At 45.5% G+C, this 288,358-nt stretch overlaps 4 protein-coding genes and 2 pseudogenes across 6 annotated transcripts; 1 reads left to right on the top strand and 5 right to left on the bottom strand.

Moving 5' to 3' along the window:
• Positions 1–78,448: 78,448 nt before the first annotated feature.
• ADD2 (adducin 2) lies at positions 78,449–188,265 on the bottom strand. 3 transcript variants are annotated; one of them, XM_060309847.1, is made up of 16 exons: positions 187,810–188,265; positions 127,383–127,500; positions 120,911–121,127; positions 119,048–119,186; positions 112,329–112,480; positions 111,800–111,880; positions 109,770–109,919; positions 108,354–108,497; positions 106,315–106,413; positions 101,796–101,972; positions 95,670–95,927; positions 94,630–94,749; positions 93,713–93,802; positions 91,617–91,764; positions 89,887–90,012; positions 78,449–85,109 (listed from the first exon to the last, which is right to left on the bottom strand). In XM_060309847.1, the coding sequence occupies exons 3-16, from the start codon at positions 121,091–121,093 to the stop codon at positions 84,805–84,807; spliced, it is 2,172 nt and encodes a 723-aa protein (XP_060165830.1). In that variant the 5' UTR covers positions 121,094–121,127; positions 127,383–127,500; positions 187,810–188,265; the 3' UTR covers positions 78,449–84,804. The 3 variants fall into 3 exon arrangements, with proteins under 3 accessions (XP_060165830.1, XP_030733353.1, XP_060165829.1); XM_030877493.2 differs by having other exon boundaries at positions 78,449–85,112; positions 187,810–188,262; XM_060309846.1 differs by lacking the exon at positions 187,810–188,265 and adding an exon at positions 187,515–187,764 and having other exon boundaries at positions 78,449–85,112.
• On the top strand, positions 148,958–150,406 carry LOC115864182 (kelch domain-containing protein 10 pseudogene; annotated as a pseudogene).
• Positions 188,266–198,717: 10,452 nt separating the features above from the next.
• FIGLA (folliculogenesis specific bHLH transcription factor) lies at positions 198,718–213,294 on the bottom strand. Its single transcript, XM_030877723.2, has 4 exons — positions 213,094–213,294; positions 210,296–210,448; positions 208,501–208,722; positions 198,718–198,753 (listed from the first exon to the last, which is right to left on the bottom strand). Exons 1-4 carry the CDS (start codon positions 213,292–213,294, stop codon positions 198,718–198,720), a joined length of 612 nt encoding a protein of 203 aa, XP_030733583.2.
• A 14,846-nt stretch (positions 213,295–228,140) lies between these two features.
• CLEC4F (C-type lectin domain family 4 member F) lies at positions 228,141–239,527 on the bottom strand. The gene is made up of 8 exons (XM_070046838.1): positions 239,467–239,527; positions 238,522–238,638; positions 238,366–238,467; positions 238,104–238,199; positions 235,042–236,160; positions 230,179–230,330; positions 229,167–229,285; positions 228,141–228,541 (listed from the first exon to the last, which is right to left on the bottom strand). Exons 1-8 carry the CDS (start codon positions 239,525–239,527, stop codon positions 228,397–228,399), a joined length of 1,911 nt encoding a protein of 636 aa, XP_069902939.1. The 3' UTR covers positions 228,141–228,396.
• Positions 239,528–241,083: 1,556 nt separating this feature from the next.
• Positions 241,084–254,413, bottom strand: CD207 (CD207 molecule). Its single transcript, XM_030877726.2, has 7 exons — positions 254,383–254,413; positions 251,738–251,854; positions 250,006–250,380; positions 249,254–249,405; positions 248,469–248,587; positions 247,836–247,984; positions 241,084–241,118 (listed from the first exon to the last, which is right to left on the bottom strand). Exons 1-7 carry the CDS (start codon positions 254,411–254,413, stop codon positions 241,084–241,086), a joined length of 978 nt encoding a protein of 325 aa, XP_030733586.2.
• Positions 254,414–260,983: 6,570 nt separating this feature from the next.
• LOC115864206 (hypoxanthine-guanine phosphoribosyltransferase-like) lies at positions 260,984–261,743 on the bottom strand (annotated as a pseudogene).
• Positions 261,744–288,358: the final 26,615 nt, after the last annotated feature.

Below are 288,358 nucleotides of genomic sequence, written 5' to 3'. Positions count from 1 at the left end.
TATTCACTCCAGGAGCCTGGATGAGCTCTTGGAGGTAAATCTCCAAAACTGTGGGCCCCCCCCCTATGACTGGATGCTCCTGGAGTTTTTAAATCTCAGAGTTGTCTGCACTGAGCCTCCAGAAATTCACCAACTATAGTTCAGATTTCCCTACTGGGCACTGGTTCCCGTGGTGGTTCCCACTTGTGGGTCTCTGCTCCGGGCAGCTGAGACTCCCTGTATGGCTGGTCTGTCTCTCCAATCTGGGGGCAGCAATTTGCCTTGTGTCCTCCCCTTTCTTACAGATCCAAGAAGAGCTGTTTATTTTTTCATTGGTTCAGCTTTTTAAAATTTATTTATTTTTGGCTGTGTTGGGTCTTCGTTTCTGTGCGAGGGCTTTCTCTAGTTGCAGCAAGCGGGGGCCACTCTTCATCGCGGTGCGCGGGACGCTCACTATCGCAGCCTCTCTTGTTGCGGAGCATAGGCTCCAGACGCGCAGGCTCGGTAGTTGTGGCTACGGGCCTAGTTGCTCCGTGGCATGTGGGATCTTCCCAGACCAGGGCTCGAACCCGTGTGCCCTGCATTGGCAGGCAGATTCTCAACAACTGCGCCACCAGGGAAGCCCTCTGTTCAACTTTTTACTTGTTTGGGGGGAGTGGCTATTTCTCAGCTTCCTACATGTGCAACTGAAAACTGCAAGTCCCCCTGCTTCATTCTTATAAACCTGTACAATGAAGAAGCTACGGCAGGAGATACATATGGAAACGTGGGGAGTGTGGGGTAGGTGCTGTTGCATGTACACCTCTGTGTGGATGTGTGTGTGCACATGCACGTGTGTGCTGGGGCACCTACCAGGGATGGCCCAACTGGGTAAGACCTTGCAGTAGGATTCTAATGGTTTAAAAATCCTTGAGGGGGACTAGTAAAATGGCCCTTATTTCTAATTTTCTGAGCAATTAAAAAAAAATCGGAATCCGTGGTTTCACATTAGGAGTGTGAAATGGTTTTCTCATCTCTTTGGGAAAAAGTGATGGCCCTGAGGGGCGTACATGGGAGGGGCTGGTGCAGAAAGGGAAGGGGTGCTGAGTCTGAGCGTTTACACTTCGTTTGGAAATCGGTTTCCCGTTTGGTGTCCCACGTTTTCTGAGAGTTGTGATCCACCATTTCCTATTTTTCAAGTCGATTAGAAGTTGCTTTATTTTATTTTTGTAAAAAAAAAAAAGAAAAGTCAGCTGAGAGAGAGACAGGAAGGGAAGGTGGTTTGAGGCTGGTGGAACTTTAGATTCAGATGTAAACCCTGGAGGAATTTCAAACCTTTTCCTGAGCTTTATTTTCACTTTCCCGAGGGTTTCCTCAACACTCACCTCCACTATACCCCCAGAAATAGTCATTTTAGGCTGGGGGAGGGGTTGAAGCATTTTCTCAGAAATAGATTGGGTAATGGCAGTTTTTCGTAAAATCTTTCAATATGTGAGGAAGGTAAGATACCTTAGACATCTTGGTTTAATTTAAACGTTATGGCTGCAGGCTTATTTGTGGAAAGAGGATTAAGAAACATAACCAAGGGCTTCCCTGGTGGCGCAGTGGTTGAGAGTCCGCCTGCTGATGATGCAGGGCACACGGGTTCGTGCCCCGGTCAGGGAAGATCCCACATGCCGCGGAGCGGCTGAGCCATGGCCGCCGAGCCTGCGCGTCCAAAGCCTGTGCTCCGCAACGGGAGAGGCCACAACAGTGAGAGGCCCGCGTACCGCAAAAAAAAAAAAAAAAAAAAGAAAAAAAAAGAATCATAACCAAAAGACATGTGTGGAGGTGGGGTGAAGTAGGTGGCTGATTACAGGATTAGTTTGATGGCATTAACATGGAAGTTGGTGGGAGGGACGACAAAATTAATTTACAACATATAGCCGGTGTAGTATTTTCAGTTTAAGACTTCTGGTCCTGGTTAAAGACTCAGCGTGAAAATAACTTCTCAGGATGTAGTCATTCCTTCTGAGGCTCCATGTTTGTTGTGCAAACAGAATGAAAGCCTCATTCCCTGAAAGGCTGTGAGGGAAAGTGAGCATTGGCCATGCTACGCACCTCCATTTCAGGACCCACCCAAACAGCTGCATCTTTACAAAATTCTCCTGCTTCCACCACTTCCCCAGGTGCCCTGGAAATGGATTTGGGAACGCTTTCGCTGGCCTCCAATCGCTGCACGAAGGGCTTCTGCCTAAGACACCCAGCATCCCTTACAATTCAGTGTGATCTGGGGCTGACATTATTCTTGAGTCATCCTCGCTTACCACAGTGAGGTGAGCAAGAGGGAGGGGCTTCTTTTTAAAAGACAAAATCTATCTGCAGTGTTCGCAGGTGGATCATAGATTCCACCCTCTCCTATGCATTGATGATGCCCGGTAAACTGAACTATATAAAGCACATCAAATGCTCATTCAGGAGCACATTGGATAGCTTATTCAAAAGATGCTTGCAAAGTGTGTGGTTGGAGATGGGCCTAGCACAGAAACATCCAGTGTAATGAGGGCATGTTCATCTCTTTGACCTTCAGCCCTCTGCAGTCTCTAAACCTAGGTTAGCCTGGATTCTTCAGAATTGGACCCAAAGGAACAGGGAACGCTATTTTAAACAGTTAAGAAAAAAAGGTATGGAGGCAATGTTAGTCTCAAAAATGGTCAAGAGACTCACCTTAGCTGTAGGCCCCTGTATAAAACAGAAATTTAGGGAGTGGGTAGGAAGGGGAGAGAGGGGGTGAGTCACTGCAAAAGGATGCAGGATTTCTTTTTGCAGGTGATGGGAATGCTCTAAAATTAGATTGTGGTAATGGTTGCACAACTTTTTGCACTTACTAAAAATCATTGAGTTGTACCCTTACAGAATGTAAATTTTACCCCAGTAAAGCTTTTAAATAAAAAAAAGAAAGAAAAAAAGCAGATTATGGAGAGCTATTATAGATGCAAAGAGTGATCACTCTCATTTCTCCTGCAGGATGAACAACTGCTGATAACCCAGCAGAACCCAGAGCCCATCAGAACATCTCAAGAAATTCCACTTTCTCTAAACAAGACCAGTGAGTGGAAATTCCAAAGATGCAGATTCTGTCTTGATATCAGGAAAGGACTTTTGACTGTTACAAAGGCCCCTAAAAGCAAAAAGGATGCTGTATATGAGGGCACTCCCTGGCCCTGTGTTCAAGCACAGGGCTCTACCAGGGACTCTCTATTTCCAGCTCAGAGGTTCAGGGATTCCACTATTGGGATGGGGAGAACACCTTTACCTTCTGAGGCTGTCTTTGTCCATCCAGAAGCCGGATGGTCTTTGCCACATTTCAGATTCACCTGGAATGGGATGTTTGTGTGCTGCTCTGAGATTTGCTCATGAAAGACGCCAGAGAGGCACAAAGACTCCCTGAAGACTTAGACTCAGGTAATAACAGGAACTCGGCAGCCCACAGACTGCAATTGTGCCTCCATAATAATAGTAATTAATGCAAGAATAATAATTTCATTTTCAATTTCCTATTGCCACTTCTGTCCTGGGGGGCAGCTCAGAAGCCCAACAGAAAGAACTTTAGCCACTTCTGGGGTGTGGCCTCATAGCAGAATTTTTATGTTTGTTTGTTTTAGCATTTATTGATTTTCCTAAATTACAAAAGTACTATGTTGCCTGTAAGAAATTGAGAAAAGGCAGAAAGCAATGAAAGATAATACAAATTAAATGGGAATCCCACAAGCTAGTGCTAACCACTATTGACATATGTCTTTTTATATATTGTTTTGCAAAAATAAAAATGTGGTATGTGTTTAGTAAACTGAATTCTAATTTAACAATATATTTCAGTCTTTCCAAGCCACTAAATAAAATAAATATAATAAATAAATAAAATAAAACATTATTTTTAATGATTGCATAGGATTGTATGATACAAAATATATGTACATATTAATATACTTAATCCATTCTCTATTTTTGTAGATTTAGATTGCTTCTAATTATTTTTGCTATTGGCAAGGAATTTTTTTAGGTCAAAGCCTTTTTCTGAGGCCAAAGTGCTTATTGGTAACAGATGCTCTGGACATGGACCCTATGTGTAGAATTTCTGGTTCAAAAATACATAATTCAGGCTTTTTATATTTGTTTCCAAATTATCCTTCGAAGAATTTCTGTCTGGTTATGCTCAAACCAGCAGGGTATGAGTGAACTTATTTCCACATATCTTCTTTAATTCTAGGTATTATTGTCATTAGTAAATATTTGTCAAATGGGTAGGTTTACAGTGGTATCTCATTCTTTAAAATTTGCATTTTCCTAGTCATTGTTGACCTTGAGCACCCTTTTGTTTGTATTTCTTCTTTTACGGGTTGCCTGCTCATTACTTTTGTTCATTTTTCTGTCGGACTATTCATCTATTTTATAAATATCAAGCCTTTGTTTTCCTTACAACCTGCAAAAATTCCCCCCAATTTGTTGTTTGCCTGTTAATCTTATTAAAGATTTGTTTTGATATACAGATTTTTAAAATATTGTCAAAATTTAATAATCTAGTTCCAATATGATTTGTGTCTTTGGTATTATTCTTAGAAAGTACTTCCTCCATCCAAAATATATATATGTGTGATATATATATATAATAGTTTTATACATATATATATGTAACTATTTCTTTATTTTCCTTGAGGGTTTTTATAATTTCTCTTTTTACATTCGCATCTTTAATCTGTCTGGTGGTGACGTTAATTTATTGTGTGAAGTAGGAACTTCTTTTTTTTCCAAATTGTTAGTCATTGGGCCAATTATTGAAAATTTTATCTTTTATTTAACTGCTCTGAAGAGTCAACTGTATCATGTATTAAAATTTTATGTATATTTTTTTCTGCTCCTGGACTTTGTAATTTTTTTCATCAATCTGTCAGTCTTAGCTTTTGTGGCTGTAATTTTTTTCATCAATCTGTCAGTCTTAGCTTTTGTTTCTCCCAGACTATCTCAACTAATATTTTTATTGTAATATATATTGTTTTGTTGTATATTGTATTGTGTAGCTGGGAAAATTGTTGCATATTTCATACGAAGTTTATGCTTGGATATTTTACAATTTCTGTAACTATGGTCATTGGGAACTTTTTCCATGAGATATTTTGAAGTAGATATTGCTGATATATGGTAAAATCCTTGACTTTTTAATATATGTTTTAGAACATCACGCTAACTACTCTCTTATTAGTTCAAGTATTCTTTCACAGAAAGAAGAAAAATAATTTATTCCAAAAGATGAAAGGGACTTCCCTGGTGGTGCAGCGGTTAAGACTCTGCCTGCCAATGCAGGGGACATGGGTTCAAACCCTGGTCCGGGAAGACCCCACATGCTGTGGAGCAACTAAGCCCATGTGCCACAACTGCTGGGCCTGTGTTCTAGAACCCGTGAGCCACAACTTCTGAGCCCACATGCCACAACTATTGAAGCCCGTGTGCCTAGAGCCCGTGCTCTGCAACAAGAGAAGCCACCACAATGAGAAGCCCATGCACCACAACGAAGATTAGCCCCTGCTCGCCGCAACTAGAGAAAGCCCACGTGCAGCAACGAAGACCCAATGCAGCCAAAAAAAAAAAAGAACAAAAGATGACAGATCAATCCTGGGGATGGAGCTTGGTATGATTCCATCACATTGGGATGGATTTTCCCTCTGAACGTATTCTCTTTCTGATTGTCCCACTGGAGTCTGGAACAAAACCTTATCTGAACACTGTGTGGTATATTTAAATATATATACTGTTCAAAAAGTTTACTACTATTTTATTTAGAAAACTTCCCCTTGTGTTGATAAAAGAAGTCTGTAATTTTTTTTGTCATTTTTGCCTACAGGGCTATTTTAGCTTTATTTTATAAATTGAGCTTTATTTTATAAGTCAGAAAGACTTACTGTTTTGTATTCTCTGGAGCAATTTTTTTAAACTTCAAAAAAATTTTTTTTTCTTAAAGGCTTGTAATAACTCTCCAGTAAGTTGTTTGAATCTGTCCTTTCAGAATGTTACATCCAAGTCACTGTGAATGTCCCTCACCAATGTATTCTCTCTCCCATCCTTATAATTTGCATCCCCAGTTCTAATATCTTCTAATATATTTTGCATCCCCAGTTCTAATATCTGAGACAGTGATGAGGGTTGATACTACAAGGTACCTGCCTCAGGTGAAGTCCTTGCAGGGTCTTCAGGCAAGAGGAGACTGCTCTCCCTGCTAAGGGGGAGGCAACCCTTCTCCTGGTGCAGACAATTCAGTGGAAACTAGGGGTTCAAGATTATTAGAGTCATACATACAAATGTCCTCATCCTGTGTCTCACAGATTCACTCTTTTTGTACAAGGGCCCTGATAACACATGACACCTACTGTGGGTACAAGTTGTCTCTTTCTCTGTTTTGCTACCTTTACAATTAGATCCTGGGCCTGATTTTTGACATGGTCTGCCCTGTAGCTCCTGGAAATGAGGGATCTCACTAACAGCTACTATAGAAGCGATCTACCTTACACAGCATGCTTTATGTGTTGAGAGTTGTCTCTGCTGATTCCATCATTTTCTTTTTTAAGACTTTTAATGTAGTTAACAAAAGCTAGACAAAGAATTGACAAAAAAACAAACAAACAAATGCACACAAACAACAACAAAAAACCCCACCCCTCCTGGAAATAATAAGTGATTATAGCAAGGTTGAAGGATACAATGTTAATATACAAAAGTCAAGCACTTTCCTATATACCAGCAATAAATATGTGGAATTTGAAACAAAGAGCACAATACCATTTACATTAGGACCCCCCAAAATGAAATACTTAGGTATAAATCTAAGAAAATATGTACATGGTCTGTATGAGGAAAACGATAAGACTCTAATGAATAAAATCAAAGAATTAAATAAATGGAGAGATATTCCATATTCGTGGATAGGAAGACTCAATATTGTCAAGATGACAGTTCTTCCCAACTTTGTCTATACATTCAATGCAATCCCAATCAAAATCCCAGCAAGTTATTTTGCACAAACTGATTCTAAACTGATTTTAAAGTTTAGAATATATGGAAAGGTAAAATACCCAGAATAGCCAGCACAATATTGAAGGAGAACAAAGTTGGAGGACTAATACCATCTGACATTAAGAATTACTATAAAGCTACAGTAATTAAGACAAGGTATTGGCAAAAGAATAGGCAAATAGATCAATAAAACAGAATGAGAGTGCAAAAATAGGTCCACAAAAATATAGTCAACTGATCTTCCACAAAGGAACAAAGGCAATACAAAGATAATCTTTCAGCAAATTGTGCTGGAACAACTGGACAGCCATATAAGAAAAAATAAATTTGGACACAGAAGTTACACCTTTCACAAATATTAACTCAAAATGGATCACAGACCTAAATGTAAAATGCAAAGCTATGAAACACCTAGAAAATAACATAGGAGAAAACCCGGGTGACCTTGGGTATGGTGATGACTTTTTGTATACAACACCAAAGGCATGATTCATGAAATAAATTCTTGATAAACTGGATTTCCTTAAAATTAAAAGCTTCTCCAAACAACAATGTCAAGAGACTGAGAAGACAGCCACAGACTGAGAGAAAACATTTGCAAAGACACATCTGATTAGGGACTCTGCTATCCAAAATATACAAAGAACTCTTAACACTCAACAATGAGAAAACAAACAACCCAATTAAAAAATGAGCCAAAGATCTTAACAGACACCTCACCAAAGAAGATATACAGATGGCAAATAAGCATATGAAAAGATGCTCCACATCATACGACATCAGGGAAATGCAAATTAAAACAACAGTGAGATACAAGTACACACCTTTAGAATGGCTACAGTATGGAACACTGACACCACCAAATGCTGACAAGGATGTGGAAGCAATAGGAACTCTCATTCATTGTTGGTAGGAATGCAAAAATGTACAGCCACTTTGGAAGATGGTTTGGCAGTTTCTTACAAAATATACATGTTCTTACCATATGATTCAGCAATTGCACTCCTTGGTATTTACCCAAAGGAGTTGAAAACTTATGTCCACACAAAAACCTGCACACAGATATGTATGTCAGCTACATTCATAATTGCCAAAATTGGAAGCAACCAAGATGACTTTCAGTAGGTGAATGGATAAACTATGGTACATCTAGGCAATGGAATATTATTCAGCTCTAAAAATAAATACAATATCAAGCCATAAAAAGACATGGAGGAAACTTAAATGCATATTACTAAGTGGAAGAAGCCAATTGGTAACGGCTACACACTCTATGATTCCAACTATATGACATTCTGGAAAAGGCAAAATTATGGATACAGTAAAAAGATCAGTGGTTGGCGGGGGTGGGAGTTAGGGGAAGGAAGAATAGGCAGAGCACAGAAAATTTTCAGAGTACTGAAATATCATACTCCGTAGAATATTGTTATGATGAATCCATGTCATTATACATTTGTTCAAACCCATAAAATGTACAATACCAAGAGTGAACCTTAAGATAAACCATGGGCTTTGAGTGATTATGATGTGTCAATATAGGTTAATCATTTGTAAAAACTGTACCGCGCTGGTGATTGATGTTGATAATAGGGGAGGCTATGCATGTGTTGGGGCAGAGACTATATGGGAAATACCTATACCTTCCTCTTGATTTTGCTGTGAACTTAAAACTACTGTATAAAAAATAAAATCAAATCTTTAAATAAACCCCCACCAAAACAGGTGGGACAAATATTAAGTTGATATAAACCCAAATATATTAGTAATTTCATTAAACATAAATGAATTAAATACTCCAATGTAAAAACTGAGATTTTCAGAGTGAAAGTAAAATCCAAAGCCAACTGGGGGAAAAAAAGCAGAGCCTGAGACTAAGGCTTAGATATGATTGTTAAGGAATGTAGCTCTAGGGGTTGGGATAGGAATGAGGGAAGGATAGGGAAAAGAAACAGGGAAAGAGGAAGAGTCAAAACAAGGATGTGTAACAAGTTGACTAACTGCTACAGAGTTCTCCATCCCAATGGATGATCTAAAGAAGCTTTGCAACATGCAGCTCAGGTCCTTGCTCCTGGGGAGAGAAACAGGGAAGCATTTATCCACTGGGTGCCCCCACACTTTGTTGAGGTTGCTCCAAATGACATTAACTACTTCTTACCCAGATTGAGCAAGCAGGGTCCCACTGGCATCCTACACTGAGGGAAGAGCTAAGGTCCAGAAGATTCCAAGTAATGTCCAATAGACCATCCAAACACCATGACTGGAAGTTTTCTTCCAAAACTTTAAAATTTTCTTTAAGGATTAGTAATCAGATTTCTACCCTTCATTTCATTCATTTTGGTAATTTACATGTTTGAGAATCATCCCATTTCATCGAGATCCTCAAATAGGCTAGCATAGATTTTTTTCCCTCTTTTTTTTACTATACTTTTAGGAGGGTGTCTAATTTGTTATTTTTGTTTTTATTTTACAGAAAGGAGCTTGGATTGAATTATTAATGCTACTTTTCTGCTTTTCAAATAATTAATTTCTGCTTTCATTATGTTAATACCATTTAACAGCTTTACTTTATATTTATTTTACATTAAAAAACTTTCCTTCTTAGTCTAAAATAGTCACCATAGAAACAAAGAATAGAATGGGGGTTGGGTGGGGGGAGAGGGAAATTGGGAGATGTTGGTCAAAGGGTACAAAGTTTTAGTTACGCAAGACGAATAAGTTCTGGAGATCTAATGTACGGCATTAGGTAATAATACCACATTGTATACTTGAAATTTGCTAAGAGCGTAGCTCTTGTGTCCTCACCCTCCCCCCCACACACACACAAAAGAAAAAGAAAATGGGAACTATGTGAAGCGATGGATGTGTTAACTAGCTTGATTGTACTGACCATTTCACAACGTATACATATATCAAAATATCAAGTTGTACACCTTAAATGTGTACAATTATTATTTGTTAATTATACTTCAGTAAAGCTGTGAAAAAAAGAATATACAGACACTGAAGGCTGTTGGATAGAGGCAGGTGAATAAAAGAGATGAAATCACCCTAATACACAGTAAACAAACCAAAACTTTCCTTCTTGAAATAAATGCTTAATTCATGTATTTTCAATATTCCTTTAAAAAATAATAATACAGTAATAGCATTTTAGAATATGATTTCTTTTCTGAGTACAGCTTTGTCACATGCCAGAAGTTTTGAAACCTGGTATTATTATTACTGTTATTTTCAAAACAGTATTTAATTACATGTTTTATTTCCTTTGTTACCCAAGAGTTATTCACAAGAATATTGCTTAATTTCCTGGTATTTAATATTTTTCTTACTAATTCGTTGTTTTGCTGGATTATGGTCAAAGAGAGTTTGAATCTAAGAATTTATTGAAATTTCTTTTATGACCTATATATGACCTTATAACCCATGGCTATTCTAAAGGAATATGAACTAGGTATTTGTGGACTATAAATTTTGAAAAGCTCATTGATTATATTATTTAATTCCTTTGTTTGTGTGTCCACCTGATTCATCAAAGGGCATAAAGAAATGGTAAAGTTTACCATTACAATTATAGCCCTAATAGTTTCTTCTTGATTTCTCAGTTTTCATTTTTAATATTAGACACTATTTTATGCAGAACATAAACATTCATGAGTCATATCTTTGTGATTTACATCACATATTGGTAGAATATTCTACATAATGTTTTTCTTGAATTCTTCTTTGTTTGATATTAATATTACCATCTGTATTTTAGTTTTGGCTTTGTTTTCATTAATGCACTATGTCTTTGTCATCTTTTTAAAAAAGAGCTTAATGGGTCACTTTATTTTAGGCTTGCCCTTTCGCAACCACATATATTACTCAGATTTCTGTGGAGAAAATAGAAACCACCTTATGTGTTTCAAGTGGGAAAGGACTTAATACAAGGAATTTTGTGCTTATGGAGGCCTTCGGGGCATCTGGAGGAGTGGAGGCTGGCGGCATCCACTGGCTTATTGATTCCAAGTTACTTCATGGGGATCAGGAAGCTATTGCTGCTGCTGTCAGCACAGCTGTCTCTCATCCCTCCAAGTTAGTGACCAGCTGCTGGAACATGGTCCAATCCAGCTGCTTAAATATGTTTCTTGTTACCCAGCAGCAGGAAAATGGCCTCCACCTCACCTCCACCTATCACAGCAGCACGTCTTTGTCGAGGGCATCTTATTGGCCCAACCGACTTAGACCCAGTACCCTCATTCTGAAGGCCTTCAAAAAAGGTAATTTTTAGTTTTACAACCTCTCCAAATGGAAAGAGGCTGGAAGGGAAGTTAGGAGAGCCAATCCAAGAATCTGCCACTCAATAACAGAGTGTTGGATTTATCTTTTGGAATTATGAGAGCCCTTTTGTCTCAAATGGGGAGGAGGGTAGCCCAGTCACATTTATTATAATTGATAATATCGCTCTAATCTCCTTATTCTTATGCTAACTTGCATTTCTGCTCTTCTTCTTTGCCTACCTTTTGTTTGTTTTTCTTACTCAACAGTAATTTTAAAGTTTTATATTCTACTTCATTCTACTACTGATTATCTTCAGATTAAATATACATGAAGGAATATATATTTAGATTATATATATATTTAGGTTAAATATATATCTATATACCCACACACATATATGTATATAGTTATCTTTTTTCAAGATCAAGCATAAATTAGCATCTATTGACAAGTGTACTAGTCAGGACCCTTACCGGCAAATAAGAGAAGCCTTCTGCTAAGTTTTAGGATTTTAGTGGAAGGCTCTTTGGTAGATTACAGAATTGGTGGGAGGCCTGGAGAGTGAGGCTGGGCAAGTAGGCAGGAGGCCAGGGACCTAGAACCGGGTCATACCCAGGACCAGCCTGTTTAGTGTGCTGCCTCTGCCACCACAGCCCCAGGGCACAAGCCTCCTGACTCCTCCTCTAGGTTAAATCCTGGGGGGACTTCCTGTCTGCTGAATTTAGGCCGCCCACCTGGGCTCTAATCACCTGGGGTCTGGAAGAACTGTATTTGGCTTTTTTAACGCCAGTGGAGAAAGGCTGGTCTTTGGACCTAGGAAGGTGTGAGACACTGGCATTCCCCCAGAATGACTGCACACACCCTCATTGTGAAAGATGAGAGATGTAGTCTGTTTCCCTTCTTCTCTTCCATCTCATCAATAAGCACTTATTGACTGTCTTCTATGAATCAGAAGCTGTTGTAGGCACAACATATAGAATCAAGAAACCAATTTCTGGGAATTTGCTGGCGGTCCAGTGGTTAGAACTCCACACTTCCACTACAGGGGGCCCGGGTTCTATCCCTGATCAGGGAAGTAAGATCCCACAAACCTCGTGGTGCGGCAAAACAAAAACACAAACAAAACCTCCCCCCGCCCATTTCTGTCTTCAAGGAATGTATAGTGCAGCATGGGAGAGTTAGATACTTAAAGGCATGTTTTAATATCATGAGATACAAGCTAGAAACATATATTTTCAAAGAGTGGGAGTGGAGCAGGGGAAAGGGATGCTTAGTCCAGTCTGAGTGAGAGAAGATTAACTGATTTCTAAAGAGGAGCATTTGCAGGTGTCCAGGGAGCAGAAAGACACGGGACCCAGAAACATGGGACCCCACGGTGCACAGAAAATAGGCATGCTTTTCTGTGACCGGGATTGAAATGCAAGGGCAGCTGAGGCAGGGGAGGTAGACGGAGCACCTCACGCCAGAGGAAGGAGACCCAAGGGAACATGGATCGTCCCCACCTCCACCAAGTTGGGGCCTGGTGACTCTCTGTCTCTGAGATTTGCTGAGTCTTTGGACCCACAGAGGTTCTAACCCTGCTGGAGCCTGGAGAAAAATGTGCCTGAGAGATGGCAGAGCTGCTAGAAGGGTACCCGCAGGACACCGCACCTCTGCCGTTTGCCTCAGCAAAAATGTGAGGGTTCCCCACAGCTCAGCAGACCCCAGAGAGGGTGGCTGGGGTTGAGCATCTTTCAGGTGAGGGGACCCCAGTGGCATTTTCTCAGGGGGGGACCACCTGAGTCAGGGAACTTGCCTCGGGGGACGACTTGCCCACGAGAGGACAGCATTTGGGTGTCTGACCCTCAGAAGCCACCAGGGGCCCATCGGTTACTACTTTTCTAGTAGCAACATCCACAGAGGGACCACAGGAGGGACTCTCCCCTGCGTCTCCTCAGAGCTTGGGCTCAGAATAGGAGGGGTTGGGAGGTACTTGAGAGGTGACCCCCACTGGATGGTCAGGCCACTCAAGATGGCTGTTCTCTTGCTCTCTGTACATCCCCAGTTAGACCAGTGCCTATTTTACCTACACCCTACTTACATGACTGACCTTCCTACTTAGCTGTCCTGGTCCCAGCTAGTGATGTGATTGTTCTTTTTTTTTTTTTTTTTTTTTTTTTTTTGCGGTACGCGGGCCTCTCACTGCTGTGGCCTCTCCCGTTGTGGAGCACAGGCTCCGGTCGCGCAGGCTCAGCGGCCATGGCTCACAGGCCCAGCCGCTCCGCGGCACGTGGGATCTTCCCGGACTGGGGCACGAACCCGCGTCCCCTGCATCGGCAGGCGGACTCTCAACCACTGCGCCACCAGGGAAGCCCTAGTGATTGTTCTTATCAAAGGAGTGGTGAGGGTGCATCCCTCTGTTAGCTTCCCTGGTAATCCATGAGCCAACCTGACGTCTACTCCCCCTATAACTGGCAATCTCCCCCCTCCCCTGGGAATGAAGACTGCCGCCATGTCCTGACTGCTGCACACGATGGGGTGTCACTCCAGGACCTTGCTTCAAACATGTAAGCTCCCCCGTCCCTTAAACCACTGATGTCTCTGTTGCTGACTCCAGGGCTCTTTCTTCTGTCTTGAAGCTGGGTGAGCACAGGGCTTGCAGGTGTGTGGGGTGCAGCCCAACACCCAGCCCCACCTCAGCCCACCCTCATCTCCAAGCTGCTGCGGCCACAACTTTAGTTTGCCCTGGAGTTTTCAGTACTGGAGTGAGACTGTTTCAGTCACGAAAAGTGGTGGATAAAAAAGGGTCTGGAGTCTTGACAAGCTGTTGATAGGAGAGTTGGCTTCCCTTCCCCAGTGGGGAAGGGAAGTGTGACAGTACACGTTTAGAGAGCAGTTACTGAGAAAAATAAAAACACTTCATGTCTGTACCCTGGTGAGCTGCGCCTTCTAAATAAACGAGCTTGGTGGGCGTTTGCTGGTGGCTAATTGAGGAGGATGATGAAAGAGCTGGTTACACTGCATGGACCCTGCAGTGCTTCCTAAAAGTCCTCCCAAGAACCTCTTCTCTCAGGAGCCTCGCAAACACCCCATCCTCTTCCACCACTCCCTAAATCTTTTTCCTCCCTGTGTTTTCTCATGTAAAGCAATCTACCTCGGCCATCGGCTCATCCCCACCCACCAAACCTGTCTTGTGGGGACCTGACCTCAGCAGGCTGAGTCACACCTGCATCATTGCTGGCGCCCAGGTCTGCATCCCACTTCCGGCCGCAACCCCACGGTGAGCTCCATCAGATTCCCGGAGTGGAAGCTGCTTTCTCTTCCGCCTTCTGAATTAGTTTCCCCAACAGCAAGAAATCAGGCTTCCTGGGGAAACTGAAGTTTGCTCATGAACTTGACCATTAATTGTTGCTCGGTTATTTGGGCCAGCTGCCTTTGCAAACAGCAATTAGCTGTGCCCTGGAATGAACTGCTGCAGAAGCCCTGAGGTCCTGACCACGGACACTGTTCCCGTTCCCCTTCCCTTTGACACACAGCGGTGAACTCTGAATTCCAGCATGTCTTCGCTCTGCTGTAAAGCCTTTCTAGGGCTGGCAGGCATTCGGCCAGAACTGGTCTCTGTGGCTTTGTGCCCACAGGTAATTATTAGGGCCAGGCTCCAATCACCCTCTTAACCTCCTTGACTTTCGGCCTCTGGGGTCCGCTACCCCTGCAGCGTTTGGAGGCATGTCTAACCACAGAATGGACGTGTGTGGTACAGCAGGGGGTCTGATGGATGGAGGGTCCCTCCATGACCTTCTGCTCTCCAGCAGCCGGACCGGGGTTCTGAACATGTCCGGTCATGTCTGCCACTGACCTCTTTACTCATGAAAGAGTCTAATATCTGTAGAAATTGTGCATTTATATATACAATACTGAGCAAATACTAATTCTCAGCCTGTACTTTCTGAAGACTTAGACTCTCAGCCTTGCCTACATAAAGCCACAGATATGCGGTTCTCCATTTCATAGACCTGCGTCCTTAAAGTTCATGCCTCCACAGTCCTATTTCTGATTGTAGAAGAGCCCCCATTTCCTTCTTTTGAAGGAGACTTTCCAAGGATGGCACAACTCCTATTGGGCCAACCTCTGCTCACTGGTACCATGAGCATAACAACTGGATGGTCATCGTGAAAGCTCATTCTTGTCACAGTTCTAGGGACGTAATTTACCTAAAGGTCCAAAACCCAGACAAACCATCACATACGACGTGAAAGTTCCAGGCTTCCTTGCAAACCATTGCCATGGTGTCACATCCAAATAAACACAGATCCCACCTTTAAAAAAACTGAGAAGTAATGCAGATCTTTAAGGAAGTATTCTTCTAGACCCAGAAGAGAGGGTTACAAAGGACAAAAATATCTCCTAAAATCCCTAAACAATTCTTCTTATGCCCAAACTGATTTCTCATTGTTTCCTATGGCAAGTGCTCTAAATCTAAATGTCTCCAGTTTTTCCTCCTTTCTCTGCCTCTCCATCCCTTTCTTTCTCTCTGCTTTTCTCTTTCTCTCTCTCCTTCTGTTCTGCATGATTACATCTCCTTAGCATTTCATCACAACAGGTTGTCTGGTCAACAAAACCGAACCGTCTACCCTGAGGCTCCTTACAAAAAGCACCAGGGACAATTTTTCTTTTCTGCAGTTATTTTTCAATTAAACTTTTTATTTTGAGATAAATGTAGATTCACATGCAGTTGTAAGAAATAACACAGACAGAGCCCCTGTACCTTTACCCAGTTTCTTCAATGTTAACTTCTTGCCAAACTACATAGCGTAATTTCACAACCGTGATATTGTCATCGATATAGTCAAGATACAGATACATTTCCATCACCGCAAGGAGGCGTCATGTTCCCCTTTTGTAACCACACCTATTTCCTCCCCATCCTCTCCTTAGCTCCCGGCAACCACTAATCTCTTCTCCATTTCTGTAATTGTGTCATGTCAGGGCTCTTGTATAAATGGAATCATACAGTATGTAACTTCAGGGGATTGGTTTTTTTCACTTAGCAAAATTCCCTGGAGATTCATCCACGTTGGTGCATGTGTCTGTATGAATAATTCCTTTTCATTGTTGAGTACTTATCTTTGTTCATTTGGGCTGCAATGACAAAGTACCACAGACTGTGTAGCTTATAAACAACAGAAATTTACTTCTCACAGCTCTGGAAGTCCAAGGTCAAGACAGCAGCATGGTCATGCTCTTGTGAGGGCCCACTTCCTGGTTCATAGCCAGTGCCTTCTTCTGTGTCCTCACATGACGGGAGGGGTTAGGGGGTCCCTCTGGAGCCTCTTTTATAAGGCACTAATCTCATTCGTAAGGGTTCTACCCTCATGACTTATGCATCTCCCAAAGGTCCCACCTACTAATACCATCATATTTGGGGGTTAAGATTTCAACATATGAAATGTGGGCAGGGGCACAAACATTTAGACCATAGCACTAGTGTTCCATGGAAAAGATGTACCACAGTTTGTTTAACCATTCTCCCCTTAAAAGACATCTGGGTTATTTCCAGTTTTTGCCTATTAAAATAAAACCACTATAAATATTTAGGTACAAGGTTTTGTGTGAACCTAAGTCATCACTTCTCTGGGGTAAATACCCAAGAGTGCCATTCCTGGAGCATATGGTATTTGCAGGCTTAATTTTAAAGAAATGCCAAATATTTTTCCAGATTTTTACCATTTTCCATTCCTATCAGCAATGTATCCAGTTTCTCTGCATCCTCACCGAATTTTATAGTGACATTATTTTCTGTTTCAGCCATTCTGATAGGTGTATAGTGATATCTCCTTGTGGTTTTAATTTGCATTTCTCTGATGGCTAATGATGTTGAACAACTCTTCATGTGCTTATTTACCATGTGTACATCCCTTTGAATGAAATGTTTCTCTGTGTCCTTTGTTCTTTTTTCTTTTTAAGATTTTTTTGATGTGGACCATTTTTAAAGTCTTTATTGAATTTGTTACAATATTGTTTCTGTTTTATGTTTTTCTTTTTTTCTTTTGGCCCTGAGCCATGTGGGGTCTTCATTCCCTGACCAGGGATCGAACCCACACTCCCTGCTTCAGAAGGCACAGTCTTAACCACTGGGCCACCAGGGAAGTTCCTCTTTTGTTCATTTCTAATTGTATTGTTTGCTTTTTTCTTTTGAGTTTTGAGAGTTCTTTATCTATTCTAGATACCTGTCCTTTTTCATATAAGTGGTTTGAAAATATTTCCTCCTGTCCTATAGCTTATCTTTTCATCCACTTAACTTTGCTCTATGAAAATAAATTTGATATCAAACTTATCAATTTTTCCTTTAATGGATTGTGCTTTTGGGGTAAAGTCTAAGAACTCTTTGCCTAGGTCTAGATTGCAAATATTTTCTCCTGTGTTTTTCTTTCCTAAAAGTTTTATAGTTTTGTATTTTATGTGTAAGTCCATAATCCAGTTTTGAGTTAATTTTTGTATAACATGTGAGACTTAGGTACAGGATCTTTTTTTTCTTTGATTTTTATGTTTAATTGTTCCAACATTTGTTTAAAAAGCTATCTTTCCTCTATTAAATTGCTTTTGCATCTTCATCAAAAATGAGCTGGGCAAGGGGACTTCCCTGGTGACGCAATAGTTAAGACTCCGTGCTCCCAAAGCAGAGAGCTTGGGTTTGATCCCTAGTCAGGGAACTAGATCCCACATGCATGCTGCAGCTAAGAGTTCACATGACACAACTAAGGAGCCTGCCTGCTGCAACTAAGACCCGGCACAACCAAATAAATAAATAATAAATATTTTTTAAAAATAAGCTGGACAAATTTGTAAGGTTCTATTTCTGTATTCTCTGTTCCATTGATCTATGTGTCTATCCCTTCATCAATTCCGATGCAGTCTTTTTTTTTTCTTACATGTATAGGTATTTTTCAATGTGGTTACTTTTTTAATTTTAATATTTATTTTATATTGGAGTACAGTTGATTTACAATGTTGTGTTAGTTTCAGGTATATGGCAAAGAGATTCAAGTATACATGTACATATACCCATTCTTTTTCAGATCCAATCCTGTCTTGATTCCTGTAGCTGTGTAAGTCTTGAAATTGGGGAGACACTCCTCCTACTTTGTTCTTCTTTTTTCTTTTCTTTTCTTTTTTTTTTTTTTTGCGGTACATGGGCCTCTCACTGTTGTGGCCTCTCCCGTTGCAGAGCACAGGCTCCGGACGCGCAGGCTCAGCGGGCATGGCTCACGGGCCCAGCCGCTCCATGGCATGTGGGATCTTCCCAGACCGGGGCACGAACCCATGTCCCCTGCATCGGCAGGCGGACTCTCAACCACTGCGCCACCAGGGAAGCCCTGTTTGTCTTTTTTCAAAATTGTTTGAGCTTTTTAAAGTTCCTTTGCCTGTTGATATAAATTTTAGAATAATCTATATCTTTAAAATTCCTGCTGATATTTTAATAGAAATCATGTTAAACTTACATATCAATTTGGGGAGAATTGACATCTTTATTGTGTTGAGTCTTCCAATCTGTAAACGTATTATATCTTTCCTATTGCTTAGGTTTTCCTTGATTTCTTTCATTAGTGTTATGTAGTATTCAGCATAGAAGTTCTGTACATGTTTTGTTCAATTTATATCTAAGTATTCTTTTCTTTTTAGTTTGTAAATGGTATTGTATTTATAATTTCAATGTCCATGTGTTCATTGCTAGTATATAGAAATAATTTTTATATGTTTATAAAGAAACCTTGCTGAATTCACTTATTAGTTCTAGGAGGGTTTTAAAAATATATATATTCCTCGGGATTTTCTATGTAGACAATCATGTTATCTGCAAACAGAGACAGTTTTATTTTTTCCTTCCCAATCTGTATGATTATATTATTTTATGTTATGTTATATTATTTTTAAAATTTTGTTTTGCCCTATTCTACCTGCTAGAACTTCAAGAAGTTTTAAAACAAGAGTGGAGAAGACATTCTTGCCCTGTTCCTAATCTAAGGGAGGAAGCGTTTGGTCTTTCCCCATGAAGAATAATGTTAGCTGTAGGCTTTTGTAGATGCTCTTTGTCAAGGTGAGGGTGTTCTCCTCTATTCTTATTTTTTTCTGGGAATTTTTATCAAGAATGGGTATTGAATTTTGTCAAAAATATTTCTTGCACCATTTGATATGATCATATGATTTTTTTTCTTCTTTAGCCTATTAATTTGATGGATTATATTGATTGATTTCAAATATTGAACCAGTCTTGCTTGCATTGCATCTATAGTCATGAGGGATATCAGCCTGTATTTTTCTTTTTTTATACTGTCTTTGGTTTTGGTATCAGAGTAATATTAGCTTCATAAGAGGAATTGGGAAATGTTCCTTCTCTTTTGTTTTCTGGAAGACATTGTGTAGAATGGTGTTAAATCTTCTTAAATGTTTCGTAGAATTCTCTAGTGAAATCATCTGGTCTTGGAGATCCTTTTGGGGAGTTTAAAAATTATAGATCCGATTTTCTTAATAGTTACAGGACTATTCAAATCTATCTTTTATTTGTAAGTTGGTAGTTTGTGTTTTTTGAGGAATGGTCTGTTTTATCCAACTATCAGATTTGTGTGTGTAGAGTTATTTGTAGTATTCCCTTATTTTTTTATGTCTGCAGGGTCTGTAGTGATATCTGTTTCACTCCTGATATTAGTAATTTGTGTCTTCTCTCTTTTTTTTATTTGCCAATCTTGCTAGAAGTTTGTCAATATTATTGATCTTTTCAAAGAACCAGCTCTTTGTTTCATTAATTTTATTTATTGTTTTCCAGTTTTCAAGTTTATTTCTTTCTTTCCCCTTGCTTGCTGTGAGGGAAGGGTTGTCTCTGAAACCAAGTACAGAACCTGGTCCTCTGAGTCTGGAGAGATGGAGGTAAAGATGGGGGTGGGGGAGTGAATGCAGATGAGGAACAGGAAAGGAAGTATATAGTTTACAGGTTCCACCTTGATCATCTTGATAGAGTGGGTAGTAGGTCCTCTGCTGGTATAATGGCTAAAGGGTTGATTGAATAGGGAGATTGGAGACAGTGCTGAGAACTTGGAAAGGGAGAAGGTGCTTGACCATGATGAGGTAAAGGGTCATCACTTGAGTGTGAGGACTCAAATCAGGTTGGATACATGGCAGCCCCACTGTTAAGAATTAAGGTGGCTTTCCAGCTGAACTAACAGGTCAGTCTCAGCCATATTGTAATTTGTGACGTGTGGGCCAAGGCAGATATAAGCTCTTGGTGAAAGAAAGAAAGAAAGAAGAAGGAAGGAAGGAAGGAAAAAAGAAAGAAAAAAAGACATTTTAGTGATGATCTTTCAACACAGAGAAAAAACATCAATGTGGAGTTTGGTCTGTAAGACACTGATGTGCAAATACCACTGGCAGCAGGCTTGTACAGCTTGTGTTGTGTAATTATTGTGAAAGAACGGAAAGAATTCCATGAATTGCCCATATTTCACTGTTTGGGCACAGAATCAGCTGAGGTCAGGTAATAATAAGCAGTCCTACTCCCAGCCTTATTCATTTAATCATCTCTAATGCTGCCGAGACAATGCTCCTCTTTATGCCACGTGGAGGCCCGGATGCTGTGATTGTAGGAACTCCCGCCAACTCAGCGCTTGGCTTGGTGAACCGAGGGTTCTCAGGTCACATCATCAGAGACGGCTAGCGCCACAGACACATCCACTGTCTTGCTCCCCCACGTGATGGCCGTTGAAAACCCCAGGGTGGAGACTCGCTGCAGAAACCCTGTTCAGTTCATGCATAGCTCCAAGGAGGGCAGGACTGACGTCAGCCTGGGAGGTGAAAGGCCCAGACCCAGAGAAGGCAGGCTGTGTTCCAGGACGTGACAGTTTCTGTGGAGACAAGATGTATGGCCTCCCTCAGTTGTAGCGTGGCTGAACTGGAGGATCAGTGAAGATAAGCCTTCTGAGGGGTTCATGCATTATGCAGGAGGGTTGCCGTCCCTTTGTGACGGCAGAGGGAGAGGGAAACAAATCACATATTTTCAAGCCGAAGGCTCCATTCTATTTAGATGGAACCTGAGCCTGGGCACCCAAATGAATCCGAGAGCTAGGGAAGTCGGAGTGATCCGTCTGTCCCCAGGCAGTGCAGAGTTCTCTATTGGTCCCAAATTAGTTTGGATCATCTCTTCCTTCCACTGTAGGAAGGAACAAGAACAGGCATTTATTTAACACCTGCCGTGGACACACTCTTGAATAGACCTTCCCTAATCTTCCCAACAACATGTGAAGCAGCTCTGAGCAACCCCTTTCACAGAAAGGAAAGTAGGGAGTCAAGTGGATTAAGGAGCTTCCCTATGGCCGCACCAGTCTCAGTGGCGGGGCTGGGATTAGAACCTAGGCTATGTGACACAGAAACCTATTCATACTCTTCCCATTATATCCAAAGAAATCCATAAGTGACGTGCTTTGTGTTTCTTTCCGCTCAGAGTGCCTATTTAGACATCATAAAAATTTGCAGCTCAAGACCGAATGACCTCAGAGGGCAAGTGGGTATTTATTTGCCCAGTGGCCTAGAGGGTGGGAGGAACATTTTTCACCTTTATAAGTTTTGGACCAGGTGCAGCTGGTTGTCTTTGAACTTACAGTGCTCGCTCCCTGTAGCACCCATTTTCACACTTGTTCCTGCCCTGACTCCAGTGAGACCTGGGAGACTGAGCCTTGGTCACTACATTATTCATATAGCAAGGAGTTGAAGTATTGGTCTTTTCTGAGTCAAAAATCAGGACACATGATCTGACCAAGACCTTTTTCTGATTTGTAAATACTTATGAACAAAAGCAATAACAAGTAAACCCACTTATTTGCACATTTAATCAATGATTTTTATGGAAGGGTTCACAATTATGAAACAGTGATAGCATCATGCTGAGAATAAGGGGGAAGTCGAGGCATCTGTGCTGAGGAAAACTGATTTGAATTGAGCTGCACAACTGCCTGGCCCATGGGAATGCCCTTGCCAGCTTTTCCAGTGGATTCCTTGCTCCTGCTGCAGGCGAAAGATGGAGGTCTGAAACCAGTTTCTATGAAGAACCATGAGTAAGTGACATATTTGGAAGCTGTTCATCAGAAATGTTGCCTTTTCTCTCACAAAGTGAACCTCTTTGGAGCTACTGAACCTCTTTCCCCAAACCCCAGGGCCTGGCGCTGGTCCCATTGGCACCCGGTCTCCAGGTATAGCTCTTTGGGCACTAATCTGTCTATAACCCTGAGCAAAGACTTCAGGCTGCTGACCAGGCCCACAGCCTGTGTGCCTCATCAGGTCTCTACTACCTGGGCTCATCACAGCTGGGGTGCTCCTGCACCATCCTCCTCCCTGCCATGGCCCATCCAGTCCTCTCTGCCAATGAAACCTTTCATATCCGCCCCTCCCACACCATGCTGTGATTTCTTCTGATTCTTTCCTCCACAGATGCTGTTCTTCCCAGACTTTTCCAATAATGGGAATTATCCCTTAGAATATTGATGCATTAGAAATCAGTGCTCCGTATCACCGTGTCTTCAGGCTCCTCACAGAAATGTCTTTCCACATCCCAACTCAAAAAGCTCACTCTCTCTGGGAAAGCTGGGGCCTCGAACCCCCAGGGGTAGACGGGGAGGTTAAAAGATCTACCTCCGACATGGCACCTGGGAAGTGCTGTATCCATGGCTGAGTGAGGCATCTTGGTGGATGGACCTGAGGACAGCTTCACAGAGGCATGTGCCCCCAGTGTGCTGCAGGGGGCTGGGCAAGAGGGTCAGCAGACCCAAAGAGGCCCTGTCCTTGGGACAAGGAGGAGAAAGATAGTGTGAACCTGACAACTGGCAGCCTCACCTCAGTAGCAGGTGCTGCCAGGGAGCAAGAGGATGCCAAGGCCTCATGGAGGGACTTCCCTGGTGGTCCATTGGTTAAGACTTCGCCTCCCAGTGCAGGGAGTGCAGGTTCAATCCCTGGTCAGGGAGCTAAGATCCCATATGCCTCAAGGCCAAAAAAACCAAAACATAAAAAAAAAGAAGCAATATTGTAACAAATTCAATGAAGACTTTAAAAATGATTCACATCAAAAAAAAAAAAAAAAAAAAAAAGACCCAGTGAGGCTAGAAGATGGCCAGGGACCATTCCAACACCTGCCTTTCAAGGTCACAATCATGTCACCTGCAAATAGAGATAGTTTTGGTTCCTCCTTGCCATTCTGAATGCCTTTTATTTCTTTGTCTCATCTAACTGCCCTTTCTAGAGCTTCCGGTGCAATGTTAAATAGAAATGGTGAGAGCGGACATCCTTGTCTTATTCCCAATCTTAGTAGGAAAGCTTTCAGTCTTTCCCCATTTAAGTATTGGGTTGGCCAAAAAGTTTGTTTGGGTTTTTCCATAAGATGTTATGGAAAAACTGGAACAAACTTTTGGGTCAACCCAATATGTTGTAAGCTGTGGAATTTTCATAGATGCCCTTTATCAGGTTGAAGAAGTTCCTTTCTATTTCTAGTTTATTGAATGTTGTCATGAAGGGTATTAGGTTTTGTCAAATGCTTTGTCTGTATCTATTGAGATGACCATATGGATTTTTCCTCCTTTACTCTATTAATCTGGTGTATTACATTGACTCATTTCTCTATATTGAATCAAATTTTAATTCCTGGAATAAATCCTTTTTATTTGCTGCTGGATTTGGTTTGCTAGTATTCGGTTGAAGATTTTTGCTTCTATATTCCTAAGAGATATTGGTCTGTAGTTTTGTTTTCTTGGGATGTCTTTGTCTGATTTTGGTATCAGGGTAATACTGACCTCATAGAATGAGTTAGGAGGTATTCTCTCCTCTTCTATTTTTTTAGAAGAGATTGTGATGAATTGGTGTTAATTCGTCTTTAAAAATTTGGTAGAATTCACTGGTGAAGCCATCTGGTCCTGGGATTTCCTTTGTAGGAATGTTTTGGTTGCTGGTTCAATCTTTTTCTTCTTATAGGCCTATGCAGATTTTCTACTTATTTTTGAATAATATTTGGTAGTTTGTATCTTTGTAGGAATTTGTCCAATTCATCTAGGTTTTCTAGTTTGTTGGCATACAATTGTTTATAATATTCTATAATCCTTTTTTATTTCTGTAAGGTTAGTAATAACATCCCCTCTTTCTTTCCTGATTTTAGTAATTTGAATCATCTCTCTTTGAATTTGGTTAGTCTAGCTAAAGGTTTGTCAATTTTGTTGATCTTTTCAAAGAACCAACTTTGGATTTCATTTATTTTCTGTATTGTTTTTCTATTCTCTACTTATTTCCATTCTACTTTTTATTATTTCCTTCCCTTTTCTTGCTCTGGGTTTGGTTTGGTCTTTTTTCTGGTTTCTTAAGGTGCAGGGTTAGGTTTTGTATTTGAGATCCTTCTGTTTTAGTGTAGGTATTTGCAGCTATAAATAGCTTTCTGAGCACAGCTTTCACAACTTCTCATAATGTACACTGTATTTTCATTTTCATTCATCTCAAGGTGTTTTCTAATTCCTCTCGTGATTTCTTCTTTGACCCACTGGTTAGTACTTAATTTCCACACATTGTGCATTTCCCAAGTTTCCTTCTGTTTTTAATTTCTAATTTAGTTCTGCTGTAGACAGAGAACATACCTTGTTTGATTCGAATCCTTTTAAATTTACTGAGCCTTGTTTTATGGCCTGACATTGGGTCCACCCTAGAGAGTGTTCCATGTTCACTGAGAAGAATGTGTATTCTGCTGTTGTTGGGTGGTGTGCTCTACAGATGTCTGTTAGGTCTATTTGGTTAGTAGTATTATTCAAGTCTTCTTTTTCCTTGATCTCTTGTCTAGTTGTTCTATCCATTTCTTGAATGCTTTCCAACACCACCAAGCAATTCTCCAATTCTCAGTGGACATTGACTGAGTATCCCACAAGTTTAACTCAGTTCTGGCACTATTAACCTGGAGATAGTGTCTGGTTCCACAAATTTAACTCAGTTCTGGCACTATTAACCTGGAGATAGTGTCTGGTTCCACAAGTTAAGGGCCAGGTTGTTACCTGTGCCAGAACTGACACAGTTCAAAGCCAGGTTGTTACCTGTGCCTCTGATGGACCAGCTATGAATCAGAGGTTCCCACAGACACTTCCTTGAGTTCAATTAATTTGCTAGACTGGCTCACAGAATTCAGAAAACATTTACTTACACTGACCAGTTTATTATAAAGGATATTGAGGAACAGCCAGATGAAGAAGTACATAGGGCAAGGTCTGGAACTGTCCCAAGTGCAGGAGTTTCACTCTCCATGGAACTGAGATGTGCTGCTCTCCCACTCATCAGATCTTGTCGGTCAAGAGGTTTTATAGAACTTTAATCTCCAGCACCCACCCCCTTCCCTGGAGTCAGTGAGTGGGGCTGAAAGTTCCAACCCTATGATTACTTGGTCTTTCTGGCAACCAGCCCCAACCTGAGGCTGTGTGGGAACCGCACCCTAAGTTACCTCATTAGCATAAACTCAGGTGTTCTCAAATGAAGCTCCTTATGAGTAACAAAAGACACTCCTTTCAGGAAATTCCAAGGGTTTTTCTAGCTTTGTGCCAAGACTGGGGAAAAAGATCAAATCTATTTCTTATTGTACCACACCATAATTGAAAATGGTGTATTGAAGTCTCCAGGTTCTTGAGAATTGTCTATTTCTCCCTTCCATTCTGTCAATTTTTACTTCATGTGTTTTGGGGTTCTGTTATTAGGATCATATATAAGTGTTATTTCTTCTTGACAGATGGTCCCTTTTATCACTGTAAAATGTCCTTCTTTGTCTTTAATAACAATTTTTGTCTTAAGGTCTATTTTGTCCGATATTAGTATAGCCACTCTGGCTCTATTTTTGTTGCTATTTGCATGATATACCTTTTCCCATCCTTGTACTTTCACACTATATGTCTCTTTAAATCTAGCCAGTATCTAGTTACATCCCCATCTTTTATTTTTAATAAATTTATTTATTTATTTTTTGGCTGCATTGGGTCTTCACTGATGTGCGTGGGCTTTTCTCTAGTTGCGGTGAGTGGGGGCTACTCTTCGTTGTGGTGCGCGGGCTCTTACTATGGTGGCTTCTCTTTGTTGCAGAGCATGGGCTCTAGGCATGCGAGCTTCAGTAGTTGTGGCACGCAGGCTCAGTAGTTGTGGCTCATAGGCTTAGTTGCTCCAAAGCATGTGGGATCTTCCTGGAGCAGGGCTCAAACTAGTGTCCCCTGCATTGGCAGGCGGATTCTTAACCACTGCGCCACCAGGAAGTCCACATCCCCATCTTTCAACTGAAGAGTTTAATCCATCGACACTTAATGTAATACTGATAAGGTACGATTTATGTCTGTCATTTTACTATTTCTTTTTTACATATCTTATGTCATTTTTGTCCTTTTATTCCTCTATTACTGCCTTCTTTTGTGTTAGATACTTTCTAGTGTATGATTTTAATTCCTTTGTCATTTCTTTTACTATATATTTTTGCATTATTTTCTTAGTGGTTGCCTTGGGAATTACAATTAACATCTTAATATATAACAATCTAGTTCAGATCAACACCAATTTAATTTCAACAGCATCTAAAATATTTGGTCTTATATAGCTCCAATCCTACATTTCCTTTGTACTGTTATTGTCACAAGTTACATCTTTATACATATTGTGTCTATCAATATAGACTTATAAGTATTGCTTTATGCAGTTGTCTTTTAAATAAGATAAGGAAAAAAGAGTTACAAACTAAAAATACATTTTTACTGTCTGTTATACTTAGATAGTTATGTTACCGAGTCCAAGCTCACTCTGCTTGCCGCAGGAAAGGCCAATAGATCAGAGACGAGGTGTTGAGGCAGGGAATACGACTTTATTCAGAAGGCCAACAGACCGAGAAGATGACAGACTGAAGTCTCAAAATAACCATCTTATCTGGGTTTGGATGCCAGTTTCTTTTATAGCACAGAGAGGGGGAGGAGATGAGGAAATAAAGTAAAAAGGCCATAAGTTTTGCAAATATCACCTGGAATGGCCAGTCTGGGGGAGGGGATGTGTTAATTTCTTCTTTCTTGTAGCCATCCACAGGTGGAACAGGGTCCTGATTTTCCCTGAACAAAGGCACTTTGGTTTAACATTCAGGCAGAGGGGCAGGGTTCCCCGAGGCAGGCCTTTATGTATAGGCAGTATCCTTTCAGTGAACAAAAGCAGTGGAAAGCAAAGGTTAAAGGAGCAGATCCAACATGTAGTCCAATTTGGCTCTTCCTTGTTACAGTTACTTTTACTTGTGATCTTTATTTCTTCTTGTTGATTTGAATTACTACCTAGTGTCCTTTATTGGCTGAAGAACTTCCTTTAGTATTTCCTCTAGGGCAGGTATGTTAGTGACAAACTCATAGTTCTTGTTTATCTTGGAATGTCTTAATTTCTCCTTCTTTAAAACTGTTTTTAAAAATTCTAACTTAAATTTTAAATATTAATTTTTTTAATATTACAAATTTTTATTGTAGTAAGAACACAACGTGAAATCTAATCTCAACAATTTTTTTTTTTTTTTTTTTGGTCTTTGGCTTTGACAGTTCAATTTTATGCTTAGATGTGGATCTCTTTGAATTTCCTCTACTTTGAGGTCATTGAGCTTCTCAGATGTGTAATCAATGTTTTTCATTAAATTTGGGAAGCTTTCACCCATTATCTGTTCAAATAGTCTGTCATAGTCAGTCGGTCAGCCCATCTGTCTATTTGCAGAAGAACACTGTTGACAGGGACCCCACTAATATATTCATTGCAATTATCTTCAGCCTGAAGAGATACAAGCACTTTTCCTTTATTCTTTTTATTTGAAACTGTGTCTTAATCTTTATTTCTTTTCAAATACTACATCAGAGTCAGACAATACATTAATATCAAGTTGCAATCATTGTTTCATAGTAAATGTTTATAAAAAGTGTTTGACATAGTTTCATAATTGAGATTGAGCACCTTTTCATATATTTGAGAGTACTTTGTGTTTCCTTTACTGTGAAATGTCTGGACAAACATATTTTAAAAATAAACAAATCTGAGTGCCATTATTGAAAGTGGAGTAAGGACCTTGGAAAATTCACCCCTTCATAAAAGCAACAATGAAAAGGGCAAAAAGTATTAGAATAAACATTTTTAGAACTCTGGAAATTAACTAAGGGCTTTTGGGAACTTTGGATGCATTTATGCAAGAAAAACTGGCTGAATCTCAGTAAGAACAGTAAGCTTTGTGGCATTTAAACTTACCCTGATCGTCTTTGTTTTTGAGATGTTAGCAGTCATTCATAATTAATACCCAGATCCATTAATTCACTGGGGACTATGAAATGATGATATTCTAATTCCATCATGCCTTCTTCATTTATTCACCAGACTATTAAGAATACTGTAAAGAGAAACTTCTCTTTATCAACTGTTTGGTTACTTGTACAGGGAAGGAAAGACAAATGCTTGAATTTTTTCTTTTCATTTACTAGATTTTAGAGTAATGAGTTGATTCCCTCCAAAAATGAATAATGAAGTTTTGTTTTGTTTAAGTATCATCAAATGAATTCATGGATTTACAGCTTTACTCAGCTTTTCTCATTGTCCTCAGTGGGAGGTTTGGTCTGAATTACACCAATTTGCTCTTACCCAAATTGGAAGTCCTGTTTGTTTTTTTAACTGAGAACACACCTGGGTTTGATAACTCTTGTTTGCCAGAAACTCTCACCCTTTGACATGAAAGTAAGTGATGTGGGATTGGAAGAAAGACCTAGAGTGGTGAAACAATGGAGAGCTCCTATGATTTGAGTAGTACTTTAAATTCCAGCCCTGACAATTTTACTCCCCCATGTAATCCCACCTGAGAATCAGCAGAGCTGCAGACATGGCTGGTCCCACAAGGTGTTCCCAGGCAGTGCCTCAATACACCACACACTAGTGGGCAGAGTGGTGGGGAGTGCCAGACTCTGCAGGTGGGAAGACAGACCCAGATTAGAGACCCTGAGTGAGGCACCTAACCTCAGCAGCCCTCGGTGACATCTGTGAAAACAATGGCACCTGACTTGTGGTAGTGAGATTATAATTCCAGTGCCTGTCACATAATAACTTTTACATTATTTTTTGCAATTATTGTTATTACTTGTTACTCACATTGTTATAACTCTCCATGGTTCTTTAGGTTTTACTTCAAGGCGGTCTGCTTGATCCTATGATATTTTAGCCACTTTTGCCTTGTTTCCACATACCTAACCTTTTCCAGCTTGGTGAGAGAAAGGCCATGGGCTTTGGAGCCCAAATCCTTGCTCCTGATTATCCAAGTGATCTCGGGTTTAGTACATTATTTTACACTTCTGTAAAAATCAAACACCTTGTACATTTGTTTTTCAGGTTAAATTAAATGAGGTAAGTTGGTCAAAGGTTTTATAATTTGTGATATGAGATATATTAGGTAGTCTCTATATGCTAGTTTATTTTCTTGAACCAGATCCTTTGGTTTCAACTCCAAAATCACACATTCTTTTCAAACCAGCAAGACTAATTGCAATGATGAATTCTATTGGCAAGTGTAAATAAAACTGTGCACGCAGAAAGGGAAGAGTCTGCTGGTGAGAAGTGGCTGCTCAAGGTAAGGGTACTGTGGCTCGGAGGACTAGAAGATGCACTGACAGCTTAACTTTCGGGCAAGATCGACGGGAACCTGATCAAAGTCTTGAGAGGACTGAGATTCCTGGAATCCTAGCAAACCTTAGACAATAGAACACAGAGGAAATAGATTACACCAGTTATTCCAGGTTGGACTTTGGAAGTTACATTAAGCCTCAAAGCATCATATGTGGTACACAGAACCCTATGCATGTTAAAAAGAAGACCAGTAGAAGAGAACAAAACTTATCCCAAAGAAATAAAACAGAATGGTGGGTTATCAGGTCCCATGGCTCCATGGTAAGTGCCCACTTATTTTGCTCACACATAATGCTACTCTATACTATCTAATCCTGCCTTGAAGACTCCAGCATTCCCAGGGGTTTCTGCTGGGCTATCACGGGAGGAGGGAAGGTCCCCCTGGCAGTGGGCATTGTGTGATGCATAGGAATGGAAGACAGGAACGAGCAGACGGTGCAGTCATCATCATTTTCAAGAACACAACACAGGATAATGGCACACAAATGCATGCTGGGGAAAGAGGATCTAATCTATCATAGAGAACAAAGGAATTACAAAGTATTTTCTAGTTAGGGAAGATTAGAAGGAAAAGGGAGAAGGGAACCTACAAATATTGAAAACTTCTTCCTTCTAGTCCTTCTGGGCAATTTGGGTTTGCTTTTTGCTCTGAGCAGTTAAAATGGATCTGTGAACTCTATGTCATAATCTGCTGAAAGGAACAATTGCCATTAATTTTAATTTCCCTTCATGGTGAATTTCAATTAGTTACTTGTCTGAGCGATGATCTACTAACTAGACAGCTTCCAGATATGAACAGCATTATCTGATTTTCCTAGGTAACAGAAATTAATAGGCTTAAAATGTGCCTTTGTAAAACCAAGGTGAATTAAGATCTAAATCTAAGCCCACCCCCGAAAAAATCGTTGTTTTCTTTATTAGGATTTCCTGTCTCTGACAAATATACCAAAGACAATAGAAATATAACTATTTTCTCTTGGATCCTGTCATTTACATAGCAAGCAAGTGGTCTGTGAATTACAAAATGCCTACTCTTCTCCCACAAGACCCACTTGCAAAGCTCTGAGAGTAGGGGGAAAAAACCCTAAGGTTATGCTAGAGTAATTTCCTTTAATAGATTTGGAGAAAGAAAACTTTAACTAGAAATACTGTTAAAAAAATCAAAATACTGATAAAAATGCTTTAAAATGTAGATATAGAAGAATACTTGCTTCATATGGTAAAGATAATAGCAATATAAAACCAACAGCTACTGTTAATAATCAACAGAAAAACTTATGAGACATCCCTGCTAAGATCGGAACAAAACAAGGTGTTTCTCTGTTAAGATTCTTAGAGGCCTTAGCTGCTTTCCAAAGCAGATCAAATTCACCGAAAATTAATTTGCATGGTGATCAATTACCTAATTTTTGGAAGTTTTAAGTGTTGCCTTGGCTTCTTCCAAGCTGTTTGCTGTTGGGTGGGCAGGGGGTGGGCAGGCCATGATACTGGGTCGCTATGATTCCCCAACACCTTTTTTCTATCAAAAACAAGTTTATAATGATTCATGCTGCGTGAAACTGTCTAAATTGCTTGTGAGGATTTCCCTGTGAGTTTTCGTTTTTCCTCTAGCTTTGGCACCCCGCCTCCTTTGAGGTCTGGTGGGGTGAGGGAGATACTCAGAATGGACATCCTTAACCACCTCTAAAGGCTGGAAGATGCTCCCGGATCACTGTCCAGGGCCCCCTGTGGCCACACCCCTAGGGACAGCCCAGGGAATCCAACAGGCAGGAATCCCGCCCAAGCTCCTCTCCCCAGCATGTGAGCAGAGGGGCATCACCTTCCTCAGCTGCTGCAAACCATCGAATAGTTGGAGGGACTGGTTTGTTGATTCTTTGTGACTTTATCTGGGGCTGCCTCTTTCTCCCTCATGAAACTGGCCCATTCCTGCCAGAACAGGATAAAATGGAGGAGGTGGGGTGAGATGGGAGTGCAGAGATCTGCCTTGCCTCCAGTGTCAGGTGCCACCCGAAGCTGTGAAGCCCACACCTTGGCAACAGCTCATGACTGACTGTGAGAGAAGCACGGAGACGATGTGGAGAGAAGGAGGGGCTCCAGAAGTTCTGACCCCTTGCCACGTGTGCCCGCGGAAGATGAGAGCTGAGGAGGGACCACTGCGCCCAGACGAAGTTGCTGACTCTGCTCTGAACCCGCCGAGTGGGAGGAAAGTGAAACCCTGCAGGCCGAGCCTAAGTGAGCAGAATAAGGGTGCCGTTCTGGTGGAAACTGATAGTATTTGGCCAGAAGATCCAAGGGAAGCCTGAATCCCATCTCACCAATCCCTCTCCTGCTGTGAGGCTCCTGAGAGAGCTCATCCAAACACGGAGAAGAGCAAAAGGGCACTCAAGTGCCGTGTGATAGCTGGACCAGAGCCTAATGACCTGTGTAGACCTTTCTAATCAAAGCCCAGTTGGAGCAGGCAGCTTAGATGCTCCCTCAGCCTGAGTCTCAGTCTTGGGGTCTTGTCCCCTTCTGGTGAGTTCCATGGCATAGGAAGCAATGAACAGCTTGCTCAGGCCAGTCCTCAGTGCGGGGCAGGGCAGAGTGCAGCCTAAGATTCTGGTGCATCAAGTGAAAGAGACAGAGAGCATGGCTGCCTGTACCTTTAATAGACAGTGACCCCGCCCACTACCAGTTTCCTGGGGTTTGGCCAATCAAATTAGCACCTTCTCCTTTCTGGAGGAATTAGGAAGGGAGTGGGCAGACAGGTGGATGGAGAAGTAGGCTAGATTGCAGATAACAATTATAATCGTTTAACCTGGAGCTGGACGTTCAAAAACAATGCCATAAACATGAACTAGACGTGAGGCATGGATATTTGAATGGTGGAGAGAAAACCATTATTCCTATTTGTGGCTAGAATATCCACGAGAATGGACTAAAAAGCTATGTCCACATTTCAGTTATTTTCTTAAGGTAAATTTCAGAGACTTGGAGTGTGTTAATCACAGAAACAGAATTGCTGACTCAAGGTGTGGGTACGAGGTTTTCCAGAGGGCTTGGGCTCATGATTACCTGTGGCTGCCCCTTTCACAGGCACTTTTTTTTTTAAATTTACTAAATATGTAGCTAAAAACAAAACAACAAGCACCTCCCCCCCCCGCAAAAAAAACCCCTGCATTTTGTTGTTTTTGCTTTTTTTTTTTTTTTGTCTGAACAAGTGAAGTGAACAGGACAGGGATTAAGAGCAAGGGATACTCAGATGAATGGATAAAGAAGATGTGGTTATATATACAATGGACTATTACTCAGCCATAAAGAGGAATGAAATAATGCCATTTGCAGCAATATGGATGGACCTAAAGATTATCATACTAAGTGAAGTAAATCAGACAGAGAAAGATAAATATCATATGATATCACTTATATGTGGAATCTTAAAAATGATACAAAAGAACTTATTTACAAACCAGAAATAGACTCACGGACATAGGAAACAAATGTATGTTTACCAAAGGGGAAAGTGGGGAGGGAAAGGGATAAATTAGGAGTTTGGGATTAGCAGATACAAACTACTATATGTAAAATAAATAAACAACAAGGACCTACTGTATAGCACAGGGAACTATATGCAATATCTTGTAATAACCTATAATGGAAAAGACTGAAAAAGAACATATAGATTCTTTTCACATATATGTAAAACTGAATCACTTTGCTGTACACCTGAAACATTGTAAATCAACTATACTTCAATAAAAAATTTAAAAAACCCAACAACTATAAGGATAAATAAGGAACACATCTTAAAAAAAAAAAAAAAAAAGCAAGGGCTTCTGAGCTATAGCTGACACAAGGCCTGGTTGCCAACCTTCTGCCCTTACTCACCTTTTCCCCAGGAGTAACCCAGTGCCATCCTTACAGGACTGTGTACAATAAAGGGGGTGACACCTGAAAAGCACCGAGCAGGGCTCTGGAGCCATCAGCCACTGCTGGGCACAGGGATGGTTGTGCTGAACACTCCCTTCCCAGCCTCTGGAAAATGCAGCATCTCCTGGGCCGTCCCAGGATTTCAGCTTTGACATCACCTCTGAAAGCTGCTGTTAGGTGTCTTGTCCCCATACTCCTGCCCCGCTTGTGTATGCACCCTGACCATGGGAAATCGCACCCTGACCAGAGGGAGTTGGCTGCTCTCTCTGAGGACTGGTTCTGTGGCCCTTCACTCTGGCCATGGCTGAGCAGTAGCCCTGTGCACTCTGGCCACCAGTGAGGCAGTGGACACTACTTATACCTGATGAGATTAGTCCATCGGTGTTAACACGCAGTGTCCTCCCCTTTCAGATGATCCAAGCACAGATGACATCGCTACAATCCATCCTCCTGGACTCCCTCCACCGGAACAAGCTTCTCCCTGGGATCTTATCCTCTTTCCTTTAGATGTACTGGTGCCCAGAGCCATTCCTCCTGAGTGCAAGGCAAATGAGGTTGCACAGACTGCCCAGGAATGGATTTGGAATTGAGTCAGCCTTCAGTATCTCCGACAATAACCATCCTATCCATGCAGGATTATTTAAGACAGCGTAACCCAGCATACACTCACATTGGACCATTACGTTCTGACATGACTGTCTGGTTAGGGCCCACTGCACAAGGCCACACCCCTTTGGCTATCAGATAAGGTTTCCCCCTAAAGGAGGCAGTATTTCCCACGGTCAACCATTTTGAGAAAACTTTTACCTTCGGATGGGAAATGAGGAATAGGGAGGCAGAAGATTCAAGACCCCGTTCCTCTCTCTGGGTCTTGTGAGAGCTGGTTTGGAGTTGAAGGCTTAAGAGGAGGACTATGGGGCTTCCCTGGTGGCGCAGTGGTTGAGAGTCCGCCTGCCGATGCAGGGGACACGGGTTCGTGCCCCGGTCCGGGAGGATCCCACATGCCGCGGAGTGGCTGGGCCCGTGGGCCATGGCCGCTGAGCCTGCGCGTCCCGAGCCTGTGCTCCGCAACGGGAGAGGCCACAACAGTGAGAGGCCCGCGTACCGCAAAAAGAAAAAAAAGAGGACTATGGTGGGGAGAAGTTGGCTCCTGCCTCCCAGAGTCACAATTCTGGGCCTGGGTCATACTGGGGACAGTTGTCCATTACTCACTATGTTGTCCCCCTATGTGCCACCTCTGTAACCTTGAACCTTTAGTTCCTGGCTTAGCCACTACTCAAGGAATTCAAGGATGGCTATACTTTCACACTTGGGAAGAGGTAAATTACCAGCCAGGGAGCAGCATCCTCTTGAAGACTTGCTGTGAGTCAGCCGACTGCGGTGAGACGCAGGCTTGCAGCAAGTAGCACCCAGGAGAGATCTGTGGAGGCTATAATCATCTCTGCTTGAGGCTCAGGAGCCCTTGGTGGGAGGGAGACAACCAGATAAACCCTGGATTCCTGCAGTAAAGCATCATGGGGCTGGAGGGCCATTTTAATGTTGAGCAGCAATAGAAATATAATCTCCCAGGCTGAGAAGGTCTGGGACACACGAGTTACAATTATAAAAGGGATAATAAGTTAGAAAATGGATTTTTTAAAGTGGCATATTCAAACATAGATAAAACATGTTTCTAGCCAACTCTTTGAAACAAAGTGCAAAACCTCAAAAATTAATTTCTGGTCATGTAAAACTAGATATCTTAAAAAATCCTCATGGTCCATTCACATTTAATAATATTAAGTCCCTAGGAATAAATCCAACAAAAGATAAGTAAGATATCTATGGAGTTTTTTATTACATTTTTCCCTTTTAAAAAAAATTTATTGAAGTATAGTTGAGTTACAATGTGTTAATTTCTGCTGTACAGCAAAGCAATTCAGTTATACATATATATATATTCTTTTTCATATTCTTTTCCATTATGGTTTATCACGGGATAGTGAATATAGTTCCCTGTGCTATACAGTAGGGCTTTGTTATTTATCCATTCTATATATAATAGTTTGCATCTGCTAATCTCAAACTCCCAACATTCCCTGCCCACCCTCCTCCCCCTTGGCAACCACAAGTCTGTTCTCTGTCTGAGTCTGTTTCTGTTTCATAGATATGTTCATTTGTGTCGTATTTTAGATTCCACATATAAGTGATATCATATGGTATTTGTCTTTCTCTTTCTGACTTACTTCGCTTAATATGATAATCTCCAGGTCCATTCATGTTGCTGCAAATGGCATTATTTTGTTCTTTTTATGGCCAATATTCCATTATATATATATATACCACATCTTTATTCATTCGGCTGTTGACAGACTTCTAGGTTGTTTCCGTTGACGGACTTCTAGGTTGTTTCCGTGTCTTGGCTATTGTAAATAGAGTTGCTATGAACATAAAGGTGCATGTGTATTTTTGAATTATAGTTTTGTCTGGGTATATGCCCGGGAGTGGGATTTCTGGATCATATGGTAACTCTATTTTTAGTTTTTTAAGGAACCTCCATACTGTTTTCCATAGTGGCTACACCAATTTACATTCCCAACAACTGTGTAAGAGGGTTCCCTTTTGTGGAGAAGATTATTAAACTTTATAGAAAGACGTGAAGAAAGACCTAAAGAAATGGGGACTTCAGGCATATTTGTGAATGAGAAAACTCAAAATCGTGGAGATGTCACACATCCACCACCTAGATTCTCCTCCTGACATTTTGTTATATCTGCTTTGTCACCTGTCTAGCCATCTATATGTCTCAGTATCTATCCATCAGCCCATCTTACTTTTTGGATGCACTGCAAAGTTGCAGGCATCAGTATACTTCCCTCTAAATATTTCTGCATATCATTAATTAGGGAGGCTTGAGAATCTTTGAACAACCTGGATAGTATGATTTCAGGCCCCAAACTGTATACAAGCTGGCTTTTATTTATAAATTCTTAAGGGAGAGAGGCTTTTTTCTTTTTTTTCCTTTCCTTCTACCTGGAGCCACAGCTGATAGACATGTATTCTAGCTGTCTTCTTTGTTGTGAGATCAAAATTTTCTCTGGTTCCTCCTGTAACTGATGGTGTGGCCCTTGGGAGCTTTATTTGGGTCTCTAACATGACGTTCCAGCCTGGGGACACCTCTTCCTTCGCCAGCAGCTACAGCATCAGAATGTTCCAGGATGGCGCTGCTGCGTCCTGCCTGCTGGTCCCCATTGATACCTTCTAACCTGCCAGCTCTCCATCTCCTAATATCTGTTTCATCAACTTCTGTGATCACGTGAAGTTCCGGGTCCTGGGGGGTTGTCATAAGCCTCTAGGGCCACCACTGACTATTTCTCACCTCTCAGGAGTCCTGCTCCTGTTTGCATGGGGCCTTCAGAGACTTTCCTGACTCTCTTGACAGCACGTATTTGAAAATATTTTTTAATCCAGCATTTAGCGGTGATTTGTATTGTGCACTGTGTTGCACAGTAGGTTTGACTATAAATCAATACACGCTATCCATACAGCTGGGTGTATCCTAGGGATTCCTCTAAATCTGTCCTTATCTCTGTTGCCTGCGTGAGACTGGCAACCTCGGGATCTCAACTTGCGGATTTAACCATATTCTAGGAGTCTCTCTTCTCTTTCTCTTCCCTCCCTCCTCCTTTTGGAGCAACACACATTAGCGGAATGAATGGGACACATTCCAACCCTCTGTATAACACTCAGAGAACCCTTGGCTCCAGAAGTAATTATGGGGCCCAATGAAGTGGAACAATGTCACCAAAACTCGCTCCTAGTTTGTGCAGAAGGAAGGTGTCTGGCCATTGAACTGGGGTCCCATGACCTTCATGAATGGGTCCCCCTCAGTCATTCACACTGTCAACTGCAGTCCTGTCCGTAGAGACGTTCACAGCGTGTGCCAACTACCTCAGGACTTTGGCAAGGCTCGGGGCTCCAGAGGCTGGAGAGACCCCAAGAATCTTTAACCTACCGCCATGTCCTGCTGCTGATTCAGGAAATTCGTAGTGGGTATTGCCGAAGCCTCCAGAGACCCATAAAATACTTACAGACATGAGCTTTTTCAGCTAAATGCTCTAATCCTGTATTAGGTAAAGTCTGGTGACTCAGCTTGTGAAGGATCAATTACTATGGGGTTCATCTCTGCCTTAGGAAAGTAAGGAAAGCAATGAAACGTGAAAGGAAGCTAACAGCAAACACAGGTGATATCTCTTATCCCAGTTAGGCAGCCCTTGCTGAGTATCCAGCCGGTGGGGGGCGAGGGGTGGCTGGAGGGGGGTCAGGATTCCCCTGAGACTCCTACTTACTTAGTTAACTAAAGGTGGAGGGATCCTCGTGAGGCACTTTCCTGGGGGAGGAGCCAGGTGTGAGCTATACGTGGCTAGCCATGTCCTGAGTTCATGCTACTCATCTGGTATGAAGCCACTTTGAAAATATTCTAATAACTCAGCCGAACAGAGTCATTAACCTGCTCTCAGATGCCAGACCCAGCTGGACAGGTCAGCCTGACATCACACCCGGAAGCAGGCAGTAAAACCCAGGGTGTGTTACAGCCTCCGAGTTTGCAACTACAGCACGTGTCTAGGAGTAGACAGACCGGAAGTGCTGAGCCCGAGCCTCTGCAGGGCTCACTCCCAACAGTCAGGCTGGCATCCGGGCCTGGGAAGTAGTTCACCCCCTCGTCTATGAAACTGGCCCCGCCTGCCTGTGAGCCACAGACTCCCACGCGGGGCAGAGCATAAACAGTTTGCCTTGGGCTCAGGGTCATGGAATGCATTGGGGGGGAAGGCCTATTTTTTTGAAAATAGAAGACTCAGGGAAGGAGCCCTTTACTGCTCACAGAACCTGAGCATTTCCCATGCTCGAGCCCACTAAGCCCCATGGGCCAGAACCTGGGTCCCACCATTAGAGAAAGACAAAGCCTCCCTTTTCAGAGAGGACATTAAGTGACAGTGGGGACTGTGCTTACAGCATCATAGTTACTCGGAAATGTCCAGGCTAAGTCTGTGCATCAATGAAGATCTTGAAGATCACATTTTCTGAAACAGATATTAGGAGATGGGGAGCTGACAGGTTAAAAGGTATCAATGGGGACCAGCAGGCAGGACGCAGCAGCGCCATCCTGGAACATTCTGATGCTGTAGCTGCTGGCGAAGGAAGAGGTGTCCGTGTCTGCTGAAAGGTGATGTCTTTCTGGAGAGGTCTGAGGCTATGGGTACAGAGTCTTGGACGTGTTTGCAGAATTCTAAATCCAGCCCCAGCTTGATGCTAACCTTAGATAAGTCAGAGACTGGCTTAGAGCATCTGTTTTCCACATCTTGGAGAAGGGCTTGATGATACCTACTACTTGGATGTGCATTGAAGTATTTAATTAATGTTTGCAAATCACCTTCAGATACAGTTGTAGGGCCCACAGCCAAAATCAAAGCCAGCTTGTTCAGGTTGGCATTAAAAAAGTTAAGCGCTCTTTACTAATTAACACCCTATTAGTATAACAGCAAAGTCCATGTAGAGCTACTCAAGATCATGTTTATTTTCACCTCTCTGCTTAGGTTGGTTTCCAAGCTAAGGAAATCAGAACTTACCTGATGGTGCGAAGCAATGATTTACTGAAACCTCCCCTTCAAGCCAAACTCAACCGAGAAAGGAATATGCTAAGATGTGTGCATGTCAGGAAATGCCAGTCAAACAGGTGTCTGTTGGGGAAATATGATAACCAGAAACACCAGGCAAATGTTTCCCGCACCAAAGCTCCCCTGGACTCCAGAAAGCACTTCCTGGGAGAGTGTGGGCTCAATGAGGGCGCCCTCTGCTGGCAGTATAAAGAGTATTTTCAGTGATTTGTATGCCGACATTCCTATAGGAGGAGTCTGTAGGAATAGAATTTGAATTAGAAAAGTTTAAAGGAACTTTATTAGGCCTGCCTTCATTTTTATAAATGGCAATAAAGTCCAACATAACCATTATGAGAAAGTAAAATACACAAATATAGGCCTCTGTTATATAGCATACCTGGAAAAGTATAGAAGGGAGCAGAGGTTGCTGTTTGAGGCAGAGAGGGAAGGTTGATGATAAAAGAGGGAGGGGGAAAGGCTGGAGTGATACCCTAGAGTAGATGAGAGAGGGTGGGATCTGATGGACAAAGAAGGGTATGGGTCTCTGCTAGGGTCATGGGCTTTCATCCTGTAACTGGAGGGAGGGCAGAATACAGACGGGTGTGTGGGTATCCTAGTGGGAGTTGGTAGAAGAGTTCTTTTGATTTTATCAGTGAAATGGGAAGCAAATTCATCAGTGGGGAGTGAGCTGCAGGAGGAGAGAGGGAAAAGGTTGAAACAGTCATCCAGGAGAATGAGAGAATGAATCCTCCAGGGAGACGCAGAAGGATTGCCCACCAGCGGTAGAGTGTGCTGTTATGAGTTTAAACGACAGTCAGTGGAGAGGCCATTTCTGCTTATGATGTAGAAAGCTACAAATGTCACCCACCCTAACCTGCTACACAATCACAATTTTTCTTGAAACCTTCAGAAATCTGAGGTCACAAGGCAGCAAACTACAGGAATTCCAAGGGGCGATATAAGGCCATTTGAGGAGAGATGGCACTCACTAACTGTGTCACCCGAGGTAGGGCATGGGAGCAGAGGCCCAGCAGGTACCAGTGGGGAAGAAGAAGTGAGCTTAAGTTTTCACTAGCGGCTGAGTGTGGGTTAGAGTGTCAGTCTAAAGTGAGTGTCTGCCTGTGCTGCAGACACAGGGGGAGTCTGCACTCACTCACAAGCTTTCCCCACAGGCCTCCACTGGGTGCTACTGAGAGAGATGGAAGGCAGGCGGGAGATTGGACAGAGCCTCTCCCCGTGGTGCAGGCATGCAGAGGATCACCGGTGGCTGTGTGGGGACAGGTATCCACACTCCTCTTTTGGACAAGAGAATGAGTCAGAGAACAGAGCAGAAGAAAAATTTTAAGAGATAGTAAAGAATTGCGTAAAAATGAAATACATCAAACCATAGGTCTAAAAACTCAGAGAACCGAGAAGGATAAACAACAAACAAACAAAAAAACCAGTATCATCAGGCCACCACATAGTTTAATTGCTGAAAACCAGTGTTAAAGAGAGAAGCTTGAAGGCAGTCAGTGGGGTGGGGGAGGGGGTAGAAAGGCACATTATATTCAAAGAACAAAGGGAAGAATTATAATAGAATCTCACTGGAAACTATGAAAGCAGAAAACAGTGGAGTGGCATCTTTAAAATACTGAAAGAAAGAGCCGTTGATCTAGAACTCTACACCTAGTGAAAATGTCTTTCAAAGGTGAAGGCAAAATAAACACTCCCCCAGAAAAACAACAGCTGAGAGAAATCAATGCCAACAGACCTGAAGAAATGTTAAGAGGAATTTCTTCAGGCAGAAGGAAGATGGTATCACACAGAAACTTGGATCCACAAAAAGAAATAAAGAAGCTCCAGAGATGTTCCAAAGGAAGTTAATACTTCTTAATTGATCTAAAAATAACTTCCTAAAACAAGGGCCAGCCAACATTTAATTAAAGGGCTGGAGAGTAAATATTTTAGTGTCACAGGCCATGTGGTCCCTGTTGCAACTACTCAACTCTGCAGCTGTAGCATGAAAGTAGCTGTAGACAATATGTAAACAATGGGCATGGCTGTGTTCCAATAAAACTTTATTTGTAAAAATGTGTGACTAATGTGAGAGTCATAGTTTGTTAACCTCTGGTCTAAAGTACATATGATAAAAAAAATGTATTATGGGGTTTACAAAATATGTAAGAGTAAAATGTAAGACAAAAATAACACGAAGGATCAGAGGAAGAAATTGGAAGTATACTGTTGTAAGGGGTTGACTGTAATAAATTACAGATATACATTGTAAACTCTAGGGCAACCATTAAATATTTTTAAAAGGGGCATAGCTAATAATCCAATAGTGGAGGTTAAATTAAATCATTAAAAAGTAATCCCAAAGCAGACAGAAGAAGAGTGAAAAAAAGAACAGCTGGAACAAAAAACAACTGGCAAGATGGTAGAGTTAAACCCAATCATACCAATTATTAGATTAGATGTAAATAGTCTAAGCTCCCCTATTAAAAGGCAGACATTGTCAGATTGTATAAGAAAAGACTCAACCATATGCTGTCTACAAGAAACCTACTTTTAATATAAACATATAGATGAGATAAAAGTAAAAGGATGAAAAAAGATATACTATGCAAATACTAATCAAAGGAAGCTGAAGTGGCTATGTTAATATAAAAGACTTTAGAGCAAAGGCTATAGTAGGGATAATTGCATAATGATAAAGGGTCAATAAAGGGTCAATTCACCACGAAGACATAACCATCCTCAATATGTATGCACCTAACAACAGAATTTCAAACTAAGTGACAAGAAAACTGATAGAACTGGAAGGAGAAATGGACAAATCCATGATTATAGTTGGTTACTTCAAAACTATGCTCTCCGTAATCAATAGAAAAAGGAAGCAGAAAATCAGGACCAGTCTAGAAACCCGACCAACACAACCAACTTGACCTACTTGACACTGCCAGGACACTCCACCCACAACAGCAGAATACACATTCTTTTTGAGTGACAGGGATCATCTATCAAGATACATCATATTCTGGGCTACAGAACAAACTCCAACAAAAATAAAAGATTCAAAACTGTAAAGTGAAACCTATCAGCATGGTTTTACGTTCATTACCAGTCTAAATCGTTTGTGTGGGTTTAGGTAAAGTAGGCAGAGAATTGGATTTAACTAGGTTTGGGATTTTCCCAGGTGAGTAGAGTAGTCCCCCTTATCCACGGGAAATATGTTTCAAGACCCCCAGTGGATGCCTGAAACCGTGAATAGTACCAAACTCTACATATGACTATGTTTTTTCCTATACATAAATACCTCTGGTAGTTTAATTTATAAGGCATGGTAAGAGATTAACAACAATAACTAATAATAAAATAGAACAATTATAACAATATACGGTAATAAAAGTTATGTGCATGTGGTCTCTCTCTCTGAAAATACCTCATTGTACTGTATTTACCTTTCTTCTTGTGATGATATTGGATGATAAAATGCCTATTTGATGAGATGAAGTGAGGTGAATGACATAGGCATTGTGATGGATAATATATAGAAGAAAGTGGGAAAGGGACCATTGGTAGGTGAGAGGTTTCACAAATTGCCTGTAGATGGAAGGAGACTGTCAGATACTTGATGGATCAACAGGGTGAAACAAAGTATCCCAGAATATTCAGGAGGAAACAGCAGCAAAGGACAAAGCCAATGGCCCCAAGAAACCCCAAAGGGTTAGGAATAGGATACAGCTGGCATGATGGAGGTCAGGGGTGAGAAGGAGGGTCCCAAAATGAAAGGGTTAATTCAAAGTGGGCCCCTCTCACTTCCCCTTTTCAGCTTGATTGCTAAGATAGATTGTAGGAAGCCCTGCATTTTCCTTCAGGTCCCAAACTACAGGCTCTTCTCTAAAGATATTGAACTTACTTCCCAGGGCCAAAGAGGACTCCCAGGGTGGGTCCCAGCAGCAGCTAGTCCAGCCCTCCACTGAAACATTTGGGGGACCCCAGCTTAGGTCTAGCCATCTCCATGCTAATCCAAAAGAACAGCATGCCTGCAGCTGAGCCCTGTCAACACTATGGAGCTGCCAGTCAGCATACCCATGCCTGGGAGAGACCTAGGGAGAAAAACAGCCACACGCCTACATCAGCAAGGAAACCCATAGCAGCTCTGGAGAAAAATCAACACCATTCCCCATTATTAAGTAGGAATTGACAATCATCAGATAGAAGACAAACACCTGAGCATGAAATGACAAAGATATACAAACAGAACAAATCACTCCAAAAGCAACAGGAAATTCAGTGAATAGAAGAAAATGTAAAAAGCAAATAACCCTCTAATTAAAATCCCCAGAGATTTTGAGATGTTGTATGGCTGTGGATATAAGAGCAGGGGGACTTCCCTGGTGGTCCAGTGGCAAAGAATCCACACTCCCAATGCAGGGGGCCCAGGTTCGATCCCTGGTCAGGGAACTAGATCCCACATGCCACAACTGAAGATTCCACATGCCACAATAAAGATCTCACATGCAGCAATGAAGATCCCGCCTGTGGCAACTAAGACCCGGCACAGACAAATAAATACATAAATAAATATTTTTTTTAAAAAAAGGAGTTGGATGCTATTACAAAAGAACAATCAGAAAATTAATTTGAAAAAATTAATAGAATAATTGGAAGATAAAATCAAAGAAATTTCCCAGAGCATAAGGCAAAGAGAGAAAAAAGAATTTAAAGTATCAATCCAGAAAATCAATTACCTGACTAATAGAAGTTCCATAGATAAAACAGAGACAGTGGATCAAACAAATAATTTAAAAACACTTGCCCAGGGCTCCAAAGAAACACAGATTTTAAAAATTCATATAGTATTGACAGCCACACGTCTTTAACACATTTCTACATACTGAGGATAGGGTATATCTTAAAGCAGAGAGAGGGAGAGGGGAAGGGAAGTTAGGGTGGAGGGGAGAGAGAGCATGTGAGATGGAAGCAAAGAGACGTTCTTTAAAAATCAGTAGTCAGGAGGGCAGAGTCAAGATGGCAGTGTGGGAAGACATCAAGTTAGCATCTCCCCACAACTAGGGAGGCTGCCGGCTGCTGGTGGGGGACCCTGATGCCCAAGGAGATGGGAGGAACCACCAAGTGAATGGGTAGGACGTGGGGGGACAGAGGGAGAGGAGAAGTGGAGGCCAGACAGGATTAGCACCCCTGAGGCCGGGGATATCAGGAGAGTTAGGTGGGAGGGGCCCTCCAGGGGGAGCGGGAGAGGAGGGGAGGGCGATTGCTCCACCCACTCGGGCCTTGGGAGCCTGCTGAACTCCCAGGCCAGTCCCCTGTCACTGTTTGCAGATGACATGATACTAAACATAGAAAATCCTAAATATGCCACCAGAAAACTACTAGAACTAATCAAGGAATTTGGAAAGGTTGAAGGATACAAAATTAATGCCCAGAAATCTCTGGCATTCCTGTACACCAACAATGAAAAATCAGAAAGAGAAATCAAAGAAACAGTCCTGTTTACTGTTGCAACAAAAAGAATAAAATACCTAGGAATAAACCTGCCTAAGGAGGTGAAAGACTTGTACTCAGAAAACTATAAAACACTGATGAAAGAAATCAAATATGACATAAACAGATGGAGAAATATACCATGTTCTTGGATTGGAAGAATCAATATTGTGAAAATGACTATACTACCCAAAGTAATCTACAGATTCAATGCAATCCCTATCAAACTACCAATGGCATTCTTCACATAATTAGAACAAAAATTTTACAATTTGTATGGAAACATAAAAGACCCCAAATAGCCAAAGCAATCTTGAGAAAGAAAAACAGAGTTGTAAGAATCAGGCTCTCTGACTTCAAACTATACCACAAAGCTACAGTAATCAAGAGAGTATGGTACTGGCACAAAAACAGAAATATAGATCAATGGTACAGGATAGAAAGCCCAGAGATAAACCCACATACATATGGTCACCTAATTTATGACAAGGGAGGCAAGAACATACAATGGAGAAAGAACAGCCTCTTCAATAAGTGGTGCTGGGAAAACTGTACAGCTACATGTAAAAGAATGAAATTAGAACACCACCTAACATCATACACAAAAATAAACTCCAAATGGATCAAAGATCTAAATGTAAAACCAGACACTATAAAACTCTTAGAGGAAAACCTAGGAAAAACACACTTTGACATAAACCACAGGAAGATCTTTTTTGACCCACCTCCTAGAGTAAAGGAAATAAAATCAAAAATAAACAAATGGGACTTAATTAAACTTAAAAGCTTTTGCACAGCAAAAGAAACCATAAACAAGACAAAAAGACAACCCTCAGAATGGGAGAAAATATTTGCAAATGAAACAACAGACAAAGGATTAATCTCCAAAATATACAAATAGTTCATGGAGCTCAATATCAAAAAACAAACAATCCAATTAAAATATGCGTGGAAAACCTAAATAGACATTTCACCAACGAAGACATGCAGATGGCCAAGAGGCCCATGAAATGATGTTCAACATCACTAATTATTAGAGAAATGCAAATCAAAGCTACAATGAAGTAACACCTCACACTGGTCAGAATGGTTATTATCAAAAATCTAGAAGCAATAAATGCTGGAAAGGGTATGGTGAAGAGGGAACCCTCCTGCACTGTTGGCGGGAATGTAAATTGATACAACCACTATGGAAAGCAGTATGGAGGTTCCTGAAAAAGCTAAAAATAGAACTACCATTTGACTCAGCAATCCCACTACTGGGCATATACCCTGAGAAAACCATAATTCAAAAATAGACATGTATCACAATGTTCATTGCAGCACTATTTACAATAGCCAGGACATGGAAGCAACCTAAATGTCCATCGACAGATGAATGGATAAAGAAGATGTGGCAGATATATACAATGGAATATTACTCAGCCATAAAAGACACAAAATTGAGTTATTTGTAGTGAAGTGGATGGACCTAGAGTCTGTCATACAGAGTGAAGTAAGTCAGAGAGAGAAAAACAAATACCATATGCTAACACATATATATGGAATCTGAAAAAGAAAATGGTACTGATGAACCTAGTTGCAGGGCAGGAATAAAGATGTAGTCATAGAGAATGGACTTGAGGACATGGGGTGAGAGGGACAAGCTGGGGCGAAGTGAGGGTAGCATCAACATATATACACTACCAAATGTAAAATAGTTAGCTAGTGGGAAGACACAGCATAGCACAGGGAGATCATCTTGTTGCTTTGTGGTGACCTAGAGGGATAGGATAGGCAGGATGGGAGGGAGGCTCAAGAGGGAGGGGATATGAGGACATGTATATGCATATGGCGGATTTACTTTGGTGTACAACAGAAACTAACACAGTATTGTGTAACAATTATACTCCAATAAAGATCTATTAAAAAAATCAGTAGTCAGATTGACATCAGACTTCTCATCAACACTGGATTCTAGAAGACAATGGATCTATTTCCTTCAAAGTTCTAAGGGAAAATCATTTGAATGTAAAATTCTATATACTGCTAGAATGTCCATCAAATGTCAGGCTGACATAAAATGTGGCAGCACATGAAGTGTGGCTGCCATGAGAATACACCTTGTAGATCTCTGATTATGGGGAGTACAGTTGATGTGGTCTCCACTTTTGTGCCTCAAATCCATTGACACATTTGTCAGTCAATTACTGAATGTAGCAGAGATACTGAGGCTGTTTCTGGGAGACAGGTCCGACATCCCTCAGGTCCAACCTGCATCATGGTCTCCAGAACTTACCCAACTGTTTCTCTAATTTTCTTCATGCAGGTACATTTAATCCCATCCCGGATTTCTCAATGTACCCAGAAAGTTTACCTCCTACACATACTTCTTGAGGAAAAGCCAGAAACAACAAGGGTAAAAAGGAAAATAGAAAAAATCAGAATGAGCAGGACATGAGATATAAATGGCAGACCAAACCACAGCTCAGTCAATATGAAGTTGTGCAACACGCCTGAGAAAACAATTAGAGAGGAAGTCTGGTTTGAAGATGGTTGTTCAAAGTCACTTTTCCCCCCTCCCTGGAATGTATCAGAAAGCAATAGGAGAATGAGAAACAAAAATGCAAATGCCATTTTAAGAGAAACTTAGAGGCAGCTAAAACCCTGGTCCATACAATAGGTGAAAGGACTGGCATAAACAGAGTTTGGTGGTGGGGAGGTTGTACAGAGAAAGGATGCTTCATGGAGAAGGCACCATGCCCACAGCTCTCAGGAAAGCAGCAAAAGCACTCTTCTTAAAGATGAGAGGCACCCTTGACAGGCAAAACCAAAATCTCCTTTTTCTAAACGTGTTTAAGAAGTACTGTAGCTTCAGGAGTAGCTTCATTGAATCTAGTTTCATTCCAAAATGCAAAGAAGATGGAATAAGAAATCACATTGGTAAACCATAATTACAGAAAGTGGTCTATCTCTTTGGCAGAAAGGGGGGAAAAAAAGAACCTTTACATTAAAACAAACAAAAAATATATAGGTCAGTCACCCTTCTTAATTAGCTGGGAAGAATAAAAGCTAAACAAGTGTACACACACAAATTCCAGTTAGTCTGGGACATGACCTTGGCCCCACTAACACATGAATCTCATTCAGTAGCTAGTCCAGGGACTTCCCTGGTGGTGCAGTGGTTGAGGGTCCGCCTGCTGATGCAAGGGACGCAGGTTCATGCCCAGGTCCGGGAGGATCCCGCATGCCATGGAGCGGCTGGGCCCGTGAGCCATGGCCACTGGGCCTGCACGTCCAGAGCCTGTGCTCCACAATGGGAGAGGCCACAACAGTGAGAGGCCCACACACCACAAAAAAAAAAAAAAAAAAAGCTAGTCCAGGAAAAACTCACCTCCTTCAATGATGAGTAATTTAAAACTAAGCGCATAGACTCTCTACAAAAATGCTAGAAGAAAAGAGGAAGAAGGAAACAGGAAAAACAAATGACAGATGAAGAGCCTGTAAATGTCATCATAGAGCAGATGAAAATTTTGACACAAATATTTCACCATGAATTTCAAAAATATGCAATAAGACAATAATCTCCAGAAAGTAAGAGGACAAAGAAGAGATGCAAGAGCTTGGGGAAAAGATGATGAAACAATAGAAGGAGATGAAAAGTGAACTGACAGAACTCAAGAAAGAATTGAAAGAAATAGATGAAACCATGATTTAAATGAAAGAAAATAAGCACCATGGAAAACAAATGAGAGACAAAAAAGATTGAAATGAGAAAATCAAGCAACATTAAATAAAATATTAAAAAGTTAAAAAGGATTAGAGAGAAAATTGGAGATATGAGATGCAGACAAAAGAGATCCAACATGCATATAATTGGAGTCCCTGAAAAAGAAAACCAAAATAATGAATCATAAATATTTATTTTTTAACTATTTGTACATGTGGGAAGGGAGTTACGGCATATGCTCTAGTTTCTCATTTTTGAGAGACACCTTCCAAAATTCTGAGCACACCCCAGAGCCCTCCTTAGCTTTGAAGCCATATGGACTTGAATTTGAATCTTGGCTTTTCCAGTTACTACAAGAGACTTCAGCAAGTTACTTAGTATCTCTGTGCCCCAATGTTCTCATCTGTATAATGTGCCCATTAATACCTACCACATAAGAATGCTGTGAGGATTAAATGAGAATTATGCACAGTGCCTGAGACATAGACAGAGTGAACCAAGATGTCATTTAACCAGAAAAGAGCTATTGAAGGGAATCCCAACCAGATCCCTCTTTGTCTTCTGGTAACCAGGGCTTAGAGTAAGAGAGAAAAATAGTAACATTCCTTAGGCAAGACAATGTTCAGATGTGGAGCCAAATTTCTGGACTTGAATCCCAGCTCTACCACTTACTGATTGGGAGGGTTTTTTTGTTTTTTTCTGTTTTGTTTTGTTTTGTTTGTGGTATGTGGGCCTCTCACTGTTGTGGTCTCTCCTGTTGCGGAGCACAGGCTCCAGGCGTGCAGGCTCAGCGGCCATGGCTCACGGGCCCAGCCACTCCACAGCATGTGGGATCTTCGTGGACCGGGGCACGAACTCGTGTCCCCTGCATCAGCAGGCGGACTCTCAACCACTGCGCCACCAGGGAAGCCCGGGAGGTTTTACATAACTTCTCTTTGCCTAAATTTCCCCATTTGATAATGATAGTACTTATCTCTTAGGGTTTGTTCAAGGATTAAATGAGTTAGTATATGTAAAGTAATTAGATGACTGCTGGGATAACAATAAATAATTAATAAATGTTGCTATCATTGGGTTTGGAAAATTAGCTTTTAGAGCTTCTGGGTTAAGATGCCTGATGGAATGTCTAAGTTTTCTCCCCAGTGAGGAAATTTGAAAACAAAACAAAAACATAAAATTACAATGACAGGGAAAACAAGGAGAAAACAGCTACAAAATTTTTGAAGGTGGAAATCAGAAGGGTGAGTGGTAACAGAAGTAGCAGAGTTGATAAAGCTGAATCTTAAGTAATCTGTACAGAAAGTGAAAAACCAACTTGATCTATTCCACAGAATCCTCAAAGGTCTCAGAAATGGACAGCATTGGGCACTTCCAGAACAGGGGGTAGAGAGGAGGCCCCCATAAGAAACAAGAGGTGAAAGTCGTTGACAAGTGATTAGATTCCCTCTTTACTCCACACTGCCCTTTTCCCATCCCGGTACAAGATGAGAGGTTTTTCTATAAAGAGGGAAAACACAGGCTTGAGTACCGCACAGAAAACAGGGATATGAAGCGGGCACATACAACTGAATGCTGAGAGCACCCACCAGCCCATTCCCTCCACTCATCTCCCGAAACGTCAGCATCCAGTACCCTCCACTTCAGTTGGGAGAGAAGACTCTTCTTGGGAAATCTGACCAGCCTAAGAGAAAAGGGCCTGAGTTGGAGGTTCCCAATACACAACCTTTCAGATTACTCTGAGGGGGAAGCTCTAATTTATCAAGGCCTTCACACACTCAGAACTTTGAGGCAGCTTTTTGGACCCAAATATTAGTCAAGAGCAGATAGCCAATGCTTGTCAGACACTGAGAAAGTTCTCTAAAAGGGCCCAAATAAATAGTGGAAAGTAATCTAAAGGAAACAGAGTAAGTGTAAGATAGAAGAAAACTACTTTTATAAAGCTATCAGTAATACTCCTAGAGAATAGAAGAGACTGCATCAATGAAACAAGAACAATGTGTCATTTTTAAAATTCAAAAAATAAAAAACTCTTGAAAATTAAAATATAATGGCAGAAACTAGGAACTTATAGAAGAACTGAAGCTAAATGGGAACAAATCTCCTGGAAAATGGAACAAAAAGACAAAGAAATGGAAATTAGGAGAGACAACATAAGAACATTAGAGGGTAAGTACAGGAGACCCAAAATCTGACCAAATGGAATTTCAAAAGCAGACAGAGAAGGCTGAGAGGAATAGATCATCAACAACAGTTTAAGAAAATTTCTTAGAACTGAAGAACATAACTTTCCAGATTCAAAGTGCCCAGTGAGAGCCCTGTGAACCCATGAAAAAAACCACATCATCGTGTGATTTCAGAACCCTGAGGACAAACAGAAGATCCTATAAGCTTCCAGAGAGAAAAACTATATCACATTAAAATGATGAAGAATCTGAATGGCTTTGGATTTCTCAACTGCAATGCTGGAAAGAAGAAGGCAGTGGAGCGATGCCCCCCAAATTATGAAAAATAATTTAAAATTTTTTCCAACCTAGAAAAATTAATTATTTCTAACCTAGAATTCTATAGTCAGCTAACAATCAATGAAGTAGGAGGACAGACATAATAAAGACATTTTTAGACATGGAATGTCTCAAAAACTCTACTTACCATGTACCCTTTCTTAGGAAGCCATTGGAAGCTACTGGGAATAAAGCAAGAAAGAGGCCATGGGATTGAAAAAATGAATTTCAACCCAGGAAAGAAATGAAAGGAATCACCAGGACTATGATGAAGGGAGATCCCAGAGTGATGTCTGTGGAATAGGTGTATATGGCAATTGTCCAGATTGGAGAAGTGTTACTCAAAGGACAGTCATGATGAAAATGGCCGTCACTGTACCCTCCACTGCTGGACCACATATTTAACATTATGAGACTACTGGAGCATTTATTCCATTCAAACAAGGTATTAAACTAAAAAGAGGAAAACATGAAAGAAATAAAGGATCCAATTCAAAAAGAGAGGCAAAATAATTCCAAGGATGACAGCAAAGAGAATTCAGGCCCAGGAAGACAGCTATCCAGCCAGCCTAGACAGCAAACAGCCCAGACAGGTGAAAGCAGGTTTTCATGAGGGATGGCTTCAACAGAAAGAAAGAAAGAAAGAAAGAAAGGAACAATTAGATTGCCTGACTTTGTTACTTGTTGGTCTTGTAGAAAAATGTTCTGAGAGACTTTTGGAAGTTATGGGGTGAGTTAGCAATTAAGTAAAAAAAAAAAAAAAAAAAAAACCTAAGTAAATAAAAAACTAAGGCAATTATTAACTGCAGATAAAACAAAAACTAAGAAAGGAAACATAATCATAGTGCATTACAGTGCTCAGCTGTGAATAATATTTGTCTAAGCATATTATGTAAATAGTGAATATTGATCTAAGAGCTGTAATCTAACTTCATGGGGAGGAAGGGGAACAGGAAACAGAGGGATGGGGACGGTGGTGTAAGAGAGCTAGAATCTCATCCAGCATAATAGGAAGTCAGTAGACAGTATCTAAAATTGATAAAGAAAAAGATAATAGCATATACTTGTTCTTTAGAAACATGGAGATGAGGTAAACCCAGGAAAACAGCAGTTGACAGTGGTGGCCTCTGGGGAGGGGAACATGGGCAAAAGATAGAACAGGGAATCATATTTTCTTATAAATAGTTTAGTTCAAGTTGATGTCTGAAACTATGTGCACTGTTATAACAAAAATTAATCTAAAAGGCATTCATTTCTCCTAGCACTTTTGCTTGCAAGTCTTGTGGCTGCCTCTGTACGTTGTGGATCTTTCTCTGGCTTTCCTGGCCCAATGGTAAGGCTTAGAAAAGAACAATGATCCCCCGTCCCCTGCCCCAGAGACCACTTCTTGTTTTTCTATCGTTATATGTTTCTTAAAGTGAGTTGTTATTGGGTTGGCCAACACGTTCATTCGGGGTTTTCCATAAGATGGTATGGAAAAACCCAAATGAACTTTTTGGCCGACCCGATATTTCAAAGAACAAAATATCTAGGAGAATAAAAAAAGTGATCACAAGCAAGAAGTGTATAACTATAATTTTAGGTATTTGCAGATAACACTGAAATGCAAGTTAACACCTTCCTAAACATCAACCATGTTAATTTACCATGTAGCTAATTTCCTTTCTGACCTCTTGGGAAATCTTTAATTTCCGTCTCCCCTTGTGTTGCTGGTTCAGAAGTCCACCTGTGGCCTTCCAGCTCCTTGGGACCTGCTCTGGGGACTTTGAGGGGCCCAGCCTCCTCCTGGAGTTAGCCCATGTCCAGTCCTTTCTAATAGTCTCATCCTCCCTTTGAGAGACAAGAACATACCTCCCTGAGAGCAGTGTCCTGCTCACCACCCCAAGCTTGGCACAGAACATACTCAAAGATAATTAGCTGCATGAATGAACTGCCTTCCTAACCTTAGAATAACCCTTAAATGTTGTTGAGCTTGAAGGATCCTACCATCTCATTTTTCAGAATCTCTGATAGGAGCCAACATTTGTTCAGGTCACAACAAATTGGTGAGTCAGATACTGGAGTAGGTGTGTGTGTTAGTTTCCTAGGGCTGCTATAACACAGTTCCATGAACCAGGTGGCGTTAAACAACAGACATTTATTCTCTCATGGTTCTGGAGGCTAGAAGTACAAAAATCAAGCTGTGAGCATGGCCACACTCCCTCCAAAGGCTCTAGGGGGTATCCTTCCTTACCTCTTCCAGCTTCTGGTAGCCCCAGGAGTACCTTGGCCTGTGACGACAGCCTGACTCCAATTTCTGCCTCTGCCTTCACATGGCTGTCTTCTCTTGGTGTCTGGGTGTCTTCATGTCCTCACATGGCATTCTCCCCTCCTATCTTCACGTCTTCTTTTTTAAAAGGACACCGATCATATTGGAGTAAAGGCCCACCCCACTCCAATATGGAGTATAGCTTTATCTGGAATGAACCTATTTCCAAATATTCTGAGGTAGCCAGGGTTAAGATTTGAACATATATTTTCAGGGTATGTTCAATGCATAATAGCATGGAAGACAGATCTTCTATCCCTGGCCTAGCAGGTTTACCACGAGGTTGTATGGTTGCCCCTCTGTCAGGGCTGGACAGCTTGACTCTACCCAGCGGCCACCCCATAAAATCAGCTCATTCAGCTTGTTGATAGGAATACTTTAATATCACCACTTAAATGAGGGATGGCTTCAACAGAAAAAAAGAAAGGTGAGTTTGCATTTTAAAAGAGGCTCTTAAAAATCAGATTCCTGGGCTTCCCTGGTGGCGCAGTGGTTGAGAGTCTGCCTGCCGATGCAGGGGACACGGGTTTGTGCCCCGGTCCAGGAAGATCCCACATGCCGCGGAGCAGCTAGGCCCGTGAGCCATGGTCACTGAGCCTGCGCGTCTGGAGCCTGTGCTCCGCAACGGGAGAGGCCACAACAGTGAGAGGCACGCGTACCGCAAAAAAAAAAAAAAAAAAAAAAAAAAAAAAAAATCAGATTCCTTTGACAGCTAAGTAAATGGAATCAGTGAAAATTGAGAGACAGAACTTCAAATTCGGTGAAAGGCAGTGCAGGAGATATGTCCTTCCTGGAATCTCCCATCATACTTCCTGAGTTTCCACCCTCTACTCAGAGCTCAGACGTGAAGGTGGGCCTTGGGGGATAGAAACACTCATCCACAACCAAGAGGATGGACCTTCCCTTCTGCTTCCCACACCTCAACATTCCCCATATCCGCTGCTTGAGCAACGGCTGGGTGGCTAGAGAAAGCAGGTGGCAGCGAACGCTCCCAGCACGCTCGCCTTCGTCCTGGGCTGTGAGGCTTGCCTGTTCCCCTCCAGTTGCCACAATGACCCAACCAGGCCCATGATGACACAGAAATAGGAGTGCAGGGTCACAGGTTTCTTTCTTGCCATGGAAGAGCAAGAACGATGGTCTCACCAGTTCAGGATGACACAATCTTTGGGGCTGGGACGTGCTGTCTTTTCTTTTTTTTAATTGAGACCACAGGCCTCTGAGGACAAGAACAGGCTGTCAGGTCTTGCTGGCCCTGTGGTGTTTATTTTGAAAGCAACGAGAATAAATCTGATTCACGTCTTTCATGATTCAGCCTTCCCCGTAATTGTGAGGGAGGAGGTTCGTCTTGAGGCCTCCACTTCCTCCTCCTCCCTCCCCCTCTCCTCTTAGTTGTTAGGAGTTGCACCGCCCATCTAAAAGCAGTAGCTCACGCCTCTGTGTTGAGTGACGTCACCCCCCCCCCAGGAGGCTTCGCACTGTTAGAGAGCAAAGCAGCGAGAGGGACACAGGAGGACAAAGCCTTTCATATGAAGACAGCGAATTGCGGGGTGGGAGGGCTTCCAGTCAGCCCACCACTAACTCTGCTCAGAGCTGATGTGGACAGTGGGCTTTCGTGTCAGGAGCTGCAACTGCCAGCTGCAGGAGATCTGGAGGGGGAGGCCCAGGGGCTGGCAGCGTGATGGTGAGCCCAGGGCCCAGGGGACTAACGCATAAGGACCAGACCCAGGGAAAACATCAAGTTCTTCCTCCAAAACAAACTTCAAAGACAGCAAGTGATAAGACAAAAACGCTGGGTAATGACCTGCCTGTGCTTCCTTTCATCTGGGCATCTGGAATCTCTTGAAAACATTAATTCCGCTTTCCTCCCTTTGGATGGAGGAGAAACCATGTGGTTGTCACCGTGGCAAGACATAGCTCAGAGCACTGGACCAGAGCCAGGAGATGGGGTTCCAACTTCAGCTCTGTCAATGTAGTGGTTCTTAGGCAAGTGCCTTAACTAGAGTCTTGGCTTCATTATGTTAAAAATGGGAGAATAATGATAATAAAAATAGTAATAATAATAATGAAACTGTAGACTTTGTGAAGCACTTGCTGGTGTCAGATGTTGTGGGAGGGCTGCCCTTGCCTTATCTCAGGAAGCCCGCATGGTACCTCAGGGGGCAGGCACTACCATGGAACCCATTTTGCAGATGAGAAAACTAAGGGCTGGAGAGAATTATTGACTGCTGGTAAGTAGAGATGCTGGTATGTGAATGCAAGTCTTCCAGCTGCAAAGCCAAGGCTGATAGGTTGATAAGAAAATCTAGTGAGACACAGTATGTAGGGTGCTTGGGGAAGTTCCACATTACATAGAAGTAAGAGAGAGTTTCAGGACAAGGGTTCCAGCCAAGCCACTGTCCTCCTTCCACCTCAAGCTGCAAGCTGTTGTCTCTATGGTCCAACTTCCCTGCTGCCGGTGCTTGTGCAAGATTTAGTCGGGTTTCCAGTAGCTTGATTATGTGGGAGGAACAGCATAGAACGTCCTAGATTAAAATGTTATTTTGTTCCTTTCAAAACGTCCACAAGCTTCTGAATCCTTCAGTCTAGGAAAGCCAAACCATTCTACCCTTAATCAGTTCTGGAAAAGCGATCGTCAAAGATAATGGAAAAATAATAGTCTGTGTGTTGCTTTCTACCGTTGCCCAGGGCGTGAGAAACATCTGAAAGTGGGGGAAAAAATGAGGGTGGGCTGAGCCATGTCTTTTCTCCGTTTGCTACTGAAAAGATGATTGATTTTGTAATTAATGATGGCGCACTTTAAATGAGTGACATCAGGATTCCACAGCTTCAGTGCCTGTGAATAACCAGCCAGGAGAAAACTCTCCAGGGCTGTCACATCTCCTGCTGTGCGAAAGGGAGCCCCTCCAAGTGCCCGTTGTTTTCAATTCTTTCCCGCCTCCCACGGGTTCACTGGACACCATCCTGGACCCTGCAGTTATCAGAGGTGGAGGAGGGGGAGACCCCTGCTGCATGGCGAGCCATTGGGGCCCACACTGGAAGGACAAGGTGAAGGGTGGGACGCAGACATAGAAACACAGGATGGTTGGGACCCAGGATGGTACCCTGGAGTCCAGCAGGTGGGGCTGGCGGCACACTTGGGGCCATGGGGCCTGGGCAGCCCTTGACGGATCTGAAGCAAGGATGTGAACCGAGGGACTGGCTTCGTGTGGGAGAGGGTGCCCCCTGGAGGCCGCGGGGCGGTGCAGCGAGGCCAGGAGAGCCGGCGCTTCCCCAAACCTGGGCGACAGGTCGCAACTAACACAGTGGGGCTGAGAGGCACGTGTTCTTTTTAACCTTTTGTCCATTTTCCTGCGAAAGAAACTTCTGCCTATTGAACAGTCTATGTAATTAGTGAGAATTTAAGATATGAAGCAAGGTTTCCTCAAAAATAATTCTCTGCATGATAGTTATAAGGGTCAGATGCAAATTTGAATAGATGAAATCAAACATTGTTATCATGAGATTTTAAAATCTTTTCCTTAAAAAAATTTTTGCTGCCTTTGTTCTTCATTTAGGAGTTCACTTGGTGATAATAATAATAACAGCTGCAACAGCGAACACTTCTAGTGCACTATGACATGTCCAGCTGTGTTCTAGAAGCTTTCAACAGATCGACTTGTTCAGTGTTCACAGCAGCCCAATGAGGTGGCACCATTATGATCCCGTTTACAGGTGAGGACATTAAGTCATCACACAGCTGGTAAGTGGCAGAGCTGGGACTTGAATCCAAGCACTCTGGCCCCAGAGCCCCTTCTCAGCCCCTTACCTGCATCTCATCACTTGAAACGCCCAACACAGGTCAGCATTTAGTAGCAACATGACCTTGGGCAAGCTGCTTCACCTCTGTGCCTCTGTTTCCTCATCTGTAGAATGAGGGAGGGGCAGTAAATTATGTGATCTCAGTGATCAAGTCCTCCAGATCTGATATTCTACTGCTCTTCTACCGTTAGTTTAATAAATATCTGAGTCCCTGCACGGTTCACACATGGGCCAGGTGCTTTGCTAGGCCCTGATCTACAGGGAAAATCTGACCAGCCTATTCCTCCAAGAAGCTTGCTTTCCTCCACGGGGAAACAGCTACAAGGTCCAGTCTCCCTTGCTGACAGCTGGGGGCTGGGAGAGGGAAGTCTGATGGGAGATGGTAGAGGCACAGCCGCCCTTGAACAGCAGGTGGCCACAGAGCCCTCAAGAGCTAGAGACCTCTGCCCAGGCTGCTGAGAGTGGAGACCTTTTCATGAGGCCAGCAGCCCCCCTACTTAAGCCCTCAGGACACAATGCAGCCATCCCTGCAGGTATCACCATCGAGCCAATCCAGCCTCATAACTGCACTGCGCCTCTGTGCTCCTTCGCCCTGGGCCTCTCTTCCCTTCTACACCCAGAAAGCTCCTCCTGGCCCGTCTCTTCTTTGAGTGTTCCGTCACCTCCCCCAAGGTCCCTGCTTCCTGGGCAGCCTTCTCTGGAGTTAGTGCTTTGCTCCTTCCCGCCCCATGTTCGTCACAACCGGGAGCCTGGGTTGACCTCCTTGGGCCCACTTTCCATCTTCAGACCATTGCCCTTCCTCCCTTGTGAATGCCTGGAAAACCCAAGTCCTCTCCTAGTGGTTCCTGCCATCCTTCCTCCACCCCCTGCTGGTGTGAACGCTGGGCCTCTGTGTCCCCCTCAATCAGAGCACCTGGACCACTGGCTCTGCACAGCCTCACCTCCTACTGTCAGGATGTCACTGTTAGCTCTTGCTCCAAATCCCAGTGCTGTCATTTTAGGGTCTCCACATCCATCAGCATGAGCCAGCCACCCCCCGGGCTCATACCAGGCTTATCACCACCCCAAGTGCAGCCTCTGTCCTTCATGTGCCCGCCACTAGGCATGCAGTTGCTTGTCCACCAGCCTCCGCCTGGCCCTCCTTCACCCTCACCGGGGCCATCAGTTGCTGACCCATCTGCTTTCCTCCCTGTCCACATTCCTCTTACCTTCACTTCCCTGTGTTCCAGTTCTGTATCCACAGTCCCTCATGTCAGCATTGTTGTCACAACAAACCAAACTCCCTCGACCGTCCATCTTTTCAGTGCCCCACCAGGCCAACTTCCAGTGCGGTTCCCCCAGCTCTGTTTGTTCTGGGCCTGCAGGCAGCAGCTGAGAGCTGGCAGCAACAGCACTCGCAGCACAGATTTCAAAGACTACAAATCGATGCCCATCACGCTGCCACTGCCAGGCAGTCCTCTGGGGTTTCTCTAGTGAGCATGTTTTCCCACTTATCACTTGGTGTCAGCATTCTCAGCTCTCTGCACACCTCTAACCTTCCCTCTGTCTCTTCCCTGACTCCCAGCAGATGGCTTTGCCTCCTGCTTCAGAGGGAACAACAAGTTACCAGACAGGAACTTGCTCACCTTCTGCAGAAACACTGCCCCCTCCACCTCACCTTTCTTTTATCCCTGCCCGACTAGCTGTAGTTGTTCTTAACTTGATGAATTAATTTTACATATATATATATATATATATATATATATATAAATTAAAAGGGTAGCATACTATAGGCTACTTTCTGGGGCTTACTTTTTAAATTTAATATGCAGTGTATGATTCATCTATATTGTTGCATGTATCTGCATTTCATTTGTTTTAAATGCCCTTAAATGTTCCCTGTGTGAAAATACCACAAGAGAATGATAAACTGAGATTCAGAATGCTGGTACCTCCAATGGGGGGAGGCCAATGGCAGAATAGGGAAGAAGTATTGATACATAGTATGTTATTGTCGGTAGTCCTGTTCTTACGTTGGGTGTTTCTTATAATATACATTTTAATAAATAAATAATAAATCAATATCTCTGACATGCATCTAAGATGAGAATGTGTCATAAACTAAGACATAATGATTAATAATATTGCATCAGAGGGAGACCTTCAAGATGGCGGAGGAGTAAGATGTGGAGACCACCTTCTTCCACACAAATACATCAGAAATACATCTACATGTGGAACAACTCCTACAGAACACCTACTGAATGCTGGCAGAAGACCTCAGACTTCCCAAAAGGCAAGAAACTCCCCTCATACCTGGGTAGGGCAAAAGAAAAAAGAAAAAACAGAGACAAAAGTATAGGGACAGGACCTGCACCTCTGGGAGGGAGCTGTGAAGGAGGAAAAATTTCCACACACTAGGAAACCCCTTCACAGGTGGAGACTTGGGTGGCGGGGTGGAAAGCTTCAGAGCCACGGAGGAGAGCACAGCAACAGGGGTGCAGATGGCAAAGCCGAGAGATTCCCCACGGAGGACCAGTGCCGACCCGCACTCACCAGGCCGAGAGGCTTGTCTGCTCACCCGCTGGGGCAGGTGGGGGCTGGGAGCTGAGGCTCGGGCTTCAGAGGTCAGATCCCAGGGAGAGGATTGAGGTTGGCTGCGTGAACACAGCCTGAAGGGGGCTAGTGCACCACAGCTAGCCGGGAAGGAGTCCGGGAAAAAGTCTGGAACTGCCTAAGAGGCAAGAGACAATTGTTTCGGGGTGCACGAGGAGAGAGGATTCAGAGCACCGCCTAAACGAGCTCTAGAGATGGGCACAAGCCACAGCTATCAGTGCGGACACCAGAGATGGGCATGAAATGTTAAGGCTGCTGCTGCAGCCACCAAGAAGCCTGTGTGCAAGCACAGGTCACTATCCACACCTCCCCTCCCGGGAGCCTGTGCAGTCTGCCACTGCCAGGGTCCTGTGATCCAGGGACAATTTCCTGGGGAGAACTCATGGCGCACCTCAGGCTGTTGCAATGTCATACCAGCCTCTGCCACCACAGGCTCGCCCTGCATTCCGTACCCATCCCTTCCCCCAGACTGAGTGAGCCAGAGCCCCCGAATCAGCTATTAATTTAACCCCGTCCTGTCTGAGCGAAGAACAGACACCTTCAGGCGACCTACACACAGAGGCGGGGCCAAATCCAAAGCTGAACCCTGGGAGCTGTGCGAACAAAGAAGAGAAAGGGAAATCTCTCCCAGCAGCCTCAGGAGCAGCAGACTAAACCTCCACAATCAACTTGATGTAAACCTGCATCTGTGGAATACATGAATAGACAATGAATCATCCCAAAACTGAGGCGGTGGACTTTGGGAGCAACCGTAGACTTGGGGTTTGCCTTCTGCATCTAATTTGTTTCTGGTTTTATGTTTACCTTAGTTTAGTATTTAGAGTTTATTATCATTGGTAAATTTGTTTATTGATTTGGTTGCTCTCTTCCTTTTTTTATATATATATTTTTTTCCGTTTTTCTCTTTTTGTGAGTGTGTATGTGTATGCTTCTTTGTATGATTTTGTCTGTATAACTTGCTTTTACCACTTGTCCTAGGGTTCTGTCTGTCCTTTTTTTTTAGTATAGATTTTAGTGCTTGTTATCATTGGTGGATTTGTTTTTTGGTTTGGTTGCTCTCTTCTTTCTTTCTTCTTTTATTACTTTTTAATTTTTTATTTTTAATAATTTTTTATTTTAATAACTTTTATTTTATTATTTATTTCTCCCTTTTATTCTGAGCTGTGTGAATGACAGGGTCTTGGTGCTCCGGCCAGTTGTCAGGCCTGTGCCTCTGAGGTGGGAGAGCCGAGTGCAGGACGTTGGTCCACCAGAGACCTCCCAGCTCCATGTAATATCAAACTGCAAAGGGTCTCCCAGAGATCTCCATCTCAGCGCTAAGAGCCAGCTCCACTCAACGACCAGCAAGCTACAGTGCTGGACACCCTATGCCAAACAACAAGCAAGACAGGAACACAACCCCACCCATTAGCAGAGAGGCTGCCTAAAATCATAATAATTTCACAGACACCCCAAAACACACCAGTGAATATGGTCATGTCCACCAGAAAGGCAAGATCCAGCCTCATCCACCAGAACACAGACACCAGTCCCCTCTACCAGCAAGCCTACACAACCCACTGAACCAACTTTAGCCACTGGGGACAGACACCAAAAACAATGGGAACTACGAACCTGCAGCCTGCGAAAAGGAGACCCCAAACACAGTAAGTCAAGCAAAATGAGAAGACAGAGAAACACACAGCAGGTGAAGGAGTAAGGCAAAAACCCACCAGACCAAACAAATGAAGAGGAAATAGGCAGTCTACCTGAAAAAGAATTCAGAGTAATGATAGTAAAGACGATCCAAAATCTTGGAAATAGAATGGAGAAAATATGAGAATCTTTGACAAGGACCTAGAAGAACTAAAGAGCAAACAAAAATTGATGAACAATACAATAAATGAAATTAAAAATTCTCTAGAAGGAATCAATAGCAGAATAACTGATGCAGAAGAATGGATAAGTGACCTGGAAGATAAAATCGTGGAAATAACTACTGCAGAGCAGAATAAAGAAAAAAGAATGAAAAGAATTGAGGACAGTCTCAGAGACCTCTGGGACACATTAAACACACCAACATTCGAATTATAGGGGTCCCAGAAGAAAAGAGAAAAAGAAAGGCACTGAGAAAATATTTGAAGAGATTATAGTTGAAAACTTCCCTAATAAGGGAAAGGAAGTAGTCAATCAAGTCCAGGAAGTGCAGAGTCCCATACAGGATAAACCCAAGGAGAAACATGCCAAGACACATAATAATCCAACTATCCAAAATTAAATACAAAGAAAAAATATGAAAGCAGCAAGGGAAAAACAATAAATAACATACAAGGAAATCCCCATAAGGTTAACAGCAGATCTTTCAACAGAAACTCTGCAAGCCAGAAGGGAGTGGCAGGACATATTTAAAGTGATGAAAGGGAAAAATCTACAACCAAGATGACTCTACCCAGCAAGGATCTCATTCAGATTTGACAGATAAATTAAAACCTTTACAGACAAGCAAAAGCTAAGAGAATTCAGCACCACCAAACCAGCTTTACAGCAAATGCTAAAGGAACTTCTCTAGGCAAGAAACACAAGAGAAGGAAAAGATCTACAATAACAAACCCAAAACAATTAAGAAAATGGTAATAGGAATATATGTATCAATAACTAACTTAAATGTAAATGGATTAAATGCTCCAACCAAAAGACATAGACTGGCTGAATGGATACAAAAACAAGACCCATACATATACTGCCTACAAGAGACCCACTTCAGACCTAGGGACACATACAGACTGAAAGTGAAGGGATGGGAAAAGATATTCCATGCAAATGGAAATCAAAAGAAAGCTGGAGTAGCAATTCTCATATCAGACAAAATAGACTTTAAAATAAAGACTATTACAAGAAACAAAAAAGGACACTACATAATGATCAAGGAATCAATCCAAGAGAAGCTATAACAATTGTAAATATTTATGCACCCAACATAGGAGCACCTCAATACATAAGACAAATGCTAACAGCCATAAAAGGGGAAATTGACAGTAACACAATCATAGTAGGGGACTTTAACACCCCACTTTCACCAATGGACAGATCATCTAAAATGAAAATAAATAAGGAAACACAAGCTTTAAATTATACATTAACAAGATGGACTTAATTGATATTTATAGGACATTCCATCCAAAAACAACAGAATAAACTTTCTTCTCAAGTGCTCATGGAACATCCTCCAGGATAGATCATATCTTGGGTCACAAATCAAGCCTTGGTAAATTTAAGAAAATTGAAATCGTATCAAGTATCTTTTCCGACCACAACACTATGAGACTAGATATCAATTACAGGAAAAAGACTGTAAAAAATACAAACACGTGGAAGCTAAACAATACACTACTAAATAACTAAGAGATCACTGAAGAAATCAAAGAGGAAATCAAAAAACACGTAGAAACAAATGACAATGAAAACACAATAACCCAAAACCTATGGGATGCAACAAAAGCAGTTCTAAGAGGGAAGTTTCTAGCAATACAATTCTACCTCAAGGAACAAGAAACATCTCAAATAAACAATCTAAACTTACACCTAGAGCAATTAGAGAAAGAAGAACAAAAAAACAAAAGGAAAGAAATCATAAAGATCAGATCAGAAATAAATGAAAAAGAAATGAAGGAAACAATAGCAAAGATCAATAAAACTAAAAGTTCTTTACTTTTTGGTTCTTTGAGAAGATAAACAAAATTGATAAACCATTAGCCAGACACATCAAGAAAAAAAGGGAGAAGACTCAAATCAACAGAATTAGAAATGACAAATGAGAAGTAACAATGGACACTGCAGAAATACAAAGGATCATGAGAGATTACTACAAGCAACTATATGCCAATAAATTGGACAACCTGGAAAAAATGGACAAATTCTTAGAAAAGCACAACCTTCTGAGACTGAACCAGAAAGAAATATAAAATATAAACAGACCGATCACAAGCACTGAAATTGAGACTGTGATTAAAAATCTTCCAACAAACAAAAGCCCAGGACCAGATGGCTTCACAGGCGAATTCTATCAAACACTTAGAGAAGAGCTAACACCTATCCTTCTCAAACTCTTCCAAAATATAGCAGAGGGAGGAACACTCCCAAACTCATTCTACGAGGCCACCATCACCCTGATACCAACACCAGATAAGGATGTCACAAAGAAAGAAAACTACAGACCAATGTCACTGATGAATATAGATGCAAAAATCCTCAACAAAATACTAGCAAACAGAATCCAACAGCACATTAAAAAGATCATACACCATAATCCAGTGGGGTTTATCCCAGGAATGCAAGGATTCTTCAATACATGCAAATCAATCAATGTGATACACCATATTAACAAATTGAAGGAGAAAAGCCATATGATCATCTCAATAGATGCAGAAAAATCTTTTGACAAAATTCAACACCCACTTATGATAAAAACCCTCCACAAAGTAGGCATAGAGGGAACTTACCTGAACATAATTAAGGACATATATAACAAAGCCACAGCCAACATCAGTCCCAATAGTGAAACACTGAAACCGTTTCCTCTAAGATCAGGAACAAGACAAGGTTGTCCACTCTCACCATTATTATTCAACATAATTTTGGAAGTTTTAACCACAGCAATCAGAGAAGAAAAAGAAATAAAAGGAATCCAAATCAGAAAAGAAGTAAAGCTGTCACTGTCTGCAGATGACATGATACTGTACATAGAGAATCCTAAAGATGTTACCAGAAAACTACTAGAGCTAATCAATGAATTTGGCAAAGTAGCAGGATACAAAATTAATGCACAGAAATTTTGCCTTCCTATACAATAATGATGAAAATTCTAAAAGAGAAATTAAGGAAACACTCCCATTTACCATTGCAACAAAAAGAATAAAATACCTAGGAATAAACCTACCTAAGGGGACAAAAGACCAGCAAAAAACTATAAGACACTGATGAAAGAAATTAAAGATGATACAAACAGATGGACAGATATACCATGTTCTTGGATTAGAAGAATCAACATTGTGAAAATGATTATCAATCTACAGATTGATAATCTACAGCAATCTACAGCAATCTACAGATTCAGTGCAATCCCTATCAAACTACCAATGGCATTTTTCACAGAACTAGAACAAAAAATTTCACAATTTGTACGGAAACACAAAAGACCCCCAAATAGCCAAAGCAATCTTGAGAAAGAAAAATGGAGCTGGAGGAATCAGGCTCCCAGACTTCAGACTATACTACAAAGCTATAGTAATCAAGATAGTATGGTACTGGCACAAAAACAGAAGTATAGATCAATGGAACAGGATAGAAAGCCCAGAGGTAAACCCACACACATATGGTCACCTTATTTTTGATAAAGATGATAAGAATATATAATGGAGAAAAGACAGTCTCTTCAATAAGTGGTGCTGGGAAAACTGGACAGCTACATGTAAAAGAATGAAATTAGAACACTCCCTAACACCATACACAAAAATAAACTCAAAATGGATTAGAGACCTAAATGTAAGACTGGACACTATAAAACTCTTAGAGGAAAACATAGGAAGAACACTCTTTGACATAAATCACAGCAAGATCTTTTTGATCCACCTCCTAGAGTAATGGAAATAAAACCAAAAATAAACAAATGGGACCTAATGAAACTTCAAAGCTTTTGCACAGCAAAGGAAACCATAAACAAGACGAAAAGACAACTCTCAGAATGGGAGAAAATATTTTCAAATGAAGCAACTGTTAAAGGACTAATCTCCAAAATTTACAAGCAGCTCATGCAGCTCAATATCAAAAAGACAAAAACCCAATCCAAAAATGGGCAGAAGATCTAAATAGACATTCCTCCGAAGAAGATATACAGATTGCCAACAAACACATGAAAGAATGCTCAGCATCATTAATCATTAGAGAAATGCAAATCAAAACTACAATGAGGTAACACCACATACCAGTCAGAATGGCCACCATCAAAAGATCTACAAACAATAAATGCTGGAGAGGGTGTGGAGAAAAGGGAACCCTCTTGCACTGTTGGTGGGAATGTAAACTGATATAGCCACTATGGAGAACAGTATGGAGGTTCCTTAAAAAACTAAAAATAGAACTACCATACGACCCAGCAATCCCACTACTGGGCATATACCCTGAGAAAACCATAATTCAAAAAGAGTCATGTACCACAATGTTCATTGCAGCTCTATTTACAATAGCCAGGACATGGAAGCGACCTAAGTGTCCATCGACAGATGAATGGATAAAGAAGATGTGACAATATATAAAACGGAATATTATTCAGCCATAAAAAGAAACGAAATTCTTTGTAGTGAGGTGGATGGACCTAGAGTCTGTCTTACAGAGTGAAGTAAGTCAGAAAGAGAAAAACAAATACCATATGCTAACACATATGTATGGAATCTAAAAACAAGGCTCTTAAGAACCTAGGCACAGGATAGGAGTAAAGATGCAGACATCGAGAATGGACTTGAGGACACAGGGAAGGGGAATGTTAAGCTGGGATGAAGTGAGAGAGTGGCATAGACATATATACACTACCAAATGTAAAATAGATAGCTAGTGGGAAGCAGCCACAAAGCACAGGGAGATCAGCTCGGTGGTTTGTGACCACCTAGAGGAGTGGGGTAAGGAGGGTGGGCGGGAGACGCAAGAGGGAGGCGATATGGGGATATACATATATGTATAGCTGATTCACTTTGTTACAAAGCAGAAACTAACACCCCACTGTAAAGCAATTATACTCCAATAAAGATATTTTTAAAAATAAATAAATAAAATTATTCATCAGGATAAAAAAATAATATTGTATCATTATTGTTACATAATCTTGTAAAATATATTAATCATAATCCTTATATATGTTATGTGTTACATATTATATATTATGTAGACGTGTATTATATTTTATGTATATAAACACATACATATGTATTATATACTATCTACTAATAAATAAAATAGGACATGTTAGTATATATACTATTATTATGTATTATTTAATAAATAATAACATACTATGTTATTTTATATGATATGATATTTAACCTTTAATATAAAATATATTATTATATATGATGACAATTAATAAAATTAAGTAGAAACACCGACACCCCTTAGCCCTCACACCACTCCAGCTGTCACTGTTCTTTCTTCTTCCCTTTCTGTTGAAGTTCTTCCCAGTGTTGTCCATCCTCCCATCTTCATTTCCTTATCTTGAACCTTCCTCCTCCTCCCATCCCATCCTGACCTCTGCCCCATCGTCCCTCCAGAGATCACCAGCAGCCTCCGGGTCACTGAGTTTAGTGGGCGGTCTCGGTCTTCAGCTCATCTGCCTGTCCGCGGCCTCTGCTGCTGCTGAGATGCCCTCTTTCTTGGCCCCCTCCTCGCCTGGTCTCCATGGGCCACACTCTTTCTTTCCCCCTACTTCTCTGGCTGCTCCTTCTCAGCCTCCTTTAGCAGGCTATCTCCTCTGCTGTGGCTTGGAGGTTCCTCAAAATCCCATCCAAGGCTCTTTTCTTGTTCTCTTCCTTCATCCATTTCCTTGGCCTCATCTGTACCCTAAGCTGGGTCATTGGTTATTGGTGGCCTCTCCAGCCAGACATCTCCCTGGAGCTCTAGATTCATCCCTCTGATGGCTCTGCTGGGATGTCAGCACCTCCAAACTAAACTCCTGACCTTCTCTAGGCCAACCCTTCTCCAGGGCTCCCTGTCTCAGGATGGGCTAAAGACCCTACTGGGTTTGTCCCGGCTGCCCCCGAGCTCTGGTAAGTGGCCCCGGAATGAGCATGGGCCTCAGCCAGGACAACTGGAGGCTTCCCCTGGGATTTTTCTAAGTGGATCTAATGGAGAAAACTCCCTGGCCTCTTGCATGTGAAAGCCGCAGGCGTGTGAGCTGGGGGTCCTAGAGAAAACCTGTCTGCCACCAAGAAAATGGCGAGTCCAGGCAAAATCGAGGGTCCTGGGGCTGCAAGCTCGTTCCAGTCCCCCAGGCCCCTGCCTGCCTTCCTGCATTGCTGCCCTTGGTTTGTTGAGCACTTATATATCCACCTAGTAACCCCTCTTTTTTGCTTAAGCTAGTTTCAGTTAGGTTCTGGTCGCTGGCCGCTAGAGGGTACTGACCACCACGGCCCCTCCCCCAAACTATCACAGCCACTGCCCATCAGGCTCCTGCCCAGCTCTCGATCCCCACTCCTCTCCACCCCGGTGCGCTGTCACCTCTCACCAAGACCCCTGCACCAGTCGCCTTTCTGTCATCCCAGTCGCTCTCTCCCATTCCAATCTGGCCACCGCACAGCAGCCCAGCCCAGATAAAGAGAAGCACGGCACCTTCTTCTATGCCTAGAAGTGCAGAAGGCAAGTCACAGCAAGACCGATTTTTTGTTATTTGGAGGAAACTCACATTCCAGTGGTCCCTCCAGCCATATACATGGGGGGCAGCGTGCACCTCTTGCCCTGGGAAGAGAATACAACACAGACCCAGGGACTAGCAGTGCGGCCCATGATATGCAGAACATGTCGGGGGTGCAGAGAGCCAGGGGCTGTTGGCATCAAAGCCCAGGGCACCTGGAGAGTGAAGAAGCCAAGACACACTAGTTCTCCCGGCCTCTTGAAGTGAGGAAAGCACCCGTAGGGGGATTAAAGTGTGACCTAGGTCTGTTGGCTGGAAAGGACAAGCAGACCCCTAATGAGAGTGTGGCTGGTGTTCCAGGCCCCATGAGAGCCCAATGGGCTGGTGGGGGCCGAGGCTGGATGCTCCATGGGTCCAGCTCCCCAGCCTGGGGTAGAGCCTTTAGGAACAAGCAGAAAGCCCTTGATCTCTGTGGGGACTGGAACAGTGTGGGAGCATCACTGCAGCTGTAGTAAAGTGACATCAGAGCCAAGTCGAGCCTCTGCGAAAGTCACAATGGCAGAAGTAGATTCATGCCTCTCCAGTTGTCTTCCTCGTGTTTGAGTGCCAGGCTTCAAACCCAGTCTGCCCTGGGCGCTAGGACAATTCTGGATAGAGGCGGCTGGTGGTGGTGGTGGGGGGGGGGGTCCTGAAGAGGGCAATGCTGGCCTTTCTGCCAACACGATTATGTGTAGACTAAATAATCAATGGAAAGAAAATAAGAGACATGGTCACATCTGTACCCCAAGCTTAGTTATGCCTCATGGGTGACATTTATAGACAATCCAGTGAGGTTTTAGGCCCAGAGCTAGAGGCCAAGGCAGCAAATGCCGCTGCCAGGAGTGGAACCAGCGAGCCTCATCATACGGAAGCCAGGATTAGAGGCCTCCAGTCTCCTCTCAGAAGGAGCCTGGGTGTTAGGAGATGGCTAAAAGATAAGATGAAGGTGCCTCCCTACGCGTCACCAAGGAAGTGGCCACCCAAAAATGCCACCTGTGGAAAACAGGCTGTAATCCTGGGCCGGATCGCCCCTGGCTGATCTGACAAAAGCAGTGTTCTGGCCCTACAAGGGGGAGCACCAGATGGGCAGTGAACCAACCAGCAGGCCAGCGCAGTTTCCTGCCTGTATTTATCGTGCTTCAGTAACCAAGAACGCGAGGGAGAGGATTGAAATGCTCACCATTAAGATTTTAACACCATGAGAGGCTTCCAAGTCTCACTGCATTTCAGTATCACCGAAAGAAACTCAGGTAGTATTTAGACCCCAGGGAAAGCAAAGGTCCCCGGGTTCCTCAACAACCCGGTAAATCTACCAGTCCTCTTAGACCAGACCTTGACGAGTGTCTGTCTTCTCTGTTACAACAAAACACTTCCCACCAAGGCCACTGTGAGCTTGTGTTTTGTTAATTAATGGAACTGAGGACACTTTACAGCCTTCTCAGGAACTTTGCAGAGGGCAGTGCTACTTCCCAGCCCCTCCTTAGGGCTTCTGCCCTCAGACCCCAACAAGGGGTCCACTGCCCTGGGTCCCCCCACTACGGAGGGTCCTGCACTGACACTTTCTCTGGCCACGCCCTCCATGGGGGTGGAGTCAGCAGGGCCAAAGGAACATGTCTTTGGTGTTACCCCATGCTCTGGAAATCCAGGACCCCAGAATTCCATGCCCCAGTAGCCCCTGACCCACTTCTGGTGTCTGCACAGTTTCTTCCCAGAGCATATGCTCATATCCCCAAGGACTTACAGCGTGGCCAAAGGGCAGCTGTTTGTACGGAGGGTATGGACAGAGCCTGGACGTGAGGTCTAGGTGTCCACACGTATGCACACAAGGCCACCTGTGGCATGGGATGGACCCCACATTGGGAAGAAAAGGCTCAGGCTAGTAGTTAGAGACTGGGGATCAGCTCTCCCCACACTGTCATTTTTTGTGTGTGGGACTCCAGTGAGTCTGAGAAGTCTAAATTTGACCCTGGCCTTCCATCCTATTATGAACATATATTTACAAAGGCAGGAATTTAGAACCTAATTAACTTAAAATGTTTAGCTATATAGGATGTGAGCTTCTGGAGTATTCTAGCCCTGCACGCCCAAAGGTCCAGAGCAGTTATGTTGGTCAGGTGCGCCCCTTGTTGGCCCTGCTGAGATTGTTGGAGGCAAAGACCACCTCTAGAGAGGAGGGACTCCTGTTGCACGCTCTGCAGTCAGGATCTTCTGAATGGATAAAACGATGGAAACTGAGAGCATCAAGCTTATATTTATTTATACACTACCAAATGTAAAATAGATAGCTAGTGGGAAGCAGCCGCATAGCACAGGGAGATCAGCTCAGTGCTTTGTCCAATTAGAGGGGTGGGATAGGGAGGGTGGGAGGGAGACGCAAGAGGGAGGGGATATGGGGATATATGTACAAATATAGCTGATTCACTTTGTTATACAGCAGAAACTAACACACCATTGTAAAGCAATTATACTCCAATAAAGATGTTTAAAAAAAGTTTAAATTTATTTAAAATGAGGTTAACGATGCGTGTGTGTGTGTGTCTGTGGATGTGTGTGGTTGTGCTCATGTTTATGTGTGGGGTGTGCATGGGGGGGGTGTCTGCATGTGTGTTTGTATGTCCATGCATTAGTTTTAAGAATAGTAGAAGCTGTCCTTTAGAAGTCTGAAGTAGTGAAAGTTTTATGTTGTCCCTCACTGTATAATTCAAAATTAATCTTCAATTACCAAAAATTAGTCCCCCCCAATTCTGTTCCACCCCCCGATATTGATTAGTTCTTCATTTTACAGATGAGGAAACTGTAGCTTAGGGATGTTGAGTGACTTGCCCAAGGGCAGAGAGCTCATGAGCACAGGACCAGGATTCAGTCCAAGCAGGGTGGCTCCAGAGCTCTGGAACACTGCTAACTATTGTGCGTGGCCTCTTGGCTGGGAGAACAGATTCTAATGAGCTGGCCCATCGTGCAGGCTGCTCAAAAGGTGGGGACTCTGGAAGCCAGGCAGTGAATACTGGATATTAGATAAGTGTTGAGGGCTACTCAGAAATCAGATAGGTTCTTAGGTCTTGGATGAGTAATAAGGCTCTCTGATCATCCTTGATCCCTTTGCTGGTGACTAAAAGGGACTAAGGGCCATGATAGCACTGCTGGGGGTTGCCTGCCAAAACATGGAACAGTACTGTCCTGCTTAGGGCTGTTTCTGCATTGGAAGTGGAGAAAGGAAATGTTGCCACCTGGTGGACATCTTTGGTAGTGTCACTAGGAGGCCCACCAGCCTTAGCAGGTATGGGGCAAGGAAACTTTCTTGTGTCCTAGTGGATGATCATTTTCAAGTGTCTTAAAAACCATTGTTTCATATATTTTATCCATTTCTTTTTGTTTTTTTAGGCAGCATAAATGTCTCTGGTACTCCATCTTAGCTGAATTCCTAATGACTCACTTTCTATTGTTGTTTTTCTCTTCAATGATTTGGAAGCTATATTGCCTTTAATGAAGATTTTCTCTAAATTTTTATAAATCATCTCTAAGTTCATAACTTTATATGTAATTGAACCAGTATTCTCTTAACGGTCTTAAAAATGAAAAATCTGGGGAGGAACCAAGATGGTGGAGTAGAAGGACGTGCTCTCACTCCCTCTTGTGAGAACACCAGAATCACAACTAGCTGCTGGACAATCATTGACACGAAGACACTGGAACTCACCAAAAAAGATACCCCACATCCAAAGACAAAGGAGAAGCCACAACGAGACAGTAGGAGGGGTGCAATCACAGTAAAATCAAATCCCATAACTGGTGGGTGGGTGACTCACAGACTGGAGAACACTTATACCACAGAAGTCCACCCACTGGAGTGAAAGTTGTGAGCCCCACGTCGGGCTTCCCAACCTGGGGGTCTGGCAACGGGAGGAGGAATTCCTAGAGAATCAGACTTTGAAGGCTAGCGCGATTTGATTGCAGGACTTTGACAGGACTGGGGGAAACACAGACTCCACTCTTGGAGGGCACGCACAGAGTAGTGTGTGCATCGGGACCCAGGGGAAGGAGCAGTGACCCCAGGGAAGACTGAACCAGACCTACCTGCTAGTGTTGGAGGGTCTCCTGCAGAGGCGGAGGGTGGCTGTGTGTCACTGTGGGGACAAGGACACTGACAGCAGAAGTTCTGGGAAGTACTCCTTGGCATGAGCCCTCCCAGAGTCTGCCATTAGCCCCACCAAAGAGCCCAGGTAGGCTCCAGTTTGGGTTGCCTCAAGCCAAACAACCAACAGGGAGGGAACTGAGCCCTACCCATCAGCAGTCAAGTGGATTAAAGTTTTACTGAGCTCTGCCCACCAGAGCAACAGCCAGCTCTACCCACCACCAGTCCCTCCCATCAAGCCTCTTAGATAGCCTCATCCACCAGAGGGCAGACAGCAGAAGCAAGAAGAACTACAGTCCTGCAGCCTGTGGAACCAAAACCACATTCACAGAAAGATAGACAAGATGAAAAGGCAGAGGGCTATGTACCAGATGAAGGAACAAGATAAAACCCCAGAAAAACAACCAAATGAAGTGGAGATAAGCAATCTTCCAGAAAAAGAATTCAGAATAATGATAGTGAAGATCATCCAGGACCTCAGAAAAAGAATGGAGGCAAAGATCAAAAAGATGCAAGAAATGTTTAACAAAGACCTAGAAGAATTAAAGAACAAACAAGCAGAGAGCTCATGAGCACAATACAATACAATATTGAACAATACAATAACTGAAATGAAAACTACACTAGAAGGAATCAATAGCAGAATAACTGAGGCAGAAGAACGGATAAGTGACCTGGAAGACAGAATGGTGGAAATCACTGCTGTGGAACAGACTAAAGAAAAAAGAATGAAAAGAAATGAAGACAGCCTAAGAGATCTCTGGGACAACATTAAATGCAACAATATTCGCATTATAGGGGTCCCAGAAGGAGAAGAGAGAGAGAAAGGACCAGAGAAAATATTCGAAGAGATTATAGTTGAAAACTTCCCTAACATGGGAAAGGAAATAGCCACCCAAGTCCAGGAAGCGCAGAGTCCCATACAGGATAAACCCAAGGAGAAACATGCCAAGACACATAGTAATCAAACCGGCAAAAATTAAAGACAAAGAAAAATTATTGAAAGCAGCAAGGGAAAAACGACAAATAACATACAAGGGAACTCCCATAAGGTTAACAGCTGATCTCTCAGCAGAAACTCTACAAGCCAGAAGGGAGTGGCATGATATACTAAAAGTGATGAAAGGGAAGAACCTACAACCAAGATTACTCTACCTGACAAGGATCTCATTCAGATTCGATGGAGAAATCAAAAACTTTACAGACAAGCAAAAGCTAAGAGAATTCAGCACCACCAAACCACCTCTACAAAAAATGCTAAAGGAACTTCTCTAAGTGGGAAACAAAAAAGAAGAAAAGGACCTACAAAAACACACCCAAAACAATTAAGAATATGGTCACAGGACATATCGATAATTACCTTAAACATGAATGGATTAAATGCTCCAACCAAAAGACACAGGCTTGCTGAATGGATACAAAAACAATACCTGTATATATGCTGTCTACAAGAGACCCACTTCAGACATAGGGACACATACAGATTGAAAGTGAGGGGATGGAAAAAGATATTCCGTGCAAATGGAAATCAAAAGAAAGCTGGAGTAGCTATACTCATATGAGATAAAATAGACTTTAAAATAAAGAATGTTACAAGAGACAAGGACGGACACTACATAATGATCAAGGGATCAATCCAAGAAGAAGATTTAACAATTATAAATATATATGCACCCAACAGAGGAGCACCACAATACATAAGGCAACTGCTAACAGCTATAAAAGAGGAAATCAAGAGTAACACAGTAATAGTGGGGGACTTTAACAGCTCACTTACATCAATGGACAGATCATCCAAAATGAAAATAAATAAGGAAACAGAAGCTTTAAATGACACAATAGACCTACAATGAGGTATCACCTCACACCAGTTAGAATAGGCATCATCAGAAAATCTACAAACAACAAATGCTGGAGAGGGTGTGGAGAAAAGGGAACCCTCTTGCACTGTTGGTGGGAACGTAAATTGATACAGCCACTATGGAGAACAGTATGGAGGTTCCTTAAAAAACTAAAAATAGAATTACCATATGATCCAGCAATCCCGCTATTGGGCATATACCCAGAGAAAACCATAATTCAAAAAGACACATACACCCCAATGTTCACTGCAGCACTATCTACAACAGCCAGGTCATGGAAGCAACCTAAATGCCCATCGACAGACGAATGGATAAAGAAGCTGTGGCACATATATACAATGGAATATTAGCCATAAAAAGAAACAAAATTGAGTCATTTGTTGAGATGTGGATGGATCTAGAGACTGTCATATAGAGTGAAGTAAGTCAGAAAGAGAAAAACATATATCGTATATTAACGCATGTATGTGGAACCTAGAAAAATGGCACAGATGAACCCGTTTGCAGAGCAGAAGTTGAGACACAGATGTAGAGAACAAACGTATGGACACCAAGGGGGGAAAACCGCGGTGGGATGGGGATGATGGTGTGCTGAATTGGGCGATTGGGAATGACATGTATACACTGATGTGTATAAAATTGATGACTAATAAGAACCTGCAGTATAAAACAAACAAAACAACTAATATTAAACTTTCTTTGGGTTATTTGTATGGAAATATGTTAATATAAATGTTTCAGACATGACATGAAATTTCTAAAAATCTTATATGTTCTGGTATAATGTTATAAGTCACAATTCTAGTTATTACTTTAAAATGTGTGTCTCAGAAATAACTAAATTTCCTTGTCAATTGCATTATTATGAACTTTCATCAAATCTTTAACCGTGGTCATTTTTAAGTCTTTTGTCATTTACAGACAGTCGGGGTGTACTCTGATGCTTTTGCAAAAATGTTCCTATAAAAGGGTTTCGTCTTCAAGGAATTCATGGAAAAGACTCTGACACGCACAGGTTTCTGGTAACTGACTATACTGCTGAACTGAATGAATAAGCATTTTCAGAACTCTAATGGAAAACTGATGAATTCATAAAAGTGCTAACAAAAGATCAAGATAAAAAAATTAATTACATGGGACTGAGTGAACTGATGAGGATGATTACAATTTTTGTGACTTTCTGTTTGAATAAAAAAAAAATCCCACAAGGACTCAGAGGCAAAAAATATACAAATCAATTTTCACTGCAAAGTAAAGGAGCTGTTACAGTGGAGGATTCCTGGACTGAATGTCAATATTATGACATAGTATGAGTGTGTTTCGTGTTTGGAAATTGCAATCATTGTTGCTTTTGTTGTGGTCATCCATTTACAATGCTTGGTGTCAGTTTATTTATCCCTTGTAAAAATAAAATACAGTGTGTGTGTGTGAAAAAAAATGAAAAATCTATTAGATCCCTCTCATCAATAATGATAAATTCAGCATATTTTGCTTCTCTGCTGTTCCAAGTGTGTGTGTGTGTGTGTGTATTCCAATAACTACTTTTTAAACAATTGCTTTAAGTTTGTTAAATTAACAATGAAAAATAGACTTAGGTATAAACTTGTTTGATTTAATTGCTCACGACCATTTTTTAATCCCATGTCCCTCCCATTCTCATTTACTTAGATTGATTTCCCAATCAACTGGACACATGATTGGCTAATTTTTTCCGTGCTGGGTTTGAGATCCTTACCTGTCTAAACATATCTATATGCTCTCCTCATTCATCAACAATCTTCGACTTGCTGTTGATTGCTCATACCTCGTTTTAAAAAACAGCACTGTGGGCTTCCCTGGTGGCGCAGTGGTTGAGAGTCCTCCTGCCGAGGCAGGGCACACGCGTTCGTGCCCCGGTCCGGGAAGATCCCACATGCCGCAAAGCGGCTGGGCCCATGAGCCATGGCCGCTGAGCCTGCGCGTCCGGAGCCTGTGCTCCACAACGGGAGAGGCCACAACAGTGAGAGGCCCGCACCGCAAAAAAAAAATAAAATAAAATACGGCATTGTTTCTCATCATCAAAAAAAAAATTTTTTTTATCTTAGTTTAAAGTGCTCCCTTTTCATGACTGGCTGGTCTTTTCTGATAAGTGGCTATTAATAAAGATTTTCTTAACCTTCTTCTTGTTTTTTGCAGTAACTCAGCTACACTGAGGAGCATGTCTCAGACTGGCTCCTGCTTTTGAACTATTAAATCATTACCGCGCTATTTTTCTCCATGCTTATTCCTGAAAGAGTTCGATCTCTATCAGATTAAAGATGGTTCCCGTCAGAGGTGTGTGGCTCCCTGTCCAAAGGTCCAAAGGAAGAAAGAAGGAAAGATTTCCGTTTCTAATGGTTACCTTTTGTCAGATTAGAGGCTATCTGTGTGGCAGCAGTGGAATCTGCAAAACTTGGCTGAAAATTTCCTTTTTCATATTTATGAGAGTAGCCGGCATTCGTGGGGGGTCCTGGCACTCTGACCCTTGTCAGGATCCTGGTGCTGAGGCACCCCCTCTCTCCCCTTGTTACCTAGACCTTGCAGACAGGGTTCCAGCTGTGTGAATCCTGCCCCTGGCTCTCTGCCTTGAGGCCAGGCTTGCCCTCCCCCAGCATTTCCCCAGTGTCCCAGGTGTTCCTCACTGCTATCAGCTAGCTGGCTTCCACTGCGGGTCCTTTCACCCTCCTCTCCAGGCAACCTCCCCTTTCTCACGCGATTGGTTGACCCTAAATCTTCCCTCCAGCACTATACACTGTGAAGAAATTCCTCAGCTTTTCTGGCCGGTAGAGGGCACTCTGCTCCCATGTTTGGATCCCTTTCGTCCTTGCAGTAGAAATTTAGGAGGAGGAGGAGGTGGCGGATGCGGGGGTGGGGAGTTGTTCAACCTGTGCGTTTGCATCAGCACCTTCAGCTGCAGCCAGCCTTACAAAGCGATGTCAGCACACTGACTATGGTCCCTGGCCTGATCAGTGCACACAGCTGTGCGAAGACAGAGCTGAGACGTTGTGCTGCTTACAGGCAGTTTCCTTGGTGACTTCAGGAGAGGAGAAACTGATGGCTTTGGGGCAGGGGAGAACCTCGGCTCCTGTGGGGGAGCCTGTGGGGGCTTTGGGGAACTAGGATGCAGCAGGAGACTGCAATTTTTGGAACAGGTGGGCCTGGGAGTGATGATCAGATCTGCTTCTGTAGAGGTCTCTTTGCTCAAGACACTGGGCAATGGGCAGTAGTGGGAAGAACTTGGTTACCTAGAAGACCTCGGTTTGAATTTGGTCTTCACCACATGTTAACCTGTGGTTCATGACAGGTTTTTTTTGGTTTTTTTGTTTTTTTTTTTTGCGGTACGTGGGCCTCTCACTGTTGTGGCCTCTCCCGTTGCGGAGCACAGGCTCCGGACGCGCAGGCTCAGCAGCCATGGCTCACGGGCCTAGCCGCTCCGCGGCATGTGGGATCTTCCTGGACCGGGGCACGAACCCGTGTCCCCTGCATCGGCAGGAGGACTCTCAACCACTGCGCCACCAGGGAAGCCCCAGTTTTCTTATTTCTGAGCCTGTTTCCTCATCTGTAAACTGGGTAATGATAATAGGATCGCCCTTCTGGTTTTATGGGGATTAAATGAGGTGCTACGTATAAGACACTTAAGCAGCACCTGACTGATGTGTGTGGACCCTCCACAAACACTGAGCTCCTTATTTGAGTAAAGAAGAGTTGGAAGGGGGCAAAATGGCTCTTTCCTCCTCTTCTTCCTCTCCTCTAGTATCTCTGTTCCCCTTTTGCCCTTTGGGGTGACGTCTTAGCTCTCCCCAGCCCTCTGATCCTGGCCTGACACCTCTTTCCATTCCAGCCTGTGAACCTCTCCTGTTTGTTTCTGCAAGCCCTCCCCATCCCAACCCATCAAAATTGACCTTCCTCCACAGAGCTGTTTGCAAATCCACCTGGCCTTTCCCTTCTCAGAGGACCGTAGCATTTTATTACCTCCCTCCCCAGTCCGAACTCAATGATTCATATGTCCAGGTTTCCATGCGTGAGGTTTCCAGGATAAAAGTTTCCATACATGGAGCCCCTCTCTGGCTTCTGCTCCCCAGGGAGCTGGAAGAACTGGGTGGCTGAGAGAGATGGGTCACACACCGGGAAGCCAAGCACAGTAGATTTACTAGGGTAATATCTGCGGGTGAGAAGACAGCACGTACATACAGAAATCCATGGCCAGAGATACCGCCCAGCACCACAAACACCAAAGCAGAGGGGGGCTCAGGAAGTGGCTCTGGAAAGTTCTCTTGACAATCCGAGGGCAGCTTTGGTGCTCAGAGATTCAAACAGAAAACCGTACAAAACCAACCCATAAATATATATATATTATGTATATAATGTGTGTATATATATATATAAAATTGCAAAATAAAAGCCGAAGAAACGAACCAATCTGCACATCAGCGGCTCAAAAAGTGTTAGCGTAAAGGCAAAACCACTTGTGGGGAAGATGCACAATCCGGGGGGCTGGCATTTCAGCGGCAGAAAGAGTATTTGCATGGAACCCCTATTTGAAACTTCACGATACTAGGAAAAGCTAAACACAGACCATGTATGTACAAGGGAAGACGATTGTCAGACACAGACGTTTCACCGAAACCGTCCACAGCTCTAGAGAACACAGCACTCTACCTAGACCCCCGTGTGCTCCACCACCAGGTGAGCCAGGCTCACGACCGTTTCTGCTCCCCCCCCCCCACCCCCGCCTCTTCCTGAGAAAGGGCGTGGGACTCAGCAGGGTAGCGTAAATTACAGGAATTTAAAGGTGGAGCAGCCGGTGGAGATCAAACAATCACCCACAAAACAGGACCGATAGGCATGGGGTGCAGTTGAAAGGTGGGGGTGAGGTCCCCAAAATATATTCCCATGTTAGGAAGCCTTTGATGTATTTAAATGTAGCCCCTCTGTCCTTGGTCCAACTGTCTTCCTCCTTCTGGTTCACTTTAACAGAGAAGATCTGGCCTTTGCACTTCTCAAAATTACGCAAGATAATTTGTTGGAGGGGTGAAGAGTTTAGGGTTTTTCTTGCTAGTCTCCTCCCACCCCCTAAGCCCTCAGAACATTTTCTTCACACGAAAGATAGGGGATTTGCCACGTCACAGCGGGCCTCACCCTGCTGCTTGGAAACAGTGGGTGAGAAGAATCAAGGGCCGACTACACAGGGAAAGCTACTGGCTGGTACCTCCCCACAGCGAGACTCTGCTTCCAGGTCCACCTGAGTCCCTCCCTTTGCCCGTAACGGTGACCACTTCTCCTCCATCTTCAGGCCCCAATGTCTCATAGTGACAGCCCAACTTTGGGGGCAAGCTTGAAGGCAAAGGGCACCAAACATCAATTTGGCAAACCTTCATACCCCGTAAGTACAAACCAACGCACACCATAGCTTCTGTATTTTTAAGAAAACCCCCAACCAGAGGTTCTTCCTAATCTTTCCTAAAAAGAGAAGCCTCTCTACCTAAAAATGACGAAAGGCGCTTTCTCCTCTCAAGAGAGACACCCCGCCTGAAACCCCACACTGAGGCCTGGGTGAGAGGTGGCTTCTCACCGTGGGAGGCTGACAGGGTTGGGTGTGCGTTGGCGACAGAGCTCTACGTGGGCACTCTTAGTTCCGGCAAAAAGGCCCACGTCCAAGTGGACAGGTTGCTGAGATGGGGCGTCTGGAACTCAACACTCTACTGCGTACTGTGCCTGCTCTTTCGTATTGTGGCACCAGTGGAACTGCCCACAGAGAAACATCCGATGAGCATATTTCATTAGTCATTTCAGGTCTCTGACTTTTTAAAGTATCCCTCTCAGAATAGATGTGGAAAAGTGAGGATATAACGGCCCATCACGTCTTGAATTGTGGGGAGCCCTGTCCTTTCTGCGGGGGTGGAGAGCATAGATTTGCATAGATTGGGCCCCTCCTTCATTTCTTCTCAGACTCTTTGAATGTTATTGTCTTAGAGAGTTCGCTTGGGCTCATATGGTAGAGAAGATTTTAACAGACCCGCTTCCTCTGTGCTCGGAGAGGCAAACGCAATGTGGCAGCTATCTCGAGTACCGCTGCCGACCTGCACCAGGACCCAGGGGAAGGGCTGTAGTTTTTCTCATTTGTTCAACAGTCAGAAACTGTGTGTTCCTGCCTGGAGCTAGAGCATAAAATTCACACCGGTACAAAAGACGGCACAGAGGCCGAGGGTAGGCTGTGTGTCTATCTGCCCCTCTGACTACCTCCATGGAGAAATTCACACTTCCTTTTCATTTTTTAGGCTTTCAGAAGTGAATCATGAGGTTGGGTGAATGGTTCTTTCAAATCCACGGCAACCAGAGAAGTGACCACATAGCTCTTCTTCGCGTGTTGACAAAGGTAGTAGCCCTCTGTGATGTCAGTGCCAAATGACATCTGCATGACTGTCTTGCCACATTCGGGAGTGAGTGACACTACTGGACGGGGAGCAGAATGCAAGGCTCAGAGTACACAATCAGTGGTATAAGGGTGATGCTTTCCAGTGGGGTTCTTACTGGACCAGACTTCTCATCCAAATCCACTCAAGTTCTTTCAAAAGAATGTATCTGTCTGCAGAGGAAGAGCCCCATTTTCCTTACAGGAGGTTCTTTTTGTCTGTATAACCTGGCTGAAGTCGGACAGTGACTTGGGTCACCTGCAGGCCAGGAGGCTCTTGTGGAGCCCAGATCTGGGCTGGTCTCTTGGCAGTGCTTTTGGCAAAGTTTGAGGAAAGGTCACGTGGTATAGATGGTCCTCACACATGACTGCTGGGCACCGGCCACCAGTGCAGGGGGAGTGACTGGCGCCAAGCTTGCATCTCTGTAACACCTCTGCCTCCTTACTCCCACCCCTGCCCATCTTCCCAAGGAGACAGGCTCAGAAACCTCTCCACTCCCCAGCTCAGCATCTATAACGTAGCATCTCAGTCCACGCCTTCTCATCCTTTTCCACAGCATATCCAAGCTTTACTAGAAACCATCCTATCACCTAACACTGCTGAGCTCCTCACATGCTGAGTATTTTTCTCCAGACAGATACTGGCCAAAGTATTCAGCCGACTTTTATTCAGAGCCAAAGAATGAGTCCCTTCCTCTCACCCTGCGAGCCTGGGGTCTTGTTTGAATGGCACATCTGCTTGAGCAGCACTCAGCACCTGGCCTCGAGCCTGGAGCCATGCCAGCTGCATCCTACACGCTCAAGAGGAGGAGAAATGGGCAGGGTGACTCGACAGCTCTCCCAGCAACTCTCCACCAAGACAAAACAGAACTGGAAGCTGCGCTGAGCATTAGGTCTCTGAATAGTTCCCTCTCCTTGTTGAAAAGCTCTTTTAAGATGCCTCATCCAAAGAATGTCATGGGAATGAATTCTGTGCTCCCAGCTCACTATTTGCTGTAAGGGAAAAGGCAGTGTAAGGCAGGCCACCACATCCGTTCCAGTTTGCGAAAGGCCTCCTTGTGGAGACCTCCCATGCTTCCAGCGCTGCCCGCTCCAGTCAGTTCTCCGCTCAGTCACCAGAGGAATTTTTCTAAGATGCAACCTGCTCACGATCTACCCTGACCACAAGCCCTCAGCAGCTCCAAACCCCGTTCATGATAAAGTCCCACTCCCTCACACCTTCTACGAGTTTCTTTATGACCCACCCCTGCCCACCTGTGAAGTGAACCCCATCACCTGACTCACACTTTCTGTCCCAGCCGCACTGAATTACTCCACGGACGCGTCATGGCGTTTCATGCTTCCGTGCCTTTGCACGGGCTCTTCCCTCATCACCAATGTCCTACTAATCCTCTTGTCCTCCTGGAAAATTCCTCTTTGTTTTGAAAACCTAACTCAACCGTCACTCCTTTCAGGAAGGTTTCTCTGGCCTGGAAGACAGCCAATCAACGCTTCCTTACACCTCCTCTGCACCCTTGCCCGTTCTGTAACTTGTTTATATGCCTACTAGACTTAGGAACCTCCTTCAGGCGGGGACCATGTCCTGCCCTCAAGCTTGGTCCATGACCTAAGCTCATGCGTGGTTTTTGAATGCATAGGGAAAGAACAGATGGTTGGATATGAGGCGGCCCCATGGCATAAACTCCTGCAAGGCCCTGGCATGTTCACCTAAATGAGGCCTCCCTGTTTTCACGGGAATAAAGAGAATGTGATGAAAGCAAAGAGTCTGTTGACATCATCTCTGAGCGACAACCACTCAAACATAAAAAGCTGCATCAGTGGTTGGGTCCCCTCTACCTTTCTCTTAACACTGCCTGCCGCTGACTGTTCCAGTCACAGCGATTGTTTTCTTTTAATGTCAGCATAATGCCTGCTGCTTAACAAATATTGGGATGAATGAATGAATGTGAAATCTTCTTTTTTTTGAAAGAAGGCATCAAAGGAGTGGCTTTGAAAGGCATTTGGCATGTCACAGGCTTTTCTGCTTTGGGTTGTCCATCACAAGACTTGACTCAGTCAGAAGCGGAACAGAGAGATGGGTCTGGGTAGCAGTTAGGAATCTTCTGCTCTAGGGACACACAGTATTTGTGTTTTCCTCAGTCCTGTGTCAGTTTCCTTCCTTCTCAAGAAAGAGCCCAGCGATGATGGTGTTTCCTGCCCCAACCAGAAGGCTCTGGCCTCTCCTTTGTCAGAGGTCCACACTGGCCCTGTCACAGCCCACATTCACCAGGAACTTACTGTGCACTGATCGGGGGGAACACAGGTGGTTTCCTACCTTCACTTCAAGTGCTAACATTATGCAGTGGAGACCAGTCACAGGAACGAAACGGTCCAGGACTAAAACCACCACCCTCGGAGATTAAAGTTTTCTGATCATCATAGCTGTTAAGCGCAAAGGCTCTGGACTCAGACGGACCTGGGTTCAAATCCAGCCTCTGAATCTTTCTAGCCAAGTCACTGGAACAAGTCAATTATCCTTTGGGATTGGAATTGGAATAATCTGACCCACATCACAGGATTATCATGAGGGTTAAAGGATATAGTGTACGTGAAGCCTGCACAGTGTGTGTGTGTGTGTGTGGGTGGGTGGGTGTGTGTGTGTGTGTGTGTGTGTGTGTGTGTGTGTAGTAAGTGCTCAAAAATGGAAAACTATGATTAAGAACTTTCAAAAATACTTTGACAATATTCAGGACAGAAAGGGAAAATATTCTTTGAAGACACTGTGCTTTAAAGAGAATGGATTGTCTGTTTTTTAGGAGTCAATGTTGCTTATAAATCAAAGCCCCAGGGAAGAGTATGAAAAGATAGTGACGGCATCTAAAAAAATAGCTGTGGCTCTTACAGGCCCCAGGATTGATGGGCAGACAGTGACGGGGCCAGGGACACGCAAGCCTTTCTCTGAGAGCTGGTCCGAGAGGATTAATCCTGAAGGGCTCACCTCATTCTCCTCTGCTGGACCTAGAGCGACTGAGTCAGAACCCAGAGGAGCCACGGTCAAGGGGCCAAGGTCAAGGGGCCAAGGATGCCAGTTGCAAGCTGTGAGCCAGGGCTTCTAGGTTTAAGGGAAGGTCAGGGGATCCCAGATGCCGGACCGGAGGGGGACAGGGTGAGCCGCGCTGCCCTGAGAGTCAGGCAAATGCTCAAAAGGCATCACATATCCGCGCTGTCCTGACCCTCCTCGTACAACCCAAAGCCAACAGAGGATCAAAATGTCCCGAAATTTCGGCCCTGCTTATGACAGAAGTGTTTCCTAAGCTAAATTTGGTTTTAGTTTTGAAGTGCCTGAGATGCACTGTTCAAATGGGTCAAGTTCCTGGCTTCTTATATGGATTGAACCATCCTCCACGCTGTGGCTGAGCTGGCTGCCCTCACGTCTGCCCACTCTTACAACAATTCCGGCCGTCATTCCAGAGGTTCCATGAAGAAAGCTCGGGGTTAGTGGTTGGGGGAGCACAGCTAAGCCATCAGCCCTTGGGAACAAGGATTAACTTCTGGTGGAGGGGGCGGGTCCACTTGTGTGGTTCCCGTGAGCAGCAGGGCAGTTACCCTACGGGAAAGAGAAGAGAGATTTCTAAACATAGTGACAGCTCCGTCAGCAGGAGGTTGGGTTCACGCGAGGACAAGGACCCTGCTCAGGGGAGCCTCGACCTGTCTGATTTGGGTCTGATTTGTGAGAGCTTGCGGCTGACTTTGGCCCCTTGCCCTGGGCTCAGATCAGGGGCAGCGTCCTCACAAGGGCAGCCCACAGCTAGGCAGTGTCGTGTAGTGGAAAGAGCATTGGACTAGGAGCCAGAAGACCTGACTTCCAGTGCAGGCTCCGCCACGAACCAGCTGTATGACCTTGGGAAAGTCACCTGATTTCTGTGGGGCAACTGTAAAATGAGGGGTTGGTGGGGTAATCTCTAAGTTTCCCATCAGAGTGTGATCCAGGGCCTATTCGACCCCTCCTTGGCCCTGTGCTTCCAGGGACAGAGATGGGAGACGGCGAGGGAGGGGAGGGAGGACGCAGATGGGAGCCCCAGGGGGCTGCGAATCAGGACTCCACTTTCTCCTTCTTTTTGCTTTTCTTCAGGAAGGACGGGGTGCGGAATTTCTTCTTCTTCTTTGAGGGAGACTTGGAAGGCGAGCCCTCTGGGGACATGGGACCGCTGGTGACTGACTCTGTTTTGTCTTTCGAGGTATCGACATCCGTGTCGGCGCTGGTGGTCATCTGGCTGAGGCCTTTGCTGAGGATGTCCTCTGCCGTCTGCTCATCCTCCCTGCCGTTGACCACCACTCCTTCTGGCTGCGTCTTTTCCGGCTCTGTGGTGGCTTTGCTTGTTTCCGTCTTCTGAGCATCTTCTAGAAAAAGATCCAAAGACGTGACCCATAAGATTTCATTCAGGCGAGAGCTTCAACCTGGGGCTAACAGAACCATTTCTAGGCAATTATATAAAGGAAGTCTAGAGCAAAGAGAGGGGCGGGCTGACACGGTAAGGGGAAAGGGGTAGGCAGGGTTCTCTCCCAAACAGGAGAGAACAGGCCCTTGGCAGGCCAGGGACTATGGGCTCTTGCCTACAAATGTAAACAGGTAACGATCTCCAGAAACGGCAGCAGCCCAGCAGGGGCCCGGTTGGGAGCTTTCCTAGGAACAGACAGAACAAGGGAACAGACGCAGACTACAGAGAGGCTGTAGGAAGGGGAGGGCACTGCCATGGACAGCTCAGGGGATGCATCTAAGAATTGTTGTGACTGGTTCAGTTTCACTAGTAAAAATATGGAAATGACATGTTTTCATACCCATTTCATTTCCTACACCTCTGAGGAACTTTTCAAGATGGAGAGTATCTTCCCAGTAGGCAGAGAGGGGCAGGCAGAGGGATGGTGGGATTCCCTGAGTGGCATGGACCCTACAGACTGCCACCCTATTCAAGGCCAGGAGTGAAAGCCTCCTGCTGCCGTTTCTCCTCCTTCCCACTCCCTTCCCACCCTGCTTCCACTCAAGCTTTGAAATGCCTGTATGGGGAAGGAGGAGGGAAAATTCTAAAACCGTAGACTTTGAAAAGTAGAAAGGAAGGTAAAGTTAATCTAGCTCCTCCCCATTTTACAGATGGGAAAACTGAGTAAAGCAGTAAAAGCGGGCAGACCTCAGTTTCTTGCCATCCCAACTTAGTGTTCTTTTCACTACGTGAAACTGAGAGGGGTGTGTGTGATTGTGCATGTGTGTGAGTGTGCATGTGTGTGAGTGTGAGGGATATCACACCACAAGAAAGTGGGAGTGTGGGAGCTGGGGAAGGTGGGAGACTGGTGTCCCTTACAGACAGAGTGGGGCAAGACAGATGTCTTGGGAAACGGCTAGGGTTCTTGACGGGGTGAAGACTGGAGAAATGTTTGGTTACATGGAAGATGGGACAGAGGGGGGTAAATTTGGGGACAGTTAACATGGGCTAGTTTAACTATCTGGGTAAGCAAACGTCTTCTCCAATAACTCCTGAGGACTGTCCCCTCTTAGTACTGAAGACCTCGGCCCTGGCTCCCATTCTTCCTACTGTCTGGCCCACATCCTGCCATCATCCAGCTACCAAGTCCTCTAATGCGCTTGACTCCTATGGCCCTTACTGCCCTCCCGCCCACCATGCGTTCCCATGGTCATCACTGGCCATTCTCTTGAATGCAGAAAAGCAATCCAGACACAGCCTTCCCCCTGACCGCTCCCCTCTCCTCTCTTCACCTGCTTTTGGCCTCGTCAACCCTCTGATCCCTGGACCCCTCCCTGCCATTGCAGTCTGTTTCCCTCTGTCTGGACCACCCTTCTCTCTCTTCTCTGTGTCCCCAACCTTCACCCACACAATCAATCAGCTTGAGTGTTACCCTCCCCTTAAAGTCTTTCCTGGTCCCATCCCTGCTTCCAGGTAAAATTTGTCACTCCTTCCTTTCGGCCCCTACTAGATAAATTTCCATTACAGTGACTGTGAAACAATCACTTCTTTTTTATGCCTATCTCTCCCCTCAAAACTGAAATAAATCAGACAAGACTGTGTTTAATTATCTACGTGACTAGCTTATAGGAGGTACTCAGAAAATGGTTGTGGAATCCATGAATGGTTGAATGCATAAGCAAACAAATGAACGTGTGAATGGTTTTATTCTAACCAAACCCACACCATACCTCATCTTTCTTGTCTGTCCCAGCCTGAGCCTTCTACGCTGAACTGGACCCAACCTTGTAAACAAACAGCTGCCCTGCATGCTGGCCTTTGTCTCCTGTACCTATTCCCCTGTTCCCACTCTTGGCCTCCTGGGTTCTTATACCTCTGATGACCCCTCACTTGGATGACCCGTGAGGATGTGTTTCTCAAGTTACACCCTCTCAGATGATTTTGTTACCTGCCTTCTAGCTCCATGAACCCAGCTATGGATCAGAGGACCCCACCTTCTGTCCAGGTGCCATTTTCTGCCCTGTGGTTATAGGCATCCTCGTCCCAGCAGTGGCCTTCACCCACGCCTGCCCCTTCAGCTGCATCTGCAACCGCAGCCCCTGCTGGCTTGCTCTAGGAGAGCACAGCAGGATTCTTCTCCCCAGCCAGAAAACAAGTCCACACCGGGCATGTCACCAGCATCTCACAGAGCTCCCGCACCATGAATCGTCTGGGGAGCACCAGCAAACAGAACGTGGGGCTGGGAGGCGCCATGGGCCTTGGAGGAGTGGGGTTCCAGATCGAGGTCACCACTCCCTCAGCTGGGGGGGACAGAGACCCCTGGAGGGTGCAGTTGGCCAAGAGAAGGGGCAGCAGTCAAGGCTCTAGAAATAAATACTTATTGGGCCCCAGTAAGGAAAGTATCAAGGACCAGCTCTGAGAGTCCAGATCCCTCCTTCGTTAACAGCCCACGACAGTTAAGGTCAGAACTACCTGGGTCTTCAGCTATTTGAAGGGCTCCAGGAGCTGTGGCAGAAGCGAACTCACCTTCTAGCATCTCCTAAGATGAACCACTGGCTTTCTCTCCTAGATGGGGCACTTCGAGCTCTGGGAGTAGGAGACAGGTGTAGGGTGGATGGAATGGGGTAGAGGCTGGGAAATCGGGGGATCTATCCAAGGATGGTGGCCAGGAAGCAGAGGGGAATAGGGAGAGTGGATTTGGAACAAGACTGGACTTGGCAGCCTAGGTCCATAGCCACACCCTTGTGGCTTGGGAAGAGCTGAAAGGCTTGAAGAGGCTGGAGGAGGAAGGGAGGTGCTTTGGTAGGGAGATGCCGAGCTTGTTTGGGTACCTACCTCTCAGACTGGATTTCTCACTATCCCTCAGCATCCAAACACTTGTCTCTCAGTCCCCTGATGTCCCTTTCCAGAAATGCTCACTCCCTGGACAGCCCACTCTACTCCTATCTGCCAGTCCAAGCATATATCTCCCCAAGGTCTGGTTCCAGCCTCCCTTGACATTTGACAACGATTTTGCCCTTCTCTAAACCTACCACCAATATATGAATTTTACACTTGAGTGTGGTCCCCTCCCACACTGAATCTGGGCTGGCCGTGTGGCTTGGAGAAACCAACAGAATGCAGAGGAAGTGCCACTGAGCCAGCCTCAGGCTGAAGAATTAAGAAGGCCCAGCAGCTTCTGCTTCTATAGTTTGGGGAGCCTTGAGGCACCATGTGTAAAGTCCAACTACCTTGATGGAAACACAGATGGAGAGGCCACATGGAGAGGACCTACCGTTATATGGAGAGACAGACAGACAGAGAGAGAGACAGAGAAAGAGGCCCAGCCATTCCACTGTCCCAGCTGAGCCCAGCCTTCCAGCTGCCCCTGACAAGGCACCTGACATGTGAGTGCACCATGTTGGAAGTTCTAGCTTAGTCAGGCAACCAGATGACTGCAGCCCCAGCTGACGTCAGTGGAGCAGAAGAACCACCCGCTGAGCCTTGTCCACCCACAGAAGAACTAATTTCCATAAACCAGTTCTCATTAGGCACTATGATTTAATAGTTATCTACTGCTGCGTAACAAACCACACCAGAACTTAGTGGCTTAGAACAGCAAGCAGCGTAGTATCTCTCACAATCCTGAGAACACAGTACATAAGGAGAACTCATTTATGAAAGCGCATTACAAGGGCCTTTTATATTTATGAGCTCATTTTATCCTGATAACAATGCTGTAAGTTAGGAAAGGCAAGGATTCATGTTAGTCCCCCATCCTGCAGTGTTTTCATGCAACTTATTTGAGATGGCTAAATTAGTAAGTGACACAGCTGGCCTTCTGATGTTGAATGCAGGGCTATTTCTTTGCAGGCATAGCCAATGCTCCTGAGGGGCCCATGGGGGGATTGACTCAGCAGGGGCAGGGACAGTCAGGAGCCAGTCAACAGAGAAGGTGATGACAGAGATGGCCAGATGTGAAGGAACAGGACTGGAAGGACTCCTTCAGAGAGGCTGAGGGGTAGGAGTCAGGGAGGCAGATGAGGAGTGACACTGAGGTGAATTAGCACAAGAGGATTTGAGAGCATGGGGACCAGTGGAGAGATCTCACAACTCCAGGCTGCACTCCCCCATGCCCACTCCTAGACCACTGAACTCAGAAACCGCTGGGGTGGGACCCCAGCAGGCGTCAGGGATTGTAAAGCTCCCCAGGTGATCCCGACGTGCAGCCAACGTTGAGAATGACACCATCAGCCTCACCTGGGGGCTTGCCAGAAATGCAGGGTCTCAGGTCCCACCCCAGACCTACTGTGTCTTCATCTTAACATTTTAATCTTCATTTTAACCGGATCCCTAGGTGATCCCTGTGCACATTGAAGTCTGAGCACTGGGCTGGTGAGTCTAGAAAGGCCCATCAGCCAACCTGGCCTGAGTAAGAGATGAGAAGGCCGTGGGTCAATCATTAACGTACTCAGCATTGCTTAGACTCGGCTTCACCTGTAAGGCGTATCAACACAGCTTGTGAACGGAACAAGCTTAAAGTTGGTAACCCCTGTCTCAGGTTCCCTAGAAACAGCAGAGGGGAGAGTCTCCCGTAGGAGGGCAGCACCTGTTGAAAGGCAGGTGCCCTGCAGTGAAGACCTGCCCACCCTCTATGCAGACCCCCTTCTCGGCCTGCGGAGGCGCCTCCTCCCTCCCAGATGCTCAGCTCCACTCACCATCCACAGACTTGGAGGGAGAGCCCACGGGGCTCTTCGTCTCTGACTTGGCTGGGCTCTGAGCTGGAGAAGCAGGTGCAGACTTTACAGGTGAGCCAGGCTCCTCAGGGGCAGGTTCTTTCTCTCCTGAAAATACAGAAAGCCAGCTCAGGATAGAGGTCAAGGAGAGGAGAGGTGGGCAGACCGAGAGTGCTTTAAAACAACTGCTTTCTTCGGCTTGGTCCTCATTTCTCCTGGCTGGAGTTAGCTGCTTCCTCTAACTTTAAAAAAAAAATTTCTGCTCCATCCTAGGGGAGGTAAGTGGGAGGAGTCGGGAGGAGTCGGAGTCCGTTTCCTCCATCACAGGACATCTCTGGATGGACTTTGTTACCCCTGATGTGGACGGCAAGACTGCAGGGGAACTCCCACCCACGATCTGTTTGCATGTAACTTATTGATTATTTGTCTAATTTACATGTCCGGTCCAAACAATCTCTAGAGACAAAGAGCACCATATTTTTCTGTCTACTTTTTCGATTGGCACCGAGAACTCCAAGCAAGCTAACTCCAAGAAAGCCAGCGAGGATTCTTCTAGTGCCTTTGTTCCTAGGAAGATGGCTGAGTCTGGGTGGGGACGGAGGCTGTGGAAGAGGGCCCTGCCCTGAGGGAATGAAAGCCTTGCCTGGTGGACAAAACCAAGAGCTGAATTCTGTGTCTCAGACCCCAAGTGCACTTGAAGCAAAGAGAAGGGACGGCTCCATGTGGGGCACAGAGAGGGCTTCCTGGCTGGAGGGGGTTTGCCACAGAGGCCGAAGTGTAGATAATACTGGATCAGGCTAGCCGAGAAGAGAAACTCTGTCAGGAGGGGACAAAGGCATGAATAAGCTCTCAAGAGTATGACTACCTAGGAGTCAGCATGGAGAGATGGGCTCGACTGAGATTCTGACATAAAGGACTCAGCTGCTGGATTCTGACATAAAGGACTCAGTTCTGATTGCCCGGCTAAGCGGTTTATACCACATCTGCTAGATCATCAGTAATTATGATCACTATTATAATGAACATATTATTACAGCTAACGTTTGTCTGGTGTCTACTGACCTAGGCCATATTTGTAGGCAGTATCCTAAGCACTCCTCACGGATTAACTCCTTATTCCCAGGTGAGAGGGTCAGTGGGGTCATGGCGGCAGCACCGCGTAACTGTCAGGCACGAGCCATGAGGGGCATTGGTGTGATTAACAAAATCGTGCTGATAAGAATATTATTTGCTGGGCTTCCCTGGTGGCGCAGTGGTTGAGAGTCCGCCTGCCGATGCAGGGGACGCGGGTTCGTGCCCCGGTCCGGGAAGATCCCACGTGCCGCAGAGCGGCTGGGCCCGTGAGCCGTGGCCGCTGAGCCTGTGTGTCCGGAGCCTGTGCTCCGCAACGGGAGAGGCCACAACAGTGAGAGGCCCGCGTACCACAAAAAAAAAAAAAAAAAAAAAAAAAAAAAAAAAATTTGCTGATGGAGCAGGAAGGTCAAAGTGAGGACATGACAGAGAAGAGACAGAGAGAAGCAAATGAAGATTGAAAAGGAAAGCGAGACAAGGCTGGATTGAGCCCTGGGGGCCCTGGCAGGCAGCAAGGAAGGGGGTCCAGGGCTGCTGGCGGGGAGTGAGGGCCATGGTTTGCTCTGCTGCCTCTCTGGGTGCCCCGAGCTCTCCCCTCCGCCTGGGAGGTCCTGAAGCACCAGCTTCCGGGGGTTATTTACCATCGAGTTCTAGCTTCTTCCTCTCCACCTCTTTCTTGTACTCTTCCAGCTCCTGATCCGTGAGTTGGCTAAAGGGGTTGGGCGCTATCTCCTCGGCCTCGTCTTTGGTATCCGCCTGGCCCCGGGACATCAGCTGGCTCTCTGTGGACTGAAAGTTAACCACAGAGTGTGTCGCTCTCTGAACGCCGCAGTCGGGGCCCAGGCCCGAGCTTCCTTTCAGACTCACGGGGCTGCCAGTGGTCTTGCTAGCGACAGCGTGGCATGCAGCTCCATGGCAACAGCTCGGGGCCTCGGGGTAGGGGTTTTTCACTCCGTCCCACGGCTACACCTCACCCCCCCAGACCGGGCTTCTTTGTAACTGCCTGGAAGAACGCAGGGGGTCCTCCCTCTGCCCCAGAAATAAAATCAAAGAATGCTCCCAAGCAGAAGGAAGACACATCTTTATTGCGATCTCTACTGTGGACGCTTGCAAGCCGTCACTGTGCAAATACAGCCGGCGGCCCACAGTCAGTCAGCCAGACCCCAGCATGCAAAGCGTTGGCTCAACCAGTGTCACGCCAGCCGCTCCCCGCCATGCACCCCACCATCCCGCATCAGCAGCGCAAGCCACAGCACCCAGCGGTAAGTCATACGCAAAACACACAGTGGCTTTGGCGTTCTCAGTCCAAACTGTTAGTCCTGTTTTGCACACGGTCATAAAGAACAAGGGGGCCAAGGTCCTGAATCTTGGATTTTCAACCCGCCTGTACTGCAGGTCCCTGAAGGGACATTGGCAAAATCACTGTGTTTCACCCCCTCTGGGGAGCCCCTGGCTCTGGGGAGCTCACCAGCTGGGCCTTGTGTAAGCTTTGGGAATCCTTTGATCCCTCGAGCTCGGGACAGCTCAGACTCCATAGCCCTTTATCCTAACTCAGCAACCTCATCTCGGCCTTTGGGAATTCAGTGGTCCGGAGCCAAGGAGTCAAAGAAAGTGGGGGTGGGGGGATGTGAGCCTGGGCAGCTGGCCCACACCACACACTCCCGGCCATCTGGCTCTGGCTCATCAAGTCTTCTGATGATGGGCCCATGGGCTCCTTCCAAAAGAAGGCAGCACTGGGCCTATCTTAAGGAATCATGGGGTTCAAAAAAGTCCAAGACCGGGATCCCAAGAAGAGGGACTCCAAGGAGAGCACTCGGTATAAATGGCAGAGTTTTTAACAATGTCGATCACAGTATTGAACTCCCACCTCCCCCCATTATCATGGGGTATTTCTATCCTTGACCCTGTAGCACATTTGCTGTTCCTCCTCTTGGCTCAGCTGAGGTGGGGTGGAGGTGATGACATAACCTTCACACTTCCCCTGCCAAGGGGCACCCACCTGGTGGGTTGCAGCCTGATCTGCCATCATGACATCACCTCAGTTTGCTCTGCAGAGAGGAATGGTCCCTGTATCCCCTGCCCCTGCCCTTACTGCTAAGGAAGATGCCACTGCTACTTTGCAATGAGCAGCAATGATTTCCAACACAAGCCACAAGTCTGACGTTCACCCCTTTTGCTAAGCACTAAACAAAAACTGTTCTATCTCAAGCAGGGGAACAACTTTATATTTTCTAACTCTACGTGTGTTTGTGTGGGCAACTCACTGCCCCTTCCCATCCTGTAGGAGTACCGGTCCTTATATACATGTCTGCCCTCTGAGAGCCTGTGAGCATCTTCCCAGAGCTACGGCCTGATGGTGCTGTTTCCACGCACAGAGGCCAGAGCCGCTCAGGGCAGCCAGGCCTAGAGCCGCTGGGAGAGGCCAGCCGCGCTCCTGAGAGGTCACTCTGCGGGACACTGACAGAGGGCAGAGGGGAGTTCCAGGGGGAGGCATAGAAGGCACATCACTCCCGTGGGCAGGCTGGGCTACTCCTCCCCTGCCTGGCGCCCACGGGAGGCGATGAGATACTGTCCCCAGTCCTCACAGCATCCATTTTGCAGCAAGAGCACCAGTGCCCAAGATCACAGGGGAAGGTGGGCATATAAGGACTCAGGGGTCCTGCTGCCCGGCCCCAGGCACTGCAGACCCAGAAGGCAAACACGTTTCCCCTCCAGACAAGGGCAGCGTCTGCTGTACCGGGCTTCGGCTCTTCTCAGCGATGACACTCGCCAGCAGCTGGGACTGAGGCCCCGCCGACTTCACATCCTGTCGGTTTTGTTCTCGAATCTGTGTAGAAAGGGATGGGGAGGGTGAGGTAGCTGTCCAGCATCAGGGTGTGGAGTTGGCAGGGAGCATCCCCAGGGCACACTAGAAAGGCCGCCCAGGGGTGCAGATGTAACGCATCACATCCACTCTGAGACAGTCTGTCTCCACGTCTGCTCCAGAATGAATGAGAAGTTTATGTAGAACACCAGATTCTCATTAACCATGAGCAGGTCATTGAGATGAAGAGGAAAATGAGGCATAGGAGATCCTTGAGGGAGATTCTCAATTTTTAATATTCCTATGAAGTCCCTGAGGATTTGGTTTAAACTACAGATTCCTGGGGGGCCACCCCGTACATATTGAATCTCAGTCCCATGGGAGGAGGGGTGGGAGTGACCCAGGAATCTGCCCTTCAGAGGACCACACACTGAAACACTGTTCTGGGAACATACCCGACCTATTGAAGGTGGTCTGTTACAAGTTAAGTTTTTAAAGTAACATTAGAAATATAAGTGAGTGAACTGTAAAGCAAAGGTAGAGAAATAAACACAAAGGATTTTGCAATCTTGAAAATGAGCCAAAGGGAAATAGCATAAAATTTGTAAAAATTCGATTTGCAGGTTGGTCTCTTAGACACATCTAATGTCTAAAGCTAGCACCTCTCTATTTGAGGGTTACACAGGACAACAAAAGCACAGCGCTTAGCACTGTGCCTGGAATATGGCCAATAAATGGTAGTTTCTTTTCCATAAGAGGCATCTGGGATGTCGGTAAGTCAGGCGCATCCTGGGGACCCCCCCCACGCCCTTGAGGGAGAAAAGATGGGAGGTAATTAGCTATCCCCTTACCTTGTTGCGCATGTCCAGCACTTCTTGGGGGTCAGTATACAGAGGCACAAATTGGTTTGGGTTTTCGATCCGTATGGGCATGCCACTGCTGGATTTCTCCACCTCGTCAGCCTTCATCCACTGAACACACACAAGGCCCGGTGGGTAAGGTAAAGGCATATGGCTCACCGTCCACCCTAGTGGTCCACCCCATGAGATCTGGGCCGACCAGCCTACGTGCAAGTCAGCAAACCTAGACAAACACTTTCCCTCGTCTTGGGCCTCTTTGATGTCTGTCTCCCAGAGCAGAGATGGGCAGCAAATGACCCAGCAACCAAAGAAAGGCCCCAGATCAATGGCCATAAAGAACACTTAAGACGAGGGACAGAGCCATGGTACCAGCTTTGACAGACAGGCAGCCACTGGTGTTGTAGTATTAGATGACTCATGGATGTTAATTTGCAGGGCTTTGTTGTTTTTTTTTTAACGAAGAGCTATTCTATTTGGCTGCCAGCTACTTTGTTAGTGAAAATCAAATTAAGAGCCAGGGTGTGTGATGAGGGAGAGAGAGGAAAAGAGCATACAATTTGTAAAAACTCAATCTGTGGGCAGGTCTCACACATCTAATGTCTAAAGCAAGCACCTCTCTACAGAAGAGGGTTATAAAGGGAGTGGACAACGTAATAGAAACAAGTACCCCATGCACCTTCTGGTTTTGCATCAGATGGTCAGTTCAAATGTTGGGTACCCCTCTCTTGAATTTCCCAGAAGCCCCTTCCAGATATGGGAGCAAAAAGCTTTCATGCTGCTGGGAGTGACCTGGTCCAGCCACCCTCTGGACCAAAAACTCAGCATAGGGGTGCAAGAAACAGGTGATCTGCTCCGTAGGCATGAAAAGCTGCTCCCAGATGCCCAATAGGAAGCCTTAGGGGGAGACAGGACTAGTGCAGGCCCAGGGGAGGTTTGCTGTTTCCCTTTTAAAGCTGCTTAGCCCACACAGGTAGCTGGGCACTCTCCTTCCACCCCAATCTCCCCAGCGGAGCCCCCTCTGCCCTCCTTACCGTGGTCTTTGGCCGGGGGCTACCCATGCTCCTCTGGACCTCGTCGGCCACGTTGACCCGCAGGTAGGTGTTGGGCGTGTTGAGCCAGCGGGTCTTCTCCTTCTGCTGCTTCTGGGCGTGTTGCCTCAGGGCGGGCACCGGGGTGCCGTCCTCCTCAAACACGAAGGCTGTGACCGTGGCTGGAATCTCCACCTCACTTTTGTGTTTGGTTTTCTCTTGAACAAAGGGGTAGCGGTAGGTGTAGCCTGTTCTGTAACCCTAAAAAGGACAAAAATAGAACCACATGTGGTGGGGAAAAATGGTCAGGTACATGCCTGCTCGCCCGCTCACACGCTTTACCCCCTTCCATCTAAAGGACTCAGTTTAACCCAAAGTCTCTGTAATACAACCCAGGCCTTGCCGCACCTCTGGTGTATTTCAGAATTGTTCCCTGTCTTGGTCCCCCAACCCCTCCCCTCCTCCACCCCAACAAGCCCTCTGATCAGGGATGAGAAAGTTCCCAGAATCTTGTGGACCAGACAGAGCTCCAGCTTTTGGTCTGGTCCAGTAGTTCTCAACACAACAGAATCATGCGGGAGCTTTAAAAATGTATATGCCTGGGCTCCACTCAGAGTTCCCCATTTCATTGGACAGTGGTGCTATCTGGGCTACAGGATTTTAAAAAGTTTCCCAGCTGATTCTAACAGTAGCCCTCCCTTCCTCGACTCTGAGGCTTCTTAACTATTTTTCTCTTGGGAGCCCTAACTCTGACTCAAGAACATCTCTGTCTCCTAAGCAAGACCATGTCCCCCAAAGGTGGACTGTTACTCAGAATGAACACTCGGGAATCTTAACAGCTGCTGGAGCAATTCTCGGCTCTGCCTGTCATCTTTTTAAAAATTCAAGTGGTATTAAAAAGGAAGTGGATTGGGGCTTCCCTGGTGACGCAGTGGTTGAGAGTCCGCCTGCCGATGCAGGGGACACGGGTTCGTGCCCCGGTCCGGGAAGATCCCACATGCCGCGGAGCGGCTGGGCCCGTGAGCCGTGACCACTGAGTCTGCGCGTCTGGAGCCTGTGCTCCGCAACAGGAGAGGCCACAACAGTGGGAGGCCCGCGGATTACAAAAAAAGTACAGTGGATTACAAAAAAAGTACAGAGCCAGGTAGAAAAATTAAGCAATATAAAAAACATAAGGAAAAAGTGGGTTTTATGCAAAATCTCATCCCCAGAGACAACCACTAAAAATCCTTTCAGTCATCTCTCTAAGCACACATATACAAATGCATGTCTGTAAACATACAGACTATATAATTAATGCATCATATAATATATATAAAACAGTATATTAATGGACTGTACCACATACGCAGCTTTTAAAAAAAATTGAGATATAATTGACATGTAACTTTACATTAGTTTCAGGTGTGCAACATAGTGATTCAATATCTGTATGTATTATATGTGTAACTGAATCACTTTGCTGTACACCTGAAATTAACACATTGTAAATCAACTATACCTCAATTAAAAAAAATTGTATGTATTGTGAAATGATTACCACGAGTCTAATTAACATCCAGCACCTCTCATAGTTACCATTCTTTTTCTTGTGATGAGAACTTTTAAGATCTACTCTTTTAGCAACTTTCAAATATATAATACAGTATTAATAACTATTGTCACCATGCTGTACATTCCATCCCCAGGATTACTTATTTTATATACGGAAGTTTGCACCTTTTGATCCCTGTACCCATTTCTCTCTGCCTCCCACCTGGCAGCTACCAATCTGTTCTCTGTATCTATGAGTATGAATTTTTTGATTTTTGGTTTTTGAGGGTTTTTTTTCAATTCCACATATAAATGAGTTCATACGGTATTTGTCTTTCTCTGTCTGACTTATTTCACTTAGCATAATCCCCTCAAGGTCCATCCATATTGTTGCAAATGGTAAGACTTTCAGCTTTTTTATGGCTGAATATCCTATCATATATAAGTACCACATTTTCTTTATCCATTCTTCCATCAGTGGACACTTAGGTTGCTTCCATACCTTGGCTATTGTAAATAATAATGCTACATAATCAGCTTTATAAGCTGCTTTTAGCTCATCAATGTGTCTTGGAGTTTTTTTCATGTTATTGAACCTATAAATACACAGCAACCTTTAAACAACTACATAATATGCCAGTGAATGGACATATCATAATTTATCTAACCAATACCAGTGGACACTGTTATTTTCAAAATATTATAAACAACCCTGAAATGAGTATCTTTACACATTTTTCTTTAGGCAATTAACATAAGTGCCTAGTAATGAAAATGACTGAGTCAAAGGGAGCACAGTATAAGTTTTTATATATTTATCATGTCCGTCTTCCCAAAACACTGAGCCAATTTACACTTCTGCCAATTGTGCTGGAGTTCCCAGTTCTCGTCTCCTTTCCCCCGCACTGAATATTGCCCCACTCTTCTTTTTATAGGATTTTCTGAGCCATTCTGAATTTCACCTGAAATTTAAAGGATTTTTTAAAAATTTAAAAAAAATCCTTGGCAATCAGATGGGTTAAAAGTAATATCCTCTACTTTTGTTTTGTTCTTTTTTGGATTACTAGTAAGACTGGATATTTTTAATTACACTTAATGGCTTCTTGAATATCTTCCTTTGGAAACTGGGTTCTCAGTTCATTTTTCTATTGTGATGGTCATCTTTTTCATATTGATTTGTAATACCTCCTTTTACAGTAAAGATATGAATCTGTTTTTGTTTTTTTGCGGTACGCGGGCCTCTCACTGTTGTGGCCTCTCCCGTTGCGGAGCACAGGCTCCGGACGCGCAGGCTCAGCGGCCATGGCTCACGGGCCCAGCCCTCCGCGGCATGTGGGATCTTCCCAGACCGGGACACGAACCTGTGTCCCCTGCACTGGCAGGCGGACTCTCAACCACTGAGCCACCAGGGAAGCCCGATATGAATCTTTTGACTGTCACAGATGTTGCAAATATTTTCCCCATACTTTGTCTTTTAGCTTTGTTTATATGGTGGGTGGGGTGGTTTATAAAAATACAAATTTTGAATTTTAATGTAATCATATCTGTTAATATGTGGCATCACGATTTCAGACTTTCCTGCCATGCTTGACAAGGTCTTTCCCAACACAAGAGCATTAAAACTATTAATCTATGTTTTTAAATACCTATATCAATTTCCTTTCCATGTTTAAATTTTTGACAAATCAGGGATTTATCTTGTTGAAAGGACAAGGTAGTAATCCACCTTAGTTTTATTTCCCAGATGGCTAACAGTCTATTTTTTCCCCCAGATTTATAAGATGGCTGTTTATCCTGTGTTAAATTTTCATGCCTTTGGGATCTATTTCTGGATCCTCTAAGCTGTAGCATTGATTGGCCTGTGCATTCTGGACTAGTGCTCCACCCTTTAGTGACTCAAGCCTTATCACACTTTACCATTTGGTGGTAATCACTCTTTTTTTTTTTTTTTTGTGGTACGCGGGCCTCTCACTGTTGTGGCCTCTCCCGTTGCGGAGCACAGGCTCCGGACGCGCAGGCTCAGCGGCCATGGCTCACGGGCCCAGCCCTCCGCGGCATGTGGGATCTTCCCAGACCGGGACACGAACCTGTGTCCCCTGCACTGGCAGGCGGACTCTCAACCACTGAGCCACCAGGGAAGCCCGATATGAATCTTTTGACTGTCACAGATGTTGCAAATATTTTCCCCATACTTTGTCTTTTAGCTTTGTTTATATGGTGGGTGGGGTGGTTTATAAAAATACAAATTTTGAATTTTAATGTAATCATATCTGTTAATATGTGGCATCACGATTTCAGACTTTCCTGCCATGCTTGACAAGGTCTTTCCCAACACAAGAGCATTAAAACTATTAATCTATGTTTTTAAATACCTATATCAATTTCCTTTCCATGTTTAAATTTTTGACAAATCAGGGATTTATCTTGTTGAAAGGACAAGGTAGTAATCCACCTTAGTTTTATTTCCCAGATGGCTAACAGTCTATTTTTTCCCCCAGATTTATAAGATGGCTGTTTATCCTGTGTTAAATTTTCATGCCTTTGGGATCTATTTCTGGATCCTCTAAGCTGTAGCATTGATTGGCCTGTGCATTCTGGACTAGTGCTCCACCCTTTAGTGACTCAAGCCTTATCACACTTTACCATTTGGTGGTAATCACTCTTTTTTTTTTTTTTTTGTGGTACGCGGGCCTCTCACTGTTGTGGCCTCTCCCGTCGCGGAGCACAGGCTCCGGACGCGCAGGCTCAGCGGCCATGGCTCACGGGCCCAGCCGCTCCGCAGCATGTGGGATCTTCCCAGGCCGGGGCACGAACCCGTGTCCCCTGCATCGGCAGGAGGACTCTCAACCACTGCGCCACCAGGGAAGCCCCACTCTTCTTTTTATAGGATTTTCCGAGCCATTCTGAATTTCACCTGAAAGAACATTTTGCTCAGTCCTTATACCTTCCCCTGCTTTTGAGGAAATTACATTGAGTTTATCGATTAATTTGGAAAAGTTACCCTACTGAAGCTTTTAACCAAGAATAAATTATAGGTCTTCACTGATTTCAGGTTTTCTCTGATGTCTATTGGTAAAATTTTACAGTTGTCTTTAAAGGGGTTCTGCTTAAAGTTTGATTTTGCTGCATTTGCAAATAGGATTATTTTCTCATTATATTTTCATTGTTTTGTTTCAAAATTTAATGGAAATTCTTCTAGTGTTTCACCATGATACTGGTGCGTGTTTTGAGAAAAAAATCATTTTAATCATGTTAAATAAATGGCTTCCTATCCTACTTAACAGCTATTATTTTTATAAATCAATATTAAATTTTTATCAAATAACTTTTGATCTCAAAGTAATCAGAAGGTTTATATTTTTGACTCATTGATATCATGAAATATATTTAAAAGATTTATAATTATTAAACCATCGTTCAATACTAGGAATGAGCCCTCACTTGGTTATTGTGTATTATTATTCTAATGTTATGCTGGATACTATCTGCTAGTTTTCATGCAGCCTTTTTCATCAACTCAAAGTGAGATTGGTCTGAATGTGTTATAATTGTTATGGTTTGGTTTCCTTCTTTCACTCTTATCTGCAACCGTTTAGATAGCATAAGAATAGCCTGTCTCTTAAAGGTCTGAAAGAATTTCTGCATGAAACCACTTGGTCCTGATGCTTTATTTAGGCATAGTTACACAGATGTTAACAGGAGTTGTATTTTCACTGTGGAGTGTACCTTTCACCATTATAAAGTGACTCTCATGCTCGGCCTGGTAATAAAGTGGAAGTGATTTGGAGGAACTGGGGGCAGAAGGAAAGGACTGATTATTGCAATGACCCAGACACAACAAAGAGAGGGTCCAAAGTAGTCGCAGTGAGGCGGAGGGGAGGTAAATGATACAGAAATGTCACAGAGGTAGGTTTCGTCTTCGCTTTTTCGAGCAATCTAAGAAGTCAGAGCCTCGTCCTGCAAGAGGTATGTGTTTTCTTCTTATTCTTGAATTGTCTCATACTTACGTCATATATCATCAATTAAATTGTTAGCTCCAGAAGGAAGGATGTCTTCTAATTCTTTGGATCCTTTAAAGCCCACTCCTGGACATATACCAGTTAACGCCCTACCTGATTGATTGATTCATTCGTTACAATAGGATATTGTTATAATGCTGCTCACCAGGAACAGGGAAATTAATGGCATTATGTGTTTTCCGCATTAAAGTCACGAGATTAGAAAGAAAGGCAGAACTAACTGCAAAAGAGGAGTGAACAAAGCTGCAATATGAGAGAGGCTCTGTGGTGCTGATTATTGCTGGATGACCACCTCTCGTACCAACCAAGGGCTTCCTACCCCTTCTGTAAAGAGCACCGTGCAGGTATGATAACAACCACAGCCCTTGGAAAAGGGGTGGCAAAGGCCACCGCTTGAGAAAACTCAACTACTATTAGAATGACCACAAACTCTAAGTCAAGTGGCCGATCAGGGGGCTTTAACAAATTAACTGTGATGCTGGCAGTTCTCACGCCCACCGAATGCTTCATACGGACTGGTTTGGGGGGAGCTAAGCCACAAAGGACTGGCCTGGAAGGACAACGGCAGGAGACTCACCAGATTGTCCAGCATCCTCATGAGGGCCTCGAACTCGTGCTCCCCCAGCCGGCTCTTCTGCATGGGCCCGAAGGTGCTCCCCGCCCACTGCACGGAGCCCACCTCGTGAGGCCGGTGCTTCTCCTGTTCCAGGAGGATGAGGTTCTCCACGCCCCCCGCACTGGACAGAGCGGACACCTGTGCAAAGGGCAGAGAACGCTCAGCTCACACACACGGGTGTGCGCGTGTACACGCACATCCCTGCGCGTGTACCTGTGCTCCTCTGTGTAACAGAGAATGGAGATCGGGGAAGATTAGAAACAGAAGTGTCTGGAAAACTGAGCTGTAGTTGGTTATTTCCTCCCAGAGGAGAGCCCCTCCAAACTTGTAGGGCATGTGCCCATTTCCAGGGAAAGAGGTATTAGTATTTCTTTCCTAATGTCAGTTCTTAGGGGGACATAGCAAGTGTTAAACCTCAAGAATAAAGCAATGCAGAGTCCTGAAAAATTACCTGGGACACAGACCAACCTCAAATTGTGATTATTTCTGGGGAAGGAGGGAAGATGAGAAAAGGGGACTTCAATTCTTGTCTGTCACATTTTACTTCTTCCAGAGGAAAATGCCATTGATATTTGTTAAATCTGGTTGGTAGCAGGTGTCGATTATATGACTCTCTGCACTTTTCTGTATGTCTGAAATATTTCTCCTTAAAAAAAAAAAAAGGTCACTTGAAAGAAATAAGCTGCCTTCTAGGCCAGTGAAATATGAGTGTAGCTGCATGTTGGGCTGAATTAACAGGTCTGAAGGCAGAAGACCCCCCATGATGGCGTTATCCAGTCAAGGAAGCCCAGAGAGAGGAGACACATGAAATGCTGACAGTCACAGCCGGGCACTGTGTAGGCCTTAGGAAGCTTTTACCAGAAGACTTAGAGCGTTTGTCCCACTGTCAAGGCTCCATGGGGAGGGGACGATCCAGGTGGCTACAGGCAACAGACTCTGACTTTTAGGGCAAGTGGTGTGTGTATAAAGCAGGCAATTTTAGAACGATCCTAAAAACATTCATGAATCCAACTAATCTTATTTTCGAATTCCATGCTCATCTAAAAGCACATTCTATTTACTCCCTGTATCTGCCACTCAGATATAATTGGTCATGGTTTGGCTTCCTGGTAAGTCCAGAGAGAGATGGTGCTTTCCGAGTATTGTAGGTAGCGAAGCTGGAGTTTTACACTGCACATCAAGACCCCAGCATTCTGATTAATATTTGATATCCCATGTAAACCTGCTTGTTATGGGGGAACGGCTCTGACTATATAAACGTTCAGTGTTCCAGTTTTTGTGCCTGTTATTGTTTCACTGAAAATGAAAAGAATGCAGCGTAGCTTGCTGACAAACGCAGGTCTATGAACACATGAGGATCCTGGACACACTCCAGAGTGTGTTAAATTCACCAGTGTAACACGTGGCCCCTGTGAGACTTCCTAGAGGTCAGCCAGGCAGTGTTTCCAAGGTGACCCCCATCACTCTGTGAAGAGGAAGAAGCAACAACAAGCATTTCCATGCTCTCTTCATCCAAGGCATGTGTCCTATGGAAGCCTCCATTTTTATCTTAAAAAGATGACTCCACACCCTACAAATACAGAGACTTCGAGGTCTTTTATTCCGTTCTCTCACCAAAAATGAGTCCTTGTCTAGTATCCCTAGAAGTGGTCAGCTCCGTGCCTGTTGTCCAAATGTTAGAAGGGTTACAGTGAGTTGATATAGATTACCCTGAGTTGAAATCTACCTTTTTATTATGTTCATTCACTGGTCCCAGTTCTGCCCTCTGCTGACCGTGTTTTCTAATGCTGAAGTCCCTCACACCTGCCACCGCGGCTGAGCACCTGGAAACGCACTCTCAAAGCTAGTGAATCCCAGCTGGTTGATCAATTACCAAGTTCGTCCTGGACCCCTACCTGGCCAAGGCAGGGCTCCAGCTCTGGGACCCTGAAAGCCTGACTTGCAGTGCCAGCTCCCTGAAGAGAGGTCCCAACCTGACAGCTGACCTTTCCCACCGACGCTTGCCTGCCTGAGAGGCAGTGCAATGTGGTGTTTAGGACATAGGACCTGGGTACCAGGCTGTCTGGGTTTGGATCCTGGCTCTGCCACCTACTTGCTGTATGACTTTCAGCAGCTATTTACCCTCCCTGTGCCTCAGCTTTCTCATCTGTAAAATGAAAATAGTATCTACCTCGTGAGGATTATTTAAGGTAATATTCGTAAAGCACTTAGAATAGCACCTGGTGCATACGGAGTGCCGTAGAAATATTTATGATAAATAAATTCTGAGGTTTTACCATGAAAGGCTGAGAAGCAATACCCCCTGGAGACTGGTCATTCATAGAGGAGGAGAAAACTGCCCACACCCTTGCAAGAGCTGCCTCCTCTCACCTCCCCCTTCCCCCATCCGTTTCCATGGCGATGGGTAGCAGATGGAGAATCGCCTGAGCTTCTTCTCATCTGCCTGTGAACAGAGCAGGGAGCTGCCTCTCTCAGCAGAGGATGACCCAGTTTCCTGGAACCCCAAACTGATGGGGAGCAAAGAGAACGCTGTCCCCAGGAGAATGGAATAGGCTCTTAGCCTCAAACCGCTGAAATGACCATGGACGCATTTGCTTGTTTGCCAAGGCCACTGAGGGAGAACACTAGTCATGATGGAAACAGAATTTCGGTGCTGGTCATTTGACCAGAAATGACCCTTCCAGGGACTGCAGTCCCAACAGCATCTGCAGGCTGCCGTACCTGGGCTCTTCCGAGCCTTAATGCACCCACACTCTTCGTCCAATCTCTCCCGTTTTTTTCCCACAACTTCCAGCTTCATTTCACCCTCTAGAAGCCTTCCTGCTCCACCTGCTGAAAAAAATCCACTGGCGCTTTCCTCGGGTTATCTGTCCCCATCGCCTGATGCGCTTTTAAAAGGTTACATCAAACCAGTCCTGACTGAAAAGGAAGTGACAGCAGACAGGGCCAAGAGAAGCAGCTGGGGCTGTCCAGGAAAGTGGCTGGCAGCTCTGCCCTTCATCTCCCCAGCTGCTAGATGGCCCTCTTCCCTTTGCTTAAATTGCACAGTGGCCATTTCTGGGGATCTGGAGCCTGGGGAAGGCATCCTTCACCGTGTGGTGGGGGGGGGACACCCGGGAACCTCTCTCCATTCATTCTTTTTCATGAGATATTTTCTCATGGAAGCCTCTTCTTCAGAAGAAAGATGGGCAACTCTTCAGATGTGGAGAAGGGAAAGTAGGCATATCAGAGGCTCTGCCAGGTTCTAACAACACTCAGGGGTCAGAGTTCAGGGCCAGCATTATTGGATGGGGGATGGGGAGTCAGGAGGGTCTCACACCACCTCCTCTAACATTTCTTCATCACTGTCCTCTCAACATATCCTTCAAAAACCACTGAGAAAGGTCCCACTTGTAGAGCCTCCACTAGTGATGCTTCTGGGATTATCCCATTCTTCCCCCATAACACCCAAGAGAGGGGCAGGCCGTCTTCCGCGGGGCACTGCTCTGCCCAGACCAGCCAGGAGAGGGCAGATGGGACACCAGAAGGGCCCTGAAAAGAGCCGACTCACCCTGGAGCAGCTAGCCTCTCCCTCTGTCAACCGAGTCCTAAAAATACCATCGGCAACACCTCTCCTTGTCTGAAAGGCCATCCTCACAAGGTCTCTCTAGACCCAGGTCTGAGGTTGAGGAAATGGAGGCTTGCAGAGGGCAAGTCCCTGACCCCAGAGCACAGAGCACAGGCTGGGAAGGATGGAGCCCAGTCAGTCGTGCAAGACCCCCCTACTCACCTGACGGCTTGCCACACTGGAAGGAGCATACGCTTGGCTTATCCAACACTACCTGGTAATTTGATGAAACTACAGGATGTGTGTTTTCCTATTCCTTCTCCATCAGGTCTTCTAGGGGTCCCACGACTACTGACACTCCCCACCCACCCTCTATCTCATCCTTTACCAGTTAGGAGAACTTCACCATGGGCTCCCTGGACATCACCCTGGGGCTGCCCTGGGGTCAGGCCTGCCATGTCAACACTCTACTTTGGCCTTTCCACTTCTCCTTCTGGACTTGACCACATTCATGGTCTTTACAAACTACCCTTCTCCAAACAAAGAAAGGAAAGAAGACTTACCTGTGTGGTGTCTGTGGGGCACAGCTAGAGGTAACAGGTACACCCCAGGTTATACAGGAGCATGGGAAGTACAGTTCCTCCCACTGTCTTACTGATGAGCCCAGGCAGCTCCCCCTCCTGAGCACTGATCCCCAAGAGTTGGGTGCGGGTTGTTAGACAATGGAGGTAGAAAATTTTAAAGGTACAAAACTGATTCCAAATGTGAAACTTTAGAAGAATCAGGTGGTGCCAAGGCAGAGAAATAGGGTGAGGCTTTCAGAGGGCCCCACTCAAAGGTCTCCCTAAATCACGGCCCACGGGGCTGCCACCCTTGTCCCCAGGCCCCTGTCAGGGTCCCTCCTGGGCCCACACCCCAGAGGAACTTGCTCACCTGTATCTCACACGCAGCCTGCAGGTGGAAGATCTTATAAAACGCCTCCTCTACGGTGTCCCCCAGAGCAACCACTCCATGGTTTCTTAGCACCAGGATCTGCACAGGAGCAGACAGCCAATGAAAACTTTAAGCCTTCCAAACTTGAGTTAAGAGGGAGAGAGTTTTCATTTTATTCAGATCAATTTCATAGCCAATCCTGGAGCACACGCCCCCACCCCCAATTCCTTACTCATTCTCCCTGTACAAACACCGAATGCTACCCACCCACCCCATGAGTTTTAATATCCACCCAAACGAACGTTTAAAGCATCCACCCTAAAAAATTGAAGATGCTTTTGAAAACTGAGACTGAATAGCTTGGTGGATTTCTTTGGGCAAGGCCTGGGTTTTTAGGCCCTGAAGAGCTTAAAGTCTGAAAAACGAATGTTTGTGTTAAAGTGAATGAAATTACTTGCTGTTGAATACAAGGGTCCTACCTCAAAAGCACTTGCCCCCCTGTAACTCAGTGGGCTTGTGAGTCAAACCCAAGGGGGTGGCCCTCTGAGAGGTGTCTCTGCAGACACAGGTGAGTTGGGTCCCCTGTTTTCTGGCCCTCAGGCTTCCTCTCCACGAATTCCGTGAGGCCCTGGCAGCTCTAAGATCCTACAGTTCCATGAAAGAGGCCACAGTGACCTTCTAATCTAACTTACTAGTTTTACTAATGAGGAAAGAGAAGCCTAAAGAAACTGAAAGTCTCCCAGCTAATTAGGGGCAGAGTTGGAACCAGAACCCAGGCTCCCCCTGATGGAGCGATGTTTGTAGCTCAGCCAGGGGCAGGCAGATCTAAAGGGGGGAAAAAATCAGAAATGAATTTATATCAAGGTCCAGGTGCACCCTCCCTGTTGGAAACTCTTCTTGGTTGGTTTTATCCTTGAGAACTCTCTGAAAGATACCTAGGTGACACCCACCTGGGAGTTGGGCCACAGACCCACGTATCAGATCTGTCCTTGCAGCACCTGGGCTGGGGCCCAGTGGCCTAATCTTCACATCCACTCTCGCTGAAAACAGCGGGAGTTTTTTCGTCTCAAGAGCCAGAGAGATGGAAAGAGACCGTGACTTTTGCTCACAAGATTTTGCAGATCTTTTGTGAATGCCCCATCTCTTAAATTTTTGTACCATTTCACAACTGTGAACATCACCCCTCTCCTGGCACTGCTAATGAGGCTTCAGAGAATGGCAGGGATTTCTGCTCTATGTGAGAGATGGGAAGACAGGGACTCTCAGATGGAAAATGACTCTGGGAGTGAGTGCCTTTCAAGGAAGGGGGCAAGCGCCCACCCACCCAGGCTTGGCTATGAAACTTCCCATCCTAAGCTCAACAGCCCTAATTACATGCTGTTATAAAAGAGGCCTTCAGACTTAAATCGAGCAATAATAATGAGATTCTGTTTATCTCTATCAAGTTAGCAAAACAAAAAAAGTGATAACAGTCAAGTTTGGGGAGACTGTAGGGAAATGGCATTCTCAAGGACTAGTCATGGCCAGAGGAGAGGACAATTTGGTACTATGAAGTAAGAGTTTATCTTAATGAAGTAAGGAGTTTATCCTAAGGAAATCATCCCAAGCAAATACAAAGATGTAGCTGAAAGAATTTTCATCACAGAGTTGTTTATATTCGGAGAATATTTGGGGCAAAACTTTTCAATGTCCAACCATAGAGGACTGTGTAGGTCAATAGTGGCGCAGCCATTCATACAATGAAGAATAATTTAAACTAGTGATTAGAAAGTATTTAGTAACATACAAGGGTGTTTACTGTATATCGCTAAGGGGAAAGGGAGAATATATTTTATAATCCTAGTTTTGTAAATCTATATGAATAGTTATGGGGGTGTGCACCCAAATCGCAGGGTAGGGTGAAAGAGTTTTATGTCATTTGTTGTTATTGCTGTTTATCTGCAACTTATAAACATTTTCCAATGAACATTTGTCGCTCTTGTGATGTCGGTTTTTGACAATCCCACCCAGAGCATCTTCCCAGAACAGCTGAGCCGAACCTTGCAGGTGGGTCCAAGGCACTTCTGCAGGTTGATCCGATCGGCTTCCTGCTCCATCTCGCCGTTGAAGTCATAATAGGCCATGTCCCCCACCAGCAGGGCGTTGTGGGACACCGGCAGGAGGCCCCACTTCATGGCTGACACCTGTAGTGAGACGACGGAATGAATGTTTAGCGCAGCAGCTCCACCCCCCTCCTCGCCCCTCTGTCACAGTCGTCCTGGCCTCAGAGCAGCACAGTCAAGTTCTGTCTGGGGACGTGGCAGGGGAGGGAGCGAGCGCACGAGAAAAGGCACCCCCTCCCCTTGGCGAGGCTCCTGTTTTCTCACTACTTCCTCTAAAGCCTTTTCATCACACTTTTCCCAGCTGCCATGTCAAGACATCACCTTCTAAAACTGCTGCAAAGCATACGCTGGAGGGATGGCGTGCTGCTGCCCACCCCTGCTTGGCTCTTGTCCTAGGACCCGGGAAGAGGCAAGGCTGGTGGAGTTGGCACCAGGCAGGGCTGAAGCAGGGTCCAGGGTCCCTGGGGTGGGTTGCGCGAGACCCTCAGCCTTGGGTCAGTGTATCAACAGCCACGATTCTTCACTAACAGGGAGGCCCATTGAGAAGCCCCCATTTTACCGGCAACGGAGCAATGCAAGTGCCAGAGAACAGGGTTAAAACACAGGCTGAAACGGCCATGCCCCAAACCCCGCCTTTTATTAAAAGCAAGGAGCGTGGAGAGGTTAGGAGAGCCGCTCGCCCCCCTTCACTCATCTTGCCCCTCGTGTAAGCCCCGGCTCTGCAGAAATGGATACTTGGCACGAATACAACATGCAGTCTTAGTCCGAATTCTGGAAGGTCTGAGTGCTTGTAAGTGGAGTGATTTGCGGAAAAAACCACAGGCCAGTGACAGGTCTTTTTTGCCCCTGTAGGCATGTGGCCTGAGGGTGAGGGTTGAGGGAACACCGAGACTGGTTGTCTGCTGTCTTTCCAGGTGCACCGCAGCGTCTCAGGTAGACATGGAGAAATGCCCAGAGACCCTTGGGGGACAGCTTGCTCCTTGAGGGTCTTCCCTCTGCTCTCTCCCAGTTCCCAGACACTCGGAAGGTGCCGTCACCCAAGCCTGTGGCACTGGTTTGCGTATGTAGCAGGTGCGGGGTGCAGCAGGGAAGACTTTACACATCTTCACCTTGTCTCCCCTCACCTAGACTTCCATAGTTAGAAAATGCAGAGGAGGAGGTTCCCATGTTGGGTGTCCCCTCCTCACCTCGCTCTGAGTTCCAGGGAATCTTTCCAGAACTGTTTTATATGGCGAGTTTGCTCCTAGCTTGGGGGCTTATGTCTTTCTTCAGGGAGACCCTCAGAGAGACAGGTGCCATGGGTCTGCCGCCAGCCTCGGGGACTGAAATGCCGGCTGAAGAGCTGACACTCACCGCCGCCGTGGCCGGAGTATGCAGGTGGATGACACAGCGCACGTCGGGTCTGGCGGCGTAGATGGCCGAGTGCAGGCAGAAGCCCGTGGTGTCCACTGGGAAGCAGCTGCTGCCCTTCTCCACCACCTCTCCCAGGATGTTCACCTTGATCTGGGCCGGGGCGAAGAGAGACTTCCGGCCACCAGCAGGCAGAGGCCCCTCATTCCCCTCCCCGCAGGTGGGCCAGGCACACGCCCACCCACCTGTGTCCACTCTCCACCATACCACGGGCAATGGACGTGCTTTATGTGGGGGGCAAGAGACCCCATTCCTGCCTGCAGGGTGAGCACACAGGCTACTGGGAAACAAAGGCGATTATAATTCAGCATTGAAAAATGCTAGAGCAGAGTTTCTCAAACTATAGTCACCTGGATGCAACTAGAGATTATCATACTAAGTGAAGTCAGTCAGAAAGAGAAAGACAAATACCATATGATATCACTTATCTGTGGAATCTAAAATATGACACAAATGAACCTATCTATGAAACAGAATCAGGGACATAGAGAAGAGACTGGTGGTTGCCAAGGGGGGAGGGGTTGGGGGAGGGATGGAGTGGGAGGCTGGGGTTAGCAGATGGAAGCTTTTATATATAGAATGGATAAACAACAAGGTCCTACTGTATAGCACAGAGAACTATATTCAATATCCTATGATAAACCATAATGGAAAAAATATATAAAAAAAGAATGCATATACATGTATAACTGAATCACTTTGCTGTACAGCAGAAATTAATACAACATTGTAAATCGACTGTACTTCAATTTTAAAAAATTGATTTTAAAAAAAGAATCACCTGGAGATCCTGTCAAAATGCAGATTTGGATTCCGTAGGCCAAGAACTCGGCCTGAGAGTCTGCATTTCTAACAAGATCCCAGTGATAGCCCTGCTGCTGGTCCACGGACCACACTTTGAGTAGCAAGGTGCAAGAGGAGAATCATTCACAGAATTCTCTAGAAGCAGATAGGAGGAGGCTTTAATTCCTCCTATTAAAGGGAAGAACATCTAAACTGAGCCTTTTTCCTTTTTTTCCCACTTTTTATTTTGAAAAATTTTTAATCACACACAGAGGTAAAGAGGATCATATAATGAACACCCATTTACCAGGCACCGGAAAGCTAGGTCTTAAAGGACACATGGAGAGCAGTCACTGGTCTTACAATCTGCTTTTGACTCCAAGGGGTTGTGGGTGTCATGGTGAAAACACACGCGCATGCGCACGCACACACACACACACACACACACACACACACACACACAACTGCTGGTCGCTGCGGCTGACCTGGCACCTACCTAAGCCATGGCGCTGCCTAACATTAACAATCTCATAGAACATCATCCCCAGAGACGGCCACTTTTGACTGTGACACAGAAGACAAAAGCCACTCCTTAATCGCGTCTAAGCACAGACAAAAACAACTTTGTGTCAATGTAAAAATGCACCTGAACTCAGACTTCTTCGGCTTCTAAGCCAGTCCCTAGACTGCTCTCCTTTCCCCCCACCCCCGCACCCAGAATCTTTCCTGATCGAAACCGATTCTGGAAGTTTCTTCCTACCACGCTTAAAAGAGGCAGGAGGACAGAAAGGGGGCCCAGAAGCTCTCTCTCTGGGCACCGGCACTAGAAGAGTCTTGCACTGCTTTGGGACAAAGCACTGGCTGTTGTTCTAATGTATCCCCTCAGCTGGAAGGCTTCCCGACTCCCAGCCTTTGTCCAATCCCGGGCTCAGAGGCCTCCAGGCTCATCTCTTCTCCCCTCGCCCTCCCACTGCGCTTGCAGCCTGCACCTCCCATTTCGTCTCTTGATCACATCATGCTCTGCGCTCAGTTTGTTTTGCGTCCATGTGACTTCTCTGTCCCACTAGACTGCAAACTGCAAGAAGGACAGGATGGCAGTGGCTGCCTTGGAGATGACCTCTCACCGTAGGAGCAGAGAGAGACTGTCATTTCAGCAAGAAATGGGTGGTGACAGGCCGGACCGTACTCACCAGGCTGGATGCTGTGACTTCGTTGCACGAAACTCCCTTAGGGCTGATCAGGAAGTGGTCCTGCTCCTTGCTGACCCTCAACTGGAGGAAAGACACGTGTTCTCAGAGGCAAGGAGGGAGAGGGGTCATTTCCAATGCCATACTGCTTGAATCCCCTCTTTCCCTAAATCCACTGCACCCAAATCTTCCCCCCAAGAGCCCTTACTTCTCCCTGACCCATAAGAGATGAAGAGGACTCAGCTTTATTTGGAGCTGGGGAAATGGAACTACAGGAGGAATCTCCCAATGGTCAAGGGTAGCCCTAGAAATAGGATCCAAAAATTCCTTGCTCCTCATCCGGATAAGTGCCCACTGGGCAGGTTATCTGTCTCAGGAAACCACAGTGGTTAGAAACCTTGGAAGGGCTCGTTGAATTTTGGCCAAAGGCCACCAGCAGTGCCATGGCCATACCAAAGATAAGGAGTTTTCCCTTTGGATTTGGTGGGGGTCACACACATTGCCCCACCTCACCCCCAAATGCTCTCCTTACCGTGACGTAGGTGTCACTCAGCTGGGCCCAGCCATACAGGTCCAGGAGGCGGTAGACACTGCTGATCTTACACCGCATGAGCCGCTCCCCCTTGGCCAGGTTCAAGGAATCGGCTGTGTGAAGGTCATTGATGGGCGTCATCATGGAGAAGTCTGCAGGGGCACAGGGCATCTTTTGGGTCAGGGGCTCCCGTCTGCCCTCCCCTGCCCTGCCCCTGTCCTCTCAAATTCTCACTGGCACTACAACCACACACGAGACTTCAGGAAATTCAACATTCTTTGACCCTGACTCCAGAGGAGAAAATCCACAGAATGGATAGCTGTGCCCAGTAAGGTCCTCTGCTCCTTCGGGGAAGAATGGCATTGCTTTCGGTCAAAAATCATGGCCAGACTCAAGGCCACAGAATGAAAGTTTCTCAGAAGGCCAAGCTGACCACAAACCCTAGAGATGGACGTTGAATAAAAGCATAAATAAATTTCTGAGTGGAAATATGAGTATATTTTATCAGTTTTAATGAAGAAGTTACTAATCATTATCATATTGTTTTAACTATACCATGTAATATAACTTTTTCTCTAATTTGGAAACAGGGCAGACAGAAAGTCAAGTCAACCAGGAAGTAAATTCGTCAAGTTTTTCTGACAAGTCATGAACTTCCAGAAGTCAGTGTAGCTGTGCTGGCTGAGGGGCTGGAGGCCTCAGGTGGGCCACATTGGCTCCCCTCTGGATATGCAGTCCCTTGGTTAGTTATGGCTCTTTTGGGGAATTCAGAGGGATGTGGAAGTAATAGGGAAATGAGCCTAGAGCATCTGATAGTCAGGGCACCCAGAGGGTCTAGGAGTTGATGCTCAGTCTGTCCCATTAACCACGAAGACCGCTGCCTGCATGCCTCAGGAAGGCAGAAGAGGGCATCTGAGCCCCAGAACTCCAATTAATCAGTGTCTAGGAGACAATAAAAGAATCAATAGGAAAGGGTTCCGGCTTAAGATGATGTCTGGCCGGGAGCCTCCTGATGCTGCCTCTCCCAGCTTCCCACTAAAACCGTTAATGGATTAAAATGCTCTTTGGAAGCTTCCACCAGCTCTATAAACCTCACTGTCACACCATGTGATGTATGTCCTCTATCAGGTTTGCCATTAGTTGAAATGACGACACGGTCTGCAAATATGAGGGTGGACTGGGGGCCAAAGCAAGCAGAGCAAGCCTTGAACACCCCATGTCAGGAAGATGCCCCCAAAGGGCCTGTGCCCACCAACGGTGGTACGCCTCCAGTGCATGTGTCCAGTACACGAAGTTGACAGGGACAGAAGTGGTCCAAAGGCCCAGCTAAACTGGCAAGGGGAGCAACAACGAAACCCAAGAATCAAGGGTTTCTAATTCAAACTGACCAACCTGGGATGCCTGCCTCCTCTCTAGTTCCCCAGATAAGTATTTACCTCTTTGCTTCACCCCTTGCAGCCAGCTGGGAGGCATAAGGCCCCCAGGCAAAGCTGGAAGGGAGGGAGGCTATTGTTGGGAGAGCCTTCAGACCCAGAGTCCTTTGAATCCTTCTCTTAGAAATAACTATGGAGTCCCAGAGATGGCAGGAGGCCAGAATAGGACTGAAAATACTCACTATGTCATGTCCTCTGTGTCCTGTATCAAAGAGTCCCCTCCCCAACCCTGTGGAGCTTCCCCATGAGGACTACCCACCCACAGGCCCAGAATAGACCAGAGGGATCCACAGGAGTCCCCAGTCCTCTGTGCTCAGGGTCTTCATAGAAAGAACGCTTACTGTGACCAGCCTCACTAAAGTGAAAATCTAACTGGGCCATTATTTCAAAGTACCTAAGAAAACACAGAAAAAGATGAAAATCCACCAAACCCCCTGAAAGCTAAGCCTGAAGGACACACTATTTAGAAAAAACCAACAAAAACAAAACAACCAAAAAACCCAAAACCAACCAGGCAAAGAAAATTCTAAGGCAAATGGACAAAGAACAACCTCTCCGGGCTTGAACTCCAGACACGTGAAAGGTTCCCTCTCCACATTCCCTGACTCAGATACCCTGGCACCAACAAGATTTTCAGGCATCCAACTGTTTTCCTGGCAGTTGCTGATCAGTGAGGTGATAGGAATGCTGGTCAGCCCTAGTTCTCTCTCAAAAGGAAGAGTATAAGGTCAGAGATATGAAAATGATGAGAAAGAATATGGTAGATATGGGAGACAAAGACCAGAGGACCTGGCATATAAGTTATAAGTACTGATATAATAGAAGAAAAAAATTCAGAATTGAAAAAAAGACCTATATATATAAAAACTGAAAGAACTTACTGCATTTCAGGAGAGAAAAGTCCATTAAAAGAAAAGCCTACAATTATATGCTTCCTGACACAGTCGTGAAATACAAGGGTAAGGGGGAAAATCCACAAGCTCCTAGAAAAAAAATTGGTTACCTACAAAGGAACCAATAATAGACTGTTTCAGACTTCTCTGCTACAGCAACAGATGTCAAAGACAATACTATAGGAGATTTAAAAAAACTAACAAATACTACAATAAAGTGACACAAAACAGGTAAAAATAAAGGGACCATCAAAAGTATGCCAAGGCAAATATAAACAAAAAGATAAATAGAGCCATAACATGATCAAAGTAGAAGCCAAGGAAAAGGATATTCTTTTGGACAAAAAGGATCATTTTGTAGGTCATTTTACATGGATTAAAGGCATAATCCATAATGAAGATATAGCTATAAAAACATGTATACTTTGAAAAGCGTTTCAAGATATTCAAAGCAAAAGCTATCAGAAACAGAGAGAAATGAATAGAAATCAAATACAGTGGGAGACGTTAATTCTTTATAAAATCAAAAACAATAAATGAGGATGAAGATTAAATACTATGTCCCAGAGATAGAGTCTACACCCATATATCATTTAAGTATGATATTATTAGGGCACAAAGAAAATCTCAATAAATCCCCAACATAGACATTAAGTAGGCTACATTGTCTAAACATAATGCAATAAAACTAGACACTATCAACAAATCTTTAAAAGAATACAAATTCCAAAGCTTAGAAATGAGAAAACACACTCTCAGAGTGTGTTTATTTTATTTTAGAACAAAAATAAAACCAAAACAGCAACTGCAAACTACCTAGAAATTAACAATAAAGGAAATACTACATGTCAAAATGTATGGGATAAGACCAAATTTATACTCAGAGAAAAAAATTCATAGTCTTAAATGCCTTTATTATTGAATTAAATATGAAAATAAATCAAATCCATTCTATTCTATTGTAGAAAAACATAAAGAACAAAATAAACCAAAGAAGAGTTACGGAAAAGAATTAATGAGTATAAAAACAAAATCAATAAATCAGAAAACAAGAAAGTTAGTAGAACCAATATGTAAATCCAAGAATTGGCTTATGTGAGAAGATCTATGAGGAAACCAACATCTGGATTGGCCAATAAAGAGGAAGTGGGAATACACAGCACCGGGAATGAGAATGGGATGTCATATCCACAGTAGAAGGTTTAAGTAGAAGGTTTAAGTAATAAAAATAATATTGTAAATCAGGCTAATAATTTTTTAAAGGCACATGAAATGGATTATTTTATATAAAATATGACCAAAATTTACTCAAGAAGCAGTAAAATAAAATTTTAAAGAATTTTAAATGAAACAGAAAAAAAATGTTATCCAAATATTCCATATCTGGATAGCTTTATAAGTGAATAATAAATCTTAAAAGAGCAGAGACTTCCTATCTAATTTAAACTCCATTAGGGCAAAGAAATGGGTGGGGATCACCCTGATTCATCTTAGGAAATTATAGTCTTAATACCAGTACTAAACAAAGGCTGCCCAAAAAGTGAACTGCTTTTTATCATGTGTATGGATGCAAAAATTAATAAAGTTCCAGCAAATCAAAGCCAGAAGAGTATTTTTAAAAGAATGCATCAAAACCATGAATGATTTATTTCAGGAATGAAAAAAAGAGTTCAATATTCAGAAATCTATTAATATAATTCACCACATCAAGGAAAGAAAAATCAATAAATACCCAAAATGCATTTTATAAAATTCAATATCCATTTCTGAGAAAAACCCATATTGAACTAGAATACAAAGATATTTTCTCAACATGATAAAGAATAACTATCTCAAACTCTTGTGGTGAAAAAATTTCCATTGAAGTCAGAAACAAGACAAGGATGATTACTCTCTAATCTATTATTAAACATTGTTCTGAGAGTTCTAACGGATGCAATGAGAAAACTGGAAAAATAAACCAAAGGGTAAATGTTGGATTGAAGGATGCAAAATGACCATTATTTGCAGATTATGTGAGTTTTCTATATACAAAGCCCCAAAGAATTGAGAACATACCAGAATTTAAGAGTCCAGTAAGCGGCTAGTTTAAATAATATATAAATACATATATCTCCAACGATTTCCCTAGATGACAGCTATAACCAGAAAAAAAGTTGAATGGAGAATCACTTAAAATGACAAAGTTACATAAAATTTCCAGGATAAACTTAACAAGAAATTAGTAAGGACTATAAGCAAATAACTACTAGCTTTTCTGATGGACATTTAAAAAGATTTAAATAAATAGAAGACACACATCATTTCTGAAAAGATTTAAAATTCGTTTATGCACGTATTTTTCAAGCACCTGTTATATGCCAGGTGCTACTTTTCTAAGTCCAGGACACTACTCTAACGGTGAACAAAACATACATATATCCTCCCCGCCATGGAGTTTACATTCTAATATAAAGTTGTACATTTATAAATTCTCCACCAAATTAATCTATTCATTTAATGTAATCCCAATCAAAATCCCAAAAGGAATTTTTTGAGGTGGATGGAGAGACCTGACAAAATACTTCTAAAGTCATTTTAAAGAATCAACTTAAACAATGGTTGAGAAAAATTGGCAAATGAATAATTAAGGGTATTTTATTGGATGATAAAACATAGGGAAGGTGTTTCTAAGTATGCAATCAAAAGCAGAAAACACAAAGGAAAATAATAATGGATTCAACTACATGGAAATTAAAGAATTCTGCAACACAAAGATATCATGAACAAAATGAAAAGGCAAAGGAGACACTGGAAAACAATCTGCAATGTATCTGACAGATAGTAGGGAACTAGCCTTACTTTATGATTTTTAAATCTGTAAGAAAAGAATATGCAAGTAGAAAAATTGGCAAAGGATGTGACAGGCAATTTAGTACAAAAAGAAAATCATGCCCAATATGTATATGAAAATATATTCAATCTCTATAGTAATCAAATGCAGATTAAAACACAAAGTACTATTCATCACCCATCATATCATGAGGATGAAACAAATGGTAACACAGACTACAGATCAGGGTGGAGGAAATGGGTACTCTTGCATTTCTGGTAGGAATGTAAATTCATTCCATCTTTCTCCAGGGTAATTTGGCATTATGCATTGCTGCCTTTAAAACATGCGTATAATTCAGTCTAGCAATTCTACTTCTAGTAATTTATCTTAAGAAAATAGTCATGGATATACTCGCAGATTTATTTACAAGGATGTTTATTGCATTGTCATTCATAATAGCAAAAAGTTGGAAACCACCTAAAAGTCCAAAAATGGGAAACTGATTAAATAAACTGTGGCATATTCAGCCATGTACAGAAGAGTATACATCCACCAAAAATTATGCTATAGAACCGTATTTTATTATGTGAAAAATTAGTCAAGATATGCTAAGGCTATTAAATTTGTATGTATAATGCGATTCCACTTTTTTTGGCATAGTCTGTATATGTTAAGAGAAAAAGGCTGGAAGGATATACACCAAAATATTGATAATAGTAATTTCTTGGTTGTAAGAACACAGTACAGTAATTTTTATTACCCTTTCTCAACTATTTTCCTAATTTTCAACTATAGTCCTATATTCATCTTGCTGAGGGGAAGTATTTTTCGATGTCTGTTTCTTAAATGTTGTGGGCAGAGCTTCAGAGCCAAGGAAGATGTGTTCGTGCCTAGCCCTGGCTGCTCTTGGCCCTTGTCTACGGAGTCAGGTTGGCCCGTCCAGTGGGGTGAGGAGACAATGGCTCCAATGGCCTCCCATCTGCCCCCCCCCGCACTCCATCTCCAAGGGAGTGACGCCAGGGGATTGAGGGAAGATCAGCCTTAGGGCTGGATGCTGTGAGGACACAAGGATTTTCTTAGGTTCTGTGCCCATAGCTCGAGTAACAGAGAGCAGAACCCTAACTCTCCACTGTCCACTCCTGGGCCTCAAGCAGCGGCTGTGCAATGGTGCAAGGGACCTTGAGTTGCAAAGCTCTTCCCTCCATGCTAATCCGCTTACGAGGGGTGGGGGTGGAGGGACCATACATAGGCCGCCCTGCCTCTCATTGCAGTGACACGGTGTCATCCTCCGCCCGCCCCCAGCAGAACCCGAACTGGGTTCTCCCTTAAGTCTCCAGCACCCCCTGCCCTCCGATTTCTGGGCATCAGGGGTAATCCTCCTGGGCTCTTTAAATCGCAGCAGCATCAGAAGCAGAGGCAGGTATCTCTCTGGCTGCGGCCCAGCTCCCCCAGGTCTGTTAATGCAGCTGCAGCGCTCACTGCGTAGGCCGGCGGCAACCAAGCCGCTTCTGACTGCGCCTTTCCCTCCCCCACTTCCACTACCTCTGCTCCTGGCAGCTCCCCAGCTCCCCCACGTACTCATGGAAGATGTTGGGAAGACTGCGTGGGAGGTGCTGGCCATGAAGTCCGCGATCTGCCGCAGGGCCCAGATGTTGGAGGAGTTGTTCCCCTTCTTCATCTGCTCCTGGATGAGGCCTTCCAGCTCCTCCCTGAAAGACTGAAGCAGGCCCCCGAGTCACTGATCCTCCCAGTGTGCCTCTTGTGGAAGACAGAGGGCCCCTCTCCCAAGTGCCCACCCCTAGCCCTTGGGTCAGCTAGGCTAGGACCACATGTGGGATATCTAGGTCCCAGGGGGCACCGGGCAATCCCACTGGGACCTCAGGAGCCTCCCCAGACTGCTGTGTGGGGAGCAGTAAGGAGATGCTGGGAATGAATCCTGTTCCTTTGCCTCATGGGCAATACTCCAGACTCCTGGTCCTTCCTGTGTCTCAGGGATAGCCTAGACCCCCTCCCCTGCCCATCCAGCAGACATGGCAGGACTTCACTTTAGTAATTAAAAGACTTTTTAAAAAGCAGAATTGAATGAAAAAGTATGCCATCTTTCCTGTCCGCTAGCCAGGCCGATGGCTCTTCTGGGCCTCAGTTTCTTCATATTCAGGATTTGATGACCTCAGAGGTCACTTCCACTTCTGATGTCCCGCTACTCTAAGCCGGGCTTTTCAGACCATCAGGCCACAAATAGGGCATGCCTGTCCACCAGGTGGCAGCAGGGAACACTCAGGAGGAAATGGGGAGTCACTTAGGTGTTGGGGAATCTACAAAAGGACAGAAGAAGCATGACCTCCTCCTGTCCCCATCTCCTGCCTGAGAGTAGAGTCCCATCCTTCAGGCCCCAAACTTGGGTTGGTACTAACTCTGCCACTTCTCCTACCACACCCGCCATCCCTTCTAGTCTCCCTCAGAGTTTCTGTCATCCCAACGTTTTTAGCAGCTGCCATTTTCCTCCAGACTCCCCAACATGGTGTCACCTGTCACCAAGACCTCGGGCCCATCCCCCTTAGCACTCCTCTGTGAGGCCCGAGCATTCACAGTGTGCTCTCAACCAGGGTCTCAGAAAAGCCGGGTAGTGGCTGAGGCAGATCTCATCCTGGCAGGTACCTGGAGATGCCAGCTCCGCCCCTGAGCTTCCCAACACTTAGGATCATGCACTGTTGCCTGCGGACCCCCCACCTTTACTGCCCTGAGACTCCCCCTTGCCTCTGTCCACACTGCTCTTCCTCCCCCTCCGAGGGCCTGCACCACCCTCCTGCTTCACTGGTCCAGTAGGCCCACCCTCCACCCTCCATCCTCAACGCACCACCTGCCTCAAGGAAGAGCTCTGTGTCCACGCCAGGCAGGCGCCAGCTGATCTCCAGACTCCAGCCACGGCTGGGTGATCCGGTCTTGCCCGCTGTGCCCTCCACTCCCCCACCTCCTGGGGTTTTCAAAGCCTTATTTGCCAGGATGGAGTTCTTTGTGGCGTTCAGAAAAGGGAGCCCCAACCCTCCCACGTGGCGCCCCCCGGTGGCCGCTGGTTTACTCGAATTGTTACAGCTTTCGGTGAAGAGGGAAAGGAAGACTGGAAAGTGAGGCTCAAGAAGGGGCACAAGAAACTGAGGCGGGGCTCCTGCCTCTCAGACCCACCTCCTCCCGGCACCGAGCCAAACCACTGCATATAAACCAGGCTTTGCCCTCCGCCAGTGCTAGGGAAAGACACACACCCATGTTGCCAGAGCATCTTGCTCGGAGAGCTGAGAATTGCTCCGACCCTGAGCCAGCGGAAGCGGAGTTATTTATCTTTCAGGTTCACCGGCTGAATCAGCGTCCCCCTCATCTCCCCTCGCCACACCCTCTGCTGCCTCCTTTCTCCTCCCCCGCCCCGCCGGGGCAGACCCCGCTCACCGGGCTCTGCAGGATCATGGTGACACGCTTCTTCTTCTCCATCAGGTTGAAGTCCTGCCGCAGGTCCGCTGCACGGTTGCGAAGGCGCAGGTACTCGGGGTCGTCCTCGGAGAAACGATCGAAGTACTGCTGCCCCTGCGCGGACGGCGGGGAGGCGGCCTCGGGAACAGGCTCTTCACTCATTGTCCTGGTGGGTTTACAATCCACTCCTGGAATCCTGCAGAGAAAAAAGGAGGGTACTCCCAGTCGGGGTACGCGCCTCCTAAGGCAGAGGGCTTGGATTCGGGGAGATTCGCGGTGGGAGGCGGCTCTTCCCTGGAGGGTGTGAGCGGGGCAGCGGGTTGGAGGGCTGGGCACCGCGGCTGCCGGCCTGTAGGGCGTCCAACGAAGTGAAAATGTGTCACCGGCTCGGGGTCCCCCACCCTTCCCTGCCTGACCCGCCCGGCTTCGGCGGCCACACTCGGGTTCAAGTAGACGGGTCCTCCAGTACGAGCGCGACCTGCAAACCTCTGAGGGCATCTTGTGATGCTTATCTACACAGTGTAAAGCTATTCACTGGGAATTCGTACTTGATCTAAAATGTAAACCCTCTAAGAAGCCTCCTAAACACATTCGGTGGGAAATCCACAAAACTGAAAAGAGAACGGGTAACTACTAAAAGGCGGGAAACGCTTTGAGCAGTGCTTTTCTTCACAACTTTGACTTTGCTCTCGCCTCTGCAAAAGAATTACTGGTGAATCGGATTCTGTAAAACATGTCTCACTGGAGAATCAGATTCTTATTCTAAGTTTAAAAGAGGTGTGCAATTTTTATTAATGGAAAATAAGTTTCTCCTAAACCCCAGTAAATAAATATTGAGAAACAGTGAAAGAATAAACACCGGGCTTCCCTGGTGGCGCAGTGGTTGAGAGTCCGCCTGCCGATGCAGGGAACGCGGGTTCGTGCCCCGGTCCGGGAAGATCCCACATGCCGCAGAGCGGCTGGGCCAGTGAGCCGTGGCCGCTGAGCCTGCGCGTCCGGAGCCTGTGCTCCGCAACGGGAGAGGCCACAACAGTGAGAGGCCCGCGTACCGCAAAAAAAAAAAAAAAGAATAAACACCGTTTGAAGGGCACCACATTGCTGGGCTGCCCAGAGGCCCGTATATATTGACCTGGTCCCTGGAGGGAGGGCTAGGGCAGTGTTTGGAAAGTTGGTCTGGGGAAAAGCCACATGTTTTTTCTACTCAAGCAGGCTTTTTTAAATGCCTGAACGAGGAATGAAGGAATGGCTTCTATGGCCATATTGGAGCCCTTCTGAAGAAGGAGGCTGCCATTCAGCCTCTGCTTCCCAGCTGTGAGACTCTGGCCATGACAGCCTCCCTCTGTATCAGCACTGCTAGGCCCTCAGATCGGGGTTGTGCCCCTTCAACATCCAGAGGGGGTGGAGGCTTACAGAGCTTCAGCCTTCTCCCAGTTGGCTGAGCCCCTTCTCAGCAAAAGAAGGCAAGTGACTGGGCTTCCCTGGTGGCGCAGTGGTTGGGAGTCCGCCTGCTGATGCAGGGGACGCGGGTTTGTGCCCCGGTCCAGGAAGATCCCACATGCCGCGGAGCGGCTGGGCCCGTGAGCCAGGGACACTGAGCCTGCGCGTCCGGAGCCTGTGCTCCGCAACGGGAGAGGCCGCAGCAGTGAGAGGCCCGTGTACCGCAAAAAAAAAGAAAAGAAGGCAAGTGCCTTGACTGAACAATAATTAGTTTTTGAACACAAGTACGGAGATACCAACGAAAGAGCTTTACCTGGGGTCAGGGCACCTGGCTTTCATCCTTAACCTGACCCTCCCTCACTTTGCCTCTGGAGTCTCCCATTCCAGAAGGAGATGGAGCCTCTCTTGTTCTCTCAGAGCAGCTGCTGGCCTCCCCAGATCTGATCTGCTCCAACCCCTCAGCTGATCCTGTTAGCCCAAGCCTTAGCCTTCATTCCAGCCAACAGCTCATTACGAAAGAGGCCTTGCTGACAACCAGGAAAACATATTCTTGTTGTCCATGAGCTGTCTGTGATCTCTTCTTCCAGCTTCTGTCAGCACTTTACCCTCCACCTTATAGCTCCTCTGAGTGGGGTGGGCATGAGAAATGGGAGTCCATCCCATCAGCCCAGAACACTCAGGTGATTGATTGATTGATTTTATTATTATTATTTGCATTCTCCTTTGGAGAAGGCAAGTAACAAGTTCAAGGGAAGACACATGGATAAGGTCCTTCGAGGGTCAGCTGAAGCTCTGAACCCTCGGCCTGGAGCAGGGATCTCAATCTTGGGTGCACGTTGGAATCATCTGGAGAACTTTGAAAAATACTGGTATCAGAGATTCTAATATTATTAGTCCAGGGTGTGACCTCATCATCAGGATTTTTAAAAGTTCTCTGGGTGATTCTAATGGGAAGCCGGGTTGAAATACCACTGGCTAGATGTCAGTTGCTGTATCATGCAACAGAAGGCATCCATTCCAGGTGCTGGCCATTTCTAGCAAGACTGCCAAGGTGGCACTGCCTCCCGTGGCTGTCCAGCCCTCCTCCTCCCACTGTATTCACCAGCTGCCACCACACACCTGACCTGGGGCAGCAAGAGGGCTCCAAGTGCCACCACCACCTGCTTTTACAAGTTTACAAAACCATGACGTCTGATCTTAATTCCGTCACTAATTAGTCAGCTCCTTGTGAAAGCCCTCACCAGATCTCCCCCAGTTAGCACCACCCTTACCAGCCATGTCGATGGGATGGAGGATGGAGAAGGGAAGAAGGAGTCACCTTGCAGTGGCAGCCAAAAACAAACAAACCAATGGTCTCTAAGGAAATATTTTGAGACATATTTGGCAGGTTGCTAACGTGTTTGAGGTTGTACTTAGTGACATGTAGAGGCAGATTCTTCGTCTAAGTGAAGAGTGATTGAGTCCATCAGGGATGTTTCTGGTTGAATTAGCTCTGGACTAAAGTCAGCATCTGCAATGTTGCCCCGGTTCTGACATTCTCTAGTTCATGGACTTGGGAGACTAATTTCCCTCTTTGGGTGTCACTTTGTCCATTCTTAAATTGGGGAGTGGACAGAATGGACCTCTGGGGCCCCTTCCAGTTCTGACACTATATGGAGAGAGACAGACTCATGTAGAAAAGGCAGAAGGATGGAGGATCTAGGTTTCCTGGAGCAAGAGACCTTCTTCCTGCATCTCCCCAGTTCCTCTTCCTCAAGCCAAATGCTGAAAGAGAAACATCTGCAAAGAGCACATATGACCTACTGACTGTTACCTTGTGGTTTCAAGTCTATCCCATGCACATGGGATGAGTTAAGAATACTTCACCCGCATCGTGCTCCCAAAAAGCTTCATCTCTGGAACTTGGGAAGAGAGAAGAGACCGCAAGGTCAAACATAATGGGAATGCATCGGAGCCATGCAGACATGGGGCCACCACCCAGATTCTTTTGGGAAGACACCGCTGCAGACCAAAATTCTTCCAGAGGCATCGCCCCCCTGCATCTGTCCCCTTTAATTCTCTTGGGCACCTTCACACCCCCGAATCTTTGATGTTATTTTTAAAATAGCAACAAGCAACCCCCCAATGGATACACTGGATGTGGGCGTGGAGATCCCTGTGCCCCTCACAACGCCAAACCCCACTAGCTCCAGAACCACCTGAGCTGTCAGCTTCTCTGGGACCAGCACAGCCTGGTACTGAACCCTCCTGGACTAAATCCTTTTCATCCAGGCAGGAAAAAGCTGGTCCTCTCTCTTCCCTTTGGAGTGGCTGCACTTCCCAGGAATCAGGCTGTGAAGTCTCTGAAGTAGCTCTGGCCCACGAAGCATGAGGAACGAAGACCTTCCAGGCCCGATGGACAGGAACCTCCAGGCCTGCCTTCACTCGTTAGAGCCCAGCCCCACAGGGCTGCTCCAGAGGTGCTCCGATGGGGGAGGGGGTAGAAAATGGAAGCCCTGACTCCCTCTCCACGACAGCTGGGGCCTGGGCAAACTCTTCGGTTTTGTGAACCAAAGGCATTCTTCTGTGCTCCTTCTTTCCCTTCCCAAAATGTTGGGAGGTGGTCAAAGTTGTGTGCAGCACAGCTTAGTGGTTAAAACCAAGGACTCTGGAACCAGACCATGAGTTCAAATCTTAGCTATGCCCCTTATTAGCTGTGTGATCTTGGGCAAGTTACCTAACCTCTCTGTGCCTCAGTTTCCCCATATATTAAACAGGGATTGCAACTATTTAACTTCTCTTTAGGTTGTTGTGAGGATTGGGTGAATTAATGTATGTGAAGTAGTTCAAAAAGCTCCTGGTGCATAGCAAGTGCTATCAGCATTTGCTCTTATTGTGTGTCATTTAGGGGCTAGAATCATCGTAGCATGAGGAACTCGAGTAATGAGAGGATTATGATTCAATTGTAAACAGGTACACACCAAATAACTGTAATTATATGTTTTAGTCCCCAAACTAATTCAATCTCGAACTATATTAACAAAAAGAAAATCCAGAAAGAGACTGACGAGAATGCCTCGTTCTCTGACCAGATAGCGGGAACATGTCAACTGGGAGATCACAAAGGAAAAGGGGTAAGCAGGGTGCTAAAGATCACAGGATACCGGCGCTTGTGAGGCCAGGTGCGGCGTCATAAAGAATAGAAGGGGCCTCTGGCCCCAGTTCCTGGCACAGAGCTTCAAAAACACATGGGATTTCTAAAACGTCCAAAAGACATTAGGAGTGTCTTTTCTTAGTCATCGTGAGCCCCTTTCACCAAGTCTGAGTTTTTATGCAAATGTGGTGACTTATGGTGGGCACTTAGATATTTCAAGGGAGGGACTGGCCACTGAGAAAGACCAAGCACATGATTAGAAGGTTGGAACTTCACCCCCATCCCAACCACAGAGTGAGGAGGGGAGAGGGGCTGGGGATTGCATTCAATCAAGTGGCAAATGATTGAATCAGTTGTGCCTGGTAATAATGCACACCGCCTTTAAAGAACCCTGGACAGTGAGGCCAGGGGGAGCTTCCTGGTTGGTGAGCACATTGCTGGGCTGGATGGGGGCGTGGAAGCTCTGCACCACGCCCTCCACCCCCAGACCCTACCCTGCTTTTGTCTGGCTATTCCTGAGTTGGATCTTTTATAATAAAACTGCAATTGCAGTTATAGTGCTTTCAGTGAGTTCGGTGAGTTATTCTAGGGAATTATAGAAACTGAAAGGGAGGTTGTGGGAACCCCCAAATTTACAGTCAAGTTGGTCGGAAGTGCAGATGGCCTGGGGTTCACACCTGTAGCTGGCCTCTGAAGAGGGCGGAGCCTTGTTCATGACTTTGCCTTTTCTTACGTGCCCTTTTAACTCAGGGTAGTGTCAGAACTGGGTTGAATTGCAGGACATTCAATTGGTGTCAGAGAATTGGTGATGGAATAACACCAAGCAACTTCTATTTGTGATTTATTTTCATTCCCAGGACCACTCTATGAGGCAGACATTATTGTCCCAGCTTTACAGATTAAAAAAAACTGAATCAGAGAGGTTAACTAACTTGCTGAAGATCACACAGATTAATAGTGGAGTCAGGATTTCAACCAGGCCTGTCTCTGGCCCCAGATCCTGCATTCCTCCACTCCAATTGTCCCTAAGTATCTGCTGGACTGCCATGTGGAAGAGGGATTAGGCTGATTCCTTAGAGCCTCGGGGGCCAGAACCAGGAAGCAAGTGGTTACTGCAGGCAGGCAGGCAGGCAGATTCTAGCCAAGGGTGCGAGGGTGAGCCTTCCACCAGCAGGAGCTGCTCAGTAACGAGAAGGTGGAACAGGCTGCCTCATTAGGTGGTGAGCTCTCTCCTTGGAGTCAGGGTGACTACAGGATGCTATAGTGGGGCTTCTGCCCTGCTTGGGGTTGGACCGGTGACCTCTAAGGTCCTTCTGATTCCATGGTAGCTCCTTTGCTTATTGAAGTGTAGTTGATTTACAATGTTATGCCCATCTCTGCTGTACAGCAAAATGACTCAGTTTTAGACATATATACATTCTTTTTTAATATTCTTTTCCATTATGATTTATCCCAGGAGATTGGATATAGTTCCCTGTGCTATACATTAGGACCTTGTTGTTTATCCGTTCTAAATGTAATAGTTTTCATCTGCTCACCCCAAACTCCCAGTCCACTCCTCTCCCTCCCTCCTCCCCCTTGGTAACCACAAGTCTGATCTCTACATGCCTGTGAGTCTGTTTCTGTTTTGTAGATGAGTTCATTTGTACCATATTTTAGATTCCATATATAAGTGATAGCATATGGTATTTGTCTTTCTCTTTCTGACTTACTTCACTTAGCATGATAATCTCTAGTTGTACATGGTAGCTCTGGAGTCAGCAGGATCGGGGCAGTTCATGGTGATGACCTGAGTGTCTGGAAGCTCATCCTGGTGAGATGGACCCAATCAAAAAGTGTGTCTCACCCCCCCATCACCACTGAAAACTACCAACTAATTACCAGGAGGCTGGAGCAGCCTTGCCCCAGGCTGCCTCTTCTCAGCGCTCAGCCTGCACACTCCGTTCCACTCCCAGGGTCACCGATTGCATCTACAGGATCTCAAGCATCCGGGTAGAAACTGGAAGACACAAAACACAACAGATATCAGGGTGTTGTCTGCACCACCATGACTCTTCACCCTGTTTCTGCAGCACCATTAGTTCGCTGATTTATTTTAAGGACTGCTGGGAAATGCTTGAAAATGAACTGAAGCTGAATTTTTTATTTTAAAAGTAAATTGTGTCTACAAAAAGGTAAAGAAAGCTTCATTATCTTTACAATCAGGATCAAAATTCCTTTCAAAGAGAGGAATTGGGAAATCCCTTTGCTGGGTGTTGGCCAAGGGAGCCCAGAGGAGGGCGGCTGCTCTGTCCGGTGCAGGGAGCAGAATGTGGAACTCCGCGCAAGCCCAGAAAGCACACGCTGCTGGGCTAGAAGGGATTGGCCCCTTCCTGACACCCCCCAGAATACGTCACTAACAGCTACCAAACTCACAGATGCTGGTGTGACTGATTTTTGGATGCAGCCCAAAGAGGCAGAAGAAGCCCAAAGAATCTCAAACCCCAGGAAAGTGGGAGGGTTTCGAAGTTACACAGACCATGAATTGGTGGATTCAAGACAATGTCACCTACTGTTCAAGGGGAAGAAAGGCCCCAGCTAATACCTGGGTAACAGGTCATAAAGTACTACTGAAGGAGGAATGTAAAGTTGTTAATGTCTTATTAACAAGGGCGAGCTACTAGTCCAAAACTCCTGGGGACGAAGGTCATCAAAGAGTTAATCAAAATGCTTTAGAATAAAAGACAAGTGATAGGGTTTTTGTTTGTTTTTTTCACTTGGGTGCCTGTTATTTAGACCCAGGGATGCTTGTCTCACCCGGAGCCAGTGTCCCATCCCCACTCCCACACCCACCCCCTCCATGGCTCTGAGGGCCTGGCCCTGCCTGTCCTGCCTCACCAGCAGCTCAGCTCCACCCCAGACCCCATACTGCCCAGAGAGCAGCACTTGGGAAGACTAGTCTCACCCAGGAGGGGCAAGGAGAATTCGTCTCAGCAGGTCCAGTGTGTGTGAGGGAAACCAAGATGCTGCGTGGCCCCTGAGGCACCGCTGCCTTCTCAGCCCTGCTGGGCACTCGGGGCTCAGCATTCCAGTGCTGAGAGGGCCCCTGAGCTCAGTCCCAATGGTCATGCCTCTAGCTAGGGACCTGGCAGTCGCTTTCAAAAGCTCTTCTCTATGCTCTATGTGTGCAGCTGCCAGCTGGGGCTCTCCTCCCGTGGGCCTCATTTTTAGCTAGAACAGAGTCACTGCCACCACTTAATGCTGCTTCTGTCCACTGCCTACCAATATGGGAGCCCTCCCTGGGGGGGTTTGCTGACATACCTCTGGATGCCCTGCTTTCTATGGGTGGCCACTGACCCGCCTTAAAGACCAATCCTGCAGCCAGATAAGTTGTCTTACATGAAGCTCTAGCTCCCTCCCCTTCACCGACAGCCCCTGCCACAGAGATGTGAGGTTGTCCCGTCCCTGTTAAGGCTTGGATTTTCAGAGTCTGAGCTATTTCTTGTGTCCACGGAGAGAATTAAACTTTTGTCCCCAGAAGGAACCTATGCCATTCAGGTAGGAAGAGAGACATCTGTCCCACAGAGAAGTATACACTGAATGCTGAATAATTCCTTCCTGATCTCCATCAGTGTTGAAATTCTACCATTAGTGTTCCATTCCTTGGGTTATAGCATTAACCCCTGATTACAATGAAAATAGCCCTGAGAGGTATTGTAGGCAAAGGCGTTATTTTAAACATTCTCCTGTGTTACCAACTCGGTCAAATCTCTGATTGCAGTCAGGCTGGGCAGGGCCAGGAAAGGTACCAGATCAGCAAAAGAGGTCTGATGCCAGGGTCACTCAGGAGGGTCCAGCACCAGCTGCGGTCCTGGGTGAGCCTCGGGGGATCCTGGCCTGACAGAACCCTCTGAGCTGTGCCTGCTGTGGTTTTGAGGCCAGGATCATGATACACTGAGTCCTTGGCTTCCCCAGCACGTGCTTCAAGAGGCGAGCTCACCCAAGCTTCCAGCCACCTAGGCCCCGTGGGCAGAGCTGAGAAGCAAGGGGTGCCCCATGTAGTGAGAATGCCAGACCCCTCCACCCCGGGGCCACCTGCTCGCTACTCTCAGTGCACAACCAAGCCGTCTGGAAGGCAGGAGTTGGGACACGAGATTTCAGCCCTAGCCGGCTGCTCACTAGACTGTGGCCTTTGCCCACCTGTATGTCCCACAGCCACCTTGAAAATGACCCGTCGGAGCAGACCATCACTCTGGCCAACCCTGCACCAGAGCCTCCTTCCTCCAGCCAGCGTCTCCTTCCTGCCCCCCACCCAGCTGGCCACCCACCAAGGGCCCCAGAAGGCAGCCTTGTCTCCTCCCTCTTCATGCCCTGTGGACCTACTCTGTCACCAAATTCTCTGGTTTTGTGTCCTAAATATCTCCCCACCCAGAGTACCACGCCCCGAATCAAGCCAGTGTCATCCCCATCCCTTTCACGGTCTCTGCCTAGCCTTTCCTCTCTCATACCCTCCAGCCAATCAGTAGCCAGAGTCACTATAATGCAAATCTGGCTCATGTCCGTCATTGCCCTGTATCCCCCCCCCCCCCCGCAATCCACGCAACTCATCCATGGCTCCCCGCCACCTGAGGCGGCGTTCCTGCACCTTTTTTTCTAATTTCTGCTCCTCTATCCAAAATTTAGTCAAATTTAGACTGTATTACAAGAGCGACAGCTATCCTTTTTATATTTATCAAATAAAATGTTAACTCTGATTTTGCTCTTTTAAACCAAATGTGTGGCCCATGTAGGAAATTCAAACCAGCCCATTCCCGACCAGGGCACCGGGGATCATGTCTTTCTCCCTCTGGCCACTCCCTTCCTCTTGAGGACGGCACCCTGCAGAATGAAGTCCCTCTCAGCTGGTACACAAAGCCCCATGGGCCTCCCAGTGCCTGCCCCCACCCTCCCTGCCTACCACTGGTGCTCTGGGGGCTATTCCCAGGACCCAGAAGGCACCAGGCTGGTCCCCGTCTTTGTCCTTGCTGGTCTCTTCCTGGAGCACGCTTTCTTCTTTGCCATCATCTCCCTTCGGCTCAGGTTGTCCTCTCCTCCCAGAAGCCTTCCCTCCACACCCCTGTCCCTTACGCTCTCCTATCACCGTTACCCTCCTCTTTCATTCCACTTATAATCCGACAGCAACAATCTATTACCATGAGCTCCTAGCAGGCAGGGCCTGTGTCTTTGCCATTTCTCTATTCCTTGTGTTGCTATAGGGCCTGGTGCCAGGTAGGTGCTGAATAAATGTTATTTGAACTAAAACTCTACTAACGGTGAATTGGGAGGAGTTAGGATGGCAGAGCAGCACCGTCCAGGCCCTGGGGTCCCAGAGGTGAGTAAGGCCCTAGGGGAGTCCAGGGAACAGCGTGGGGAGACAGACCCCTGAGCAGCCCATTTCAGAGTAAGCTGATAATGGGGCGTGCGTGGCAGGCACCCTAGAGACTAAATCACCTCCTCTAAAATAACATGTTCTTTTGTTATGTAACCCAAATGGCTGGGCCTGCTCTGGCAGCCGTTCTTCTTGCCTATTTCGAGACAGAATTCCAGTAATTGATTGGAACTCTAACAAAGCCAACTCCACAATATAGCAGCAATTGTGGCCACACGGAGGAGAAGGTAATAGACACCCTTGGCTCAGCCCCGCCCCCTTATCCATCCCTCTCACCTCATCCCTCCAGTAGCTCCTCCTCTGCCCCAACCCCCAACACAGGACCCTCAGCTGCCCGCTCAGGGGAGCCCTGGAACTCCCTCTGGGCATCTCCAGTTTGCACCCTCACACTCTTGAGACTACTCAGCAAAGACTCTGCTGGGATTCACCCTCCTAGGAGAGCAGCCGGGGATCACCAATCATGAACGACGCTCCCTGTCACAGGTCATTTTCTTCCCTGTCCCACTGAAGACCACGTATGTGTCACCAGTGGAGTATGAAATCACTTTTCTGCGGGTCGTTCCTTGTAGCTACAAAAGGAACAGAAGGTCGCGAAGAGGATGCTCAAGTTGCCTGACTTTTGGTTAAAGTCTGTTTCAGCCCCGTGAGCCCACAACGGAGCCGAGTGCCCGTCTCCTGCCACTTCAGTGGGAGGTGTCCCGACGGGAGCCGACAGTCTGTATCACACGCACCCCAAGCCCGAAGCAGAAAGACGTGGCAAGTGGTCCTTGCGCAGATGCTCCCGCTGCTGCCATGGGCACGGCCACCCCCTGGGTGGTGCCAACCTCTGAAGCCCCAGGTCCCCAGCCCCACAGGTCAGCTCCAGACAAGGACAGCACGGCATTTGCTTCAAGCCCGAGACTTAAAGTCAGAGCCCAAACTCACCGATCCCTGAATGAAACTTCCAGAAGTGAGGGAGGAGCTGGCCAAGGCCCTGCTGCTGTTACTTTGCAGAGTAAATGGAGACCGTTGAACAAGGGACCGGACCACACCCTGCCTGGTCTGTTCAGATAAAGAGGAAGCTCATGCCCCTGGGTGGTGGGATTACGGCTGGAGTTTATCAACAGCTTCTTCACGTACTTCTGAATTCTCCACGGTTCTGCATAAGGCATTAACAGCTGTGACCACTTAGGATGAAAAGTGTTTCAAAGAAGAAAGGGCAAAGGAGGAAGGAGAGAGTCTCCCTCTGTCCATCTCCGGAGACCCCCTTGGCTGGAAGAATCCTTGAACCCCCTGACTGCTGCAGGCCTAAGAAGGAAGACATTATCCAATCCAAAAAATTGGGGCTGTTAAACCCAAATAGGTATTGGAGCCGTGCCCAGCCCTTCTCATCAGTGCTGCGGTGAAGGGCCCATCATCCTGGTTTTCAGGTGAGGAAACTGAGGCTCAGGAAATGGAGTGACTTGATCAGGACCACAGAGCTATTGGGAATCATCGCATTACCGAGCGATACATACATAGATCATTACAACACCGGGGGTGGGGGACAGTGCTCCAGTACAGGCTCGTGAACCATGGGGTTCCAGGGGGGTCTCAAGCTTGATGAGCCAGCATGAGCTCTAACACACTTGCCAGGTATCCCTGCCACCAGTCACCAAACCACGCGGACCTCATGCGTTCAGTGAAATGAAAGGAAGGGGGATTCAGGAAACCCTGGTGATGCAGAGACAATCCTGAACCAGCAGGATGGCTGGGCTCAGCCTTCAAATACTCAGTCCTTTCAGTGAGGAGGTCAGCCAAACTTGCACACTATGTGGATGAAAGATCATCCAAAGGCCCGTCTAATTGAACTGACACGTCCTCTGATTCACTGTTCCACACCTCAGGCTGTCCTAGAATCCAATCACAGGTACTTTTAAGCGGTCGTCTCATCTGCCTTTTGCCTTCAGGAAAGCCTGTACCCAAAAACCCATGGAGCCATATTTTGAAAAGCTTCACCTTGGTCAAATTCAAACACAAAACAGTCGATTCTGCTTTGGGGCCTAACCTGAGAGCATTTGTCCTTCATGTGGCAGGACCACTCTTGCCCCCAACTCCACCTCCAGCCAAGAAGTCCAGGGAACAGCTACTGGATGCTGTGTCCTCTATGTCTAATAGTATGAACCACATCCTCAGCAGATGAGGTTTGTTGGCTATCAATCCTGCTTCTGCCAGGGACGCTGTCCCAAGATCTACAGAGCAAGGCGGACTGATATGCCCGGCCCCCAAACAGTATACATCCGTGTTCTGCTGAGGAGGCATCTTCCTCCTCTGTGAAACAGGACCATAATGTCATCAGGCAGAACCAGACTAGGATGAGAAGGCCAAACTTAAAAGACATCCAGAGGAGACAAAATGGAAATAGATCCACTCCCTGGATTTCTGATTCACTGAGCCAATGAAAACACCCATGGCTGGAAGTGTTCTCCAGAAGGACTAGCACATAGTAAGTGCTCAACCAATCCCCGATATCCTCACTCCAAGAACCCTCCCAGATCTGCCTTTGGGATCTGCCCTGCATTTTCCCAATGCTGGGAGTAGAGAGATTTAAGGCAAGCAGAGAGAAAATTAAGATGGGATGGGATGGTAAATTACTCAAAAGGAGTCCAAAGCTATCTCATTACATTAAGAGCCCAGGGAGTTGGCTGTACCACGCAACATCGTCGCTAAGATCCAGGCTCTGGAGAGCATTAAGGGCCCAGGATCAAATCCCAGCTCTGCACCTTTCCAGCGTTACTTAGTTTCTCTAAACCTCAGTTTCTTCATCTGTACAATGGAGACAGGAACAGTACCTCCTCAGAGGATCATATGAGGCAATTTATGTAAGGACGGGCTCTGTACAGGGTCTGGTAGATAATAACTGCTCAATAAATGTTACGTGCTACTATTCAATCAGTCCTCATGTGGTCTGTGACAATGTAACAATTGAATCTTTAAATCACAGTCTGGATTCCATCTTGCCATCCAGCGTACATCTGGGCTGACTGTCCCATCAAATGTTCTCAAGCGAATGTCAAAGAATCTGTGAAACTGAGCTTAATAAAATTAGACAGGTTATGTCTGCTGCTGAATTTCTGTACTAAAGACACAGGTAGATTTGGGGCTGATTATGCATTTTTAAATGGTGGGCTCCACTTTTCCATCTGAGCAGGTAGTCTAGAGCTTCCACTGCTGCTTGCGCCAATGCTGAGAATGCCTGGACTGGGTGTGGGTTTTCCAGCTAATTCTCTGACTCTCTCAACCCGACATTTATTGTAGGTACAAAAGGCTGTATCCAGTCATCACCATGCTTGTGCCTTGGGAAGGGCTTCTGGAGACTCTTAGCAGTCAAGCTTGGACCTCAAGAGAAAGGGGTGAGTCTCTCAGTCTGGGAAAAATGAAGGTGGCAAAAGACTGCAAGCCAAGGCAGAAGATCAGGAAGGGTATAAAGAGGATGAAGGCAAGGGGAGATCCCACCCTCCGCATTCAAAGCAAGGGTAGTTAAAACAAATTAAATGAGGTTTCACATGCTGGTTAGTAGACAAATGGCATGTGTGAGCCCAAGGCAGGAGGCAGATCCAAAGTGCCAAGTGATGAAACCATATTAAATACTCACCTAAGTACCTTCTTTAATGATAAACACCCACAAGGCACTTAGCCATGCAGGCTGTCTCATGGAAACATGTACCTATACAGTGTTAAATGAAAAAGGTTTTGGGGTGGAATCTATATATACACATATATCTTTTTAAGTGCCCGCTATGCCCAGGCACTGTACTTAGCACTGCCCTGCCGTAAGCCTGGCGTTCCAGAGCCCATGCTGCGCTGTGGGGGGAGGGACTGAGCAGCTGTGTGACCTTGGGCACTGTGGGCTTCATTTCTAAGTGGCGGCCATAGCAGTACCGCTCTCATGAGAATGTCTCACCTGCATTTCTGGGTGGCCTTTTCATGAGGGATTCAGAACTTGGCTCAGCTGCCAGCATCCTAATGAAACCATGCACCTGTCCAGGGCACATTTGCCTCTGCCCCCTCGTGCCCCCCACAAACACACACCATGCACATGGGCTTTCAGAGCTCAAGCCCGGTTGTACGCTCCCTGGGCCGCTCACCCAGGCACACCAGGAGGTGGCGTGGTAACATCTCCCCTGTGGTTCTGGCCCCTCCTGGACTCTTGGATGTTGCTTCTGGCTCTCCTTGACTCGGAGCCCCATCTTGGGGTTGCAGGACTCAGCTCCGTGCCCTCCAGAGAGCTGAGCATCCAGCCTGGGCAGGTCCACAGAGAGAGTCCCCAACAACCCCTGCCCCGAGCAATGTCCCCGGCCACGGCTATGCATGTGGTCCTTTGACACAGATGGGAGGCACTGTGTCAGTCACTCGCTGCTGAGTAAGATGTGCTCCATCCTCCGGGCACCAACAAGTGGGGGTCCCCCGACCTCCAGGCACTGTGTGGTGGGTGCAGAAGGGCCCACACCGGATCTGGGCCTTCTTTGTGCCCAGCCTCCCTGGGCAGTGGGCCAAAGAGTCCTGGTGCTATCTCTCTCCTCCACCGCTTGAACCTTCCATAATTCCTGAAGCATTTAATAATGCTTCTGAATGGTGAAGCATATGGTAAAGAGCACAGATTCTGAGGCAGGCTGCCCGGTTTGTAGGCCAAGTTCAACTCTACTAGCTGTGAGAACTTAGGCGAGTTCCTGAACTACTCCGAGCTTCAGTTTCCTCATCCGTAAAGTGGGGGTGGTAATTACAGTAGCAGCCCTGAGGGGGTGTTGCAATCCAATGGATTCGTCCATGTGAAACATGTAGGGCAACATGTCGCAGAAAAGGCATCAGCAATGCTGGTACTATCTGGCAGTGTTCAGCAGTACGGCTAAATCAGTACGCCAGGCTGGACTAGCTGCGGAGGGTGAGCTACGGCAAGGGGCTGGAAGCATCTGCCTGGGAATGTTCCAGAGGGGTCTGCGGCGGGTTGAACAGTGGCCCCTCCCCTCAAAAAATAGGTCCATGTCCCAACTCCTAGAACCTGCGAATGGGACCTGATTTGGAAAACGGATCTTTACTGATGTAATTAAATTAAGAATCTCAAGATGAAATCATCCTGAGTTATCCTGGGGGGCCCGGAGTCCCATCACGACTGTCCTTACAAGCCACATGAAGATGGATGCAGAGATCTGAATGAGGCAGTCACAAGGCAAGGAAGACCAGGAGCCCCCAGAAGCTGGAAGGGGAAAGAAAAGATTCTCCCTTAGAGCTCTGGCGGGAGTTCAGCCCTGCTGGCACCTTGATTTCACACTTGTGGCCTCCCCAGCTGTTTCAGGCTTCTCCGATCCTAAAATGCACACACTGCCTGAGGATCTTGCTGACCAGCAGACGCTGATTCAATCAGCGGGTCCGGAGTGAGGCTGAGATTGTGCATTTCTCAAAAGCTCCTGGGCGAGGCTGATACCGCTGGTCTACAGACCATGCTTTGAGCAGCAAGGGTACAAGAGCCTATTGTCATCAGCAGCACGACGATGGCAAAGGGGACCCCTAAAACCAAAAGTTCAGGATTTGTAGATGCAGCGAGCCACCATGCAGGGCCACCGTGTGGCAGCGAAGGAGCCCAGCTTTCAGCTGCAGGGTGCAAGTCGTTGACCTCTGATGATACGTCTCCCTGGGCTTAGCGAATGCTTCTAAATTGAACAGCAGCTCACTGGGCCGGTGCTAATGGCTTCTGACTGCTCCAGTTCATCACTCTCTAAGAGGGTCAACCAAGAAGTGGTTTCATCTTTTTGGACGGAAAAAAACCAAAACAAAACACCAGATTATCTCTGGCTTACAAAGGGCCCAGAACAATTCCTGAGAGAATGGAAACTTCGATGACAGAATCCCAGTGCTCTAATTTCAATGAACTTGATGGAGACTTCTACATCAGTACTTTTTTTTTTAATGTTTAATTATTTGCTTTATTTTTTTGTCTGTGTCGCATCTTAGTTGCGGCATGCGGGATCTTCATTGAGGCATGCGGGCTCTTCGTTGTGGCACACGGGCTCCTCTCTAGCTGTGGCATAAGGGTTTTCTCTCTCTAGTTGTGGTGTGCGGGCTCCAGAGTGCACGGGCTCTGTAGTTTGCGGCACGCGGGCTCTCTCGTTGAGGCGCGCTAGCTCAGTAGTGGTGGCGCGCGGGCTTAGCTGCCCCGTGGCACGTGGGATATTAGTTCCCCGACTACGGATCGAACCCGCGTCCCCTGCATTGGAAGGCGGATTCTTTGTCACTGGACGACCAGGGAAGTCCCTACATCAATACTTTTGCCATAATGTTTTTATGGAGTGAAAAGCACCTGGTCCAAAAAGAAGGCAAGACTGTGCCTCTAACATAGCCTGAGCTCTTCCATGACTGAGTACCTAGAAGCTCAGCTTGATAGACAAGAGAGGAAAGGCGGCTGCACGGATGCCCCAGATGACGGTGGGAGTGGAGGAACTTCACCCCATAAAAGAGCCTAGGTTTAAAACTGAAAACAAAACAGGCTGGTCCACCAAGTCCAATGTAAGAATAGGCAGAAGATGATACAGATGTCCCTTGGCCTGAAATCTCCCCACATTCATTTCCCCACTCATCTCTTTCTCCAGCACTCGCTCCTTCAATCCAATCCACACCCATGGTTATATGTCTAAAATGCTTCACAAAAACCATCCATGTCTTCTTGTCCGTAGCCAGATGGTCCCCAGGCTTTATGCCATGTACCAGCTCCCATGTACCAGCAGCACCGCCCTAGGAGAGCTTGAGTCCTCCTCTGCCTTCACTGGGAAAGAACGTGCTGTGGGCTGGGGGCAGGGGGGTGGCACCACGCCACTTCGTTTTTGTTTTATTTTGCGGTACGCGGGCCTCTCACTGTTGTGGCCTCTCCCGTTGCGGAGCACAGGCTCCGGACGCGCAGGCTCAGCGGCCATGGCTCACGGGCCCAGCCGCTCCGCGGCATGTGGGATCTTCCCGGACCGGGGCGTGAACCCGCGTCCCCTGCATCGGCAGGCGGACTCCCAACCACTGCGCCACCAGGGAAGCCCGCCATGCCATTTCTTTCTGGACAGGCTTTCAAGCTCCTCAGGTTGGCACTGAGGTGCCATCTTCCCACTCCTACTACATGAAAGGCCCAGCCCAGCCCAACAGACAGGCCCTCCCTCTCCACCCCAACACAGCACATGCATCCCTGCCTCTGCAGCCTGGCTCAGGCCAGACCTCTCCTCTTCCCCTGGTCAAGGTCCTTCTATTCTCTCCCTCTTCTCAGCTCCAGGACCTCTCATTTGTCACCAAACTGGCATCTTTTCCAGCTATTGCTCGTCTCTGTATATGTCAGGACAGAAATGACCAACGCATGAGTGTCCCCAGCTCTTCCCCCACCACGGGCCTTCCTCCCGGACTGTCAAGAGCCTGCCTCACCTCCTCGGTTCTTTGGGCTTCGTAATGCAGAATGGACAGGAAGGGAAGTGGGGAGAGAACGAGAGGTAAGCCCTTCAAGGAAGCCGGAGAGGAGAGCGCGTGAGGCCTGAGGGCAGCGGGCAGAGAAGCGTGGATTCATGGGAAGCGTTGCCGTGCTCTGCACACTCCCCGTTTCACAGGAAATGCAAAACCTGGAGTTATTACAAAGGGCTTCCGGTTACTTAGTCCACCCTTGAGCCACAGCCGTGCTCTCGGTTCAGACCTCCTGGGACGTGGCTGTGTGAGTGTCCTATTCCCAGCCTGGCGGAAGGACCATTTCCTGCCCCTGTCTGCCAGGGACTGGGGTAGGTCCCAAGTGCAGGGCTGGGAGAACCCCTCACTTCACAGGTAAAGAGCCTGAAGCCCAGAGTTGGGGGACTGTTAGCACCTCAAACTCCACTGCAGCTGACACCTGTGTGAGCGGTTTGTCCCGAGCTGAGGACAAAGCTAACACCACTTCCCTTCTTCAGGAAGAGAACACCTTAGGCAAGGGGTTGTCCAGCCAATCCAGTCTGACAGGTACTGATTGAAGACACTCCATGAAAACGGTGCCTCGTGTGAAAATCCGTTAAACATTCTAGAAAAGCCTGATGTGGACACTGCCCTGTTGTGAATTATTTTATGATGGGAAGCATCGTTTTGCACAGACAGTGACCATCACTGGTCATGGGTGAGGCCCTTTGACCCCTTTGCCTTTGGGTTCAGCTCTCCCCCCACAGGTATGCACCCTTTTCTCTCTCCTCTTTCTCTTCCGTTCCCCCTCTTGTACCTACCCCTCATCCCCACACCCACAAACACCTTCCCTGAAGTCTTGCCACGTTTTCCCCCATAAAGGCAAGCCCAGCACAGAACAAGGCAGGTGTACCTTGAGAAGGTTTGTTTCTGATGCTGGGATGGGGAGTCTCATTAAAGACCAGTGTGGCCTTATTGGCCTGATTTTCCCATCGGCACACCCTTGAGGACACACTGAGCTTCTCTCTCTCGTTGAACGTCAGAGTTAACAGGGACTTCAACAGCAGCTTGGCCTGGGCTGCTCCCAGCCTAACCATTTCTCAGCCTTCCCTGCCGATGCCTGCAGGCTCCACGTCATCTGGCTTCCTGCTGGGTTGGGGGCAGTAGGAGGCACTGACCCAAGATTTGTGGGGGGAAGATGCCAGAGTATTTCCTTCCTCATTCTCTTCCTCAGGCAGCATCCCCTCCATGGCCCCAGCTCTTGCCCCAGAGGCCCCCACGTTCCAGCTTCCACAGAGTGGCCCTGGCCCCTGGGCTGGGATGACACCCCCTCCTCCCCTTCTCCCTCCAGCTTCGAGGAAGAAGAAACATCCCACTGGGGCTAACCTCGGGGCTACCTTCTCATACCCTATCTGTTTCAGCTCCTCCATTACTTGTGTAACTGTCCTGCATTCAATTCCCTCTGTCGACATACTTGAAGAAGTTCCTATTTTCCTTGTTAGACCCTGACTGATACACAGCCCAACCCTCCCCTCCCACGTCTTTAAACCTATGAGAAAACTGAGCCCAAGAGGGTGGGATGTGTCCAAAGAAAGACGCACTAATACTTAGTTGTCTGTGACTGGACTGGGTCTCCAGGCTCTGTCCTCGTCTCTGCAGAATATGGCACGGGGTGCTTGCTTTTCACTTTCAAGCCCAAAGAGTCACGAGTCATTGGGATCAAGTGCGAAATACGTGACTTCCAAGATACAGCCACAGTTGTAATTCGTTCACATTCTAAACACACCCTCTGGGCATGAGGAGTGCTTTCAACCTCCACTGTGGGAGATGGAAACACATCAATTAGAATAGCCCAGGAGGTAACCACAGCCAGGTCACCTCCTGCTTCCTGTGCCTCAGTTTCCATATCTAAGGGATTAAAAGTGACACAAGGGCTTCCCTGGTGGCGCGGTGGTTGAGAGTCTGCCTGCCGGTGCAGGGGACATGGGTTCGTGCCCCGGTTAGGGAGGATCCCACATGCCGCGGAGCGGGCTCGCTGAGCCTGTGCTCTGCAATGGGGGAGGCCGCGACGGTGAGAGGCCCGCGTACTGCAAAAAAAAAAAAAAAAAGTGACACAAAATGACCCTTTCCAGAAGCATTTAAACACCTCTCTTAATATATGCAGCAAAATTCAACTCCTCAGATTTTTTTGGACCAGATGGTTTCTCAACTCTGCAAAGTAGGTTTAATTTAATAATTATTTAAATATGCCATATATTTTAAATACATAGAGCTTCTACTAATTAACACTTCATAATCTCTCCAGAGTCCCACAGGCAATTGTTACCACGTTTAACTGGTGAAAGATAGTGTCAAGAAAATGACCCCTATTTCCTTTCCTAATTGCAGCCCGTGGATAGTCTATGTGCAGTATCTCGTCTCTTCTGCCCGTGTGAACGCAGTGGTGGGAAAAGACGAGTGTGACCCCCTGGGGTTGGATGATGGAGACATGTGAGCGGAGCATCACCTCAGGTTCTTTGAACAATGATGTTCTTCAAAAGGGCCGATGGGGCCACGATTCGTTACACAGATGCACCTAAGGTAAACAGGGACCTGACAAGCAGACACAGACATACGTGCACCTAGGTAGACGCAAACACAGCACTTGTATGAAAAACCCAGTCACAGGGCAAAATGAGCCCAGTCTGTGTAAGCCTGAGAGGCAGGGCAAACTAAACCCAGGTGCAGAGTGGGAGCGAGGGGCGCTCTTCCCCCAGATCTCACCAGGCTGCCTAAACATCCTTACCCTACTCCTCTGTGCCTGAAGTTCCATCATTTAGAGGTTTATTTGCCTAAGATGTCTTCTCCTTTGAAAGGCCATCCCTCTTGGGACATTCAATTGGATATTTGTCCTTTCTACCGATTCATCACTGTGACCTAATGAGCGAGCTGTCTTCCTGGGGCTTTGCAGACATCCAGGGCTCATAGGCCCCCAAGGAGGACATGGCTCACTTAGGGGTGCCCACTGGGAGGAGGCAGGCTGCCTTACTTTATTGTAAAAGGGACCCTGAGCACCTGGGAGTGGAGAAAAAGGGGTGCCTAGGAGTTGCTGGGGCACCGAAAAGGGAGGGAGGAGGGAACGTCTGCGTACCCAGGGCTCTGTCTAGGACAGGCTCCCACCCCCCATGCTCGTTACAGCCTCAGGATGCTGCTTCTCTGGGGGAAAAGGAAAAGATGTGAGCAAAAGGTCGACAATGCAGCCGGGGATAAAAATGACAAGAAAGACTGCGTGTGATGGAAGAAAAGCTCATTGTGTGGAAACTTCTTTCTTGAAAATCTAAAAATAAAGACCTAGAACAGGCTTCCACCTGTCACGATACTGGAAGTTCTCAGAGGGAAGCCCTGCCTGATTTTGTTCCACACTGTATTCCAGCACCTAGAACGGTGCCTGAGAGACGGGAGGCGCTCTAGAGGAATTGGTTACGTGAATGAGGTGGGACAGACCAACACACAACGGGAGCTCTTCCAGGCCTTCCAATCCCATGTCTGAAGGCCCACCGACCATCCATGGTTGCACCGTCTCTTGCTGGAGTTATGGATGGCTCTGGGGAAGAGGAAGCCCACTCTGCAGACCCCTACAGAGATGTATGCTGAGCTCTGCTGGTTTTCTCATGTCCCCCTGGGTCTCTGCGTTCATTAGGCAGCAACTGCTACGTGGCCAGCCCACCTGTCCCATCCAGCAGCCCAGGCATCTTCCTGCTGACGCCCACCCCAGGAGGTAGATGCTGCGCCAACCAAACTTACATTTCCCTGAACCAAACCTGTGGTTCAACGGGCGGCAGGCTCTGCACCAGCAGAGACTGATGGGAAATTCTTGGGAGTATTTTCCACCTTTCATTTTTGAGGCACCACAGGAAAGATAAAACTACTGATATTCTGTTAGACCCAGTGCCCCAAGGTGATGTTTACGGCCATAGTTTCAATCTCCCCCTCCCTTCATTGGGTTCAGAGGATTACGTGGCACAGGTGGCAGGTGAGGACGTGGCCATGATTCTGGAGGAAGGTAGAACAAGGTTAATGTTTTGTAACTACGAAGCAGTACAAAAATATATAGCATGAAGACTACGGATCTTTACAACTTGCAAACCTCTTTTGTCAATCCATCAAAAACAGCACTGGATTTAGCCAGAGACACTACCTAAAGCCACTCTACAAAAATCCAGATACACACAGAAGCGTCTTGCTCAGGGCGAGGCTCACAGTGAGTTCTCAGTTAATTTCTGTGCGATCGAGGAACAATTGAACGCAATGTGTGTCTGGCCCCATCGAGATCATATGTGTATGAAACAGAAAGCCTTCCTGATCCCTGGGTACACATGCCGTGTACACCATACTGAGAAACCAGGGCGCTAAGTGGACGTTCCAGGGGCTGTGTCCTGGGGAAAGAGCACCGGACAGACTCAAGAGACCACAGGTCTGGTCCTGGATCTCCAACTAATTCACTCTGTGATCGACAGCAAGCCACTTAACTTCTCTGGGCTTCTGTTTTCCCAACTGTAAAATAAAGAGCGAGACAAGGCAGCCTCTGAAATTCCTGCCGGTTCAGAGGTGCTCTTTTGAGTCTGTGATTTGAACACAGGATTGTGATTTGCTTGGTCCATGTGGGGGAAGAGCTGAGACTGGAAACACAGCCCCCTGGGCTCACCCCCTCCGCAGTCATCCTCAGGTGGCCCTCGGGGATGTGGGAGGTGAGGCCAGAGAGGAGGATCCTGTGTCATCTAGAGTTAGAGCAACATGGGCCCAGGGCCAGGCAGGTTGCCTACAAACAAAGAACTCAGCCTAGGGAGAGCCCACTGTTTGCATGGGGGAGGTAATGTCTTTCCTTTGGGGAGATGAAGGAAACAAAGGAGCTTGGCAGAGGGCTTTGAAGGCCACAGCTCATCCCCTGGCTCCTGGGGGAGGGGTCCTGCAGGAGCTAAATTTGAGCCACAGAGCTGGGAACCTCACGAGAGGAAAGAGTCCCTGAAACGTCTCATGGAGAAGTACGGGCTTCAGACCTCCCTCTCTCACAATCCGCCTTCCTCTGTTAATTAATTCCCATCTTGTCACAGTCACTCTTGGCCCATAAGTCCCGCTTACAATCTCCCATCTATATTACCTGGCATTCAAGAATTCCAGGCACTGACAGACACACAAAAAATAAGACACATTTGAACAAATGAGCAGCTTTGATAAGCTCAGGGTCCAAGGGCCACCTTTATTCGATCTGCCATCAGCTACAATTTTGCAAATTCTTCTCTCTGAGATTTTTTGGCAGCAGACGTTGCTTCTTGCAGGAGATGTGAAGTCGCTGCTGGCACGCTCCTCCCCTGCCATCCATAGACTGCTTTTTAAAGAGACTTTAATAATGCATAGGAAGGGCAGGGCGGTGCATGAATTAAACACCAAGCCTCCACCAAGATGAGATGTGCTGCTTGAAATCAGGCTGGTGAGCGAAGCAAATGGACCCGCTTTTAGCCTGAGTCCTCTGGTTTGCATCAAGAATGGGAGTTTGGATCCCAAAGCCTTTTCTGAGGATGCCATCTGACAAGTGTAGGTTTGAGCCAACATCAGCTTGTCAGGAGCCGATTTTCATTTCCTCCCAGCAGCCTGGCCACACAAATCATTGCTAGCTGGACAGACAAGAAATGCTTTTCATTTAGCCTTCAAGAGTTCTAGGGGTGAATACATATTTGACTGACGTGTCAAAAAGTTATCAAAGAGGTGTTGCAAGTCTGGTAAGATATGTCAAGGATCAGAGGCAATGCAGTGGAAAGGAAGGGAAGATTCTATATCTGGATTCCCAATGTGCAAATTACGTAACTGATGTTACTGTGCCACCTGGGAAGTTGTTAATATTGTTAATAATACAGTAAGAGTTGGCAAGTTTTAAGAAATGGGCTGCTACTTTGATAAAGAAAGGATCGCCTTTCTTGTCCCCAAGTCCCTGTACTTTCCACCCACACACCCACACACACACACACACATACGCACAAAACCCACCCCCAGGAGCAGATGAGCAGACTTCATCCCTGTTGTCAAGGAAACCAGTCTGTTCTGAGCTCTAGATTTAGAAAGCCTGGGCCTGGCCTCAGCAGTGCCTTCTGCCCACTTCTGATGGGCCTGCCGTCTCTCCCCCACCAGGGACACCCTTTCGCAAAGTTGCTAGCATTGACCTGTAGAGCTGGTGCTCCATGGACAGACAGGCCAAACCGGCCTGCTGGCAGCTGTACAGGCCACATGAACAAATCCATGTGAAAAAATGGGTTTATCCACATGGAAAGGGAGAGGACAATTGCCAAGGGCCTGGGACAAGTGCCAAGTGATTGACCCACGTTACCAGGAATGGCTTCGGGAAACAGGATCAACCACCCAAAGCCAGCCCAGCACTTCTTCCTCCAAAACATCTACCCCCATGCTTCTCCAAACAGGAGGGTCACCCCACTGGCGTCCACCAATGGTTCAAACCTGGTGCTCCCCCTGAGGCAGGGAGGGGGGTCCAGGGAAGCCATTTGGGGTAGGGGGACGGGGTAAAATGCTCCCAGGTGGTTGGGGGCATTTGGAGAGTCAGAGATAGGACAAGGGTCTGGGAGGAGGGGAGAGAACCTCAATATTGCTGCCACCATGAGAGGGGGTGTCTGAGATACAAAGGAAACAGGGAAAGACAGGAGGGAACCGGCTGCTGGCAGGAGGGGGAAGAGGACCACAGCATCTTTAGGGATGTTCTCTGTGAGAAGCAAGCATGGGGGATAAATTAAAGGGCCCTGAGGTGACATCTGCTAAGGACGGCCTTACCCAAAAATCAACCCATGTGCTTGATCCTCTGAACTCTCTGAGCCAACACTGTGTCAGTACCCCTTTCAGAAGTGAGCACCTCAGAAGACCTATATAGACATTTCTCCAAAGAAGACATATAGATGGCCAATAGGCACATGAAAAGATGCTCATCATTGCTTATTATTAGAGAAATGCAAATCAAAACTACAATGAGGTACCACCTTACACCGGTCAGAATGGCCATCATTAAAAAGTCTACAAACAATAAATGCTGGAGAGGGTGTGGAGAAAAGGGAACCATCCTTCGCTGTTGGTGGGAATGTAAATTGGTACAGCCACTGTGGAGAACAGTACGAAGTTTCCTCAAAAAACTAAAAATAGAGCTAGCATATGATCCAGCAATCCCACTTCTGGGCATATACCCAGACAAAACTATAATTTGAAAAGATACATGCAGCCCAATGTTCACTGCAGCACTATTTATAATAGCCAAGACATGGAAGCAACTTAAGTGTCTATCAACAGCTGAATGGATAAAGAAGGTGTGGGGGGTGTGTGTGTGTGTGTATATACACACATATATATATATATACACACACACACAATGGAATATTACTCAGCCATAAAAAGAATGAAATAATGCCACTTGCAGCTACATGGATGGACCTAGAGATTATCATACTGAGTGAAGTAAGTCAGAAAGAGAAAGACAAATAACATATGATATCACTTATATGTGGAATCTAAAATATGACACAAATGAACCTATCTATGAAACAGAAACAGACTCACAGACAGAGAAAACAGACTTGTGGTTGTGGGGCAGGGAGGGATGGATTGGGAGTTTGGAGCTAGTAGATGCAAACTATTATATATAGAACGGATAAACTACAAGGTTCTATTGTATGGCACAGGGAACTATCAATACATTCAATATCCTGTGATAAACCACAATGGAAAAGAATATGAAAAAGAATATATATATTATATAATATCTATATATAATATATAGATATATAATATATATAACTGAATCACTTTGCTGTACACCAGAAACTAACACAACGTTATAAACCAACTATACTTCAATTTTAGAAAAAGGAAGTGAGCAGCCTCCACCTTGAACTATACCTTCTGGATACACGGTTTATCTGCCTTTTTAAACCAAGATCCTTGAGGGGTCCATTTCTGACCCATCTCTCCATCCTCCACAGCCCTGGAAGGACAGCTTGAACAAACTAGGACTGATGAGGGTCTGCTGAGTTTTCATGAATGAATGAATTCTTACTCTAGATCTTGTGAAATTCCCTACCCAAAATGTTCACAATTTTGAGGTGATTATAAGAAGAATTTTATAATTTCTATCCCTAGAGTTCAGAGTATTAGTTGGGTTTTCATTTCTAGTGGTGCTTTATCTGACTGCCCCAATTATTGCAATTGCTTTATTGTTCTGAACAGTGATGGTGATGGTACTGATTCTTGTCAGCATAGGGAAGCTACAGTGAGACACCTGCCTCTATTCCCCACTCGTCATCGCAGAAGCCAGAAGAACAGGCCTATGGCAGATCTAATAAAGATGACCCTTGCGCCGTGGCATACAAAAGCAGCTAACTTATTCAAATGTGTCTGCCTGACCAGTCATGCCTTCCCTCCTCAGGACGGTACAAGATGGCAAGGGAAGAAGCTGTGTGCGCGAAACCAGTGTCTTCTTCAGCTGCCAGGGGAGCAGAAAGGCTGAGAACAGTCAGATGGTGATGATTTCTGTCCCATCACCCAAGAAAGACTATGTCAGGAGGAAGGAACATAGGACAGGCACGAAGGTATCAAGGAGAGTGTCACGTGGGGCAGTAGTTGGATTGAAGGTGGGCCAGCTGGGCACACACCTGGAGCACCCATCATCAAGAAGCATTACAGTATCACTATTGTCATATATGTAGAGGTACAGTGCCAGGTTTAACCAGGTGTTCCTAGAAACAGCACCAGTTAACTCGGATTTCCGTACATGACTCCTCACATTATGGTGAAACGTAAACTGATTCTGCTCCCCTGGAGCAGACAGAAGACTTAGGGCAGCTCCTTGACTGTGCTGACCTACAATTTTTAAGTATTTTTGTAAAATGCCCCTCCAGCTCTCATGGTAGAAGCATGACAGTCCCCTGAAGTCTGTCACCACATTCAGCTAAAATTTCTAAATTAAAGACAGGATGGAGTGCTCTGTACTGAGATAAGCTATTTAGCTTATTATATAACTTCTAGAACTTTTCATATGCCTTTTGAGAAGCTGCCCAGTTCAGAAAATCTTATGAGTGTTTTCTTTATTTGGGACATGAGGAGAATTTATTTCTCCTCACTCCTCCTTTATATAAAGTTAAATGAATACTTAAATAATATCAACTTGGAGAGAGGCAGAATCATTAGTCCATCGGGGATGTTCACAAAGTACAATTCAGGAGAGAGACCACCCCTATTATAAAAAGGATACTTCAGGCTTCATACTGTTTGGAAACATTGAATTCATCCAAGTTCCCCTGCTCTGATTCCATCTCCCTAAGAATTCTTGTGATTGTGATTCAGCTCCTCAAATCCATGTGAGGCCAAAAGAGAGCACGTTCTGGCAAACACACCACAGATCGCCTCTGATTTTCACTACCACTCTTTAGAGTGAAAATTATTATCCCCATTTTACAGAAAAGGAAACTGAGGCCCAGAGAGTTTAAGTGAGTTGCCCGGGAACACACAGCTAATAAGTGGCAGAACTGAACACTGGACCTGCATTCATCTGATTCCAGAGTCCAGGATCCTACCAGGCCTCCAATTGTTTCTACAGCTTCTTTACTTATTTACTTTCTAAATTAACACCATTTGTGAGACTTATCTGTAAATGAAAACAAGAATCCAGTAAGGGAAGACCAGGGTTTTTTAAATGATTACCAATATTTGAAGAAATTCCACTTTAGGATGGTATCTGGCTAGTGGTCCATAAGTCACCCTCCCCCAACTTTTCACTAAAAACCAATGTCAACTCACATACAAAATCAGATGATAACTTATAAGAACTCCCAAGATGAAGGCTGACGATTAGACTAGAGCTAAAACAATGGATGAATATTTACTTGTCACAAGATCTGTGAGATTGAAGGAGAGGCACAAATAGTGACTGATATGGGCACTTGTCTTTGTCACCTGCAGGACAGAAAGCTCATTAGGTGGAAGGTGAGGCCTTATTCCTCCCCAACTAAATGCCTCCCCTCAGGGTCTATACCCTCCAGAAAATTTGGCAAACTTCCCACTATGATGTGGAAGGTGCTCCTCCAGTGGCCAGAGCCATTTCACACACATATCACCCCTGTGAGCATCTCTCATGCTACATCTGTACCAGGTTTGCAGTGTCAGTCATGCAACACGACCAGGACAGACATGGATTCCCATGCTATGTTGCGCCCAGAGATTTGAAGACACTAATGTAAAGTGGTTATGACAGGATAGGTGTGGGAATGTCAAAAAAAATCCACCTCTAGACTACTCATAAGAAGTTATGTGTGGGCTTCCCTGGTGGCGCAGTGGTTGAGGGTCCGCCTGCCGATGCAGGGGACACGGGTTCGTGCCCCGGTCCGGGAAGATCCCACATGCCGTGGAGCGGCTGGGCCCATGAGCCATGGCCGCTGAGCCTGCGCGTCCGGAGCCTGTGCTCCGCAACGGGAGAGGCCACAACAGTGAGAGGCCCGCGTAACGCAAAAAAAAAAAAAAAAAAAAAAATTATGTGGGGTCTCTTGAGGAACCCAGGAAGGAGGCTCAGCTAGGGCCGCCGGGCCACGGGCTGCCGCTACCGGGTTGCAGCAGTCGTTAGCAGATCATGAACTGCCGGAGGGGAGGAGGCGCCGCAGGCGGCGGCGGCGGCGGCGGCGGAGACAGCGGGGCCGGCGGGAGCATTGCGGGCAGCGGGGGTCGGGGAGCCGGCCAGCTCAACCGCTTCGTGCAACTCTCCGGGCGGTTGCACCCGCCAGGCCACAGACCTCCACCAGCACGAGGCGGACATCGTTGTGTGCCAGCTAATACCAATCTATGTGTTTGGAGGTTACAACCCAGGTTATGATGAATCAGGAGGGCCAGTTCATGAAGACTATCCTCTCTTCAGGGAACTTTGGAGGTATCATTTTGCTACAGGAGTATGGCATCAGATGGGCACAGATGGCTACATGCCCCGAGCATTGGCATCTATGTCACTCGTGCTGCATGGAAACAACCTGTTAGTGTTTGGAGGAACAGGCGTCCCATTTGGTGAGAGCAATGGCAATGACGTCCATGTCTGTAACGTGATGTATAAGAGATGGGCTTTATTCAGCTGTCCGGGGAAGAAACCCAGTCGTATATATGGACAGGACATGACTATCATCAATGGCTCCCCTTATGGCTTTGGAGGGACAACTGGCTATATTTACAGCACAGACCTGCACAAATTAGATCTCAGTACCAGAGAGTGGACACAACTGAAACCAAACAACCTATCCTGTGATCCACCAGAAGAGAGATACAGACATGAAATTACACATGATGGGCAGAGGATTTACATCTTGGGAGGCGGTACTTCTTGGACAGCTTATCCCTTAAACAAGATTCATGCATACAACCTTGAAATGAATGCATGGGAGGAAATTGCAACAAAACCCCATGAAAAAAATAAGCTTTCCTGCAGCCCGAAAATGTCACAGTTGTGTTCAGATAAAAAATGATGTGCTTATTTGCGGGGGCTATAATGGAGAAGTGATCCTGGGAGATATCTGGAAGCTGAATCTGCAGACTTTTCAACGGGTAAAGCTCCCAGCTACCATGCCAGAGCCAGTTTATTTTCGCTGCAGCTGTTACACCAGCTGGTTGCATGTACGTTCATGGAGGAGTGGTGAACATCCACGAAAATATACGGACTGGGTCGTTGTTTAAGATCTGGCTGGTGGCTCCTAGCCTGCTGGAACTGGCGTGGGAGAAGCTGCTTGTGGCCTCCCCCAGCCTAGCAAACCTCTCCCGGACACAGCTTCTGCACCTTGGACTCACACAGGGACTCATCGAGCGCTTGAAATGAGGATTTCTGGACTGTTCATTGATACTGGAAATGTTAATTTAAAGAGACTCCTTTATTTATGGGCAGTGTAGAATGTGCTACAGAGAGGATTGGTTACCCTGATCAAGGCCTTATTCAGAAAATACATCAGATGCCTTTCTGTACATTGTTTTAAATTGATGGAATCTCACTTTCCCTTGTGCTTTTTTCTTTGCTTCTCTCCCTTCTGCCCCAATACACACACACATACTCACGTACTCACATACTCCCTCTTCCGTGATGGAGTTGAGGGCAAGTCTGAAAGTACCTTAATAATGTGACGAATCAAGATAAGATCAAGAAAAATTTAAAGGAACTCTATAAACATATGACCCTTTCAGGCAGTGCTCTATCAATTAAAGCAACATCATCAATAAAAATAAAATTTAAAAAATTAAATCCAGCAACAACAACAAGAAGTTTGGGGGATAGAACAAGAAGGCTAACCTTGAGACTTGCAGATTATAGGGAAAGCTAGATGTTTAACTTCCTGTTTTCAAAGGTACATCTAATTGAGTAGCTGCATCTAATGGCAGCAGTGGTTGATATCTTGCTGCCTAGGTACCCAAACCGATCCTTTGACTTTGGAGAAAAGTTAAGCAGCTCAGCAGCTCTTGATTAGTGATTTCTTTTCTCATCCTTATGGTGCCAGCAGTGGTTAGAGTTGACTTGTCTAAAGACTTTACTGTGTGTTGTAGCTGTGCTGTTTGTTGTTGCCCTTAGAAATTATGGCACCAACAACATGTCAAATCAAGAAATTTATGGTGGTCAAAGTTCTTCGTTCTGGGCAGTTTTGAAATTCTCCTACGCTTATTAATGGTTTCAAGTATCTTTGTGACTTCATTGTGGGGAATTGCAGACCCCAAGTGTGTGACATAAATGCTGTGGGACATAAATGTAAGTTCGTGAGAAGCCAGAGTAGAGCAGGGCAGGGAGGGCTTCTGCTCTGGGCTGTGAGCTTTGACTGTCATCTTGGCCATTTCCTTTCAGAACTGTTTCTTTTCTCACTCTGGGCCGTGCGCCTGCCATATTCTCAGGCAATGGGTTTTATCTCTAGAAAGCCAATTGGCCCTTGATATTTCTCTTCGCTTTTTGCCTCGTTTTCTGTCTGCTTGAATGTGCACGGTGCTGTGAGTAATTGCCTAGTAACTGGAAAAAGGTCTTGGGGAAGAGCCACAGGTCATTCTTCCTGATGAACTAAGTATCATTTTAAAAACTAGCATGAGGAAGGAATGCAACTGAGGATGATTCACTTTGGTGGGAAATTTTAGTTCTGGTTTGTTTTGCATTGTATTTTAATTCTAAAAAAGAAATGACCTAAATGTTCTAAAAAAGAAATGACCTAAATGATTGCTTTGCCATCAGGCTGCAAGAGTGGTCACTGAGACATAGCAGCTGGAAGTCCTTCGGTGTATGAAAGGTGCTAAGGGTGTGCAGGAGGGCACAGTGCTGATCACCCCGTTGGTTACATCATAACAGGAGTCTCAGATGGGAGATTAGGGACATGTTTTTGCTTTAAGTGCCTCTTTTTCGCTTAGCTTTTAAAATTATTCTTCTTTTTCCTTTGTCCCAGAAGGGAATCTCTTAGGCTCATGTGTGGATTTAAAATCACCCTTGAGTTATGGCTAAAAAGTTACCATCTAGTGTTCAGTTCTGGGGAAGAGAAAAATGTGGCCCCTAGACTTGGACTCCTAACTTCCAGGCCTTATTATAACCTCCCGTCCATGTGGGGTTGATTTCGCAGAGCCTGTGTTCTGCAAGGTCTTGTAACAACCTTTCATCTGTGAGTTTGGGTCCTTTTGGGGGAGTGAGGGGCTAGGGGAGAGGCAGGAAAAGAAGCAACTCCTCTAGAGACCCATCCTCCTCTTGCCATGACCAGTCAGGCCTGTAACGTCTTACCACCCACTGCTAGGTTGTTCCAATGAGGAGCTGTCTCCAGAGCAAGTCAGTCTGAGCAGCTCCATTAGTTCAAAACAAAGCTTTGCTGTACGTGACTCCAATCTAGTCTCTGGAAGTTTTGGGGGAAACTATCCATAATTAAACAAGTCACACTCCCCTGGGTGGCAAAAGGATCTGTGTCCTGGATTGATAGGGACCAAAGACTGAATGCTCAGCCTCTGTGCTTATCCTTCCATAGTCCTTGGGATATAAGCAGGTCTCTAGTTCTACGACCCCAGAGATCTGAAAGAGAGACCGGTTCAATCCACACTTGCTAGCATCCTTTTTAAAACCTTCTGAAGGCGGTCTTCTTTGAGGTAGACTTTGGAGGCCTGACATCCAAGACCTTGTGTGTAACGTTTTCATAAAAGTACATATCCTTGGTCTAAAGTGTCTTCTTTTAATATGACACTGTGAAAATGATGTCGTGTGATCAGCTCTGAGGGCTATAGAACCACACATGTGCACGCATTCTGGATGCCCAATGAGACGGTGTATATGATGACTTGAATGTAGATGACTAGAGTTTTATGTAGGGAGTCACCAGGCGTTTTAGTATATCCAAAACCAGCACTCTGAATTCCTGATACTGTTACTCGATTTAGGAAAGTCTATGCCTGCTGCTTCTCTGCCTCTTTGAGGTACTCCCAGCCATCTTACTGCAGTCCTGTAAGTTTAAGTGCAATATATAGAAACACGTATGGATATATACAGGTTATATATAAGGTGTGACTATAAAGCAGGTAGACTACTAGTTTGTATCTGTCTTGGGGAAGCCAGCTCGTTACTTGAGAGTCAAATTATACCAAAACTTTGAGATGTGATTGGCTGGCTTAGGCCAACTCTTGGTAAAGCTGGACTTCCAAGTCCAGTGCCTCCTTACTCCAACTCTTAGAGATTTATTGTTTCTTGCGTTTGTTAAAATTGAGACTTTTCCCCAGTCATCTTTGTACTATCTCATGTTGGCTTACCTTACATTTCTTTGCCTAGGAACAAGGAAGTCTACCTGTAAGGAGTTTTCTAAATGGAGAATTAAAACCTAATATTTAATACTATCAGTTCTCCCACGTGTATACTAATTTATCTGTGAAAGTAATACTTTATTAAATGAAGAAAAATGATGCTTTCTTCATTTAATAAAGTATTTTCCATATTCCGGAAAATCTATAAACCAGTACAGAATAGATTGAAATTTTAACTGTTCAGGGGCCAAACTGAAACCCTTGCTACTGGCAAATCTTTTTTCAGGGCCCTGGTGACATGATGTAAAAATTTGCTCTAAGCTATTCATGTCCACTACATAGCTAGATTTAAAAATATAATAATAAACATTAACATTTCTAAGCAAAAGTGTATTAACAGTGACCTTTCGTTACCCAGAGTAAAGCAGAGTTAATTGAAATCCATAGATAATCAGTGTTTTAACTTATCTATCAAACAATTGATTCATTTATAGTTCTTCCTTCTCCCTACCCTTTCCCACAGCACCTCCTTTTCAATGGAGTGGGGCTAACGTGTAGTTAGAAATTGAAAAGCAGGAATCACAGAGGGGTTAGAAACCAGCAAAAAGCAGCCCAGTTAGCTGTAGGCAGTCAACCTGATGACAGCAGTTAATGGTGAGTTTAGATGTCACTCTTCACTCTTCTGCTTTGGCATAGTCTCCTGCCCTGAGTTCTAAGCTGTCTCTCCTATAACCACCAAAGAACTCTTAGCACATATTGGAAGAAAAAAGCTGTGTATGATGCAGAGGAAATCCCATCATTTGGATACATTTCTTTGGCTCTTTGCAAATACTTGCTTTTCCACTATTCTTTTTTTTTTTTTTTTTGGAGTATGCGGGCCTCTCACTGTTGTGGCCTCTCCCGTTGTGGAGCACAGGCTCCAGACGCGCAGGCTCAGCGGCCATGGCTCATGGGCCCAGCCGCTCTGCGGCATGTGGGATCCTCCCGGACCGGGGCACGAACCCGTGTCCCCTGCATCGGCAGGCGGACTCTCAACCACCGCGCCACCAGGGAAGCCCAGCCAGCTAATTACTTTTAGTCATGTTGTATGACTTCATCAAATACATATCTTTTTTTCTTTTTTTTTAGATCTGCATAGGATTTATTGATCAGATTGTTTTAGAAAACCAACAGCAAAACACTGACAAGATACATAAATACAGATTGGACATTTTAGGGTAAATTCACTATATTTCCTACCTGCTTGTAGATAAGGTGAGAAAAGCTGTCCTGAACATACGGCACGCACACCAGAGTGCAAAAGGACTTCCACACTATTTAACAGGACTGTGGCAAATAGTTTTAAAGTAAGGCAAGCATCGTGTGTGGCCTAAGCATACCCTGTACCAAGAGCTAAGCCCAGGCTCGCCTCAGAGACTGCATGTGAGTGAGGTTTCCCTTTCTTGCCTAGTTCTTCCAGTAAAATCCTCATTGGCAGGTGCCTTTACAGGGAGATGCCTGGCGCTGTCCCTGCTCAGACTCTGTGTACAAGGAAGTGGCTTTAGAGAAAGTCAGTGTGTTTCTGATGCCTCCTTTGTATTCTAAATGTGAGAGGCCCGCATACCACAAAAAAAAAAAAAAAAAGGTAATTAGCTGGATAATTATGGACCAGGGAGAAATAAATGTAAACAATCTATGAGTTGCAATATTTCTATCAAAAACAATAAAATTCAAGGTAAAAAACTCTAGATGATATAAAGATTATTTTATATTTGAAAAGAGTAATTCCCACAATGAAAATATCATATTTAACTATTATGCATCACATAACATAGTATTGGACTGTAGATATAAAGCAAAATCTATCGAGAATTGTTGAGAAAATAACAGGATCCCAATAATGATGGATGACATTAATATGCTTCTCGGTCATGACAAATTAAAGAGGCTAAAAAAATGGGCAAGGAGGTAAAGAACCTGAATAGGTTGATTAATTAAATTTAAGAGAATCCCTCACTACCCACGTCCTCACAGTACAAACTCAGGAACCCTAGATTTAGATAGCAAGGTGCATACTGAACGTAACATTATAAAAAAGAATTTCACTGCAAGCATCTAGAGCAGAATAAAATACCAGTTAAAACAAACATTTCAGCAGAGCTTTTCTTTATTCTAAGAAAAGCATTATTTATTCAGGGAGATAGTGGAGGGGGTGGGTTGTTTTGTCTTGTTTTTTGGCCTAGGAAATTTTTTGATGCGACTCTTAAAAAATGAAAAGTGAGCTCCTGCCTCCCTTACTGTGAAGTAATAAGAAATATATATACTAGTCAGTGCTTCCAGTTCCAACCTGGAGTGCCTAAAACCCTTGTAAATTTCCAAAATAGGGGTGCTAGGAGTGACTTTTGTTCTAATATTTGGTCTTTGACCCAGAGCTCCTAAAACTCCTGTAATTTCCTAAGTGAGGGGGTGATAGACACATCTTACACAGAGTTCCTAAATCCCTTGGAAGTTCCTAGATTATAGAAGCATCTTTTGTTCTGATGAGGTAACTGTTGGTAGGCTGCTGGTTGGGGGATGGTCACCAGAAAGACCAAGCTATGAGTAGAATCTTGGAACTTTCAGCCCCACCCTTTATCTTCTGGGGTGGGGAGAAGAGCTGGAGGTTGAGATAAGAATCAATCAATCATACCTATGTGATGAAACCTCCATAAAAGTCCCTAAAGTACAGGGTCTGGAGAGCATGAACGCACCCATGTGCTGGGAGGGTGGTGCCCCCCAACTCCACAGAGACAGATGCTTTCACACTTGAGACCCTTCCAGACCTCACCAAGTACCTCTCATCTGGCTGTTCAACTTTATTCTTTATTATATCCTTTATTATATAATAAACTGGTGGATGTAAGTAAGTGATTCCCCAAGTTCTGTGAGCTGTTCTAGCAAATTATTGAACCCAAGGAGGGGGTTGTGGGAACCCCTGGTTTATAGCCAGTCAGTCAGAAGTTGCAAAGGCCTGGACTTGCAATTGGTATCTGAAATGGGGGCAACCTCACGGGACCATGCCCTTAACTTGTAAGATCTTACTCCAGGTAAATAGTGTCAGAATTGAATTGAATTACGGGACACCAGCTAGTGCTGGAGAATTGGTCAGTGTGGGGGAAAAAATATCAGACGTTTGGTGTCAGAAGTGCAGTTAGTAAAGGAAAGAAGTGTTTCCTTTTATTTGCCAACCCTCCCCAGCCTTGATGTGGAAAAAGATGGTGAGACAAGGGGATAAATTGCCCTACAGAGGAAGTAATTATTGCACCAACAGCAAATGGGGAAAGATGAGAGATGCAGGCACAGGCAGGGGCACTGGAACAGAACACAGCGAAAAACAGAGGCCTGTAGACAGAAGCAGACAGTGAAAAATTCCCGTTTCGAGAATCACTGATGTCTGACATTGAATGTAAAAGTTGTTTCCAGCCCTATACTATGAATGCCTTCTGTCTGCCTCACCCTTTGATTAAAAGTCTGACATGCAGAAGAGCCTTGGGTTAGTGGTGCTTTGGGAGAATAAAGGAGAAAGGACAGGTTCGGTGAGAGCAAATGTATTAACAAAGAGGGCAGCTCCTCCGGAAGGCAAGCTCTCAAGTGTGATGCTCACCGGTATCTGTTTCCTCTCTACTTTCAGGTATAGGCGAGGATGGTAGTTCCCCACTCTCTTCCAGTTTGGTCTTGCCACGTGTCTTTTTGTGGTCAATGAAATAGGAACAGGTGTTCATCTGGAAAGAAGCATTTTAGAACCCTTCTTCCTGCTGCAGCTACCGGCAATTTCCAAATGGTGACAACTCCACCAGCTTAAGTCTCTGAGTAAGGAAGACACGGGACAGGTCTCCCCACCAAAATTCGGTGGACATACAGCAGGAGCAAGAGAGAAATCTCTGTTGTGTTCAGCCACTGAGATCATGGCATGACTTGATACTGCAGTGTAATGGGCCTGTCATGACCAACAGCCTGCCGGGTAAGGTCATGGTCAGAAGCACCAAAAGCATGGAGTAAGAGGTGGACCAAGAAATGCTCACCCCTCCGCGCGAAAAGTCTTGGGGAATCTGGGAAAGGCACAGGCCTTCCCACAGTTTGTAGAATAGGGGCTTGAACCATTTTGATTGCGTATTAAAAGAAAAGGTAAATTGCATATTAAAAACAGGCAGGAGGTCTTAGAGACATTTGTATTATACCTTAATGGAACATTTATCAAAATTCATTACAAATTAGGATACAAAGGAACTTCCAGTAAACCTTAAATACTGAGAAAGACATATTCTCTGACCACAAAACATTAAAACCAGCTAATAAATTTTAACAACAAAAAACTGCCAACTAGAAATCTTAAAACTCTCCCCAAAATAACATTTGTTCAGAGAGGAAGTCTAACCTCGCATATTATTAACCTCGCGTATAATATGCAATCGCATATTATTTAGAAAATGAGGACATGATATATTGACAATTAGGAGCTGTAGCCAGAGCCATATTTGGCAACAAACTCATAGCCTTAATACTTCCATTAACAAGAATGAAGATAAAATAGCTAAGCATTCAGCTTTAAAGGTTAGGAAAACAGAATAAACCGAAGGAAAGAGGAAAGGAATTAAATAAGATAATAAAAATTAATGAAACAAAACTGATTAATCCAAGAGCTGGTTATAAATAAATAGGCGCATTCTTAGCAACTCAATAAAGGAGAGAAACAGCAAATATGTAAAACTGGGAAAGAGAATGTATCCGTATAGAGACAGAAAACAAAAATCTATGAGGGCTGGGCTTCCCTGGTGGCACAGTAGTTAAGAATCCGCCTGCCAATGCAGGGGACACGGGTTCGAGCCCTGGTCTGGGAAGATCCCACATGCCGCGGAGCAACTAAGCCCATATGCCACAACTACTGAGCCTGCGCTCTAGAGCCCGTGAGCCACAACTACTGAGCCCGTGTGCCTAGAGCCCCTGCTTCGCAACAAGAGAAGCCACCGCAGTGAGAAGCCTGTGCAATGCAACGAAGTCCCAATGCAGCCAAAAATAAATAAAATAAATTTATACAAAAATCTATCAGGGCTGGAGGAGGAAGAAAAGGGCGCAGGAGGAGGTTATCTGCAAGCGAAACCAGCCCAGCCAGTGAGGGGTGGGAGCAGTAATAGGAGGAAGGGAAGAATATGTGCTATTACTCAGCAACGGCCCTATTTTAGAAAATGGCTGCTTATTTGCATTAGATGTTAGTGCTTAATCAGGCAACTTCTAGGGAAAGTCATAGGTTCCACAAGCCTCAGGCATAATAAGCCTATAAGAAGCACAATTCTCAACACAGAAAACGATCCAGTTCTGGCTTGGCAGTTGTCCAGGAGGGAAGGAACAGATCCATGTTGGCGACTGGTTCATGGTGTATCACCCCGCCTTGGATCAGGACAGCCGCCTCACACTAGGACTGGCGTACAAAGTGCCACTAGTTATTGGAGAAGTGGGAGGGAGCCGCGGCCCACAGGGGAACAACCTGCCCCCAGCTTGTGGGACAATAGGGATGTGCCACACCTTTGTGGGTGGTGACAATCTGGGCCCTACCTCTCTTTCCAGGGCTGCGGGAAGCCCGTCCTCCAACCTGAACATTTACTTAAAATCTAACTAGTAAAACTGAGCCTCAATGTAAACGATGGGCTTTGGGTGCTAATGATGTGTCAGTGTAGGTTCATGGCTTGTCACAAATGTACCATGCTGGTTGGGCATGTTGACAAGGGGGGAGGCTATGTATGTGGGGCAGGGAGTAAATAGGAAAATCTCTGTACCTTCTGCTCAATTTTGCTGTGAACCTAAAAATGCTTTTTAAAAAATTAAGGCTATTTTTTTTTTTTGTGGTACACGGGCCTCTCACTGCTGTGGCCTCTCCCATTGCAGAGCACGGGCTCCGGGCATGCAGGCTCAGCGGCCATGGCTCACAGGCCCAGCCGCTCTGCGGAATGTGGGATCTTCCCGGACCGGGGCACGAACCCGTGTCCCCTGCATCGGCAGGCGGACTCTCAACCACTGCGCCACCAGGAAAGCCCAATTATGGCTCTTTTTAAAAATCTAACTAGTAAACATCATTTGCAGCTCTAATTAGGTAATCACTATTTATTGTCCGCCTTTGACATTAACTGGTTCGTTCTCGTCTCCTCTCTTCTCCTCTCCTTCTCTCCTCTTTTCTCTCTCTTCTTTCTCTCTGCCTCTCCCTCTCTCACTTCAGACCAGTCCTAACCACCCTAAAGTCAGGAGGGCAGGATCGTAATCTCAGCTCCTCCACCACACACCCCACCCAGCGATGGGCTTGCAGGCAAATCAATTGATCAAGTTTTCACATCCCTCTAATCAGCAATAAAATGAGGATGTTGATCTGGTTTAGGAGTTTTCAAACTGTGTTCTGAGAACCCTGAAGATTCTAAAGAAATGCAACAGGGGCTCTACAGGCATTTGATTCCACCTTCTCTAACTATTTGAAAATCTATAATGAGCCAAGCATTTTAATATTCCTAATTTAAGTACGTCTGAGACTACCAATATCTTGGGTTAATTCTTCTTTTCCATGACTTCTTTTCCTTCTGCAGATTTGAGAACTGCCTAAAACATGTCCTTGAGTAGGAAAATTCTATTTCTGAGTCGGTAATTTTTTGGAACGTAGAGCCCATTCATGTCTGCTCACATGCAAATGTGCCATCAGGTACATCACCAGTGGATGCGTGCACTGGGCTGAATGAAACACCGCAAGCAGCTCAGCTATACCTGCTTGGAGCAGCTCTTGACAAAACTAAGTTTTGGGTGTTCTTCTCTAACTTCTAATATTTATATATATATATATATATATATATATAGTCTCTTTTAGATGAAGTGAAATAATTACCCATAAAAAGAGAGCAAGGTTTTGTATGCATCGCCCAACACAGTAATGTGTATGTCTGTGTATGTACAATTGTATAATATGTACATTGTATGTATGACTCATAAAAGGGTAAGTGCAAAGTATAGTGTGGCTGTATTTTTACCCTGTCTCTCTGGGAGTTGGATTACCATGAGATACATGTGAACATGAGGCATCTCTGCTCTACAGAAAATGTTCAGTGTCATTGACGGTGGTAACTTGTGGTTATCTTTATGCTGCTGCTTTGTACATTACAATCACCCAGGTAATTTATGAGAGGATACACACTTCAAAACTTAACATTGACAGGCTTCCCTGGTGGCGCAGTGGTTGAGAGTCAGCCTGCTGATGCAGGGGACACGGGTTCGTGCCCCGGTCCAGGAAGATCCCACATGCCGCGGAGCGGCTGGGCCCGTGAGCCATGGCCCCTGAGCCTGCACGTCCGGAGCCTGTGCTCTGCAACGCGAGAGGCCACAACAGTGAACTTAACATTGATACAAGAAGAGAAGAAATGTTTTTTCTTCTCAATAAGTGTGTAAAATTGCAAATAAGTTTGTAAAATTCAGGAAGATTTGTCAGGCTTATTTTTTTAAGAACCTGGTTTTAAAAACCCAGAAGTAAGGCCTCCTGGAAGCTGTGGCTATAGCTTATTTAAAGCCATCTCTGTGCACAGCAAAGACAAGCACAAGCTATTAAGAAAGTGGCAATGTCTTTCAAACCAAGGTTTTAATTTGCCAAGAAAATGAAGACATTGTCTTTAAATATTCCCTTCTCAGAATTACTCATAATACCTTGGGGAGTGAATTCCAGCATATTGGTTTTTCATAACAAAGTTTAAGGCAAAGAGTGGTTTAAACATTTCACATGAAGCAAGAAATTATTCTGAGTGTATTTTTCTGATAAGAAACTTAGCTAGATTCCTCTGAAACATAACAAGACTACCCCAGCTTGCAGATCATGTTGGTATTTTTAACAAATCAAATGAGCTTCATTTGGCAATTTAGGGTCACAATATTACATGCTTACAAATCATTCAACATTGAAAATGAAAGCGTTTGGACTGAACACTCCAAACAAAATGGATTTGACTATTTAAAAACTCTGAGTAAGTATCTGACAGAAGTAAAGGCTAAGGAATAATTTAATAGCACTGTTGAACATTTCACAGTATTAAAAGAACACTGACAAGAATTTTCTACCAAACACTGAAGATTTCAATTGGCCGAGTTGCTCATTCAATCAACTCCATCCAAATGGAACACTCTTGCAGAAAAGGGACGAACGCTGTTGTTAGATGTTGCGTGATTCAGCTGAGGAAATAAGCATTCAGCAAATGCCGTGTAGGAGGTAGAATGGTGAGCAAAACCAGGCAACATCCCGGCAAGCATGGAAGGTGGAGGTTGGTGCAGGAAACAGGCACTGACCTGTAACCACAGAAACAACTGTACCTGCACCCATGACAGCTGCTGTGTAGGAGGGGCACGCACGCTGTGCTGGGAATCCCTGTCATTAGCGAATTTGGCCTCCTACTACAGCAGGTCAGGCAGGTCAGGGACAGCATCTCTAAGAAAGCGACATTTGTGCTGACATTGTAGGGAAGAATAAGAGTCAACAATGAAGCAGGGAGGAGAAAGTATTCCAGGCTGGGGCATTAGCACATACAAAGGCCCTGTGGTGGACCAGAGCACGGCCAGTATGAGGAATCAAAGGAAAGCTAATGTGAGAGCAGAGCCGAGGAGCCTGGAGAGGCCAGAGCGGGTGACACGTGGGAGCCAAATGCTGCTGGGTCATATTTCTCCATTCAGCCATTTACAATCAGTCATTCATAAATCAATATTTACTGAGAGCCTTCTAGGTGTCAGAACAGTGTTCCAGGTACGAGGGGAGATGTACTAGTTTATAGGACAAGTAAGGATCCTGTTTTCATGGAGTTTACATCCTAGATAGATAATAAATAACACCTTATTTAAAACTCAGGGCAGGGCATTGGCGAGGGATGGGTTGGGAGTTTGGGATGAGCAGATGCAAACCAGTGTATACAGAATGGATAAACGACAGGTCCTACTGTATAGCACAGGGAACCATATTCAATATGCTCTGATAAACCATAACGGAAAAGAATATGAAAAAGAACGTGTATATATGTATATTAATATATATGTATAACTGAAGCACTTTGTTGTACAGCAGAAATTAACACACTGTAAATCAACTATACTTCAATAAAATAAATTTTTAAAACTCAGAGTGAGGGCTTCCCTGGGGGCGCAGTGGTTGAGAGTCCGCCTGCCGATGCAGGGGATGCGGGTTCGTGCCCCGGTCCGGGAAGATCCCACATGCCGCGGAGCGGATGGGCCCGTGAGCCACGGCCGCTGAGCTTGCGCGTCCGGAGCCTGTGCTCCGCAACGGGAGAGGCCACAACAGTGAGAGGCCCGCGTACCGCAAAAAATTTTAAAAAAAATAAAAAAACTCAGAGTGATAAGAGCAATGAAGAGAATTAAAAGAGGGCAATCACTGAACTGTACACCTAAAAATGATTAAGACGGTATGTTATTTGTATTTAATCACAATAAAAATTTTGAAAAAAAATAGGAAAATGGGCTCTAAACAAACAAAAAAAGAGGTTGGGGCTTCCCTGGTGGCGCAGTGGTTGAGAGTCCGCCTGCCGATGCAGGGGACACGGGTTCGTGCCCTGGTCCGGGGAGATCCCACATGCTGCGGAGTGGCTGGGCCCGTGAGCCATGGCCGCTGAGCCTGCGCGTCCGGAGCCTGTGCTCCACAACGGGAGAGGCCACAACAGTGAGAGGCCCGCGTACCGCAAAAAAAAAAAAAAAAAGAGGTTGGTGTATTCACCATTTGGAAACCAACATGGTAATAATTGTTTCAAGCAAGAAGCATCACTGTATGCTAATCTATTGGGCAAAACGATGATGACAAACAGGATGCTTATACAGTCTCAGAGTGCATCCCCACAAGGTACTTCATAGTTACAAGAGATGAATAGTAACGTTACAATAGAGAGGACTGGCAGTGTGAACCACCTGAGAGGATGCTCAGAGAACACAGCACCAGCTCACTGCTAGTCCTGCCAAGAATGCACAGTCTGAACCTCATCATGAGAACACATCTGACAGATCCAAACTGAAGAGCATGCAGGGAAAGAACTGGCCTGGATCCTTAAAAAATGTCAAGGTTACGATAAAGATAAAGGAAGACTGTGGAACTATTCCAGGCTGAAGCATCCCAAAGAGAAATGATCCTGGATGGAATACTGGACCAGGAAAAAAAATTGTTTTATTTTTGCTCTAAGAGAATATTAGTGGAACAATGGCAAAAGTTTAAGATTCTAGATTCAATAATAGGATTGTACCAATGTTAATTTTCTGGTTTTAATAATTGTATCTGGTTATATAAGAGAGTGTCTTTGTTTTTAGGAAACACACACTGAAGTACTTAGAGGTAGATGGGAAGCATTATGTTTGCAGTTCACTCTCAAATAGTTTTAAAAAATTATGTGTGTGTACAGATGTAAATATATGTATGTATATTATGTATGTAAATGCATATATGCTGAGAGAGAGAATGCTCTCGGAAGAGGCAATACTTAGGATGAGTTATAAATGGCAAGAAGTAACTAGCCAAGGAAGACCCTGTGAAAGGGCAGTTCAGGCAGAGGGAACAGCTAGTGCAAAGGCCCTGAGGCTGGAAAGCACTTGGTGAGTGTAAACAGCAGAAAGAACTCCGGTGTGGCTGAAGCTGGACTGAGTGGGCAAGGGAGCAAGTGCTATGAGTTGGAAGCAGAGAGGAGTTTTGCCTTTTTTCTAAGAATAACAGGAAGCACTAATGCATTTTAAACAGGATGGGGATGATGGAGACTGGACCAGAGCATGGGGGAGATGGAGAAAAGTACATGCATTTGGGATTGTTTAGGAGATTAAAAAATCAAACAGGATGTGGTGGTGACCTGGACGTGCCCTCTGGTTCTCTTCTTTCAAGGCTTGGATCTGAATGGAACTGAACCTAAGATTTCAAGTGAACTGTAAAGTGCCCCTGCCCCATCCTTGCTATAGGTTTTGTTTTGTTTTCTTTATTATTCCCACACCCCTTTTCCAGACGGTGCCACAAAATACAGACCAGAGACAGAGCAGATTGCCACCGTGGGAGGAGCCCTCAGGAGTATGGAAATGATACCTAGATGTAAGGGCGACTGGTCTCCTCTAGAGGCACAGGCCCCATCTCCGAGGTTAGTATGGTGTTTCTAACATCCCAGCACAAAGCAGGGAAATGCCATGTGCTGGAGACCAGATCCCCCTCTACAGCCAGACCACTGCTTCCCACCCAGGGAGAGCAGCTGTCTGTGCCGACCCGGAGATTGCCTACCCCTCCCTCTTGAGAAAGACAGCAGATGCTTTTCTATAATGTCAATTGCTCCAAGTAATGTCATCATTTTTATGATTAATCAGTTGCTGAATGTATACTCAGGGACATATGTCAGGTGGGTATCCAAGGAAAACAAAAGACCCTGCGAAGAGGAGATAAAATGAATGCAGCCCTATAGCTGATAGTTAGAGACAGATTAACTGGGTATATTATACAGATATCTCTCCATGTAGACTATGGCCAAAACAAGGACTATTTTAACCTAAATTCACCGTGAAACAAATCTATTTTTAAAACCTATAGGTTTTGTAAATTGGGTGGGGGGGGGAAGTTGTGAATAATAAGTATCCCCTTGACACAACTCAAATAATAATGAGCTGGGGAGTCTGCAACTCTGATTCTCACTTATAAAATAGCACCCAGTAAATAAAAAATAGCTTTTGTGCTTAAAAGGATTCTTCCAAGAAGGAATCTAATCAAACAGGAGTATTCTACTTGCATTCTGAGGCCCAGTTCAAATGTCAACCTCTTGTGAAGTTTTCTCTGATCTCTCGAGCAGAATGAACAGGGCTCTCCTCCAAGCCCTTCCGGCATCATCAGTGGGGAGTGGAATTCCTCATCACAGTAAGTCTCTCTGAGGAGTCTCTTCAATTTCAGTACCTAGCATACTAACTCAGCTCCCTTCTCATTCTAGAGCCTTAAAGATGATGCAAATATGAAAAGGATTAGTAGTAATAGAGCTGCTAACACTTAGGGAACAGTACGTGGGGGCCAGGCACTCACTCCAGGCAATCATTCTTTTAATCCTCACAATAACCTACATGAAGTGGTGCCACGAAGATGAGGAAACTGAGCAAGAGAAGTGAAGAGATGTGTCCAAGGTCACACTGCTAGTAAGTGGGGACAATCAGGATTCTAATTCAGGCATTCTTACTCTGCCACCCCCCAGATGGGGGTGAGATGAGAAATCACTGGCCTGGGAGTCAAAATACCCGGGGTCAAGTCTTTATTTAGTAGTTCACCAGCCTGCGAATACCCACTGAACCCCCCTGGCCTGCAATCCCAGAGTTCCAGGTCTCATCCACACCCACCTGCAAGACAGCAACTGCCCCCTGACTGGGCTTCCCACCACTGAGCACAGCCTGAGGCTTCTGGATTAGCATCTGAGCCAAATTTTTTTTATTTTTTTAAATATAGAATACTGATTGTTTATTTTATTTTATTTCTTAACATTTTTATTGGAGTATAATTGCTTTACAATGGTGTGTTAGTTTCTGCTTTATAACAAAGTGAATCAGTTATACATATACATATATCCCCATATCTCTTCCCTCTTGCGTCTCCCTCCCTCCTATCCTCCCTATCCCACCCCTCTAGGTGGTCACAAACCACAGAGCTGATCTCCCTGTGCTATGCGGCTGCTTCCCACTATCTATCTACTTTATGTTTGGTAGTGTATATATGTCCATGCCACTCTCTCGCTTTGTCACAGCTTACCCTTCCCCCTCCCCATATCCTCAAGTCCATTCTCTAGTAGGTCTGTGTCTTCTACTCATAGGTTTTAAAGACCAAATGAGGCGCTGGGCCAAGTGCTAAGATGCAGCAAAGGCATAGCAAATGGTCCAGGAATGAAGAATTCAAAAGTAGATTCAAACAAGGAATCCAAACCTCAAGATTACAATCTAGAGCTCTATGGCATGTGCTCTCCCATCACGCCACGTGCTCTCCCATCATGCCATGTTCTCCCATCATGCCACGTGCTCTCCTACCATGCCACAGCACAATCACTCAAGCAAGAGAAATTCATTCTGTCTTCTGCTACATTACCCTTCTCTTTATACCTTCTACACACGTTTTATGTTCCAGGGATAGTATCTCTTTATGGGTCGGTGGCTTGGAACCACTTACAATTTCAGACTGACTGATCTTTCTGAAACATAACTCAAGGATAAAAACATTGTTTCCTTTGTACTCAGGGGCATTACAATTTGAAATTCAATTGTTTTGTACACTAGATCAACCACCAAAATAGTATAAGGGCATTTGCTCCTTTCAGCCTCTGCCTTCATATCACACTGGATATGAGGCCACTGTGACCTGTGCTTTCTTAGGAATTCATAATGGCATAACATTTTTATGAGTTTAAAAAATCGTGACATGTTCTTGCTGATAGGAAAAACAGGTGTTTTGACATCCCAGATTGGTTGCCTCCACCCAGAACGGAGGAGACAGCTTGTATTCATAGCAGAAAACGGAAAATAGCATAACCTGTATGATTGCTTTTCCCCCCAGGCCACTAGGCCCTCACTTGTGAAGCACATTCCTGTGCTCAGGTTTGATGACCCGATTGCCTTATCATGTGGGTCCTTTCCTCCTCCTCACTCATCCACAGAGGTAAGGTTAGAAATGTCACAAATTGACGCAGAGATCAAAAAGAAGCCTCTTTTGGAATCTGTTGTTTGTCTCTGTATCTTTGACATTACTGTTTGCTGTATTCGTCAGGCTAAGCTAGGTTATGCTGCAGTAACGCCTCCTTCCCCCTGCCTGTGCTCTCCCTGACCGCACAAAGTAAAGGAGAAGCCTCCTTCTCCTACAGGAGGCTCGTCATTGTAGACCCTACCCGGAATTGGAGGCATGGGCTGTAGCTCTCCTGGTGATTAGAACGTGTGGCCACAGTGGTGATCACTGAAGACCTTTGCCATTGACGAGGTTTCCTGGGCCACAAGGCAGCAACTATTGCCTCTAAGAAAGTGAAAGCCTCTATCTTTTTGCTGCTTTAAATGTTGGCCCGAAGAACTGGCGATACTTCGACAGTGCATTCCAAGTGTATTACTTTAAATGTGGCAGCTATATATTTAAGGGATTTCGGGTTTTTAGAGAGGGAAGGTCCAAAATCCATTAGAGCACATGGAAGAAATTGAAATTAGTTTAGGAGTGCAAATACACATCAAGCCATTAAATAATTTAAAAGGTACTTCGTGTGGCACGGAGCCATGCAAGTACGGGCACTCTTAAGCTGCTTGAGATGTTCTAAGTGAAAATGTTTGGCAGGACTAAACCTGAAGGCTGATGCGAAAAACCTGAAATTCTATAGGAAGCATTCTCTTGTGAAGGACAGTGGGGACAAATGTTTAAGAAGGGCGATCTCCTGGTCACTAATGCCATGGGAAATTGTGTGTGTGGCAGTCACTGCCAGCTGCCCATGCAATATCACCCCTTCTTTCTTACTAACAGAACTTCGATTTTATCCAAGGTACAGTGTGCCCCCTCAACCTCCATTTCTCAGCCTTCCCTGAAGCTAGAAGCAACCATTTGATACAGTCCTAGTCAATAATGTGTAAGCAGAAGTCGGCAGGGAATTTCTGGGCAAGTGTAAGTTCCTGATAGAAATGCTATCCCTTCTCCCTCAGCACTTCCTCCTCCTTCTCTCTGACTAGAAGCTATTCGGTTGACCAAAAAGTTCATGCGGGTTTTTCTGTAACATCTGATGGAACATCAATAGTTGGGAGATTGGAAACAGAGTAGCTGGTCTGCAAACTTTCAAGAGGAAGAACACCACCTACGAAGCATGGCAGAGCAGAGAGACAGAAGGAGCCTGGCATGTTGATGACATCGTGAGCCACTGAGCCAACGCTGGGCTGCCGAACTCTGAACTTTCTAAGTGAGGGAAATAAACCCCTATTGAACTAAGCTACTGCAGTTGGTTTTCTATTTCATGAGGTTGGAGGCAATACTTAATCAATATAGCGCGTTAACACAGACAAAGAATTCCCTGTCCAATAAACTTTGGAACTGGCAGGGTAAACCCAGGTCCTTGTAACAGGACTTTTCCCAACCATTTATATCCTAGATGCCTGGTGATGCTTTGTGAAGAGGATAAGATACAGGGTCCCCCAAACGCTCTCGACCATGGAAAATTTTGTTTCATGTTACATTCCCTGAGAATAGTGCTCTACCAGATATACTTTGGGAAACAGTGTTCAAGGTGCCTTCTTCCTCCCACTTCTCTCCCCCCACCCTCCCTCCAGGGCTAAGGAAACAACATGTCTTTGTAGGGCATACAAGTATAAATTCTTAGCGAAAGTTAAAACATAAAATCATCATAACTTTGCTTGCTGGGTTGAATAGTGAGTGCCTCCCCAACATACTGTGACGGTGACCTTATTTAGAAATTGGGTATTTGCAGAAAGTTAAGACAAAGTCATAGGGGTTAGGATGGGCCCTGAATCCAGCGGCAGGGTTGTTATAAGGAAAAGGAGATTTGGACAGAGAGGCACAAGGGACACACAGACACAGAGGAGAAGGCTATGTGACAGTGGAGGCGGATATGGGAGTGATGCAGCTGCAAAAGCCAAGGAACGCCAGGCACTGTGGACCGCCAACAGTCAGCAGTTAGAAGCAAGGAAGGCTTCTTCCCTTACAGCCTTCAGAGGGAGCACGGCCCTGCGGACACCTTAATTTCAGACGTCACCCTCCAGAACTATGAAAGAATACATTTCTGTTGTTTTAAGGCATCCAGTTTGTAGTATTTTTGTTAAAGCAGCCCTAAGAAACTAATATACTTTGTAACATTATAACAAAGCTGAAATAGCTGTAATTTTCCCCCTGTATCCAGGGCTGAGAATTAAGGATAGATGGAGGCCTAGACTCTAGAGAGCCTGCCTCAGCCCCACCCATCTCCTCTACCATATTTTAGATTCTTGAAAGGAATTTATATTCTTCCTGTCTCTTTTCCTTGAAATCAAATAACCTCTTGAAAACTCTGCCATTAAAAAAGGGAGAAGGTAAAAAAAAAAAAAGGGAGAAGGCGACATTTAGAAAGAAATGCCCTGAAGGGCAGCTTGTCAGGAACCCGGATTTGCAGTTATTACGGACGCCTACACCCTGGGTCAGTGCCTTGTCTTTTCTCAGCTCCATTTGCCTGAACCTATGACTAGGGGTGGGGTGGGGTGGGGGGAGGCGGGAAGGGTGGACTGGAAGATCTCTACGGCCTTTCCACCTCGACAGGCTGGAATTCCGGCGGCAACGTTTCATGTATGTGACATCTGACACGTTACTCAGAAACATAGACAGATGAGTTCATTTGTATATAAGAATCTTGCTTCCTAGGATATTTCTTTGAACCGAACTAGAGAAAGGAATGCAATTTTATGTTTGGGGTAATGTTTGCCTTGGCATATTGATTCTTTAGAGAAAGGTGTAATAGAAATTGCTAGGTAATGAATGTGGGTCTTCCTTTCCTACCCTTAAAAGAAATTCACACTTACAAAATGAATTATTCACATTACAAAATATGCTGTTATTTTATGAACAAGTTTACTAAAGATTTCCTTTAAAATAAACAACAGAGCAAAATAGTGACTTCACCTGCTCTTTCCCAATCTAAACAACCCAAGATCCTTCAGACTTTCTTCACTGAACTACTTTCCGTCCACTTGACCATGTACTTTGTTTTTTCCTGAACCCCAGCCACTTTTCATCATACATTGTAAGTGTGATGACCAGCACAGAGCACAATACTCTCAAAACTGAACAACGCACAGAAAGTTTAGGAAAAGAATACATCTTGGAGGCTGAAGGTCATTTTCTCAATGTATCCCACAGGTTACAGAAAATACAGCGATGTCATGAGAAATGAAAGAATCCCTGCTTTTCACAAGGACACACAAGGTACAATGTCTTTGTAAGGTACATCATGATATTGTAATTATCAGACAAAAATGTTTTACATGCAAATAGGCCTTGTCAAAAATGGTTTGAGGAAGCCAAAGAGACTATAAATTCCGTAACACACACACTTTGGACATTTGCCTGTGGACATTTGCAATGTGATTTGTGCTTACCAAGGACACAGACACCTTAAAATAAGACACTGTCTCCCTAATTATGTAATTATATCAACAGCACTATTGACTCTTACATTGACAACAAAGGAGAAAAATAAGCCAAAATAATGAATTAAGTCTTTTAAAGTCATAAACTGCAGGTCTATGTAGGGTTACCTAGTTATAAGTTTTTCTCATTCAAAAAATGAGGTTAATAATCCCATCTACCTTATAGGGTTGTCATGATAACTAGATTTAAATACATTTAAGTATAAATGTATGGCATTGTCTTAGTCTACTTGGGCTGCTATAACAAAATACCCTAGACTGAGTGGCTTGTAGACAACAGAAATTTATTCCTCACAGTTCTGGAAGCTGGGACGTCCAAGATCACATCACCGGCAGATTCAGTGTCTGATGAATGTCCATGTCCTGGTTCATAGAGAGCTGTCTTCTTGCTGTGCCCTCATATGGGAAAAGAGGCAAGAGAACTCTCGAGAGTCTCTCTGAGGTCTATTTTATAAGAGCACTAATCCCCATTCATGAGGGATCTGCCCACTTGACCTAATCACCTCCTAGAGGTCCCACCTCCAACCACCATCACATTAGGGATTGGGTTTCAACATATGAATATTGGGGAGATGTAAACATTCAGTCTATAGCAATCATTAATATAGTCTGACATGTAGAATGTACTCAGTAAATGCCAGTTACTACTATTATTATGGAGCCGAGTGGAAAGATTTGGAATATGCTTTAGAGAATTGAACCAATGGAATTTTCTGATGGATTAGACAAGAAGGTGAAGGAAAGAGAGAAACCAAGGACAATTCCACGATTTTTGGTATGAGCAACCGGGAGGATGATGTAATGAAGAGAAAAGTGGGTTTGAGGAAATATCTCAGGAACTATAACAGGGTCATGTGAGGTTTGGTCTGAGATGCCTGTAAGACGTCCATGTGGAAATGTCAAGGAGGTCATTGGGATTACGAGTCTGCAGCCTCACCACTCAAAGTAAGATCCCAAGACCAGCAGCACCAGCATCACTTGGGAGCTTGTTGAAAATGCAGAATCTTAGGCCCCAGACGAATGAAATCAGAATCCGCATTTTAACAAGATCCCCAGGTGGTCAGTATGCACATTAAAGTTTGAGAAGCACTAAGCTAGAGTTCTGGTGAGAGAGAGACTTCGAAGTCATCAGCATTTCAATGGAGTCTGCAGCTAAGGCCTGGATGAGCTCTCCTAGGGAGAGTCTGTAAGGAGACTAGGTGGCCCCGGGTAGAGCCATGGGGCTCTCCCACATTTAGAGGTCTGGTAGGGATGAGGGGGAACCACACAGAGGAAGAAGAGGAACAGCCAGTGAGGCTAAGGGAAATCCAGGAGAGTAAAAGTTTCCAGAAGGCCAGAAAGTGGAATGTTTCAAGAAGTGTTCAACTGTGTTGAACGCTGCTGATGGGTCAGGTAAGATAAGAACAGGGTAGAGGCCATTAGGTTTGGCAACGTGGAGGTCATCGATGACCTTGACGAGCAATCTCAGTGGTATAGAGAGGACAGAATCCCAAGTGCAGACAGTGAGGAAGAAGAAGGGGGACGGGGAGCAAAGGCAACTCTTGCAAGTTTTGCTGAGCACATAAAGAGAGAAACGGGGTAGTAGTTGAGATGCTTACGTAGGAGATACTAGAGCATGCCTGACCACCAAGGGGAATATTGCAATTGAGAGAGGCAGAGAGGGAAGGCGATGATTCAGAAAAGGGAAAGACCAGCTGCTGGAGTAGTGTTTTGAGGTGAGAGGGAAGGGGCCCAGAACCCAGAAGGAAGGACAGCCTCTGACAGAAGAACTCAGCTCATTGCTTCTGTTTCTCAGTGAACTCAGAGGCACCCAGCAAGGTGGGTGGGGTGGGGAGGGAAGGAGATTTAGAGAAAGGAGGAGTGAAGTAGTCATTTTGGAGAGTGGGAAAGTAAATGCCTCAGGATTGCCAGGTAGTCAGGGAGTTTTTTGAGATTTTTGGCTATGCGTTTAAGAAAACCCACACTTTCCCATAACATGCTTCATTCCTCCAAAAACGTCCTACCCTAATGCATGAGCCATAAATTATGAGAAAGTGCATCTTCTCCATCCATTCTCATTATTCTCGTAAGCATTTTATTACGTTAAAGGTCACCATCAGCAGAGCAAGGCTAGACAAGGAGTCATTGCAGAGCCACAGCAAGACGGTGAGACAAAAGGACAGATGCCCTCTGTCCCCTCCCTGAGACTTATGGCTGGGGGTGACACAGGAATTAATGACATGAAAACACGAGATGCCTCAAGAGAGGAAGTTTTTCCTCCTCATCTCACAATTCGCAAGAAGAGCTAGGAGATCCCTCATGAGACTAGTACTTTGGTAAACAACACCAGCTACTGTGAACTGCCTTTAACTGAGTTTTGAACAAGCCCCAAGTCAATAATGCCTCCTTGGTTACCGCCCTTCCTGCTTGGAAACCAAACTCATTGAACAGTCACATAATTCTTTGCAGCACCCACTAATCCAGCTACATACACCCCCTTTCTGTGATCCCAAAATCAAAAATCTAAAGCCTGCCTTTCCCCGGAGCACACGGCACTCAGCACACACCTCACACATTCAGCACCTGCACGCAGTGTACATGGCCTCCTCATGCCCTACAGCCACCTCTATTTTCACTGTTTCAAAAACCCATTGCCTTGGGAGTACACACCCTCCAACTAGACTTCCCATCACCCCTCCTTTGGGCTCGCCTTTACCGCTCACCTGGTCACTCGTCTCGATCACTGATGACTTCAGCTCCTTCCTGGCTGACCGTCTTTCCCTCCGTCACTATCCTTACTCATTCCTGATGATGTCGACTTCAGCCTCCACATCCATGCAGTGATCCACCCAACACCCAACCTCACATTTTCTTGGCCTCTAGAGCCAATGATCTCTCCTTTCAATCCAGCCTCAGCCACCCACTCCCATGGGCACATACCCTAGATTTTGCTGTCACCAGCAAGATCACCACCTCCCATGCCCTTCCAGCCCACCTACTCAGATATCCCTCCTCTAAGAATTCAGTGTCTCCAAGACCTCCTACTCACGTTCTCACCCCCAAATCCACCCTTCACATCCCTTCTTTTCTAGCTTAAATTAACTACTCCAGCTGGGTAACCACTTTGCAAAACACCTCTAACCCCTCTGTCCCTCTGTCCTCCACTATTCTCACCTTGCAGAGCCCCACCTTTGGTCAAACCCTACATGACCTTGCTTGCAGTGTGCATCTGAGCAGTTGACCCTTGCACACAACCGGGAAGACTGGACTCATTTCAAAATTCCCTCCACACCTTTCAAATGATTTCTTAACATTGCCAGGCAACCTGCCTTTCCCCCATGTCGACTCTTCAAGAAGATCGTTTCCCACCTTCTCATCTCTCCTCAATTCTCTCCCATACCCTCCTCACCCCCACTCTCAGCCAATGGTGCTGTCTCAAATAGCATAATGAAATGCTTGCAATCAGCCCACGCTCCCTCATTCTCCGACCCAATCCCACTAACCCACGTGAGTCAGCTCAGTGTCACCTCCCCAGAGAGGCCTTCCCTGACCACTCCTCTTGTCACTCTCTGCTTACCTGAATTTATCTTCTGCATAACAAGTATCGGTGCCTGGCACCATTCGTTTGTTTGCATGTTTAGCATCTTTCTCTTCTTCCTAGAGGGTGACCTCCTAGTTTGCCCTGGCATTCCCAACACCTGGAACAGTAGCTGCGCATAGAGGGTGTTCAGTAAATCCTTGTCAACTGACTGACTGATCTTCGTAGTTAAACCACGCAAACCTACCTACAACGGTAATAAATCACGCATTGCTGCTAGTATACCTCAATCATGGTAAAAATGTTATGGTAGAATACACATAACCTAAAATGTACCATCTTAGCCATTTTTAAGAGTACAGTTCAGTGGTATTAAATATATTCATAATGTTGTTCAACCATCACTACCATACATTCCATAACTCTTTTCATCTTGAAAAACTGAAACTCTATAACCATTAAATAATAACCATGCATTCCCCCCACCCCAGCCCCCAGCCACCACCATTCTGCTTTCCATCTCTATGATTTTGACTACTCTCAGTACTTCATATAAATGGAGTCATCCAGTATTTGTCTTTCTGTGATTGGCTTATTTTACTTAGTGTAGGTCCTCAAGGTTCATCCATGTTGTAGTATATGTTAGAATTTCCTTCTTTTTAAGGCTGAATATTATTCCATTGTATGTATATACCACATTTTCCTTGTCCATAGATGGACACTTGGGTTGCTTCCTTGTTTTAGCTAATGTGAAGAATGCTGCTACGGACATGGGTATACAAATATCTCTTCAAGTCCCTATGTCAATCCAATTTAAATATACATTTTCTTGAACATCTTTTATTTAACCTTTTTTCCCCTTCCTTCACCCCCCCCCCCCAATTAACAGTAGGGCTGCTATCTGGGCCAAATATATCTAATTTAAAGAGGTATTGGGGAATTCCCTGGCGGTCCAGTGGTTAGGACTCTGGGCTCTCACTGCCAAGGGCCCAGGTTCGACCCCTGGTCAGGGAACTAAGATCCTGCATGCTGTGCAGCACGACCAAAATAAACAAATAAGTAAACAAATAAATAAAATTACTATCCCTCTACTCGACCATCAAAACAATTCCTCTTTAAAAACTAAAATAAAATAAGGAGGTATTTACTGACTAAAAGTATAAAGACCAGAACTTGGAGTAAGCAAATTTAAAAAATGGAATCAATATTAAAGCTGTCTTCCTCCCTTCTTCTCTCCCTCCCTAAGGGAGCAGCCCCTCATAGTACAAACCACAACATCCTCCAGAGAAGAGCTCCAGAAGCAGCCTGTGCAGGAGGGAAGGATCAGGTACCCCGGTCCTGAAATCAGCCCCCTGACATCACCTTCCTCTCAGCAACTCTCCCCCAGTCTCCCATTCCACTCCCCCTGTTATGTTTCTGGTCCCCCTTTGAGACTAAGGAAAAATCCTTTCCCTGTTTACCTTAGAATGGCAGAGCCTTCCTGACATTTAAAAGACAAGAAACAACAAAAAAGAGATACTGTGACATTTAAGCAAATGAAAAGATGCTCACTGGCATTGATCATTAGGTAAATGCAAATTAAAAACACAATGAGGGGCTTCCCCGGTGGCGCAGTGGTTGAGAGTCCGCCTGCCAATGCAGGGGACACGGGTTCGTGCCCCAGTCTGGGAAGATGCCACATGCCGCGGAGCGGCTGGGCCCGTGGGCCATGGCCGCTGAGACTGCGCGTCCAGAGCCTGTGCTCCGCGAGGGGAGAGGCCACAACAGTGAGAGGCCCGCGTACCACAAAAAAAAAAAAAAAAAAAACACAATGAGATACTACCCCACACTTATGATGGATAAAATTTAAAAAACAACAACAACTAACAATACCAAGTGCAGAACAACGAGAACTCTCATACATTGCTGGTGGGAATGCAAAATGGTGCTGTCATTTTGAAAGCATCTGGCAGTTTCTTATAAAGTTAAGCATACACTTACCACACTAGAATCCCACTCCTGGGGATTTACCCAAGAGAACTGAAATCTTGTGTTTATACAAAAACCTGTAGGCCAATATATATGTAGTGGCTTTATTCACAGTCATCAAAAACTGAAAACAAACCAAATGTGCTTTAGTGAGTGAATGGCTAAACAAATTGTGGTACAGCCAACCAAAGGAATATACAAAAAGGATGGACTATTAATATTGTAACAACATGGTTGAATCTCAAAAATATTAGGCAAAGTGAAAGAAGTCAGACACAAAAAGCTACACTGTATGATCCCATTTTTATGACATTCTGGAAAAGGCAAAACCAAAAACAGATGGGTGGTTGTCAGGGGCTGTGGGTGGAGGGAGAAGATTCACTACAAAGGGGCATGAGGGCCCTTTTTCTACTTTGATTGTGGTGGCAGTTACATGACTGTATATATTTGTCAAAATTCATAGGACTGGACTTTCCTGGTGGCACAGTGGTTAAGAATCTGCCTGCCAATGCAGGGGACATGGGTTCGATCCCTGGTCTGAGAAGATCCCACATGCCACGGAGCAACTAAGCCCGTGAGCCACAACTACTGAGCCTGTGCTCTAGAGCCCGCGAGCCACAACTACTGAGCCCACGTGCCACAACTACTGAAGCCTGTGCACCTAGAGCCCGTGCTCCACAACAAGAGAAGCTACCGCAATGAGAAGCCCGTGCACCACAACGAAGAGTAGCCCCCGCTCGCCACAAGTAGAGAAAGCCCGCGCACAGCAACGAAGACCCAATGCAGCCAAAAATAAATTAATTAATTAATTTTAAAAAATCATAGAACTATACATCTAAGGAAGGTGAACTTTACTATATATAGCATATAATATCATATATAACATATTAATAAGCTTGACTTTTAAAAAAAAAAGCACAAGTAAACAAATTAAAATGTGACCTTCTGCATAATACTAGGAGACACAATAGTAAATAATATCAGCAATACAAACAGCACCAGAAAAAATCATTTTTAAAGAACTGGTTTCTGATCCTATGGTAGTGGTGTACAGTGTGTACAATGGAGATTATAAAGCAAGAATGGAGACCTTCTCAAAATCTCAGTAACTTTGAAAGACTATTTTAGCAGGTAAAAAGTATGGAGAATCTCAAATAGGAGAGACACCAAGATATTACAGATCAGCTTGTGGGCTTCCTCTGCAAATCAAAGCCCCTCTTTCTTGTCCCTGTTCATTTCCCAACGGCCTTGACCTTTCTGGGGCTGCAGCCACCCATCCGTAAAATCCTGGTGAACCCAATTCACAGCAATAAAAACAAAGCTCCCTTACATAACTAAAGCTATAGATCTGCTTTAGAACATTGTTAGCTTAATTAAGTATTGCCTTCTGGGTGTCCCAGTTACAGAATTTATGGATTTTTGTCCCACTATTATAAGTCAACTTAATTGATTTGTCATTTAACAGTATTCTCCAGCTATTTTCATTTTGTGTTTGAAGTTGACTAACAGTTAACATCATGGTTAAGATGAATTTTAATAAAGTAGCAAACAGTACAAAACAGTAGACATTCTTTTTTTTTTTTTTTTTTTTTTTTGCGGTACGCGGGCCTCTCACTGTTGTGGCCTCTCCCGTTGCGGAGCACAGGCTCCTGACGCGCATGCTCAGTGGCCATGGCTCACGGGCCCAGCTGCTCCGCGGCATGTGGGATCTTCCCGGACCGGGGCACGAACCCACGTCCCCTGCATCGGCAGGCGGACTCTCAACCACTGCGCCACCAGGGAAGCCCCAGTAGACATTCTTTAATTATGAAAAATGTTGAAAATATACAAAATTAGAGGGCACACCATAAGGAACCCCAAGCACCCATCACCTAGCTTCAGAGTAGACTGCAGTTTGCCCAGGAGAGTCCAGTATATGCCTCCGGTTCCCAAGTAATTATTAGCAGCACCTCCTTTCACTCTAAAAGTGCCAGTTTAGGTGATAGATTACACTCAGCCTCAACAATTTTTAACTCATGGACTATTTTAGTTCACCTCCAACCCCACTCATCCCCCAATAAGAAAAAGATTCTTTTGAGACAAATCCTAGACATTGTATCATTTCTTCCATAAGCAAGACAGACTTTGAAAAGGAGATCTTAATTCCCTGACAGCCTTAACTTGATATAGCTTCAGTTCAGAAGTAAATATAACAAATAGTGGCTTCAAAGCTGCTAACAGTTTCATGACCCGTAACTTTAACAGAGTTAAGATACATAAAGCAGGATCCCCAAAACTGTTTTCAGTCTTAATGATCATTGATAAGACTGAAAAATGAAGCAATAATCTCCAAATTAGATGAAAACATAGAGACAACTGAAATTTCTTGTGCATCATAACTCCAGATTTACTTTCTGAACAAAGAAATGTTGGCACCCACAAATTCTTGCTTCTCATCCAGGTAAAAAAAAAAAAAAAAAAAAAACCAGCAGCCCCTCCCCTGTGAGAATACAATCTGTTAGTTCACTTACTTTGTGAGTTCCTTACTTTCTAGGTCCAAATCAAATGTACTGTCAACTCTGACAAATGATCTTCCATAGCACTCGGGCAAAAAGTGTGGCCCAGGTTCCTAGGAGAACTTTTCATCTTCTCTGAATTTTCATTTTTATCCCAATCTCTTTTAGACTATTAGCCAAACTCTTCTAATTTCCCATTTCCACTTTTCTGGAGTGTCTACAGAGAAACAACTGAGCTCATTAGAATTGTATGTAAACTGGGCTTCCCTGGTGGCGCAGTGGTTGAGAGTCCGCCTGCCGATGCAGGGGACACGGGTTCGTGCCCCGGTCCGGGAAGATCCCACCTGCCACGGAGCGGCTGGGCCCGTGAGCCATGGCCACTGAGCCTGCGCGTCCGGAGCCTGTGCTCTGCAACGGGAGAGGCCACAACAGTGCGAGGCCCGCGTACAACAAAAAACAAAAAAGAAAGAATTGTATGTAAACTAAAAGTTAATCATCGAGTAGGGGTAGAAAAATGCTTCAATGTTTCTGGACTATTCTAGATGGGAGAACATACTGGAATTGAGTTGATAGGCGCTGCACCTATTTGAAAGCATTTTCATAACAGAGAAAAGCAAACCTCGCCAGTGTTTGAATTTAAATCATGGCCATGCCAATAGTTTGTTTTATCCCTATTATGCATGGCTTGATTGAAAATGAATACCTTGGCTTCTAATTCAAGATGGCAGGCCTAATCCCACCTACCACTATGTTTTTCTCTCTTCTTAGACTCCATTAAATTGATAAGGGAATAAAAATACCTAATCCCACAATGACAAAGTAAAAGCAGGTCATTAACAGAGAAGAGATTTCAACAAGTTTCTGAAGGACAAAAAACAGATGGAGAACTGGTGACTAATGGCTGAAAGCAAAAGAAGCGTCAGCCTGGATTTCAGGCAGAGGATGTTGGAACCAAGGAGGCAGATGATCTGTGTGGCAGAGCCCTAAAAGTGTCCTGGACTCTGAGATGGCAGGTGTCATGGAGGGGAGGAATTAAAAAGAGAATGAACACAAGGGCACAAATTGCAGTCTCTATACAGAGCAGTGGACCCTGCCCACCCCCTCTCTCACCCCCAGAACACAGTGGTTCACAGCCAGGCAGACAGCTGTAGTTACCTCTGTATCTCAAACCAGTATATATATACTGCTGTTTCTGAATTTATCAACTTGACTTCTGCGTGAGTCTTCTTAGAGAAACTGTACGCACTGCAGGGGCGAACTAGAGCAGCTCTGACGGTGCCAGTGCCCTCAGAGTAACAGAATCCATTTGAACTTCACCCTGGAAGCATTTTCCACTGAGTGGTCCAAAGGTTGAGATGTTGGAGCCCCTGAGAAGGATATGAAATCCTAGCATATTACTTATCGTGAACAGTGAAAAACAGCAACCCAGTTGGATAATGAGCACATTAAGAGTTTTCATCATTTACAATTACCTTATAGACAAATCATAGAAACCAACTATGGCAATGGAACACAATGAATATTTTATCAATTTTGATAATGCAGAAGTAAATGTACAGCTAGAGGGAAGGAGGAAGCAGGCAAGGAGAGGTGATGGTATTGGTATAGCCTTATCTTACAGAGTAGAGTCAAGTGACCCAACCAACCGTCCATGGGATGAGAAATCTGGTTTTAATAAATGCACTGTCTGGTGTGGCAGGGGTGACCAGAAGGCAGTGAAGGGATGTAGGTGTGGTGTAAATAGACTACATCCTTGACTCTCATGGCAGAAAGTCACTAGATGATGATCAAAGTCGATAAATCCAGAAACAGCAGTATGCAGAATGGAAAACAGAGCTAAAATTGGTTCGCCTGTGGAGAAAGCATTTGGGGCGGGGCAGGGATTGTTGCTTTCTGTTAGAAGCCCTTCAGTCCTATTTGATTTCTTAACTATACACGTGCGTTGCCTTAAAAAGAATAAAAATTGGGGGACAGGTGACGAAGAAGGAAAAATAATGGTATGTTTTATGAAATACAATAAAGGAAGTCTTATGCAATATACGGTCGGAACAAGCATGGAATGGGTTAAACTGGATGCTGCATAACTATGGTAACAGATGTAGCTGATTTAGGACACAAATGAGGGTGTTGGAAGGATCTAAGAGAAAGGTGGTGCGAAGAGGGAAGAAGAATAAATTCTAAATAAAGGCATGCTGAGATAACCAGGATAGATGCTCTGCCACCTGACACAAGTAAAGGTGGAAAGAACTGAACCTGCCCTCACTTTTCCAGTGTCTTTTCACGATCGATTTTTACAAATAGAAGCCAAGAGATCCTTATTATCGGCGCCATGCAGAGTAAAGAAAGCAAACACGATGAAATTCATACTCAATAAAATAATTTGGGTGGAAAATCATGTCCGTTAAATGAAATTCTGTCTCCATAAAGCCCCCATGCATTTCAAAGTTTAATAACTTCATTTGTTCTTCAAGAAAAACAATTTATAAATGACATTTAAATGCACATGTATTGGCTTTCCCTTCAATAAAATGATTCACAATTGAGCATATGTAGTTAACTACCCCTTTCAAGATTCCACAGAAAATTACTGCAGGAATATAAAAATAGGAACAAATCTGCATCACTTCTGGTTACCAGGAAGACTGCCAACCACACGGTAGAATCTGTGAGGAATCGACATCTTTGTAACGTCGATTCGTCCCATCCAGGAGCATGACATTCGATTTCTGGAGTAAATATTGGTAGTTCCTATTTTCTGTGGAAGTTGTCCATTTCATCAAGACTTTCACACGTTAGGATACAATAATGCATAGTGTTCTTATGATTTCAAATCTCTTCTTCTCCCCTTCACTCCATATATCATTTCTAGTGTTGTTATTTTTTTTCTTTTTTCTTTTAATAAGGCTTGCTAAAAGTTGGTCCGTTGTGGAGAGGGGGAATGTCCAGAAAGATGGTCTAGCCTACATCTCCAAGGAAGGAGATGTAAAGCAGTAGGGGTAGGTACGGAATTTGGGCTTTATCCCGAGGGTAGAGGAGTGACAAGATTCAATTTTTGTTTTGGAAAGATCACTGTGGATGGATGGAGAGAGGTTGGGCTCCATGTAGGGAACAGAAGCCGGAAGCTCTGGAGTAAGCCAGAGTTCTAGCCGGACATTTTGGCTGTCTGAAACAGGAGCCCAAGCAAACTAGACTAGCAGGATGGAGGGCAACCGCATCAACCTAGGGACCAAGGTCTAGCTGGACTTCATGGAAGCTACTAGAACTGGAATCACTGTGGCCACCTCAAGGGAGCCAAGTGGCTTCTCTAAATTGGCGAGGGAAGTAGGGGGATGACCCATGATCTATCCTCACCCTAACACGCTCCCCTGTTTGGCCTAATATGGCTACCAGCCCTGAGGTTCCAAGTCCTCACAGGTTCATGCCTGGTCCAGTCAGCTGTCTGTGTGTGGGGATGGGGTGGAGGGTGTCCAATGGTCCTTAGTGCTGCCATTCACAGAAGCCAGAGGGATTTGCTACTTGGCTTGATAAGTTCTTTCCAGCCACTTCAAGGCTGGGCCCAGGGAAGACCATTCTAAATATTGTATAGAGCACTGAATTTTGATTTCTGGCTACCACATCCTAAACTCCCTAACCTCCAGGTCCTGCTTGGGTTGTTTGAAGGTTGGGGTCCTGGGTCAGATCAAGTACGTTAGGGATATTTACTGGTGGGCCAAGTGGCACTTATTTATATACTTATATATCTTTGTCTTTAGCCACAACTGTTGGGTTGACTTGAACCAACCTGGTTGGAAGCTTCACTGAGGGCTCCCTGGGCACATGTCAAGACTGGGTCCAGGCACTCAAGGTGGAAGGTGCTGAAAGAGTTCCTAGAGCCTTTTGATTTATACACCCACCCTCTCCCCGACCACATCACAGCCCTTCCAGGACTTTCAGGCCTGGAGCTTAAGGATTCTTCTAGGTCTCAACTGGGAGAACACACCTGCCTCTTCCCAGGAGAGTTACTTATTGAACCATGGGCTGGTTGTTGTTGGTTGGCACCATTTGTACCACATCTTCTTCTTAAAGAATACGAGCCTATTGTCTGTTCTCTTGCTGTTCTCTAAAACTAAAATAGATCTGTCTTCCTTTGCCTGGCACTGTCCCAATTTTAGCATTGAAAGCCCCCCATCCCAGGAAACCCACCAGTCCTGGGCAACCAGGTCCTAAGTAACACACCATCAAATAACTCTGTGTGTGTGTGTGTGTGTGTGTGTGTGTGTGTGTGTCTATATACATGCATATGTCTATGATAAGTGTATATCAAAAGGAAAGCAATCAAAAATATGATTATAGTGGGAGACTAACACACTTCTTGTAATCTCTGACAGATCACCTAGGTACAAAGAAAATTTTAAAAGAGATTTGAACAATATAATCAGTAAACTTGTTTTAGTCCATACAATCAAATGTTGTACTCCACAGAGAATAGGCTTTCTTTTCACTTCATTCAATAACATTGGCAAACCTTTCATTTGTAGCTTATCCTGGAAGATAGACCAGGATGGATTTTTGCTGGAAGCTTGCCATTCTTTGAGTCCAGGGGATTTTGCTATTGTTGTTGAAGACAGAGGCAAGTTTTGTTATTACTGCCTTAAAATTCTTTCAGACTAAATCTATGGCAGTTAAGGTATATAGAGTCAAATTTGGGGCTGCAATCTCTCTTCTAGAGGTTCAAAATTCTATTCCAAGAATCTTGGGTCTGTCAAAATGCTTGAATTATATAGCTCAAAGTGCTTGAACTATATAGAAATCCCTTTTGAAGGAAAAAAAATATCTCATGGACCGAGGGTTGACCTAAGTCACTTTTAGTAAAATATAACTTAAGTACGTACACTCATAAAGACCAGTTCAAATACTTACACTTTATAACTTTTATAAAACTAGAATGCCAAAACAAATGTGCAAATAAATACAACTATCCAACTTTAAAAGGTCAGGTTAATAAAATTAATTTACTGCAGCAGATAATATTGTTTTGCTGAAACTAAAATACCATTTGGGTTTAACAATAGAAAGACGTAGCTGCAGGTCTAGTTACTACATATCGCCATTATCTGAATTTTTCACTGCAACATATTAATGCAAACAATACATAAACAATGCAAAACAATATTAATAACCTCAAAAATGTGTCTGCTACTTGAAGATAGTTCAGATATCATAATTTAAAATGCTGATATCAAGCCATCCTGGGGTACCTACATAAATGAAGTGCATTTCACACTAATAAAAATAGTATTAGTTGCTAACATTTATTGAACATAGATATGCTCCAGGTATTTCACATGTAATGCCTGTAATCCTCACAATCTTACTATGAAATCAATAACCCATATTTATCCACATATTATCGTAGCAACAGAGAGGCTGAGTAACTTGCCCAAAGTCTCACAGCTAGTAAGTGGAAAAATGGATTTGAAGCCAGGCAGTCTGGCTCCACTTAACCATTACACCAAATTAATTGCCTGTCTCATTGCTTTGGACATAAGGTACTTATTGGGAGGTTGCTAAACCTGCACTAAATGGAGATCTAATCCAATTATTCTAAAACCAGCAAAAGCAACTCTTTCATTGTGTTTTTACTACAACACCTGCTGCAAATAAATTGCTGCAACTTGGTCCATACAAAGGTGGAGCTGGCCCAAGAGCTTCAATCCTTGACTGTATAGCAGCGGTCACCAGATGCTGTTCTTTTTTGAGTCTGGCGAGCCTGTGCCCTGGGTGGACTCACCACTCTCCCCAGGTGTCTTGATTTAAACTCCCCTCCCCCTCATCTGTGCTGTGGCCCCAGCCACCAGGCCTGCTCCTGGCCCACATGGGAAGTTACAGAGGCAAACAGAGGCCCCAGCCTTGCTTTGGGGGTTGCCATCAAAATGATCCAGAACATGGTTTTAATATTTATTATTGAACATTATCACTGAAATAAAACCACTGAATTTTAGGGAATACACAGACCTCTCAAAATACATATATTCGCAGAACCCCAGGGGTCCGAGACCTGTGGGGTAATAGCAGGATCCCTCACACTAAGGGACACTCTAAAAAAGGCTGAGTGAAACCCATGTGTCTGATGAGGGCATGATTTGGGACATCTTTCCAAACACTGCATCATATCTGAAAAAAGTTCCTTTCTGCTCTTAGAATCAAGAATTGTTGTGCTTCTCTAAAGAAGCTTTTATTTCATATTTTTATGTCTGGACACGTGACATTTTGTGCTTCATGCTTTTCCTGCACAGCTCTTTTTTTTTTTTAAACATCTTTATTGGAGTATAATTGCTTTACAATGGTGTGTTAGTTTCTGCTTTATAACAAAGTGAATCAACTATACATATACATATATCCCCATATCCCCTCCCTCCTGCATCTCCCTCCTACCCTCCCTACCCCACCCCTCTAGGTGGTCACAAAGCACTGAGCTGACCTCCCTGTGCTATTCCGCTGCTTCCCACTAGCTATCTATTTTACATTTTGTAGTGTATAGAAGTCCATGCCACTCTCTCACTTCGTCCCAGCTTACCCTTCCCCCTCCCCATGTCCTCAAGTCCGTTCTCTACATCTGCATCTTTATTCCTGTCCTGCCCCTAGGTTCTTCAGAACCATTTTCTTTTTTTTAGATTCCATATATATGTGTTAGCATACGGCACTTTTTTTCTCTTTCTGACTTACTTCACTCTGTATGACAGAACCTAGGTCCATCCACCTCACTACAAATAACTCAGTTTCACTTCTTTTTATGGCTGAGTAATATTCCATTGTATATATGTGCCACATATTCTACATCCATTCATCTGTTGATGGACACTTAGGTTGCTTCCATGTCCTGGCTATTGTAAATAGAGCTGCAATGAACACTGGGGTACATGACTATTTTTGAATTATGGTTTTCTCAGGGTATATGCCCAGGAGTAGGATTGCTGGGGCGTATGGTAGTCCTATTTTTAGTTTTTTAAGGAACCTCCATACTGTTCTCCATAGTGGCTGTATCAGTTTACATTCCCACCAACCCTGCAAGAGGGTTTCCTTTTCTCCACACCCTCTCCAGCATTTACTGTTTGTAGATTTTTTTGATCATGGCCATTCTGACCGGTGTGAGGTGATGCCTCATTGTAGTTTTGATTTGCATTTGTCTAATGATTAGTGATGTTGAGCATTCTTTCATGTGTTTGTTGGCAATCTGCATATCTTCTTTGGAGAAATGTCTATTTAGGTCTTCTGCCCATTTTTGGATTGGGTTGTTTGTTTTTTGATAATGAGCTGCATGAGCTCCTGCACAGCTTTTATCACAACTTGTAATCAGATACTCGTTTTCGAGATTTCTTCGTGATTGTCCATTTCTTGCATTCGGCTGTAAATGTTGTCAGGGGAGAGACCATGTCTGTCTGCTTCACCCCTTTGTTCCCAGCACCTCTCACAGAATCTGTGCAGAGTAGGTCCTCAGTGAATGTTTCTTGAGTGAACAAGTGAGTGAATGAGTCAGTGAATAAATAAAGCATATGAACCGTAGGCTGGTCAATTTCCCTTTTTGTATGAGCTGCTAGAAAGTTCAGAGCTGGATTTGTTTGCCTCTCATATGTTTGTATTTTTGCATTAGCCTCATTCTTAATACAATTTTATGTCTTTACCTTTCGCTTTCTTTTTCTTCCCATCTACTTCCAAGTCTGCCTTGCTATATTTTATGAATCCCTGTAAACTGTCTTAAATCCTTTGTAGAACACGGCAGGTGATAAATATATTTATCAGAGTCTTTTTTTATGTATTTAAAATCTTAACTCTAAACCCTCTGCCAACAAACACACTTGATCACCTGTAAACTCTTAAGAATAGCTGAGATTTACTAATTCCAGCACCAAAAAAGAGTGATTCTCCAAAATGTATTGACATCATACTAATAATGAAAAGTTTGCTTTTACTGTGTCCTTCTAGGGGTGGGGGGGTGGGGATTGAAGGTAGGTGGGGGGGGTTCTGAGCAAGATCTTGGTCTGCAGGCAGAATGAAGGTAGAACATCATAAAGTAGAAATATTAAATGGCCCAGCTCCTTTTAAAATCTGTAACATATACTCTTCATACGTCAGTGAGAGGGGTGACTTGCAAGTGTGAAACTTCACAGCTCTCTTCCCTGGTCATACTCATTTAAAATTTAAAGCCCTTTCACTTCAAATGTTACCAGCTATTTTTCCCTTAAAATAAAACATCATTTTCAAATCCCATTAACGAGGACATACCTCACCGCACAAGTTCGACATCTCCTGTATCTCCACCAGATCCACACCCTAGATGTGAGAGGCGGGAGTCCACCTTCCCCATCCTTTGCTCCTGCCAGGACGCCGGAAACCCCTCATTTGGGGTTAGTCAGAAAGCACAAAACGTCCCTTTAGGAAACTGAGATTTGATTTCTAGTATTAATAAGGCTCATTTGAGTCAGTTGAATCTTAGCCGACAAACTGCAAGAGGAGGGAGGAGTAGACGTAAAGAAACAGATGGGAAATAATCATGTGTCAAAGATAAAGGACAATTTTCAAAAGATTGGATAGGGTGTGGGCTTGGGGGCTTTTCACCCCCCTCTTTTCTTATCTCTCTCTGTCTCTCTTTCTCTCTCTCTCCCCACCCACCCGCTTTTTTCTTTTTTTTTCTTTCTTTTTTGTCAGGGGGTGGAGATTAGAGAAGAAAAGAAAGGGGGAGAAAAGGCAAGACAATAGGCTAGACCCGAGCGCCCGATCAGCATCCTAAAGCAGTCTGCCCCTCCCTTCCCCCCAACACCAGGTAGACTGGCTGTGGTCGCGATTTCAAAACAAGCAGACGATGGCCCCCGCCTCGCGGGTGGTGCGTGGCCTCCTCCCGGGTGCAGGAGGGGAGGGGAGACAGGGGAAGAGAGGGGAGGGAAGACGAAATCTAAGAGATGTACAGCCTGGCCCGATCTCCTCGGGGACAGTGGCCTTTTTTCCCTCCAAAGTGGTGGAGTCGCATAAAAATTCAAACCCCCTGGGGTCCGCTCACGTGCCAGCGGCCCTCCTCCCAAGGCAAGCTGCTGCCGACGCCGCACCTGCTAGCCCCGCAGCTGCGGCGTCGCCACGGCGATGGCGAGGCCCGGGGAGCGCGCCCAGCCCTGCCGAGCGGGTCCCGCGGCTCCCGGGAGGGCGGCGGCGGAGCGCGGAGGGAAGGGAGGGGCGGCCCCGCGAGGCGAGGCTTGCCGCCCGCCAGCCAGCCCGGACCGAGAAGAAAGCCCCACCTGTGAGGCGCTGCTCTCGGGGCGGGTGGGTTCGATCTTCCCCAGGCAGAGGCCAGCGCTTGGCAGCCCGCTTTCCAAAGAACCTCCAATGTTACATCAGCAACAGAAACCTTTAGGCATAAAGCACAGACGAGGGGAAGGGCTGCCTCGCAGACGCACTCACTAACAGACGCTCACCGATCTGGACCAACCAGCTCCCGGTCGGTAGAAGGATGCTGTAGGGGGGGTCTCAAATTCGCTTAAAATAAACAAAACCAAGGCCAGCCCATGGCGCCCATTCCCAAGACGGGCTTACCTCCTGCAAGGCATCTTATCCATCTCTGGTCTTCCGCTGCGGGCTGTTGGGGGTTTGTTCTGCTGGTTGGTTTTTCTTTTTGGGATCTGCTTGATAAATGCACCCAGCTAATCGGCAGAGCAATGTTTTCTACTCATCCTGCAGCCCCGCACTTGCCAGAGCTGCCTGGAATTCCACCAGCAACGCAGCTTCTCCGCGTCAGTGGTAATTACAGACAACAGAGACTGCTACTCCTTGACAAAAGGCTTTCGTTCCCGCTCGTCCCTTACAGCCCTGGTGTCAGAATTAAATCCATTTCCAGCACGAGGCTAGGAGGAAATGAGAGCTCTCTCGGCCCTGTGCGCTGACAAAAGGACGCTTGGCGGTGCCCACAGCGCCCCCTCTAGCGGGCCGCTGCCCGGACGCCCGAGGGCCGCGGTGCTGCAGTGCCCCCGCCCGCTTGCGGTCTCGCCGCCCGCGCTGCCGCAGTCCCGCCGCCCAGGCCCTCTGCTCACCGCCACTTCCGCACCACGAGCTGACCGGAACAGCCAAGAGCCAGTGTGAGGATGTGGTCACTAGGAAGAAAATCTGAAACTTGAGCTCAGATAGAGGTTGTATCCTCTTGGGATTAAATAGAAGCAAAGTCTTGTATTTGTAATATTTTTTGACTAGGAAGGGCATCTTGCTTTAGAAGATTAATTCTATTTATAATTTTAATAGCAATTGTTTGGCCATTTGAATTCCAAGCCAAAATCATCCCTATTCTAATGCTGACTCCATTTTCCACAAGGGCAAAATGTTTCTTGTTGCCCTACCCTCTGGGGTTAGGGATGGGCCCAGCTCCCTCCAATTCTCACTACTTCCACCTCTCACCCGCTCCCCTCTCGCAGTCTCCCACCCCGGCGGGAACAGGTGTTTGGTGAACGTGCAACTGGAGGGAGAACCAGAATACTTGGTTACTCCTATCCTGTGCCTAGGTTCTTAAGAGCCTTGTTTTTAGATTCCATACATATGTGTTAGCATATGGTATTTGTTTTTCTCTTTCTGACTTACCTCACTCTGTATGACAGACTCTAGGTCCATCCACCTCACTACGAACAACTCAATACTTTTCTTTTTATGGCTCAGTAATATTCCATTGTATATATGTGCCACATATTCTTCATCCATTCATCTGTTGATGGACACTTAGGTTGCTTCCATGTCCTGGCTATTGTAAATAGAGCTGCAGTGAACATTGTGGTACATGACTCTTTTTGAATTATGGTTTCCTCAGGGTATATGCCCAGAAGTGGGATTGCTGGGGCGTATGGTAGTTCTGTTTTTAGTTTTTTAAGGAACCTCCATACTGTTCTCCATAGTGGCTGTATCAATTTACGTTCCCACCAACAGTGCAAGAGGGTTCCCTTTTCTCCACACCCTCTCCAGCATTTACTGTTTGTAGATTTTCTGATGATGCCCATTCTAACTGGTGTGAGGTGATACCTCATTGTAGTTTTGATTTGCATTTGTCTAATGATTAGTGATGTTGAGCATTCTTTCATGTATTTGTTGGCAATCTGTATATCTTCTTTGGAGAAATGTCTATTTAGGTCTTCTGCCCAATTTTGGATTGGGTTGTTTGTCTTTTTGATATTGAGCTGCTTGTAAACTTTGGAGATTAATCCTTTGTCAGTTGCTTTGTTTACAAATATTTTCTCCCATTCTGAGGGTTGTCTTTTCGTCTTATTTATGGTTTCCTTTGCTGTGGAAAAGCTTTGAAGTTTCATTAGGTCCCATTTGTTTATTTTTGTTTTTATTTCCATTTCCCTAGGAGGTGGGTCAAAAAGGATCTTGCTGTGATTTATGTCATAGAGTGTTCTGCCTATGTTTTCCTCTGAGAGTTTGATGGTGTCTGGCCTTACATTTAGGTCTTTAATCCATTTTGAGTTTATTTTTGTATATGGTGTTAGGGAGTGTTCTAATTTCATTCTTTTACATGTAGCTGTCCAATTTTCCCAGCACCACTTATTGAAGAGGCTGTCTTTTCTCCACTGTATACTCTTGCCCCCTTTATCAAAGATAAGGTGACCATATGTGCATTAGTTTACCTCTGGGTTTTCTATCCTATTCCATTGATCTATATTTCTGTTTTTGTGCCAGTACCATACTGCCTTGATTACTGTAGCGTTGTAGTATAGTCTGAAGTCAGGGAGGCTGATTCCTCCACCTCCATTTTCTTTCTCAAGATTGCTTTGGCTATTCGGGGTCTTTTGTGTTTCCATACAAATTGTGAAATTTTTTCTTCTACTTCTGTGAAAAATGCCAGTGGTAGTTTGATAGGGATTGCATTGAATCTGTAGATTGCTTTGGGTAGTAGAGTCATTTTCACAGTGTTGATTCTTCCAATCCAAGAACATGGTATATCTCTCCATCTATTTGTATCATTTTTAATTTCTTTCATCGGGGTCTTATAGTTTTCTGCATACAGGTCTTTTGTCTCCTTAGGTAGGTTTATTCCTAGATATTTTATTCTTTTTGTTGTACTGGTAAATGGGAGGGTTTTCTTAATTTCACTTTCAGATTTTTCATCATTAGTGTATAGGAATGCCAGAGATTTCTGTGCATTAATTTTGTATCCTGCTACTTTACCAAATTCATTGATTAACTCTAGTACTTTTCTGGTAACATCTTTAGGATTCTCTATTTATAGTATCATGTCAACTGCAAACAGTGACAGCTTTACTTCTTCTTTTCCGATTTGCATTCCTTTTATGTCTTTTTCTTCTCTGATTGCTGTGGCTAAAACTTCCAAAACTATGTTGAATAAGCATGGTGAGAGTGGGCAACCTTGTCTTGTTCCTGATCTTAGTGGAAATGGTTTCACTTTTTCATTGAGGATGATGTTGGCTGTGTGTTTGTCATATATGGCCTTTATTATGTTGAGGAAAGTTCCCTCAATGCTTACTTTCTGGAGGGTGTTTATCACAAATGGGTGTTGAATTTTGTCGAAAGCCTTCTCTGCATCTATTGAGATGATCATATGGTTTTTCTCCTTCAATTTGTTAATGTGGTGTATCACATTGACTGATTTGCGTATATTGAAGAATCCTTGCATTCCTGGGATAAACACCCCTTGATCATGGTATGTGATCCTTTTAATGTGCTGTTGGATTCTGTTTGCTAGTATTTTGTTGAGGATTTTTGCATCTATATTCATCAGTGATATTGGTATGTAGTTTTCTTTCTTTGTGACATCTCTGTCTGGTGTTGGTATCAGGGTGATGGCGGCCTCATAGAATAAGTTTGGGAGTGTTCCTCCCTCTGCTATATTTTGGAAGAGTTTGAGAAGGATAGGTGTTAGCTCTTCTCTAAATGTTTGATAGAATTTGCCTGTGAAGCCATCTGGTCCTGGGCTTTTGTTTGTTGGAAGATTTTTAATCACAGTTTCAATTTCAGTGCTTGTGATTCGTCTGTTTGTATTTTCTATTTCTTCCTGGTTCAGTCTTGGAAGGTTGTGCTTTTCTAAGAATTTGTCCATTTCTTCCAGGTTGTCCATTTTACTGGCATACGGTTGCTTGTAGTAATCTCTCATGATCCTTTGTATTTCTGTCATGTCAGTTGTTACTTCTCCTTTTTCATTTCGAATTCTGTTGATTTGAGCCTTCTCCTTTTTTTTCTTGATGAGTCTGGCTAACGGTTTATCAATTTAGTTTATCTTCTCAAAGAACCAGCTTTTAGTTTTATTGATCTTTGCTATCGTTTCCTTCCTTTCTTTTTCATTTATTTCTGATCTGATCTTTATGATTTCTTTCCTTCTGCTAACTTTGGGGTTTTTTTGTTCTTCTGTCTCTAATTGCTAGGTGTAAGGTTAGGTTGTTTATTTGAGATGTTTCTTATTTCTTGAGGTAGGATTGTACTGCTATAAACTTCCCTCTTAGAACTGCTTTTGCTGCATCCCATAGGTTTTAGGTCATCGTGTTTTCATTGTCATTTGTTTCTAGTTATTTTTGGATTTCCTCTTTGATTTCTTCAGTGATCTCTTGCTTATTAAGTAGTGTATTGTTTAGCCTCCATGTGTTTGTATTTTTTACAGACTTTTTCCTGTAATTGATATCTAGTCTCATAGTGTTGTGGTCAGAAAAGATACTTGATATGATTTCAATTTTCTTAAATTTACCAAGGCTTGATTTGTGACCCAAGGCATGATCTATCCTGGAGAATGTTCTATGAGCACTTGCGAAGTATGTGTATTCTGTTGTTTTTTGGATGGAATGTCCTATAAATATCAATTAAGTCCATCTTGTTTAATGTATCTTTTAAAGCCTGTGTTTCCTTATTTATTTTCACTTTGGATGATCTGTCCATTGGTGAAAGTGGGGTATTAAAGCCCCCTACTATGATTGTGTTACTGTCGATTTCCCTTTTTATGGCTGTTAGTATTTGCCTTATGTATTGAGGTGCTCCTCTCTTGGGTGCATAAATATTTACAATTGTTATATCTTCTTCTTGGATTGATCCCTTGATCATTATGTAGTGTCCTTCTTTGTCTCTTGTAATAATCTTTGTTTTAAAGTCTATTTTGTCTGATATGAGAATTTCTACTCCAGCTTTCTTTTGATTTCCATTTGTGTGGAATATCTTTTTCCATCCCCTCACTTTCAGTCTGTATGTGTTACACTATGTATTTTTTAAAATGTGGTGACAGGGCAAGTACAGCTTCCAGAAAATCCTCTGGTCACCACCCCCAACCAGATCATAGCCCCTCTGCTCCCTCGAGATTCTGGGGTACCACAGTCCCATGAAAATCACCAGACCCCACCACAGTGTTGCTGCAGAATCAGAATCCCTGGAGGTGGGCCCAGGAACCCATATTTTTAACAAGCATTCCTAGGGATTCCTTTGCACACTAACATATAAGAAATGCCACTGTATGCAAGCTACTACTGACATAGAAAAGGAGAAAATGCCCACCACAACAACCCTAGGACGCCTGGCAGTCATTTCATTTCAGATGCCAGAGTAAATTTTGTCTTTCTGCTCTAGCTCCCCCAGCCCTCCAACCCCTGGTCTCTACCCATCCTTCCCACTCAGAGCTCCTCATCCATTCCCACTTCATCTTCAGAATCAGAGTCCATAAGTTCTCTCCCCATGCTCCAGTCAAAAGCCACTAGAATTACAAGTATCTCAGCCACCAGGACCCGAGGTCTGGCCAGAACCAGGAAATGATATGTTTATGGAGACACTTCAGGCAACTGTGCACTACTGGTGCCAAGTGATAATATGTGGGAAGTTGGAAATTCCTTCTCTGGAGCCCTGAAATCACAGGTATGGTAGGCCCTTTTCTGAACTAGAACCCAAAACGGGAATAGAGAATTTTTGTTTAGTCCAGAAATAGCAGGTTTCATAAATCCCCTTGGTCATCACCATCTCTCAAAAATTTCTCTTCCTGGTGTGTTAGTAAGCTTTCTCAGACTAATAATAGCAAACTCTTTTTGGCTCCTGCCATTGTTCTGAGAGCTTTACATGCATTTTACTCATTTAATCCTCACAAGGACTCTATGTGGTGGAAATAGTATTACCCTATTTAATAGATGAAGAGACTGAGGCACAGAGAGGTTGAGTAACTCTCCCAAGGTTGCACAGACAGTGGGTGGCCAAGCCAGGATGCAAACATAAGCACCATGGCTCCAGAGCTGAGCTCTAACTACTACGTTGCCCATGCCCTCTCAGAGGGGAAAAAAAATTGATTTTAAAAAGCAGAACTAGTACAAGACACTGATAAAGTCCATAAGGCTGATACATTCTCCTTTGCCCCCACCAGAAAAAAGAAAAAAACGATTCTGCTTTGATTTTGCTCTTCTAGCCATCACAGAATCTTAAAAAAAAAAAAAAAAAAAAAAAATCCCTCCAGCTTCTCCCAGATGCCATCTGAATATGATGAGTGCTGGGAAGAGTTGTGCCATTCTGTGACTTTAGGAATTATTCAAATGTCAGATGAGAAACAAGACTTCATTGTATTAATTTCCATATTAATAGCCTATATGGAATTTTAGTTGAAGTTCCAGAAGTTCTCACTCAATTCCAAATTCCCTTTGAAATCCAACAGAAGGAACTAGAACTAGCTGGCTCCATCAAACACCATCAGAATTCAAAGTTCTCACTTGCAGAAAGCTCGAGTTGCCTGGCCCTTGACAAAGGACAGAAGAGCATAGGAGACTCCATGTCAGACCCAGAAAATCACATTTGGCTAGCCTCCAATAGCCAGATAAAATTAGACTTTCTGTTAGGCAGTAAAATTATTTCTAATCTCCAAGCCTCTCGACAAAAATGTTTCTAGTCGGCAATAACTTGTAAGGAGAGACACCTGCAGTGTCTAACAGATCTATGTGGCAAGGAACTGAGGGTGATATCTGGCCAAAAACCAGCTAGAAACTGAGGCCATCAGTCCAGAAGTCCTAGAGGAAATGAATTCTGCAGACAACCACATAAGCTTGGAAGCAGATCCTTCCCCAGCCAAGCCTTCAGCTGAGACCCCAGCCTAGACTGACACCTTGATTTCTGCCTTGAGAGAGACCTTGAAGCAGAGGACCCAGCTAAGCCATGCCCAAGCATGACTTCTGACCCACAGAAACTGTGATATAGTGTGTTGTTTTAAGTTGCAAAGTTTGGGGTCAGTCATTTGTTGCTCAGCAATAGATAACTAACACAGGGCCTTAGCACTCTCCAGGGCCAGACATTCTTATCAACGGCCTTCCCCAGGGCATGCTGGAGGTGCTGGAGGAATTGACACCCCAGGGAGTCGGCTCTCAACCTGTGACCATCAGGAGTTAGTGGATAAAGAGCCCGGCTCCCTCCTCTGTAAGTGTGGGGCGGACCCCCTGAGGTGTGTTGTGCATATTTTCCCAGGGGGCCCCAGCAGGACTGAGCCCCAGCTGCCCACAGCATCACCTGCTCAGCATGCATCTTTCATTGTCTGGCTCTTCTTACCTATATCATTTTCCCACTCCCCTATTGGTATTTCCTGGAATTGCCTCCCAGATAAACTATAAATTATGGCCTCATTTATGGAAATCAAATTTAAGACAGGAGAGAGCAGGGAAGACAGGGCTTTCAAAGCAAGACCAAGGGTAAATTCTAAGTCTAGATCTCCTGAAGACACCACTCTCCCAACAAGTAAAAGGTCAGCCAACCCCATGGCTGAGGCCTGCCATGGAAAGAGAATGAAACTTGGGTCCAGGGCCTGGGACTCCAGTCTTGGTCCCATGGACTGTGTGGCCTCAGTAAAGACTCTGACCCCCGGGTCCAGCTGTAAAGTGAGGGTAACAGCGCTTGCTCTCTGTTATGGGCTGACTTGAGCCCCCCAACCCAAATTCCTATGTTGAAATCCTAACCCCTAGTACCTCAGAATATGACTGACTGTATTTGGAGTTAGGGTCTTCAGAGAGACAATGCGGTAAATTAATAAGACAATTAAGAGCTTAAAAAACTAGGTCATGTGAGTAAGTCCTAATCCAATAGGATGCTGCCTTTTTAAGAAGAGGAAATGTGGATACAGACTGACACAAGGAGAAGACAGCCGTCTACAGCCAAGGAGAGAGGCATCAAGAAAACAATCCTGCTGACCTCCATCTCTTGATCTCAGATAAATTTCTGTGCTTCAAGCCCCCCAGTCTGTGGTATTTTGTTATGGCAGCCCTAGAAAATGAATAGTCTCCTACCACCCAGGGTTGTCATGGAGACCGAATGGGACAACAAGTGAAAGTACTTACAGTCTTATTATTGATGCCAAAAGCTCAGCCTCTGTGCACTGGTGCTGAGTCAAATCTCAGTGGCAGAGTTTTGCATGAAGTAGAAAATAATAGCTTTATTGCTTTGCCAGGCAAAGGGGGACACAGTGGACTCGTGCCCCTCCAAAACTATGTGTCCCAACCCAGGAGGATTTAGTGAGGAGTTTTATAGCAATAGTTCAAGGGTGGGGTTGCTGACAAGATTAGGGTATGTGCAGGGCCTGCACTCCTCTAATCTGGTCTCAGGTAATCTTCCTGATGAGCTTCTCTGGTTCCTTTGATCTGGCCTCAGGTGGTCTTCTCTGGTATGAAGAATGCTGACATCTTCCATTTGTTGGGTTTTAATTCTATAAAGAGTTTAAAGATATCGTTATGTGTATCCCTTGAGGTGGAACCAGGACCCTGCCCCAAGGCTGCACTATTGTTTCTTAGCTGCTCCTCCCCTGTCTCTGCATCCCCTCCCTTCCTGGATGACCAACTGTTCGAGTCTGCCCTTTGGAACTCAGGGAAGGTCCTGGAGGCTGGAGTCTGTTCCCTACAAGAAACGGGGAACACGGAAAGGCTTCCGTGCCCAGGAGCCCCACAGGGTCCTGCTCAGTTTCATTATCGCTGATTAAAATGAGGCCAGCAGCAACGGTAGCCCCACCCACATGGGAAGAACCACACAGGGCAGGGAGGCAATACACACGATTGGTGTGGAGAGGCCCCAGACTCCAGAGCAAGGCAATCCTTGTTATAAAGGGGCAAAGAACTCGGCTAAATTGTGTATTAGTGATTTGTCAAAGGTAGAACTTGGAAGGAATGACCTTGGATATTTAGCAGAGGAGACTTCTAGGCAAAATATTGAAGGTGCACCCTGGGTCCTCCTTACTGCTTACAGCAAAATGCAAGAGGTGAGAGATAAATTAAAGGAAGAACTGTTAAACAAAAAGGAACCAGAGCTTAGACATTTAGAAAATTCTCAGCCTATCTCTATTGCAAACGGTGAGAAAGCTTGCTCTGAAGAGAGCACTAAGGGTGTGGCTGAACAACCGTCTGATAAAGAGATCACGGGTGCAACTCATAGACTTAATCAGCTATCTCAACAGAGGCCGGGAAGAGAGGTGGGATTAAGAGCAGCAAAGACACCGCCAATATGAACTAAAGGGGAAAGATAAAGCAGGACAGAATGAAGGAAGGTTGTCAGGACAAGACCACAGAGCTATTCAGTGGCAAACATGCACTGTTCTTCAAGGAAAGGGAAGAATGAGCCGCAGGCGATTCAGAGAGCATCTGGGCTGCCACTCTGACCGCAGGCCCAGGGGGCAAGTCTGCTTCCTGTTAGTTTCAGAGGGCAGGGCCACTGCAGAGAGCTGTGTGGGGTTATGCTGCCATCCCAGTGGACCTGGAAGGTGGGACGCGGAGCCAAATAGGATTATTCTGAAACCTTAAAATATAATGGAATTTGCCTTGCTAAGTTCAGGGCTTGCTTGGGACCCATCACCACTTTCTTCCAATCTCTCCCTTTTGGAATGGGAATGTCTATCCTGTGCCTGTTCACCACTATAGTTTGGAAGCACATAACTTGTCTGGTTTCACAGGTTCACAGCTGGAGAGGAATCTTGCCTCAGGATGAATCATACCTCGAGTATTACCCAAAAGTGCTTTAGATGATATTTAGATGAGCCTTTGGACTTTAGAGTTGATGCTGGAATGAGGTAAGACTTTGGGGGCTGTTTGAATGGAATGAATGTATTTTGCATGTGATAAGGGCATGAATTTGGGGAGTAAGGGGTGGAATGCTATGGACTGAACTGTGTTCCCCCAAAATTCATGCACTGAAGCCCTCACTGTGACTGTATTCAACGACAGGGCTTTTAGGAGGCCATTAAGGTTAAATGAAGTCATAAGGGTGGGGCCTTAATCCAATAGGATTGGTGTTCTTATAAGAAGAGGAAGAGAGACCAGAGTTTGCTCCCTCTCTCCACCATGTGAGGACACAGAGAGAAGGCAGCTGTCGGCAAGCCAGGAAAAGCAAACCAAACCCTTCAGGCCTTGATCTTGGACTTCCCAGCTTCCAGAACTGTGAGAAGTTTCTGTTAAGCCACCAAGTCTGTGGTCTAGGTTATGGCAGCCTAAGTGGACTCCACACTCTCTATGCCTCAGTTTCTCCATCTGTAAAGCAAGGATCATTGTGCCTATCTTGCAGGACTGTTATGAGAACAAATTAACATATGTAAAGTATGGAGAAGAGGCCCATTTATTAAGCGCTAGGTCTTGGTGAGCAGTCGTTATAACGACAGCTGTCTGTGCTCAAGCTGCTTGAGCTTGCCCGAAGGTGCCATATGGCCCTAGCTGGGTGCATGAAATTGAGAAAGTAGAGTCAAGTAAATCTGTGACAGGCAAGGCCATTTAAAGGGTAATTGTTAAACTCTGAATTATGACAATTTTTTTTTTAAAGAGACTCTAAAGCTTTCAAGACTGCATTTATTTGTCTGTAGAAGATAGCCCTGGGCCAGCCTTTTCACTTTGCATACTTGAGGGAACCTGAAACAGAAGAGAGCCCATCGTAAATGGCTAACAGACAGTTTAAAAACAAACAAAAAATTAGTTAGTAATCAAAGACGTTTACATTTAAAGATACCATTTTTTGTCCATTACAAGTCTATCATTTTAATAGATCTCATCGTTGGCAAGGATATGAAGGGCTTGGCACTCTTACATAGCTGGTAGTATTATAAACTGGAACCAAGTGGGACTTCCCTGGTGGCGCAGTGATTAAGAATCCGCCTGCCAATGCAGGGGACAACGGGTTCGAGCCTTGGTCTGGGAAGATCCCACATGCTGTGGAGCAACTAAGCCCGTGCGCCAAAACTACTGATCCTGCGCTCTAGAGCCCGCAAGCCGCAGCTACTGAGCCCGCGTGCCACAACTACTGAGGCTGCGCTCTAGAGCCTGTGAGCCACAATTACTGAAGCCCACACGCCTACAGCCCGTGCTCCGCAACAAGAGAAGCCACCGCAATGAGAATCCTGTGCACCGCAACGAAGAGTAGCCCCTGCTTGCTCCAACTAGAGAAAGCCCGCGCACAGCAACAAAGACCCAGTGCAGCCAAAAATATATAAATAAGTAAATAAATTTATGTAAAAAAAAAAAATTGGCACCAAGTCACAGATTGTACCTACCTGTGACTCAGTTCTACTTCTGGGAATCTATCCTAAAAACAAAATGAAATACAAAAAAGAGCTAAACACATCAGGTTGAGAACAAAAAACTGAAAACAAATGTCCAACAATTAGAAAACTGTCCCATTTAATGAACCATTAAAACTTGTTATAAAGACTATATAATAACCTCCAAACATGCCAATGATAGAATAAGAAAACAACATACAATGTTATACACCTTATGATAATTTCTTAATTCAGTTGTAGGAAAAAATTTTGCCAGCATAGTAGTAGATTTCTATCTGTGGCTTTTTTAAGATGGTAAGATCACCCTGGGCTTCTCAATTTTCTGAAATCTCAACTTAAATCCATGAGCTAAAAAAATAAAGTCACTCAAATCCTGGTCAGGCACTTCAGAAATGGAAACCTGGATGTATATTAATATGAAATACTGCAAGCAAATGCTTTAATTTAGCTTTAAAAAACATTTCTTTACTTCCTAGTCCACTCATTTACATTTCAAGGGTGAGCTCTGTTAGAATGAAAGACCATTAAAAGGTTTAACACTATTTCCCCACATCTCCCAGGCCCAACCCTTTGTCCACGCACTGGATGTTGGGCCAGTTACTTAACTTCATTCCTTAGTTTCCTGACATGTAAAATGGGCACAACTGTTTGTACGTCACAGGACAGTTATGAAAATTAAATAGGTTATTACGTATAAACTGCCAGGAATAGTGCCTGGCACAAAGTAAGTATCAATATCTATTGTTTCTGATCTTGAACAAGTCTTTTCACAATACATGTCATCAAGCTTTCTTTTTTTTGAGTTCAAATTTAGCTTTAGAAGTTTTATTTAAAAATTTTAAAACTTTTTACACAACCAGAATGTTCTAAACCTAGAAGACAATTCATGTATTGCTGTGTTTACCTAGAAGGTTAAAGGATAATTTCATCTTATCAGCCTACAGTCCAGTGTATTACAGATTGTTGTCTTAGTTTCTTTTCTTTTTTTAAGTTAGCTGGGAAATTCCAGGATTGTAATATTTAAGTATCGGAATACAAAAACTCGAAGTTTATTGATGTCTTATTCTCACAGTTCACTTAAAAATGTTGGCCTCATCTAAGTCAAGGAGTTGAAGGTCCAAGAAGAAGGGCGTCTGAGGAATAGACACCCAGCCTGCAGTTCAGCAACTTTACTAAGGTGGGTGTAACTCCTGCTGTTGGTTGTGTAGCTGGATAATCTGACATACTATCCAGTGTACCCTTCCCTCCACCCACTGAGTCAAGGCTGGGGGGGTGGAGTGACGGGGCGGGAAGGGATGGATAGATACCGGCCAGAAGTCCTCAGAGTTCATTTCCAAGCTTAACAACAGTCTGAAAAGCAAGACTCTCATTTGAAAGAGGCCAACTTTGTCGAAAGGGAGAGCTCAGATGGCTGCTCATGGGGTGTCACAGTGCAGGGAGGAGGCAAGATATGCCAGCGGAAAGCCTACCACAACCGAGACGGAGATGAGATTGAAACAGCGGGAGGTGGTTCCTCAGGGAGGACGGACCAGTGTGTAGAAGCTGCCTGACCCCTGGGAAGGGTCCTGTACTGTGCCATCCCGGCCTTGACCAGGGGACGGGGGAGAGTTCCAAAGGTAACAGAACCCAGGAAAGGCAAAGTAGAGTCTGAGGAAAGCAAGGATCAGTACCCACTTCTCAGGATACAGTCTCTCAGAGGAGCTGGTGAGCACTGGCTGAGGGACATCCTTAGGAACATGGGCCTGAGGGCAGCCATACAGCCCATCTGGAGCGGGAAGGCTGGGGATACGAGAAGAGGCCTGGGTTCTGAATGGCATGGCTTAGACAAGAGAAGCCACAGGGGGGCCATGGACACCCACAGCGGATGTCAGCTCAACCACACCCAAGATCAGGGGCCAGAGAACTAGCTGGGCCAGAGGTGGGGCAACACACGAGGCTCCCACCACAGCCTCTGGAGTGTACACACTCCTCACGGTACCAGAGGAGGAGCAGAGGGAGGAGGGAGATCACTTAGGAGGCAAAGGAGCCCCCACACGGAATATTCTGAACGCTGAACTGACTCTGCTTTACTCAAAGAAGACAGGCCTTAACGGGGCAAGATAAAGAGTTCTCCCACCATCTGCGTCATAAGGGGTTCTCAAGAACAAGTGGAGAACAGTGTAGAAAGTAAAGTGGCATTTCTTCCCATCTAAACTGTGCTCTCATTGTTAATACTGCTTCAGTGTGTGAAAGTCCAGCCAGGACCCAGAGATCAGAATCCAGCCTTGTGGCCACAGCCTCACTGCCTCCTGTCTGGAGGGAAAGCCATACAGATGATCTTACAGCAAATGAAGCTCATTCTGAGCAGGGCTTTGGCCACAAAGCCCCATGTGGTCTGTCTCCTCTCCTGGGGACCTGGCCCAAGTAGCATGAGGCAGGGGGACTCTGCCCCTCGGTGCCTCTCACCTCAGAGCAACCCCAGTGAGGCAGGTGCCCCAGGCCTGTCTTCTACACCAGAGGTACTGGAAGGACGACTCCTGGAGGGAAAAACCTTCCAAAAAGGAAGAGAGCGATCCAAAGAGGACCGGAAGAGTTCTGAACGATAATTGAGTCGTATTTCTAATCCCTTTACCCTCCCACTAAAAGATCTACATTTAATACTGTGTCTTTGGCGTACATTTTATCCCTGATCTGCTCTGGATAGCCCCGGAATTAGAACAGGGGAGAAGGTGGCAGGTGGGAGGATACACTGACCTCCCTCAGGGGCGGGTTTATGTGGTCCGAGCATTTGGTGGTTTTCTGCTGACCCAAAGGAGCTGTCTGTCTCCAGGGAGGTCCCACAGCACATCAGAGAAGTCCTGCCTCTAAGGACGCTCTCAGAGAAGGGTCTTTGAGAGATCCTTCCATCCAATTCTTGCCATTCTCTTCCTTGTTCATGTGGGACCAATGAGGTGGATCTTTCATAAAACTCATATAAATAATCCCTCCAAAAGTCCACAAGAATAGATGAGCACTAACTTCAATTTATTTAATCACCAGACCCATTATGTGTCAGACAAATGGAAATTGCTGGCTTTCTCAAATGACTCTCAGCTCACTGACAGACCCAGGAGCACATACCACATAGAGATCTCCTCAAACACACCAAGCTTCACGTCACACACACTCACATGCATACACACAGACAAAACCCACTTCCATGATTGATTCAATCTTTTGTCCCCATAGAAAAATCTGAGTTACGACAAAAGAAATCTCCCTGTCTTATTTTCACAAAGAAATAAGGATGTGTCTTCCCTGTAACATTTTCTTCTTACTTGATCAGATTGGGCCTTAAGGGTCTTCCTTGGGTGCTGGTTGGAGCTCTTCCTAAGTAGCTGTAGCCTGGGGAACACCCCACCAGAGGTGGCATCACTCCAAAGTTAGATGGATCCTGTCCTGCGTGCACCACATCTCACCTTCCCAAAGTTCCAGACAGAATGACCAGCATTCATATCATCAGAGCACCAACCCCTAAACCCCCGAAGTTCAGAAAACGATAACGTCCCAGAGCCAAATGCAACCACTCGTGCAGCCTTTCCTCTGTGCCCAGTGCCCTTGGTCCATACGGCAAAATTAAATGCCTACACTGGAGATGCAGCATGAGGGGGTGGGGACTGACCAACCAAAGAGCACCTACCCCATCAAAAGGGAAGTTCAATTGTTTAAAACTCATCAGAATATGCCCACTAGGCCACAAGTAAATACTGGGGCAGATAAAAGTGATTCCCAAGGATAAGCCTAGACCTACCCCCTGTCCCGCCACACACACACACACACACACACACACACACACACACACACACACACACACGCTCTACTATGGTGGAATTTTTGCTATCACACATAACCACTACCTGGAGGAAATGTGAGATGGAAGACAGAACATAGTGCTCCAGGGCTTTCTCAGGAAGCTAATAAATTCATCCCAACTAGCCAGACCATCTCATTTCAGAGCTTAAATTGCTATTAGAAGAAATGTCCCCAGTGGTTAATTTCACACACAGATGACCACAGCCTGAAGGAGGGGTCGAGGAAATCTACCACCCACCAGGCTTCCTTCTCTCAGAAACTCTTTCCAAGGAACGCTCCCATGACAGGCCAAAATTCAGAGGTGTATAATGGCGGCACACCCAGGTCCCGTAACAGGCACCTACGTTCATGCATATAACGCTTTCCAGAGCTCCTCTGGCCCCAGCACAACTGGCATCTCACTTCAACACTGAGGGGGTTCTGTGTCCAGGGACACAGTCTCTACAGGATGACAGGCAACTCTGAGCAAAATTCAGAGCCTTGCATGATGTGAAATGCCCAAGCCAGAGCCACGGTGACAAATAGAAGGAATAAACAATGGTGGGTTAGTGAACATCTTGCCACCCAGTAATGTCTAATCCCAAAAGAACAAAATCCTACACCTTGAAAGTCCAATTTTAAACAAGCCTCCCTGGACCTTGACATTAATCCCTATCCCTACCGAGGCCAGATGCATGGCTGGCCCACGTCCTCTCCATCCACGCACACACTTATTTGCTGATTCGGTCCCCAAGTGAACCCGCTCTGGCCCGAGCAGTTCATCTCCCGTCCTGCCATCAGCAGATTCTTATGTGCTTCCCTGGGGATTTTGCCTCTCAGGAATGTCGTTGATATTGCACAGCCTTTTCTGACCACACCCCCAAGTCCCTCCAAATGCCCATCTCTACCAGCACCAGATTCCACTCCTCAGAGATCCTCTCCAAGAGCAGGAAGAAGGGTGCCATTCCTGCAAACTGAAGCTGGAGGGGACCTGCCTCCCAAATCCTGAGCCCCTCTGTATATGAGCATTTCAGTCCAATGTGCCACATCGGCTGTCCCCAGGTCTCCAGTTAGGGTATCTGGGCAGATCCTGAAACCCTATGTAGTTGCCCTTCAAATAAATGGGAATGACCCCTTATGACGATTGTTTGGCAAATAGAGACCAGTCTGAGCTTTGTTTCCTTGGCCCCTTTATCTTGATCCATCCTAGAGAGGGTTATCATGGAGGGGCAGCCTGTCATGGGTGTTGTTATGGGCTGAACTGTGGTCCCCAAAATACAATGGAAGTCCTAACCCCCAGTACCTGTGACTGTATTTGGAGTTAGGACCCTTAAAGAGGTGATTAAGTTAAAATGAGGCCATTAGGGTGGGCCCTAATCCAATCTGACTGGTGTCCTTATAAGAGGAGGACATTTGGACACATAGAGGAGAGACACCAGGGCAAGCACACACCCAGGAAAGGCCATCTGCAAGCCAAGGAGAGAGGCCTCAGAAGAAACCAAACTTGCCAACACCTTGATGTTAGACTTCCAGCCTCCAGAACTGTGAGAAATAAATGTCTGCTGTTTAAGCCACTCAGTCTGTGTACTTTGTTACGGCAGCTCTAGCAAACCAACTACAGGTACTAAAGCCCAAGAGGGGTAAGGAGAACAGCCATGCAGGGAGGAGATGGTATGGAGATGGGAGGTGAGTTACCCACTGGATGTCCTTGAGGAAAGTGATTCCAAGGCTGGAAAAGTACAAGATGCTCGAGCTTGGACCATCTTCTGCCAGAAAGGAAGTGATCAAAGAATGATGGTGACATTCAAGTGGAAAGGCAGCCCACTTACAAGGGCTGTCACTGGCCACAATGAGGACAGTTTGAGTAACAAAATAAGTCATGATATTATATGATGATGTAATAATCCACTGAATGGAAAACCACATGTCTATAGTATTAAAAAGTTAATATAGAAACAACCAAAATGTTCTACAATAATCATTAAACTGTGGCACATCCATCCCATGAACTAATACTCACCAATAAAAAGGCAGAACAGACTACTGATACAATAACTTGGATGATTTAAAGCACATTGTGAAAAATAAATAAAGCACGTTGTGCTGAGTTTAAAAAGGCCAGTCTCTAAAGGTTTTGCACTGTATGATTCCACTTATACAAAATTCTTAAAATGATCAATTAGAGAGATGGAGACCAGATTAGTGATTGCAGGGGTTAGGGAGAGTGGAGGAGTAGGGGTAGTGGGTGGGTGTGACTATAAAGGGTAGCATGTGGGACAGCTTTATGGTGATGGTTCCACAAAACTACATATGCAATAAAATGACATGGAGGGCTTCCCTGGTGGCGCAGTGGTTGAGAGTCCGCCTGCCAATGCAGGGGACGTGGGTTCGTGCCCCAGTCCGGGACGATCCCACATGCCGTGGAACGGCTGGGCCCGTGAGCCATGGCCACTGAGCCTGCGCGTCCGGAGCCCGTGCTCCGCAACGGGAGAGGCCACAACAGTGAGAGGCCCGCGTACCGCAAAAAAAATAAAATAAAATAAAAATGACATGGAACTATGCACACATAATACCAATATCGACTTTCTGGTTTTGATATTGTACTATAGTTACATAAGATGCAGCCATAGGGGGAAACTGAGTTAAAGGCAATATTGGACTTCTCTGTCGCAAAATAAAAAGTTTAATAGAATGTTTGATGGGGCTTCCCTGGTGGTCCAGTGGCTAAGACTCGGCACTCCCAATGCAGGGGACCTGGGTTCAATCCCTGTTCAGGGAACTAGATCCCACATGACGCAACTAAAAGATCCCCCATGCCGCAACTAAGACCAGGCCCAGCCAAATAAATAAATATTTTAAAAATAAAACAATAGGTATCACTTTAAGAAAAAAAATAGAATGTTTGATGAATAATGAGATCTCTAGATAATTTCAAAGCACCTTCGCACAAAATACAGATTAATTACAAAAGAAAAGGGCTAACTTTAAAGTGGAAAGGCCTGGAAGTCACTACGTTAAGCACATGATCAAAGTGAATATCCTTAGTAATGGGACAAATCAAAATCTGCCCCCCTTTGGTAGGGTGCAATGAGTAGAAAACCACAGCACTTCCATATTGCTGCCAAAGATGCATATCTGAATCTAATCAGGAGGAAATAGGCAAGCCCGGATCAAGAAACATTCTACAAAACAACTGGCCTGTAATCTTCAGATGTGTCCAGGTCATAAAAATTACCTGAAGACCAAGGAATTTTTCCAGGTAAAAGGAGGCAAAAGGCAAGGGACAACTAAACGCAATGCATGATTCTTAACTGGGTCCTTTTGCTAGAAAGGACATTTCAAGACTGTTGGCGCTACTTGAATGGGGCCTGAGGATTACATGACTGTAATGCCACATAATCTCCTGATTTAATGGCTGCACTGTGGTCATACAGGGGAACGTCCCCATTTCCCATTTGAAGGAAATGCGTGCTGACGTCATTAGGGGCGATGGCCATCAGGTTGGCAAATGACTCTCAAATGGATCAGGGAAAAAGTTCTTTGTACTATACTTGCAACTTTTCTTAAGTTGATTTTTTTCAGAATAAATGTTTTTCATTTTTTAAATGAATGATCTGAATGTCAAAGAATGAGAAACCCCTGACAAAACTGATGAAATCCTAAAATCCTTCTGCAAACACTGGCACTCTTTACCTTCAGGCCTTGGAAGTCACGCTTGACAGAAGTTATACACATACGTAAAAAATCTCAAATACGCGATTCTCTGTTCGTTCTAAGAATTAGCACACTCTTCCAATTAACACCTTAGGCGTGGTTAGCTAAAAGACTAAAAATTGAGTGTTGTGTTCCCTTTTTAAAACATTTCCAGCCAGAACTTCCCTGTTTCCTACTAGAAAATGATGGTCCCCACTTTAAATCAAGTTACCATAAATTGGCAAATTCAATGATCAATTATCCTTGGAAAAGCAGGACTTCCGTTGTACATCCTTGGCGCTGGCACAGGCCTGCTCTGTACCAGGCCCAAGGGGACTGGCTGGAAGGACTAGCCAGGCACCTCACTGTGAGAATGACATGGTGATGCCTACCTGATAGGGACCAGTGAGGATTAAGTGCAAGCAAGATTCTTGCCTTAATATCTAACACACTAAAACCACATTTGGGGAAGCATTACCATTACTAACTTAGACAGCCAGGTTCAAGGTTCAGTTCACTCTTCTCCTTTTCAGTTTCGCTCTTTGTTCTCAGTCATTCCCTGTCAGCTCATGTAATAGAATAGGAATTCTGTATCCTAAGAGTTGACTGGAGAGGGAAGTTTTAAATCTCAAGTGGCCAGAACTGGAAAATCTAGACTGAGCATGTGCACAAGTGGGATCCTTAGAAAACAGTAATCAAATCGGAAACGAGGCCAGCCAGTCAGCAGAGAGCCTGTAAGACCTCAAACCACAGCGGGGCATTGGCAAGAGCCAAGTGAGAAAACCCAGACCACTTGTTGCAAACAGAATGACAATGCCTGGGGCCCATTGTTGACTGCTCACCAATCAGTACTGACTGCTTCAGAAAGAGAAAAGCAAGTACCGTATGCTAACACATATATATGGGATCTAAAAAAAAAAAAAAAAAGGTCATGAAGAACCTAGGGGCAGGACGGGAATAAAGATGCAGACCTACTAGAGAATGGACTTGAGGATATGGGGAGGGGGGAGGGTAAGCTGTGACAAAGTGAGAGAGTGGCATGGACATATATACACTACCAAACGTAAAACCGATAGCTAGTGGGAAGCAGCCGCATAGCACAGGGAGATCAGCTCGGTGCTTTGTGACCACCTAGAGGGGTGGGATAGGGAGGGTGGGAGGGAGGGAGACGCAAGAGGGAAGAGATATGGGGATATATGTAGAGCTGGTTCACTTTGCTATAAAGCAGAAACTAACACACAATTGTAAAGCAATTATACTCCAATAAAGATGTTAAAAAATAAATACTGATTGCTCATGGCGTGGCAAGCAGACTTAATAAAGTCCAAGTGAACACTGACATGCCAGGTACTATGCTAGACACTCTGCTGACATGATGTCATTTGAACCTCACAGTTACCTTATGTAGGTACAATTATCATTCCCATTCTACAGATGGGGAAACTGACGGTTGGAAAATTTTAGCAGCTCACTCAAGGTCACACCGCAAACAAGTGGTAAAACCAGGGTTTGAACGTCAGCATTCTGTCTCCAGAGCCTGCACTCAACTGATCTTCTAAACCGCCTCCCACCACCACCCATCATTTGTTACTCCACGGCCCCCACTGTTCCTTATACCACGCTGAGCAACTTGCTTAGTCCCAGACTCCTGCAAGCCTTTCTTGTTTCAGCAGCAATCGTGTTGGAGGATGGAACAAGGGGTCTTGCTTGTGTAACACTGAGACACAGCCAGAGCAAAACGTCCACTCTCTAGACTTGGAGAAGCAGACTGCTCCAGGCAATGGCTTCCTTAGTTTGGCAAGGTAATAAGTGATAATGTTACAATAAACCCCTTTGTTATTACTTAGAAAACTGTGTCTTCCAACAAGGCCAACTTAAAAACAAATGCGCGTGTGTGAGTGCGCATGTGTGTGAGTGAGCGTGTGTGTACATGGGATCACCATTCAGCTTTATGGAGGGCAAGCTACTTCTTTTTCTGGAGACCTCAGAATCCGGAAAACCTTTTGATGTATTAATTAGGGTCGTAAAAAATTAAGCTTAGGTCCCTATTGGGTGATTTTGGAGGAGTTGCCTTCCCCTTGAGCAGCTTTCCAATTAACTTGGGAACATAATAACAGACCTTTCAAACTAGCAAACTCACCTCCCCACCTAGGTACTTTCACACAATGATCTTGTTTCAATCATGTTTTAACATGGAAAATATCTCATGCCCAAGGGATGCATTATGAGTTTTTGGACATCAACATGACTAAGAAGAAACACTTCACCAGACTCCTGGCTGGAGAGATAACTCCCATTGTAGACATCGCCCCCTGGCGACAAGTGTGTGCCAACTCACCATTGCCGCCATCTGCCCAGGACCCTTCCTCCTCATTCTTCAAGCCCACAGCACAACCGGCGTGTGGTATATTTCTCGATAGCTCTCTAGCCAAGGACATATGTGGTTCAGAAGTATTGTTGCTACAGTTCTGATGATCTGGGTCTTGTTTCTAGAAACCATATTTAGTTGTCAAACAGTATGACAGATTTTAAAGATTTAAATCAATATATTTCAAAGTTCTAATGTACGAAATTGTATTTAAGTAATGAGGGCAATGCTTAAGTTATTATGGAAAGAAAATCATTGCTCAACAGACTGTATTTTGTTCTACTATGACCTTAAAATGTTGTGTGATTGGCAACTGCATTAAAAAGACTATAGCATGGGACAGAGTCTATGTTTTATAATGAATGCAGCACAAAACAAAGCACTTCTGCTAGACAATTCACATGCAAGAAAAAACTAAGGCAGCCACCTGCACCTGTCCAGGTATTACGACCATGCCACAACCCAGCCATCCAGTTTGGCCAGTAGGACAATCCATTCCCACCACTGCAAAATGTATCCTCCCAGTAGTCACGTAATTAGGACTAGCAGACAAGAGGAAGAAAACTAAAAAGTACCATTATACACGTGGCTATTTCTGCCCTAAGTTCCTAGAATGAATATGCTTCTCTTCTCTCTACTATCTGTCCTCTTTTGTCCCTAAACAGGATCACATAGCTAATTAGAAAAGGCCTTCATGGATCTAACAACTGTTGTTCTTCCATCCTTTTGATTCTTCTCTCCAGGCTCAGACTTCCAAGTTGAATGAGCTTGAAGTCTGCCACTTCCCTCTGCTTGGATTTCAGATATTTACCAACCACATACCCTCAACGCACAGCAAGGTGACTTCCAGCCACCCCTGGCCCCCCTGCAGCTTCTCAAACGACTTCCCATGCTCACATTCCCAAGATGCCCCCTCCCTGATTGTAGGACCCCATCTTGCTTCTCCACCTGCCCCTCTCTGATGGCTCCTCCTTTAGCGCTCATTTCTAAGGCCTCTTCTCTCTTCATAGTTTACCTCCTCTGACGACTAACCCATTTTCAAGCCTTCTGCATTTGCCTCTCCATAGAATGAGCCCATGAAACCAGCCCACACCTTCCACTGCCTAATGGACACCCCTGCGCTATGTGCCCCAGTAATGGTTGTGACATCATGGTGCCTCACAGTTTACAAAGCAGGTTCACTTGTGTCATCCCACTGGATGGTCACAAAACCCCATGAGATCAGCATCACCAGGAAATCAATGAGCTCTCCGGCAGGGTTGCCCCTCAGGGAGGGCCTCTCCCAAGGGACATCCCTCTTCCTTTCTGTGTCCTGCCTGAGGTGCGTCCTGCTGAAGGAAAGCGCTGCCGTAGAGAGGGTTTAAGGAAACTCCTGTCATGCCCCTGCTGTCAAAGTCCCAGTAAAGGCTAAGCAGTTCGGAGCTAGATGCCCTGGACAGCAACAGGAGGTAGGGATACAGATGGCCAGGAACTTGGCTCCAAAGCTTGCACAGACCTAGATTCAGACTCCAGTTCTGACATTTCTTAGCTGTGTGGACTTTACCTGTATTTTGGCATCTTCTTCAGTAAAACCAGGGTCATAAATAGGTCAAAGGACTGTATAAACTAACTAGAACGGACACATCAATTGTCTGGCACCTAGACAGGGCTCAATAAACGGTGGGTATCGCTGTTCTAACTTCTTAAACCTTTACCTCAGAGTCTTTGGCTCCTTCCAAAACATCACTGAGAACTTGTATGTATTCAGCTGCACCTTTGAGGATATCAACTTTGCTAGGCTTCCTGCTTTGGGGAAGAAATGGCACCAGCGTCTTCAGTTTGGCAAAACCACGGTTGAGATTTTTTATCTGGAAAGCAAAAAGGCACAGTGACACACAGGAAGCTAACTTGTAAGGCATCCCCCCAAACCACGGAAGGCGGTTGTGAGGGCTCGTTTCCACAGCTCTCTTGTCTGGGCGGGGAATCTAGGCAGGCAGGTGCTGAAGAGCCATCGCTCCACTGGCAGTACACTTCCTGGCAAGGGGAGAGGGAGGGGCATGAACCTGGCAGCAGGGATGGATGGACTGGGAGGCGTGTCTAGGTCCACACAGACCTCCTTCTCTTCCTCTGAGAGCATCCCCACTGCAAGGTAGAGGCGGGCTGGGTAGTGGTTAAAAGCTGTGAGTCAGTACATCAGGATTTAAAACCCAACTCTACCATTTAGCTTTACAAAACTGTGTAGGATACTTCATATCGCCAAGCCTTGGTCTGTTTACCTGCAAAGTGGAAAATACTCCCCTTGTTGTGGTGTAGCTTTTTTTATGGTGATTAAGTGACATAATTACACACCAAACACTTCCTCCTGGCACACAGAAAGTCTTCAATAAGTTGTACTAACGATAATGAATAAACTGTACAAACACTCGTCTATTCAGGTACTGTGCCAGCAACTCTTCAACCTCTTTCCCAGCGGAGTTGATGATATAGAGTCCAGAGAGTCTGCGCGTTGGCAAGACTTGAAAAGTAGAATGAAGAGCCTTTTTTCCTTCATCTCCAGGGTCTAATTACTTAGCTCTGAAGGCCTAGAATTCTGATGATCAACCCCCCGCTGGAGGACTCAGGCCCTCGAAGAACCGGTTCCCACTACACCATGAAGCCAATATACTCACTCACTTATATTGAGAGCTCTCTCCTACCCCACATCAAAGTGGGCAAAGGACATAGTCAGCCCATTCACAGCAGAATACAGTGAATGTACTTCATAAGTTTACTGGTCATAATGTATTTCATAAGTTTATTGGTCATAAGTTTCAATAAACTTATGAAAATATTCAACTTTAATAATCAAAGAACTACAAATTAAAACAGAAATTAGATACCATTTTTCATGTACCAAGCTGGTAACATTTTTGTTTTGATTATTGTACCCAGCATAGGGGATGGAAAAAGGGAACAGTCCTATAGCCTGCAAAAGGGGATAAAAATTAATAAACTTTTCTAGAAAGCAATTGGGCAACCTGTATCAAAAGTCACAAGATCGTTTATATCCCAGTAATTCCACTTCTACTGTTTTGCTCTACAGCAATTATCAGACATGGGCATAGATCTATGTACCAGTAAAAAGCTGCAAAAAATCATATATGCCCAACACTAGGAGACTGAATAAGTAACAGTCCATTTATATGTTGGACTATGCAGTCAAAAGCTGCTCTGCCTAGAATATGAGGAAATGCTTTTGATAACGTCAAGAGAAAAAAATACAAAGATATGTACTAAATCATAGCAACTTTGTAAGATTATGAATACGCACAAATATAAATAGAAAAAAGACTAGGAGGATATACACAAGAAGGATAGTTCATGGTAGTTATATTTGCATTGTGGGTGTTTCCATTCCCTATTCAGTCATTTCTCTGTCTTCCAGGTGTACTAATTTCATCATTATAAAGAAAACTAAGGTCATTAGTTTTAAAATAGTAGGTAACACCAGGACCCATTCTCTGCAGAAAGCAATTCCTTCCTGGTGGGGAAAGCCCAACTTAAAATGCAAAATATCGGATCAGAATCTTGTTTGAGAGCCACATCAACACATCAGATCACAGGGTTATCATAAAGGGCTCCCAACTTTCCCTTAAGTCTTCTACACCTGCTTGGTCCTTTCTCCTCACGCCCGTACCCAAACAAAGCTCCGAGCTGATTGACTGGGGCTACGTTTCTAAAGGGCCCAGGAGTGTGCAGGAACAGCCCCCAGCAGAACTTCCTCCTCAAGTCCCAGGCCGGAATGTGCGCGCACCCTCTTCCAGCGTTCGCCCTTCCCTCTCTCGGTAGCCTCTGCAGCAGCCCGACCCAAAAACTGCAAAGGGAGGAAAGGAGACGGAATCTCACAAGTTTGGGGCCCGAGTTTAGTTAGTAATACTAAAAGCTACCAGTAGATGGCGCTCCAACTCCGCCCGAGGGACCATCCCCGCGGGTGAACCGCGTACCCGCCAGGGTGGGAAAGATCCACTTTCTGTCCCCCGCCAGGGGGTTGAGTGGGAGTCTGGGTGCACACCCAGGCTTTGTTTAAATTCTTTGTTTAAAGTAAGGAAAAGAGTAACTTCCATTAGGCTCCCTGTGCCTCGCCCTATTTGTGCTTGGAGGCAGAGCGCTGGGAAAAGGGGACCCCAAGCACCCACCCAGCGCAGGAGGTAGTGAGACGTAAGCGCACTGCCGCCTCTGAGGGTTCAAAGCGCCTGCCAGGGGGAGACGTTTCTGAAGTGGTAAGCGGCCCCCTCGGCCTTCCCCAGACCCGCTTCCCGCACCGGTCCAGGTGGGTCGCAGGTGAGGCGCCATCCCGGCGCGGGTGGAGGCGAACACGAGCGGCCCTCGGGAGGTCGAAGTCGCCCCGGGCCCCCGGGCGGGAAGTGGGCGCCCTGGGCCCCCGAACGTGTCCGAAATGGGTGGCGGGTCTGGGGGGAGCCGGGAGGAAGGCGGCCGGGTCTCGGGACAGGGACCTCGCGGGGCCGGCGCTCACCCGCTCGCGCTCCTTGGCGTTGGCCACGCGCCGCCGCTCCAGCACCAACTGCAGGTCCTCCGTGGACGAGTAGCCGCCCGACGGCAGCCGCTTGAGCCGGCAGACGGCGGCCAACTGGGGCAACGGCCCGAACTGCTCCCGCAGCACGTCTTCCAGCACCTCGGCCGGTGGGGCCCTCAGGAGCGCCGGCGCGGCGTCCATGGCGGCGCGCGGGGGCGGGAGGCCGGGTCTTCCCGCGCGGGTACCTGGGCCACGCGGGGTCGGGGGCGGCGGCGGCCCGGCCACCTGCCCCCATTCCCCTGCGCGCCTGCGTACCTGCCCCGCCCGCTCTGGGGAAACCGCTCCGAGACGCTCGGTTCAATAAGCCCCACAGGTGATTTCCGTGGAGCCTGGATTACAGCGCTGGCTCGCAAATCGGCTGCACACTGGAGTCACCTGGGGAGTTTTAAAAAATCCACCTGCTCGGGTACCAGTCCCCCACATTCTGACTCAACCAATCTGAGTTGGGACCTGAGCGTCTGGACATGTGTACACACGTGTAGGCAAATATACATACGAACATGTATACGTTTACCAGAAAAAAATTGATGGATAGGGGCTTCGCTGGTGGTGCAGTGGTTGAGAGTCCGTCTGCCGATGCAGGGGACACGGGTTCGTGCCCCGGTTCGGGAAGATTCCACATGCCACGGAGCAGCTAGGCCCGTGAGCCAAGGCCGCTGAGCCTGCGCGTCCGGAGCCTGTGCTCCGCGATGGGAGAGGCCACAACAGTGAGAGGCCCACGTACCGCAAAAAAAAAAAAAAAATTGATGGATACACTCAAAACGTTTTTCAATTTCATTTTGAAATAAATAAAAGTTGCAAGAGCAGAAACAAAAAGGTCCTATATCCCCTCACCTAGATTTCCCACTTAACTTTTTTCACATGTGCTCCACCACTACCTTTCTCTCTATGTGTATTCCCGTTTTCATTTTCTAAAGCTTTTCCTTAGTCTTGTCCTGTCTTCATGGCTTTGACAATTTCAGAGAGTAGAAGCCTTTCAGTGTGGAGGATGTCCCTCAACCTGGGTCTGTCCAGTGTTTCCTCATGTCCAGACCCAGGTCCTGCCCTCTTGGCAGGGACTCGATAGGAAAGATGCTGAGCTTTTCTCAGTGCCTCACATCAGGAGGCGTGATGTTGACCTGTCCCACCGCTGGCAATGTTAACTTTGATCACCCAGTCAAGGTGGTGTCTGCCAGGTTCCTTCACCATAAATTGACATTTTTTTCCCTCTTAATTGATAAATATTTTGTGAGGAGATATCCTTAGCATCCATTACTGACTCCTGCCTGAATTAACCGCCACTCTGATAACAGACAAATGGTCAGCATCCTCTTTGAGGAAGAGCTCTCCCTTCTCCCCAGTAAGTGTTTCATTTTGTGTTATGTCAGCATGAGCTCATGAATTTCTATTTTATTCAATAAGATGTAATTCATTCATATCATTTATTTTAATGCTCATACTGTCCCAGATTTGGCCTGTGGGAGCCCCTTCAAACTGGCTCCTCTGTCCTTTTGACATGACCCCTTCATTGTTTGAGCACTTACTTACTTGTGCCAAAAAGACAACATGTTCCAGGCTCATCCCGAATTCTCCTAGCCCCTGCCCTGAAATGGGTCAATTCTCCTTTTAGTGGAAGATAGAATTTAGAAACCAAGTTTGGATGTTCATTCCTTTTGGGATGTCATTACTTCTAGGCTCTTTTTGCAGACAGGAAATAGATGTATGCATGCACAGAAGCAGACGCACACATACAGCTGTATCTATCTCTATATAGATGGACAGATATATTTAAAAAGCATGAGTTCACACTAATACCTCCAGTTCCAATCCAATACCTCAGGTTTCTCTCTAGTTTCCCCCTTTCCCCCTTAATTCCCTTCTTCAACAGTGAGAAACTTCACTCTGGTTACTTATTTGCTCGGTTCCCACATAGAACTAATTTCCTAGCCACATCAGCCACCTCCTCAGCCCCATCTCCATGGCAACTGCCTTCAAGGGCAGGGTGAGGGGAAAAGAAGAGGACACACCAAATGCTTAACCAGGGTTCCCCTGAGCAGTGGGCCTGGGAATGGGGAGCTTTGATCTGTGAATCTCATCTTCTGTGTTGCTTGCATTTTCATAGCATGAAATTACTTTTATAATTTTTAAAATATATTTTTTAAAGAAGGAAAATTATGTGCTCTGAGTTCATTTGGTGCTGTCTGCTGACAGGCAGAGAGAAGGCAGCAAGAGCCAGGTGTGTGGGGATGAAGCTTAAAATGGAGATGGTGGGCTTCCCTGGTGGCGCAGTGGTTGAGAATCCACCTGCCAATGCAGGGGACACAGGTTCGAGCCCTGGTCTGGGAAGATCCCACATGCCACGGAGCAACTAGGCCCGTGAGCCACAACTACTGAGCCTGTGCGTCTGGAGCCTGTGCCCCGCAACAAGAGAGGCCACGACAGTGAAAGGCCCGCGCACCGCGATGAAGAGAGGCCCCCGGTTGCCGCAACTAGAGAAAGCCCTCGCACAGAAACGAAGACCCAACACAGCCAAAGATAAATAAATAAATTTATTTTTTTTAAAAATGGAGATGGTTTACCCCTTTACTTAACTTTCCTTGGGCGTCAAAAAGAACATCACCGACATTATTTTATTGCCAAAAGCTCGAGTCGGCAGGCTGGTGTGCGTCAGAAACCCAGTGTGAGAAACCCAGACTTTACTCTTTCAGACCTGCTCCCCTCCATCAACTCCAACTATCATTTTCTGGCCCCTTGGCTGTTTGATTCCTCAACTGAGCCATCTGTTCTGAGGGAGAGCAATTACATACACCAGTCTGAGCTGAGGGGCCGACACCTTTCCATCACACAATAATGCAATGGCCTGATGAACAAAAAGTTTATTTCTCTCGCCTCTAACAGTGTGAAACGTGGAGGTCAGTAGTGCATCTCTGCCCCTCATGGTCACTCAGGGATTGAGATTCCTTCCAAATCACTGCTCCTTCATCATCGCCCCTGGGGGTCATTTCCCAAAATGGAGCTGTCCCGTTTGAGGCTTCTGCCGTGGCTGGTGTCCGACAGGGATCACCTTCACAGCAGCAAAGTCCTCAGGCCACTTGCACCAGTCAAGGTCCAGAAAACTCTTCTAGGGTCAGAAACTCTTCTGGGTATTTCAAGCAGATGCCAAGGGGTTTATAAAGGTGCTTACACAATCAGTGGGAGGGCGGGAGAAGCAGGAGGGGCTCTGAGTCCAAGGACACACCTCCAAAGCAGCAGCCAGGCAGCAGGGAGCCCCTGCCCCTGCAGCTGCCACTCAAGCCTCCGAAGCTGGGGGAGGGGCCCGGGAGACTGCTGCAGAGAAACCCCAATTTCCCATGCCCTGGCATGTCCACAGGAAACAGGTGGTGGGACAGGGAGGGGCGCTCTGCCTCACTTCCATGCTGGTAATCTCACACACCTGTTTCTAACTAAATCTTTTTTTTAATAAATTTATTTAGTTAGTTAGTTATTTTTGGCTACTCTGGTCTTCGTTGCTGCGCATGGGCTCTTCTCTTGTTGCAGCGAGCGGGGGCTACTCTTCGTTGTGGTGTGTGGGCTTCTCACTGCGGTGGCTTCTCTTGTTGCGGAGCACAGGCTCTAGGCCCGTGGGCTTCAGTAGTTGTGGCACGTGGGCTCAGTATTGTGGCTCGCCGACTCTAGAGCGCAGGCTCAGTAGTTGTGGTGCACGGGCTTAGTTGCTCCGCGGCATGTGGGATCTCCCCGGACCAGGGCTCAAACCTGTGTCCCCTGCGGGCAGGCAGATGCTTAACCACTGAGCCACCAGGGAAGCCCTAACTAAATCATCTTAACTGGCATCCAGAGCCATGGGTACAAGGGGTTCTGGGAAATGGAGCTTCGGCCTTCCTGCCTCTGCGATGCAGAAAGGCACCCTGGAGAAGGGAGTGAGGACAGTCTGGTCCACATTATCTTCCACCCCGAGACAGAGAAATTGCCCCAGCACGTTCACCTCATCAGTCTTTGCCTATTCGTTACCCTGGGACCCAGCTGAGAAGAACACCCCCTCCTGCTGATGGAAACACCCATTGTGGGTGCTTGGAAGCCTCTACCACACCAGCCAGATCGTGGCTCAGACACAGTTCCCTTAATCTCCTTAGGTCAGTCAGACATGAGAGAGCGGTGAAAACCAGCTTTAGTAAGAGAAGGCAAAGAATGACATTTTACAAGGATCAAAAACTCTAAAGGGACATGTTTGCATTGCCCAGAATGCCTATCCAAGTCAATCTGGCAATTTCATATTAGTATTCATTTTCCCATAATGTGTATTATTATTATTACATATTATTTATTACATACGATATACTATTCTACCTCACCGCATTCTTGGGACTTAGACTTTACTCTGATGTACAAGTGGGAAAGTTAATGCCAGAGAAGTTGAGTACCTAGCCAGGTCATGCTGCTGGTCAGTGGCAGAGCTGAGCCTAGAGCTCGGGCTTGCCGTCTCCGTGGCAGTCCTTTTTCCTCGAGGTCTGAGCAGCCCCCATCCCAAGGGCTCTGGGCCCAGCCCTGTGCCTCCGGTTAGCCTGGTACCCCAGCACCCGGGCCCTGCTCCTGTCCCAAGGTCCTGCTCCCTGTGCCCCACACCTCACCTCCCTTGAGCTCCTCCTCCACCCCCTGGGCATGAGCTGGGGTTAACTTCTTGGCCACATCTTCAGCAGAGGTAACAGTGGGTCAGAAGTGCTTTTCCACCAACAGCGGAGAAGAGGAACAGACCCACGGGCTGTGTCCCCAGGAAGCTGCTTTAAGGTCATTTCCCCACAGGGACCCTCAACTCGTGCCCTTCTCATTTGTGCTGCTGGGCTAAGGCCACAGCCATAGCCTGGAGCTCTGACAAGATGCCAAAGGTGCCTGGCAGCCTTGCAAAGGGGTGGATGGAAGCTTAGGGCCTGTGGGGTCACACGGAAGAGCTGAGACTTAAGCAGGGCCCAGGGGTTCATCGTGGCTCAGAGGGGAAGAGCTTCTGCAGCACAGGGGTTCCTAGGACTTTTGAGCGAGTCATCCAAACTCTAGGCCTCACCTTGCCATCTATAAAGCAGAGATTATAACAGGAGCTTCCTCAGAGTTGTAGTGAGGAGGCCATCAGGCTATTTGTGTAACAATAACAGCTAAACTCTAGGCCTCACCTTGCCATCTATAAAGCAGAGATTATAATAAGAGCTTCCTCAGAGTTGTAGTGAGGAGGCCATCAGGCTATTGGTGTAACAATAACAGCTAAGGCTTATACAGTGGGATCTGGGTGCCATGCACTACTCTAAGCTCAATATATATGCTAATTTTCTAAATTCACACAACAGCCCCAAGAGTAAGGGATTCTCATTTACTCACGGAAGAAGAAATTGAGACACAAAAGTCAGGTAACCGGCTTTCGCAGCTAGAAAGGGGCAAAGCTGGGACTGGACCCAGAGAGTCTGACCACAGAGCCTGGGTCTACAACCACGAACCTCTCTTGCCTCGTGTAACTCCCACCCCATTGGAAGTGATGGTGAGAACAGCAATGATGATTTATGAACCAGATGGAATGTCCAGAAACTCGGCTATTACACAGACAAATCCTAAGTGACCCAGGCAGAGGGATGTTCTGAGCAACAGTGCAGGAACTGCAGTCAGAGCTGGTTGAGGGGCACTGAGGCCCAGGGCTCGGTTCCAGTGACCCTACAGCGAGGATGCCGTGAGAGGCTCAGTGGAGCCACCTTGAAGAGGGCCCAGATTCCTCGTCCTGGGATCTATACAACTGAGACTGGGAAGCTCTTGTCAGATTGAAGAAGGGTAAGATTGCAACAAAAGCAGGGCTCTGGGAGGTTTGAGAGGAAGTGGGATCCAGACTGCTTTGGGGGAGGGTAAGGGGATCTGAGGGGCACAGCTGTGCTGTGGATACCCTGCTGCGTGGACACTTGTCCTGCAGGAAGAAGCCTTCTTGAGGCCCAGCTGACAGCCCCTTGTTCTATCCTAAATCACCACCACCACCCCCAAAAAGCAGCCCATAACTCCTCACTCTTCTGTGACTCTAACTGAGGCCTGGAGCCTTCATTGGCAGTGCAGGTCCTTGGGGGTGTTTGGCTTTGAGCTGCAGGAATCGCTAGTAGCAGATTGAGGTAGAGCCATTTATAACTGGCCCTTATAAGTGAGAAAATACAAAGAGAGAGGGTCTTCCTAGTAGGCATGGTGTAGGCTTACGGGGAGACCTGGCCAAGGCCCAGGCCCAAATCTGGGCATTGCCCATGGGAGCAAGTGTTGTAAGAGTTCTGGAGCATGGAGGGCTGAGACATTAGTTGGTAGAGCACACTTGGAGTTTACAACTATAATAAGTAGGGGTAGCTTTTCCTCTAAACTAGTGACCTCCATCCTCAAGATGCTGTACCATCTTCCTCCAGAATGCGTTCTCCCTCCCGACTGAGAAATTATTCTAGAAAACTAGGCCTCGAAGGTCATTTCATGAGAGCCAAAAAGTCTATGCCTTCCCCTCCCTATGCCAGAGTCCGGCTGTCCCCTAAATCACAATGTGTAGACAGACCCCAGCCTCATCAGGTTGGGTCCTCCTACTGAGGGAGACTGGAAACCATGGCCCTGGGAGACAAGGCTGTGGGCACACACCAGATGGCGGGAATCGTCACAGCCTGCTGTTGCCATCAATGCAATCTGAGTGGAGGCAGAGTGGGACAGGGTGACAAGCTGACTGCTTCCCCCAGGACAACTGCGGATTCACTCTGCCTCCCCAGATTCTCTCTGCTCCATCTACAGAGAACTTAATTCCTCTGCCTTTCTCTTTCTTGGGGAGACTGCAGCTTTCAGAACCTCCTCTAGAGGAGAGAAAGGGCCAGCCCGGGCATAAGAATTGACCCTGGAATGTGAGCAGGAGAGAGTCCTTCAGGTTTACCAGTTCCTGTTCTGTTAGCTCTAGACCACAGACCATGGAGGGCTGGGTGAGCAGCTGCTACTCCAGAAGGTCCCCAGCCCCAGGTTTCAAGCAACACAGGACTCCTTCCTGTGGCTCTGAGAAGGGGGCAGATGTCCTAACCACCTCTCCTCCCTACTGGAATGCCGGCTTCATGAAGGCTGGAATTTTTATCTGTTTGGTTCGCTGTTGAATCCCCAAAACCTAGAAGAGTGTTTGGTACATAGTGGAAGCACAATAAATAATCCTTGATTGAATGAATATGGATAAAAAGTAAAATTCTTCAAGTATATGTAATGGTTGCGATTTTTTTTTTTTTTTTTTTGGCCAAGCCATGCGGCATGTGGGACCTTAGTTCCCCAACGTGTAATCGAACCCATGACCCTGCATTGGGAGTGTGGAGTCTTAACCACTGGACCACCAGGGACATCCCAATGGTTATGAATTTTTTAGACATTAAACAAAGTAACACTGAAATACCTAAATCAAAAGCTATTAGAGGGCAGCTTCACTGGTGGCACAGTGGTTAAGAATCCGCCTGTCAATGCAGGGGATACGGGTTCGAGCCCTGGTCCAGGAAGATCCCACATGCCGTGGAGCAACTAAGTCCATGTGCCACAACTACTGAGCCTGTGTGCGCGCCTAGAGCCAGTGCTCCGCAACAAGAGAAGTCACCACAACGAGAAGGAGCCCACACACCACAGCGAAGAGTAGCCCCTGCTCGCCGCAACTAGAGAAAGCCCGTGCAGCAATGAAGACCCAATGCAGCCATAAAATAAATTAATTAATTAATTTTAAAAAAAGCTATTAGAAATCTGAGAATGTGGCAAAGCATAGATAAATGTGGATAACCATAGATAAATGTTAAACATGGGAGAGTTAAAATCCTCTCAGAGAAATTTATAGGCTGAGTAGACAGAACATAAATGAGGATATAGACTATCTGAATAATGAAAATTACAAGTCTAGTCTAACAAATATGCCTATGGAACATTCATAAAAAGTGAAATACACTAAGTCACAAGGAAACTCTCAGTAAATTCTAAGAAAGTGGGACATATTATTTAATACCGGCTTCTACTTTTCTTTGTGTAAGCTAGGAAAACCCTAAAAGAAAGAAATGCATACAAATAAAACAATAAACCCATCTCTCTATATATCTATATTGATATAGCTGCAAAATACCAAGGAATCAACTATCAGGAAATCAAATCTAGCAATATATTAAAATAATACGATAACCAAATAGGTTTCTATTCAAAAACTGCAAAGATAATTGATCATTAGGAAATTACTAATGTAATTTATTATACTAACATATAAAAGGATAAGTTTTTTTAATGGTTTATTTATTTACTTATTTATTTTGGCCACACTGCACAGCATGTGGGATCTTAGTTCCCAGACCAGGGATCAGACCCGTGCCCCCTGCAGTGGAAGCATGGAGTCCTAACCACTGGACTGCCAGGGAATTCCCAAAAGGATAAGATTTTAATTAATATTTTGGTATATGCTGAAAACCCATTTGACAAAATTCAGTATCCATCCTTAATTTAGATAACCTCTGGTTATTTGGAATTAAAGGAAATTTCCTTCACTTTATAAAAGGTAATTATCAGAAATCAACAACAAACAACTTAGTGTAAAACTGGAAATAGTCATATTAATGTCAGGAACAACACAAGCATGCCAGCCATCACTACTAGTAGTTAACATTTTTCTGGAGGTCTTACCAATACAGTAGCAAAAGAAAAAGAAATAAGGTATAAATTCCAGAAAAGTACAATTGCAGTTACCATTACTTGCAAATAATGTTTTTTATCCAGAAACCCAATGCAATTAACTAGAAAAAAGAAAGAACTAGAGTTATTACATATGTATTCAATAACATGTTTTATATATGATAAATATGCAAAATTAATAGCTTTCCTTAATACTATAATATCCTATTAGAGAATATAATGAGTTTTCTGTTGAAAGAGGTAGATTCAATGCCCACATTCATGTCTGTTTTCTCTGAAAATCTACTATAATGACAGTAAAGGAATAAAAATAAGAAATACCCACAATGACAAAGAGAATGGAAGAAAAATCAACAGCAGATAAGAAATTTCAACAAAACTTGGAAGCTGGTAGTGGGTGAATGAGTGGTAACTGAATCAGCAGAACTGAGAAAATGGAACTCAAACTGGCACTAGTGAGTAAAGTGAATAAAAATGAGGACAACCCCAGTAAGTTCACAACCCTGAAGTAGCAGTTACCTCTGAAGGCAGGGGTGCAGGGCAGACTAAAAATTGGAGAATCAGTTGAAAGTTTTATGAAGACCATTTAGAGCTTACACATCCCCTCCTCCACCTCCTGTAACTAGGCAATCCCCTGCACTGCAGAAGGGCAGTTTATATCCAGAGAGGTCTGCACAGCCAGACTGAAAGCAGGGGCACTCAGGGGCCATCTCTGTACCAAAGAGTGAGATGCCTAGACCCCTTTCCCCTCTGCGGAAATGCTGGCAGTTGAGCTTCTATTTCCCAAATGTTTGGGGAATTCCTTTCTGAAGAGCCCTCCACAGCCATTGGATTAACTGCAGCAGGGATGCTCCAGTGAAAAGCCTAGCTAACCACCTTATGCCCTTTAGTGAACTCCACCAATAACCAAGCCCCGCCCACAAACGGATCTAAAAATTTTTGAAAAATTAAAGGGGGGACTCGCCCTACTGGATAACAAAATGTATTACAAAGCTACAATAATTAAAGCAATGTGGTTCTCATAAAAGAAAATGAGAGCTCATGGGAACAATGCAATCAAGAAACTTGTAAGTACTCATCAATAGACAATTGGCTTAAGAAGATGTGGTATACTGTGTATATGCTGTCTACAAGACACCCACTTCAGACCTAGGGTCACATACAGACTGAAAGTGAGGGGATGGAAAAAGATATTCCATGCAAATGGAAATCAAAAGAAAGCTGGAGTAGCAATTCTCATATCAGACAATATAGACTTTAAAATAAAGACTATTACAAGAGACAAAGAAGGACACTACGTAATGATCAAGGGATCAATCCAAGAAGAAGATATAACAATTGTAAATATTTATGCATCCAACAGAGGAGCACCTCAATACGTAAGGCAAATACTAACAGCCATAAAAGGGGAAATCGACAGTAACACGTCATAGTAGGGGACTTTAACACCCCACTTTCACCAATGGACAGATCATCCAAAGTGAAAATAAATAAGGAAACACAAGCTTTGAAAGATACATTAGGGGCTTCCCTGGTGGCGCAGTGGTTAAGAGTCCGCCTGCCGATGCAGGGGACACGGGTTCGTGCCCAGGTCCGGGAAGATCCCGCATGCCGTGGAGTGGCTGGGCCCGTGAGCCATGGCCGCTGAGCCTGTGCGTCCGGAGCCTGTGCTCCACAACGGGAGAGGCCACAACAGTGAGAGCCCCGCGTACCGCAAAAAAAAAAAAAAAAAAAAAAGATACATTAAACAAGATGGACTTAATTGATATTTATAGGACATTCCATCCAAAAACAACAGAATACACTTTTGTCTCAAGTGCTCATGGAACACTCTCCAGGGTAGATCATATCTTGGGTCACAAATCAAGCTTTGGTAAACTTAAGAAATTGAAATCATATCAAGTATCTTTTCTGACCACAACACTATGAGACTAGATATCAATTACAGGAAAAAATCTGTAAAAACTACAAACACATGGAGGCTAAACAATACAAGAGATCACTGAAGAAATAAAAGAGGAAATCAAAAAATACCCAGAAACAAATGACAATGAAAGCACGACGACCCAAAACCTATGGATCCAGCAAAAGCAGTTCTAAGAGGGAAGTTTATAGCAATACAATCCTACCTCAAGAAACAAGAAACATCTCAAATAAAAAACCTAACCTTACACCTAAAGCAATTAGAGAAACAAGAACAACAACAACAAAAAAACCCCAAAGTTAGCAGAAGGAAAGAAATCATAAAGATCAGATCAGAAATAAATGAAAAAGAAATGAAGGAAACAATAGCAAAGATCAATAAAACTAAAAGCTGGTTCTTTGAGAAGATAAACTAAATTGATAAACCATTAGCCAGACTCATCAAGAAAAAAAGGGAGAAGCCTCAAATCAACAGAATTCGAAATGAAAAAGGAGAAGTAACAACTGACACTGCAGAAATACAAAGGATCATGAGAGATTACTACAAGCAACTCTATGCCAATAAAATGGACAACCTGGAAGAAATGGACAAATTCTTAGAAAAGCACAACCTTCCAAGACTGAACCAGGAAGAAATAGAAAATACAAACAGACGAATCACAAGCACTGAAATTGAAACTGTGATTAGAAATCTTCCAACAAACAAAAGTCCAGGACCCGATGGCTTCACAAGCGAATTCTATCAAACATTTAGAGAAGAGCTAACACCTATTCTTCTCAAAGTCTTCCAAAATATAGCAGAGGGAGGAACACTCTCAAACTCATTACATGAGGCCACCATCACCCTGTTACCAAAACCAGACAAAGATGTCACAAGAAAAGAAATCTACAGGCCAAGATAACTGATGAACATAGATGCAAAAATCCTCAACAAAATACTAGCAAACAGAATCCAGCAGCACATTAAAAGGATCATACACCATGATCAAGGGGTGTTTATCCCAGGAATGCAAGGATTCTTCAATATACACAAATCAGTCAATGTGATACACCATATTAACAAATTGAAGGAGAAAAACCATATGATCATCTCAATAGATGCAGAAAAAAGCTTTCGACAAAATTCAATACCCATTTATGATATAACCTCTCCAGAAAATAGGCACAGAGGGAAATTACCTCAACATAATAAAGGCCATATATGACAAACACACAGCCAACATCGTTCTCAATGGTGAAAAACTGAAACCATTTCCACTAAGATGAGGAATAAGACAAGGTTGTCCACTCTCACCACTGTTATTCAACATAGCTTTGGAAGTTTTAGCCACAGCAATCAGAGAAGAAAAAGACATAAAAGGAATGCAAATCGGAAAAGAAGAAGTAAAACTGTCACTGTTTGCAGATGACATGATACTATACATGGAGAATCCTAAAGATGCTACCAGAAAACTACTAGAGCTAATCAATGAGTTTGGTAAAGTAGCAGGATACAAAATTAATGCACAGAAATCTCTGGCATTCCTATACACTAATGATGAAAAATCTGAAATAGAAATTAAGGAAAAACTCCCATTTACCATTGCAACAAAAAGAATAAAATATCTAGGAATAAACCTACCTAAGGAGACAAAAGACCTGCATGCGGAAAACTATAAGACCCCGATGAAAGAAATTAAAAATGGTACAAACAGTTGGAGAGATATACCATGTTCTTGGATTGGAAGAATCAACATTTTGAAAATGACTATACTACCCAAAGCATTCTACAGATTCAATGCAATCCTTATCAAACTACCACTGGCATTTTTCACAGAAGTAGAAGAAAAAATTTCACAATTTGTATGGAAACACAAAAGACCCTGAATAGCAAAAGCAATCTTGAGAAAGAAAAATGGAGCTGGAGTAATCAGGCTCCCAGACTTCAGACTATACTACAAAGCTACAGTAATCAAGGCAGTATGGTACTGGCACAAAAACAGAAATATAGATCAATAGAACAGGATAGAAAGCCCAGAGATAAACCCATGTACATATGGTCACCTTATCTTTGATAAAGGGGGCAAGAATATACAGTGGAGAAAAGACAGCCTCTTCAATAAGTGGTGCTGGGAAAACTGAACAGCTACATATAAAAGAATGAAATTAGAACACTCCCTAACACCATATACAAAAATAAACTCAAAATGGATTAAAGACCTAAATGTAAGGCCAGACACTATAAAACTCCTAGAGGAAAACATAGGCAGAACACTCTATGACATAAATCACAGCAAGATCCTTTTTGACCCACCTCCTAGAGAAATGAAAATAAAAACAAAAATAAACAAATGGGACCTAATGAAACTTAAAATCTTTTGCACAGCAAAAGAAACCATAAACGAGACAAAAAGACAACCCTCAGAATGGGAGAAAATATTTGCAAATGAAGCAATGGACAAAGGATTAATCTCCAAAATATACAAGCAGCTCATGCCTCTCAACATCAAAAAGACAAACAACCCAATCCAAAATTGGGCAGAAGACCTAAATAGACATTTCTCCAGAGAAGATATACAGATTACCAACAAACACATGAAAGGATGCTCAACATCACTAATCATTAGAGAAATGCAAATCAAAACTACAATGAGATATCACCGCACACCAGTCAGAATGGCCACCATCAAAAAATCTACAAACAATAAATGCTGGAGAGGGTGTGGAGAAAAGGGAAGCCTCTTGCTTTGTTGGTGGGAATGTAAATTGATACAGCCGCTATGGAGAACAGTATGGAGGTTCCTTAAAAAACTAAAAATGAACTACCATACAACCCAGAAATTCCATTCCTGGGTGTATACCCTGAGAAAACCATAATTCAAAAAGAGTCATGTACCACAATGTTCATTGCAGCTCTATTTACAATAGCCAGGACATGGAAGCAACCTAAGTGTCCATCGACAGATGAATGGATAAAGATGTGGCACATATATACAATGGAATATTACTCAGCCATAAAAAGAAACAAAACTGAGTTATTTGTAGTGAGGTGGATAGACCTAGAGTCTGTCATACAGAGTGAAGTAAGTCGGAAAGAGAAAAACAAATACCATATGCTAACACATATATATGGGATCTAAAAAAAAAAAAACAATGGTTCTGAAGAACCTAGGGGCAGGACAGGAATAAAGATGCAGACGTAGAGAATGGACTTGAGGACACGGGGAGGGGGAAGGGTAAGCTGGGACGAAGTTAGAGAGTGGCATGGACATATATACACTGCCAAATGTAAAATAGATAGCTAGTGGGAAGCAGCTGCATAGCACAGGGAGATCAGCTCAGTGCTTTGTGACCACCTAGAGGGGTGGGATAAGGAGGGTGGGAGGGAGACGCAGGAGGGAGGGCTTACGGGGATATATGTATACGTAGAGCTGATTCACTTTGTTTTACAGCAGCAACTAACACAACAATGTAAAGCAATTACACTCCAATAAAGATGTTTAAAAAAAAAAGCGAAGAAACCATAAAAGAAAAAGCCAAAAGAAAAATATGAATAAAAACGGATTAAAGTCCACATCAGCCAAATATGTCATAAAAGAACAGGTTTCTAATTCTGGTCATGATGGAGTCACTGGACCAGCCCTTCTGCTGTAAGCAACCTGAAAACTGGACAAAACACATGCAACTATTGTTTTCAGACATCGGATAACAGGCCGAGCAAAACCAGGATTTGACTGGATGAGCCCAAGACCCTCCCTGGATTTCTTCCTGGTGGATTTTTCCAAACCACAGGGCAGGGGAAAGGGTGCCACACAGGGCACGGCAGTCTCACTAGGCTGAGGAGAGAAAGATGGGAGTTTGGGGAGACTGAACATTCCAGAATTGGGGAGCAGAGTGGAAAGGAGAGTAATGAAGAGAAAGAGCTCCAGAACTTTGCATAGCATTCCCTGGGCAGGCCTACGATGCGATTCCAGTATTTGCTGCAAAATAAAATTGGTCTAGAAATTCTCATTCTAAGCTGAGCTGGCAGAAAGCTGAGTCCCTGGAAGGGTGAATGGGGACAGGAAGAGTCAGAGAAATGGCTCTGAGAGTTAAAAGTCCGAAGACAAGATAAAGCCAGCAACCCGAGAGAAATGAGTTTTTGGAGTTATTTAAAGGGCTGGAAAAATCCAGCTCCAGCCCCACCTTCTACAAAGAAAGTACAGAGAACACCTGGGGTGTCTATGACTTTCTGGGAATTCGTACCCCTCCCAAGTCCCTGTAGTTTGTGTTAAACCTCTGCTGTTTTCAACAAACCAACTGGAAGTTCCTAGCTATAAAGCCCTTAAACAAGATATGCCTGTTTCAAGACAGAAGGTACCCCAAGGGAAGGAGAACCAAGGCAGGGAGCAGCCAGCCTGGCAGCTGTCACAGAGACAAGTCTAAACTTTCGTTCATCCGAGTATTTATTGAGGACCTGCTGTCTGACAGGCCTGTGCTGGTTGCCAAGGGAGATACAGAGGCAAAACAAGGCTCTTGCCTTGAGGAGATATTGCTTGTGCTGGGTCACATGAGGTAAACATGTTGGAAAGATTTTTTCAAAAGGACAGGGCAGGAGAAACAAAGGCCAAGTGGAAGACCCCAGAGAGCAAGCTGAGTTCAGAGGCTCCCAAGGCATCCTGGAGAAGGGGCTCAGCTCCGCCTGCCTTCAGGCTACATCCGGCCCATGGGCTTCTTGCAGACCCACTGGTAGAGGGCGGTACAGTACATGTCATTCCACTTCCGCTGCATGTGAACACAGTCTTCCGTATGCCCATTCTCGTGTAGCCAGTTGTCCGGCTGATACCTGTCCCAAAACCTGGAAACAAGAGGGCTTTATTATGCTAGATGAAAGAAGTGTCCCTTTGCCCTGCTGTGGCATAAGGAGCTGAAGTGACACAGGTCCCTAATACCCTGGTAGCCCCAGGATGGGGCCAGTGGTGTCCTCAGGATGGCTCTGCTGAGGTTGTCCTTAGTTACTGAGAATGGAGGGATGAGAAGGGTGTCTAAAGCTGCAAGTCCGCACCCCAGAATTCATATTCAGATACCTTCAGATGGGGGCAAAGCTCCCTGGGACCAGGCCTAAGTAGTAAGGTATAGGATAGGCAAAAACAAACAAAACACAACAAAACAGAAAGACCCACTCATAGGCTGCCTACCAGTCCCAGGACCTGTTCTGTTCTGATGCCCCCGTTTAGGGGTCCAGGCGAGGATCACAGCTATGCTGGTGTACACACACATCATACACACACCACACACATGATACACACACACACATCACACACACAATCATATATACACACACATCACACACACACATCATACACATATATCACACAGAACACTAACACTTCATGGGCAGGGATACACACACAGGACAGAGTCTCTAGCCAGACCTGCCCAAGAGAGTGCCTGGGACGGCACCAGACAGTGGCTGGACTCACGCACTGCTCCCGGCACTGTTGAATGGTGTGCCATCCGCCCAGCGCCAGAAGCCCTGAAAATCGCTGTCAGTGAGCCCAATCCAGTGGTAAGAGGCACTCGTGAACTGTACCAGAAATGCCTGTGGAGGAAAGGCAGGGTCGTGTGACCTCGTGTGAGGAGCTTGTTCACCAGGCCGCATGGAAGAGGAATCCAAGCCACGCCCTCCCTAGTCCCAGGGACATAAAGCCCACTTTCCAGGAGCTGGGCCCCCTCCCTATGCGTTCCATGGTTTTCCAGATCTAGGGCAGCAGCCAGGTCACCTCAGGGAAGTCCAGCTCTCCCATGTTGACCTGGTGAGGAGTGTGGCCTTACTGGGACAAAGACAGATCTGGTCACAGTTTTTTTAAGAAGATGTGTTTTACAAAATAGCATGTCCTTTGGCGGACAGACAAGAACAGTCTCAGGAGAATCACAAGGGTTGGACAGGTCTGTAAGTTAAATTTGACCAAACCTACAGTGGGCCCTTGTCAATAACCTTAGTAACTTCTGATAAGAAGCTTCGGCATATGGGCCACTCTAGGGCTCTATTGCCTTTGGTGGTCCTCAAACTCATATGTGTGTCTGGCCTTCCCAAGAAGCCTGCATCTTCTGCTCATGGACCTTCCATAGCCATTAGAGGAACTGACATTAAAATCAAGATTGACAACTAGAGAGGAAGACTGAGAGAAAAATGAGGGAATGGGGAGGGAAGGTTGCACCCAACACATTAAGGGTGCCACCTCCCTCTGCCCTTCCTCTCTGCTGACTCCTCTGGGTGTCTCCCTCATTCACTAAGGACATTGGGGTTTGCTGTCAGTGCTTGTACGTCCAGAGCAAGATGCTCGTCACAATTCACTAAATATTTGCTCCCTGACTGACAGAGGAGGCATGAAGATCTCCGCCATGCCCACTCCAAGAGGGGGAAGGCCAAAGCACCGAAGTCCCTGATATCCCATCAACCCTTGCAGCACCACCCAAGCCCACAGCTCTGACCTGCTCCTCCTCAGAGGTCACCGAGGCCAGGTGGGCTCCCTGGGACACACAGAACTGCTCAGCCTCCTGCCAGGTCTTCTTGGCAAAAGAAAAGTAATACAAGCTCCCACTGTAGGACTTCCAGCCTTGCAGGATCAGCTGGAGGAGTTGATCTGGAGCAAAGGTAGGGGAGGAGAGAGAACCAGGAGTTGGCTGTGGACCCTGATCTGTCCAGGGACTGACCACTGAGGGTCACAAGCCCATGCAATGCTTGATGCCCAGTGCTACAGGGGCACGGCCTGGGAGGGTTCACCCCCAGCCCACTGCCCAGCAGCGGCTCAGGACATCTGGCTCCATCACTCCGGGGATATTCAGACAGCTCTGCTACCCAGCAATGCTCTTTCGAGGCTCCTGCTTCCTAGCTATACTACCCTCTTTCCCAACTCATTGCTATCACCTGACAGTTCTCTGCACCTCGATTCCTGCCATTTCCCTGGGAGAGTTCGCAGCCAACCTGTAGCGTCCCTCATTTCCTTGATTTCATCTCCATCCACTTCAGCTGCCCACATCCAGGACCACACTTGGGACCTTTTCATCCCCTGGTCTTCCTGACCTCACAATCTCAGACTCTAATAGCTCATCCCGTGAGCACACACCCTGATTCGTTCAGCTGTTTCATCTCTCCTGCCCTGACATTCTCTTTTCTTTAACATCATCCTTATCACAGCTGCTTGAAATGGTGCCAAAATAGACTCACTTATTCATTCATCTATTCTTCTGTTCAACATTCCTCAACTTCTATGGATCAGGGACTGTTATAGAGAAATCAGTAAGACATGATTCATGCCCTCAAGGAAATCACTGTCTAGTAAATGAGACAGATGCTCAAAACGGTGTTGAAGATGCATTGATTGAAAACCATTGCATGTTAGAGGCACAAAAGAGGGTGTGGTCTATTTCACCTGGGCTGGAAGTGGGGCTCAGGAAGGACACCTTAGGTGAGAGGTCACTTGAGCTGAGTCTTAAAAGACTGAGGAAGAGTGTTCCAGATAGGCAGTGCCAAGGAGAGCATTCCAGGCAGGGGACAGAGTAGTCGCAAAAGCATGAAGGCGTGAAACAGCATGGCATAGCCTGATCTGTTCAAGTACTGGAACGGTCAGTGCACAAGGGATGGGAAATGAACACGGACAGTTTCACCAGCACAAAATCGCACATCCCATGTAAAGGAGTTTGGAAGATTTTTCCTGTGAGCAGTGGGAAGCCCTGAAGGGTTTTAAAGAAGGATCGTTATATGCTTAGATTTGCACTGTAAAAATGTCAGCCTGGTAACGGTGTGGACGCTCAACAGGAAGAAGGCAATCTTAATCGGGCCAGAGACACCGATTACAACACAACTGCAATGTCTGAATAATAAATGGTGAGTGTGTAAACCAGGGGTTCTCAAAGTGTGGTCCCAGGACCGGCAGCATCAGCACCTGGGAACTTGGTAGAAATGCTGATTCTCAGACTCACCCCAGACCCGCTGAATCCAAAATTGTTTTTTGACAATCTGCGTTTTAACAAGTGATTCTGATTCACTCCAAAGTCTGAGAAATAGCAGTCTAAACCAAGGACTAGGTAAACTACAGCCTACCAGCAGCTTCTTTTTATAAATAAAGTTTTATTGGAATACAGCCATGCCCTTTAGTTTACAGACTGTCTTTGGCTGCTTCATCATTACAACAGCAGAGATGTTGCAACAGAGACTGTTCGGCCAAAAGCCCAAAATATCGACTGTGTGGCCCTTTAAGAAGAAGTCAAACTAATGGTTCTCAGCTCCGACTGCCCATTAGAACCACCTAGGGAGCTTTTTAAGAAACTCTGATGCCCAGGCTGCATCCCAGAACCACCCCTCTCCCCAAAGAAAAGTCAGAGTTCTGGAGGTTCGTTCATTTTTGAAAAGCTCATTGGGTGATTCCAGTGTGTCCCCAAGGTGGAGAAGCATTGGTCCGTACCAAAGCAGTAGCAAGATATAGGAGGGAGTTAAGAGGACAGCATAGGAGAGCCATTAAGAAGAGAAGACTTCCAGGCTCCTGACAGAGGGCAGCAGAGCAAAACAGTAGAGTTGGTCCTCAGCGCTGTCTGTCAAGCCCCTCATTTGTCAGCCCCATCTTTTCAGCAGATGCTCCAAATGGCCCCCTCCCTCACAATTCCCTCCCTCTTCCCTCACCAGGGACCTCCTGCTCTGCAGAGACACCACTAAATGTCAAGCTCCCTCAGTGTCGTGTACCCACATCTGCAAACCTGGGTGAACATCTACTTCCACACCTCCTCCCCTCCCAGCCTCAGAGGTTCAAGTACTATCCCAACCCTTCAAGGCCAATCGCTCAGCTGTGCATTTCATTCTCTCCTCTCTCTCTCTTTCTGTCTCCCCCCATCCACCACTGTCTCCCCAACCCCACCCCACCCCCCGGGTCTCTCTCTCCTTCAATCTCCTCCCTCTTCGCTGGTGCCTTTTTCTGACCCGCAGATCAAGCCTATCCTAATTTAGAAAAACCCTCTCAAGGAAGTACACCAAAATATTAGCAGTGGGTTCTTATTGTAGAAATGGACATTTTTACAGAAATACAAGTTGTCATAGTCTCATCTTTCTATTTTTCAATATTTGCCACATTGTCTATAATTAATATGTAAGTTTTGTGATATTAGTATGAAAGATACAGGTTGTTTTTTAATCCCCCCTTCTACCCTTCCATCCCCTTCACCTTGGCCTCATCTCTCTCCTCTTCTCAGCTAAGACCCCTGAATGACTTGGGCACCTGATCTCTCATTCACGCCCCACTGACCATGGTCTGGCCTCCAGGCCACATACAACTCTCCACTGAAACTTTATTCCAATGACTTACTAATTGCCTGAAGTTAGCGGTTGCTTATTGATTTTTTTACCTGGCCTCTCTTAGATATTTGCCAGAATTAGCCACTCCCTTCTTGAAATGCTCTCCTTCCTTGGCTTCCCCAACTGCACATCTCCTAGTTCTCCTCCTGCCTCTGAGACTGCCTTCTCCAGTATCCTTCAAAAACACCTCTTTCCCTTCTTGCCACCTAAAGGTTGACTTCCTGTTTCCACCCTCAGCCTCCTCCTCACGAAGCGTTTTATCTCATGCAAACTCCCCACTCCCACTGCCACAACCAGAACCAGCACACCCAGGGCTCCTGCATCTCTCTGCACAGCAGGGCCCCTCTCCTACTCTCCAGACAGCCTGCAGATGATGGCCACTTGAATACCCCCAAAGCATCTCAGACTCAGCATGTCCAAATCTTGCTGCTTGTCTTCCTCTTTTATTCCCTGTCTCAGCCTGGAGACCCATCTAGCCAGCCCCCTTGAAGCCCTTCGATAGATCTTCATTTCCTGAAGGACAAAACCCCAGCTCAGGGACTTCCCTGGTGGTCCAGTGGCTAAGACTCTGTACTCCCAATGCAGAGGGGCTGGGTTCAATCCCTGGTCAGGGAACTAGATCCCACATGCCGCAACGAAGAGTTCGCATGCCGCAACTAAAGAGTCCGTGTGCCACAACTAAGATCCAATGAAGCCAAATAAGTAAACATTTTTTTAAAAATTTAAAAATACATTAAAAAAAAAAGAAATCCAAGCTCAGAGGCCTTCCGCATCTAGCTGGTGTCTCTCCAGGTCTGCCTTCCTTCTTCACATAGTGTTTTTCCAGCCACAGTCATCAACCCACTAATGGGTTGTACTCAGGTTGTAGGGTTTTTTGGAGAATAGATTATAAAATAATATTTTATAATAATAATAAATAATATTATAAAATATTAAAGTAGATTATAATCTATTATAAATAATAGATTATAAAATATTACCATTCATGTGGTAAAAGTTTTGCTTTCTGAAATGTGTGTGTGTGTGTGTGAGTGTGTGTGTGTGTGACACATAATTATACTGGGTCACAATGTAAGATGGATTTCATGCTGTAGTTACATTCAAAACAGTTTGAAAGCCACCACTCTGGCCCCTGCCTACTGTCCTTTCAGCCTGTGCCTCATCAACCACCCACTTGCCCACAGTCCAGTCAGACAGAACTGCCTGAAGTTTCTGGAACCTCATGGTTCACATCTCCATGCCTGTGACCTGCTGTTCCCTTATCCTATCTGCTTGGCGAGCACCTACTGGTCCTTCAGGACTCAGTTCAAGGGCCAAATTACCATCGAAGCATCTTTTGATCCTTTCTCCCCCGGAAGATTTCCTCCCCCCTTGGAAGATCCTTGTCTACACCAGAGGACATCAGCCCGGTGAAGATCCCTTCTTTTCCTTCTTTTTTGCTCCTCCCCAACCCCAGTTTTTAGACCTGCTCCCAACATAGCACCTTTTACGCCTTTTGTGCAAGGCTGCTCTACCCGCCTGCAAGCTTCAAGGGTAGGCATCACATCTTGTTCATCTTTATGCTCCTGACACATCCTAGGGTCTCAAAACATTTTTGTCAGATGAATGCAAGAATGCTGGGTACTTAGTTAAATGCTTTATATGTGTTAACTCATTTGATCCTCACTGTGAAGCAGATATTAGTGTCTCCACTTTGCAGATGAGAAAAGTGAAGGTCAGAGAAGGTGAACAACTTGAGGAAAATCACAGCATCTGGGCTAGCAGGAAGTCGGAAATAAGGCCCTGCTAGCACACTCTGTCTCTGTTACACACCTCCACCAGATCTCATTTGTTTCCCAGATGTTTGTTTTGTCACTCTGGTCAGATGATAAGCAGGGATTATGCCGCCTTTGGTGGGGTCCAGACCCTCTCCAGCACCGACACTTCTTCCCAGGGGGGTGCATGTAGAAGTAATCAAAAGGCTGAAGGGACAGGAGACTCTACCCTCCCCAGCCCCGCCTCTAACTTACTTTGGGTCCTCTGGAGCTGCTCCTGTGAAGCAGACGCTGCGCGGAGGGTCTCCAGGCTACCCTGCTCCTCCTGGATTTTCGTAGTCATTGCTTTGGTGTTCTCCAAATCCTCTTTCAACCTGTGGACCTCAGCTCTGGCCTCCTGCAGATTTCTCTCTAACATCTGGGTCTTGGAATTTAAGGCCGCAGCATCCTTCATTCCTTGTTTTAAGGTCTGTATCTCTCGGCTGGCGTTTCTCAAAAGACCATCTAACACCTGAATCTTGGAACTTAAGGCAATGGCGCTTTCTAGCTCTGTTTTTAATACTCGCATCTGAGCGTCTGTCTGTTCCAGGCGACCATTTACTGTTTGGGTCTGGGCAGTGACAGTTTCCAAATCTCCTTTTAACAGGCGAATCTCATCACCAGCCCTTTCCAAATGACCTCTTAATACCTGAATCTCAGCACTGGTGTTGCCTAAACTGCCTTTTATAAAGGTCTGGGTCTGGGAGTTTAAAGCATTTGTATTTTGCAGACTTCCCTTTAGCTTCTGCATCTCAGCAGTAGCACCTTCCAAACTACTTCTTAAAACTTTCTGCTGGGCCCTTAAATCATTGACACCATCCAGATCGTCTCTCAAAACATGGATCTGGGCATTAACATTCTTTAAACTACTGTTTGCCAATCGGACCTGAGCATCTGCCGTTTCTAACCCTGCCTTCAACACCTGGATCTCCGTGTTGGCATTTTCTAAGCCTCTGCTTAACATATGGAGCTCAGTGCTAGTGTTTTCTAAACCGCTTCTTAAGAAACTCTGGATCTGGGAATGTGAAGCTTGTGTGTCTTCCAGATCTCCCTTTAGCTTCTGCATCTCAGAAGTGGTCCCCTCCAAGGAACTTCTTAACATCTGGGTCTGGAAACTCAAGGTGCTGGCATCCTTTAAGGTGTCTTTTACCATCTGGAGGTCAACACTGGCATTTTCCAGATGACCACCGAGCATCTGGATCTGAGAACTGACATTGTCCACCCTGTACGTCAACATCTGGATCTCCACGCTCCAGGTGCTGGAATTCTCCACATGCCCTTTAAACATCTGGATAGCCTCTTGCAGCTCTGCCTCCCTGCCAAAGTGGTAGGGATCTGGAGGGAGGAAATGGAGAAGGCAGCTAAGAGGCCCATTACATAGGGAAGCCATTCATTACGTGGGCCAACCAGAGTGTTCTTAAGATTTCCAAGGGAAATGTCTATGAGTTCTCCTCAAGAAGCCTGTAGCCACCCAGACCCTGGGAATGGCCGCCTGAGAATGTAAACCCAAAAACGAAATAAAGGCCTACTTAACTATCCCATGTGAACTGGGGAGCAGAAGGATTGAAATACTTGCCTACTGGATTATTTTGCCATTGTAATTGAACTTGAAAATAACTGATGATATCATTGACAGCTGTTGATGTTTAATTCCACTGAAATTTCACCACTAGATGGGTCATTATGGTAAAGAAAATAGGTAAGAATAAAGCCCATATTTAGTCCTACACTGTATTTGTACACTAAGCATGAAGCCTCTTGATACACAATTTTTACTACCTAAAAAACATGTAGGCCAGGGCTTCCCTGGTGGCGCAGTGGTTGAGAGTCCACCTGCCGATGCAGGGGACGTGGGTTCATGCCCCACAATGGTGAGAGGCCCGCGTACCGCAAAAAAACCCCACAAAAACATGTAGGCCACAAATATAGAAATTTTAGAAAGTTTCTGATCACAAATCCATGGGGTGAAAAAAACAGAAACAAAATAAAATAGGTACCCGTGGAGGAAGCATTCTGCTCAATCATAAGGCTATGGTGGAAGTCCTCCAGGTGACACTGAACCCTGAGCTGCAACAGCCTTTTAAAGGGCTGGCACCCCCAATGTTATGTAGGGCAAGGGTCCCTATAGAACCATTTGAGGATGTGGGAGACCTGAGTGAAAGGCTTTGGTCATTGGGGTCATTCAAGGAAACTCTGTAGCCCCTTCCATCTGCATGGCTTTTCCCACCAAACCCACCTGCAGCTGTCTCTGGTTCTTCTAACACCCTCTGTGAACCTCATGAGCTAGGACGTAAGTTCAGACATTCATGGTGTGAGGCTCCCATTCCAGCCTCCTTTCAGGAATAGGGAGAAGAACCCAAGTAGGCAAGGACCCTTTCTGGAGGATTCCTGCCCTATTTCTAAAGCCCTGCCTAGGTAAGTGTGTGAGACCTCAGCCACTGTGCTGAGGTAAGACCAGAAGGGCCTTAGATCAATGGAACAGAATAGCGAACCCACACATGTACGGACAATTGATTTCCAACAAAGATACAAAGGAGAAAGGATAATTGTTTCTACAATTGTATACCCATATGCAAAAAGAGAAAATGAACTTCAAACCAAACCTTGCATCATTATTCAAAATATTAACTCAAAATGAATCATAGACCTAAATGTAAAACCCAAAAACTATAAAATTTCCAGAAGGAAACATAGGAGAATGTCTCTGTGACCTTGGTATAGGCAGATTTCTTAGATACAGACCAAAAGGACAATCCGTAAAAGAAATAAAAAGTGGATAAATTAGACTTCAGCAAAATTTAAATCTTGTTAAGAGAATAAAAAGACAAGCCACAGACTAAAAGAAAATATTTGCAAATCACGTGACCGATAAAGGTCAAAAAAAGAGTATGTACTATAAATCCTTTTATATAAAACTCTAGAAAAAGCCGAGTAATCTATATTACAGCAAGCAGGTCAGTGGTTGCCTGGGAACGAAAGGAGGATGACAAAGTGTACAAGTGAACTTTGCGGGGACGGTGTTGAATATGTTCATTATCTTGATGGTGATGATGTTTCACGTGTTTATACGTATGTCAAAACTTAGTTTGTAGGCTTTAAATATGTATACTGTATTATGTGCCAATTATACCTCAAAAAATCCATTTAAAGAAAAAGCAAGATAATGCCTTTCTGTGAGGAGCGTGGCCCTGAGGGTATCAGGGAAGAAGCGTGTCCGAAGGGTCTGGGCATCCAAGGTCCCAGCTCCCTCCCACCCACCCCCTACTGTGGCTACTTACAGTCGTGTGCCTTGAGGAACTGCCCAGTACTGTTGTGTTCCGGAAACTCTTGGAGGGAGGCGTATGTCTCCAGTGCAGGTCTTCGGTGCTGTAGAGCTGAGATACCCCATTCCCAGGTCGGCATAATCCCTCAGCACTGAGCCTGGAGGAACAGGCTGCCCTACCTCCACTCAGGGTTCCAGAGGGGATGGGGGAAGATGGCACCAACGACCCCTCAGAGCTCCCCTCATGGGCCTCATCTCTTGGGAGGTTCCCCTTGGACAGGCCTTGGTCAGGTCCCAGGAAAGCTCTGGTTCGGGCCTGGGACTAGAGGTGGAGTGACCCTCCTGGGAGTAGAGGGCGTACATCTGGGGCTCTTTGGGACCTTGAGGCAGGAAGGAGAGAGAGTCAGCCGAGTTCGGGTCACCTAGGAGCTTACCCACAACGAAGAGAGCCACAAGAGAGGAGACCACGGTCGCGGCCAGAAAGGCCAGGATGGCCTGCAAACGCCTCGGCATCTTGGGGGCTGCAGAAGCCACTGCCCCGGGGTCCAGCCCTGCAGGGGAGAAGCCAGGGTCCGGGACGAGACTGTGCTGTGCGGGCAGACAGGCTCCGCCTCTTGGACTCCCTCTCCTGGCTGCCCGCTGGGGCTGAGAACACTTGCCACACTTAACCTTGGGGAAGGGCAATGAGTGCTCGCAGACGTGCACCAGGGCTCGTGGAGGCTGTGGTAGCAACATAAAGGCTAAGAGAAGACCACGGCCTGGAGCCTGGAAGGCGTGCACAGGGCACAGAACCTGGCACAACCAAGGTGTCGTTTGAATGAAAGCAGAAAGAAGGGAGGGCAGGAGACCCAGCAGGAACTCTGACCTCAGCGCCCCAGGGCCAGCCTTTCTCCATCGATCCTGACTGGGGTGAGACGCAGAGCCCTGGGGGGGCTGACATGGGTCAGTCCTGGAGCCTCCCTGGCTGGGTCAGAAAGTCCCCCATGGGTGTCCTAAAAAGGCTATGCCTGGGAGTCTGGGGGCTGAGTGTACAGGGAAACCCACTACAAGGGGGAGAGACGAGTCCCTAAGGCCTCATGGGACCAGCCCAGTGTGCAGAGATGGGATTCAAAATCAGTCCCCCTAAATTCAAAGTTCACTCTCTTTCTCTCGCCAGGTTGCCATCCCCAAGGAAAAGGGTCCAGGGAGATTTCACATGGAGACTGGGTGTGGGCCGCAGGCTCTCTGTCCTCACCTGCCTCACCTTCTGCCCTGCCTGCTAATTCTGGAAGCTGAGCCAGCACTGAGCCTGCCAAGCAGGGGCTGAGGAAACTGGCAGGGGGCTGGGGCCCAGCAGGCCAGTCCCTGGCGAGGACGGGCTGGGGCCCCAGTTTTCTCACCTCGGGAGCACAGGGAGACACTCTGGTTGCCTGTGCAGAAGCGGACCTCGTCACCCCTCATCTCTGCTTCCTTCATCCTCCAGTACTACTCCCTGCCCCGGGCTCCTAAAGGTCACGCTGCGGGCCAGCAGTGGTGGGAAGTGAAGCTGCGATACCCGGATTTATATGCTCCTGAGTCCTTCCTAACCAGCTCTGCCTGCCTCCCTCCGCTGCTGACTTTGCAGAAGCGCCCCATCTGGGCTCTTCCCCTCAAGTCTCCCAGGCGCCAGTCTGCACCCCCATTCTCCCGCTCCCTCCGCACCAGCTTCTGCCCTCCCCTCAGGCCCGTCCTCCCCCTCTCCGTGCTCCAGTGTAGCCCCAAACACTAACCTCTGCCTCAATGTCACAGACACTTTTCACCGGCCACTTAGGAGGGGGTCAGGGGTTCTTTCTCAGCTTTGCAGAAAAAACATCCTTGTGACCCATGGCTGACTCTTAATCCCAGCCCCAGACGCTCTTAAATAACAGGAGGTCAGGTAAGGGAGGAGGCTGGGTCAGTGTAAGCAGGTGTTTGCAGGTCAAAGGAAGGGCTGAGGTGACTCTCTGCCCACTCAGGACCTCACACCTGGCATGACAAGAAAGGGATTCTAGTGGAATAAAAAACTTATTTCGTCTCAATCCCGGTCCCTAGAACAGAGCTCCTAAAATGCTTGGAATTTTCTGAGAGACAGGAGTGTCTTTTGTTATTCAAAACAAACCCTTTTCAACAACACTTGAGTTTATGCTAACAAGGGAACTGAGAATACACCCCTAGTTAGCTTCTAGATGGGAGATAGTCTCAGAAAGACTAAACTCTCACCTCTCTTATTGGGTTATAAAAGCCCATAAACACCAAGAGAGATTCAAGGAGTTTTCAAGAAGTTTCCTGGCTGGTGAACACGCCTACATACTAGAAGGGCGTTGCACCCCACCTCCATGGGGACAGAGGCTCCCATGCTGCCAGGCCCCTTCTGTACCTCTGTACCCCTGCATGGGACTCTTCATTTGTATCCTTCATCATAAACTTTAATAGTAATTACAGGGCTTCCCTGGTGACGCAGTGGTTGAGAGTCCGCCTGCCGATGCAGGGGACACGGGTTCGTGCCCCAGTCCGGGAAGATCTCACATGCCGTGGAGCGGCTGGGCCCGTGAGCCATGGCCGCTGAGCCTGCGTGTCCGGAGCCTGTGCTCCGCAACGGGAGGGGCCACAGCAGTGAGAGGCCCGCGTACCGCCAAAAAAAAAAAAAAAGTAATTACAGTGTTTTCCTGAGTTCTGTGAGTCATTCTAGTGAATTATCGACCTGAGACGGGTCATGGGGTTCCCCAGATTTGCCGTCGTCTGGGCAGAAGTGTGGCTGCCTGGAGAGCCTGCTTGCACCTGGCATCTGAAGTTGGGGTGGTCTTGTGGGACTGAGCCCCTCACCTGTGGGGTCTGTGCTAACTCCAGGGGTGAGTGTCAAAACTGAATTGAATTGTAGGACACTCAGCCGATGTCAGAAAACACCACACATCTAGTGTCAGAAGTGATGTCAGAAAACATCAAAGAGGACCTAACGTAATCCAAGATCTCACCTCAAGCTGACTGCATCCGTGCTGCCCTCAGTTGATCAGGTTCAGGACTAACTCAGAAGAAACTGCAGGGTAAGCCAACGTGCTGCTTTACAATGAGACCTGTAACTCCCAGGAGGAACAAACACTGCGTCAGGGGGTTCCTGCTGCTTCTGGACCAAGACCTAGGAGTGAGCCATCCCAGTGGAGCTGTGCAGCCCCAAGTTCCCACCCCCATGGGGGTGACCAGCTGGACAGAATCAGTAGCCCCAATGGCTAGTCAAGGCAGCCCTCCTGAAGTCTGTTCTGAGGATGACGGTAGATTCTCACTCGTCGGTTCCCCATCAGTCCAGAGTTACAATCTTATCGAAATGGATCACATTTTCTTTATCTCATGAAAATCTAATTATGTCTTTGTCCCCTATCTCACCAGCGGCCCATTTACGAGATGTCAGTTTCCTTGCAAGTTGCTTGTTCCATCCAAATTGTGTTGATTTTTCCCGTTTTCACCTTCAGTCCCTGCATCTTATTCCCACAGTGTTTTCCCAAATGCTGGAGTCAGCCTCCCATAGGGCCCCGAGCACCACCTGAGAAGCCCACCGTCCGGCTTCCATGGTGGAGAAGCCACACTGAACGTTGCCTCCTCCTGCGGCCAGTCCAGGAGAGCAGCTTAGGTCCAGCAGGAGCCTGTGTCATGGACGGCCACTGTCAACGCAGCCACAGCCTGCCGGGAGCACAGCTCGTCGGCAGGGCGAGGAGGGGCATGCCTGCCTACACCCAGCTCCTGATGCTATGGCAGTGTGTGTGTGTGTGTGTGTGTGTATATGTGTATATATGTATTGTGTGATATATGTGTGCATGTGTATATTTGTATATGTGTATATTTGTGTATTGTGTATCCAAATATTGCATATATGGTTATGTGTATTATGTGTATATGTGTGTGATATATGTGTGTATGCATATATGTATGTGTGTATACGTGTGTGCATGAGTATATTGTGCATGGTATGTATGTGTGTGTGTTTATATGTGTGGTGTGTGTATATGTGTGGTGTGTGTATATGTGTAGGTTTATGTGTGGTGTGTGGTGTGCATATATGTGTGTGTGTGTATGTTTATGTGTGGTGTGGTGTGTGTGTGATATGTGTGTATGTGTTTATATGTGTGTGTATATGTGTGGTGTGTGTATATGTGTATGTGTGTATATGTGTAGGTTTATGTGTGGTGTGTGGTGTTCGTATATGTGTGTATGTTTATGTGTGGTGTGTGTGTGTGTGATATGTGTATGTGTTTATATGTGTATATATGTGTGTGTATATGCGTGGTATGTGTATATGTGCGTGTGTGTGTGTGTGTGTGTGTGTGTGTGTGTGTGTGGAGAATACAGAGCCACCATCCACAAGCCTGCTACCTCCTGCCAGTTGAAAGCTGAGCAGATAGGAGAGGACACAGGAAAATGTGAAGTCCATAACAGCACTGCCTGAGACCCCAGGAGTGTCCAAGTGGGAGGGGAGCTGCCAGAGGTACCCTCCAAGAGGTTTGTAAGAGGCCCAGGGGAGCAGCAGAAAAGAAAGGGCCTGCCTTGGTTTCTGTTTCCCCACATACAGGAAGGGCCCACGTCAGCCCTCTCAGGAGCTGTTTCCTCCTGGGCCTGAAAAGCTGAGAGAACCTCAAAAGCAGAACTTTGGAGAACCCTTGCTCAGCTAGAAGGGCGAGGTCTGGGCCAGGAAGGGGCACAGTCCTCCAGGCTTGATCAGCAGGACTCCTCCTCTCGCCCCCTTCCCTGTGCCCAATCCCCTCCCCACTCCAGGCTCCCAGCTCTTACTTCTCCCACAAGAACATAATCTGCTAGCAGGAAAGAAGCACCAGGAGGTTTCTAATCCTTGCCGAGAGGTTTCTCTGTTCTCTGGCCAGAAAAAATCAAATGGACATCTTATACATTAACACTTAGAACCACTCATTGGTCAGGACCTCTCACAGGTTGGTTGTCCCTGTCTCTGCTGAATGGTACAGGGCCGTCCTCCTAGAGATGCAGACCCTTAGCTTCAGACACCCCAGAAGTTTTTGATCAGCCATATCAACCCCTGACAACACAGGGTGAACAGCTGGGAGTGGCTAATCCCACAGTTTCGATGGAAGGAAGAGACCCACGGCTGCAAGCAGGGCCCTGGGCAGCTGTGAACTAACAGTCTCGCTCCTTCAGGCATCTCTCCCGGGATTAGTCTTGAGAACCATCCTGCCCTCGTGCTCAGTCTTCTGGCAGGGGTGAGGCTGAGCCCGTACCCAATGCCCAGGATTAAGCCTATGGCTCAATCAACATAACCCATCTCCCTGACCTCCATTACTGCTTCAGGGCTGGGCATGTGACCCAATGCTGGGCTTTTGCTGAAACTATTGGAAAGGGGAAATTCTTTCCTCTGAAGTTACAGAGCTGTGAGGTTCTAAGCTTGGAGCTACCCAGATCACCACTGGGGAGAGTCCGCCTGGCATCAGCGCCAAAGCAGAGGCAGCCAAGGGCAGGGCTGGAGACAGATAGCTTTGTGGCATGATGTGAGAAAGAGAAAAAAAGAAGGAAGGAAGGAAGGAGGGAGGGAAGGAGGGAGGGAGGGAAGGAAGAAAGGAAGGAAGGAAGGAAGAAAGGAAGGAAGGAAGGAAGGAAGGGAGGGAAGGAGGGAGGGAGGGAAGGGTAGGGGAGGGGAAGGAAGGGAGGAAGGAAGGAAGAGGGAGGGAGGAACGAGGGGAAAGAAGGAAGATAGATAGATACATAGATGCATAGACAAATAAAGCATAAAACAGAAAAATAAAATATTATAGCATGTACCTGCTCACAAGAGCTAGGATCAGTCAGTCAGTAAGAGTGGGTCAAAGATTTTTTCTCCTCTTCTTTGTATTCAAATACAAAAATATAGATTTTTTCAACAGCATTTCATTGCAACATTCAGAGAAGGCATGTCAATCATTGTTAGCCTGCAGAATCAGAAAAAATGTATAATACTATAATAAAATAAATACCCAAGTTGGATGAGACAAAATTCTCACCCATCCTTGGCTCCCAACTTTCCAGCTTATAATGGAAACAATCCTGGAATTTCATTAGACATATTATCGTGTCCATGACCTGAGACAAGGACTAAAGCTCTGTCAATGCTGGACTTCTTGGGTAAGGACCCACTGCCAGCAGAAGGGCAGGTACCCGTGTAGTGACCTCACTGGAGAGGTAAGCCCTGCCTGCGGGGGTAAGTGAGCCAAGGTCACACGGCAAGGCAAAGCAGCAGCCGTCCCAGTTTCCTGAAGGGAGGAGGGCCTGGCAATGCTACACTGGTTGGTTACAGAGTGGGGCACAGCCTCCAAATAAAAATACATCCTCACTGACCCAGGCTCCTTCAGTTTGCAGAAAAAGCAATGAGCAGGGTCATGGGGGCAGGTCGTATCGCAGGATACACGTGCACAGGACCCAGGAGTGTCAGGAGGGCTGGACTGCTTCTGAGGTGATTCCAGGAACCTCAGCAGCCTGGCTCTTGGGCCTTCACTCTGCTGCCCTCCCCTCTGTGTCTCGCCTATTCCCCCCTCTGCACCATTCTCTTTTCTCTGCCAGATATATTCCTCATGTGCTTTGCTTCTCTGCCTCACAGCTTCTGCGTATTCTTAGTTTCTGCAGGTGCCCCATGGTGGCCCCTCCAGCCTTTCTCTAACTCAGGGCCCTTCCAACTCAACTTCTCTCTGTTAACTGCCTCAATCCCTGGGTATTTCCAAGTTCAAATTCTTTTCCAGAGAAGTGTTCAGAGAGTCCCATTCATCCCTTCACATCAGGACCAACCAGAGATTCCTGGCCAGCCTTGTTCTTATCACTTCCTATTTACCCCAGTGGTGAGTGTCTTAGTCAATTCAGGCTGCTATAGCAAAAACATCACAGTCTAAGAGGCTTACACAAGGGAAATTTCTTTCTCACGGTTCTGGAGGCTGGGAAACCCAAGATCAGGATGCTGGCAGACTCAGTCCCTGGTGAGGGCTCTGTTCCTGGTTTGCGGATGGCTGTCTTCCGTTGTAAACTCACAGGATGGAGAGCAGACGGAGAGAGGCAAGCTCTCATGTCTCTTCTTTTAAAAAAAAAAAATTTAGTTATTTACTTTGGCCGCACCAGGTCTTAGTTGTGGCCCGTGGCATCTTCGTTGCGGCATGTGGGATCTAGTTCTCAGACCACGGATGGAACCCAAGCCCCCTGCATTGGGAGCATGGAGTCTTACCCACTGGACCACCAGGGAAGCCCCTCATGTCTCTTCTTATAAGAGCACGAATCCCATCATGAGGGCTCCACCCTGGTGACTTAATTACCTCCTACGGGCCCCATCTCCTAATACCAACCCAGTGGGGATTAGGGTTTTAACATATGAATTGTGAGGGGATGCATTCAGTCAGTGAGGGAGGCATCTCCTGCCCCAAATAATACAAGATGGCCAAACACATGACATCTGACGCTGGGCAGATAATATTCATGGCAGTTTACTAGTCACATACTGTCACAGTCCGGAGGAGGACACTGCGTACCATGCAGGGCCACACGGGGGTTACACCCAGGAGCAGAGGGAACCAGCAAGAGCCGTGAGAGGCCGGCTTTGCAGCAACAAGAGGATAGTGTGTCCCTGGTTCTGCAGGAGGATGTGATGGGCTTGTTTGAACAGTTTCTGGACTAGCAGGTTAGCGGAACCCGGTAGGTTGAAGACTGGGTGGAGTGCAGCTGGTCCAGTTAAGGGGAATTGGCCAGGTGCGGGGACATATCTGGTGAGAGCTGGGAAACTCAAAGTCAGGCTTTTTGAGGCCCTGTAAGCCTCAGAAAATATCACGGCAATAAGTGAAATTTTAGGCCTTACAATGCAAGCCTCTGAAACCGCTGCCCTGGTGACAAGCGCCCACCTCAGGGAAGGAGCTGGAGCGTGGGGCAGGGTCACGTGCTACTCAGCGTGGCAGCCCAGACGTGGCGACTAACACGCCAGGCGTGACAGCAAGATGGAGAGCAGTGTCATGTTTGGACACACAATGGGACAGTTCCCTAGAGGCAACCCTGAGCCCACAACTTCTTTTTCATTCCTACATCAGCTTGTGCTGTGAGCACAGAGCCGACACTGGGAAGAAATAACATCCTCCCGTAACCTGCTACTTCGAATTACGAAGAGTAGAAACAAACAAGTATTCCTGAGAGAAGACATAGATGCCTTCCATGCCGACACATCCACCCCTGTGAACTTGCCCGTCTTCACTTCCCTGACGCCCTTGCCCCCTCAGACCTCAGATGTCCCTGGAGCTGGCCTAACAAATGCTCCCTCGTGGACGCCATTGCTGACTGCCCATCCCTCGTCCATCACCATATTTTGAAAACCCCAATTGCCCCATGTTCCTTCAAGATTCCTCCTAATGCCCCTGACCTTAGCCCCGACCCCTTTGCACCCAGAACACCAGGCTGCTGGTCACAGTCACTGAAGGAAAACGTCCCCTCCCCAGGACCCTAAAGAGGACACCTAACTAGGACCCCAAGGAGGGGAGGGCCGCTCTGCTGAGCCCACCCCACACTCACACCGCACCCTTTCTGCTTCCTCTCTGCTCCTCTCCTGTCTGGTGCGGGCCTGGATTCCTGCCTCGGCCCCTGGATGGGGGATTTGGACCCGATGTCTGTGATCACGGTCTCTGTGAAGAGTGGGAAACCTGATGTGTCTCCCCATCGGGAGCAAAGGCAGAGAACAAAAGATGGTCCATGAACATCTGGGAGGAAAGACCACCAGGAGGGTCGTGACACTGCAGACACTGCAGTGCTAGCTCTGCTGCATTTCAATAAAAGCCAGAGATCAGTACTACTCATATTTCATGGCATTTCTGGGGCTGGAACATTCCTACTCTGTTATTTTGAACCCCCAACTGTTTCCTGAGGACACCCCAGAACTTCATGTCCGGGAGAGCAGATGTTGTTCCCCGCACATTCACCTGTACCCGCGGGAAGAAAACAACAAAAGAGATTGACCTTTTCCCAGGCAGCATTTTATTCTAATGAAGCTCAGAGGTGCCCTCTTCACTGAAGGCCCCTTCCCCTGCCCTCTGGGGAGAGAGGAGATGCAGAAGAAAGAGGAGGGGAGGCAGAAGGGCTCGGCAGACGGACTGGGTCCCAGAGTTTAGCGAGTGAGGGGGAGGGAGAAGCGCATGGACGCTGGTCCAGCTCTAAGGAGATACATTCCCATGTCAGCCCGAGATCTGAACCAGTCAAGCCCGTCCCAGGGAGGAAGGGTCTCAGATCTCAGAGGATGTGGATGTAGGGGGCGATGGGTACATGACATGAACAGGGTCTCCAAGAGCAGAGCTCTTCCCACTGAGAACACAGCCACCTCAGCAGGCAACTGGGAATTCTGGGGAGTCAACCAGAAAAGCCCTGAGTCTCAGTCTCCAGACAATTGCTTGGGTGGTCGAAGCGACTTTCATGCAGTGAAGATGAGGCTTCTCTGAAGGGATGGGACGCCCCAGGGTGCTGCCCCAGATTGCAGGTTCTGATTCACCTCACTGGGTGAATTAGTGAACTTCTAATCCTCTCCACCCTCAGCTCCCATTTCAACCCAACATCTCCTTTCCATTTCAGCTGACTCTGTGGGGTCAGAGAACTCCTAGCCAAGGCAGATAGACTCCCGGATGCCTTCAAGACAATTTCGAAACAAGAAAAATTAAAGTTCAAAATCACCCTGGAGTATGAAGGAGAGAGCCGCATTTCCTTGAATTCAACAAGCATTGGAGTTTAAAGTTCGAGCTTGGGGGCCAGTCCTGACATGGTTCTGATGGCATGTAGGGTCGTTCACAGATAAAAAGAAATTCATTGTCACAGGAGGCATCATTCCATGACTGCGATGAGGACATCTTTATATCGGCACAGTGTTCATTGTTCCCAGTGTTGTTGGGCTCACCTGGAATCCAGAACCTATGAAAGGAAAAAAACAAAGAAAAACGTATTTCCAATGAATAACTGAGAGAGCTCAACCCCAGCTTTGGTGCCGGTTGATAGCATCTCAAGTTTTCCCATGCCTGAGAGGAAGGGGACCAGTGATCTGTCAACCTCTAAGCCTGCAATCACCCCCCAAGTCAGGGCCACACCAGCCCACAACTCTCAAGGCCCTACGGGAACACACAGTGCAAAGACCTAAACTTAGAACGAGGTCCCTGCCAAGTCTGGGTGGACGGCCATGGTGCCAAACCCCAGAGGGCACTGAGAGGCCATGAATTTGTCCCCAGTTTCACGGCCAATTAGTGGCAGAGGTCAGCTAGATCTCTGTTCAATGCTCCTGCCGCCCGAGGATGGGGAAGAATCACAAACCCTGTGGTCAGTAGGAACTATCACTCCACTCTTCATGCCCTGGCCCTGGCCCAAGAAAGTCAGTCTGGGAAGGAGGGTTCTTGGGGCTTACTTCACACTCTGGACCTTGTTGAACAGCGAGTCATCCACCCAGTACCAGTACCCCTCACTCCCTGCTTTGCTCAGGCCGATCCAATAGAGAAGTCCGCCTGCAGTCCTGTAGAGAAACTCCTGCAGAGAGACAGAATGAGCAGAGGTGCTGCCACGACTCCGAGTTGGAGCATCTGTCTCTCTGGGTGTTCTTCACCCATCCTCAGCGACAGCCCCTGAACCCACAGACACAGGGTTAGGACTCTAGACTCTGACTCCAGAGCCCACGATCTCACCTGCTCTGCTAGCCCACCTCCAGATGAAAGGAGCTCGTTCAATATTCTGCCTCAACAGGTACGGGACTTCTTGGGTTAGACAGTGTCATTAATTCTATTCACAAATATTTCTATTTTCTGGGCACATGGAAAGATTGTACTACCCTGCCCTCTTTGAAGCTACAGATACTGCATCATTTATTTGGTCAATGAAATGTGAGCTGAAGCGATGTCCGTTGCTTCGAGCAGAAGCTTTAAGAGCCAACACACAATGTGCCATGTTCCCTTTTCTCACCTCAGCAATTGTGGAAACATATGTTGAGATGAAATCTCCTTTGACCTAAGCCCTGAGTAACCACAGTGAGCAGAACCCTTTGCTGACCCTCATTGGACATGCAGTGTACAAGTGAGAAGTAATTCTGAAGAATTACTGATATTTGGGGATTTTTGTCACTGCAGCATAATCTTGCCCATCCTGCCTGATACAGCTACCAATACACCCCTTTCCTAGAGCCCACAGGACAGCACTCACCTGTTCACTCTCTGAGGTCACTGAAGTCAAGTGTGAATCCCTGGACAAGCAGAACTGCTGGGCACTGTACCAGGTCCTTGTGACTTGAGAAGAGTAATAGAAGTTCCCCCTGAAGTACTTCCAGCCTTGAGAAACCATCTGTAGGATGTCATCTGGAGAACAAGAGTGATATATGTACTCTGGTGTTCCTGTTTTCTCTGGTGCTGGCTAGGTAGGGATCCTTGAGTGGGATCCCAGAGACAGAGTGAATGGGGCTGGGCGCTGGGGGTCTTTGGGTCCTTGTGTAGGAGCTTGGGGACATTCCCTCAGATCCTGAAAGTCTGACTGAGATTGGTAGAGTCTCTGGGCTCAGAGAGGGGAGAGCGAGAGAGGCTGAATCAGGAATCTGTCTCTCTTGTGAGGAGGAGTAATTTTCCATTGGCCATCACAAGTGTCTGAGCCCCTGGGCTCTAGGTAGAGACTAATGGAAAATGGCTGGCTTTGGATCAGGACAAAGAGACTCCCTAATGCCTTCATATTCTATGCCTTGGTGTGGGAACCCTGGCTGGTCCCTAGTGCCTTCTCTCCTGAACAGCCCCTAAGCCCTCCCCAAACCCAGTGCTGAGCCCTCTCTTCTTAACTTTCCAGCCATGGCTGCCCTGCTCCTCTCTCCCTTCCCTTCACACACACCAGCCCAGTGATGTCATGCCTAAGACTGGCAAGGTCCCACGGGCCACTGGTCAACTTGCAACGTTCTTTTCTGAGTCACGTACTTTGCTGTTGCAACAACTGGCTGATATTCTCCAAACCTCCCTGGAGTCCCCGGACCTTTGCGTTTAAAGCACTGGCTTTATCCAAATCTCTTTTTAGCTCCGGGATTTGAGCATTGAACTTATCGACTTCTTCCCAACTACTTGTTAGCATCTGCAGCCATGCATTGGCTTCCTTCACGCTGGTTTCCAACCTCCGGATCTGAGAACGCACACGATCCAGGCTGGCATTCACCATCTGGACCTGAAAGCCAGCTGCCGCCACGCCACCTCTATTCCTCTTTATTTCAGAGCTCAGGGTGCTGATGTTGTCCACACGACCTTTCAGCAACTGGGCATTGGTCTTGACATCCGATACTGTGCCCATAAACCAGGGATCTGGATATGAGACAGTCAAGAGGTCAGCCAAGGGGATCCCCAGGGACTGGAGTGGGGCTGTTGCCAGGGTAATAAAAGGAAGGGGAGGGAAGGGATGGGCTCAAGCTTCCCAAGGACCCAACCCAAGGAGCAGTTGCCTACCCTCCACTCATTCATAATGAATTCATTCAACAAACATGCGATGGGCGCCTTCCGTGCACCAGGAACTCTGGGAGAGGCAGATCATGCAAAGATCGACAAAACACGGGCTCTCCGTTAGAGACTCTCACGGGTAAGCAGAAGAGGGGGTTAGAATCCAGTTCTAAATTTTCTTTGCATGTTCACGGCGCATTTGGTAAAGGGATGCCTTCAAACACCACTTTGTCATAATTCCCATGTCCCTCTAGGCCGCACGGCTTATGACTACCCATAAGCCCCTCGCGGCTATGGAAGGGAGAGCCTATGCAGACTTCTAATCTGGAGGTGATCTCTTCTCCAGAGAATACAAAAAGGGAGAATTACGAAACCACTTCTTCTCTTCCCTTGTCCCACCCCCTGTCACACTCTGTTCAGGCCACAGGCCACAGAGGAAACCAAAAATAAGCCAAGTGGGCTCAAAGCAGAGGAGACTCTGCTCAAGTCCAAGACCAAGTCCAAGTCCAAGACCAAATATGTCCCGAGGCCTTGAAGGGAGAGTGCAGATGTTCCCTCCACCTGCTTTCTGGAGACCTAATGAGAGGAAGAAGAAGCAGAGGCCATGAGGCTTGGCAAAGCCAGAAGAGGGAGAAAGATACATCACACATCCAGTGAAGAAGTAGGAAGTCTCCCTTGACATGACCTTTGTGGGAGCAGGAGAGTGAAGAGAAGGGGTCCTGTGGTGGGGGGGCAGTGATCCCTAACACTAACCCTAACCCTAACCCTAACCTGTTGGCCAGGTTCTCCATCTAGTCAGTTAGGGCTGAGGATACAGTTGGGACACCATCCCTTGTGGGGTCAGGAAACATCATGCTCACTGTTGGGGGCTACCCACAAGGCTCTCGATCAAAGGGACACGAAACTCAGAGAGGAAGGAGGAAATGACACAGGATGAAGATGGGCGAACATTTCTTGGGGACTAAAGAGCGTGTCCTAGAGCACAAGCATGCTGATCCCCGTCAGGAAAATCTCCCCAGAATTGTAAAGGAAGGAGCAGCAGCTGATCTTACGGGGGACGGCGGGCGTGTGGAGGTGGGAGGGGACTCTCTGACTGCACGTGGAAAGAGGGGAAACAAGACAAATGAAAAAGCCAGAGGCAGGAGAGACCACCAGAGAGCGGGGGAGAGAGGGAGCCGACTGGCCATGGAGAAGGATGGAGCCCAGGTGGAAGCTGAGGACTTACAGAGAATGGCCTGCAGCAGGACGGAGGCGACCAGGACCAGCATCAGGAAGATGACTGCAGCGCGGACTGTGAGAAGTCTTCCCAGAACCAGAGATGGACGCGTCTTGGGAGGAGGCTCTGCAGGAAGAAGAGGAGAGCGTTTGTTGGACCAGCAAACTGTGGGTTTGGGCACAGAGCCCTGAGCAGATTCTGCACCGTAACCCTCCTGGCACAGGTGCTCCCGGCCAGCTCTCTCCCCAAAGTCCTTTTATCTAGAGGAAAAGGGAAGTGACCCCCAGAAGTCATTGTGTTATCCCAAAGTTCCCCATTCCTGGCTTAAGCACCTAGGCTACAGCTCGGTCCTCTCCTCAAGGGCCTGAGCTTTCAGGAAGAGGCCATTTGTCATCTTCTCCAGGGGCTCTATTACATGGGCACTTTAACTACCTTGTCCTCAGGCTAAGCTTTTTCTAAGACGGCTCTCATCCATCTTCCATCCTGCCTTCCATTCACCCCACAGATACATATTGAATGCCTTCTAGATACCAGGCACTGTGCTAGGACTGAGACACAAAGCTGAAGAACTCACAGTCCTTGTACTCAAAGAGCTCACCATCTGGCAAGAAAGACAGACCTGAGCAAATAAATTACAATACAGGGTGATAAGCATAACGATAGAAGAATATGCACAGTTCAAGGGAAATACAGAGACTGGAGTAATTTTAAGAAGTTCCGGGTAGAGGGATTAACATATTGGAAAGTATGGAGTGCCTGGCAAATTATAGGTAGTTTGGCACTGTTGGAGTATAGAGTATCAATATATGACCTGAGCAGGGAGGGCCTGGGCTAAGGAGGCACCTGGGGTCAGATCATAAAGATCCTTTTGGGTCGTGTTAAAGAGCTTGAACTCTGGCTTATAGGTGATGTGGAGCCAGTGAAGGACTTTAGGCAGGAGAGAGACAAGGACAGGAACACTGAAGAAAAATCAGTCTGATCGTGGTGAGGGGCAGAGATCAGGGTGTGGGGAATCTGGAAGCAGGGAGACCAGTAAGCAGACCACTGCAATAAAATATTCTACTTCTGTTTAGGGCATCTTAGATGATAGAATATCCCTCTATAAAATGAGGCTTGGAGATTCAAACTAAATGTACGATTTGGCTTCTCCTCTCTGCTTCCTGCATTTGTGAGGGTCTCAGACAATGTGGGAGGCCCAGTAATATCAGACCAGGAGCTGCTCTTTCATTCATGGGAGATGCTTAGGGCAGAGAGGAGCTGATTTGGGGCTCCATGAGGGACTAAGTTTTCTCCTGGGAAGCTTCTGACACTTTGAAGAAATCTGCCACATCTGAGAAACCTGGTATATAACAGATTCTAAACAAATATTTCTTGGAAGGTAGGAAAGAGAGGAAGAGAGGGAGAAAAGGAGAAGAAGAAGGAAGTCAGTCCAGATAATTGGATGGATTGATGGATGGATGGATGAGTGGATAGATAGATGGAAGATGGATGGATGGAAAATGGATGGATGGAAAATGGATGGATGGATGGATGGAAGATGGATGAATAGATGAAAGAGAAATGAATAGAATAATTGATGGCTGGTCATGACTCAACTCTGAGATTCCAGCCTGTGGACTGGAATCTGTCTTCTGGAAGCTACTGCATCTTTCTGTGGCCTCCAGCAGTTCTCATTCATTCCCATAGTAAAGGCATGAGGCAAGTGTGGTTTTAAACCTTACCCAAAAATGCATAACAACTCTGGCCACAGGACTAGAAACCTGACCGGGCTTCCCTGACCCTGAGCCATGGAGCTGGATGACAGGTTGGTGTCAGGGACCAAGGCTGGAGGCTAAATGGTCAGGGCCAAGGAGATCGCTACCTTTACTTGCAGAGGCTTCTACTGCCTTTGATATTGGAGAGGATCCCAGCTCCCTCTCTGACCAGTTCATTGTGATTACAGACCCATTGCTGCTCCCCTCTCCAGGCTGAATAGGCCTCAGACTAGAGCTGTTTCTCTGACTGGTTGAGGGAAACCAGAGAAGACTCCACACCACCCTTTCCAATTGTTGGGAAGGAAGCTGGATCACAAGGGTGGTGTTCCTCTCATCCTGTCTCATTTCCTCCCTACCCACATAACGTCCAGGCCCGCCGTCTGCTCTGAGCTTTGACGTTAGCTAACCCCACAAACTGAAGGCCTCACTCCTAATTCACTGCCAGTCTCTGAACATTTATAACCACGCCTGTTCTCTTCAAGCCACTCACCTAGTTGAAGAGCCTTGGTTCTACCAGGGCTCAGAAGGAGTCAGAATGTTCTGTTTCTGGGCTCTCAGGCTTGTTACCCAGCCTAATCCCAGGATCACGTCAGCCCTTCTGCTCCTGGTTCCTGGCCTCACATCCACGTCCCAGGGCCTGGGGATGGAGAAGAATCCAAGTTACTTTGGATTCTTGGTAGAAAGTACCACTGGGGTCCTGGTCTCCTCCTGAGGCATCTGAGGGAGAGCAGCTGCCACATAACACCTTGGAATGTCTGTCCCCTTCCCTCTCTGTTGAAAAGTTGACTTTCCCCAACCTCTTCTGTTATGTAGCATGAGTGATTGGTAGAATGCCCATGTGCCCTCCCAGTGGTCCCAGGAAAGGATCTGGAAGCCTCGCCAAGCTGGGATGGGACTCACTGCGTAAGATGGGACTGGGCTTGGAGGGCATTTACTCCAAGTGATGGAAATGGAGGCTTCAGGTGAGTGTTCCGCTGAGAGCTGTACAAAAGGCTGATCCAGCATGAGGGAGATAGGCAAGAAGCAACCGCAATCCTGTGGGCCCTCTGGGGTTTCGGAGATGGTTTCTGTAAAAGTCCTGACCATGAGGAGTTTCATTTCCCACTTTGCAGGGTCATGAGCTATTTTCCTCTGGCCATGCTTATCCGCAGGTATTTCCTGAGCAGTCTCCCAGAAAAGACCAAGTGGGAGGTGGGTGCCTCAGCCTCACTTTCCAGCCAGGAAGGAGGGCGATTCTCCCAGACATTTAGGAGATCCCCGCTCTTCCAAACAGAGGAGGAACTTTGGGCCAGATCTAGACTGACCAAAAATCACTGCTGTGATGAGAGAGAGGGAAGTCAGTGCTCATGTTTCTGTTGCCCCACTGCCATGGTCCTGGGGTTCTAAGGCCTCCTCTGGATAAGGATGGAGGAAGGAAACAGTTTGGCCGCTCTCCCCTTCTCTGGTTGGGACTCTCCTTATGCTTGGAGGTAGACCATAGGCATAATCAATGGGAGTGGAAAACAGACCACTGTTTGAAATGCCCCAGCAGTGCTGGGGGTCATCTCCAAGGAGTGGTGATCTGAGTCCCTCCATCCAAGGCACAGAGGAAACTAAAGTAGACAACAAACCAGGGAGAGGGGTTGGAGGAGGCTGGGAGGAAGCGAGGGGAGGGGAGAATGAGATGAGAAAGGAGAGAGTTACGACAGCTGGTCAGACTGATTCATAGGGGACTCCTGTATATAATGTGATGCAGTATTTGACCAGCAGGTCCCAGATAACCAAAGGATTCCATGCCACTCTCTGGATGTGTGCCCCGGGAACAGGGGATAGGGCAGAGAAACCAAGAAGAAAGAAATGGTAGGTGGGGCCCTTCAACCATCCTTTCCTCTAGAATGCCTGCTCTGCACCAGCTGCAAAGAGAAAGAAAACCATGGACCCTGCCCTCAGAAACAGTGCTTCTCTTGGGAAAACACGGCATCCATCATCCCAGGGAGAAGGGAAGACTTTCCCAAGACTACAGGGGGCCTCCCCAGCTCTCTCTTGACCCTGGGAATGAGTTCCTCTTTTTTAGAACATTGTGTGAGGGCAATGTTTCTCTGGCACAGTGACAATGGGCTAGACCTCAGTGAACAGGCAGTTACGTCTGGGGCGATCGTAAATAATGTGGTATGGATATGGGGGGCCACCTGGCTGCATGGAAAGATCACTGTGTGCCAGGCAGAGGAGGCTGCTCTGAACTATCAGGGTCAAAGAGCCCTTGCCTGTGTCCTTAGTGAGAGGGCAAACTCATGGCAGGAAAGTAACACAGGGCTCTTGGGAAAAGTATGCGTAGTTTCCTTTTGTATCTTTTATTTCTTTATTAATGATATTCATTATAGAAAAAAATCCAGGTGAGTGAAAAGAAAAAAAAAAAGTATCTACCATACAGAAAAAAAAAGCTGTACACACAGTTCATTCTTCCTATCTACATGTATGTATATATATATTTACATCTATATCCATAGCTATACCTAACTATAACTGTGTATATATTTATATAAGTATTGAATGGGACAGCTCCTGTATCTTTTCCCCAGCATCATTCCCATCTCCATTTCTGATACGAAGAGTCCCCTTCCTTTGGGAAACTACGCCCCCTTCTCACCCCCCACTTCGCTTGGCTCAGAGCCAGTGTCCACAGGTTGAGTTTTTAACACAACCCATTACTCTGACATTGAGTCTTCTGCTTCCTGCTTCCACTTTTAAGGCCTCTTACATTGGGCCCACCCAGATAATCCAGGATAGTTTCCGTATCTTAAAGCAAGCTTATTTATTTATTTAGCCGTGTCACAAGGCTTGTGGGATCTTAGTTCTCTGACCTGGGACTGAGCCCACACCCTCGGCAGTGAAAGCACCAAGTCCTAACCACTGGACCATCAGGGAATTCTTAAAGCCAGCTTACTAGCAGCCTTAATTCCACTTTGCCATGTAACTTAATGTACTTCCAGGTTCTGGGATTACGATGTGGACATCTTTGTGGCCATTATTGTACCTACCACACTTCCTCACCATATTAAGTTAGGGTAGCCTTAACAGAAATTTTGGTATATATCCCTGAAGTTTGAGAGATAAACAGGCTGGTACTTGACACATGAATGAAAGGTCTAAGGCCTTCAGTCGGTGATAATAAATAAATAGTAGGATGGGACTTCCCTGGTGGCACAGTAGTTGAGAGTCCGCCTGCCAATGCAGGGGTCATGGGTTCAATCCCTGGTCTGGTAGGATCCTACATGCCTCAGAACAACTAAGCCTGCGAGCCACAACTGCTGAGCACGTGCGCCCCAACTACTGAGCCCACACGCTGCAACTACTGAAGCTGGCAGGCTCTAGGGCCCACATGCCGCAGCCGCTGAGCCTGTGTGCTGCAACTGCTGAGGCCCGCGTGCCTAGAGCCCATGTTCTGCAACAGGAGAGGCCACCGCAATGAGAAGCCCATGCACCGCAATGAAGAGTGGCCCCCGCTCGCTGCAACTAGACAAAGCCTACGAGCAGCAACGAAGACCCAATGCAGCCAAAAGTCTTTTTATAAAATTAAAAAATAAATAAATAGTAGGATAAACAAACTGTGTTACTTCTAAACAATGGAATATTATTCAACACTAAAAAGAAATGAGCTATCATGGTACTGAAAGAAAAACAGATACATAGGTCAGTGAAACAACTGAGAGCCCAGAAATAAACCCACACATATATGGACAATTAATTTATACAGACAAGCAAAGAATATACAAGAGAAAGAATAGTCTCTTCAATAAATGATGTTGGGGAAACTGGACAGCCACATGCAAAAAAAAATGAAACTAGACCACTATCTCACACTATACATAAAAATCAACCCAAAGTGGATTAAAGACTTGAATGTAAGCCATAAAACTCCTAGAAGAAAACATAGGCAGTACACTCTTTTTGACATCAGTCTTAACAATATCTTTCTGGATGTGTCTCCTCAGGCAAGGGAAACAAAAGCAAATGGAACTACAACAAACGAAAAATCTTCTGCACAGCAAAGGAAACCATCAACAAAATGAAAAGACAACCAACCATTTGCAAATGATATATCTGATAAGGGGTTAATATCCAAAAAATATAGAGAACTTATACAACTCAACACCAATAACAAAATCAACTTGGTTAAAACAATGGGTAGAGGGCTTCCCTGGTGACGCAGTGGTTGAGAGTCCGCCTGCCGATGCAGGGGACACGGGTTCGTGCCCCGGTCCAGGAAGATCCCACATGCCGCGGAGCAGCTGGGCCCGTGAGCCATGGCCGCTGAGCCTGCGCGTCCGGAGCCTGTGCTCCGCAACGGGAGAGGCCACAACACTGAGAGGTCTGCATACTGCAAAAAAAAAAAAAAAATTTCTGTCTGTTATTTTCACAGATGTAGAAAACAAATTTACGGTTACCAAAGGGGAAAGGTGGGGGAGGGATAAATTAGGAGCTTGGGATTAACAGACACATACTACTATAAAAGAGACAAACAACAAGGACCTAGTATATAGTACAAGGAATTATGTTCAATATCTTGTAATCACCTATAATGGAAAAGAATCTGCAAAAGAATATATATCTCTTTGCTGTATACTTGAAACTAATACACATTGTAAATCAACTGTACTTCAATAAAAATTTTTTTTAATAAAATCAATTTATCCTTGGATTCAAAAAATAAAAAGAAATGAGCCATCAAGCCATGAAAGGACAGGGAGGAAACTTAAACGTAAATCATTAAGTGAAACAAGCCAATGTGAAAAGGCTACATACCGTATGGTTCCAATTCTATGGTATTCTGGAAAAGACAAAACTATGGATACAGTAAAAAGACCAGTGGTTGCCAGGGGTTATGGGGGAGGGAGGGATGAATAGGTGAAGCACAGGATTTTTAGGGCAGTGAAACTACTCTGTGTGATACAGTAATAGTGGATACATGTCATTACACATTTGTCAAAACCCATAAAATGTACGACAACAGGAGCTCACACTATTGTGAACTATGGACTTTGAGTGATAACGATGCGTCGAGCAGGCTCATCGATTGTAACGAATGCACCGCTCTGGTGGGGTGTGTTGAGAGTGGAACAGGCTGGAGGCGCCCTCTAGAGGCAGGGAGTATGTGAGCATACTTTCTGCTCAATTTTGCGGTAAACCTAAAACTGCTCTAAAAAATAATCTATTTTAAAAGAAGGGGAGGGACTTCCCTGGTGGCACACTGGTTAAGAATCCATCTGCCAATGCAGGGAACATGGGTTCGAGCCCTGGTGCATGAAGACACCAAATGCCGCGGAGCAACTAAGCCCGTGGGCCATAACTACTGAGCCTGTGCTCTAGAGCCCACACCGCAACTACTGAAACCCGCGCACTCTAGGGCCCACGTGCCACAACTACTGAGCCCGCATGCTGCAACTACTGAAACCCATGCGCCTAGAGCCCATGCTCTGCAACAAGAGAAGCCCAAACACTGCAACGAGGAGTAGCACCCGCTTGCTGCAACTAGAGAAAGCTATGTGCAGCAACGAAGACCCAATGCAACCAAAAATAAACAAAATTTTTTTAAAAAAAGAAGAAGGGGAGAAAATCTAAGGCAAGAAGCTTTAGCTAACTACTGCGTTGGGACAGCAGAGTGGGGAAGAAAAGCAAAATATAAAGATGAAATCTCTTCCAGAGTTTGATGGGGAAAAAATGTGTGTCAATGGACCAGACCTACCTCCACCGTTCCCTTCCACCCCCGCCCCCTGCCCTGCACCCTCTCCCTGCAGGAAACTCTTCTTAATTGATTGGGAGGGACTGAGCCAATATGGACTCAGAAAGCAGGCGCTGAGGTCAGGCCATAAGCAGACAGCCTGTGCAAGAGGAAGGCCATTGAGAGACCTGGGCAATGCAGGTCTCCTGAAACCCCCCAAATACATGCCCAGGAAAATGAATTGACATTTACAATATGCTGCGTCCAGAGGCATGAATACCAGATTTCAACTGTTCCCATCAAGGAAGACCTTTCTGACACCTGTAGCAAGCTACAATTTAGGAGTGGGGTGGGTAGAATGAAGAAGAGAGAAAGGAAGGGAACAAGATAAAAGCCAAGCCCTCCCCCCAACATCTCATACTGGGGAAGGAGAGAAACTCAAATCTGATGGGCATTTGCCCTTTTGTGGTTTTTTGACTCGATTTTTTTATTATATTAAAGTGACTAGAAAAGCTATAACACCTGCCTGAGGTTCCATCCAGGGTGAAAAAGAACAAGAAACGAAAGCAAGTTTGAAGGGCAATCATAAGGTTACTGTCTAACTAGTCCCGCTCATTCAGTAAACCACTTACTGAAGGCTAGTTAACCGTTAGAAGTCCCCAGAGCTCTAGAAACCACAGACCCAACATGGGGCAAGAATCACAGCTTCTTTCATCCACCTGCGCCCCCAGGCTTTCTTCTCAGGCTCATCCAAAACTTGGCTGCATAAACAAGGACCTACTGTATAGTGCAGGGAACTATATTCAGTATCTTGTAATAACCTATATTGAAAAGAACCTGAAAAATATCTATATATGTATAACTGAATCACCTTGCTGTATACCTGAAACTAACACAACATTGTGAATCAATTAAAAAAGAATATATGACAACTGTAAAAAAAAATAAAATACATATGGTTTTGATGTGATTCACCATGCTAAATATACTGATTATATAAATTATTGTTGACTATTTTCTTTCCCATAAAAAAGTCTATATTATTACTTCTAACGGAACCCTAGTACTCTATTGTATTATATAGCTATAACAATTTATGTAACCAATTCTTTATTAGTAAACAATTAGGATGCTTTCAGTTCCTCATCACTATAAACAACCTCACAATGAATATCTTTCAGCAATATCTCTGTGTTGTATCCATGATTATTTCCTTAGGATAAATTCCTATAAGCATAATTGCTGGACCAAAACATGTATTTTTTTAAAAAAAATAGATTTTGTGATAAGTTTGGACGATTATGCTCTCGAAAGGTTTGTATATAATAGAACAAATCATTTCTCCTGGACCCTCATCAACAGTGGGAGTGAGTAATTCTTTTTTTCTTTTGTACCCATATTATAGCCAATTTTTATATTGCATTTTCTTGATAGCTAGTGAGATTACTGAAGACTTCACATGTTTTCTCTGACGTGTGTTATTGTCCTTTGTGGATGGAGTTTATTATTATGATTGTCTTCATTTGTAAGCATGCTTGAAATATTAAGCATATTAAACCATTGTCATGTGCTAAGAAAACAACAATCCACCCAAAGGGAACTGAGCCTATGACTAGGCTCATAGAGCAAATAAAGAGTTCTGGAATGCAACAACTGACATTGCTAAAATACAAAACAGATAAAATTCTTAGAAAGTACATGCAATAAGCTCTACTAAGCAGCTGGCCACAGACCTAGAACATTTGACAACTTTACTGGTGATTTCAGTGGGACTCCAGACGTTTCCAAACTTGAACTCTCATCTTAGGCTTCGTATTTTGCTTTTCCAGTTTCACTAATGACAAAAACATGATTCAAATCCCTGAAGTATTCATTATAGTCAAGAGCATATCCTACAACAAGCTTGTCTGGAATTTCAAATCCAACAAAGTCAGCCTATATCCAACACTTCGAGGGGTCCTTTTCACCAGCAAGTTTGCAACCTTGACCATCTTTGGATTACGCTGCTTGACCAAGGAAAGCAAGGTTTGCATTGTTTTGCCAGTGTCAATTATATCTTCAACAATCAAGACATCTTTTCCAGTGAAAGTTAAGAGATCATCTCCATCAATTACTTTTATGTCGCCTGTTGGCTGGTCACTACAGTAGCTTTTCAGTCTGATAAAGTCTACAGTCATAGGAATGGATCTATCACTATTTCTGTTCAGGGCTTTGATGTAATCCAGCAGGTCAACAAAGAATTTATAGCCCCCCTTGAGCACACAGAGGGCCACGATGTGATGTCCTCCCATTTCCTTCATTACATCTCAAGCAAGCCATTCAGTCCTGTCCATAATTAGTCCATGAGGAATAAACACCTTTTCCAAATCCTCAGCATAATGATTAGGTACACAAAATGAATCTAGGTCATAACCTGGTTCATTATCACTAACCTCAAATCCAAATAGTTCCTCTCATCTAACAGTAGGGAAAAAAAATCACCAAAAAAAGCTAAGTGATTCCTTAAAAGCCCAAACTTCTAGAAGTCTGAGATTGTTATAATCAACCCATGAGGTGCCTTCATAGAGATGCTCTAAGGCTGTTTGTGTAGGACCGCGTATTGGTCATGTTGGTATGTCCAGTCCCAAGACACTGGGGCTGCGGGTCGCCACAACGGAGCTGGCTGGCGTGCTGGAGTGCAGGCTGATTGTTGAGTGAAAATGTCTAGCAGCATTGGTCCAGAGTTAAGAGTCTTGAACCAGAAATGGAAAAGAGAAGTGAGAAACCTTGTGGCCAAAAAACAAACCTCAAGACTCTGTAGCCTAAGTGCCCTAGGGTTGCAGGTGTGTGCACGGGGCCTTGAGTGGCCTACCGCCTGTCGGTCACACACATGGAACACAGAACACGTGCCCAGAAAATCAAAAACACGCCCAGAACTTCTCACCAGAGTGAATCAGATGCCACCGCTGCGTGACTGAGACAGTAATGCACAGTCTCGGAGATATCGGAGGTTCTTCAAGGGACATCTCCGGAGTCTTCTCTGATGGCCAACCTTCCCTGATCCTGCCCCATTTTCCAAGTCTTCCCCTTGAGTCTGAGAGCAAGGGGTTCCCTTCCCAATAAATTCTTTTTATGCTTAAACTATGCCGACATGGGCTTGTAATTCCAATCAAGAACCCTGAGTGACAGATCCACCAAGATAGCTCCTTTCCTATTGACTGACACCGTTTTCCCAAAGTGTGTTGCATGGGACACTAGTCCAGAAATATGCTCTGCCCAAAAAGGGTTCCAAGATTAAATAAGTTTGGTAAATATTCCATGCTGTGTGCCTTCTTAGAGATTCATGGTAACTGTGAGCATATTAAAGATTCTGAGACATCTTATGCTAAGAAAAGCTGTTTAGGGAATTCCCTGGTGGTCCAGTGGGTAGGACTCTGTGCTTTCACTGCCGACGGCCTGAGTTTGATCCCTGGTCGGAGAACTAGTATCCCACAAGCCGTGCAGCACAAAAAAATAGAAAAGCTGTTTAACATTGTTTATATCAGAGGTTTCCGTTACTGCTTTTCTTTTATGCTTACATGATGGATGACACTTCTCACTCTGAGAAACCCCGGCCTAAAGCCATGAAAGGAAGATTCAGAGAGACTGCAGTTTCCTCAGATTTCCAAGTTCTAGTTTGCTCTGAAGTCTTGCCACCTTCCCGGTTTAATCTCACAAAGACTCATCAGCCCCTTCACAGGTGTCCATGCTAAGCAGAGAATTTCAGCACCATTCTGTTGAATAATCTGTACCTTCCGCATTAATTTCAGATGTTTCCTTTGTTTGACATTTATAAAGTGTTTTATTCTGGCGTCTGTTAAGAGTCTATTTTGTTTCAGTCATCTTTGAATTCTGTCAATATTACCAAACTAATAACTGCTTTACAAACTATCTTAAAATATGACAGGTCCCCTTTTTTAACCTTTTTATTAATTAAAATTTTCTTAGCCATCCTTAACTTGTTCTTTCAAATTAACTTTTGGCAAGTTACAAAAACAGAGTCCTATTAAGAGTGTAAGTAAAAAAAAAAAAAGTGTAGACTTCCATGGTGGCACAGTGGTTAAGAATCCGCCTGCCAGTGCAGGGGACACAGGTTTGATCTCTGGTCGGGGAAGATCCTGCATGCTGCGGGGCAGCTAAACCCGTGAGCCACCACTACTGAGGCTGCGTGCCACAGCTACTGAAGCCCGTGTGTATAGAGCCCGTGTTCCACAACAAGAGAAACCACTGCAATGAGAAGCCCACATACTGCAACGAAGAGTAGCCCCCGCTCGCCACAACTAGAGAAAGCCCGCGTGCAGCAACAAGGACTCAATGCAGCCAAAAATAAATAAATAAATAAAAGAGCGTAAGTAAAGCTCAATTTTAGTAAATTCAGTAATTTTAGTAAAGCTGTAAAATAATTTGGGAAGATTTGGTGTCCTTAAAAATAGTCTACAGGGCTTCCCTGGTGGCGCAGTGGTTGAGAGTCCGCCTGCTGATGCAGGGGACACGGGTTCGTGCCCCGATCCGGGAAGATCCCACATGCCGCGGAGCGGCTGGGCCCGTGAGCCATGGCCGCTGAGCCTGCGCATCCGGAGCCTGTGCTCTGCAACAGGAGAGGCCACAACAGTGAGAGGCCCGCGTACCGCAAAAAAAAAAAAAAAAAAAATAGTCTTCATACCTAGATGCACATGAAGTTTCTCTATTTCCTTTATATCTGTCAGTCAACATTTTTCAGTTTTAAGGTAAGTCCCAACTATTTTTTAAGAGAAGACAAAGTTATTATTTGCATATGACATTTTTTTTACCTATGAAATATGAAAGAAGCATCTGGAAGATTTATCTACATTGACAAGAGAGTTCAATAATCATATGCACAAAAATAATCCACATGAGTAACTTTCCTTTATATTAAAAATATGGATATACAAAGAAATTGAGAGAATTCCAGATATATCTAGGAACAGAATTAACAGGACTGGATAATGGGTTTGCTATAGTGTGTGGAAGGATTAATAAAATTTTTCAGAATGTTGTGTGGCTTCCTTTTGCCCTACCATCACTCTCCAGTAGAATCATGTTGGGTTATATAATCTCATTCAATTTTAGAGTCCAGATAGTTGCCTCCAGATACCATTTTTCAAAGTTCTTGGCATTACTTGTCTCAGCGCTGCTGGTGTGACTTTTGGCTACTTTTATTCATTTTGTTCTTTTCATTTCGGTTGGGTGGAAGTGGGTTTGGTTAGCTAGTCAGCTCCTAGAAAACCGTCTGTAAGGTTCTCTGTGACTATTTATCTCTCACTCTTTTATGGTTGTTTGATGAAGTAGGAGGAAAAGATCATTTGCTGGAACTAAGAAAGAGTTATCTGCTTGGAACTGCATACGGGGAACTGAAAGGCAGACCGAGTGTTTACAATAGCATAGAGGAGAATGAAAGAGGAAATTCATCAAAGACAAGGAAATGGACAGGCAGCCCTGAGACCACATACTGTAGTAGCCCTATGATCCAAAGTGATCCTGTAAATTTCATATGCTCTCAGACCCTTTGAATAAGGAATTTAGCATGCATGGAGGTAGGCAAGGAAATACCAAAGGCTCTTTTCTGGACCAACTTAAAAACTTGCAAGTTATACACTCAGAAAAAATATATATATATCAGTGTAAATATTGTTATCAGGGCATCAAACTATTGAGCGACAACCAATCAGAATTATGGACTTTTAAGGGTTAAAGGCTACACTTCACAGTACATAACAATCTCTGAAGTCCAGGCATCTTAAAAGACTCCTTTGTTATATGAAAACAGAGCAGGATTATGCACTTTCAACAAGTCTTCCCACTGGCAGGAGAATAAAACTAATGCTCTTTGTGAGTATTCTCAATATACCTCTTTATCAGAACTCACTTTCAATAGGTCCGCTTTCCTCTAGTTTTACGGGAGGGAATATTTTCTCCTTAAGTTTACAAGATCTTTTTTATGAGCACCATCCTCAAGGTTAAACCTATTCTCAAGGTTAAGTTCACTAGTCCAGGAGAAAAAGAAAGTGCTGAGAAACCTCAGTATGGGGGAAAAGAAAGGTAGAAGAGAATTTCAAGTAAATGGAATATGCAGGGATGTGCTCATAGATGTTTAACAGCTGGTCCTCTGGGTCTAGAGGGAAACCCTCTTTTGTAATATTTGCTAATTACCGTTGTGTAAACATCCCTACATTAGCCAATTTCAAGTTACCATCATGATGTCACTGAATGCAGAGTTGGGAAGATATGCACACGATAGGCTCTTGAGAGCCAATAAGGTCCAAATGCCAGCACATCACTAAGGGACAAGTAGTATTTTCCAACTATGGTCCCAATCTATCCAATTATGTGGTTTTTTCCAAGCTTGCTCTACAGGAAGGAGAGGAGGAGATTCCGATGTAGGTTTGGGACAGAATGTCAGGGGTACTGTCAAATGCCATCAGGGAGACTCAGAGTGGGGAAAAGATGCAAAAACTCAGTATAAAATGGTAGAAACGAGTCCCTGTTCCTCTTGGAGATCCTCTATTCCGAGAACTTATTTGTCCATTTATACCAATTTCCACCAAGAAAGTGCTATTGCTTGTTGTAAGTTCTCTCTGTAAATTCCAGAATGAACCATTCCTCTTCCCTGGCCACAGGAGACCTGGCTGCCTCCACAACCATAACTGCCTGATATGGGCAGGGTTCCCTTTTCTTGGTGTGACGTATGGTCCCCTTCTCAGGAGACAGTGACTGACAGGGAAACCCCCTGATTCTTGGGTACTTTCCCAGGGACAAGAACCACAGGGACCACAAAGGCCCCATGTTTGGCTACCAGAGAGATGGGTGGGGGAACAGCTACAAGGAATAAAAATCCTTTCCATGGGTGTGGCAACTCCAGGGGCCTGGGGACATTTGCCGGATATATGGGAAGAAATAAGCTGCATCATGGGATTTTAAAACATAAATCTGGGGGCTTCCCTTGTGGTGCGGTGGTTGGGAGTCTGCCTGCTGATGCAGGGGACACGGGTTCGTGCCCCGGTCCGGGAGGATCCCACATGCCGCGGAGCGGCTGGGTCCGTGAGCCACGGCCGCTGAGCCTGCGCGTCCGGAGCCTGTGCTCCGCAACGGGAGAGGCCACAACAATGAGAGGCCTGCGTACCGCAAAAAAAACAACAAAAAAAAACATAAATCTGACCAAGTCCCTTGCTTCAAAGGGATTCTTCCTTGATTCTCATTACCCTTAAAAGAAAATAAAAAATCTTTAACAAAACCCTTCAAGATCTGGCACCTGTCTGTCTCTGCATTCTCATCTCTCACCATTCATTCCCCCGGCCCTCTTTTTGTTTGGAAATATGCCAAACCTGTTTCTTCCTCCGGCCTTTTGCACTTGCAATTGCATATATGTACACATATGTATGTATGTATGTATATATATTTTCTCCTTGCTGAACCATCTGAAAGTAAATTGCAGCTTTCTAGTAGTATTTAATATTTCAGCATTTATATCCTAAAAACAAGGACATTCTCTCCATAATCATAATATCATTGCCACACCCAAGGAATTTAACATGGCTGCAATATCTAAGCTGTACATAAATGTCCTCTTAAAAAGAGTCCCTTGTAGCTGGGGGGGTTTCCCGACTCTAAGATCCAATTAAGGTTGGTACATTGTGTTTGACTGTCATGGCTCTGTAGTTTCCTGTAACCTACAACAGCCTCACCACCTCCACAGTCACTCACACACACCTCTTTTTATCTTTCATGCCATTGACATTGTAGGAAGTCCAGGCCAGTCGCTTATAGAATGCCCCCAATTCTGGGTGTGTCAGATTGTTTCCTCATGATTAGATTCAAGTTATGGATTTCTTTTTTTAAAAAAAAACTGCGAGTGCAATTTGACAGCCCCTCCTGGGCAGGGCATTGAGTGGTGACTGAACCAGGAACCCAGCATGTGTACACCAGCCATGGCCTAGCCTGGCCTCCAGGTGTCCCCTGGGCTCCACAGCCCTGAAGCTGCTCATATCCTGAACCCTCCTGGCTGGAACCAAAGAATTTTCTGGGCCAATAAGTGTTCCAGAGCTCCTGGGGCCAAGTGTTTATTGTCTTCTGACAGTGATACCTGAGCCCTGGGGCAAACATGTCTTGATAGAGGACATAGAAACTAGGAAGCAACTCTATCCAGAAGCCCATGTTCTGGGAACCCCTCACCAAGACCAAGAAGATGCCCCATTATTAAGCAGAGAGATGGTTTCCTGGCAGTGTTCGCCCTGGGTGTATCCTTAAGGTCTCCATTGTGGGACCATGAACCAGACCTATCACATATCTGTGATACCAACCACACCTAGCTGGTTGCACAGGACGATGCCTTTACTGTGTGACCCTGGGAACAGGGGCTGGGCCCAAATCCACTGAGATGGACCGGGATCTTCTAATGGTGCCTTTAGCCATTCAGGAATTTGGCTTGGCCCAGTTCAAAACTAAAGTGGTTGAATGAAGTCTTCTACTGCTGGCCAAGACAGGGTAACAGAGATAATGTTTACTCTCCCGCCTGGTGGAGGGGGGAGAGGGGTGGAGAACATTCAGGAAACAATGGTCTTTAAAACACTGGACATCAGGCAATGAAGGATGTGATCTGTGAGATGAAGGAAACAAGTGAAGTGAGCCCTAAGATCGCCCCAGTCTACTCTCTTGAGAGTTTCCACAGCACAGGGAGGAAGAACAGGCAGAGCCAGGCAGACTCCCTGGGTTGAAGAGACAGAGCTGAGAGTCCGGGGAGACTGAGGCAGCCAGAGTACATAGGACAGAGCACCCAAGAGAAGACAGCTGCTCAGATACAGAGCTCCTGAGACCTAAAGACGGCCCCCTGCAGCTTCCAGAAGAGGACTAATCATGCATGTGTGTGAGAGAAGCACACGAGGCCAGGGAGAGGACCTCGCAAGAGAATTAGAAGGAGTAGTGTGGGCGTTCACACAAAGCCTGGAATAGTGCCTGTTTCCATCAGCCAGATGGAAAAACTGTAATTCACGGGGCCCGGGGTAGAGTTCTCAGGAAGGCCTTGTCTCAGCTGTAGAGGATTCCTAGCCCTAGACTGGGCACTTCTCTGGACCTGCCTCACAATCCGTAAGAGCTAAATCTGAAAGGACCTGTTACCCAGTAACCTTACTGCACCCCCAGAATAAAGTAAAGAAGATTCACAAATATGCAAAACTATCCAGTGTCTGAAAAGGAAAAATTCATAATATCCGGAATCTAATCAAAAATTACCAGGGGGCTTCCCTGGTGGCACAGCGGTGTGCAGAGAGGAAGAAAAAACAGACCCATAATGAGAATAATCAGCCCCCTGAAATCAACCCAGAGTTGATATAGCCCTTAGAATTAGCAGAGAAAGACATTAAAACAGACATATAACTGTATTCCATATGTTTAAAAAATGAAGTAGAGGGAATTACCTGGTGGTCCAGTGGTTAGGACACTGCGCTTCCACTGCAGGGGGCACACCCAGGTTACATCCCTGGTCAGGGAACTAAGATCCCACAAGCCACATAGCATGGCCAAAAGAAAAAAGAAAAAAAGAAGTGGAGGCATGGAAGTTTTTAAAGAAGACCCAAATCAAACTCCTAGAGATGAAAACACTAATGTCTAAGATCTAAAAAAAAAAAAAAAAAGACATGGGATGAGATTAACAAAAGATGGGACATTGCAGAAGAAAAGATTAGTAAACCTGAAGGCATAGCAACGGAATCGCAAATGAAATACAGAGAGAAAAGAGACTTTAAGAAATGAAAAGGGCATCAGTAGTTATCGGACTTTAAGCAGCCAATTGGATTTCCTGAGGAGAGAAGGGACAGAAAATTTTTTGAAGAAAAATAGCTGAGACCTTTCCAAACTTAAAGAAAACTATAACCTGCAGATCCAAGTTCAACAAACCCCAAGCAAAAGAAACATGAAGAAATCTACATGAAGAAAGGCACATCAGAGTCAAACTGCTCAAATTAACATAGTCAGTATTATCAAGGGTTTTAAATGTATCTTAGCCAAGCTAGAAAGTGAAGGTCCTTCCAAGATGCCTGTCAAGACAGCAGAGGAAGCCTCGGGGAGAAATGAAAGAGATGATAGCATCCATGGGGACACACCAGCTAGGCGACCACCAGGCAGCAGTGGCAGGAAGTATTCCGTGTGGCCAGCCCGGCCCCTGGCGTGGCCAAGGCCCTCACCACTACTGCCACCACACAACAGTCTGACATGTGCCCTACCCCCACTTCCAGCCCTGTGCCCCAGGTGTACTTTGTCATGAAAGTCACCTTTCAGTCCTATGTACTGTTTAGGGTGTGTCCTCTTTTGCATCTAGAGCCTACCACAAATTGTTACATGGCCTCATCTATCCAAAACAACCTCTCTTAGCTGGACCCGCTTAGCCCCCTTTAAATGGGTAAGGAAACTGGAGAAAAGAGTCACAGTGGTTTGCCCAGGATAACAGATAATATGTGACAGCGCAAGAGTTCAAACCCAGCCTGCGTCTGAAATCAACGATTTTCCTGGCAAAGACAGTTGGGGAAGCATAATACGGCTTCGACTATAAGCTCCATGGGGGTCAAGGATCTTCACCTGTTTCGCTTTCTGTTGCATCTCAAGTGCTTAGAACAATATAAGCCATTCCAATAAATATGTTAAATGAATAACCAGCTCTGAAGTCAGACAACCTTGGTTCAGATCTTGGCTCCACTCTTTCCCAGCTTTATGACCTCAGAGCAAATCATCCCAGCCGGACAGGGTTAATAATCAATAGTACCTACCTGCACGACCTGTCAGGCTTCACTGTGGAGATTCATAAAAATGACTAGCAGTGTCTACCACAGTAGACATTCAATAAATGTGTTAAAAATTAAAATAAGTAAATAAAGGAACCTAGTGAAGGCTCCCCGTTACCTATCCGGGCTTTTATTCTTGTGGCCAATGTTTTATCCTTTGCAGTTCTCTGCTTTCCTAAATTTAGAGGCTATTTGAACCCCATCTCTCCTGTGAGGCCACCAAAAGGGAGGCTGACAGTGGAGAAGGAAGGCCTGCGGAAGGGGTACAGACACCGTTGACAGCTCCTGCCTGTCTCATTTACCTACCACCCAAAGGAGGCAGTTTGGGAGAATGACTGAGGTCAAAGGGCAGGGAATGAGGCGGACAGTGTGTGCAGACAGACATCCACGTCCTTCATACACTGCTGAGGCCATCCAGGGCCACGGCCACCACAGACCAGCCGCCTGGTTAAGGAGGTGAAAGAGGGCGGGCCTCTGCTCTGGGGTACCAAGCACCTCAAAGGCCTCCCCTGATCCCTGTCACCCCTCACTGCCAACAGCTCAATGAAGGTGGGGATCTGGATGGGCACCCGGAAAGGAAGAGGCCAAAAGGGGGTTCCCATTCTTAACCAAAGGGAGTGTGTTAGTCTGAGTCCTCCGAGAAGTAAATGTCAATACAGAATGAAGCATGCAATAAATGTATTAGGGGAAATGCCTGTGGGGGAAATCTGGAAGGGCTAGAAGAGGCTGGGGAGCCGTCAGACCCCAGTGAAGTAGAGAAGAGAGGAGGTTGGGTGGAATCATCCCAGTGTGATCGTCATCCAAGGAGTTTTTGGCAAGGCCAATGGGGAGTACTGGAGCCAGTGACCCATCAAAGGAGTCTTACATCCCCCAGGCATCCCCTTGGTATCCTGCCTTAGTGTCCCCACTGCACTCTGCCTTTGACTGTGAGAACACTGTCAGAAGTGTGGCCTCAACACCCAGGAGGTGATGGATTTCAGAGCGCAGCAGCTGAGGACCTCCATCAATTACACTCCCCGGAGTTGGAGATCTGACAGGCTCATTTTCATGCTCGCCATGGGGCGGGTCTAGCAGAGTGGAGGTTAAGGACAAGAAAGGGGTAAAAGGGTTCTTGCAGAAACCTTCAAGGGCATGAAATTTCTCTGAAGGTTGCTATGAGCTTCTCACCAATCTGTGACTCAAATTTTTCTGCCGAATCAGGACACCTCCTCCTCTTTCTTGGAGGCCTCATTTGTTTCAGATTCATGCTGCAAACAAAATGAGAAAGAGAAAGAAGAAAGAAGATGATCATTCCAGAAAGGACCTATGGGTCATCTCATCTAGCCCTCTGCCACTGGGGGCCCCTGCAGGCCGGGGCCAGCAGAGTATTGCTGTGGCTATGCTGGGGGCAGTATGGACCCAGATGTAGGGAGTATATATCCCCCAGGAGAGCACAAGCACTTGACTATAGAGCTCAGATCAGACGGTTCCCACCCACCCCCAACTGGGGCTCTACACTCTGGATGGGGAGAAGAATCAACCTCTCAAGGAAACCTACAAAAGACCCTTTGCTCCAAATTCAGCCCCAGCTGCTGCCGGGTCTTTCTTGAGTTCAGCAGCATCTCCCTGCTCACAATCTTCCCCTTTCTCAGCACCCCTTCCTTCCTCTTCCTCCACATCGCCAGATGAAGCCAGCAGGAGAACGGCAGCTGCTAAGATGCTTAAGCACAAGGGCCAGATCTTCCCCAGTGGGCTTCCCCAGAGCTGCAGGGGAGCAGACAGCTGCCAAAGCAGAGAAGCGCCGAGAAAGAAAAGCTGTGTCCCAAGGCACCCCAGGGGAGGACCATGCCTTGGCAGTGCTTTGAGGAAAGAGTGGGGAGACCTGACCAGACTTCCCCTCCAGAGTGTGGTTCCCTCCTTGTCTGCTGAGCCCTGGACTGACCTGTTCTGAAGGGTCCCCCAACCTAGTTCCCATCCCAAGATTAGAAAAACCAGCAGGATGATTTGCCTGGGGCTCCGCACTCTCGGAAAGGGCTGGGTGGGGTGCCCGCAGGACTAGGAGGTAAGGCGCTCACCAGGGTACCCATTGCCAGCTGGGTCTGCTCCATCCAGCAGGCACAGCCCCCGCCCCCTGCCCCCCCAGTCAGCGGCACCAGGGCGATGCACATGTCGAATGTTGCATCTCCATTGAGCAGAACGTCACCAGAGTCCCCAGGCCCCACTCACCGAGCACCTAGTCCTTCTTCCAGTGAAACAAGATGGAGTAAGGGCAAAGGCCAGAGGCAAGGGCAGACAGGTGATGCTGTCTTCTGGAGCACTCTGACAGGACACAGTCACCTTGGGAGGCATTGAGGGCAGAGAGCAGAGAACGAGAGAGAAGATATCTGACCACAACTCACCTGGGTTCCCCATGCTTCTCACTCACAGACCACCCCCTCAAACCTGTGCCCAGAAGCCAGGCCAGGAGAACACACCTGTAGGGAGGGGCTCCGGATTCACAGTCATTGCTAAGTCTCCATGTCCATCACCCTTGGAGAAGACCTAAATCCGTTTCTAAAACTTAAATCAGACCATGGCACTCCCCTGCTTAAAATTCTTCCATAACTTTCCATCCCTCACTGGGTAAAGTCTTCAAAAAGTAGACTCGAGAACCCCAAATGACCTGGCAGCTGAGGCCCACCTCTCAGCAGCCTCTGAACGCGGGGCTGTATTAGTGCTATTGTGGTGATGAACACTTTAATCAAAACCACGAATAAATGCTTACTTTATGAGCCTCATGCTGCATTTGGAAAGGCAGGGAACACGTAGTGCATGTAGAAGGATGTACAGCAGGTGTTGGTGCAGATGTCAGAAACACAGGACAGTGCTGGAGCTGCAATCTTGGTTTCCTCATGCTGTGTACCTTTGGGCAAGTTACCTAACCTCCCTGTGCCTCAGTTCCCTTCTATATAATGGAAGCTAAGATAGCATCTATCTCATAGGATTGTTCTGAGAGTTAATGAGTTAATACAAGTTTTGAGGAAGGCTGGCACTCGGTAAGCAAGTGTTGGGTATTATTAAGTAACTGAGACACACAGACTTGACTTCCCAGGCTGTATTTGATTGCATCCAGCCCTAAACTTGTCCCTAAGCTGTGATCCACTGCCTCTGCTCACACAACTACAAACCCCATTTCCACCAGGTTTTCTTGTTTTTTGTTTTTGGTCATGTTCTGGAAAGGAAGCCTTTAGCTCTGCTTTTGGAGACACAGACATCCACAAGCTTTATCTTTCCCCCTCCTTAATTCACACTCAGGCTCACATATTGGTCCATCCATCTCTTGTGTTTCTTATACACGTCTGGTCATTAAACAAAGATCATGTCACTGTAGAGTTCACTTCTCATTAGTCAGCAGGAAGAACATGGAATCCTGTTCCTGAGGGCCCTGCCGCTGCTATTCCCTTTGTGTTATTACAATTACATGGATGCTCTCGCCTCCAGTGACCCGTAGATGGCAGTATTACCTTTGGCTGGGCACAGCAGGACTGTGCTGCTTAGAGTAATATTTTTACTATGGGTGTGAATCTGGTCCTCCTTGCAATTCTGTAGGACGGAGTGATAGATACGATGGAATCCTGGCTTTCCAGGGATTTCCAGACCCCCTCAATAAATGTGGCCAGTAATACTAGTAATCCTATCCCTACCCCTTCCTCCCTAGGCCAGTAAATGGATAAAGACTTCAGTAAATGGATAAAGTTGCCAGATTCTTTGAACAGAGAGACAGGTGCTGGCTTCATGGAAGACAGACAGCTGCGGGCCTTATCCCCACGGAGCAGACACAGAGGATCAGTCGTGGTCTTTGGGACAGAGTGGAGGTGGCCTCTTTCCCCCAAACTGTTGCATACACCAAGCCCTGACAAGTTAGGTCCTGAGAGTCTAGAACCTCTAGAAACACCAGGGTCCCCTGTTGTGAGGCAGTTCCCAAAAACAGGAGTCAGGCGGCAGTGGGACTGCACACATCCTTGCTCCACCAAAGTTGTTCTTATCAAGGTCATGGTGAAATGACCATTTTGTTTTTCTTATAGTCTGAATGTTTACGTCCCCCAAAATTCATATGTTGAAATCCTAACCCCAGTGTTATGGTATTTGCAGGTGGGGGCTTTGGGAGGTAATTGGATCATGAGGGTGGAGCCCTCATGAATGGGATTAGTGCCCTTATAAGAAGAAACATGAGAGATGACTTCCCTCTCCACCATGTGAGGGTACAAAGAAACAACAGTTGTCTGTAAACCAGGAAGAGAGCCTTTGCAGAACCCGACTGTGCTGGTACCCTGGTCTCAGCCTCCCAAACTTCAAAACTGTGAGAAATAAATGTTTGCTGTTTAAGCTGCCCAGTCTGTGGTTTTCTGTTATAGATGCCTGAAATAAGACACTTTCCAAATCCAATAGGCACTTTCCTCTCTTTGTCTTTTCTTACCTCTTTGCACCATTCCATCCAAACCCCACCCCCTTCAAACTCCCAGTGCCCTTGGATTTTGTGGTCCCACATGCTCCTGGTTTTTTCCTATTTCCCTGGCTGCTCCTACTCAGAAATCTTCCTGAGCTCCTTTTCTTCTCCCTTTCATCTAGTGTCGGTCTTCCTTGTAGGTCTAATCTTGATGCTCTTCCCTGCTCTCCACACAAATTCTCCCTGGGTAACCTTCCTTCCCTCCTCACTCCCCAATTCTCTCTCAACCTAAATCAGTCAGCCAGACTCCCCTTCACTTGCTTATCACACAGAGCCTTCAAAGGCAGTAAAACCTGAACCAGACCTCATCTGTCCACCACAGTTCCTATCCCCTCCCTGGCCCCCAAGTCTGCCCCTGTCTTTATGTCCCCAAGTCACCTAAACCAGAAACCTGAGTATCACCCTTGACTCCTAGGGCTCCTAGTTTCCTAGGGCTGCTGGGAAAAAGTACCACAAACTGGGTGGCTTAACTTAAAACAACAGAATCTTTTTCCCTCACAGTTCTGGAGCCCAGAAGTCTGAAATCAAGGTGTTGGCAGGGCCACTCCCTCCAAAGGCTATGGGGGAGGATCCTTCCTTACCTATTCCAGCATCTTGTGGCTACACGTGGTCCTCAGCTCGTGGCAACATCACTTCAATCTCTGCCTCTGTCTTCTCATGGCCTTCTTCTCTGAGTCTCTGTGTGTTGTTTTCTCTTATAGAAAGACTCTCCTTGGGTTTAGGGCCCAACCTAAATCCAGGATGATCTTGTCTTGATCCTTGACTTAATTACATCTGCAAAGACCCTGTTTCCAACGAAGGTCACATGCTGAGGTCCTGGGTGGTCATGAATTTGGTGGGGACATTATTCAACTCACTAAAACTCCTCCACTTCCCTCGACAATCTAACAATTCTACCTGCTTCACACAATGGATCCACTCACTTCTCTTCATCCACACGGTCAGGCCACCACTTCCTGGATCATGGCACGTGGTCCAGGTCTCCAGGCCTCCAGCCCTGCCTTCTATCCACTCCCTACACAGCAGCCAGAACAGGTCAAATCCTGCTCCTTACCTCACAACCTTCAATACACACACACACACACACACACACACACACACACACAGTCCCTGGGAGAAAGCACAAGCTCCTTAGCCAGGACCCCACTCCCTCTGTAAACTGCTTTTGCCTTCCTCTCTGCCTTAGCCTATAACAACTAACTGTCCACCTGCTCTGTACTTCTCTTCCACAGGCTCCAAGCTTAACTGGACCAAACACGCTCACGCTGCCCATGCCCAGGTCTCTGCACGTGATGTTCCCTGTGGCTGAAACGCCTCTTAGCCTTCCAGACTAACCTCACTGCCCGCCTTCACCACCTCACTGGCTCCTCCAAGTCTCAGTTTGGATGCGAATTCCTCTCTTAGATGTTCCTGATCCTCGTCACGGAAGATTCCCCTTGGGGCTCTCCCAGCTCCCCAGGCCACCCTCAGCACAGCCCTGGTCCTACTGTACCACGTGTGTTTCCTCAGGCACTGGGTCGTGTTCACCACGCAGCTTCTGCCCCTGGCTCAGAACTGGATGCAACAACAAATAACACACTGTGAGTGCCCAGCCTATGTCAGGTGCTGTCCTCAGCATTTTACTTGCTTTAACTCATTTACTCTTCATAACAGCCCTGTGAAGTGGTTAGTATTATTCCCATTTTTTAGATGTGGAAACAGGTGCAGAGAAAGGGGGTAACTTATTCAAAGTAACAAAGCTAGGGACTTCCCTGGTGGTCCAGTGGTTAAGACTTCGCCTTCCAATGCAGGGGGTGTGAGTTCTATCCCTGGTCGGTGAGCTAAGATCCCACATGCCTCGGGGCCCAAAAACCAAAACATAAAACAGAAGCAATATTGTAACAAATTCAATAAAGACTTTAAAAATGGTCCACATCAGAGCTTCCCAGGGCAGTGGTTATGAATCCGCCTGCCAATGCAGGGGACACGGGTTCGAGCCCTGGTCCGGAAAGATCCCACATGCTGCAGAGCAACTAAGCCCGTGCACCACAACGACTGATCCTGCGCTCTATAGCCCGTGAGCCACAGCTACTGAAGCCCACGCGCTTAGAGCCTGTGCTCCGCAACAAGAGAAGCCACCGCAAAGAGAAGCCCGTGCACCACAAGGAAGAGTAGCCCCCACTCACCGTAACTAGAGAAAGCCTGAGTGCAGCAACGAAGACCCAATGCAGCCAAAAATAAATGTAAATAAAATAACTAAATTTTATTTATAATAAAATAATACATTTACTATTTTAAAAATAAATTATAAATATAAATAAATAAATTATAAAATATTTTTAAATTAAATAAATAATAAATTTAATATTTTTATTTATTTATTTATTCTTTTAGGTCCACATCAAAAAATCTTTAAAAAAAAAAAGCTATTAAGTGACAAATCCAGTATTCCAACACAGGCAGTCTCGCTCCAGAGTCTACTCTTAATCATTATGCTATAGTCAAATATTTATGGAAATAATTAATTAGTGACTTCATTAGTTAATTCATTAATGTAAAATGGAGACACCAAGGTCCCTAAACATGTATCAAACAAACAGAATGTGTGGAGTTCATTTGCAAGCTGATTAAAGCAAGCTACCTATAGAAAGACACATATGAGATAACACAAAAGATGTGAACAGTGACTAGATACTTGATGATGTTAAGAATTAGTACTAATAGTAGTTATAATTATTGTGGTTTTTCTAAAGAGTTCTTACTTCTTAGAGATACATACTGAAGTATTTACAGTAGAAATTATATAATATCTGGGATTTGCTTTAAAACAATTTGAAGAAAAACCATAGGGGTGTAGATCAAATAAGATTGGTCAATTGTTGACGCTGGGTAATGGGTGCATGGGTGAGGACATTATACTATTTTCTCTACTTTTGTATTTGCTCAAAAATGCAGAAAAAAAGGCTAAAATAAAAGAGTGCCCAGCACAGTACACGAGGCAGCCACAGTCAACCAGTCAGAGTTAAAATTATAAATCAGCCTTCTCTGGGTGGGAGTGTGGTAATCCTGGGAAGGAGGCTGTGAACCAGGAAAGAACCCAGGGGTCTGGTTAGGGCCAAAAGCCTGACCTTTAGAACCTGGCTATTTTTATAGAATGCATTTTTCCTTCCTTCTTTCTTTTTTTCTTTCTTTCATTTTCTTTTTTTTTTTGGTATATATATATATATATATATATATATATATATATATATATATACTTTTTATTTTTATAAGGGAAGGATCTCTTCTTTTTTATTTTTTAAATAATTTTTATTGGAGTATAGTTGATTTACAATGTTGTGTTAGTTTCAGGTGTACAGCAAAGTGAATCAGTTATACATATACATATATCCACTCCTTTCTAGATTCTATTCCCATATAGGCCATTACAGAGTAATGAGTAGAGTTCCCTGTGCTATACAGTAGGTTCTTACTAGTTATCTATTTTATATATGGTAGTATGTATATGTCAGTCCCAATCTCCCAATTATCCCTCCACCCCTTTTTCTTTCTTTCTTTTTCTTTCTTTCTTTCTCTCCTTCCTTCCTTCCTTCCTTTCTTCCTTCCTTCTTTCTTTCTTTCTTCCTTCCTTCCTTCCTCCCTCCCTCCCTCCCTCCCTCTCTCTCTCTCTTTCTTTTAATATTTATTTATTTATTTTGCTGCACCAGGTCTTAGTTGTGGCACGAGGGATCTTCATTGGGGCATGAGTGATCTTTTTTTTTTTTTTTTAAATTGAGGCATGCAGACCTAGTTGCATTATGCAAACTCACTGTTGTGACATGTATGCAGGATCTAGTTCCCTGACCAGGGATCAAACCCAGGCCCCAGGCACTGGGAGCACGGAATCTTACCCACTGGACCACTAGGGAAGTCTCTCCTTCCTGTCTTTCTTTTCTTCTCTTTTCTTTTCTTTTCTTTCCTTTTTTTTTTTTTTTTTGTCTTTTTGTTGTTGTTGTTGTTGTTATTCTCCTTCAACCTTTGGTAGATTTCTTTTATGAAAATTCGAACTTCTTTCAGCTGTAATTAGTGGAACCAAGGAAAGTTGAGTTGGTTTGCCAAATGTTGAGACCTCCAATTCCATGTCCAGATGTCTTCTCCTACTAGCTCCCAGCCTGCTGGCAAACCTGGGCTTTCCCTCAAAGCAGGAGACTGGGAGAACCCTCTCTGGGGAATCTGACCAGCCCAGGAGCAATATCTTCAAGGTGATGAAACTGATAGATTTCTCTGAAGTTTTTAAGAGGAGTTTTGGAGAGTTGACAGGTTGAATATTTTAAAGTACATAGAGAACTAAACAAACAAAAAAGAGAAAGCAATTATTAATTTTTAAGTAGTACAGGGAAGGAAAATACACATTGTGACTCAGCTGTGAATAATTTTTACTTATTCATATTAATATAAATACTTAATTAATGTGCCATATGTTATTTACTGGTTTTCAATGTCCATTTCTATTCCTGCTATGTTCTCCCCTATGTTGCTGGGAGTGAAAGCTAGAAACTATATGTCCAGATTTGCATAAAGCTTGGGATCTGACTGTAGTTTTAGATCTGCCACAGAGACATGATTTTTAATGTTTGGCCTATCAATAATTTAGAAGTGTGCTGAAACCCCCAATAGGGATGATGAATTTGCACATTTCTTCCTGTAATTCCATCAGTTTTTTTCTCTATCACCAGAAGCTATGTTATTAAGTGCATACATGTTTAGAACTGTTATATCTTCTTGGTGAATGTTTTTGTCATTTTCAGTGTCCCTCTCTATCCCTAATGATGCTTGTTGTCTAAAAGTCCTTTTGGTAGGATATTAATATGGCCACACCAGCTGTTCGTTGTTTGCCTGATATATCATTTTCCATCTCTTTACTTTCAGTTTGTCTGTGTCTTTATGCTTTAGGTGTGTCTGGGGTTTTTTTCGTTTTTTGTTGAAGTCTAGTTGATGTACAATATTACATAACTTACAGGTATACAACATAGTGATTCACAATTTTTAAGTGTTATATTCCATTAATAGTTACTACAAAATACTGGCTATATTCCCTGTGTGGTACAATCCTTGTAGCTTATTTATTTTATACATAATATGGTAATTCCCTAGATGTCCAGTGGTTAGGACTCTGCATTTCCACTACAGGGGGCATGGGTTTGATTCCAGTCAGGGAACCAAGATCCCACAAGCCACACAGCGTAGCCAAAAATAAAATAAAATAAAGTAAAAAATAAAAATATTTTATACATAAGAGTTTGTACCTCTTAATCCCCTATCTATATCTTGCCCCTCTCCCATTCCCTCTCCCGACTGGTAATCACTAGTTTGTTCTCTATAAGGTGTATCTGTTTTAAAAAACATATAGTTAGGTTTGTTTCTCCTTTTTTGAATTGTTTCTCCAAAAGTGTTTTCAGTATAGGTCATTCTACAGCATATACTGAGAAAAATATTTATTATGCCCTGATATATATTTTTTTTAATATTTATTTATTTATTTTTGGCTGCATTAGCTCTTCGTTGCTGAGCCCGGGCTTTCTTTAGTTGTGTCGAGCGGGGGTTGCTCTTCCTTGAGGTGCACGGGCTTCTCATTGTGATGGTTTCTCCTGTTGCGGAGCACGGGCTCTAGGCGTGCGGGCTTCAGTAGTTGCAGCACATGGGGTCAGTAGTTGTGGCACACAGGTTTAGTTGCTCCGTGGCATGTGGGATCTTCCCGGACCAGGGCTTGAACCCGTGTCCTCTGCATTGGCAGGTGGATTCTTAACCACTGTGCCACCAGGGAAGCCCATGCCCTGATACTTGAATGACAATCTGCCTACATATAAAATTCTAATTTCAAAGTTCTTTCCCTTGGACTTTCCTGGTGGTCCAGTCGTTACAGCTCTGCACTCCCAATGCAGGGGACCCAGGTTCTATCCCTGGTCAGGAAACTAGATCCCACATGCATGCCACGAGGAAGTGCCCACATGCCGCAGCTAAGACCCAGCGCAGCCAAATTAATTAATTAAGTTAAAAAATTCTTTCCCTTCAATATTTTAGGAATACTGCTTGATTGTTTGTATCTGGTGTTACTATTGAGAAATCTAATGTCAACCTGACTTGTTTGGAGATCATCTGCTCTTACTCTGTGGAAGCTTTCAGAATTTTCTGTCTTTATATTCCTAAATTTCACTATAACGTATCTAGGACTGAGTTCTTCCTTAACACTCCTGCTGTTACTCCAGGGATACTCTGTAAACCCTTTCAAACTGAGGTTGTTCATCTTTTTAACATTTGAAGAAACATTTCTATTAGTTTTTCAAAGATTTCCTCTTCTGCATATTTAGTTTTCTCTCTATGACTCCTGTTGTCTGGATCCTGGCACTTGTATTTCTACTGCCACACCTCTTTTATTCCAAATTTCCTATTTATCCCTCACAGCTTCCTTCTAGGAGGCTTTCTTAATTTGATCTTCCAACTCACTCATTGTTTGTCAGCTGTGACTGTTCTACTATTTATCCCATCTCTTGTGTTCTTTGTTTAAATTATTCTATTGTTCACGCTTAATATTTCCTCTTGCTTTTTTACAATTCTTTATTCTTACTTCATGTTACTAATATCTTCCCTTGTCTCCTTAAGTATATTTATCAAGCTTATTTTGAATTATTGGTTGTCCATCTATTATAATTCTTCAAAAGATGTATTGTCTCATTTGTTATTTTCTTTTAAGATAGTTGTTCTCCTCAGGTTGTTTTGGCCTGTGAGCTCATGTTCCCCACAGAATTCCAACTACTCCATCTGATAGTGAGTGTGAGGGAAGGACTGTTGCTCAGACCCTAGACCTTGTCAGCCCTGTGAGCACAAAAAGAAGGAGTGGGGTGAGCCCTGAGTTCTGAGCACCAGAACCACAGGTAATCACACCTGTTTTCTATCACTCCACCAGGCAACTTCTCAAGTCAAGCCTTGAACTTCAGACCCCATGGAGAAGCAGCATTGGGCAGAGGTGGTCTCCCTGGAGACCCGGGGGTATGAAGGAGGAGAAATAGAGGATAAATGCAGCAGTCCAGTCAGTGGCCAATGATTTTCCCAATTACCCCAGCAAGGGCTGTGTTCTGCCCTAATAGTACCCCCATGGACAGCTGCCCAAGACTTATGGGCCATTTTTAAAGACCAAGGGAGCAAACAATGGTGTCCCAAAGCAACAGGGTGGGGGCAGAGCAAATGGAAATTAAAATAATAGTCTGCCCAGGACTTTCCTGGTGGCACAGTGCTTAAGAATCCACCTGCCAATGCAGGGGACACGGGCTCCATCCCTGGTCTGGAAGATCCCACATGCCGCAGGGCAACTAAGCCCGTGCGCCACAACTACTGAGCCTGCTCGCAGCAATGAAGACCCAACGCAGCCAAAAATAAACAGTCTGCCCAAAGTTAAACTGACACCTCCACCTCTTTGAAGCTTTTTTTTTTTATTTATTTTATTTATTTATTATTTTTTTGGCTGTGCCGGGTCTTAGTTGCGGCACGAGAGATCTTCGTTGTGGCATGCAGGCTCATTTGTTGCAGCATGCAGGATCTTTTAGTTGTGGTATGCGGGCTCATAGTTGAGGCATGCATGTGGGATCTAGTTCCCTGATCAGGGATCGAACCCAGTCCCTCTGCATTGGGAGCATGGAGTCTTACCCACTGGGATACCAGGGAAGTCCTTCTTTGAAGCTTTTTAATGGCAGGGTTTGAAGGAGCAGTTCCAGGTTCACTTCAAAAATCACAGTCCTGTCCTTGGCTACAGGGGGAATGCTTTCAGTGTTCCTCCAGTAAGCTCATGGCAGCTCTACACGTACTGATACAGAACCATCTTCAAAATATGATAAGTGAACAAGCAGGGTACAAAACAGTACGGTATGATGCCGTTTATGTAAAGACAGTGGATGTGTGGGTGTGAGTGCATTTACCTGTATATGTACAGGACACCCCTGGAAGGCTACACAAGAAACTAACACTACTGAATGCCTCTGAGAAGAATGCCTGAGTGACTAAAGACTGGGGTAGGGAATTTAAGCTGTTACGCTTTTTTGTAACTCTTGATTTTTAAACATGATTTTTTTAAGTTGATAAATATCTCAAGCAGTGTCTTACCTTCAGGTTCCAGGGACCCCTCCCAGCTTGCAACTAATGTCTCAATGAATACAACACTTCCCAGGTCATCTCTTTTTTTTTTGGCCATGCCGCACAGCTTGCGGGATCTCAGTTCCCCGACCAGGGACTGAACCCAGGCCACAGCAGTGAAAGCGCGGAGTCCTAACCACTGGATCACCAGGGAATTCCCAACACTGCCCATGTCATCTCAGCCTGTTGCAACTCTCCTATTTTTCACTAGCCATCAAAAACACCACATCTTTCATTAAGCCTTCTCTGAACACCACAAGAAGATTGTCTCTCTCCTTCGAACTCTCAGCTCCCTTTGGAGTCAACTGTTTTAAGGTCCTGGTCACTCTGTACTACCTGTTAGTTACCTGCATATCTGTCATGCCACTGCTCATTCATTCATTTGGCCTTGAGGAATATTAGCATTCCATTTTATCCTGAAATGGTCCCAGTATCCAAAACACCACAAATTCCTAGTGGCATCCTCCAGGCCCAGTTTAGATGATTTGCACTCACACAAGCCACACATTCCCCATATCAACGTCCCCTGGTAGCCCCTGTCCTGGTCAGGGTCTACCACATCCTAGGCCAGTGACCTAAGGACCACCAGGATTCCACATTCAGATAAACCAATGAACGAATGGCCATGGGCCATTTCCTCCAATTTTGGACATACAACAAAACTGAACCACAGAAACCAATAGTCCAAGGTGGCCAGATTTATGGATGACAGCAGCAGCCTCTGACTCCCCTCTGTGGCCGATCTTCTGGACAACAGTCCTTAGCTAGGGAAGTCCTTCCCACAAGACAGAAGAGGGGTCTGGGAAAGGCCTGTCCTCCTAATCCTTAGGGGGACCAACCTTCCCCTGACATATTTCATATTCCTGTTGTCATGTTTTATTTGTTCAGTTAAAGATAATTATTGTCCTCTTAAGTTGGCAAACACAGTAAAGAACTGTCACCCCGTGGTCTTGAAGGACCTAATCTCCCACATTGTGCCAAGAAGCTCAGGAAAGAGACAGGTGCTGCTTGGAACAGAGCAGACCCAGATGCATACCTCAAAACTGCTACCCACCATCCCTCTTCCCAGAGCCCTCCTGCATAGGAAAAGTCCACCGGATGGGCTCCAATAGATGCTACCAAGCTTTGCTCAGGTGCAACCTCTTGGTGACCCCTAACCCTCCTAGCACCAAGCTTGTACCTTATACCCAGAATTATTCTCCTATACGTCATCCTGCATCATTTGCTCCTATGTCTGTCTCCCCTCCTAGACACCCCAAATGGCCTCTAGTCACTAAGAGGAGGAGGGCGGTGACGTCAGGCCACAGGGAGGCCTGCGGTAGGGGCTGCCATTGTTCACTACATTAAAGTGGGTGTTTTCATCATCCTTGGACCCTCAGTCCTCGGGACGTACCTCAGGAATGAACATAAGACGCCCCTTGCCCCGGCCACAGTTCTCTGGGCTCCCGGTCCTAACGGCCCTCGGTCCCGCCCGCTTCCTACCCCTCAGGAAGGACCGGGGTTGGCCGAGTGCACTCAGGTAAACCAGAGAAATGACACACATGACCAGCTGCTCGGCCTCTGTCCGAGACATTTCCCTCGCCCCCCACCACTACCCGGGACCCTGGGCGTGGACGGGAGTCACGGGGAACCCAGAGGGCCGGCGCCCACAACCAAGAGTGCATGCGCAGGGAACTGGCAGCTGGGCGAAACCCCCTCTTCGCTGTAAGTCCTTGACTAGCAGGGAGCGGCACGAGGCCGCTTCCCTGAAGGTGGAGACAAGTTAGCGGCGTCCGGCTGGAGGACCGGCTGACACCCGGCTGCGGCGGCGGGAGAAGGAGAGAAAGGGCCGCCCCCTCGCCTCGCGGTAAAATTAGCGGAACGACAGGGACGGGGTAGTAGTGCGCATGCGTGGCGCACGTCCCGCGGTCCCTGACCCCCGGGACGGAGTAGTTACAAGCTCGCCCCGCTGTCACTAACGAATGACATGGGTGGGGTCCTGTGGTGCAGAGGTGAAGGAAACGGGCTTTGCCCTGAAACTGAGCGAATTTCAGTCTCACTGTTCACTGTGTAACTTTGGGCAAGTTACCGAACCTGCCTGAGCCTTGGCTTCCCCGTGTAGTAAATGAGGGTAGTAGAACCCATCTCTTTGGGTCATTATGGATCTCAGAAGCTCACGACAAGTGCTTAATAAATGTTAGCCCTTATCAGCACTTTTCTTATTGCATCGTAACTGCCTCTCTGCGCATCTGTCTCCTCCCCCCTCCCCGTTCCCCGCCACTAGACCCACCACAGGTGCTCACACTGTGAGCTCCCCTGGGGAGATAACACGAGTCAGTCATCTTGGTATTACCTGGCCCAGCACCAGCCCTTATACAAAAATAACTGCTCAGGAAGTGAGTGAGAAGCCAAGCAGCTGAGTTGGGATGAGGTTATGGGGGTTCCACATAGGACCCTACAGAATACTGCCCAGACCTCAGTCCAAATCAGACACTCAGACCCTCAGACTCCAGCCCCACAGAGCTCTGCTCTATCTAGGCAGCCTGGCCTCCCTACTGTGCGAAAGGAAGTACTGTCTCCCAGTCCCCAGTGGTCCATTTAGACCACACTGGCTGTTTAGTCCACCTGAGAGTGCTTTGCCTGCACCTGGGTCTCCATACATTTCCATCTCTGGCTCCACCTAACTCTACCTGTGCTTGTGTCTGTCACAGGCTGTGGATTCCAAAAGGAGGAAGAGGGAGCACCATCTCTAATTTCTAACTCAACTGCCAGAAGTTGGTATATATAATTAGCCCTCCTCAGCTCTCTGCCAAAGAAAGCAAGTTGGAAGCTCAACCCAGCTGCTTCAGTCTGCAGCCTGTGAAAATTCTACTCTTCACTGCACAATCCCACTCAGGCCCCGATGGGTAGGATCTCCCCCAGAGAGCCTGGGCTAACCTCCCTGGGGGACTGCTGGGAAAGGAAACATGTCCTCTTCCAGAAGAGATGGCTGTGGAGAGAGAGGTCCTGGGGACCCTCCCCTGGACAATTTCATGAGGCTGGCCTGAGGCCAGGAGCCCTGGGCACTGGCTCTCTTGGCTCACAGGCAGGTCCACCTCTAACCCATGCAACACCTCTCTGAAAATGAGCTTAGGCTGGTTTTCAGTTCCCATTTACCTTCTGGGCCAGGCGGCCTTGTACACAAACTGCCCAGCTACATGGCAGAAAACTGCATCCTGCCAATCCACATGGAGAGGAGAAATTCAGACTGTGAATATGTCTGTGATCAGCCAGATGGCGACTTTTCCACCTCCACGCTCCAGGGCCATGGAGCGGGGGAGGGAGGAGGGGAAGACAGTCCTTGTTCCTATGAAAATATAACACTTCTTACTCCCATCAGTGGACCCACAACTCCACATGGCTCCCTCCAGAGCCTCTGACTCTGGACCTGATGGAGTCTACAGGGCAGTTTCAGGAAGCTTGTCAGGGGGCCTCTTCCCCAACTGCCTGGCATATCCTGGCCAAGATGGTTGACCACTCCTCTGTGCTCAGCTCTATCTCCTGGGCACCACCTTCTACGCCTCTTCACATTTCCAAAACCAGGAGCACTTCTCAGTGATGCCTACTTTCTTCCCAAACTCTTGTCTGACTGAGTTCCAACTCTCCACTACAGACTTGAGGACACTGTTACATGTGACTACATACAATGTCTTCAAATGTACATTCTAAATGAAAGACAACACTTCTAGAAATTCATCTAAAGAGATGTGCAGAGATGTGTGTTCAAGGATGGTTATGGGAGCATTTGTTTGTGAAAACTCCTGAAAGAGCCCAGATGCCCATTAATAGGGAAATGGCTTACTACTTTATGGGCACCCAAGCTGTGGACTTTTATGTAGCTTATGAAAAGATTTTCAAGACATTTTAAGTGAGGGAGGAAAGTTGGAGAGTAATGTGAAAAGTCAGCTCTATTTAGGTCTTAAGGAAGGAGAGGACCAACATAGCTAAATGCTTACGGACAGACCTGGGAAAGCCAAAAGACCACCAAGCACTTGGAGAAGTGCTCGAGATTATTAATAATCAGAGATATGAAGATTAAAACAAAATATCCCCTTATGCCTCATAGACCAGCAACTAGAGAGTCAGACATGCCAGGTTGGGGGCGGAGGGGATACGCAGATACAGAAACCTGTGTGCCCTGCTGGTGAGTGTGGACTGGAGCGGCTATCTGGACAGCAAGCTGCCAGTGTTTAGGCAAGCTAGACATTTTCATATCGTGTGACCCAGAAATTCTATTCATGGGTATATAACCCAAAGGTATTTCCCGTAGGTGCTTAAGGAAACCTGTACAAGGATGTTCATTGTGGCATTATTTGAGGTAGCAGGGGAGTTGGAGCCCCTGGGTATATTTCCCCAGAAGAGCAGATAAGTAAAATGAGATGGTCACACACTAGGGAGTGTTATACAGCAGGGCGAAGCAACAGATTAGGTGTGCACAGAAAAACAGGGATGGATCTATAAAACCGTAATGTTGCTCTTCCTTCCTGAAAATTCTTCCCAAAAGCCATTACGTGGGGCCCAGAAAGGCAAATGTCCACACAAGGGAGCGTGTGTGCCACAGTGATCCAGCACGGGGGTTGGGATCCAAGTAGGGAGACCCCAGTGGTTCAGTCCTGAGTGAGCCCCAAGAGGGTGAGAAGGGCCCCTGCATTTGGAACGGGGGGTGGGAGGAGGCAAGGCAGCAATAAGAAACTGGTTACATGCCAGAGAAATGATCAAGTAAACAGATTGAGGTTACTAGGAGCCAGGTTTCTCACTTCAGAGAAGGGAGCTACAAATACAGAAAAGAAGAAGAGCCCTGTGATGTTGGATTGGAATTGGAGCTATTGGTGTGAACTCATGGGTCTCAATAAATGTAAGTGTAGATGTGTTATAGGTGCATTCACATATTCCCTGGCTCTGTTCACTGAGAGCGTCTTGTAGCTACAACCCCCAACAGCAATGGTCATGGCTAGGACCCAGATCTTTGCTTCTAAAATAACATTTTCCACTAAGAGAACCAGAACTCCTTGGGGAAAATGGCTGATTCAAGAGCTAGAGCATGGAAAGGTATGAGGTGAAACTGAAGCATCTTGGGCCAGAAAGTGAGGAAGTGCTCAAAGAATGATAAGCACATGTCAGAAAGAAACAGGAACTTTTTGACAAGGGTGCCAAGAGAATTCAATGGAGAAAGAATAGTCTTTTCCAAAAATAGTGCTGGAGCAACTGGATATCCACAAGCAAAATAATGAAGTTGGACTCTTCTCTCACACCATACACAAGAATTAACTCAAAATGAATCAGAGATCTAAATGTAAGGCCTAAAATTATAAACCTCAGAAGAACACATAGGCCTAAATCTTTGACTTTTGATTTGACAAGGGTTTCTTAGATATAATACCAAAAGTATAAGCAACAAAAGAAAAAATAGATAAATTGGACTTCAACGAAAGTAAACACTTTTGTGCTTCACAAGAACACTACCAGAAAAGTGAAAGACGACCCACAGAGCTGGAGAAAATATTTGCAAATCATATATCTGATAAGGGACTTATATCTAGACTATACAAACAACATTTACAATTCAATGATACAAAGATAAGTAACCCAATTTAAAAATGAGCAAAAGATCTGAATGGACATTTCTCCAAAGATATATGAATGGCCAATAAGCATATGAAAAGGTAGCATCCTTAGTTATTAGGGAAATGAAAATCAAAACCTCAATGAGATACCATTACACACCCACTAGGATGGCTGTAATAA

This window comes from Globicephala melas, chromosome 12 (genome assembly GCF_963455315.2).
Source record: "Globicephala melas chromosome 12, mGloMel1.2, whole genome shotgun sequence".
NCBI classification, from domain to species: domain Eukaryota; kingdom Metazoa; phylum Chordata; class Mammalia; order Artiodactyla; family Delphinidae; genus Globicephala; species Globicephala melas.
Note: the sequence above shows the minus strand (reverse complement) of the source record. Positions and strands in the feature narration are given on the sequence as shown.

Bases quoted from the DNA above. Each gene is read 5' to 3' on its own strand.
- ADD2 (XM_030877493.2), bottom strand. From the start codon at position 121,093: ATGAGTGAAGAGCCTGTTCCCGAGGCCGCCTCCCCGCCGTCCGCGCAG. The intron at 93,803-94,629 runs GTAAGGGGATAG...CTTTCTACACAG, and splicing joins TGCTGGACATGCGCAACAAG to ATTCGAGAACAAAACCGACA. The intron at 90,013-91,616 runs GTAAATAACCCC...CTGTATTTTCAG, and splicing joins GAAGAAGCTAGAACTCGATG to GAGAGAAAGAACCTGCCCCT.
- FIGLA (XM_030877723.2), bottom strand. From the start codon at position 213,294: ATGGACGCCGCGCCGGCGCTCCTGAGGGCCCCACCGGCCGAGGTGCTG. The intron at 210,449-213,093 runs GTGAGCGCCGGC...TTTGCTTTCCAG, and splicing joins ACGCCAAGGAGCGCGAGCGG to ATAAAAAATCTCAACCGTGG. The intron at 208,723-210,295 runs GTAAAGGTTTAA...TATGGTTTCTAG, and splicing joins AAGGAGCCAAAGACTCTGAG to AAACAAGACCCAGATCATCA.
- CLEC4F (XM_070046838.1), bottom strand. From the start codon at position 239,527: ATGAGGGGTGACGAGGTCCGCTTCTGCACAGGCAACCAGAGTGTCTCC. The intron at 238,639-239,466 runs GTGAGAAAACTG...TCTCCCCTGCAG, and splicing joins TGTCTCCCTGTGCTCCCGAG to GGCTGGACCCCGGGGCAGTG. The intron at 228,542-229,166 runs GTGAGTCCAGCC...TCTTGTTTCCAG, and splicing joins AACAGTGCCGGGAGCAGTGC to GTTTTGGGACAGGTATCAGC.
- CD207 (XM_030877726.2), bottom strand. From the start codon at position 254,413: ATGCCCTCCAAGCCCAGTCCCATCTTACGCA. The intron at 248,588-249,253 runs GTGAGTGCTGTC...GTCTCTCTGCAG, and splicing joins TGACCTCAGAGAGTGAACAG to GAGTTTCTCTACAGGACTGC. The intron at 247,985-248,468 runs GTAAGCCCCAAG...TTCCTTTCATAG, and splicing joins AACAAGGTCCAGAGTGTGAA to GTTCTGGATTCCAGGTGAGC.